Here is a 273513-nt window from a genome sequence, read left to right as displayed (position 1 = left end):
TATTGGGTGCCTCAGGGCTTGGGCCGGTAGTAGGTTCTCTCCATACCCCATTTCTAATTTTCAGTACAACCTTGAGACGAAGGTATGGTCCCGTTTTACGGATGTGGATATTCAGGGTCACAATGGGGAAGTGACTTGTCCAGGGACAAGTGGGGATCTGTCCGATTCCAGGGGATATTTCTTCTCGCCCCACTGGGCGGCCAAGCCCATTCACTCTGGAATCACCTAGTCATGGTGCCCTGCTTTAGAGTTTAGAGGTTAAGAGTACAGGCTGGGGGTCAGACTGGATGGGGTGGGTTCTAATGCCACCACTGGCTGTGTGAACTCAAGTCATTTCTCGCCTGTGGGCCTCTAATTCTCTACCTGTAAGATGAGGACGAGAGTAGAAGCCCCTGCATAGAGTTTTGTGGGCATAGTGATGGACACCTACCTGATAAGCACTCAGTCATGATCAGATTCCATGCAGCTGCTACTCTTGGCTGATAAGATGTTCCTGCAGTGAGTGCACCTTGAGAAGCAGGTTCATGGAAATGTCACTGGGGGTCAGTAAAGCTGAAACCTGAAGGAAAGCCTCTGATCACCGTAGGGCTCTGTTGGACATGGCTCACCTCCTTCCCCGCTGCTTCCCTCGGTCTCCACCCTGACGCCCTCTCCTGGGGAGATGAGAAGGCTGGGAATCTAGCTGGTTCCCAGGTGCACGGGATAGTGGTTGCATTTTCCTTTTGCTCTGGAGTTTCACTCTGCCCCACACAGTTTCAAGGGGCCAACAGCTGACTCAGATTTGCTTGCAGTTGATGTGTTGGCTTGAATTCGGGGGCTTCCATTTAAAGTCATGTTTCCAAGAGCTGAAAGCCAACCATTAAAGTGTCTGAAACACAGAAGAGAGGATTTGGTCTGCCTTGGGTTGGCTCTGCTGTGCCCTGAGGGTAACGGCAGCCACCAGGGACGGAAGAGGAGAGACTGGTAGGGAGCCTGCTGCACCCCAAAGTAAATTCTCATTCCTTCCTTATGCTGATGTGACTTTTGCTGATGTTGTTTAAAAAAAAAAAGAAGCCTACTGTAAAAATAAATAAATGAAGTAAAATGTGAAGGTATCTGCCCACATAGCTCCTCCCATGCACATACATAGACTTTCCCACTCTCCTGCATTCTGCCCCGTTCCCATATACCAGAGGTAACCAGTGGTAATAGTTTGGTTGCTCTAGAATTCTAGACTTATTTGAATAAATATTTACATGTATATAGATGCATAAATACAAAGATATATCTTCCTTTTAATGGGATCATACAGTATTTGTTGTTCTGTGTTTTGCTTCTTCATTCAACAAGTAGAATTTCGATCCTGAAAAAGCAGGTCATTAACGTTTCATGTAATTTGGGGGCCTAGTAGGCCCTTCATATAAACTCTATGCTTTGGCCTGTTTTTGTTCTATACATGAATGAAATCAGACCGTGACATGGAAATGAAAAGGGCTGAGAATAGCCCAAACGTTGGGAAACCTGACAATAGACATGACAGTTCCCATCAGTGAATATGAATGAACTACAGTTACATACAACAATATGGATGCATCTCAGAAACAAAATGGTGAGCAAAGGAAGGCACATATACAAACATATGTTTACTGATGCAAGGAGGTGTTGAATATAAAAGTCAGGAAGGTGGTACTTTGGAGGAAGAAAGCTTTGTGATTGTGAAGGGACATAATAAAATGCTTCTGGGGAAAGCTGGACTATTTCTAGAGCTGTGTGATTGTTACACAGATATTCACTTAAAAATATTTAACTTAGTTGTGCTTCTGTGTTTATGCACTTTTTCTGTACATGAGTTACATTTTACCAAGACAATCCCTCCTTTTAAAAAAGTTAATGGGGGACTTCCCTGGTGGCACAGTGGTTAAGAATCCGCCTGCCAATGCAGGGGACACAGGTTCAATCCCTGGTCCGGGAAGACCCAACATGCCACGGAGCAACTAAGCCTGTGTGCCACAACTACTGAGACTGCACTCTAGAGCTTGCGAGCCACAACTGCTGAGCCCACGTGTCACAACTGCTGAGGCCCACGTGCTTGGAGCCTGTGCTCCGCAACAAGAGTAGCCACCGCAATGAGGAGCCTGCGCACTGTAATGAAGAGTAGCCCCCGCTTGCCGCAACTAGCCCCACACACAGAAACAGACCCAATGCAGCCAAAAATAAATAATAAATTTATTTTTTAAAAAGTATACAAATAACAAATGCTGGAGAGGGTGTGGAGAAAAGGGAACCCTCCTACACTGTTGGTGGGAATATAAGTTGGTGCAGTCACTGTGGAGAACAGTAAGGAGGTTCCTCAGAAAACTAAAACTAGAGTTACTGTATGATCCAGCAATCCCACTCCTGAGCATATATCTGGCCAGAACTGTAATTCAAAAAGATACATGCACCCCAATGTTCATAGCAGCTCTAGTCACAACAGCCAAGACGTGGGAACAACATAAATGCCCATTGACAGATGAATGGATAAAGAAGACGTGGTGCATATATACAATGGAATACTACTCAGCCATAAAAAAGTGAAATGCCATGTCCAGCAATACGGATGCAACTAGAGATTATCATACTAAGTGAAGTAAGTCAGAAAGAAAAATACTGTATGATATCACTTGTATGTGGAATCTAAAATATGACACAAATGAACTTATCTACGAAACAGAAACAGACTCACAGACGTAGAAAACACACTTGTAGTTACCAAGGTGGGGGTGGGGAGGGATGGACTGGGAGTTTGGGGTTAGTGGATGTAAACTATTACATATAGAATGGATAAATAACAAGGTCCTACTGTATAGCACAGGGAACTATATTCAATATCCTGGGATAAACCATAATGGAAAAGAATATAAAAAAGAATGTATATATGTATATAACTGAATTACTTTGCTGTACATCAGAAATTAACACATTATAAATCAACTATACTTGAATAAAAATAAATTTAAGAAATCACCACTACTCAGTACAAAAATGGGTTTCTGCTTTTTTTTTGTGATCAGATCTGACTACATCTTTTATGAGAGTAACACTAGCTGCTGTTACAGACAGATCCCCAAGTCTCAATGGCTTACTGTAACCAAAATTCCTCTTATCACAATGCTCTCCCTGAAGCAGTGATAAAGTAACCCAGGCTCCTTCCATTGTGTGACTCTGCCATCTTCCAGGGATCATCCTCCTGTGCATTCAGCCAGCAGATGGGGAAAGAGCTCATAGGACTGGGTGGGTGAGATGTTTTTTACCGAGGTCTGGGAATGGCAAAGTTTACTTTTTGCCAAGTGTACCCCTGGCTGTATGCCCTAGAGAAGGAAATGGAGTTTGGTAAGCACCTAAGAGTTTTTGCCAAAATCTAATTGCTCATAATTCTGATTTCCATTAAGAAAGACTAATCAAGCATCTATTCTATACTTCAATTTATGTTGGTTTATGCTTTAAAAACAAATACACATCCACAGCCAGGTAAGTGCACAAAATTTAGAATCGTTCTCAAAAAGGCAAGAATATGCAAATTGGATAGTCATATTTACATGTGTATATAAAATGTATAGATATAACTGAATTTAGCAATTATTAAAACACTATGTTTCACATTATTCACAAATTTGCTAAAAACCTCTCACCTGCTCAAAAGTAAAAAACCCTACCCAAAAGGGTGTCAAAATACTTGGAAGTACCCCTACATTGCTTCACATCTGATATTACTAGAATTAAAATAAAAATTTCTAAGTGCTTCTCGATTAATTTTAGATCTTAAAAAAAAAAAGGCAAGATAAAGTCCTCTCGAAGAAAACAACAAAAATTCTCCAGAGAAGCTAAAATAGGGTAATAAGGGGTATATGCATTCTGTAAGTACGTATTTTAGATAAAAATGACATGGGAATTGGCTCCTGGAAAAATGCACTTGTAGATAAATTTTTCCTGTTTCCTTTTAAAATGACTTGTATAATACTAGGACAACTTTTTAAAGCTACCATGTATCAACAACCACATGACAGGCTCTGTGCTGTGCCTTCTGTGTATTCCTATTTCAAGCCCACAACTAACCTTTGACATAAGTACTAAAAAGGCCTGATTCTTTTAGAATGGATAGAGATCAGAATCAAAACAGTCTAAAGCAAAAACATATTTATATATAACTTGTTTCTAACTCCCACTGACCTCAAGTTCAGTTACCAAGGATAAAGAAAACAGAAATAAACCTATGACAACATTTAGAAAATTGACCCGTTTTAATTTTTTAAAAACAAAACCACAACACAACATCAATTTTTTTTTTTTGCCATCTACAATTCAGGTATATCCAAATATTCTAAGACCGGAGTCCCCTGCCCAGAAGCAGGGAATTAAAACGAGACGCTGAAGTCACACAAAGGTGAATGCTGAAGATCAAAGTTCCAGCTATAGGTCACAAGTCTTCCATTCAAACACACTCTAATTCTTTTCCTTTCACAGTTTGTTCAAGTGTTTTACTGGAAGTTCTTTAAAATAATTTCATCCTAGACACCAGGTTTCTTCAATGATACAAAACCCCATGACATTTGTGTTTCCATCCGATTGACAGGAATAAAAAGTAATTTTTATCTTTGTCTCTTTTTGGTAGCATAAAGAAGTAAAACTATCAGCCAGATTCCTTTAGTAATAAATGAGGAAAGGAGAGATGAGAAAAGACCTGGTCTGTGCTGGGTGCTGGTTTCTACTTGTCTTTCTGAGTGTGACTTTAGAAGCATTAAATCACACTCTTGCCACTACAATGATTAGTACTAGTAATCTTTTTTTAGATGATAAAAAGGAAAATATCCAATGGACATAAAAATGGTCAAAGTTGTTTGTTTTTTTACTGCAGGTCAACTTTTTCCCCCCAGAAAAGATACAAAATGAACATTTAATTGGGATGGTAACTCCGCTGGACATTCCAATTTACCCAGTTGCTTGTTCCCCACACAGATAAGGGGAAGAGGCATTAAACTTTATTAGTAATGTTATAGTAGTAACCAGATATGTTAATGGCAGCTTATTTCAGGTCCATCAATCCTTTGAGCACATGTAGGAAAGCATGGCTGTTGTTCTCCAACTGCCCACATCTGAATACATTCCGCTATCATGGAAACTACAAAGGAAGGAAAAATATATTTATTCCAAGATTCATTTACTGGGATTTTTAAGCGCCCTCTCTTCTGTAGAGCCCCAGAGTGGTGATAATGTGCTAGGGGCTGCTGTGTTTCCCGGCATGAGCTCCCATCCTCTGAGGGTCCTGAGAAGGATAGTGGATTGGTCCTGGAGCCCTCATGAAAGGAGGGGGTGGTCCCATTGGGTGGAACATGTGTGGCCCAAAACCTACAGATAGGAGAGAAAAGTCTGTTAGGCTTGCAGTTCTCTTGACAACCTTTCAAACCCCGAATTTTCTAAGGTCAATACCACCTACACATAAATCAAATTGACATGGGGCTTCAGAAAATGTCAGTTCACAAGACTTGCTTAGGAATGTCTACCTGCATGACTTCCTTGGTTTTAGAAATCTTCCCCCTCAAGATGGCTTAAAAAAAAAAAAAATTCCACGTCTCAGGTATTGCTAGTATGTCATCTGAGCCTCTGCTATCTATCAAACATGCCAAGCCTGTCAGACAGGATTTGATCAGAATTGGGGAGGTGAGGGAGAAATCAGGCTGATGGCAAGACCCTGTCATCATTAACCTCAATGCTTTATACTCGAGTGAAGGGTGTTCAGAAACCAGAACTTTCTCCAGAGAGTATGGGAACTCTGCCCAGGAGAACCTGCTGCTTGTGATTTACTCACACTGCTCATACTGGCATTGACAGTGCTATAAAGAGCAGTGCTATACAAAGTGCAAGTCCCTGAACTGTTTATTACTTGTCATGAACAAGATAAAGAGCTTGAGTCAAAATGTAACTTCATTACATGACCAAGCACACTGTTTAGTTCATCTGACAATTCTTTGGTAACACGACTTTCTTGACGAATTTACATTTTGGTGCAAACTCGTTACCTTGTTGCAGGCAGGTAGTAAAGGCTTTGCAAGCTAAAACACACCCACAGCCTACAGGACTTCGCCAGGGTTTCCCGATTTCCTCAGAAGGAAGCTGGTTACCTGGGGGTGGGGGCGGGGCAATACCAGGCGGGGGTGGCAGGGCGATGTTCACCACGGCTGGAGGACCGCTGGGGGGTAGGTTGAAGTAGTTGGCTGAGGCCTCTTCTTCTGCGGCAGGAGGAGGAGGAAGAGCTAAAGAAGAGAAACAGCTGGTTAGAGCAGAGGACAACCGTGCAACAGCACTTCCACTGTCTTGAAATCCTGGGAGGTCCTGCTGGGAGAACACAGCTGCTGGGAGCCAGAGACCTGGGTCTCTTCTAACGTCCGTGGGACACGAGGGCAGTGTGAGCAACTGAAGTTAGCAAGCTACCAGGTAGGCAGAAAGTCTGCACTCACCTCCTGGTAGCCCTGGAACGGGCTCTAGCTTGATTCCAGAGTCTGTGGTTCCGTCCTTCTCCTTTTCTTTTCCTCTGGCTGCTTGGGACCTGGGAGACACAGACCCTTACGCCATCAGCACATGGTCCCACCTTCTCTCACACCTCTGCTTCTCATGTTTCCTAGACAAACGGATTTCCTTCACTCCTTGCCTCCTTTTCGGCACACATTCTTTTCCCATAAATGCCATAGTGCACAGTGGATAAGAGCAAAGGTTTTGAAGCCAGAAAGACTTGGGTTCAAAATTCACTAGAACTGCTGTAGGGGATGGAGGAGGCAACACCATATGTTGAGCCCAGTGCTCAGAAAGCCCTCCGTGAGGACTGCTGCTGCTGCTGCTGCTGCTGTGAAAGGTCTCCCTGGCTCCAAGCCAGAAACACGTTCCACCTTTGAATGGTCAGGACATTTTACTTGTGTCTCTCTTATGCAATCACCACTTTCAAACTTATGTTAGCTATTCTTCTTCACTAGATAGTTGGCCTACAGAGGACAGAATCTAGGTCTAATTCCTGTGTAAACTCTCAGGCCACATTTCATGCCCTGGCATTAGCCTTGGCCTGTAATAGCTGGTCAAAAAACACATGAACCTTCAAAGGATCAGATCACTACACCAAAACCCTGAATAAATTTCCAAAGTAGCATCTTCCTAATATCCACAGGAATGGAGTGCCAGACAGAATGAAAAATTCTTTTTAAAGGTCCTATTGATTTAAGCCTATTCACCGAAAGCTTACTAGTCCCCAGATAATGAAAAGGTTCTTGAAAATCTCAATAATGCTATTTTAATACAGTCTAATGCTCACCTTCCCCATTTCACGTTGAGCCTGCGGCCATTGACGATCAACTTGTTAAAGGACTTCTCAGCAGCCACTTCTGCAGCCTGCCTTGTGGCAAACTGGATGAAAGCACACTGCTGTCTCTGCACAACAGTGATTGTCCGGATCTCTCCAAACTGGTAGAAGTGATTTCTGAAGGGATACAGGTAGAGAAAAATGAGTTAATAACACAGACATTCCCAGGATGTTGAACATGGATTATTAACTCTTTTTTTTTTTTTTTTTTTGCGGTACGCGGGCCTCTCACTGTTGTGGCCTCTCCCGTTACGAAGCACAGGCTCTGGATGCACAGACTCAGCGGCCATGGCTCACGGGCCCAGCAGCTCCACGGCATGTGGGATCTTCCCAGACCGGGTCACGAACCCATGTCCCCTACATCGGCAAGCGGACTCTCAACCACTGCGCCACCGGGGAAAGCCCTGGATTACTAACTCTTTAACTGATTCACCACAAGGCAGGTGGCCCCATGATGATCTGCCTAATTACCTGCAGGTGGTTCCCCCATACCTTAAACCCTATTATGGGTGCTGTGTATTGAGGAAGGGAAAGAAAAATAATGAGTAAATAAAGGCTATCAAACATCTCAGGGTTCTTCCCATGGAGGAAAAGGGGCTCCAGAAGGCTCCCTAAAGACCTTAAACCCTAGATAAGGGGTTGGCAAACTACAGCCCCCATGGCTGATGAGCCAAGAACGTTTTTTAAAAAAATTTTTTTAAGGTTGTAAAAAAGAAGAAGAGAAAGAGCAGGTGGGAAAAAGTCTGCCACCCCCTGGGGACACTCTCGCTCACTTAGGGTTTAATGCAGACAAGCTACCAAGGGCAGGTTGTACACCTATAAGAGTTTCTTCTCCCCTCTATCTCTTTGCAAGAGACAATTTCCATCAGTATCTGCCCAGATGTTTCATCTAGCCATGCAACATACAAGCCAAGAATAACACAAATTTACCAAATACCAATCCCTTTAAAAAGCCAACAAGTTAAACCATAAGGTTTTATAATTGCAAAGCTCTCCCTCCCCTACAAAATTAATCATACTTGGATATGTGCCATCTTTAGAAATTCTAATGGCTATTAGGCCAAACAGAAGCTCATGTAATTAATACCCTACACAAGCATGGAATAAGCACTGTTGAGGAACATTACGTGGCATCACAAAGGACAACGTTATAAAAATTCCAGTCAGCATGACACTAACTCTAGAGCAACTAAAGAAAAATGTACCTTATACAGAATTATCATGTTTTTGCCAAAAAAAAAAAAAAAAAAAAATTCTAGGGCAGGTGAAGGCAAAAACAACTCATAAAATTATATTCACAAACCTTAGATCTGTCTCAGTAATGGTATCGCCCAGACCACCAACATACAGTGTGGTGATAGTCTTGTCCTCTGGTGGGTCCAGACGAGGCATTGTTGATGCCCGCTTTAAAAGTTTATCTGCCACAGGGTCATTGATTCCATAATATCGGTCTTTAATGTTCTGATCAGCAAGGGGGTCATCTGGATCTGTTGGCTTCTCATGTCTATGGTTCAGGAAAGAACAATGCATAAAGGTGAAACAAGGGAAAAAATTTTACAGATACCACCCAACAGGAGCTACAAAAGTCCCCTTTTGATCTAGGAACCATGGCCATACCAAAACATAACTATTAAAATAGAGCTAATATCAAGGGATTTACCGTATCACACAAGGACTCGCTAGCCTCCGAAAAGCCACTTAAACGGCCACAGCGTGGCAGAGTTTCCTTATAAAGAAATGTTTTTGACACAATCCACTCCAAAACAAAAGGTAACCAAACATGATTACCCTCCTCTAGGTCAAGGGTTCTTAATGTGTCTGAGGTCTTGCATTCCACTCAGTCTTATTAAATCTATGGACCCAACCCCAGAAAAAAACATAGCTAGCTTTTTGTTGGGTGTAGGCTTCACCAACCCCAAAGTAAGAACTCCTAATCCAGATGCCTGGCAGCCTTGAATCAAACACACTTACACATTCTTTACAAGTCTGGTCTTAATTTGATTTCAACTATACACTGAGATTCAAGCCAATCATACCCTGATGGCAAAGACTTACACCTTAGGCAGAAACTTTTGAGGTCAACATTGATATTTTATGGCAGAGCAATTTAGTTTCCCAAGGCTTGGTTGTAAGTAAAAGTTCCATTATAAGTAAAAACAATTTGATCAAGCTCTAGTCCTAAGATATAAGACATATGACACTAGTTCTATAAACTTCTACATTTTAAAGCAGAAATAGTTTAAGCTAGCACCTCCCCCTTCTTAGATGACTAATCATCTGAAAGCAAAAACTGAAAAAGCAGTTCAGCTCTTGCCTGTATGGACACTCCTCTCCTCTCTTACATTCTCCTTTCACCCAGAAGGAGCAAATGTGGGGCCGATTTCTTTTGTAGTAGGGCGTGGTCCGGGCCAGTTTGAGCAGCATGTCACTGGTGGATGTGGCCTTCCCCAACATGCCAACTGGCCGTGTTCCATCAGAGTTAGAGATCTATAAAGGAATGACACATTCAAAAGATAAATTACACAGGTTGTATCAATCCCCCAGGATTCTTTCATTAAATATAAAACTACATCAAGCAAGTGGCAACATACTTCTCGTTCCATATTCTGTGTATAGTATTCTTTGTTGACATCGGACTTTGGCATGTCATCCTTAAAAGACAATCCTGCGTCACGAACCTGGATGGGCAAGCCTAGAACAAAGGAAAGGAGGAAAAAACTCAAAATACATTTTAAACCATATCCAAACTGAATATGTAGACAGAATACATCATTTTCTCCACTTTCTTATTTGGTACCAGAGGCTTTATTTATTTATTTATTTATTTTGCAGTACGCGGGCCTCTCACTATTGTGGCCTCTCCCGTTGCGGAGCACAGGCTCCGGACGCACAGACTCAGCGGCCATGGCTCACGGGCCCAGCCGCTCCGCGGCACGTGGGATCTTCCCGGACCAGGGCACGAACCCGTGTCCCCTGCATCGGCAGGCGGACTCTCAACCACTGTGCCACCAGGGAAGCCCCAGAGGCTTTATTTTAATTCAAAATCTTTAGCACCATCAGGCCAATACTACTACAGAGCATTCTAAGAAATTATCCAAATTCCTGAGTTTTCATGAAATTTCATGAAATTAATGTTTTAGAAAATCTTTTAGATGAACAAAGTTTTACTACAGTTAGATTTGACCTGCAATTAATAATGCACCTAGCTTTTAATATGCCATAATTTATTTAAAATAAATATAAAAAAATGAATTATTTTTAGGCTTGTCCTACACATCCTCTGGATAATCAGTCATGTAAGGGTCATTATATTCCAGAATCAGAACACCCCCTTAACAAACATACAAATAATATTAAACAATATGTGACCAGGACTCTGATTAGCAGAGTCAATTTTCTGAACTTAACATAGATAAACCTGTATTTTCCTTTTCCCTTTTATTTTACTGTATAGTAGAAACTTTTGTTGAAAGAATATTTTTCGCATAAATAAAAAGTCATCTACAGTTAAAAAAAATCACTCCCAAAAGCAGTTACTCTGAAACAGTAGCAATATAGTGTATCAGTCCTAACAATATATTTGATACAAAAATCTAGAGCACAATTAGCCAGAACTTTGTCAGAGATTGTGGGAAAAAAAGCTCTGGATTCAGAAAGAAGCCAAAGGCAAAGAAATTACCTATCAGAGCAACAATGCCTTTAACTTACCTTGGCTACAAAGGTATACAGAAGGGAGGTTTCGGCCAGTGCTGATCAATTACCAACTTTTCTTTAAGTCCCTACTGTTGTTCAGAACGCTAGAATAAATTAGTATGGTTCTTTTCTTCTTGGGAAAAGCAGAGCACAGCAGACACTCCAAAGTGGGTGAGAACCAGAGAAGGGGTGAGAAGTGGGAGACAAGAAAACTGGTTTGTCGTGTAGAGTAGTTGCACACTTTCAGACCTATGGGACAGGGCAAACATACCATACTCTAGGTCCAAGAGGCAGGTCTGACAGACATTCTTCAATTTACTGCAGGTCTGGCAAACTTCAGTCTTCTTGAAACGCATGCGGACCCCGGGGCACCAACGAAACACTGTGAACGGCCTGGCACAGATCTGGAACACAAAATAAAGCCACAGCGTATTAATGGTCCTGATCTGGACAATCAATCCAGGAGATTTAATAAAAGAATCCCTCAGTCTAGGGTGTAGAAGAGATCTTAGCAATCATCTAGTCTAAACACCATATGATGTTTCAATCCTTTACAACACCCTTCCTCAGTAGTTAAAAAATTCACATAGTACAGAAATAAAATACTCAAAAATCAAAGTCCTCCCCACCCTAGAGGTCACCACCATTAATGATATAACCCTTAATCTTTTACGGGGTGAGTAGGGAGTGTCATATACTCCTCTGAGAATCTTACGATGGCTATGACCTTCCTCCTCAGCTAAAATGCTCATGTGCATAATCAAACAATACTTGGTATATACAATCTCAGGGGGTTCAAAGCCCAACCACAGACACCAAGTTAAGAATCCTTACATTAAAGGGCTCATTTTCTTACCCCTACACTAAATAGTTAACAGCCAATGAGTATGTAAATGATACATGAATGTCTGTGTAGCACTCACTTTTATAAAGGACTTCATACCTCAACAAGTGGAAGAGAAACGGAAAATAAAATTAAATCATTACTCTTTAAATATACTTACTTTGCATTCCTTCCCGTACTTTTCTTTGGTCTGAAATAGAAAAAATAGAAAAGAATGAGTTATGGAAAGAAGAAAACCTAATGCCTGCTCCTTCTCTAGACAGGACCTAAGAAATTTATCTGGAAATCCCTGGCATCTTGAAAAGAGGAGGAAAAAAATCCACCCTTTTGGGGAGGGACGGGGGGTAAGGGAGGGCTGGGGATATAATCTAGTCACCTACAAGTTATAACCTCTTAAGAATCTTACAGATCTAACACCAGGTAAGTATGTACCTTTCCACAACCGCAACTCTTAGATTCATTTCTGGCTCCGCAGTTCTCTCCCAAGAACAATTTCCTAATGGTTTCCACAGTCCCTAAATGGAGGATGCAGCCATGGCCAGCCCATTTTACAAAGTTTAGTCAGAGTTAACTACTACAGACTCATCCTGTGCTGGTCCCCTGCATATAGTCAACCAATACCTCCAAGACTGATCACAACACAGCCCTAATCTAAGTATTAAATGTTAACTGCTGCTAATTTTACCCTTATTTGTAAGGATAGAGGATACCTTATACTAAACAGATTACAAGGTGCAGAGGCCAAAAGGCACTTGATTAGGAGTCAGGAAACCTAGATTTTTAGTCCTGGGTCTGCTCCTAATTTGCTGAGGTACCCGGAGTCAGAATATCTGAACTTAGATCCCAGCTCCACACCTTACTTGCTATATTGAAAAGACATAAACTCCCTTTGCCTCTGGTTAACAGACCTATCTCCTAGGTAAATGCTCAATGAGTATTAGCTATTATTATGACTCTTATATCACAGGACCGTTGCTGAGTTCCAAAGTGAGAGAACAAGCATGACAGTCCTTTGCAAATTCGTCGTACTCTTAGGGTTAGTAAAGGGGCATTATTACTTCTCAGCTAAGACAAACACATCACCGACAGTGTGCAAGTACCACAACACTGACAGAACACAGACAGTAAGTCCCGTTTCACACACGATCACTCACCATTCGGATATATGGGTTTTCTCCAAGACACGTCTGGCACAGAATAGGGAAGTCCTGGTGAAAATGGGAAATCTGGTCGAACGCCAGGCTCCGAAGACCCTGCCATCGCGGCCACAGTGATGGGGCGGGGGGAGGGGACGAGGAGCGAGGTTGGGGAACAGGGCAGGAACCCGAGGTCCAGCACTGGCCGGGTCGCGGACGGGGTGCTGTCTGCACTTCCGGCAGACGGCGGGAGAAAAGACCCGCTCGAAAAGAGTGGAGGGAGTAGGGATGGAAAGGGGGCTGCCGCCGGACCCTGGCTAAGCCCTCTCCCTCCAAGCCCGCAGGAGGGCCGCCCTTCAGCTTTCAGCCGTGGCAGAGTTAGGCCGCGGTGCTGGCTTCTCCCCGGAATTCCCTCGGCTGCGCCGCAGCCATGTCCCTGCCCGCCCGCTGGAAGCCTGGCTTCGCTGCCTCTTTCCGTCCTCCATCGGCAGGCATACTCACCGCATCCTCCCAGTTCTGCCTGTTGTAGGTGTTAGAACCCAGAGAGGTCGCCATCTTGAGAGCGTCTGGAGGTAGCCGCAGCTTCCGAGTTGGGAGAGAAGACCGCCACAATCCCGTCAGGCCCCGAAGCTGCCTGCCGGCCGTCGACGTCTTATTTACGCGTCTTGTGCGCCCTTGAGCGGGGGACGGGCCTTGTGCGTCATGACGTCGCCCGCTCAGAATTTCTTCGTTTGATAGTTGGCTTCCTGGTGCTTCTTCAGAGTGGTGACAGCAAGGGATGAAGAGTCACAAGTACAATCGGTTTATTTTAATATTTGAGTGAAAGAATAAAGGAACAAGTAATGAATGAGGGGTTGGGATTAAAACAGCGTTGGTCCCCACTGAGCGCTTATTATGCCAAACAGTGGGGTAACGTCTTGCCGTTACCGTGTCTTAATTCCCACAATAAGCCCTCTCTCTGTAGGGTTGCCAGATTTAGCAAGGAAAACCCAGAACGTCTACTTGAATTTGAATTTCAGATAAACAGCGAACCCTATTTTAGTTCCAAATATGTTCCAAACATGCTTACACTAAATAATGACTCGTTTTTCTGAAAGTGAAATTTATCAGGATGTGTTGTAACTTTATCTGGCAACCATTACCCTCTAGGCAAGTATTATTGTACCTCTTTTATAGAAGGAAACTGAGGTTTAGAGAGATTAAGTAACTTGCTTCTGGTCGTGTAGCTAGAAAATGGTGAAGCCACAAATCCAAAGACAATAGTGCTGTGTTTCCAACTTCTGAAATGAAAAGGGTCCTGTGGATCAACACATGTATTGCTACATCGTTTTTGGAACAACTCATAACCACACTGCCGATATTTTATGAATTTCAAGCGTCCTGGTATCACTTTCATAATTTTTGACATATCCTGTCATCAAATACTTTTATTTATGCCACCTTATGTCTTAAAAATTAGGTTTAAAGCATAATTTGTGTAGAGTAAAATTTTACCCTTTTTACTTGAACATTTATGAATTTTTGCATATAGTCATACAAATATAGAATAGTTCTATCATCTATCATCCCCAAAAGTTCCCTTGTGCTGAGTGAATCCACTTCTCCCCATGCTTGATCCACGGCAACCACTGATCTGTGTTCTGCCCCTATAGTTTTGCCATTTCCAGAATATCATAAATGAATCCTGTATTGCCTTTTGGGTCTGATTTCTTTCTCTTCGCATATTGTATTTGAAATTCATCCATACTGTTACATGTATCAGTAATTTGTTCCTTTTTATTGCTGAGAATTTCATTGTATGGATGCACCTGGGGTTAAACACACACCGCCCCCCCAACACACACACTTGCCAGTTGATGAACATTTGCGTTGTTCCAGATTTGAATGAATATAAATAAAGGCATAAGCTCATGCAGCTCAATATCAAAAAGACAAACAACCCAATCCAAAAATGGGCAGAAGACCTAAATAGACGTTTCTCCAAAGAAGACATACAGATGGCCAAGAAGCACACGAAAGGATGCTCAACATCACTAATCATTAGAGAAATGCAAATCAAAACTACAATGAGGTATCATCTCACACCAGTCAGAATGGACATCAAAAAATCTGCAAACAATAAATGCTGGAGAGGGCGTGGAGAAAAGGGAACTCTCTTGCACTGCTGGTGGGAATGTAAATTGGTACAGCCAACTATGGAGAGCAGTATGGCGGTTCCTCAAAAAACTAAAAATAGGGCTTCCCTGGTGGCGCAGTGGTTGAGAGTCCGCCTGCCGATGCAGGGGACACGGGTTCGTGCCCCGGTCTGGGAAGATCCCACATGCCGCGGAGCGGCTGGGCCCGTGAGCCATGGCCGCTGAGTCTGCGCGTCCGGAGCCTGTGCTCCGCAGCCGGAGAGGCCACAACAGTGAGAGGCCCGAGTACTGCAAAAAAAAGAAAAAAAGAAAAAACAACTAAAAATAGAACTACCATAGGACCCAGCAATCCTACTACTGGGCATATACCTTGAGAAAACCATAATTCAAAAAGAATCATGTACCACAATGTTCATTGCAGCTCTATTTGCAATAGCCAGGACATGGAAGCAACCTAAGTGTCCATCGACAGATGAATGGATAAAGAAGATATGGCACATATATACAATGGAATATTACTCATCCATAAAAAGAAACGAAATTGAGTTATTTGTAGTGAGGTGGATAGACCTAGAGTCTGTCATACAGAGTGAAGTAAGTCAGAAAGAGAAAAAGAAATACCGTATGCTAACACATATACATGGAATCTAAAAAAAAAAAAAAAGGTTCTGAAGAACCTAAGGACAGGACAGGAATAAAGACACAGATGTAGAGAATGGACTTGAGGACACAGGGAGGGGGAAGGGTAAGCTGGGACGAAGTGAGAGAGTGGCACGGACATATACACACTACCAAATGTAAAATAGCTAGTGGGAAGCAGCCGCATAGCACAGGGAGATCATCAGCTCGGTGCTTTCTGACCACTTAGATGGGTGGGATAGGGAGGGTGGGAGGGAGACACAGAGGGAGGAGATATGGGGATATATGTATATGTATAGCTGATTCACTTTGTTATAAAGCAGAAACTAACACCATTGTAAAGTAAGTATACTCCAATAAAGATGTTAAAAAAAATAAAAACAAAACCCAAAAATAAATAAATAAATAAAGGCATTATAAACATTCACATACAGGTGTTGTACAGACATAGGTTTTCATTTTGCATGTGTAAATACCTAGGAGTTGGATTACTTGATCATGTTTTTTTCCTGTATAATAAAGTGCTTGCGATTATCTGAGCTTCATGCATCTGTGATTTGTTGTCCTTCATTGTATTTTGAAAATTCTTAACTGTCATCTCTTTAAATATTCTGCCCAGTTTCTTCTCCATCTGGGACTCCAATTACACGTTAGACTATTTGATATCATCACCATAGACCTTGAATATGCTGTTGTTTTCTTTTTGAGAGTTTCAGTTTGGATAATTTCTATTGATCCATTTCCACGTTTCCTGATTATTTCCTCAGGTATGACAAGGTGTTCTGATAAGCCCAGAGAAAATATTCTTCATCTCTGATCCTGTGGTTTTCATTTCAATCTGTCCCTTTCTTATAGTTTCTACCTCTCTGCTGAAATCTGTCATGCATATTATCCCTATTTTCAACTAGATCTTCGACATGTTAATCAGAGTTTAAGTCTCTGACCAATAATTCCAACATCTGGGTCATACCTGTATAGGGTCTCATTGATTGTCTATCACAAATGGGTTGACTTTTCTTGCTTCTTTGTATATCTCAAAATTTTTATTGAATGCCAGTCATTACTTATGTAACAGTAGAGACTGAAGTCAATATTATTAATGCTTGGAAATAGGCAAGCCTCTTCTGTCAGGCCATTCGTGTGGGGTTTGGTCATCCTGGCCAGAAATTGAGCTAGGTTTGGGTTTTGTTGTTGCGATGGTTGCCTTCAGTGTTTGAAACCACAGGTTTCATATCCACTAATTTTGTGCTTTGGAGCTGAAGAATTTTTCTCAAGTGTTCATCCTTAGCTTTCAGCTGTCCTGCATACCTGCACCATATGGTTAAGTCTCTATGCCTTTGCCCATGCCCCCAGCAGCTGCTTGCTACGTTGGGAGTCAGGGAGGACTCAGGGATTCTTTGTTCTAATTACGCCTCAGTCTTTTTTTTTTTAATTTTTAAAAAATTAATTATTTTTGGCTGCGTTGGGTCTTCATTGCTGCACATGGGCTTTCTCTAGTTGTGGCGAGCAGGGGCTACTCTTTGTTGTGGTGCACGGGCTTCTCATTGCGGTGGCTCCTCTTTGTTGCGGAGCACGGGCTCTAGGCACAAGGGCTTCAGTTGTGGCATGCAGGCTCAGTAGTTGTGGCTCACAGGCTCAGTAGTTGTGGCTCGCAGGCTCAGTAGTTGTGGTGCACGGGCTTAGTTGCTTTGTATCACACGGGATCTTCCTGAACCAGGGCTCGAACCCGTGTCCCCTGCATTGGCAGGCGGACTCTCAACCACCGCGCCACCAGGGAAGTACAGCAGGCAGATTCTTAACCACTGCGTCACCAGGGAAGTCCCAAAGCCTCAGTCTTTAGTAGGTCCTTCATGCCCAGGCCTTGGGAATGGGTCTTTTCTCAGCATTCTTGCCCCTTCTCTCTGTGGCAGCCAAACCCTGACTTGTATCTGTGGTTGGTTGGTCTTGAAGGGGGAGAGTTTCTTGCCCTTCCTGCATTGGCAAGAGGCCTTTAATGGTATTGGTATAAAATCCTGGGGGGGCTCAGGACTGAATCCTGTCCCTCCCAAGTGTAGAGGTTTTTTCTTACCTTGTCCCAGCACCAACGGGTCTTCACCTGTGTTCTAGGGAGACAGGGTTTTCTGCTCCTCCCCCAGTGGCTTAGGCCTTTTTGCTCCTAATGAGGGAAGGGCCTAGCCAGGGGGAGGCAAGGTTTCATGCCTTTCCTACTCCTCCTTCCTTTGCATGCCTCCAAACCAAGGGAGGCTCTGTAGAGCTCCAGCACCCCACTCCCCCCAGGTTTTTCTCATGAACACCCGGTAGTTTTGTAAAGAGCTTGTCAGTGCATGCAAGGTCCCCTAGTATCTCAGGCTCCCAGGGGTTTTATACTGTCATGTTAGCCCCAGTTTGGCCTTTAGCAATTCTTTTAGTTGATTTCCTCTTACCTGCTTATATGTTGGTCAACACTTCTTCCTCCCATGCTCTGCTACAGGTGAGCCAGTCTACATCCCACCTCTCCTTGGAGGGGTCTGTCCTTCCTTGAAATTCAGGCTAGTTGACTGCCCTGCCACATCAGCTATCTGATATAGAGCCAATAAAATTTATGATTTTGTCATCTCTCCACTTTGAGTCAGGGTGACACTCTTTCCACACATCTACATCATAGGCACAAGTGGAACTCCTAAGTCTCCTCATGTTACTTAAATATATTTTAAGAGGAACATTTTTTATCACTTCTGTAAATGGAAAATTAGTATCACTTGTGTAGATGTAGCCTTAAGAACAAGTACAATGAAAATGAAACAATATTTTTTAGTAAGTAAGCCTCTGTTGTCTGCCAAAGGCTCTGAGACAGAAGCCTATGTTTAAAAGAAAAAAAAAGTGCTACATAAGAGAACTGATACTTTATCCTTATTTGACAGAAGGATGGGGAGAGGGGAGCAGGGCATGAGAATGATACAACTTTCTCACTATTTGATTCCATATCATTTAATGTTACTTTCACTTAACACTTAAAGTCATTGTCTTGTGTAGGCGGTTTGTATTGTGAAATATATTCCACTATTGATGTCCCTGACCACCAGAAAATGGGGATAAATAAAGCTAACTACAGTTGACCCTTGAACAACGCAGGTTTGAACTGCGTGGGTCCACTTACACACACTTTTCTCCCCCACTAAATACATACAATACTACATGATCTGCACGTGGCTGGATGCATGGATGCAGAACCCTGGATACAGAGGGCCAACTGTAAAATTATACACAGGTTTTTGACTGCCCCAGTGTCAGTGTCCCTAACCCCTGCATTGTTCAAGGATCAACTATATTGCAATTGAGCAAGTGACTTGGCTCTGAGTTTCTGAGTTTATTCCAGGCTACCCTTTGACTGGAATACAGGAGAAAGAGATGACAAAGGGGCCTGGATTTGGCTCTGCAAGGGTGTGCATTACAGCAAAGGAACTATACACATACAAAACCCAATACTAGGCAGAGGTAAATGCCCTGGAGAGGTTAAGTACTACAGATTAAGACCACATCTAGATGGGAGTAGGATACCTAGGGAGTATCCTAGGTTGAGCTAACACTGGAACAAGAGAGCTCAAGGGAAGTTAAGATATTTGGCTTATGACAAAAAGAGGCATATGTATATATATTTTTAAAAAAGATAAAAGACCAACAGCTACGTGAACAAGGAAAAGGACGATGGTATTAATTTATTTAACAAATATTGGTTGTCTGCTACTTGCCAGGCATTGCTCTACACTCTGCAGATACATCAATTTTTAAAAAAAGACAAAAATCCCTGTACTATGGAGCTTATGTTCTCGTATGATGAAACAAAAAATAAAGTATATAGTGCTGGATGGTAATCAGTGCTATGAGGAAAAAAAGCAGCAAAGAAGGGGGATCAGTGCTATGAGGAAAAAAAGCAGCAAAGAAGGGGGATACGTGTTTAGGGAAGGGCAGTTTACATTATCACATAGGGAGGTCAGGGAAAGCCTAAGAAGGAAGCATTTAAGCACAGACCTGACTGGCAAGGTTTGAGTTGTACAGATATCTGGGAGAAGAGTTTTCCAGGCAGAGGGAACAGCCAGTGCAAAGAACCTGAGAGGGCGCAACCTGGGGTGACTCAGGAATAGCAGAGACTTGTGTGGCTAGGGTGTAGAGAGCAAGGGAAGTAGTTGATGAATCTACAGTAAGAGGAGGGAAAAAGTTGAGTACAGATGAAAGTGGACGAGTGGCTACCTGAGAGGGCTGGGCCACTCTGTACACTTAAAAGGATATCTTTGGGAGCAATGACCCAGGATAAAAGCTGGTAGAGTCCTAACAACGTAACATTTACACATTGGTTCTGATAATACGTTCATAAGGAGCTCAAGCAACATCTATCTATATAATATGACAGTGAACTACCTTGAGGTTTTACCTTAGTTCATTTAGACAAATGGAAGAAGGGAGCACGCCCCACTGACTCGCATGCTAACCCTAACTCCACCCCTGGCATGCTACTCCAATCAGTCTTCATGAAACCAAACAAAAGACACTTTTCAAGCTTTTTCTGCTTTATTTCACCACACAAAGTTAAGCAATCAGGCAAAACAGTAACCTGTCATTCATAAAGACCAAGGAGTGCCTCTCATTCCCAAAAGGGACCAAAAAGGATGTTTCTTTACAAATATGCATTACATTTAGCTCATTAAACAGTCTGAACAAAAGAAAACTCTGGTGGGCTAATCAAATCACAAATTCAAATTAACTTAGCTTTAAGTTTCCAAAACTGTAGTTTCTAGTGCTAATGACATCTAATTTGCCTGCAGTGGTGCACACTGACTATACTTTTAAAATCCTGCACCTAATCGAATATAAAAAAGGAACAAATAAAATTCCAAATTCACCAGCTGCAGGTATTGAACCATTTCTACTAACACACAGATACTGAACCATTTCTACTAACACACGAAGTACCAGCTTGCACTGAAAACTATCTTGAGGAACCATTAAATCAATGGCTCTGTTATTCTGCAAGTTAATTTGGCTTCTGAGGAAAAAATTCTATGATCAATAGTGTTTTTGTGTTTCTGTGTCACATGGGGGTGATGAGACCCATTACTTCAACATTATTATTTCTGGGAACAAACACCAGCTATATGCCTTCAACACGTAACTTGTGTGTAGTCGATGCAAACGTGTAAACATAGGAAGCTATCCTCTACCTTGAGGCTTATCTCCTCCACTGGCAAATAAGGAGCACTCACATCACAGGAGGCTGTAGTGAGTAGTGAAACAAAAATTAATTTGACACTTCGTGGGGTCACAAAAAGTTAAGCTATTTCTATAGTCTGCAGATTTGTCATTATACAACACCCTGCCCCAACTCCTAACAGGCTAAGCCTTATTACTGTCATAATATTGGAGACATGAGTGTTTTTGTTCTCATACTGCAGCATATATATTGCTCTGTGGAATACTGTTTCATAATATTGGCTTGATCTTAAGAGTACTATTTAGTGTCTTTCAGAGGCTTCCTAAATATTTTTATCTTCCAAGGGGAACTGAAAAGTAACTATGTCCTGTCTGTACTCTAGATTACTATATATACCTTTAATTTTTTTAAAAAAACTAAAGGCTTGAACTTAAAAACAAAACCAGAATAAACAGGAAATTTCTCTTTCCCCAAAGGTCTGTTGGCTGCTTGCTAACAATACATTTACAGAAAATATGGTGCAGGTGGTGGTCTACTTTGTCAAGTCTCAGTTGAGAAGACATCACAGAAATTAAGGTTAGCAACCCAACTCCAGGATACCAAGTGAAAACAGCATGTGTGCTGTTAGGCAAGTATTCTTTATGATTTATGGTCAAAATGCTCTTATTTGACAAACCGTATGATAAAAGTCTTAAATGCAGGAAGGGAGAAGTTTCTTTTTCTCAATATCCAGTTTTGGATTCAAGAGATTACAAATGTTAACTTCCCCTTCAAATCAATGGAAAGAACATTAGTTCAGATCATGATAAACATCTAACATTTAAAATGTTTCCTAAATTCCAGAAGTGAACTTGTCTACCAAGTTTTCTTTGGGTTCTTTCCAGGTCCCCAGTACTCAGAACAACTTACTGAGTTAAAGAGGCTGAGCCGAAGAGAAGCGTAGGGAGTAAGACATAAAGACAGGCTCGCTGCGGCAGCATCAGTCCCTGGATACTGTGGCAACAGTTAAAATGAACAGAATTTGCCACCCCCTTGACATGACACGTAATTGCTTGCTTCTCAAATTCTTCCTAGAAGAAAAAGTTCTGTATTCTACTGGGAAAAAATTTTTAGAACAATTAATAAATAAGTATCTTATATTCACTTAAAAGAGGGCAAATTAAGGTGCCTTAACTATTTCACAGGTTTTTCCAATCATCACAAAACTAAAGACAACATGACGATTCTATTATCCTGTCAAATGGATGGGAGCCAAGATGGCAAGTGAAGGGATACGTTTAGAGTGCTAGATTATATCTAGTGGAATGCAAAAAGCAGCTGGTATACTGAGACCAATGCTGGGTCATCAATAGCGGGCCTACCTTTCAGTTATTTTAAGTTTCACCTGTGAGACTCTGATCCTTTATGAGATCAGATCGGGAGATAGTATGGTCAGTTTCTCAAGTGGTCAATCGAATGCCACTCCAAGGAACAGCCACCCCCTTTCTTGGGATGGAACTATGCTGTTGTTAGTCAACGTGCAGGGTTCAGTGAGGGAGACACAGACTTACGGGTATTAACAGAAGAGAGGGCCAGAGGAACAGCAGTCACCCAGTGTTCCTAATGCCTTGCCTATGCCCCCAACCTCCTAGGAACAGGATTCAGTAGTGCATGGGTACATCATTATAAACAAGGCCTAACGAAGCAGCGGCTTCCACATTTTAACGCGCGTTTGTGATGATACTGTCCTTTGGGATCTGCCCGCCACTGGAACACTTTAAGGAAGAAGCGGGCCCAAGCTGAGTTCCACATGCTGGGTGAGCCAGATGACCTCTGTACCCTGGTCAGCTTCTTCGATGGGGCGGATGGGGGTGGCCAGGTTTTTAAAATCGTGCTTCATCTTAAAGCACACGGTCACTTCGCCCTCCTCACGCTGTGGGGTCACTTTGATGAAAATACCCACTTTGTTGGCCTTTCTGAAGGCTATAATGCTATGGAAGGAAATAAGCACAGTATTAGGCAGGTCACAAGTCAGCCAAGCCTGTTAGACTCACAGTCATTTTATGACGCACAGGAAATCTCTGTTGACAAGATATGACCACCATCCCGTTTGTCAACAATGAAGAGTTTCTTCAGCAAAATGCTGACCTCCTTATTTTTTAAATATTACAACAGTAAAATATAGTCATAAAAATTTTAAATGGGGAAAAGTAAGTCTTTCCTCTTATTTTCCTCTTCAGTACAGAGAACAACTGTAAACGGTCTGGCTCTTAACCTACCAAATATTTTTGTGTGCACTTACACTTTTCTGCTTTTTTAACCAACACAAAAGGGACACTATTCTGTAACATGCTCTTTTTCACTGTTTATCACAAACACCTGTCCATATTGGTATATCTAGGTCTTCTCCATTCTACTTAATGGGTGCATAGCGACCATAATTAGTATACACTGATTTCCTCTGTTACAAACATCCCTTCACATTAACCTTTATATACATATGGTATTATTTCTATAGGATATAGATGGATGCTAACTCGGAGCTTTAAAGGAGTTTCTGGAATACCATCAATCAGTGTGTTTTGTAAATAGAGTCTGTAAATTAGGAATTTTTAGAATAGAAAAAAATCTCTTTAGTTGAAGTTTCCATTTCAGTTTTCTGATATGCACTTGAAGTTTGTGTTTAAATAACTTAGCTTCAAAAAGTCAAAAGGCAATGAAATAAACAGAACTTGATCTACTATCCAGATGATACTCAATTACTTTAAGAAAAGTTACTCAAATCAAATATTTACATATTATCCAGTATTAGCACTACTAATTTCCAGATATCTGGAAGTCCTATAAAGTACAATAATATGGAATATAATTAATTCAATCTTTCATTAATCTGTCATGTAATCTGACTGGAATTTATCTCAGATGATCTTTCCAGAAGTTCACCTTGGCTTAACAAATTTCTGTACTTAAATTAATATAATTTATATAAAGCAAGGATTACAGAGAATGCATTTTGTATTATATTAACACAATCACTTTGAAGTAACTAATCAAACCTTTGATTTACATCAGATTCATTTTAAAAATTCAGTTCAAAAACAGTAAAAAAGAAAAAGTCTTCCTAGCCTTAATTTCCCAGGCAACCATTGATGCCTGGGAAGTTTTTTTAAAAAACTTCAGATTCCTGGTGCCTACCTAGACCTGTTAAAGAGAAGCTGTGGGGTCTGGTACTCTATACAGAATTAAAAAAAAAAGATTAAGGGCCTCCCTGGTGGCGCAGTGGTTGAGAGTCCGCCTGCCGATGTAGGGGACACGGGTTCGTGCCCCGGTCCGGGAAGATCCCACATGCCGCGGAGCGGCTGGGCCCATGAGCCATGGCCGCTGAGCCTGCGCATCTGGAGCCTGTGCTCCACAACGGGAGAGGCCACAACAGTGAGAGGCCCGTGTACAGCAAAAAAATAAAAATAAAAAAAAAATAAAAATAAAAAAGATTAAAACACCCACGCTGGTGCTTTCTGAAGTTCACCCAAGTTTGGTAATCACCGTACTAACCTCCTCTTTGCTCTCACTTTGTCTTTCTAATTTGTCCCATGTTACTTCTTCTTTCCGGGATCTTGCAGAAGGAGCTTTTGATCATTCTGTTAAAAAACCTTAAATATTCCCTATACCAGTGTATTAAATGCTATTGCTTTTCAGCTCTGTAGCCTGCTTTGTGACACAGGACTCTGCTAACCACATTTCTGCTTGGTAGGCTGGTTCCTTACCAGGCTCCCTTTAGGGGCTCTAATGGAGACCAGAAGCCTGCAGGAAGAAGGGGCCTGGTTCTCCCGGTGAGCTTCCTGTCTGCATGCAGCTCCTGTGGGCAGCACTCTAGCAATGCCTCTTCACTCAGGAAGTGGCAGTATCCAGGTTTTCCAACTGCATAACCAGCTTCAGCATGCCACCCCTCCTCTGGCACCCTGTGATGCCAGCACCAGTCAGGCAGTGTCCCTGCTCCCATTTCCCAGAGGTCTGAGTTTCAGCTCCATGGGGCTCCTCCTTCAAGCTTCTAAATTTGAATCATTTAAACCATTTCCCTTTGTTCCCTCAGCCCTAGGAGTGGTAACTGCTTCATAAAATTACCATCTCTGGGATACTGCAGATTTCTTCTTAACCTCTGAAGTTACCCAGTTAACAAATCTTTATATTAAATTCTCTCTGTTCAAATAACTGATGTGATTTCTGTTTTTAGACTGGAACCTGACTGATGTATTCTTCATCTGGGAAAGGTTTGGTTTTTTACTTCTCAGTTATTAGGTATGAGAGAGTAAAATCTGTTACTCTAAGATGGAAAGGTTGGGGGGCAGGTAGACAAATCCAATGGTAAATCTTTGGGGATAGAATACTATATCCTGTCCACAACCATGAACAATCATGCACTTGAAAATTTTTTAACACAGGAAACATAGGTTAAAAAAATTGTGCTTACAGAATGATCCCAATGATGGAAATGTTAATGGTGCTAATCTCTGGTGGTGAAATTTTATTTTCTTCTTCATGGTTTTATATATAAAAATAAATATATATTCACCAAATTTCTATAGTAATTTTTTTTATAAATAGGAAGAAAAAATTACTTTAAAAATTCAGATAAGAAAATTGAGATCTGTGAGTGGGCCTCGTGTACCAACCAACTGTGGCGCGCGCGCGTGCGCGCGCGCGCGCGCGCGTGTGTGTGTGTGTGTGTGTGTGTGTGTGTCACAAAAGGATCACTCACTCAGGATCATCCTGAAAGTCCTGGGGTTCTGCCAACTCATCATACTCTGCTGCTGCATCCTTGCCGGCTAAAACAAGCTCTTTGGGAGGCACCACCACCTGGAGAGCAACACAAAGAGGGCTGCCTCAGAAGGAATCAGTGCGTTGTAGAACATTCATTCAGTGGAATACAGAAAAGTATTGCCCTGACCTAGACATGCAGAAGTAAGCAGCAAGTTTGAAGAAACATACATTATTTCACTTATAAAAAGTTTAACAAACATATTGTTTGGACATTTCTGATAAAGGTATAAGAACAAAGAAATTTAAGGGAATGGTAAAGTCAGGTGAGTGCTTACTTCATTGGCGCTGCTAAGGGGAATTTAAGTGGGCAGGATGCGAGGGCTTCAACTGTGTCTTTAATGTTTTATTTCTTAAGGGGCTGGGGGAATATGGGTGTTTGCTATGTTATTCTTTATGCTTTGTGGTGTATCTGAAACAGTTCTTCTTTTTTTTTTTTTTTTTTTGCGGTACGCGGGCCTCTCACTGTTGTGGCCTCTCCCGTTGCGGAGCACAGGCTCCGGACGCGCAGGCTCAGCGGCCATGGCTCACGGGCCCAGCCGCTCCACGGCATGTGGGATCTTCCCGGACCGGGGCGCGAACCCGCGTCCCCTGCATCGGCAGGCGGACTCTCAACCACTGCGCTACCAGGGAAGCCCTCATTTTTTTTAAAAAAGAAAAAACATAATGTGAAACAGCAGTTCCAACATATTTTCTGAAATGCAGATATTGGGTATGTTTATGGCCATGAAAAACAGTTAAGCATTCTTTACACTTAGCCTTATGTTGTAACTAGGCTTCAACTTCGCTATGTTAGAAGTTAACAGATAACAATGTAAACAACATTACTAATTATGGATATAAATGTGGCCGGGGAGCTGTAAAGGGAGAGAAAAACGGCAAATCCATAAGCTGGGTATACTCATCAGGCACTTATTTCTGTCTCTATCCTCACTGGCACAGCTTATTAGTGTTATTTTAAAAAGGAGCAAGGACAGATGAGTGTCATCTCTCTTTGGAAGTGATGCTAGTAAATGAAATCATTAAAAAGCAGAAGTAAAAAAAAAAGATAAATTCTCTACTAGTAAGTATAACTTGAATAACAGCTAATTAAAGATAACAGGCATCCTTTCTACCAACTTTTGTTATGAGTATCATGCTGAATTATGAGTCAGTAATAGATGGTCTATAGAGAAAAGTTCTTTTTCTAAAATTTCAAGTACTAGATGAGTCATGAAGTAGCAAAAAGCAGAAAGGCCTCATTTCATTCATTCAACCAACACTGAGAGTCAAAATTACCTATTTTAATATTTAGTACTTGGACTTCCCTGGTGGTGCAGTGGTTAAGAATCTGCCTGCCAATGCAGGGGATACGGGTTCGATCCCTGGTCCGGGAAGATCCCACATGCTGCAGAGTAACAAAGCCCGTGCGCCACAGCTACTGAGCCAATGAGCCACAACTACTGAAGCCACGCACCTAGAACCCGTGCTCCGCAACAAGAGAAGCCACCACAATGAGAAGCCCGTGCACTGCAACGGAGAGTAGCCCCCGCTCGCTGCAACCAGAGAAAGCCTGCATGCAGCAAGGAAGACCCAACACAGCCAATAAATAAATAAACAGACTATTAAAAAATATATATTTAGTGCTATGTATACTCTGTGTAAGCAGAGGGCATCTAGCGGAGGCACATCAGCTTTTAAAAGGAAATGTTATTTCCTTTGTGTCTTGAAAAATGAGTATGCATCAGGCAGAAAGAGAGGTGTGGCCATGTATGTCAGAGGAGTGGGGATGGGAAGGAGGAATTCTAGATAAAATGAATAGCATATGTAGTCCTCTAGAAGCATGAAAGTTTATGACCCATTGGATATGCTTGGATCGCAACCATTAATATGCACAATTTCGAGAATGCTAGATTTGGGGGTTTCAGGGAAGATCATCCTGGAAGAAAAGAGAGAGGTGAGGACATCAGGGGGCTCTTAAGCTATGCCAAGGAATGTGGACTTCATCCCAACATCAGAGGGACACCAAACAAGCTGCATGCCATGATCAAAGTTAGATATTAGAAAGATCACCCTAATGGCAAGATGGAAGATGGGCTGGCATGGAAGTGGGGGTGAAGAAAAAACAGGGAGTTAGGAAGTTACTGTCACAGCCCACGTAAGAAATGATGAGACCTTCTAAAAGGGCAGTGGCAGTGTGCTTGCGGATAAAGTAAAAAAACTCAAGAGGTGAAATCAGAAGAACTTGATGACTGTTTGGATGTGAAAATGAGACAGTGTGGAGTCCTTTAAGCCAGGGCAAATGAAGCCACTCCAGGAGAAGTCAGGGTTACTCAGGATGAGGCAAAGCGTTCCTACCTTAGCAGTGCTGTTGATATCATCAGGGTCCCCCTCCTCGTACTCCAACAGAGTCACGTGGGTGAGGTTTTCCACTGGATTCGTAAGAGTCAGGAGGACCTGGCTCTCCTGGGGAAAAGGAAAGGCATCTTTCAGATATGTTCCACTGCTGCCACCTAGGTCCACTTTCCTAGATGCCTAGATCACAAAATCATCACCCCCTCTGCCCTCCACGCCTCCAGCATTACTCTTGAACAGTAACAGCCACCTGTGCCTCTACATCACTGCATTCTCAAAGGGCTCACTAACTCCTATTCTGTTACTTATATGCTAGTCTACATACTCTCTGGAGCTGCTATTTCACTGAGGAAATAGAATAGATCCCACAGAAAGGGACAGTTACTAGATGCAGAAATTCTGAGAAATACACATTATCTAAGTGATTGTTTAAAGTTTACAACTCTTGCCCTACCCAGGTCGCCACTTAAGGCTAAAAAGAAGGAAGCCCTCATAAATAAAATACGGCAGCCACAGGCTAGCCAGATATATTAGCATAGAAAAAATGGCACATCAAGACTGTAAAAGACCTTAAGATTTCTTGAACCATAATTTGCCCTTGTTTGGTATGCTCTTTACATTAGCAAAAAAAAAAAATTAAAATGAACAGGGACTATAAAATTGTCTTTATGAGCAGCATGAAAGAACTAAGACGCTGCTGCAGAACACTGTGCAATTCACTGTGGTGTCTGTGTGGGAGATAAGGGCCTCAAAGAAAAGAGGGGCTGTGGTAAAGAAGAAATCTAGTTGATTCCTGATATCTCACACATACACACACACGAGATGGTGGAGAATCTCCTGGCTGGAGGACAGCTGAAGATGCCTGTGGGGTCTAACATCTCCTTTCTTTCCCTACCATGATTCTACCTCAATGTAATGTGCACACTGCTCCTTCTGCATATATTTCAAAGATGCTGTTATCAAGAATCCCAGCTTAATGACACTTAAAATCTCAATCCCTTTATTATTTCAAACTTTCTTCTTTATCCCTTGCTCATTGCATCCCATGTCAAATACACACAGCCACCACATACACATATGCACACACATCTTTGATCAATTAATCCTTTCTCTTCCCGTAAATAAGCATGGTACTAACCTTCATGTAGCGAAGGTTGGGAATTGACATGATTCTCACTTCTGGGATATAATTGCTATGCGTGAATAAAAAAATGTATTAATGGTCATTGGAGTCTCTTAAAATTGTTACTTTTTTTTTAAAGCCAGTGCAGCAAAGAAACGATTTCTTCACGTTAATTAGAACATGTCAGAGAAAATTTTAAAGAATCATACCACTACGATAAGAACTTAAGACATGAAACCAAACTGGTAATGAATTCTTTCTGACATCTTACGTATACCTCTAGTTTAGAGCCTATATATGTGTGTGCATCATGGCAGATATCTCTACCTTAAATGTGTATTAGATATATTTTTTGAGATTTTTAGTAATTCATTTCGTAAATCTATAGGCAACTGGTTACAAGATCCAAGACTGATTTAATAATACATTATAGGGGTATAAAAACACTACCACATACTTACCACTTTTATATAGCACTTACTATGTGTAACATTTGAAGTATGTTACAAATATGAACTCATGTAATCTGCACTGCAACTGCGTAAAATAGATATTACTATTATCCCCATTATAAAGAGGAAGAAACTAGGCTTGGGAGAAGTAGCTTGCTGGTAAGCGGCCAGCATTCAAATCTAGGCAGTCTGGCTGCAGGGCCCTTGCTCTTAACCACTATGTTACGCTACCTCTCTAAATAAGACAATAGAATTTTGTACTTATATGTGCTTGTTCTGGACTCAAAACCTCAAAACCCAGGTTCAAATTCCAGCTTAGTGTTTATATACTGAGATACTTCTTTGTAAAGAGCAGGGCAAGATATTTACCTCTTTGTGTCTCGGTTATAAACTGAGAACATTGAAAGTACCTTTATCTTGAGGTTATTGTGAAGAATAAATTAAATAATAGTGCAAAAAGTGCTTGGAACAAAGCATGCATAAATGTTATCGTGCATATATTAACATAAGACAAAATCTATTGCAGAAACACTACAAGTGGGCAGGGGCAGGAGTGCATCTTAGCATTAAGGTATTTTAACTTCAGACTAGGTACTTTTCATGACGGTCATCAGGACTACCTGAGTAACTTGATACAAGTTCAAGAGCCCCACTATCAAGGATTTGGATTTAGCTGGTCTGATGTGTGACCAGAACATATGTATTAAGATTCCCCAGTGACTCTGCCATGATGCCAGAAGAAAAGCACTTTTTTTCAAAGCAATCTTAAGAAACTGATGCAAAGCACATCCTGCCATTCAAGATTTCTGTAATAAGTGTAATTCTTAATTAAGAAAGGAGCTCGTACCACACTTCTCATGCCATTTTTGTAGTCCTAACCAGTCATGCATTAAATAATAGTTGGGAAAACAGAACATACTGTACGGTGATTTACAGTTACAAAGCATTTGTGAACATATAGCTCATTTGATCCTTCTCAACAACCACAAGAGAGAGGTAGGACTGGTGTTATGCCCATTTCAGAGATGAGGGAAATCAGTTTAGACAAATTCTGTAAGTGCCAGAACCCGTATCTGGCCCTCCTAAGTCATGAGACCAGCACTTCTCTGCCATTTTGACTGACAATGATTTCTTTTTAATTGTTGCATAATATTCTACATAAGTGTATCTCAATTTAATCAATTTTTTTTTGTTAATGGTTAATCAGTTTGACATTAAAATTGTTTCCAGCTTTTTGCCTTTAAAATGTTATAACACACATCTTTATGTATTGGTCTTTATATATTGCTTTGTTTCTAGAGAATAGATTCCTGAGACAGCACTACCAGCTTAAAAGGTCTATGTCATTTTGTCTTGATATTCCAGGTCTCTCTCCAAAAAAACTCTAGGAATTCAGTCTACCAACAATGTATGCAAGTATGTTTACCTACACGCTCACGAGCACTCAATACTATTTATTATTTAACATTTTTCCTATCAAGTCTCAGCATCTTTCCATATATTTACTGGCCATTTGGAATTTCTCTTCTGTGAGCTACATGTTCAAATCCTTTGCCCTACCTCATCCCCCCACCCCCAACAAGCCCATTCCAGGGATATTCAACTTTTATTAATCATGGAATAGCAAATATTCTTTCTTGCTCTACTGTCTCAGGACTTTGTTGTCAATTTTGCTTTTACAACTCGTATCTTTCTGCTAAGGTCAAAGCTGGCTACTTTCCTTAGGGGCTTCTGGGCTTTCTGCCTTACTGGGAAGGGCTCTCTCACCCTAAAGTCAAGACAATAGTTTCCTAATTTTTCTTGTTTGATAGATGATTTTCACACACAAAATTCCCTTCTACTGACAAGTCTCTGTGAGTTAACGCTAATTTAATCACTTTTATCCCACTCAACAAAGCATTATCAGAATACAGTTAAATAGCATGAACATTGTTACAGGGATATTCTTCCATCTGCTATATTTTATTTTATTAATTTTTTTAAGAGATCATTCCCAAACGGAGGTACTTTATCATTTGTGATGAATGACTAGTGACTCTCCAACCAGCAACATACCACATTGCCACAGACCATACTATCACGTGCCCTGATATAACACCCTGGATTCTGTGTCTGTAAATCTGCTTTCAACTTCCTGGTATGTATTTCAAAACCAAAACAGGAACAAAACAGCAAGATTATTCTGAAGTAGTTTCTCTTTCCTTTTTTAAGCCAAGAGTAAGCACATGTCACAGTGAAAAAACAAAAAAAACAGTAACCCAAAACACCAATCCCAAATACTCACACAGCAACCAGCTGGATTTTGAATTTGATAGATGTTGGATTAAATTCTGGCTTGCTCAGATTATGTTCACATTTCTAAAAAGAAAAAAATATGTATCAGAGGAAAACAGGAACACACTCTGCTGATCCAGAGACCTGCCAAATCCAGAAGCATAGCATTTACTACAGTTTGGTTTTATTTTGCTGCAAGATCACAGATGTTTTGAAATAGAGTGTATACTACCCATAACCAAAATATACAAAAGATGTTTTGGACTTCTGGAAATAAGCAACCACACTATCAAATATTAATAACCTTGTAGTGCTTCAAAACTACTGAAAGTTTTCTTATTAAGCATGAACGATGTGGATTTTTTCTGAGTTTTCCTCTTCCTTGTTTTGTTTTGTTTGTTTTTTTGCCCGTGCCTTGAGGCATGCGGGATCTTAGTTCCCTGACCAGGGATTGAACCCGTGCCCCTTGCAGTGGAAATGTGGAGTCTTAACGACCTGACCGCCAGGGAAGTCCCTTCCTTGTTTTCTTTTATATTATTATTAGTCCTTTTAAATTTCCTTTCTACTAGCCTAAAACATACGCATTCTTGGTTTAAGTGAATTTAAACATCACATCAACTTTACGAGGTAGGTGTAGGTACTATAATTATTATTGTCCCTATGTCACAGATGATAAAAATGGGACACAGGAAAGGTATATAATCTGTGTAAACTTCACAGAGCCAGTAAGAGTTGGAGCTGGGATTTAAATCCAAGTGGTGTGATTCCAGATCTCATGCTTTAAAATACAGTAACAATTACTTGGTTACTTTCTTCAATGGGTTCCACATGCATCCAGTTAAAACATTTTTTAATGGTATAAAAAAGAAACAGTGTAAAGATACCAGTTACCCGTCCCACTGTTCCTCTCCCCAGAGCCAACAAGCTTCTCATGTGTTTTCTCACAGATAGCTGATGCACATAGAAGTATACACATACATCACCTTTCTTTTTCACAATAACACAAAAGAGAACATTTTATATTCTTCTGCCTTTTTCACTGAATCGATCTTGGAATGACATACCAGCACACACAGATGTACCTCTGTGTCCTACTGTAATGATTTCCATAACTTATGTAACCAGACCCAAATTGATAAATGTTTCCATGATTTTGCTACTACAAATAATGCAGCAATGAGTAATCTTGTATGCAAATCACTTCCCACACGTATAAATGTATCTGTAGGATAATTTCCTAAAAGTGAATGCATGCGTTTATTATTTTGATGGATATTGCCAAACTGCTAACTTTTGCCAATCTGATGATTATGAAATGGTTTCTCACTGTAGTTTTAATGTACATTTCCCTGATTACTGTACATGTTCGCGTATCTTTCCTATTTATTGGGTATTGGGATTTCCTCTGCCGTAAATTGCAAGTTAGTACCACTTGTTATTTTTATACTGGGTATCTTTTCCTTACTGATTTGCTATGCTTCTTTACATATTTTGGATACTAATTCTTTGTCAATTATATACCTTACAAATTACTTTTCTCAGTCTACGGGCTACCTTTTCATTTCGATATGGGTTTTCTTTGGAATGGGGGTATAAATTTTATTTTTTTTTTAAAGGTTTTTTGATTTTTTTTTTTTTTTTTAATGCGGTACGCGGGCCTCTCACTGTTGTGGCCTCTCCCGTCGCGGAGCACAGGCTCCAGACGTGCAGGCTCAGCGGCCACAGCTCACGGGCCCAGCCGCTCTGCGGCATGTGGGATCTTCCCGGACCGGGGCACGAACCCGCGCCCCCTGCATCGGCAGGCGGACTCCCAACCACCGCACCACAAGGGAAGCCCTAAATTTTACTTTTAATGTGTCAAATATATAACTTTTCCTTTATGGTTTGTCTTATTTTCGGACTACTCCCTTAAGTAGAAGCCATAAAGAATATTCTCCCATATTTCCTTCTAGACATACTGGTCATCATATTTACTCTTTAAAGTTTCCAATGCTCCTGAAATTGACTTTTGTGTATGGTATGAGTTAGAGACCCAATTTTATGTTTTTTTCATAGAATCATTTGACCTGGCAAAATTTCAATAGTATTCTTTCCCCAGGGACCTGCAAGGCCATATTTAGTAAAATCAAGTTTCCTCACATGCATGAGTCTGTTTCTGCTTTCTCTATTCTGTTCCAACAGTCTATTAATCTAACATACCCAAATAATTTTATGTTTATATATATATTTATTTTCCCTCTTTTCTTATACAAAAAGTTATGTACCTGCTGCGCACCCTGCTTTTTGCATTTAAAAATACATCCCACATTAGTACGTTCTGTTTTATGTTTTTGGTACTCATTGTGTGGATGTACCCTAACCTCTATATTTTTGGTTTGTAGAGGTGTACCTTCAGGGTAGACTCCTAGAAGTGAGATCAATGGGTCAATACGAAACTGATTTTTTGCCTGCTGAATCTGTCCACTTCTGAGAGACAGGTGTTGAAGACTCCAACTACGATGGTGGACTCATCTATTTCTCCTGCAGTTCTATCAGGTTTTGCCTCACACAGCTTGACACTCTATTGTTCAGCACATACACATTAAGAATTGTTACATCTTCTTGGAGAACTGACCCCTTTACCGTTATGTAATACCCTTCTTTATCCCTCATAACTGTCCTTACTTTGAAGTCTGTTCTGTCTGAAATTAATATGGCTACTCTTGCTTCCTTTCAATTAGTATTGACATGGTATATTTTTCTCCATTTACTTTTTTTAAAATTTTTTAATTTTACTTTTTTATACAGCAGGTTCTTATTAGTCATCAATTTTATACACATCAGTGTATACATGTCAATCCCAATCACCCAATTTATCACACCACCATTCCCCCCACCCCTGCGGCTTTCCCCCTTGGTGTCCATACGTTTGTTCTCTACATCTGTGTCTCAACTTCCGCCCTGCAAACCAGTTCATCTGTACCATTTTTCTAGGTTCCACATACATGCGTTAATATATGACATTTGTTTTTCTCTTTCTGACATACTTCACTCTGCATGACAGTCTCTAGATCCATCCACGTCTCCACAAACGACCCAATTTCCTTCCTTTTTGTGGCTGAGTAATATTCCACTGTATATATATACCACAACTTCTTTATCCATTCTCCTGTTGATGGGCATTTAGGTTGCTTCCATGACCTGGCTATTGTAAATAGTGCTGCAATGAACATTGGGCTGCATGTGTCTTTTTGAATTATGGTTTTCTCTGGGTATATGCCCGGTAGTGGGATTGCTGGATCATACGGTAATTCTATTTTTAGTTTTTTAAGGAACTTCCTTACTGTTCTCCATAGTGGCTTGTATCAATTTACATTCCCACCAACAGTGCAAGAGGGTTCCCCTTTCTCCACAGCCTCTCCAGCATTTGTTGTTTGTAGATTTTCTGATGATGCCCATTCTAACTGGTGTGAGGTGATACCTCATTGTAGCTTTGATTTGCATTTCTCTAATGTTTAGTGATGTTGACCAGCTTTTCATGTGCCTCTTGGCCATCTGTATGTCTTCTTTGGAGAAATGTCTATTTAGGTCTTCTGCCCATTTTTGGATTTCTCTATTTACTTTTAATCTATATGTGTCTTTATATTTAAAGTGGGCTTTTCCTTTCTTTTTTTTTTTTTAATAAATTTATTTATTTATTTTTGGCTACCTTGGGTATTCGTTGCTGCGCGCAGGCTTTTCTCTAGTTGTGGCGAGCGGGCTTCTCATTGCGGTGGCTTCTCTTGTGGCGGAGCACGGGCCCTAGGCCTGCGGGCTTCAGTAGTTGTGGCTCGTGGGCTCTAGAGCGCAGGCTCAATAGTTGTGGCGCACGGGCTTAGGTGCTCCGCGGCATGTGGGATATTCCCGGACCAGGGCTCGAACCCGTGTCCCCTGCAGTAGCAGGTGGATTCTCAACCACTGTGCCACCAGGGAAGCCCGTTCCTTTCTAAAAAGGTTTTTCAATATAGAAATTTTTTAACACATGCAAAAATACAGAGTAGTATTATAAATCTCTTGGTACCAGCCACCCAACTTCAACAATTAGCAATGTTAGCGACAATGGCCAATCTTGTTTCACCTAGACTCTTACCCACTCCCTATGCCTGACTATTTTGCAACAAATATCGGACATCATGTCATTTCATCCTTAAACATTTTGGTATGCAGCTCTAAAAGATAAAGATACTTTAAAAAAATAACAATACCATTATTATCCCTAAAAAAATGAATAATTCTTTTAATAGCATTAAAAAATCCAGTCAGTATTTAAATTTCCCCAAAGGTTTCACACATTTTTCTTTCCTCCCTCGCTCCTCCCCTGGTCCCTTTCTTTCTATTGTTCTATGCTGTGTTTGAATCAGGAATTAAAGTCTATACACTGCGTTTGGTTGATAGGCCTCTTCTAATCTAATGCTGTGTTATTTGATAACAGGAGCTACTAGTCACATGTGATTATTTAAATTTATTTATTTATGTTTGGCTGTGTTGGGTCTTCGTTTCTGTGCGAGGGCTTTCTCTAGTTGCGGCGAGCAGGGGCCACTTTTCATTGCGGTGCGCGGGCCTCTCACTGCTGTGGCCTCTCCCGTTGCAGAGCACAGGCTCTGGACGCACAGGCTCAGCGGCCATGGCTCACGGGCCCAGCCGCTCCGCGGCATGTGGGATCCTCCCAGACCAGGGCTCGAACCCGTGTCCCCTGCATCGGCAGGCGGACTCTCAACCACTGTGCCACCAGGGAAGTCCACAAGTGATTATTTAAATGAATTTCATCTTAGAAAGATTCAGTCCCTCAGCTGCACTACCATATTTCAAGTTCTCAGTAGCCACAGGTGACTAGTGGCTAACATGCTAGACTATGCAGATAAAGAACATTTCCATCACCACAGAAAAGTTCTGTTGGATCGTACTGATCGCAAAGGTTTCCTTTCCATTTTTTTTCCATACTTTGTTTTCTTTTACAATGTTTCTTTTATTTATTGAAGAAACCCTGCTGTTAGTTTCATAGATTCCCAGAGGCTTTTCTTGATTTTTCTTCTTTCTTGCTTTCTTTTAAATTGATTTTTTTTTATTAGTCCTTTTGTTCCCCTCTCTACTGGCCTAAAAGCTTTATATTCTTTCACTATTCTTTTAGGGATTAGCAGTATGAACTTAACCTTCAAATACCCCAGCTTCCACATCTGTAACAAGGGTAACAACAGTACCTACCTCACTGAGTTAGGGGGATTAAGTTTATCTTGAAAGTTTTAAAATAGTGCCTGGACACTGGAACGTTATCTACAAGCATTTTCTACATTTACTACATTCCAGAGGTTTTGATACTGACCAGATGCCAATCGTGTTTATTTTTGCTTTTCTCTTACACAAATGACAACTCTACAGAAAGGAATACTTACTCGGCAGCGCAGGGACCGTTTGATCAGAAGATGCTTGTGACGAGGATAGAGCTGTGAAGCACAGATTGGCTGGAAGTCAGGCTGTAAGAGGCGCTGCTGAAGGGTGGTCACTAGCATGAAAGGTAGAAACCAAGCTTGGTTTACAGTGACTTGCTCAAAATCAGACGTATATGAGATAATTACACAAAATAACACTGCCTTTGTGAACAGTGCTCTTCAAAAAACTACAATATAGAAATTTGACAGATGTTTTAAAGTTCTTCAAATGTTACACCTATCTTATTTTCTACATGACTCATTTTAGTACTAACAACTATGCTATTAAAAATTTCAAATCAAAAAAATAAACCTCAAATCACAAGGCATATAAGTAACAAAAACAGAATTAGATGTAAAATAGAAACAAAGCAGAATCATGTATAAAATTACCCTCTGTTAAATTTACTGGTCTCGTATAATAGTCTTCAGGTAGAGGTTCCACTTCATCTACAGCCTGAGCTGGCTCAACCTTTATCTCTTTCTGGTCCTCTCCTTCTTTAAGGCTAAAAGATAAAAGCCATCATTTCTCAAGGGTCCACCTGAATATCTTCAAAGTCCATGATATCAATAATTGAAGTATTCCTCTACTGTAGAATATTCTTTCTGTTTAGGTTTTTCCTAAGTATGAGTATCTTCTTCCCCATTGGCAACTGTTATTAACTTTAAAACCACATTCCTTCAATGTTCATTTTGATATCAGCTTTTTCCCTCAAAGCCACTTAACGTCCAAACTTACGAAAGTCCAGCAAGGGTACTGATGGTTGTACCAGCTCGTGGTCGCTGAAGCCTGGTTCCAAGACCATATTTGTCCTAAACAGAGTTCAGAAATTCCTATTAGAAATTCTACTTTTAAATATCCTGTGTATCAAAATAAAGAATTTGGGGAGGGACAGCATGAGAAGCTCAGGGAAATAAGCCAAAAAAAAAAAGCTAATTTTAAAGCTTCTTTTAAAGAGAGTAATTGTAGCCCCACATCATCTTACTCTTAAAATAGTAACAAAAGCACCAAACATGGAGATTGAAACTACATTAATGCAGTGAAAATGAGCAAAATGTGATAATCTAAGAATATCTAAGCTATGGCTTAGGCCAGAACTCTGTGGAGTATCTAAGACACACGATGAACGTCTTCTTGGAACACCAGTGATCATCTGCTAACTTCTTCAGGGTTAGCAAGAATCATAAAAGAGAACTTACCACTACATGAATAGTATGTTGCTGTAGGCCCCAAAATAGCAGCAGGTTGCAACAGAGACAAAAAAATGCAGCATAAGACAGAAGCAAACTCATACAGCAGGCAGGTTATATGGGAAAGTTGGCAGAATAACACATTTAATTCAAATTCCTCTCCTAAATACACTAGTGCATATGCTGATTGTACCACTGAATTGTTCAAAAAATTCACCGAGACTTCATAAAAGTCTCTGGCAAATATGGATGCTTTGCAAGTTTTAATGTTTTATTAAATTCTAAACTACATATTTTTATATGAACCTTACCAATTCTTAGGGTTTTAATGCCTTAACTAATTCTCATGCAGAGGTAGTACAAGAAGTTAATTAACCTTTACAGGTCTCATTCCTTTAGTGTAAAATGGGGATATACCACCTACTACACAGGATTGTTGTGAGGATTAAACAAAATAATATGTATAAAGTGCTTAGCACAGAGCTTGACACATCACTGCTATTCAATAAACATTATTTATTAAATGCCAACCTGCTTGGCTCCAAGCAAACACACAGAAAATAAACTGTTCTGTGAGAGCAAATAAAACTTGGGGGACAATAGCAAAAGCTCCAAATCCTAATTTCTTGCTTCTAATTGGTAGTTTACAAATGAGTAGAGAATGACTTTTGTAAATAATTCCTATCAAAAATTACACCTGCATATATCACTACTTACTTAACCACAAAAAATGCTCTATGTAGAAGTCAGGGTTTTTTATACTGGAGAAATATTGGAAGGGGCCAAAAAATTATGGTAACTAAAGCTGGGAAACCACTACTACCAGGATGCTAAAGGGGGGTGGGCTACATAGGTAATATGGATAAAACCTACCACTCGCCCATATTCTCCTGTCTTTCTGTAATATCCAAAAGCTGTAAATGTGGGTGCCTACAAAACTAAACAGTAGCCGCTTTAGGAATAATCAGAAGAGAAAGGGGTGTGATGGAGAAAGAAACACAAATGTACTTAAAACTCAAAGAACTCAAACAGAACTAATGATATGGCAAAAGCATAACCGCTGGACTTAGACACCTATCAGCTGAGGAACCTTCTTCTGCTAGCCATCGTTCAGGAATCTAGGGACAATGGCCACTTTCTGAAATGTTCCCTGTTCTTATGCCACACCGGTCTCGATCCATGAATTGCAAACTCCTTTTTGTACCAATTTCTCACCGAAAAAGCCAAAGGCATATAGTTTCTACGCCGTGCCAGTTTCTTGCGATCTCGCTCAACCTTCTCCTTCTGAGCAAGCTGCTGGTAATATTCAATCAGTTTGTTCATCTGTAAGAAATCAAAGACTCAGTATTCGTTTCACGAAAAAGCTAACAAGAAACTTACAAAATTAATCAACTCCACTGACTAGACATATAATGAATAGACAAGACAAATAATTATTAAGGTGGGCAAGTTTGCCCTCTTCTTCAAAGAGAATTTGTCTTCATTACATGATCTATTTTCAGAATTGAAATGGAACCTTCAAGTTCAACAACAGGAAGAAATGAGCAATGAAAAGGCTTGAAAATTTCATGTTCTCTTTTCACTGCTCTTTAACTTCATTGCTTACTTCCCCTCACAACTGCTCCTATTTTCTCTGCATGACCAGAGGACCACCTATTTCCAAGGATGTGACATTTCATACTTTATTTTCTCCCACTCTCCATCACGTATTTTCATTTAAAAATATATTTTAATCATAAAAGCAATATATAACTGTGAAAAGTTCAAACAATATAGAAACATAAAGAATAAAAAGTGAAACTTCTCTTTTATCTCTCACGCCCAAGTCCACCCTTCCCCTCCCCACAGGTATCCATCATTAGAGTTTAGATATCTTTCTTACACACTTACAGACACGGGTATGATATTATATCCTGCATACATTAAAAAATGCATGTATAGACATATCGCTTTTATATGTGTAAAATAAATACAGCTCTTTTTATTTTTCATATAAGGGGAAACAACTTACTATTTTAAAACTTTTTCACTGTAAGTGCCATGAACTTTCCATTCAGTACAAATAGATTTTTACCTCATTCTTTTTAAAGGCTGCATCTTATTAAACGGTACAAATGTCCTAAAGGTATTTAACCATTTGCTCTGAGAGCACTTAAATGGTCTCCTGGTACCCACTCTTGTCCTCTCAATTCAGCAGTAATTATTTTTTAGAAACGCTAACCTGATTCTGTCAGCTCTTTTGCTTTAAAGGCTTCTTAGACTCCTTAACTTGGTCCACATGGTTCTGCAGTCTGACCCCAAATCCTTTTCTCCATTCACCTACTGCTATGCTCTACTCTGGCACACTTGCCTCTTGTCTATAACTTGCTTTGCTCCTTCCACTTACAAGCTCTCTGCCTATGCTGCTCCTCCGCCCTGAATTCTTTCCCTTCTCTGCCTGTCATCCTCAGATCCTAGCGCAATCCTCAGATGTGGACCTACCTAATTGAAATTCCCCCTAAAAATGCCCACATGCACAATTTCTCCTCCTTCATATTACCTTGAGTTTCTCCTTTAGCTGGGGATTATTTAATTGATTTTTGTTTTCCCGTTAGACTTAAGCTCTTTGAGGGTAAGGACCATGTATTCCTATTGTTTAGCACAACCCCTGACACACAGTATGCAGCACATGCTTGGTAAGTGTTTGATAAATGAATATACATATTTTTGTGCATAAGTACAAGTATTTCTGTAGGTCAGAGTCCAGGAAGTAGATACTGCTGAGAGACCAATAAATCTGTACTAATTTACACTAACAACAGTATATGTGAAAAGGTCAAATTCCATACACTCCCATCCAAGATATTTTCAGTATTTCTAATTTTTGCTGATGTCATAAGTGAATAATTATAAATTATTATTTAATTTGCAGTCTGTACAACTTCATTTCGATAGCATTTTATCACCTTTCTAATATTCTACTTCCAGGGGCAACAAAATCAGTTCTAATGTATATACTGCAGAGATCAACTCACTGTGAACTATTAAAGGATGTCTAAATCATGATTCTATAAGCAACCACTACTGAGTCCAAGGGCATCTTCCAAATTAGTGGTGTTTCCAAGAGTTAAAATGTTTATATGTGGATGAGATTTCTGAGAACAAATGGATCCTTAACACAGTTGGTGCGTACGTGGAAAACAGAAACGTATCATTTCCCTTTTCCAATTCACAACCTGAGTACATAACTAAAACTACACCTAGGTTTCTCTATTAACTTAAGTCAGACTGGAAAAAACTGCCACTGTGATTTAATGTCTTACAGCGAGAAGCACTTTCTAAGTGTAAAAAACACCAAAATACACATCATGGATTTATAAGCATATGCCATATACACTGATAAAATGGTCTTTTTCTTCATCTTTTCTCATTTCATCCTCTCTCTGATGACCCTTTACTTACCCGTTGCGTGTGAGGATTTTCAGGTTCCTGCCAACCACCACTAGCTGCAAAATAAAGGAATATTAAACAAGACTTACGTAATTTGATAATTTTATTTCCACAAAAACAGGTCATCTGCAGGCCACAAAATAAAGCTTGAAGACATAAAATCACACAATTTCCAAGAAAGAGTCCTAGAAATTATACAGACTGAAGGGCTCAGAATGAAAATTTTTCTTTAAATATAATGATGGTGATAATAATAACCACCACTAGGACCACAACTACAACTAACACATGTATAACTTCTGTGCCAGGTATTTGAAATGTATCACACTTCATTTTATTCTCATAATAACCCTCTGAGGATTTCCCTGGTAGCTCAGTGCTTAAGAATCCACCTGCCAATGCAAGGGACACGGGTTCAAGCCCTGATCCGGGAAGATCCCACATGCCGCGGAGCAACTAAGCCCATGTGCCACAACTACTGAGCCTGTGCTCGAGAGCCCGCAAGCCACAACTACTGAGCCTGCGTGCTGCAACTACTGAAGCCACGCGCCTAGAGTCCGTGCTCCGCAACAAGAGAAGCCACCGCAATGAGAAGCCCGCGCACCGCAACGAAGAGTAGCCCCTGCTCGCCGCCGCGACTACAGAAAGCCCCGTGCACACAGCAATAAAGACCCAACGCAGCCAAAAATAAATAAATAAATTCATTAAAAAAAAAACCCTCTGTGGTAGGGACTCTCATTATTAGTCTTATTTTACAAATGAGGAAATTGAGGCTCAGAGAATTAAATAACTTGCTCAAAGTCATAGAGACAGTAAGCGGTAAAGCCAGGATTCAAACTCAGGCAGTCTGACTCCAGAGAACTTGCCCATATCTGCAACACTGGGCAATTTCTGTGTTCTACGACCTCAGTTTAGAGAAGAGTTTCTTACATAAGAGACAAAAGCACAAATCATAAGGGAAAAGATTATTCCAGAAAGCTGAAAGTAAAACCATAATGAATACTTCAACAAATGGTGCTGTAACAATTTACAAAAAATTAGCCTTGACCCTTACCTCACAACATTTACAAAATTTACCCTGAAATGGTAATAAACTTATGTGTAAGAGCTGAAACTATAATATTTCTAGAAGAAAACAGAAGTGAAAATCTTAGCGACCTTGGGTTAGGCTAAAGTTTCTTTACTAGAACACAAAAGGCACAACTAGAAAATAAAAAATTGATAAACTGAACCTCATCAAAATTAGAAACCTGTAGGGCTTCCGTGGTGGCGCAGTGGTTAAGAATCCACCTGCCAATACAGGGGACATGGGTTTGAGCCCTGGTCTGGGAAGATCCCACATGCCAAGGAGCAACTAAGCCCATGCGCCACAACTACTGAGCCCACACGCCTAGAGTCCGTGCTCTGCAATGAGAAGCCACCACAATGAGAAGCCCAGGCACCACAACAAAGAGTAGCCCCCGCTCACCGCAGCTCGCCCAAGTGCAGCAACAAAGACCCAATGCAGCCAAAAATAAAATAAAAATAACAATAAATTAGAAACGTGTTCTTCAAAAGACACAGTTGAGGGCTTCCCTGGTGGCGCAGTGGTTGAGAGTCCACCTGCCGATGCAGGGAACACGGGTTCGTGCCCTGGTCCGGGAAGATCCCACATGCCGCGGAGCGGCTGGGCCCGTGAGCCATGGCCGCTGAGCCTGCGCGTCCGGAGCCTGTGCTCCACAACGGGAGAGGCCACAACAGTGAGAGGCCCGCGTACCGCAAAAACAAAAAAACAAAAAAAAACAAACAAAAAAAAGACATAGTTGAGAAAATAAAAAGGCAAGCCGCAGACTGGGAGAAAATATTTGCAAAATATATATTCAACAAAGGACCTGTATCTACAATACAGAACTCTCACAACTCAATAAAAAGATTAAAACTCAGTTTAAAAATAGGCAAAGAGGGCTTCCCTGGTGGCGCAGTGGTTGAGAGTCCGCCTGCCGGTGCAGGGGACGTGGGTTCGTGCCCCGGGCCGGGAGGATCCCACATGCCGCGGAGCGGCTGGGCCCGTGAGCCATGGCCGCTGAGCCTGCACGTCCGGAGCCCGTGCTCCGCGACGGGAGAGGCCACAACAGTGAGAGGCCCAAGTACCACAAAAAAAAAAAAAAAAAAAAGGCAAAGATTTGTATAAACACTTCACCAAAGAAAATACATAGATGGCAAACAAGCACATTAAGGAAATGCAAATTAAAACCACAATGAGGTATCACTACCCACTAACTAGAATGGCCAAGATGAAAAAAGAAAAACAATACTAATAGTTGATGAGGAACTGGAACTCTCCTACACTGCTGGTGAGGACCCAAAATAGTACAGCCACTGTGGAAAATAGTTTGGCAGTTTTCAGTCAAGGAAAACATACACTTAACCCTATGACTCAGCAATTCCATTCCTAGGTATATACTCAAGAAAAACGAAAATACACTAAGATTTCTAGGCAAATGTTCATAGCCAGTTTTATTCATATGAGTCCTAAACTGCAAAAAATTCAATGTCCATTAACTGGAGAATGAATAAACAAATTACGGTATATCCATACAATAGAAGACAACTCAAAAATAAAAAGCAAAAACACGAGCGAACCTCATAAGCATTATGCTAAGTGAAAGAAGACAGACACAACAGACTAAACTACTCCAATTATATAAACTTCTAGAAGAGGCACAATTACAGTGAAAGAAAGAAATCAGTGGTAGTCAGGGGCCAGGAGGTGGGGGGGAAAGAAGTGACTACAAAGGGGCATGAGACAACTTTTTGGGGTAACGGAAATGTTCTATGATTGTGGAGGTGGCTACATGGCTATACACATTTGTCAAAAATCAAAGCATTTTACACTTAAAATTGGTGAGCTTCATTATATGTAAATTATATCTCAATAAAGCTAACCAAAAAAAGGGGGGGGGGACTGTAACGAGATACCATTTCACAACCATCAGTTTGGAAAAACTTGAAAGAAGTCCAACAATGCTAAGAGCTGCCGGAGATCTGGAGCAATGGGTAGTCTACTCATATATTATTAGTGGGAGCAAAAATTGGTAAACCATTTTGGAGAGCTAAACATGTACACATCTTAAAACCACCAATTTTACTTTGTTATATAGAGAAACCCTTGCTCTTGTGACAGGAAACACACACAAGAATGTTTCTAACAGCACTGTTGTCAGAACCAAAAAATTGAAAACAAATGTGAAGAAGAGATCTGTGGTAAGTCATGCATGAATCACCCACCATTTTATCACCCACCATCACAACTACATACCACAGACAAACATGATAGAGATAAATTGTAGCAGGATGCACAAAGCATGGTTCTATTTGTTTCAAGTTGAGAAGCATTCTTTGCTAGTGGCTACATACATACATGAAGACGTGCAAAAGCATACATGGTTTTTTTCAGGTGACAATCTGAATTCAGGACTGTGATGACTATCTCTGTCTAGAAGGCAGAAGAAGGCAGATGCAGTGGGGGAAAGGCTATACAATGGGCTTACACTGTTTGGGTTATGTTTAATTTCTTAAGCTGGGTGATAAGTTCATAAAAGTGTATTATTTGTATAATTAAAAATAACTTTTTTTCCAAATAAAAAGGACTCCTGTTGAAGGTGACACTATAGCCCCTTGCAAGAAAAGGCAGCGATAATATCCTTAAGTACAGTATTTATATTTTAAAAGTTGCCTTAAGGCAATTATGAAAAATAATTATGTGAAAGAAATGTTTTAGTAATATTTTAGAAAATCTGAATGTTTTACCTAATAGCATTTTTAGAACTGGTGATTTATTCTAAATGTAAATTTGAGAGACATTAAAAAGTTTCTGCACATTACTGACACAATGGCTTACTTACAAATAAACAAACAGTTCTAACTAAAGTGGTTTCAGGGCTTCTCAGACACCAGTGACATCATGGAAGAAATGAAATTACCTGTACTCCTTAAGAACTCCTAGTATTCAATAATTATCACTGTCAAGATACCCTAGAGGAGCTAGATTTCTAGAAACAAGCACAGCCTTTAAATTCTGAAAAATAAATTCTCCAATTCTAATAGCTTACAGTCCAGAAAGTATTAAAAAAGCACTTACAGAGTAACAAACTGAGAAATCTATCTGGATTTCTAGGCTTCCTTTCTTTAACTTGATAAAAAGAAACAAAATACAAACATGGAAAAAATACACTTTAACTCACGAACTAAGTGCCACTTTGAGGTTGTTTTTTACATGTAACATAAATTCATAAACAAATTCAAACAATTTACTTGCTACACTGACATTAAAACACACACACAAATATTTACTGACAATCTAAGAAGACGCTACAGAAACTTTCCAATATAAATCACAGTTCAGGAAATGCCTACCCACCAATGAGCATTTTTAAGGGACTTGTTTAGTTAGTTTTTTGTTTTTGAAGAGTATTTTATCAACATAATGTATGAAGTTAGAAAAACAACCAAGAGCTCAAGCATTCTAAACCAAAGGGTGAACTCAACAGAACCAAGGATTAAGTTTTAAGAATAGAGTTGAATCTAAAGGAACTTCACCCATATTTACTTCCAAGCTACGTAAGAATCTGTAGAAAACTTTTAGCTGAAGTCCATCTTCATTTTAGTTATGTCAAATAACATAATGAGTTTTTAGTTGGCTTCCTCATGTAAATAGTAAGTTGAGTTTTTTTTTTTTTGCGGTACACGGGCCTCTCACTGTTGTGGCCTCTCCCGTTGCGGAGCACAAGCTCCGAACGTGCAGGCTCAACGGCCATGGCTCACGGGCCCAGCCGCTCCGCGGCACGTGGGATCTTCCCAAACCGGGGCACGAACCCGTGTCCCGTGCATCAGCAGGTGGACTCTCAACCACTGCGCCACCAGGGAAGCCCCAGTAAGTTGATATTTTTAATGGAAATGTAAAAATGGGAATTTTTAACAAATCTAAAAAGTTTTCACAAAATTAAACAAACGAAATTTCAGAAAGAAAAAAGACAATGGGGAGTTAGCAGTGCTGCTGTTTATATAAAAAATAAACAGCAACTCAAGATTTTGAACTGATTATAATAAAGAGTGTTTCTACTCTCTGATATTAACCATGGAGTACAGGATACGGAAAAAAAAGGAAGTTTCCTAATGAAGGTAAATGCAACCTCTGCTTTGAAATGCTCAAATGATGGAAAGGTAATTTAATACCTTAGGTTTTCTTTAGGTCCAAACATACATAACTTTCCTGTTTCACTTATGATACATATAGATGTATCTTTGAGCATGTGTTTGAATGCTCCAGGATAGATACTTGGACATGTAATTTCTGGGTAAAAGAATAAAAGCAATTTGAAATTTTAATAAATGTTGTCAAACTGCTCTCTAAAATGGCAGCAGACAAAAGAACTATTTTCCCATATTCTTGTCATACTACCAGATTTTTAAAATTTTGCCAAATCAATGGACGAAGTTTTAATTTGCATTTTCATGATTACTAGCAAAACTGAACTTATCTTTTTGCATATTTATTGACTTAAAAAAAATCACCTCACCAAGTTGTGTGCAAGGAAAAAAATCCAATGATTTGTGCACACTTTGGTTATTGACCATCTTTACTTCCATTTCTGAGAGCTGCAGTTCATATCCTCTGACAATTTCTTTCTTTCTATTGGGTAGCTTTCTGATTTCTAAGGGTTCCTTATTTTTGGTTATTTATCTTTACTGTTATATATGATCCAAGCTTCGTGACTTTTATCTTTTAGGTTTGTTCATGGTGTGTTCCACCATCAGGAGCATTTATTTTTTATGAAGAACATTAATCTTTTGATTCTAAAAAAGTATCAGATTTATAAATGCTATTTTACCAACTTTAAGAAAATGAAATAGTTTACCAAGTCTCAGATGAAACATCACGGTCCATGTGAGAATGTAGGAACATAGAAAATTTAATGACAAAATACTCTGAATTTATCGCCTACCTCCCAACAGGTAACAGAAATAATGATTTGTGTGCAATTACAGCACTGCCGATTTCACAAAATCTCATGTTGAAGTCTGCCTCACTCACCCACAGATTTGTCTGCCATGCCCACATCTCTAGATGTCCAGCGACAAAATCCACAGGCCAGGTAATAGGCTTTCTTCACCGTGGTCTTGGCTGGGTCATCTGGAAGCTGTGTGGAAATGCTTGTTGCCCGAGTGGAGAGGGTGTGCATACAGCCGGGACAGTCAAAGCAGTTCGCGCATCTAGGACACGACAAACAATCATTGATTCATTCAACAAATATTTACCGAGCACCTACTATGTGCCAGACATTGTTCTACATGTTAGGAATTCAAGAGAGAACTATAAGGGAAGCGTGGCTCTCAAGCAAAAAGAAATTAAAAAGTACTCTGAAGAGGCTCCTACAAACTTCATTTTAAAATTTCAAAAGTATTACAATAATTATTTTTAAAAATACAATCATCATCAAAGTTCCTGAAGAGTTACAGCATGACCCAATCCTACTCCAGAGAGGGAATCACGGTTAACAGTCTGGAGTTAACTTTTAGACTCTTTTACAGACCACAAAGATTTCTGTGGGACAGAGAAATGTCACAGCTTATGACTTTAGAGAGAACAGACCAATTGCACAATGGAAAACTGAGAGGCAACAATACAATAAGCTGTGAAACTGGGTTTGGAAAATAACTGCTTGTTTGCTGTGCCAGAGAGCTGAAACAGATACCAAACAATGTTACCAAGATGAAATGTTTCAGAAGGGGCATTTTCAGGGTTTTCTGCTCTCTTTAGGCGTTACTCTTCCTAGTGAAACACTCAACATTCCCCTACAGTCCCCCCCATGCCTTGTTATTCTTAACTTTTCCACCATCTGAAATTATCAAGATTTCACCTCCAGTCCTGGACTTGTTCTGATGTTCCATTCCATAACTCCAATTTTCTGTGATATTTTGCTACTAGGTAATATCCTCAGATAAGGATAATAATAGTACCCACCTCATAGGGATATTCTGAGGATTAAATGACAAAATTTAATGTATGGAAAGCATACAAAACTGGTTTATAAGGAGCTATTTCTCCAGGACAGGAAAGACAAAACAGTGGTTCATATCCATGGAGGTACAGAGGTGTGACTGGTTACAAAGGACTTCCACACCATGCTAAAAACCAAAATGGCACCAGTAGCAGTGAGTATCAGATCTTGCTTTTTAATACCAGATCTTGGTTTTTAATACCAATCTTGGTTTTTAATACTACCCAGATCTTGGTTTGCAATACCAATCTCGAATAAAAGGTACCAGGGCTCCTTGGAGAAATGGCTAATTCTAGGACTGGAGCAGAAAATATAGAGGATGAGCCTGGAGTAAGTAAGAAAGTTCTCAAACAACTGAATAACACTTCCCTCCTCCTCACTGCCATATAATGACGGGGGTATGCCAAAGGGAGAAGGAAGTCTACTAAAAGAGGTCCCAATGGCCAAAGCCGGAACAATCTGAATTAAAAAAAAAAAAAAAAAGTAGTACTGGATTATAACCTAAAGTATAAAATAAATATTCACAAGCCCATACTGCTTGAAGTAAATGACTAAATAAATAAAAAGAGGAGAAGAGAAAAATCTTCCATACAAAAGAATTCCAAGTAATACATGGAGATAGCCTTCGTGGAAGGGGATCATAACTCCCCACTATTTAAGTGTGGGCTGTAATAGTGCATTTCTTTCCAAAGAGTACAATATGGAAAAGGAGAAGAAAACAAATAGAGTAACTTTACATCAGAGAAACCTGACAAACACTAGCTCAAGCCAGGTAATCAAAGTTAACATCAATAGTGATGTTATGTTGGTGGTATATACCTTTGATATGATGTGATGAGAGATGCACTTTACCTGTGTGGTTCTCCTCCCCACAACACATTCCCCCAGCTGATGAGAAAAACATAAGACAACTTCCAATTGAGGGACATTCTATAAAATATCTTACCAGTACTCCTCAAAACTAAGTAAAGTCTAAGAAAATATCACAGCAAGAGGAGCCTAAAGAGACATGACTATTAAATATAATGTGGGTATCCTGAATAGGATCCTACAACAGAAAAAGGAGATTAGGGGAAAATTGAGGAAATCTAAATAAAATATAGAGTTCATTTAATAATAATGTTACCAATAATGTTCATTAGTTGAGACAAATATACCATACTAACATACGACATTTATAATATGGGAGACTGGGTAAGGAGTAAACAGAATTTTCTGTATCATCTTCACAGTAATTCTTAAGTCTAAAACTGTTCTAAAATACAATTTATTTTTTTAAAATGAAAGTTTCACCTTTGACATAAGTGATGCTAAAAAAAGAAAAACAGCTTGTTAAAAATGAGAGTTAGTTCCATGTGCTTTTTTACCAGCTATTAAAGGAATAGCTGGGGAAAATAGAAAAAAATTGATCCCAGTCTTACCTATTCTTTTTTAGTTTGGCTTCAGCCGATGGCATATTTTCTAAACAACTGGGACAATAATGCGAGTCCACCTAGAAAGAAACGAGAAATCAAAAAATCGGAGGAAAAGACATTTAGCTTGGCTTGTATATATGCCTATGCCAATTAGTGAAATTTAAATTACATTATTCTGCAGCAGAGGTGAGAGACCATTGATCTGGCAAAGAACCTGGACTGTTTTCAGCATCAGGTTTATTCTTCAATCACCTGTTGTTTTCTTAACCTCTGGATTTCCTGAAATCCTTCTATTTTTCCTTTCTGATCTTTCCTATTCCCTTTCATCAGGGTTTTATGTATTAGACGTGTTAAAACATGTTTATGTAAAAGATCTCTATGATAATCTAAATAGATTAATAAATAAACCCAATTTATGAGGCTGTGATCAAATATCCTTCTATCTAGTCTAGCTTTGTGTGACTGCAATAACTTGGCCACACAAATTGTTAAGAGATTTTAAAAGTTTTCCCATTACTGAGGTATTACATGTTCACTGAAGAAAAGCATACATTAACATTTACAAAGTCAGCTGTAGCCAACCAATTAGAGACTTTTAAATGGCAAATTAAACTACTAAGTTAACAACATAGTCTTATTGTATTTAATGCAAAAACATAGTACAAAATTAAATTCATTGTACTTTTTTAAGGACTAAATATTTTCTTTAATGTAGTAGATCCTATTTGATAATTCTAGAACTCTAGTCACCTGCAGATGGACAGATTCACTTGAACATAAATACTATGACAGAAACTGTTTTCTTTTTTCATCATCTGCTTATAAACAGAACCACCTTTGAAAAGATAAAGTTACTGCTCAAATAAGTCTCCAGGAACACAAAATATAATACTGTTAACTTATATTTGCACTTACTCATCATAAAAAGCAAAATATAATTTATTCCTCCCTGTTCCCTTTCCAAATTATGCTCATCCCTTCATGTGCAGCTCCAATCCCAGGCTTGTCATTTGAAATTTCTGGACTGCTTCAGCCCTCACTAGCATCATCCTTCCCCAAACCCTAATGGCCTCCATTTCACAGGTGCACACCAGTCCGTAAACGATTCAGTCACAGACTGAATGTCCTAGCTGAAGAGATCCTTACAGATTATGGAGACTCAGCTCCCTAATGATCACCAAATGAGAATCTAATCCAATAAATTCTAGAGGTGGAGCTGGGACAGCATCCTAAAGAGAAAGGACCTGCCAAAGAATAAGCATACAAAGTGCTAATGGAGATGGAGAAAAAAAAATCATGTATATAATACAGCATTGATTTTTCTCTTGTGTTATTTAACTGCTTTCTCTGACTATTCTTAATAGCATGAAAAATATTCCCAATAAAATAATAATTATTCATAATGTGTAAAATGGCTTATCGTATAGGACATATTCTCATATGCATTTTTAACCGTCCAGGGATCCTCACTCAAGTCCTCTGAATCAGGCTGCTTGGTTTCAAATTTTGCTGCCCCCTCCCACCCACAGATTTTTGGCTGTGTGACCCAGCGCAAACATTATGTGCCTCTTTCTTTAACTGTAAAGTGGTTTTTAAAAAAGGGTATCTATTCTAGTTTGTAGGATGATTAAAGATTATGTAAAGCACATGGCATATAGAAAGTACTGAATAAGCATTAACTATGTATTATTACTAATTAGCTTTTCCTTCACGAGACTGCAAGTTACTCAACAGCAAGATTTACGTCTTAACGCGTCTTTTAATCCGCAGAGCCTACTGAATGAACAACATGTTCCAAGTGCTGCAGAAGTTCTGGGGTTTTGTTATTTGGTGATTTTTTTTTTCCGGGGGTCTTTTACATTTTGAGCAATCCCACCTCCAACGCCCACTTGCGCCAGTGAAGGTCAGAAATGTACCCTCAGGAGAAGCGCCATGAATATAACACTTTGAGCTTCTTCAACGACAGACCCGATTGTAAGCGCTTTTCACTCAGCTCACCCCATCCCAACCTCGTATCTGCTGCAGGCCTTGGGCTGGGTCAGGAAACATAACAAGGCAGTTGGAAGAGGGCCCAGTTTCTGCCCAAGCAGGGGCAGAACTTCCAGGATGGGAGGGGCTTGGATGAGAATGCCCGCGGACCTCTCCACTCCCTCAATCAATGCTGGAAAGACGATATCTCGCCCCTCAAGTGGCCTGAACTAAGCATCCCCATACCTTTTCTCCCCCTGACCCACCCGATAACCAACACCCACCCCCCGCAGGAGATAGCCAGGGTCCCCAAAGTCAAGTTTGTCCCAGAGGGCGCTCTAGACCAGAAGGGCCGCTCAGCCCCACCCAAGGCCGCTCCTCCTTTCCAAGTGACAAATTACGTACGTATAAGCAAATTAAATCACAGGCAAATCTGAGTGACGGAAGGCAGAGCCAATCAGCATGCTAGGAAAATTACCACCCGCTGGTCGCGCTGACTAGGTGGAACCGCCTCCCCCCTCCCCCAACACACACACTCTTCATGGGACGACTACATTACCTCGTGAGACACACATTCCAGCGACCGCAGCTCGCTACAATAGCGGCAGAAGTAAAGCTGCGAGAGCGGGGCCCGAACCTTCTTTTCTCCCTGGACTACGTAGAGAACCCGCTCCGATTGCAGCAACGACGCCATCTTTAGGGGGAGGAGCCAACGACGCTCTCGTCGCGTCACGTGACTGGAGAGCGAGCGTTTCCCTGGCTTCCCTCCCTACGTCTTTCAACGTAGACTTTGACGTAAGGTTTCCGAGCTAGAGAGGCTTTGCGCCGGACGAAAGTCAAAGTGCGCATGCTCGTTCGGGGTTCCAGGTTTTCACCCCGCCTCCACCTTACCTCTGCAGCATGTTTGAGAGCGTCAGCCGTCTGGGCTGAGCTTAGACCTTTTTTTGATAAGTACGGAGTCGCAGAACAAATCCATACAGACACAGTGCGCGCCTTTCCTTTGTTTCTAACAGAAAGGAAGGCTGCTCTTCTGTTTTATTTAACACTGCCTCTACCGCCCTCACCTTCCAGACAAACATCCGGAAGTTAGGGAGGATCTCTGAGACAGAGTTTCATGGGAACTGGAAAACTAAGAGTCCACACCAGCACTTTCTTCTGACAGTCTTGTTACTGACCTATAGGAAACTTTCACGGACGTTATCTCGTTTGAAGTTTCTTAGATTGAGCTCCTCCACGCAGAAGCCATATCTCATTCATTTTAAGGTTTCGCATATTTAGCGTTAGGACTAAGTTTATACTGTGGGTGTTCATTAAATATTGCTTAGTGAAGGAGTGGAATCAATGAATGAACAATGTTGCTAGGTGTCGTTTACATTTTTCTAGTGCATAAACTAAAGCTTAGACATGTAAAATAACCACTTAGAACTGGGCTGGCAGAGACTGGAGCCCATGTTACCTGCCATCAGTTCAGTGCTTTTTCCTTTGTACTAGTGTTGTATTATTACCTATCTGATATTAGAGTTGGTGATTGAGAAGAAATAGAACCGAATAGTAATATTAGTTGACGTTTATTGAGCATTTACTGAATGCAGAACACTGTGTCAAAACTATACATACATTGTCTCATTTAATTTTCACCAGAACTTCAAAAGGCAGGTACTATCATTATCTCTATTTTACAGTGCAGGAAACTGAGATCGGGGTGCCCTTCTCTTCTCCCAAGAAAGCCTGGCCATCTCACCTGGGGCAGACTGAGATTCCTCTGCTCTGTGACTGGTAGTCAGCAGTAGCAGAATCCCCAATGTGTAGGTAGGGACCAGCTTGGGCCCTGGGCAGCAGCAAGGCACAGGCACTGGCACTGCAGACAGGCACTGGGAACAGAGGGAGAAAGTGAGTCATAGGAGGATACCTGGCTTGGTTTCTGAGGCTCCCAGGGCCAGCCTGCTTCAGTGGTGCTGGCAGGTTTTACCAAAACAGACAACAGCCACGGGTTGGAGTCTGCTGACGCCTGCTCTAGCCTCCTGGGTGGACAGGATACCTTAGAATTATCATACACTAGAAAGATCCTAGTTCAATACTTGTATTTTTCAAATGGAGAAAATGAGGTCCTGAGTGTCAACATGCCCCAGGAACATGCCGCAGGTTTTCTCACTCCTGGTACAGTATTCTGTTTTCTAATTCCATAAATGCAGTTCCCTGCACACTACAGCAGTTCATTCATATTCACAGCAGAGTAAGAAACCAGTTGCTCTTCTAACAACACTTAAAAAGAGAAGAAAGCAAATACAAGGGAAACTGGAACATTAATTGATGGCCTACTCATTTTTGCCCTGGAACTTTGCTGGAATTGCATCATTCCCATTATGGGCACATGAGTTTCACACCTCTAGAATGCTGTCTGCTTGGCTTCAACAGTAATTTCCCAAGCATACCTCAAATCTAACCAAGGCTTGTTCCCACCCCCACCCCCTTCTCTGCTTAGTAGACTAACCGGAAGCTAATGCTAATTCTGTGGCACCATGGAACACTTCCTCTGTGCTCTGCTGAGGACGCAGGAAGGTGAGATGGGCATCCTTTTCCGGCTGGAGGATGCACAGGGTGACTTCAGGTTAACCACTGCAGCTATTACCCAGTTGCTGCTAGTGCTTAAGGCAGACCTCAGGCCCCTGAGGTGCTGGCTTGTAAGAGATAGCTGGTGGCCATGCACTCTCTGCCCACTCACTACTGAGAACTCGCAACTGACACAAGAGACCATAGCTCTCTGTGAAATAAGGGTAAAGTCATGGAGCTATAGAGCTAAACGTGATCTTAGAGACTAACTAGTTCCCTCCCCTTATTTTCAAGATGGAGAACTGAAGCCCAGAGTAGGGAAGAGACTTGCCCAGGTTCCCAAAGGAAGATAGAGGTGAACCTAGGGTTTGAATGCAGGTCTTTGTTCCAAGTTTATTGCCTTCACTACACTTTGCTGGACCTCCGTCTCTCCACAATTCACCATCCAACCCTAAAGCTTGCTTCTGGGAGACCACCAGTGTATTGTTTGTTGAATTGAATAAAAGATAATTGAAAATTGAATTGCAGCCTAACTCAGTATACTATTTTCAACTATCTGGAATTTGCTGCAGATGGAATCCAGTAACTAAAGTTTTTTTTCTTTTTGGTCTTTAAGTAACTCCTTCTTTCAGAAGGTAAAGGAAGAAATAGGGGAAGGAGACTGGTCACAATTTTAAATAGGGTGGTCAGGGTTGGCCTCATAAGAAGGTAAGATAGGAACAAAGATTTGAGGGAGGTGAGGAGAGGGCTGGGTGGCCATCTGGGGGAAGAGCCTTCCAAGCAGAGTCTGAGCAAAGTCTCTAAGGCCTAACTGAGGCACAGCAAGGAGGTAGTGGGGCTGGTAAGGAGTGAGCAAGGGAGAGAGGTATAGGGGATGAAGTCCCAGAGGTAATGGGGGTGCAGCTCATGTAGGATCTTGAAGGCGTTTTAAGGATGTTGTATTTTGCTCTGAAGGAAGTGGGGAGCCATTATAGGATTTCACACAGCACAGTGATACAATCTAACCTACATTTAACAAGGGTCACTCTGGATACTGTTTTGGGAATGGACTGTAGAGGGACAAGGATAGAAGCAGGGGGTGAATTTGGAGATTACTGCAGTGACCAGGCAACAGGCAACAGTGCCATGGACTAGGGATTCTGACTATATTTTGAAGTAGAACTCACAGGATTTCCCAATGCCCAACCGTGGGAAGACATGTCCATAGACTTTCATATGAAGGGTAGTTTGGAGTCTCAGCAGAGATGCCCTTGTTAGGCTGGGGGAAAATCCATTTCACGGTCCAGCCAAATTCAGAGGCTGGGAGTTTATTTCCTCAGAAATTATCAAGACTCTCTCTTCTCCTGGAGTTCAAAATAAAAACATCACAGAAAGGATCAGACACTTTTATATTTAGAGGAAGCAAACTTGTTTAGTCTCTAGTTTACTTTGTTCCAAGTCACAAAGCACGGTGATTGCCACACAGGGAAGCATATTTCACAAGAAGCCCAGAGAAAGAGCCAGCCCATTGCTAAACACATGAATCACATCTTCGGAGCTCCAGCTCAGGCAAATAGGAAACTGGTGTGGGCGCACCCAACACATTTGCAATGGTGCCAAGGGCTCTTCCAAACGAGCTTTACCTTTCGCCATGCAGGTAAAATGAGTTAAAAGTTAAAGTGGGGGAAGAGATATGGCAACATAAGTATATATATAACTGATTCACTTTGTTATAAAGCAGAAACTAACACACCATTGTAAAGCAATTATACCCCAATAAAGATGTTAAAAAATAAAAATAAAATAAAAAAGTTAAAGTGGGTAGAGCACAGAATATAAGTTGCTACGTATTTGTTATTCGGCCACAGTTTAGTCCAGTCCCTTCATTTGCAAGTGAGAAAACGGTTGCAGAGAGAGGAAGTGTTTGTCTGAAGTTACATGGATCTCCAGCTTACTTAACGAGCACTAACTAAGTTGATTTCTTTTCTTATGTTTGGGTGATTGGGATCTCCAGGCTTGCCCACACTCTCATCTGTGACTCTTGAGTGCCTCTTACAGTGCATTTCTGGGAAGCTCTTTTAGACTTTGAGCTGTCACTTTACATGAGAGAATCTTTCTGCCCTCCCAGGGAAGTTCAATGGGATGCTTTGTTACTCTTGACCACCTGTAGAAGCCAGCCTGCAACTTGTCCTTCAGTGGTATTTATACCCTTGTGTATTCCCCTTCCACATTGTACTGGGGTTGGTCTGTGTGACCAACAGCATACAATAGAAGTGGTGCTGACCCTTCTGAGATTAGATTATGAAAGTCTGTGGTTTCTATGCTGGGTGCCCTATTGCTGTGTTGGGTGCTCTCTTAGATCACTTGTTTGGGAAAAGCAAGCTGCCGTTTTGTGAGCAGCCCTATGGAGACGCTTATGCAGTAGGGAACAGCCAGTGAGGACCAAGGCCTGCCAACAACTAGTGAATGAGCTTGGAAGTAGATTCTCCTGTTCCAGTCAAGTATTGAGATGACTACAGACCCAGCTGACAGACAGCCTGACTGCAATCTCTTGAGAGACCCTGAGTTAGAACCACCTACCTAAGCAGCTCATGGACTCCTGACCCTCAGAAACTGTGAAATAATAAATGTTTGTTTTAAGCTGCTACTTTTTTTTTGAGACAGGGTTCAGTATCAGTTTTATTTTGATTCTTTCACTTTGAAAAAATGTAAATGCTAAGAAGTTTTGTTCACATGAATAGGTAAAAGGAAATGAAAAATTTTTCTCACAGCATTGTCACACAATTCTTTGTATTTCCTCTGAGTTATGTCCCAAAAATTCCACCATGAGCCTCAAAAATTAATTTTCATGATTTATTAGCTGACAATCCCATTAGTTACTTCAGCAATTTTGTTGAAAGCAAAGAATTATAAACCTCCTGTGTTGCAAAAGGTCTTGTTAAGCAGAGATTAGCGTCATTCATTTTTCCACATCAACACCCTTATTTTGGCTGGTCCTGTTGTTTGGTACCCAGAGGCTTCTGTCCCTTGGGGCAATGCACCAAGGTCAGATTAGCCACATGTGGGGTAGCGGGGAAAGAGGAATGTTTTTTTCTGTAAAATGAGAGAAGGGCTGTTGAGAAAGAGGAGGTTGGAAAGGAGACTCAGTGTTTTCAGGGAGATCATTTTAGGAAGTCAAGAGTCTAGAAATTGGTTTCTTTACAAATGAATGTGCCCATGGACTCCTGGCAATTCTTTGTGTGTCCCCAATGATATTCCTAACCTAGTGTGATTAATTTACCTCATCTCAGTTTCCACATCTGCCGTTTGGGACTGGCATTATCTAAATCACAGGATTAATTTGAGGATGGGGTTAAATTACATACCACATGTAAAGCACCGAGCACAATGTCAGACACAGAGTAGGTATTCAGCAAATAATGGATTCCTTCCCCACCTTTCCAACTTGACATGCCCATTTCTTTTTTACATGCCCAGTTTTATGCAAGTACAATTAATAATATATTTTTTATTTAACAGACTAAACAGCATGTTTTGAAAGGTTATGTTGGGGGAATTCCCTGGTGGTCCAGTGGTTAGGACTCCACACTCATTGCTGAGGGCCCGGGGTTCAAACGCTGGTCGGGGAGCTAAACTCCCACAAGCTGCACAGCATGGCCAAACAAATAAATTAATAAATAAATAAGGTTAGGTTGGGACCTAATCAAACTTAAAAGCTTTTGCACAGCAAAGGAAACCATTAACAAAACAAAAAGACCAGCTACAGAATGGGAGAAAATATTTGCAAATGATATGACCAACAAGGGCTTAATTTCCAAAATATACAAATAATTCATAGAAGTCAATATCAAAAAAACAAACAACTCAATCAAAAATTGGGCAGAAGACCTAAACAGACATTTCCCCAAAGAAGACATATAGATGGCCAATGGACACATGAAAAGATGCTCAACATTGCTAATTATTAGAGAAATGCAAATCAGAACCACAATGAGGTATCACCTCATACTGGTCAGAATGGCCATCATCAAAAGGTCTACAAATAATAAATGTTGGAGAGGGTGTGAAGAAAAGGGAACACTCCTACACTGTTGTTGGGAATGTAAATTGGTGCAGCCGTTATGGAGGTTCCTTTAAAAACTAAAAATAGAACTACTATATGATCCAGCAATCCCACTCCTAGGCATAAATCTGGAAAAGAGGAAATCTTTAATTTGAAAAGGTACATGTATCCCAGTGTTCACTGCAGAACTATTTACAATAGACAAGATGTGGAAACAACACAAATGTCCATCAACAGATGATTGGTTTAAGATGATGTGGTATGTATACATATTTTATAAAATATACAATGGAATATTAGCCATAAAAAATGCAATACTGCCATTTGCAGCGACATGGATGGACCTAGAGGATATCATACTAAGTGAAGTAAGTTAGACAGAGAAGGACAAATATCAGCTGATATCACTTACGTGTGGCATCTAAAAAAATACAAATGAATCTGTATACAAAACAGACATAGAAAACACACTTATGATTAGAAATGAAAAAGGAGAAGTAACAACTGACACTGCGAAATACAAAGGATCATGGGAGATTACTACAAGCAACTATATGCCAATAAAATGGACAACCTGAAAGAAATGGACACATTCTTAGAAATGCACAACTTTCTGAGACTGAACCAGGAAGAAATAGAAAATATGAACAGACCAATCATAAGCACTGAAATTGAAACTGTGATTAAAAATCTTCCAACAAACAAAAGCCCAGGACCAGATGGCTTCACAGGTGAATTCTATCAAACATTTAGAGAAGAGCTAACACCTATCTTTCTCAAACTCTTCCAAAGTATAGCAGAGGGAGGAACACGCCCAAACTCATTCTATGAGGCCACCATCACCCTGATACCAAAACCAGACAAAGATGTCACAGAGAAAGAAAACTACAGGCCAATATCACTGATGAACATAGATGCAAAAATCCTCAACAAAATACTAGCAAACAGAATCCAACAGCACATTAAAAGGATCATACACTATGATTAAGTGGCGTTTATCCCAGGAATGCAAGGATTCTTCAATATACACAAATCAATCTATGTGATACACCATATTAACAAGTTGAAGGAGAAAAACCATATGATCATCTCAATAGATGCAGAGAAAGCTTCCGATAAAATTCAACACCCATTTATGATAAAAACCCTGCAGAATGTAGGCATAGAGGGAACTATCCTCAACATAATAAAGGCCATATATGACAAACCCACAGCCAACATCATCCTCAATTGGTGAAAAACTGAAACCATTTCCACTAAGATCAGGAACAAGACAAGGTTGCCCACTCTCACCACTATTATTCAACATAGTTTTGGAAGTTTTAGCCACAGCAATCAGAGAAGAAAAAGAAATAAAAGGAATCCAAATTGGAAAAGAAGAAGTAAAGCTGTCACTCTTTGCAGATGACATGATACTATACATAGAGAATCCTAAAGATGCTACCAGAAAACTACTAGAGCTAATCAATGAATATGGTAAAGTAGCAGGATACAAAATTAATGCACAGAAATCTCTTGTATTCCTATACACTAATGATGAAAAATCTGAAAGAGAAATTAAGAAAACACTCCCATTTACCATTGCAACAAAAAGAATAAAATATCTAGGAATAAACCTACCTAAGGAGACAAAAGATCTGTATGCAGAGAACTATAAGACACTGATGAAATAAATTAAAGGTGATACAAACAGATGGAGAGACATACCATGTTCTTGGATTGGAAGAATCAACATTGTGAAAATGACTCTACTACCCAAAGCAATCTACAGATTCAATGCAATCCCTATCAAACTACCAATGGCAGTTTTCACAGAAATAGAACAAAAAATTTCACAATTTGTATGGAAACACAAAAGACCCCAAATAGCCAAAGCAATCTTGAGAAAGAAAAATGGATCTGGAGGATTCAGGCTCCCTGACTTCAGACTATACTACAAACATACAGTAATCATGACAGTATGGTACTGGCACAAAAACAGAAATATACATCAATGGAACAGGATAGAAAGCCCAGAGATAAATCCACGCACATATGGTCAACTTATTTTTGATAAAGGAGGCAAGAATATACAGTGGAGAAAAGACAGCCTCTTCAGTAAGTGGTGCTGGGAAAACTGGACAGCTACATGTAAAAGAATGAAATTAGAACACTCCCTCTTACCATACATAAAAATAAACTCAAAATGGATTAAAGACCTAAATGTAAGGACAGACACCATCAAACTCTTAGAGGAAAATATAGGCAGAACACTCTACGACATAAATCACAGCAAGATCCTTTTTGACCCACCTCCAAGAGAAATGGAAATAAAAACAAAAATAAACAAATGGGACTTAATGAAACTTAAAAGCTTCTGTACAACAAAGGAAACCATAACCAAGACGAAAGGAGAATCCTCAGAATGGGAGAAAGTATTTGCAAATGAAGCAACTGACAAAGGATTAATCTCCAAAACATACAAGCAACTCATGCAGCTCAATATCAAAAAAACAACCCAATCCAAAAATGGGCAGAAGACCTAAATAGACATTTCTCCAAAGAAGATATACAGATTGCGAACAAACACATGAAAGGATGCTCAACATCACTAATCATTAGAGAAATACAAATGCAAATGTAGTTTCTCAAAACTACAATGAGATATCATCTCACACTGGTCAGAATGAACATCATCAAAAAATCTACAAACAATAAATGCTGGAGAGGGTGTGGAGAAAAGGGAACCCTCTTGTTGGTGGGAATGTAAATTGATACAGCCACTATGGAGAACAGTGTGGAGGTTCCTTAAAAAACTAAAAATAGAACTACCATACGACCCAGCAATTCCACTACTGGGCATATACCCTGAGAAAACCATAATTCAAAAAGAGTCATGTACCAAAGTGTTCATTGCAGCTCTATTTACAATAGCCAGCACATGGAAGCAACCTAAGTGTCCATCAACAGGTGAATGGATAAAGAAGATGTGGCACATATATACAATGGAATATTACTCAGCCATAAAAAGGAATGAAACTGAGTTATTTGTAGTGAGGTAGATGGACCTAGAGACTGTCATACAGAGTGAAGTAAGTAAGAGAAAAACAAATACCATATGCTAACACATATATATGGAATCTAAATAAAAAATGATCAGAAGAACCTAGGCGCAAGACTGGAATAAAGATGCAGACCTACTAGAGAATGGACTTGAGGATATGGGGAGGGGGAAGGGTAAGCTGGGACAAAGTGAGACAGTGGCATGGACATATATACACTACCAAACGTAAAATAGATAGCTAGTGGGAAGCAGCCGCATAGAACAGGGAGATCAGCTCTGTGCTTTGTGACCACCTAGAGGGGTGGGATATGGAGGTTGGGAGGGAGGGAGATGCAAGAGGGAAGAGATATGGGGACATATGTATATGTATAACTGATTCACTTTGTTATAAAGCAGAAACTAACACACCACTGTAAAGCAATTATACACCAATAAAGATGTTAAAAAAAAAAAAAAGAAAACGCACTTATGATTACCAAAGGGGAAAGGGAGTGAGGGAGGGATAAATTAGGAGTATGGGATTAGCAGATACGAACTACTATATATAAAATATATAAGCAACAAGGATTAACTGTATAACATAGGGAACAATATTCAATATCTTGTAATAACCTATAATGGAAAATAATCTGAAAAAATATAACTGAATCCCTTTGCTGTAAACCTGAAACTAACACAATATTATAAATCAACTATACTTCAGTTTTAAAAAAAAGCTTATTAACTTGGCCAAGATTACATGAAATCCATTCTATATATTATATATAAAATATATCTATATATATATATACACACACACACACACACATACATACATATCTTTCACATTTTCTTCATCCATTCACCCATGGAAACAACTTTTTCCATGTCTTAGCTATTGTAATGTTGCAATGAACACAGAGGTGCAGGTATCTTTTCAAGTTAGTGTTTTCTTTTTCTTCTGATAAGCTGCTAAATTTTGAGATACTTTGTTACACAGCAGTAAGATAACTAATATAACCAGCTTCCCTTCCCACCACAAGAGTTAGCCTTTGTTGCACTGTACATTTGTCCTTTCATCTCTGCCCCCTCTACCATCCTTGTCATCACCTTGTGTACTTCACATCACCCAACTATCTGTGGCCAAACCCAGAAGTCATCAAACCTGATGAACCGCTTGTGGTACCAACAGTAACAGATCATGGACTAAACTTGGAATTTGAGGAAAATTTAATAAAGGGACTATTTGCAAAAAGTGTGAGTGGGGTGGAGGGTAATCACAAGGAATACTGCAGTACCCCAGGGCTAGTGGAGGTGGGCTTCTGTTTGTAGCCTGAGGCCTGACAGGGTAAGGGGAGGGAGCACTTGCTGGGATCTGGAGACAGAGAGAACTGTGTGAAGAAGGCCCCTGACAGGAGTTGGACCTTTGGGTACGGGACAGAGCCAGGCATTGACATCCCAGGGGTAGAGGGTAGAATGCAAAACACCTCAGTTTCTGCTGGTGTTTCCCTCTTAGCTAAACCCAGCAGAAAGTCAGACATCAAGGAAACCTATGTTAGTTTGGGTTCCCTTAGAAGCAGACTATGCAATAACAGTTTAAGTAAAAGTCTTTTATTTGAGAGGTTCAGGGTAAACTAGTAGAGGAGTGAGGAAGTGACACAGGGGAAAGAAGGTAGGCAATAAGATTGTGTTATTAAACCAGTTATCAGAGTGGGTGACTGGAGCTGAGTCCCACAGAGAAACTCAGGAAAACAATGTAAACACATGCCTCAAAATTGTTCCAACAATTTTTCTGTTAAAAAAATAATTCTATCAAATGGTGAGGGAGTTGGGGTATTTATACCTCTACAGTCTTTGGTCGAGAGCTCTCCTGGGGATGGGTGTTAATTCCTGGGTATGTATGGAATGCCAGGCTGGCAGACTGGCCTTGTATGGTTCCTGGAAAAGCCCTCAGACACAAAGGTGCAGATAGTAGCAGTTGGAAGTCTGTGGAGAACAGAAGTGAGTGAGGTCCAAAGGATTTGAGTAAGGCATTGACAGCGTCTCCTACAGGGCCCATTGATGTGGGCTAGATGTGGTACAGATGCACCTCCCCGTATACAATGCAGAATGGAGAAGTGTGTGGAAAGTGAATCTGGAGGGACAAATAAAACTTACATGCATATCTAAAGTAGCTAAGTAATATTTACCAATACCCTGTAAAATTTAGAAGCACCGTTTGGATTTCAAAACAATTTTCCGTTTTGATTCTCACAATTACTGTCCTCTACCCTCTATCACTGTCATGCATCTAATGGTCTGATTGTGTACTAACTACAACAGGAATTACTCCAGTTCATGGATTAGAAAACAGAGGCATAGAGAGGACTTAACACAGTAAGTCAGTTAGGTGCAGGACATTTAGTCAGTTCTGCCACTTAATGGCTGGGTTATCTTAGACAAGTTAACTTATCCTCTTTGGGAGGTTAAGTTAATAACATTAGGGGTAATAACATTTTCACCATAGAATTGTTACAAGGAATAAGTGGTATGATGTACAGAAAATCCTAGCTACAAGGTACACACTGTTAAAGAAATGTCTTTTAATTCAGTAATCTTTTTTGGGAAAAAAAAGGCAAAGGCTTTTATTACATATATTTTTCTTGAGCTCACAGTTTACATCAAAAATTAGTCCAACTGTACTGAGATATCTTCCAACTGTACTGAGATATCTTCCAGAAAGGCATTCTCCTTTCTCTCAGCTACATGACTGTGTGATAATTGAACACTTTTGAATTAAGCCATGAGAATTGATTCAAATCATTATAAACACATTAACGAGACCATGTGACCATCACTCTGCTTGAAAGCTATAAAACAGAAACTTTCATTTCCTTTTCTTTCTTCCTGTCTGCTCAGAAACTTGTTTAATCTCAAATTCCACATGTTTGGAGAGTTCCATCATTTTACCTTCTTGACTAATCATTAGTTCAATTAGTTCTTTCAGCTACAGTATAAAAAAAAAAGTTGTAATTTAAAAACTTCCTGCATCTAGTTTTCAGGCTAAAAGCCTATTTCTTTAGAGAATTAGCAAGTAAATGGGGCTTCCCCAAAGAGTAAAAAGGCATTTTGCCCAAGGATGTGTAGAGCAAAAAGACCTCAGGAATTTTTTCAGGGGAGAAGGGGAAGGGAGGGAGCACAGCGATCTCAGGAGTCCTGGTGCCCAGTTCGGGACTTCCTGGAAAGAACTGAGCTGTTCAGGGGCCTGTAAAGAGGGAGCTTATGTCTGAGCCAGGACATAACCATATGTGGAACAAGATGGATCACCTCACATTCACATGCTTTTAACTCAAAACGGTAGTCATTTTATGATCTGTGAGTCTTAGCTTTAAAGGGATTTTGGAAGTGTAAGTGACTTCAGAGAATTCTTAATTTAACTCCTTTTTTTTCACTTTCGGGGTCAAAAGGCCTAGAGAGGGGTAGGGACTCATTGAAAATCACATAGCAAACTAGTGATAGAGCCAGCAGAAGAAGCCATGGTATAGTATGATTTAGTGCCAGTTTCGTGCCCATTACCTTGTGCCCATGCTGCACTCACTTCCCTCTGTCTCCCAGGCCCTCCACCATTCCAGTGGAATCCTCTGCTTGTGTGCCTCCAGTGTAGGGAGCTCATGAACACCCCAAGAAAGCTTATTCTGTTCCATTTTCAGACAGCTCTAAAAAAATTGTTTCTTGGAGTGAACTAAGAGTTGCCTCTCCTTGGCTGACACTCTTTGGTTCTAGGTTGGCCCCTAAGATGGCTTGCTCTGTCCCAGTGTATCTTGGAGCTTTGCTCAGAGTCCACATGGCCTCCATGAACCCCCCATCTCTAGATCCTGGTTTCTTGCAATTCTGTATTTTTGTGGTCTGCTTTAGGAGCTGAGAGGAATCTTATATTCTACACATACTCAATTACCTAGTTAAGGTTTCCTCCGGACTGCGGGAGCACAAATGTGATGACTAATTTTATGCATCACCCTAACTGGGAAATGGTACCTTGATACTTGTTCAAACACCTCTTGGTATTGCTATGAAGGTTTTTTTTTTTCATCTCAAATCAGCAAACATTTATTAAGCATCTACTTTGTGGCAAGAACGATGCCAGGCACAGGAGAGGCAGAGACAAATGAAATCAGGTTCTCAAGGCACTTACAGCCTCCAGGGAGGAAGACTGATTGATTGATTGATTGATTGATTGATTTAGGTTGTGCTGGGTCTTAGCTGCAGCACGCAAGATCTTCGTTGCGGCATGTGGGATCTTTTAGTTCTGGCATGCATGCGGGGTCTAGTTCCCCAACCAGGGATCGAACCCGGGCTCCCTGCATTGGGAGTGCAGAGTCTTACCCACTGGACCACCAGGGATGTCCTGCTACGAAGGTATTTTTTTAGATGAGATTGACATTTTAATAAGTAGACTTTGAGTAAAGCAGATTACTCTCCATAATGTGGGTGGGCCCCATCCAATCAGTTGAAGGCCTTAAGAAAAAGACTGTCCAGTAGGTCTGTGTCTTTATTCCCGTCCTACCCCTAGGCTCTTCATGACATTTTGTTTTCTTAGATTCCATATATATGTGTTAGCATACGGTGTTTGTTTTTCTCCTGACTTACTTCACTCTGTATGACAGACTCCAGGTCCATCCACCTCACTACAAATAACTCAATTTCGTTTCTTTTTATGGCTGAGTAATATTCCATTGTATATATGTGCCACATCTTCTTTAGCCATTCATCTGTTGATGGACACTTAGGTTGCACAGACCTACTAGAGCATGGACTTGAGGATATGGGAGGGGGAAGGGTAAGCTGTGACGAAGTGAGAGTGGCATGGACATATATACACTACCAAACATAGGGTGGATAGCTAGTGGGAAGCAGCCGCATGGCACAGGGAGATCAGCTAGGTGGTTTGTGACCACCTAGAGGGGTGAGATAGGGAGGGTGGGAGGGAGGGAGACGCAAGAGCGAAGAGATATGGGAACATATGTATATGTGTAACTGATTCACTTTGTTGTAAAGCAGAAACGAATGCACCATTGTAAAGCAGTTGTACTCCAATAAAGATGTTAAAAAAAAAAAAGAATACACAGTACAAAAGTTTAAAAAAAACCAGACTGTCCACCTCTGAGGAAGAGGGAATTCTGCCAGCAGATGGCCTTCGGACTTGAGCTGAAGCATCAGCACTTCCCTGGGCCTCCAGCCTGCTTTCTTACCCTACAGATTTTGAAGTTGTCAGCCTCCACAATCATGTGAGCCAATTCCTTAAAATAAATCAATCTCGTTACCCCCATATCTCTTTTTAATACACACACACACACACACACACACACACACACACACACACACACATTTGGTTCTGTTTCTTTGGAGAACCCTGACTAATACCATGTTTTCAAGCATTGAACTTTGCCTTTAGGCATAACATCAGACCTGGAAAGAGAAGCCTTGGTTGATCTCTTAGCATCCATCATTCATTCATTCAACGGAGGGAACATTATTCTGTACCAAGTGCTGGTAATAGAAAAGAAAATATTGCAATAAGAGTTATGAACTTAGGGTCTTGATAAAATCAGACCCTGGCCCAAATCATAGCGCAGAGTGACAGAGAATTTAGGCTCTGTAGTCAGACAGTCCTGGGTTCATGTCTGTCTTCAATTGCCAGTGACCTTGGGAAGTCACTCACCCTCCCTGAGCCTCAGTTTAGTTTACCCATCTGTAAGAGGGGATTAGATTAGACGATCTTTAGTTTTCCCTTTAATTTTGTACAAGCAGTGTCCTAACTTATCAAAACTTCAGGAAGTGAAGAACTATAAATAGTATCAGTCAACCAATAGGATGACAAAGGATGCTGAAATAAGATTGATAAGTTAGATGCAAAATGGGTTGATGCTCTATAAGGCAAGAAAAACATCTACTTTAGGGCTCAGGAGAAAAACCTATAGATGAATATAAAATTCATATTTACTATGTATACAAATAAGCAGTGTTATCAGTCATCAGCTCTTTCACGTTCATTAGTTGATCCTATTTCATGCTCACTAAAACTCCTGGAGGTAGGCACTGGCCTTCACAGTTTGTAGAAGAGAAAACTGAGACTCATAGACATTAAATACTTTGCCCAAGTCACACAGTTAGTAAGTGTCAGAACTGGGATCTGTTTGTAATGCTGTGTTCTCTCCAAATAGTTTGTCCAAGTATAATTTTGAAAATGTTAAAAATATTCATACATATAGTGAGTGTGTATCAAAGTTTTATTTAGATGTTTAAGGAAGGAAATAGTAGGATGACAAAGAATGCTGACAAAATATTGATGTTAGATGCAAAATTGGTTAATACCATATAAGGCAATAAAAACACAACTTTTGGGGTTATCTTTTCTATCAAATAGAAATAATTTGCATCTCTACTAGACAAACCAACCAACCAAATGACCAAACAACCAATCAACCAAACAAACGAACTGTACCGTATCAAATTTTCTACAAGTTAGCATCTAACTTTACAGAGTTGTAAAATGTCTGGACCCTAATTAACAGTAAGGGACTTCCCTTGGGGTCCAGTGTTTAAGACATCGCCTTCCAATGCAGGGGGTGCGGTTTCGATCCCTGGTGAGGGAGCTAAGATCCCAAATGCCTTGCGACCAAAAAAACCAAAACATGAAACAGAAACAATACTGTAACAAATTCAACAAAGACTTTAAAAATGGTCCACATCAAAAAAGTCTTCAAAAAAACAAACAAAAATGTAAATTAGTAAATCAAACGTACATATTTCTAGAGAGTCAGATGATCTTTAGGCAGGCTTGTTAGGCCATGCTCTTGTATGATGTTGACAAGACGTCCGGTTAACCTTTTGGTTTATTTCTGAGTTCTGGGTAAGTTTTTTTATCAGTCCACCTCTATGACTACAAACTTCAAAAATTATCTATAATCACAAAAATGGCTGATTTCATTATATGTTGGGGATATTTGACCTGACTCATGTGCATAGAAGCTTCATTGTTGTATGGTCAGCAAATCTAGGGCGTGGGTACTGAACAACTACTACAGCCAGAGGATTGACTTCTGTTTGGAGAGTTCACAAAGAACTAGGATTGAATGTTCATTACCCACTATCATTCCACACATACTTTTAACTTGATGGAGATATAATTCACATATCATACAATTCATTCATTTAAAGTATACAATCCATCAGCTTTTAGTATGTTCACAGAGTTGTGCAATTATCATAACAATCAATTCAGAAGATTTTCATTATTCCAGAAAGAAGTCCCACATTCTTTATATGCTGCTCTGCACCCCCTCACTACCCCCAGGCCTAGGAAACCATTAATCTTTCCATCTCTATTGACTTACCTGTTTTTGATATTTTATGTAAATAGAATCATATAATATGTGGCCCTTGTGGCTGGCGTCTTCCATTTAGCATAATATTTTCAAGGTTCATGTTGAAGTCTGCACCAGTACTTCATGTTTTTTTATTGCTGAGTAATATTCCATTGTATGGTCATGAAGATTTATTCTATGTGTTCTTCTTAGAGTTTTACAGTTTTAACTCTTTCATTTATGCCTTTGGTCCATAGGAATCCAGTTTTATTCTTTAGCACTTGGATATCCAGTTGTCCCAGCACTTTTGTTGAAGAGACTCTTCTTCTCCCACCTAATTGTTTTGGCACCCTTGTAATCAATTGACTGTAAATGTCAGGGTTTATTTCTGGACTCTCACTTTTATTCCATTGATCTATATGCTTATCATTATTCCAGTACTACACTGTTTTAATTACTGTAGTCTTGTATGTTTTGAAATTGGAAAGTGGGAATCCTCCAACTTTATTCTTTTCTTAACTTTGTTTTGGCTACTTGGGGTCCCTTGCATTTTCATATGAATTTAATTTATAAGTTTGTCCATTTCTACAAAAAATACACTTGGGGTTTTGATAAAATCGCATCAGATCTGTGTCTGGTTGAGATAATCATGTTATTTTTGTCCTTTACTCTCTTGATGTGGCATATTACATTGATTTTTGGATGTTAAGCAACATTGCATTCCTGGAATAAGTCCCGCTTGGTCATGGTGTTTTTGTGTGTGTGTGGCCTTGTTGCTAGGTGCATATATGTTTAAAATTTCCTGACGGACTGACCCATTATAAAATGTGGCTCTTTTGATATAATTGGATTTACACCAACCATTTCATTTTTTAAATATCACATATGTATTTTTGTTCTTTTATTACTCCTTTACTGTTTTCTTTTGTATCAAGTAATATTTTCTAGTGTTAATATTGCAATCATTTAATGATTGATGTTTAAAAATTGCTCTTCTTTGCTCATCTATTCCAGTATGAGAAAACCAAAGCTAAGAAATTAACCTCTATCAGGCTTTACTTGCAGTCCCTAAAAATAAGTGAATTCATCTTTTCTCAAGGTCCTCAACATTTGCTAACATTCCTGACCTGCCAGCAAGTGAACTTCTTACTATCTTACTAGCATGATGCTGGGCTCTGTAAGCCATAAAATAGGTTTATCAGACCAGGCTCCTGGGAGCACTTCATAGTCTTGCTTCCACAAGGAGGTACAACTCTTGTTCCTTAATGGTTACACAATCATATCTTCTCAAATATAAAACTCTTTGGATGGCTTTGTTTGTATAATAGATTTATCCAATTGCAGCCTGATAAAGATTAAGGGCAGTTTCTTTGAATCTTGGCGGTTATTCTTTGCAAATAATTACATTACTAGGGGCTCAGAGAAAGTATTCACTTTTGAACTCCGAGGGATCAGTGGGAACAAAATATCATTTAAAAATATTTCCTTTTAGTTTGTATAAGCCTATCTTGCTAAACTGAGGGTTAGAGATAGATCAGGAAGAAAGCAAAGAAGCAAAAGAGAAAAACAGGACATCCTCGTAGGCATATCAAATACAAAACATTAAAAATAGTCCAACAACAATATTCTACAATGCATAAGCACAATCTACAATTATGTTCCCCTCATCAACTTATTAGGCTTTTGTGATGTATTCCTGACTCACAAATCTTGGACCAGAAGTGTACTTCCATGAAGTTTTCACTTCTGGACTAACAAGAGTCCTAGAAATCCTGATATAGATACAGATATCTACCTGTGGTTGCAATGTCAGCTTATGTGGAGAAGCCTAGCCCTATAAGTCTATTCCAGTTAAGAGTGCCTGGTGCAATCTTTCCCACCAAGTCATTTGGACTGTCCTATGTTGAAGACTTTAGCATGCAGCAGAAGACTTGAGGTAAGCATGCAAGGAAAGCAAAAGTCACTTGATCTTGATTAGACTGAAGGCTCTGTTAATTTCTTAGAGAAAACAATTATATCAGAATAGAGGAGAGTAAAATTCTATTGGGTTGTGGACTTTGTCAGTGTTTCCTCAAAGGTAAGAATATACTGTGGACATGGGGATACTGACAAATCTACTTTAAAAGATGAACATAGGGAAGATAGAAATCATTTTTTTGATGGGACAGCTTGTCCTAGTTTGTGGGCTTAATATTTAATGCATATCCTACAACAGGATTAAGCCAATTAAGAAATATGGAGCGGGCTTCCCTGGTGGTGCAGTGGTTGAGAGTCCGCCTGCCGATGCAGGGGACACGGGTTCGCGCCCCGGTCCGGGAAGATCCCACGTGCCGCGGAGCGGCTGGGCCCGTGAGCCATGGCCGCTGAGCCTGCGCGTCTGGAGCCTGTGCTCCGCAACGGGAGAGGCCACAACAGTGAGAGGCCCGCGTACCGCAAAAAAAAAAAAAAAAAAAAAAAAGAAATATGGAGCATACCGAGACTTCCCTTGTGGTCCAGTGGTTAAGACTACACGCTCCCAATGCAGGGGGCCTGAGTATGATCCCTGGCCAAGGGACTAGGTCCTACGTACTGCAACAAAGATCCCATGTGCTGCGACTAAGACCTGGTGCAGCCAAATAAATAAATACTAAAAAAAAAAAAAAAAAGAAAGAAAGAAATAGGGCTTCCCTGTGGTGCAGTGGTTGAGAATCTGCCTGCCAATGCAGTGGACACGGGTTCGAGCCCTGGTTTGGGAAGATCCCACATGCCACGGAGCAACTAGGCCCGTGAGCCACAATTACTGAGCCTGCGCGTCTGGAGCCTGTGCTCCGCAAACAGAGAGGCCGCGATAGTGAAAGGCCCGCGCACTGCGATGAAGACTGGCCCCCACTTGCCGCAACTAGAGAAAGCCCTCGCACAGAAATGAAGACCCAACACAGCCACAAATAAATAAATAAAATTAAAAAAAAAAAAGAAATATAGAGCATATTAAACACAGCTAATTAACTTTACTATCCCTCCTGATTGTGAATGACACATCGTGGGTTATATGGTAAGAGGCCAAGCCTTTGGTATTTTAGTCATCTAGGAAGCAACAAAGATGGTTTGACATGTAAAAACACATTAATAATTACATTTTTATAAACTATGGAACAGATCTTGGGAAGGTAATATTGAAAAGAATTTTCAAAAAACCATCAGTAGTTTAAGATGGAAGCCTAGATGCCTGGGAACAATGAATGGTTGTAGCTTGGCTACCTATTAACCAGCGTGACAATACACTGGTGCTAAATAAACATAACTGTAGGTATAATTATAAGGAACTTCAACTATCTAAGAAATGAGGAATTTCTGCTACTGTTTTTTTGTTTTGAAATAATCAAGGCCATGACAAAGTCAGCAGAAAGTACAGACAGTTCTTCCGGTCAGATATATAATGTCTGATATTTGGGCAGATTACACAGAAGTGAAAAATAACTTTTACTATCTCTTGTTGATAACAAACTAAATAGTCCAAGACTAGTTTGTCGTTTTAACATAAAGGAAAAAAGTCAAGTTCTACTCTTGTATTAATATAACAATTTGCAGCAAAGACCTTTTTAACAAGTCCTATGAGTAAACCCATTAAAGCAGAGCCAGTTTTGTCAAAAGTTAACATATTTCACTCTTTCTTTTGAGACTTACAATTTGTAGGTATTATAAACCATAGAAAACAAGGTTTTCTTTCCCTCAAACTTCTACAACTTACCTATTCAAATTTTGTCTCTTACTAATCTTCACATTCTGGCACAGTCAGCCATTTATTTTACTTCAATACAAAATTGCTCTTTTTACGTTGATAAACACAATCACACTCATAATCTTACATACACATTCATATTTCTTTGCTACTTCAATTCTTAATATAGTCTCAATGGCCCATATAAATTAAAACTTAAAAAAATAAATTTATTTTATTTTTGGCTGCATTGGGTCTTTGTTGCTGCACGCGGGCTTTCTCTAGTTGTGGCGAGCGGGGGCTACTCTTCATTGAGGTGCGCGGGCTTCTCATTGCGGTGGCTTCTCTTGTTGCGGAGCATGGGCTCTAGGCACGCAGCCTTCAGTAGTTGTGGCTCGCGGGCTCAGTAGTTGTGGCGCACGGGCTTAGTTGCTCTGCAGCACATGGGATCTTCCTGGACCAGGGCTTGAACCCATGTCCTCTGTGTTGACAGATGGATTCTTAACCACTGCACCACCAGGGAAGCCCAAATCTTTTTAAGCTTATACATTTATTTGAAGAGAATTGACATTGTCACAACTAGATTTTTCTTCTAGAAAAGTGATAGGTTCATACATTTGTTCGTATCTTATTTTGTGTATTTCAAAAAGATTTTTCTAGTTCCCATCATATTGAATAAAATGGGATCCTAACATAACAGAGAGCCCAGAAATAAACCCACACACCTACAGGCAATTAATCTTCAACAAAGGAAGCATTAATATACAATGGAGAAAAGATGGTCTCTTTAGCAAGTGGTCTTAGGAAAGTGGGACAGCTGCATGTAAAGCAATGAAGTTAGAGCACACCCTCACACCATACACAAAAATAAACTCAAAATGGTTTAAAGAGGGCTTCCCTGATGGCGCAGTGGTTGAGAATCTGCCTGCCAATGCAGCGGACACGGGTTCGAGCCCTGGTCCACGAAGATCCCACATGCCACGGAGCAACTAAACCTGGGTGCCACAACTACTGAGCCTGCGCTCTAGAGCCCGCGAGCCACAACTACTGAAGCCCCTGCGCCTAGAGCCCGTGCTCCGCAACAGGTGAAGCCACTGCAATGAGAAGCCCGCGCACTGCAACGAAGAGTAGCCCCCACTTGCCACAACTAAAGAAAGCCGGCCCACAGCAACAAGGACCCAACATAGCCAAAAATAGATAAATAAATAAATAAATTTAAGGAAGGAAAAAAAAAAAGAAAGAGAATTCGCCTTCCTTGGTGACCAGAACATGTAGGAGACTTTCAATGAACAGTTTTGAATAAAGAAATATATGAATACTCAATAATTGTATCAGACAGGAGGAATAGGTCTCATTTTACTACTTTACAAGCGAGGCAACTGAGGCATTAATGATCATTTAGCTACTGAGTGACAGACTCAGAATTTTGGTTTCCTGATTTCTAACGCAACATACCACATTATTTCTCACAACTAAATAAATGCTCATGTGCAAGTGAAAAATATACAAAAGAAAATATACTGAAGAAGAATATTCTTGCACAGATGTGATTCACAGAGAGGGTATCAGAAATGGATTGCATCCTAGTGGCGGCACCTTTAGGCAGTGCTTTGATAGAAGCCAATGTCATCAGACTACAGCTTCTTTTATTCAAACTCCCCCCACTATGCGGGGGGAGGAGGGTGGAATCTCCCAGTAAGTATTACTTATTTCTTTGAGTTCCTGTTGTTTTTCCCTTTGGTACACTTGTAATGGAGGATTAAGAAAGAGAAATGTGAGTTGTCCCCTGATTTTTGTTGTAACAAAAGCTTGTTGCTGAAATTAGCTATTCTCCCCCTCCTACTATCCCAACACAGCATCCATTATTCTTCCCTTCCAAAGCTGTCTTGGTAAAATCAGCCCAGCTGAGACACCAGACCTAATGTGGGATATCTCCCATAGGATATTCAAATTTCTTCTTCTGGCTTGCCTTTTGGGTGCCAGGGCAAATCATTACGAAAGAGAGACTGAGACACTGTCAAATGGGAAAGGCAGACCAAGCTTGGCTGCAACTGGCTCTGTTCGGGGTCTCTTCATTCTCTAAGAAGGAAGCCAGTGTTCATACAGGGCACATGGAGTTACCAGCTGTCCATGCAAAGGAACCTCTGCCCCCTTCCACTAACCAGGGAATATTTTGTATTAAGTTGAGATTATCCTCCTTTAACTTTTTATTTTTCCCTGTCAATAGTTTTGTATTAAACTACTCAGAATTGTGTGGTACTTGTTTTTAGGATCCCATACTTCTCTTTTCATTAAAATATGCTGTTGAGTGACAATTCCTAGAATTTTCGTCAAATAACTTCTCATGTCAGTCCCCTTCATCCTCATTGCTTGCCCTCTAAAAAACTGGCATCTGGTAGTGATGATTTAGAAATCATTTCTGCTCACCTCATTCCTGATTCAGAGAAAAGAGTAGGGGTTAAGTCCGGCGCTTACGCCATAGGAAATTTGGTCCTGAGCAAGTATGGTTCCTACTGTACATATCTACTGGGCAAAGGAAGAAACTGAAACACAGCGGGGCTCCAAGACTCCTCAAGTTTGCACTGATGGTCAAGGCCTGAGCTCCTGTGTTTTAAAATAGTAAAACTGAAGAACGCTGGGCTACTGAATTAAATATTGTAGGTGCCGAGATGGGACTGGGAGTCCCCTTCACTGGGTAGATCACAGAGGTGTGTAGGAGATTGCAGAGTTGGCACTGTCCTTGTGGAAGCTGGGTGGGGAAATGGTAGGGCCTGGGAGGCCTCTCAGACACTGAGCTCTATTGGGCCCTAGATTGGGCCATTTCACTGTTACCACAAAATAAACAGGAGGCACAGAGGCACATTATAGCAGGCAACCAAGCAACGTCATTCATGCTGGCCCTCCAACCCTGTCCTCACAACACGACTGGGAGACAGGTGTTCCTGTCCTCATTTTACAGAGATTGCAACAGTCAGCGAGGTGAAGCCTCTTGTTAAGGATCCTACGCTCAGTACATTGCAAAAGAGGAGCTTTGAGTTCTGCTCCTCCATTCAAACCTCCTTCCAAAGCCAACTCCAACCAAAGGGCTAGACTTTCCCATGTGTAAGACTACAGCTGGAAAGGATCACAGAGGACACATTTTAGGTCAATTCTCTCTGTTTACAATACAAGAGAGTGGAGACCCTCGACAGAAGTGATTGCTAAGGTCACAAGGCGAGTGCGTGACAAGTGGCACTCTCGGAACCCCAAGACTCGGTTTCTTCTTTACTGTGCAGCCCGCTGGGGAGGCAGGGGGAGGAGTTGAGCCGGGCTGCAGCTGCCGAGGCCCCCGCGTTCCGGGGGCGGTCCCTGGCGGCCGCGCATTCCAGAGCCTCCAGAGCCACCCGAGCAGAGCGTGCCCCGTGCCCAGCCGCGCGTCCCGGCCATTGCTGCGCGCTCCCGCCTGCCGGGGGCTTGGAGCTACGGGGCACATTCGGGGCCGAGATCCCGGGGCTAGGGGTCGCATCCCACTGCTAGGACCCGTACCGTCCGAGGAGACCTGGAGAAGCGTTCCGGCTGCCTCTACCCCAGGAACTTTTCGCAGACCTGGCACGATCCAGCAGCGGCGGGGGCCGTGGGTTTTCAAAGGAGCTGTGCGGATCCAGGGTGAGTGGGGTTATTAAGTGTAGTGCCTGGGACTCTGGCTCTCGTGCTGCCTCTACCCCAGTGCCCTCCCAACTGCCCTCTTTTCTTCCACATTTCTCCCCCTTCATCACTTTTGCTTTTCTCTTTTCTCCTTCCGTCCGCCCCTAAGTTCCAAAGACCTTCGGCGCTCGATCTTGGGCTTCCCCGGAGGCCGGAGCTTGGATGGGTGGGCTCCCAACCCCACCGGAAACGGGCCTCTCTCGCGTTTCCCTGCTCCTGCCCGGGGTTGGGGAGCGCGACCCCTCCTCCAGCAGGCTCTGCTACCTCTGCTCTCCAGGCGCGGCGTCAGGGCTCAGCTCCCCAGCCTGAGCACCGCTGTGGGCGCTGTGCCGGCAGTTTGGGTCTTTGCACCACCCAGAGCAGCAGGCTATCTGTCTTACTTTTCTCAAAGTCCTGCGTGGAGGGCACCAGGGGTTTGGAGTCAGGGGTGGTGGGTTCCAGCCCTGGTCTGTCACGAGCAGTTTCTCTGTGAAATGGAGAAAATACCCTTTGCATACAGATCAAATGAAAAGGGAACGTGCAAAGTAACTCAGAGAGAAGCCTTCCTCCCAAGCTCCCTCCTCCTGCCGCTTAGGACTTGGTTGTTCCAATTGCCAGTTCTCTTGCACCCCTGAACCCCCTTGAGTGTAGGGACTGTCTACACTCCTTGAGTGTAGGGACTGTCTCGCATCCTCAGCGCTTGGCACAGGGCCTGGTGAACCGGCGCCCGATACTGCCTGCTGAGTGAGAGAGAGATGTAAACCGTTAAAAACCATACAACTGTCAAGGTTGTTTTTTGGATTCAGTGGCCAGGCTGGGCTCTTATGCATGCAGCTCCACTTGTTTCTTCTTGACTCGTTTTAGTCTTGTTGGCACCTGGGAGCTCGAGTCTCACATTTGTCTATAGATTCCCTCAAAGCTCTAGGCTGTAGTGTTGAGAGCTGCTCACTTATTCAAGGATGAAAGATTCCCTGATCATCTGCTATGATCTGTGGTCCCAGTGTGGTGGGTAAATAGTCCATAGTCCAGAAGGATTGTGAATGCTTGAATAGGGTGGGGCTGGGGGTTGGGTGAACCTTTCCCTGGGAGTCAGGAGACACTGAGTTACCTTGAGGGGTTTCCCTATCTGGACCTTGCTTCCCCCATCTATAAAATGAGGAAGTGGAGGTGGAAAAGTTGGGTGTCTGTGGTTAAGGGGGATGTGCTTTGGGGGTTATTCAGGGCACTCAGCAATCCTCTGAGCACAGATGAGACAGCCCAGCTGAGCCTCAGGACGTCATGTACTTCTGTCATAACAACAACCAAAAACAGCCATGAAGAAGCGTTTCTCTGCTCCAACCGAGACCTCCTGTTTCCAGCTGTCTCGGGGTTATGAATCTTGCCACGGGGGTTATAACTCATGCCCCATCAGATCTTCCAAACACTGACCTCTCAGAGCGTCAGAGCTGTGGGCTCCGCCGTCCCATAAAATGTCTGGGGATTCCCTTTCTCTGGCCCAGCCTGAGAATCACTGAGCCGTGGTGAGGTGTTTGAGACATAAATCAGAGACTCTGGGGACCAAGTGTGGTTGGGTCACATATTGGGCCCAGGGGTGCCAGACCAAGGGGGTAAAGAGGTAGTTACAGCCTCAGATGCTTTCCCAGCCATATTCTGATCCTTTTTTTTAAAGAAAAGTGCTTCTCAGAAAAAAATGACTCACAAGCAATTTTTGTTAGCAGTAGCTAGAGAGTGGGTAACTGACCATTCTGGTGAATGTAGTGGTGCACCTGGTCCTCCTTGTGGCGTTTCTAAAAGAGGCCCCCGCAAAGATCCACCTTGTCGACTATCAGGTAAAATAAAAGAACATATTCTAGAGGAAATAATACCTACAGGACTTAAAAAAAAAAAAATGCCGCCAGAAAGTGTAGAGTCTGCTCTTCCAGGGGAAAGCTCAGTGAAACACGGTATATTTGTAATAGATGTTCTGTTCCCCTACACAGAGGTGCCTGCTATACTGCCTATCACACTCTAACGAAATATTAGAATGCTTTAGTGAGACATGTACAAAGTTTCAAATAAATACATGAAGTGCAAAAAAAAAAAAGAAAAAGAAAAATGCTTCTGTTTCTTCTCCATGGATTAAAGCATAAAAACACAGGAAATATTTCCAAGGAAAGAGGATCTTTATCTTGATTGTCTTACACTACCACTATTGGCAGTGGTATCAAAGACACACGTGTACTCGCACTCACAGTTTATAAGAGTAAATGTTGGTATTACCACACATTGCTGACCCCCTCCCTGATTGGCCAGGTAAGCTGAATAATGTAATAATAATCATACTTGACATTTATTGAGTGCTTGCTATTAGCCAGGCATTATTTTAAGCATTTTACATAATGCTATGATATTTACCATAATCCTATGAGGTAGGGACCATCACTGCACCCATTTTATAGATGAGGAAAGTGAGATCCAGAGAGAGTAACTCACGCATGATCACACAGGAAGTAAGTGGCAGAGCTGCAATTTGAACCCAGGCAGTTTGGCTCCAGGGCCCGTGCTCTGAACCTCATTGCAGTTGGGGGGATCTGAATTCAGATCTTGCCTCTGCCATTTACCCACAGGGTGACCTGGGGGGGTTAAGTGAGAATTTGACAGCCACTGGACTAGTGAATCACTGTGGACCCTAGTACCCTTCCAACTCACTAGGGAAACAGACAGTGAACCTCAAGTGAGAGTGGTGTACATCTGGGAGTAAAGGCTAAGAGTTAGGGCAACTCTTAGCCTTAACTAAGGAAGGGCAACAGGTCAGAATTATAATTGCCTGGCACATTAAACAACAGCAGAACAGATTCAGGGACTAAATTGTGTGACTTTAAACTACTTAGTTGTGTGTAGATACAGCTTCCTTATTTTGTTGATTTGGACCCTGGTTGGCTGATTGGGCATGTGAATTGCTCGTAACCCACTACATAGGACCAGGGGAAAAGAAATGGAGGAGGGAGAAGGAAAGACAGAGAAGACAACTGGGTTCCCCAAATCAGTTTCAATTAATGACGACGCATATCTGTCACACACATCACTCCTCCTAATTCCCTGCCCCAGGCTGACACTGATACCCAGGACTTTTCAACAAACCTCCACGGGGCAGGAGAATCCTTCTTAACACGGTGCTCTGGACAGCCTCTACGGACTGATTGTGAAGCGTCTGTCTAGCCCTCTCAGACTTCCCACTTCGTTCCTCTGGGATATGTATGGTCAAGGAAGTAACGAGGGGCAAAACAGGAGACCTTTCTTTTTGAGTGCCCCGGGTGGCATCTTAGGAAACACCCTGGGGCTTTTTAAAGATTAATCTTCTTTTTCCCTCACTCTTCTCTATGTTTTCTTTAATGGTTTTCACCCCAACACACCATCTTGACCTGGGGCGGAGCTCTCCGGGGAGCAGAGTCAGTCTTTGAGAGCTGGCCCCTTAGGGGGGTCACCTTGTCCATCCTCTCCTATTGACCTACAGGAAACTGAAGCTCACTTTGAAAGAGGGACTTACTGAGGATCACACCCTGCATTCGTTTTCTAATGCTGTAACAAATTACCGCAAATTTAATGGCTTCAAATATATTGTATTACAGTTCTAGCAATCATACATCTGGCATGGATCTACCTAGAATAAGTCGAGGCCTCCTCAGCCTGCGTTTCTTTCTGGAGTCTTTAGGGGAGACTTGGTTCCCTGCTTATCTGAGTTGCTGGCAGAACTCAGTTCCTGTGGTTGTAGGACTAAGGTCACTGTTTTCTTGCTGGCTGCAAGCTGAGGGCCGGCCATTCCCTGCTTCTCAGGCCACTGCATTCCTTGGCGCATAGCCCCCTTCCTCCATCTTCAGAGTAAGTAACAGCCAGTCAGGTCCTTTCTCTGACTCTGCTGCCTTCCGCTTCACTTTTAAGGACGCATGTGATTAGACTGGGTTCACCTGGGTAATCCAGGATACTCTCCCCATCTCAAAGTCCTTAACTTTAATCACAGCTGCAGAGTCCCTTTGCCTCTTCCCCTGACTCCTCCCTCTGAGCCATGCTTCCTTGTTCATATTTAAGGTTTGAGGACCGGGATATGCACATCTTTGAGGGGTCATTATTCTACCTACCATACACAGCAAGGTCCACTTCAGCAGAGGGACTTGTTCTGGATCACACATCTCGGCAGGGGGTTCGCACCACTGTGGTGCCCTTGCAGCTCTATCACTGACACCCCTCCACCCCCCAGCCCCCCGAGAGCCGATCTCATGGAGGTCTCCTTTGTCAGCCCAGCAGCAGCAGGCACTTAGTCACTGGCAAATAACAATGATGGATGGTAGAGGCTTAAACAGGATGCTGTGGATTTGGCCCGGGTTTCTCCTCTGCTGGCTCCCTGTTGGTTTCTAAGACTCTGTTATTGGCCGGGTCAGATGGTACGTGCAGTCTTGAACAGCTCTGGCTGCTTTCTGATCTCTTTGAAATATCCTGGTGTTTTTCCATTTTTCCAGCCACAGAGAGCAGATAGAAACTCAGTCAGGGAACAAGTCTTTAGACTGTTAAGAATTTTGGAGGAGATAGAAGCCAACTGGGGTTAAATGAGAACAGAGTGCTCCTCAGGGACCTCGGGTCATTGGAGAAAGTCCTCTGATTTGCTTTATTTCACATTTTTCATAGTTGTGTGTCCTTCCACTGGCCCCTTTCTTTGGAACAAAGGTCCCTGGTGAAATGGACTCCTTGCTGAGTTGGTAAATAATTGAGGCTAACTATTACATAACACTGTTTCCAAGAGTAAATGTGAAGCTGGGATGGCCTTCTCACATTGGACTTGTCGTGAGAAATCCCCTTCCCTTTTATCAGGCTCTCTGTCCTCTTTGGAGAACAGAGAGAGAAAAGGCCATACTCCGGGCAGTAACCCCCCAACCCCTACACATCCACCTCAATGCCCAGCCCCTGAACACAGGGAATCAAAACCTGAATTTGACTCACCAGCCCAAGCAAGTCAGTAGGTGGGAAGCCTAGAGGACATTATTCTGAAAGGCCAGTGCTCCTCTGCCTTGCACGTACAAGGTGGACTGGGAAATAAAGAGGCCCCATAATCCTTCCTCAGTGTACAGAGATCAAGTCAGAAGGTGTTACTCTATTCAAGAGATAAGGTTCTGGGGGCTTCCCTGGTGGCGCAGTGGTTGAGAGTCCCCCTGCCGATGCAGGGGGCGTGGGTTCGTGCCCCGGTCCGGGAGGATCCCACATGCCGAGGAGCGGCTGGGCCCGTGAGCCATGGCCGCTGAGCCTGCGCGTCCGGAGCCTGTGCTCTGCAACGGGAGAGGCCACAACAGTGAGAGGCCTGCGTACCGCAAAAAAAAAAAAAAAAAAAGAGATAAGGTTCTGACTTCAAGGTCATTGAACTTCTACAGGGATGAGGATCCTTTCTGGACCTCCCCCACTAACTAAGTTCTAGGAGTTAAGCTCAAATCTAAAGTTCCCCGTCTGTCCATATTCATTTCTTTGTCAATCTCACATTCATTGGGCACTACTGTGTCCCAGAGCAGAGCCTGTGATGGGTACTAAGTGAACAGCAGAGAACAAGAGATGATGCATCTACTCTCCTAGGACTTGCACTATACATTGAGTGGGCAAAGATGGCCAATAAAAACAAACAAGCAAACAAACAGGCTAGTTTCAGGCTGTGAAAAGTCTATGAAGAAAATAAAACAAGGTATGAGATAGAGGATGGCTGGTGGATAAGATGGTAATTTAATAGGGTGGGTCTGGAAAGGCTTTTCCAAAAAGGTGGCATTTAAGTTGAGATCATGGCCACTGAGACACTGGATATTGAAGAGATCCGGCGGCAAGAGCATTTTAAGAAGAGGGAACAGCAAGCGCAAAGGTCTTGAAATGGAACAGCGCTTGGGACACAGGTCACTAGGTACCCCAGGCTACTAGGTGGCCAGTGGGGTCCCTTCTTGGTACATGAGTTGCCCTCTCTGTCTGGCCTAAATGCTCCATTCTTTTCTGACAATCTCACCCGCTCTTTCAGAGGGTAGAGCCTTACGAAGAGGTGCTATAAACTGGGCCTTGCTGGTAAACCCCCTAGTCTACTCCCCTGTGAACCATTACCTCATTGTTCACATTCTGCAAGCTGCTTCAAGAGATGCCTCCAGCCCAAGTGACTCAGAGCTGGTTCTAGCTGCCTCCTCCCTGGCCTCCATGTCTAGTGGAAAGGAATCATCAGCACTGTCTGCTCAGAGCTCTGGCAGTGCCGGATTAAGGCCACACCTGCAGGAAGCCACCTGCCTCTATCTGCCTTTTCTCCCACTCTGGCATAATTAAGTTTGCCTGCCATCAGGAAGTCATTTCTTTTATTGCATTCTTCCTTGGAGAACTCCTTGGTGGTAAAACTGGTTGGATAACCACTGGCAGTCTCTCAAAAGTTAACTGTTAGCTGCAGTTCAGATGTGGAGAGTGTGCATTTCTGGTGGAAGGTCAAAGCTGGGACAGACATCAACGGCTGTTTGTTTATGAAACTATCACTACAGTTTCCTAGATCAGTCGCAGAGCAGTCATGGTGCCCAAACTAATGGTGGAGGCTCTGAACTTTGTGTGAGTTTGGGAGCTGTGTTCACTAGCTCAGTTTAACATTTATGAAGCCCTTACTGTGTACCAGGCATTGTCCAAGTGCTTTATGTGTATTATCTCATTCAACTTCCATGGCATCCCTATGAAGAAGTTACTATTAATAGTTATTATTATTCCCATTTTACAAATGAAACTGGAGCTTTAAAAGGTTAAGTTTCTTGCCCAAGCCACCAGGACTATATGTGCTCCCAACACACCAAGTATCTCATCAGCTCTGGGCTTTGTTGATGATGTTTATTCTACTGATCTTGCCTTTCCCCATATTTCTTTCTTTTGAACTCCTACTTATCTTCAAAGTCCATATCAAAAGCCCCATTTTTTGCCTTCAATTTTACTTAGACAAGAATGAAGGCATGAGGATTAATATTTTTTTGAGCATCTGTTATTTTCCAGGACTCCATACATATTATCTCACTTTATCCTCGCAATAGGATATTGCAGTGCAGTGCTTTTAGTGTCCCTATTTTAAAGATGAGAAGACAGGTTTAGCGTTTTTAAATAACTTGTCCAAAGTCATACTTCTAAGGGTGGAAAGCAGGATTCAAATCAAGTACTCTACTTCTTTCCTCCTTGGAGATAGCATGTAGTTTGTACCTTTAGTCCACTTTTCTGCCTTGTATTGTAATTCATGTCTTTTCCTCCAGAAGAGCCTGAGCCTCCTAAGGGAAAACACTGTATTTCTCTCTGCCTCCTAAGGGAAAACACTGTTTTTCTCTCTATCTCCACACCCACTCCCCGGTGTTAATCACAGTGCCATAAATGTTTACTGAATTAGAATGAATTGCTACTCTACTTGGACTGGAGAAATAGGTCAGCTTAACCAGTGCTGCTGCTGGTTGATTAAAAAAAATTGCTGGGCTTCCTTGGTGGCGCAGTGGTTGAGAATCTGCCTGCCAATGCAGGGGACACGGGTTCGAGCCCTGGTCTGGGAAGATTCCACATACCGCGGAGCAACTAGGTCCGTGAGCCACAACTACTGAGCCTGTGCGTCTGGAGCTTGTGCTCTGCAACGAGAGGCCGCAACAGTGAGAGGCCCGCGCACCGCGATGAAAAGTGGCCCCCGCTCGCCGCAACTAGAGATAGCCCTCGCACAGAAACGAACACGCAACACAGCCAAAAAATAAATAAAATAAAATAATAAATAGCGTTCCCTTAAAAAAAATTGTTAATATGGATTAAGCATCTATCTTCTTTGTTGATAAAGCGAAGACACAGTCCAAGTTAGGGATGCTAACAAACTCTAGCCAAAGGGGTGGATATTTGCAGAGAGTCCCTATGGTCAGGAATTATTAATCATAGGACGAACATTTGTAGAGTGCTTACTGTTTGTCAGAACACTGCTAAGTACTATATGTGATTATCTCATGGAGTTCTCCTAACCCTACAAGGCAGATACTATTACTTTCCCATTTTTGTTTTTGTTTTCAGCTGAGTAAATGGAAGCATTAGGAAGTTAAAGTAACTTATACAAGGTAGGTGAGCTAGAAAGTGGTACAGCCACATTTAAATCCAAGCCGACTGGCCTCTAAGACTGGGCTTCTAACACTACTCTGCAGTCTGAGTGTTTAGGAGCTAATTCCCTGCTGTTTCCAAGTATTCTCTCTACTCTAAGAGCTTCCATCACCTTACCAGATTACAGGAGCTTGGGGCTTTGCTGACTTAAGAAATGTTTATTCAGTACCTATACCACTGAGTAGAGAGGGAAGGCATTCTGTGAGGAGAATGGAGCTGTGTTGGGTAAAATCAGTGCTGGGGCAGAGCTGGAACCCAGGCAAAGTCCATTCCTCTCCTAGTCTTTCGTCCTCTATGCATGTTGGCTTTTTTTTTTTTTTCCATTTTGGTGGAATCTCCCACTACAAGTAGGATTCCATTGTCTCTCCCTGTCTTCTCTGATGTTCTTACCCAAGGTGAGGAATAAATAAGTTACAAGGCTTAGTCATTACGTTCCTCACTGGGTTGATCTGTATTTGGACCTTAAGTCAAAGGGATGAAATACAAACGCTGGAACTATATCCATGAGTGCTTCTGACAGGACACTGCTTTGCTTTGCTTTTGGTGTGTGTGTGTTTGTGTGTGTGTGGTCCTGGAAAACTATCTCCCTGCCTCACCTTTGGGGAAATTGTTTAGGGCTCTGGGCCTAAAGGTCCCCTTAGGTTTTTATGTAGTAAAAAAGGTACAGTCGAGAAGCCTGTACCAGCCACTATGGAAAGCAGTATGGAGGTTCCTCAGAAAACTAAAAATAGAATTACCATATGATCCAGCAATCCCACTCCTGGGCATATATCCGCATAAAACTTTAATCCCAAAAGATACACGCACCCCTCTGTTCATAGCAGCACTATTCACAATAGCGAAGACAGGGAAACAACCTAAATGTCCACTGACGGATGAATGAATAAAGAAAATGTGGTACATATATACAATGGAATACTACTCAGCCATAAAAAAGAATGAAATAATGCCATTTGCAGCAACATGGATGCAACTAGAGATTATCATACTAGGTGAAGTAAGTCAGAAAGAGAAAGACAAATACTATATGATATCACTTATATGTGGAATCTAAAATATGACACAAATGAAACAGACCATGGACATAGAAATCAGACTTGTGGTTGCCAAGGGGGAGGGGATTGGGGGAGGGAGGTTAGGGTTAGCAGATATAAGCTATTATACATGAAATGAATAAACAACAAGGCCCTACTGTATAGCACAGAGAACTATATTCAGTATCCTATGATAAACCATAATGGAAAAGAATATTTTAAGAAAGAATATATATATGTATAACAATCACTTTGCTCTATAGCAGAAATTAACACAACATTGTTAACATTGTTAATGTTAATGTAATCAACTATACTTCAATACAAAAAAAAAAGAAGCCTGGCTGGGTCTCATTCATTATATTAGTTTATTCTCTATCACTGCTCTCTCCAACCCGATGCCCCACCGTCTTCTCCCAGCTCCCATCTGAAACAGGATAGTGATGGAATTGAAAAGAGCACTGAGAATCAGGAGGCCTGAGTTCTCCCCTGGGTCCTGCCATTAACTTGCTATGTGACCCTGGGCAAGTCATGTGCTTCATCTGTAAAATGGAAGGTAGATTATGTGGTTTAAACTAGATAGTGTCTAAATTCTGTGTAGATTTCTAGAATACCATTACTTTGTAGAAGTTTCACCTCCACGGAACAAACCCAGTAGGATACAGTATTGCTGTATTAGTTTTCTATTGCTACCCTAACAAATTACCACAATTTTGTGGCTTAAAACATACATTCAGAATCTCACAGTTTCCTTGGGTCAGGATTGCAAGCACAATTTAGCTAGGTCCTTACAGAGCTTCAGTCAAGGTGTCAGCCAGACCTCATTGTCATCTGGGGGATCCATTAGGGCAGAATCTGCCTGCAAGCTCTTTCAGGTTGTGGGTAGATTTGTTTCTTGCAACTCAAGGCCAGCAGAAGAGTATCTTTGACCTAGGGAAAGCTTCAGCCCTCTTTTAAAGGACTTCTACCTGATTAAGTCAGACCCACCCAGGGTAATCTTTTCCATTACTTTAAAGTAAGCAATTCTAGAACCTTAATTACATCCGCAAAATCCCTTCACCCTTGTTACTGACCTAACCTAATCACAGGGTAACACCAGGGAACGGAGATTATGGGAGCCACCTTAGACTTCTGCTTACTGTCATTGCTTTACAGAAATAGCCTATTTACAGTTGTAACTGGAGCATACTAGAGCCAGCTCTCTATTTTCTGAGTCAGGTCAAATGACTTAATGTATGAAATAAGTTCTAAAACTTACTTGTTCCTACACTAAAACTACTCTGCTTTGAACTTGCTTTTTGAATGCAATACGTTATGCTTCCCTTTATTCTAATGTAATTACTCTCCAAGTTATTCTCTTCCAATACCATTAATGAATATATAGTTATTCATAGAGGAAATAATCTAAATGTTAACTTTTAATTTTAAATTAGTTTTTCTACTTGAAATTATATATTGTAGAAAACTACTAATTTAAGAAGTTTTCTGTGTCCTTAGGTGATTTCTAAAATCTTTTTGTTCCGTCAGTATTTGAGAGAGATGTGTTGAACTCTCCCACTATAATTGTAGATTTGTCCATTTCTCCTTATAATTCTGAGATTAGGTATATTAAAATTAAAAATCATTTTATCTTTTGACATCTCTAGTTATACTTTTTGCCTAAAAGTCTACTTTTTCCGATGATAAGATAGCTCTACTAGCTTCCAAAATTTGTGATAGATGGTATTTCTTTTGTTTCCATTTACTTTCAAAATTTCTGAATCCCCATGTATCTCTTGTAAAAAAAAAAATTATATTTTTATATGCTCTGATAGTTTCTGTTAGTTTGGGTTTAAATTTACTATCTTTTTATGTGCTTTCTATTTGTCCCACCTGTTCTGTTTTTCCCCCCTTTTTCTTGTTTTCTCTGAAAATCATGTACCCTTTTGCTACTTTTAAATGGCTACCCTAGAGATTACAATATACATCCTTAATTTAACAAAGTCCAATGTTATTTGGTTATCTTGCCCTTTCCCAGACAATGCCAGAAAATCAGAACACTTTAATTCTGTTTCTTCTGCTATTTATTTACTGTTATTGAATATTTAAATCCTGTATTTTTATCCGAAATTTTATTTCATCTTAATACTTTTCAGTTATTTTTGTTCACTTTAAAGAAATCATTCTGCTTTCTAGATTACATTGTTTCTGTTGAGAAGTTAGCTCTCAGTCTAACTGGTTTTCATTTGAAGATAATCTTTTTTTCTCTTTGTCTCTGGCTTTCAGCAGATTTACTATAATGCACCTAACTATGGATTTCATTTTATTTATCTCGCTAGGACTTCATGGGGCTTCTTTACTTTGTGAATTGATGTCTTTCATCAGCTTAGTTCTTTCTTTCTCTAATGTTGTTTCTGCCCCATTCTCTCTTCTCTCTTTCTAGGACTCCAGTTACGTGTATGTTGTATTGTGTCACTGTTTCCTCTATACCCCTTACCCAGTTTTCTGTATTTTTCACCCTTTTATTTGTCTGCATCATTATATTTTCTCTCTGATCCTCCACTTCACTAATTCTTTTTTCAGCTATGCTTCATTTGCTGTTAAGTCCATTCATTGAGGTTTTTTTCTTTCAATTAACTATATTCTTCAGTTCCAGAATTTCTATTTGGTTCTTTTCAAAAATCTGTTGTGTTCTTTCTTATAGTTTCCAGTTCTCTGTGAAAATTTTCAATCTTGTTTTATTTTGTCCTCAAACATAGTAATCAAGGTTACTTAAAGTGTGTGTCTGTCTGACAACTCCAATATCTGGAGCCCCTGTAAATCTTTTTTTTTTGGCTGCGTTGGGTCTTCGTTGCTGAGCATGGGCTTTCTCTAGTTGTGGTGAGTGGGGGCTACTCTTCGTTGCAGTTCACGGGCTTCTCATTGTGGTGGCTTCTCTTGTTGCAGGGCACAGGCTCTAGGCATGTGGGCTTCAGTAGTTGTGGCACGAGGGCTCAGTAGTTGTGGCACACAGGCTTAGTTGCTCTGCGGCATGTGGGATCTTCCCGGACCAGGGCTCGAACCCGTGTCCCCTGCATTGCCAGGTGGGTTCTTAACCAATGCGCCACCAGGGAAGCCCTGTGAATCTTTTTCTATTGTCTGTTGTTTCTGATGGTTCCATTCTAGGCATCTTGCCTTTTTTCACTGCTGCTTATTTTTGGTCATGATTGGACATTTGAATAAAAAATTTGAAATTTGAATGAAAGTTTGAATTGTGATGTTATCTCCTCTAGAGAGGATGTAAGTTTGCTTCTGCCAAAGACCTGAAGGTACTAGTGATCTGGAACAAAATTCAATTTCAGGGACTGTGAAGATTCAAAGCTGGGTTGCAGTCTCCGGGATTGGTATACTTCTTGTTCACTCTTAGCACTAAGAGTGCTCTTTGAAGTCCAAACTCAAAATGCAGGGGTTTTGCTTTCTCTGTCTTGGGAGTCTTGTACTTTTGAGTCTGTCAGAAACACTGCTTAGCCTCTATCCTCCACTAACGGAAATGCTGCTTCACATGCCAGGCTCACCTCCCTGAATTTCTGTCTTCTTCCAGATCTTAGCCTGGTAATTCTTCATTATTTTGCTACTTCTCAGTGTCTTTGAGCAGATTTTTGGGGGGCCTAATTTTTCCAGTCCTCAGTAAGAAGTTTGGTCGAAATTATCTAGTTTGTCGTTAACAGAAGTGGAAGTCCTGATCTTTGTAGATTGCATCTCTCTTTTTTTAAACTGAGGTGTAATTAGCATATGACATTATATTAATTTCAGGTGTACATGATTCAAAATTTGTATATGCTGTGAAATAATTATCACAATAATTCTAGTTACCATCTAGTCACCAAAGTTACAAATTTTTTTTCTTGTGATGAGAAGTTTTTTAAGATTTATCCTCTTACCACTTTTCAAATATGCAATACAATACTCTTGACTATAGTTACTGTGCGGTATATTACATCCCCACAACTTATTTATTTTGTAACTGGAAGTTTGTACCTCTTGACCCTCTGCTCCCATTTTACCCACTCTCTGACGCTTCTTCCCTCTGGCAACCACCAATCTCTTCTCTGTATCTATTGGTTTGGTTTAGTTTAGTTTTGTTTGTTCATTTGTTTGTTCATATTTCACATATAAATGAAATGAAATGGTATTTGTCTTTCTCTGACTGGCTTATTTCACTTAGCATAATACCCTCAAGGTCCATCCACATTGTCACAAACGGCAAGATTTCATTCTTTTTATGGCTGAGTAAGTATTCCATTGTGTATATACACCTCACCTTCTTTATCCATTCATCCGTTGATGGACAGTTAGTTTGTTTCCATATCTTGGCTATTAAAAATAATGCTGCAATGAACATAGGGCTGCATTTATCTTTTCAAATTGGTGTTTTTGTTTTCTTTGGCTAAATACCCAGAAGTGGAATTGCTGGATCATATGGTAGTTCTATTTTTAATTTTTTGAGGAAGCTCCGTACTGTTTTCCATAGTGGTCGCACCAATTTACATTCCCACCAACAGTGTACAAAGGTGCCCTTTTCTCTGCATCCTTGCCCACACTTATTTCTTGTCTTTTTTGTAATAGCCATTCTAACAGGTTGAGGTGATCTCTCATTGCGGTTTTGATTTGCATTTCCCTGATGAGTTGTGATGTTGAGCATATTTTCATGTGTCTGTTAGCCACCTGTTTGTCTTCTTTGGAAAAATGTCTATTCAGATCCTCTGCCCATGTTTTAAATCAGATTTTTGTTGTTGTCGTTGCATTGTATGAGTTCTTTATATATTTTGAATATTAACCCCTTACTGGATATATGCTTTGCAAATATTTTCTCCCATTCAACAGGTTGCCTTTTTATTTTGTTGATAGTTTCCTTTGCTGTGCAGAAGCTTTTTAGTTTAATGTAGTTTTTTTTATTGTTTATTTTTGCTTCTGATGCCCTTGCCTTTGGAGTCAGATCTGAAGGATCCTTCCCAAGACAAATGTACAGGAGTTTACTGTCTGTGTTTTCTTCTAGGAGTTTTATGGTTTCAGGTGTTTAATCCAGTTTAATTTTTATGCATGTTGTAAGATAGTAATCTGATTTCATTCTTTTGCATGTGGCTGCCTAGTTTTCTCAATGCCATTTGTTAAAGAGACTGTCCTTTCCCCATTGTGTATTCTTGCCCCCTCTGTAGTAAATTAATTGACCGTATATGTGTGGTCTTATTTCTGGGCTCTCTATTCTGTTCTGGGCTCTCTGATCTGTTTGTTTTTATGCCAATACCATGTTTTTGTGATTACTGTGGCTTTTTAATATAGTTTGAAATCAGGGAGCATGATGCTTCCAGCTTTGTTCTCTCTCCAGATTGCTTTGCAACTCAGGATCTTTTGTTGGTTCCATACACATTTTAGGATTGTTTGCTCTATTTCTGTGCATACCTTTTCTTAATTCTCTAAATCTAGAATGCCCTTTGACCAAAAACAGTAATAGTCTGACCTGGGCTTAAAAGAGAGCTATGGATCTGGCATCTCCCTGTTCATACTCCTGGGTCTATGTGGGTGCTTTGGAGGTAGCTGTACGTAGTGGTGAATACAGGGTCAGGAGACCTGAGTTTGAATCCCGTTTACTAATTTTATGATCACAAGCCAGTTAACCTCTGTCAGATTTAGTTTCCACATCTGTAAAATAATATATCCTGCACAGGATTACTGTGAAGTTTAAATAAATTAATGTATGGGACAAGGCCTAGCACAGTCCTTAGCAGTTGGTATTTGTTAAACACATGCTGGCTTGTGTAATTCTGTGTTTAAGGGGAGGGATACTTAACTTCTTTGTGCTCCTTGGAATTAAGAGTCACGTCTTTTGAGTAAATAATAGTAACTTCTAAGAGAGTATCTTGTATATAGCAAATACTTAACAAGTGAATGAATGAATGAACACCCTAGACAGAGTTACTAGTCCTGAGAGTGCTCAACCAAAAACTATTAGTGCTCTGTCAGAGAGGTGAAAGTTATTTGTTGGGGAGTGAGTCTCATAATTGAAAGGTAGATACATAGCACAGATTAGTCACTTTGAATTTGGTTATTCTAAAACTCCTGACTTGTAGGAAATTTTAATTTATGAAATGTATATTTTTTTGTTGGCACTAGAAAATTTGCCATATGATAGAACTGACTGGAAGGATTCTTTTTTTTTTTTGTAAAAGAACTTTCAGTTACTTAAGAAAAATGGTCCCAAAAGTAAAATTTGATGTTTCTGAAGCAGGCAGCAGGGAACCTCTGCTTTCCTTCCTAGACTGGACCAAACAGACTACTTGATAGATGGGATGAATTTCCCACTTTTGGAGAAGGTACAGTGTTTTCCTCCTTTGGAGGAACTACCATTTTTTCTTTTTTTGCCCTTACACTTAGTCTTATTAATGGATACAAAATAGTCATTTTGGTATTCTTAACTTTTCCATTGCTTAAACTCATGGTCTAAAGTGGACCCATGATGTCTCCAGGTCACAGGGCAGGTGGTGTAGGGCCTAGATGGTGTCAGTGGCTGATGGAGCCAGTGGCTCCTTTGTTTGTCAGCTCAGGGTGACTTTAACATAGTTTCTTAGACAAACACATCGAACATATGTTAAAGTTTATTATTTATTAACGAGGTAAATAGATAAAGTATACCAGTTTGAAGTAACAAGAATTAAGGCCTGACTGCTGGTTTACCTTCCGTGGTCATAAAAACATTATATTTTTATCAATGATAAGGTTACATTTGTGACATGAATGGCTTGTACCATATTCCAACTTGATGTATTCATTAGAAATCACAAGTAATATATCTGCAAAGCAAACAATAAGCTTATTGATCTATAGTTATTCATTAGATGTACCAAGAAACGGTTTTATGCCCTCACAAGGAGCCAGTCACCCAGATGCCAGATGAGGTCAAACAGAAGTCAGCGAGTCCTGCTTTTTCTCAAGCCAATTTTTCTAGCATGCCATTAATGGTGCTGAACGTATGGTTTGTGTAGTTCTCATTTGGGGGAAAATATTTTTTCTTTCACAGTGGGGAAAGGTGGAAGTTACTGGAACCTCTGTTACATGGGAGGGAACAGCTCATCAGAGAACACGCTGGAGGACTGAGACGGTTGAAACAGGGAGAGGGAGCTCCCTGTGCCCTCTGACTCCTGGCCACATGTATGGCCAGCCTTAGAGCCCTGAAGGGCCCTTGGAGAACATCACAGCTTGTGACTTTCAATCTGTGTTCTGAGGAGCCCAAGGGGTCAAGGAGCAGCTGAACAGCTGTGCTGTACCACGTGAGCAGGCTGTGCTAAGTGGGGACACCAGAAAAATAACTGGGAAAAGTTATGTTCTCAGATCTTTTCAGTTAGAAGAAAAAAATGACTTTAATTTCATTATAACATGTACATTTTGGTGTTATGGTTTAGTATTGCTTTGAGTTTGAATTATATATGTGAAGGGGGTGGGCACCCTAATCTCTAGGGCTTAGGGCCTCTAAGGGTTCAGCTCTGCTTACTGGATAGGACCCCAAACCCCTCTCGCTGAGCACTCCCCAGCAGTCTAGAGGAGCTCCAATTTTATCTGTTTTTGTGACTGGGTTTTAAACAATTTCATGTGTGAAAAAGTAATAGTGGTACAGTCTGGAATACAGGTTACAGACAAAGTTTCATTTATTCATCGATTTGTTCTGTTTTGTTTTAATTAGGGCCAGTGATCTGATCAGATTTATGTCTTTGAGTGATCATTCTGGAAGCGGGTGGGCTTGAAGGTGGGGGAAGACCTTTGGGCTTCAATGTTGCCACCTGTGAAACAAGGCTAGTTCTAGCTTCAGTGGTTTTTGGTTGTGGATGAGCCCTGAAGCCTGAGTTCCCGTAAATGACAGGTTTTCCTTATGAAAATCAGCCAGGGAGATTATGTGTTCCTGGCATTTGGAGTTACAGAGACTGTTTGATGTTAATGGGTTTACCGGAAAGGGCTTTTGTGTGGTTTTTTTGGCCCAAGGCAAGCTAGCTATTGATGTAATCAGGAGACCACAACGAATGATTTCCCCCACCCCTGTCCCTCTTTAACAGTGTGCGTCTCCTGTGACTCACGCTTCTGCGCCTTAGACCTTGGAGAAAGTGACCACGTTTCTGAGGCTGAGGCAGGGCCAGCCTGTGCCTCTTCCTCCGGGGCAGGCCCCCTGCCTTATAATCCTGTGGCCCTGAGAGCCTCGCTAGAGGCTTCTCCTCCATCCTAGAATGTGCCCGCACCTGACTTAGACTGGCTACAGAGCACGGAGGAATCAGTTCCCAAATCATGGAGCTAGGAAGAGTGGTAGAGGCCTTAGGGATCAGGGATTCCCAAAGCTGGCTGCACATTCAAATCACCTGGGACATGGGAGTGGGGGAGGCCCCTCTGGAGTCTAATTCAGTAAGTCTGTGATGGGACCTCGAAGCAACGTTTTTTAAACTGTCCATAGGTGGTTCTCACTTAGCACGGTATATGGCATTTGGTGACCACTAATCTAGTCTCATACTTTAATTTTATTTGGCTTGAAAATTGTATGTGTGTGTATTTAGTCTTTTTTAATAAAGAAAAAACAAAAACAAAAAAGCCCATTTTTCCATCAACCGGTTGATTTGAAAAAAATTAAAAGTAAGACATGCTCATGTTTATAAAACTCAACAGTATAAAAAAAATGAAGAATGAAAAGCAGGAACTTTTCCCACTCCTAGTCCAACTCCCAAAGGTAATCACTATTAACATTTTCTTCGGATTCTGCTTATAAATGATTTTACTTTAATATATCCTCACCTATCTATCTACTTAATTCTACAAAATCTGAACCAAAGGAGTTATCCTATACACATTATCCTGCACTTTATCTTTTTCCCCACTTAGGACTATTTTGGAGCTCACTACAGATCATCATTCTTTTTGATAATAACTATTAAATAAGTTAATATTTGTAACACACTTGGAACCATGCATGGTGTGTAGCAAGCACTGTATATTTGTTAAATAAATGAATGAAAATTGCTGCCTGGTGTTCCATTATATGGATATACTCTACTATTTATGGGTACTCCTGTTGTGTTAGTTGCTATAGCAGACAGAGCAGAAACAAACACCCTAGTATGTATGCATATCTTGGAGACTGTACCTTGGGTATAGTAATCAGTAAAATTACTTAATGAGGCCACAGTGGGCATGGAGCCAAAGGCATTAAAAAGGAAAAGCTATTGATTTAGGTAAAAGCAGGAAATAGGACTGGAATTGGGAATTTTGCCTGGGACCTTGAATCACAGAATTATAAATCTTTGATCTAGAAGGAACTGTAGGAGATTGTTTATTCCGGCCTTGTGACTTCTGGGCAGGGAACACGTTGCACCTGTGGTTCCCGGGTTGTGCGCTGAGCCCTGGGGAGCCGCAGTGAACTCATTGGAAAAGTGTGTGTCTGGGAGCTGTGGGATCTTTAAAATTTTTGACAGGAATATTGATATTTGACAACTCTCAGACGTTGTGCAAACTACTAGTTCAAGATAATTTACAGTCTAACATTAATCATCCTACATTCCTTTTGGTGATGCTATATTTTGTGATGCTGAGTTTTTAACAGTTGCCATGATACTGCAAGCACAGCACACAAATGAATGTGGAATAGGAAGTGAGCACGGCATCGTCCCATCTGACTCCAAAGTTTGAAAAGTTGTGCAATGCCTCACAGTCGCACACATGCCGTAAGTAACTGGCTAAGAGTGAAATACAAACTTTTTCTTTCAACTTCTGTGTATTATATTTTCAAACAGCTACTCATTTGTTAGGACATAAATGTTTATTAAATTGAACCTAACTACGTAATAAATGGAACTGCGAGGTATATCTTTTGGCCTAGAGTGCTGTGAGAAAATTACTGAAGGTGCTGTGAATCGAAAAAGTTTGGGAACAGCTGATTTACATCTTGATCCATCAGAACTCTTTTAACTGCAAGTGAGAGAAACCAAACTGACACTGGCTTTAGCAAAACTAGAGGATTATTCGCTTATATATCTGGGCCGTCCGAGGTTGCAGATAATGTCAGACTGGCTGGGTTCAGGTACTCAAATGAGGTTGTCAGGACTCCACTTCTCTTTCCATCTCTAGGACATGCTGTCACATGTGGGCAAGACAGCCCCACGCCCATCCTTTCCAGACTCATATCCTTTCAGTTTAGCAATCCCAGCAGAAAGAATCATCTTTCCCAATACTTTGTGAATAAAATCCCTGGGAGGACTTTGGTTGACCTAGCCTGGATCACTTGCCTATTCCTGAATTGAGGCCATGGAGAGTTGTAATGGCCAAGCCTAGGTCACATGTGCTTCCCTGTGCTCAGGTGTGTGCCCTAACTAAACCACACAGAAAGGGTAGGTTCTTCAGAAAAGAGGAGGACCTGTTACCAGGAGAAAGGGAGAAGGGGTGCGGGACCAAAAACAATAAATTTCCCATTTTACAGATGAGGGAACAGACTGGTGGTATGATAGTTTAATAGTTAAACATGAAGACTCTGGAGTCCCACCCACCTGGCTTTGCTTCCTTGGGGAAATTAACTACAGCTACATCTTTTAAGGCTTTAGAGTCTTCATCTCCAAAATGGAAATAACTGAAGATAAAGGCCAAGAAATAAAAAAGCATGACAATAATAGTCCCTACCGCAAAGGGTTGGTGGTTGAAGTGAGGACTAAGTGAGTTAATACACGTAAAGTGCTTAGGATAGGGCCTGGCACATAGGAAGCCCACAGTAAATGAGGCTGTTACTATTATTGATCAGGCAACATTAACGAGTACACAGCAGCTGGTAAGTGACCTACCTTCTGACTCCTGGGGTACAGAATGGTGAATTCCTCTTTCCTGCCTGTTGCAGAGTGAAGCAGCATGGATGCCATCAGCCAGGTCCCCATGGAAGTCGTGCTCCCCAAGCACATCCTGGACATCTGGGTCATTGTCCTCATCATCCTGGCCACCATTGTCATCATGACCTCCTTGTTGCTGTGCCCGGCCACTGCGGTCATCATCTATCGCATGCGGACTCATCCTGTCCTCAATGGGGCCGTCTGAGAACCTCCCAAGAGGGGCAGGTGACGGATGAGGACAGCGTCCCTGCCCCCAGCTTCTTTCCCTTTCTCAGAAGAGCCGCAGGAGGGACTTTGGAGCATGGACACTGGAGCTCGATATGTGAGGAGACCTGAGTTCTGGTTTTGATTCTGCCACTGGCCAGTGGTGTGAGTTTGGTCAAGGGACCTAATTCTATGAGTTCCAGGCTCCTTATTTTCCAAATGGGGATCATGATTCCTGCCCGTCCTACCTCATGGGGCTGTGAGAACCAATGACCTAGTGGAGGTTAAAGCTGTTGGTGAGTAGATACACAGGTGTTACTGCTGAATGCTGAGAAGCTTTGAAGAACCAAAGACCCTAGCTGCTGATGAGGGTCTTCAAGGTGGTGAGGGAGACACTGGGGCAGAGCAGTCTTCCCCAGTGCCCCTAAGATGAAGGCAAGCAAAGGCACCCCGTCATCATTCCAAGGGACCAACAGCATGTGGCTCAACGTTCTTTCCTTTGAGGTGCCACTCCCTTGAGTTGTCTAATTTGGGAGGGAATTGAGCATGGCAGGGGGAGGGAGATGGGTGGATCTTCCCAGGACACCGGAATCTGCAGTTTGGAGGGGCTCTGACATTTCTTGGCAACGCCAAGGGAGCTGGGGTGATGGGCTCCATTCTGCATTAGCGTCCTATAGCTTTGACGCTCAAGCAGTGTTGGCAGATGCAGGGTGGCTGAGTTCCCTGGCCAGCTTTCAGGATACCCAGCGCCCGCCCCATCCCCTGTGTGCCCCTCCGCCCCAGCCCCTGCTGTAATTAGGTCCACCGCATAATGTGTACGCCCTTCATCCCCTCCCACCAGCACTGCAACCATTCCAAGGTACGAAATGTTCCCAGCGCCTTTGGAACTAACTCAAACAATGATGTTTATTTTAAATGCTACAATTTATATTTATATGTATAGAGAGATTTCTGGACCACTCAAGCTCTTTGACCGAAATAAGAAGCATCTGGGGATTTGTTAAATTATGTAAGAAGATAGCACAGATTCTCGGGATATTATTGTGTGAAAATGATGCTTTTAGGTTGATCTGATTTCATTGATGTACCTAACTAATTTCCAATAAAGTGCTAGAATGAGCATGTCTGAAGTCTTTCTTTAAAGAGCACCTATTAAACTCAGTAAGAGGATTCCACTGAATTTATGGTCTTAGGGACAGATTGAATATAGGAATAGAAAGGGAAAGAGGACAATCAAATCAACTTCAGTAAGTGGGTGAATTTGTGCAGTTTACACAGACATAGAATGCAGGAGGGAGAACAGATTTTGGAAGTGAGATGACTTGAGTATCGGGTTTAACATGTTGAGTTTGAGGTGCTTGTGATATTCAGGTGGGTACTTTCAGGATGCAGTTGGAAACCTGGGAAAGATTTTATAGCTGGGATTATGTTTGGGGGGATTATCTGCATAATTAGACTGGGAGGAGTGAGGTACTAATGCAGAACTGGTAGAATGCTAAAGAGGAGTGGAAGGGGAAGAGCGGGGGAATGACAAAGCAAGGAGACGGAAAAGGTCATGTGATGTGAACTGATTATGAGAGGGATGCAGTCGTACTCTGTGAGCAAAGGAAGGATGGGGGGTTAGGAATTGGAGACAGCGGGAACAGACAACTCTTTCCAGGAATAGAATGTAGTATAGAGGTAAGAGAGGAAGGTTTCGGAGAAAATGGTCAAAGGGGGAAAGATATATGTGACAAGATTCTGATTGGTTTGCTCAGCATCTATTCCAATTTTTTTGTTGTTGTTTTCTAATATGCCTTCCTGGGTGGCAGAGGCTAGAAAGTGAAAAACTATACTGAATGTGAAAAACTCCCATTTTCCTAACTAAACTTTAGCCAGAGATTCACGTGTGATTTAGATTTTGCTAATTGGATGCGTGCATTGGAAGCTGAGTTTGGAATCTATTTGGGTTGGGAGAGATACTGCCAGGTGTGAGGCATTCATGGTGCTGATGTGCATCCAATAAGAATCAGTAGACTGGGAACTGCTGGGTGTGCGGCCAAGGCCGTGTGTGCTGCCCAGTCTTTCTGAGTTGGATTCCTGGTCTGTAAGGCAGAGGGTATCAGAATTCAATGAGAAAATCCTTCCAAGGTTCTAGGTGACTGAACGTGAAGACTTTCAGGCAGTGCACCAGATGGTGATACAGCTCTTCTTTCACATGGAACTGTCAGCTCACAGAAGTTTCCAGAGTCAATCCCATCACATTCCTAGCAGCTCAAGAGTTTATTTTACAGTTCTGCTTTCAGACACTCTGGAGGTAACAGAGGGACCATCCAGTCCAACCTCCCCTGTAATGAAGGGATCCCCTTATTAACCCTGGGGTTGCCAGTTGTTGCCTATTTGGTATTTCCCTGTGTGGCCCTAGACCACCTGCCTCAGGTTCACCCAGGAGCATTTGCTTATACGCGCAGCTTCCAGGGCTCTGCTTCACACTTACTGAGAGTCCCTGGCAGAGGGTTCTTGCGTGTCTGCTTTGTAAAAACAAGCTCTATGGGTGATCAGTGAACAGGTCAAAATTGGAGAACCAAGTGCCAGGGAAAAGGAGTCCTCTTCTTGCTGAAATGACCCCTTGATAGCTGTTCTGTTAGAATTCTTCCTTCAGTGAGAGAGAGGTGGGGACCCAGGGGCACCAGCTCGGCCCTCTTGGGGCCACCCTGAAGAGATCAACTTCCTTTTCCTGTGACAATGTCTGAACAATTTGAAGATAGCTATCATGACTTACCTCATCTTCTCTAAGTGAAAGAGTCACACTTTGCATCAGGCATTGGCTGTCATCCTCCCTCCCTCCCTTTCCGGGAGACAGTATAGCCAGAGATTAAGAGCAAGGGCCTGAAGAATCTTGGCTTCGTGATTCACTAGCTTTATGATTGTGGGCAAGTAACATAGACTCTTTGAGCCTCAATGTCCTCACCTGTAAGACAGATGTAAAATTATCTTACATCACAGAATTGTTACGAGTATTAAATAAGGCCACAAATGCAAGGTGAAAAGGTAAAATACAGCAAATAATCAATGTGATCTATATGAATGAGTCTCAGTTTCTCGAGCCTGTCTGATGGTCGTGACAGTTACTTCTGAGTGTGGGGAGGATTAAATGAGATAATGTAAGTAAAGGATTTGGCCAGTGTCTGACTCATAGGAGTCTCTCAATAATGGTAACTATAAGGTAGCCAATAATGTAAAAACACTAAAGGCCTAAGATCCTAATGGGTGGGATTTTAAAAATCACTAAAGCAGTGAGTTTAGCAGAAAACTTCCCCACTGGCACCCTGTAGAATTGGCACTACATTCACAAACGTCCTTAGAACTAATATAAAAATTGTACTTCTCCAGAAATTATTTCATAACTAACTCACAATAAAATACAAAGTTTTCCAGTTTTAATTCTTCACAGAAATTGCCTTCTAAACTTTTAAGAGTGCAAAAAAACATTTACGATCTTTAAGATAAAACTTTAATCAGGTCTCTACATAATTCTTGCTAAAGAGAAAGAATGGAAAAGTATTGTGAGATGAAATGATAAGAATAAAATTGCCTTTGAAACCCTTAATTCCAACAGTTGAAGTAGCAACTTTTAAATTGTCCAAATCACACAAATAATTTAATTGAGGTGTATTGAAAGCTCTTCAATTCCCATAAAGATTTACATGCTAGAAAAAAAGTTTCTGTGTTAGCAGGTCTCTAACATTTTTTATGAAAATCATAAAAATTATTTTATGTATTTAAATTTGGACAGCTACCATTATACAGTGAATTGTTTACGTGCACAAACTTCTGAGTCAAGCAGACTGAATTCCCATCTGGCTCCGCCAGTGTGTTCTTGAAAGTAGCTGTCTCGGAGTCTTACTGCCCTCATTAGTTAAAGGGAAGGTTTGTTGATCGCTGCAGGGCCGCTGGAAGAATTAAGTCAGGCTCGGTACCTAAAATATTTACAGAGAGCCGGGCCTGTGTAAATACTCAATGCTTATGTTACCTAAAAACAAAGCAGGATTGTTAGCTCTGTCGTAGAGAATATAGATACAAGTGGGGCATTTCTGCTGGATTGGTCTCCCTAGATTGGTTTCACCCAAATACCTCAGGGAACACTCATTCCCAGGGCATGAGCAGGAGAGTGGAAAGGGTGAGCAGGCTGGGGCGGAAGTGGGGTGGGAGACGGTAAGAGACAGCTTTTCTGTGCTCCTGGACCCAGTTCCAAAGTGCATGTGAGTTGTGGAGGTGCGGGCGTTCCCTGCACCAACAAGCAATGCTCAGACACCAGTAGGTGTCCAAGAGTTCAACTCAATTCTGGAACCTGGGAATAGCACTACATCCTACAGGTAAAGAACTCAGTCCCATAAGACCACCTTCTATTTTAGATGCCAATGGCAAGCCGAGGTTGTTACCTGTCCTTCTGGCCCACTGGCTATAAATCAGGGGGTTTCCATGACCTCCTCCTTGGGTTTGATTAATTTGCTAGAACGGCTCATAGACCTCAGGAAATTTACTCCCTACATTACCCATTTATTACAACGGCTATTAAAGGATTTGAATCAACAGCCAAATGAGGAGACATATAGGGCAAGGTCCCAAACAAAGGGGCTTCTGTCCTCATGGAGTTTGGGGCTGGGTAAGGTAGAACATGAAAAATGTTCTGGTTCCCTAACCTGGAAGCTCTCCAAACCTCCTCCTTTTGGGTTTTTATGGAGGTTTCATTAATAGGCGTGATTGATTAACTCATTGACCATTGGTGATTCATACAACCTCTAGCCTCTCTCCCGTACCCAGAAATCAGGAGGTGGGACTGAAAGTTCCACCCCTCTATTCCTGGCAGCCAGCCCCCATTCTTAAGTGCTTTCCAAAAATCACCTCACGAACATAACCCGGAAGTGATGAAAAGGGGCTTGTTATGAATAATAACAAGACTTATTTCACCTTTATGCTCTGAAGGGTTTTCAGGAACTGAGAACGAGACCAAGTATTATAACAAAAGAATATTGCTCTTATTGCTAAGGAAATTCCAAAGGTTTGGGGAGCTGAAAGCGACAACTGTGGATGAAGACCAAGTAAAATGAGGAACATATTTTGGTCATCTGAATGACCAAGTATATATATTTCTTATAAATTACAATATCACACAGCTAAACAGTCTGAGGAGAAATTAGGGTAAGGTAAGCTAGCTAAGGCTGAGTTGGAGGGTTGTGATTGGTGAATGTCAGGGTTCCTTGTGGGTGTTTCCAGTAAACGACTGAGGTTTTGATCTGTGATGTAGGCTGGGCTGTGGGCTCACCCTCCATTTTGTGGTCCAATAAATGAACTCACTTTATCACAACAGTATAAGAAATATATATTAATGAATCTTTAAATTGTTATTAGTGGCTTTAGAATTTCCACTACTGGGGTTTTTTATACTTCATTACTTTTAATCAAGATTTGTACCTCAGAAAACATACTTAAAGTTTTGTTGTTATTGTTGTTGCTGTTGTTAGAAAAAATCCAGTATGACTGCTGCTGTGTCACTTGTTCACGGCAATTATCTGGGACATGTATAACAAAGAATGCATAACTAAAAATGAAGATATTTTGTGCTCTAGGAATCGAACCGCAGTTGGCCAAAGAATGATTTATGGAATCCCTGAACATCAGGGCAGTAGATTGCTCTTATTTTCAATTTTTCCATACTTAGTACTAAATTATTTTGAACTTATGGGAAGTTAGGCTAATAAACCACAACTTTTCATTTTGTTGCAAGAAGCCTGACACTTTCAAAAGGGACTAATACTCTTTCTTGGTGTAATGGATTGAACGGTGACCCCCCAAAGCTTTGTCCACTTCCTAATTCTCTGAACCTATGAATGTGAACTCATTTGGGAAAAAGGTCTTTGTTGATGTCATTAAGTTAAGGATTTTGAGATAAAGAGACCACCCTGGATTATTTGAGTGGGTTCTAAATCCAAAGACAAGCATCCTTATGAAAGTCACATAGAGGAGAGACACACAGAGAGAAGAGGAAGAGGCAATCTGACCATGGGGGAAGAGACGGGAGTGATGTGGCCACAAGCCAAGGAATGCTCAGAACCAGCAAAGGACAGAAGAGCCAAGCAATGCATTGTCCCCCAGAGCCTCTGGAGGGAGTGTGGCCCTGCTGACACCTTAATTTCAGACCTCTGGCATCCAAAACTGTGAGAGAATAATTTTCTCTTGTTCTAAGCCACTAAGTTTGTGGAAATTTGTTAAGGCAGCCCTAGGAAACTAATACACTTGGTAAACTGATGTGGGACAACAAAGTTTTTCAACAACTGTATGAATGGACTAAAAATTCTAAAAAGTAAACAATACTGGATAAGGAGAGATAACATTATACACACTAGAAAGGGAAAGGAGAAGGAGAAGGAAGGGGTTTGGGGAAGAGAGAAAAAGAAGGGAGGTAATCATAATGTGAGCTAAGATTTGTCAGGCTTCCAGCAAAAGTATAAACTGTTGGGGTCCAGGGCAGGCTGCTCCCAAATATTCCACAGTGGCACATTATTTTGAATTACAGTTATTTAAGAAGCGGCTAACACAAGAGGGACATGTCAACCCTCCTGTCTCCCGGAAGGCAGGAAATAAATCTCCCATGTGAAAGGTGCCCTCCCCACGTCTGGAGGTAAAAGGACACACTTATCGCCAGAGATAGGGAATTCAGCCTGAGAATCCTGTATAAACAAACCTGGTTACTTCTTTAATTCACTACCCAAACCCCAAATCTGTTTAGATTCTTCACTCATTAAGCACCCAAAGCCTAAGTTTGTCCTGTTGATTCCTCACAAATTTATTGTTTGTCTAAAAAGTATAAAAGCTGCTTCTTTTGTAGGAATATGCTATAATTTGTTTAGTCGTTTTATTGTTTATGGACATTTAGGTTGGTTCCCATTTGGGGCTATTATGAACCGGGCTGCTAACACTCTTCTTTGAATCTTTTTGTGAACATGCTTTAATTTCTCTTGGATAAGTGCCTGAGTGGAATTGTTTCGTCATAGGGTAAGATGCAAATTTAATTATATAACGAACTGCTGGACAGACCTTCAAAGGGGCTGTACATTTTATACTCCCACCAGCAATGCATGAGTGTTCCAGTTGGGTTACATCCTTGTCAACATTTGGTATAGTCTTTTTTATTTTACTCATTAATTTTGACATTTCTGTGAAATGATATATCATTGGTGGTTTTAATTTGCATTTCTCCATTGACTGAAGATATTGAGCACTTTTCCAGGAGTTTATTAGCAAACTACTGTTCTTTTCTGAAGTAACTGTTCAAGTCTTTTGCTTATTTTTTAAAATTGGGCTTTTTGGGAGACCCTCAGATGGCAGAGGCGAAAGACGTGGCAATCACCTTCCTCCCCACAAATACATCAAAAATACATCTACATGTGGAACAACTCCTACAGAACACCTACTGAACGCTGGCAGAAGACCTCAGACTTCCCAAAAGGTAAGAAACTCCCCACGTACCTGGCCATGTGGCTGACAGGGTATTGGTGCTCCAGCTGGGTGTCAGGCCTGAGGTGGGAAAGCCGAGTTCAGGATATTGGTCCACCAGACACCTCCCAGCTGCACATAATATCAAATGGTGAAAGCTCTCCCAGATATCTCCATCTCAATGCTAAGACCCAGCTCGACTCAACGACCAGGAAGATACAATGCTGGACACCCTATGCCAAACAACTAGCAAGACAGGAACACAACACCACCCATTAGCAGAGAGGCTGCCTAAAATCATAATAAGGTCACAGACACCCCAAAACACACCACCGGATGTGGTCCTGCCCACCAGAAAGACAAGATCCAGCCTCATCCACCAGAACACAGGCACTAGTCCCCTCCACCAGGAAGCCTAGACAACCCACTGAACCAATCTTAGCCACTGGGGGCAGACACCAAAAACAACAGGAACTACGAACCTGCAGCCTGCAAAAAGGAGACCCCAAACACAGTAAGTTAAGCAAAATGAGAAGACAGAAAATCACACAGATGAAGGAGCAAGGTAAAAACTCACCAGACCTGACAAATGAAGAGAAAATAGGCAGTCTACCTGAAAAAGAATTCAGAATAATGATAGTAAAGATGATCCAAAATATTGGAAATAGAATAGAGAAAATACAAGAAACATTTAACAAGGACCTAGAAGAACTAAAGAGCAAATAAACAGTGATAAACAACACAATAAATGAAATTAAAAATTCTCTAGAAGGGATCAATAGCAGAATAACTGAGGCAGAAGAACGGATAAGTGACCTGGAAGATAAAATAGTGGAAATAACTACTGCAGAGCAGAATAAAGAAAAAAGAATGAAAAGATTTGAGGAAAGTCTCAGAGACCTCTGGGACAACATTAAATGCACCAACATTCGAATCATAGGGGTCCCAGAAGAAGAAGAGAAAAAGAAAAGGACTGAGAAAATATTTGAAGAGATTATAGTTGAAAACTTCCCTAATATGGGAAAGGAAATAGTCAATCATATCCAGGAAGTGCAGAGAGTCCCATACAGGATAAATCCAAGGAGAAACACACCAAGACACATATTAACCAAACTATCAAAAATTAAATACAAAGAAAAAATATTAAAAGCAGCAAGGGAAAACCAACAAATAACATACAAGGGAATTCCCAGAAGGTTAACAGCTGATCTTTCAGCAGAAACTTTGCAAGCCAGAAGGGAGTGGCAGGACATATTTAAAGTGATGAAAGGGAAAAACCTACAACCAAGATTACTCGACCCAGCAAGGATCTCATTCAGATTCGATGGAGAAATGAAAACCTTTACAGACAAGCAAAAGCTAAGATAATTCAGCACCACCATACCAGCTTTACAACAAATGCTAAAGGAACTTCTCTAGGCAGGAAACACAAGAGAAGGAAAAGACCTACAATAACAAACCCAAAACAATTAAGAAAATGGTAATAGGAACAAACATATCTATAACTACCTTAAACGTAAATGGATTAAATGCTGCAACCAAAAGGCGTAGACTGGCTGAATGGATACAAAAACAAGGTCCATACGTATGCTCTCTACAAGAGATCCACCTCAGACCTAGGGACACATACAGACTGAAAGTGAGAGGATGGAATAAGATATTCCATGCAAATGGAAATCAAAAGAAAGCTGGAGTAGCTATTCTCATATCAGACAAAATGGACTTTAAAATAAACACTATTAGAAGAGACAAAGAAGGACATTACATAATGACCAAGGGAGCAATCCAAGAAAAAGATATAACAATTGTAAATATTTATGCATCCAACATAGGAGCACCTCAATACATAAGGCAAAAGCTAATAGCCATAAAAGGGGAAATGGGCAGTAACACAATCATAGTAGGGGACTTTAACACCCCACTTTTGCCAATGGACTGATCATCCAAAATGAAAATAAATAAGGAAACACGAGCTTTAAATGATACATTAAAGAAGTTGGACTTAATTGATATTTATAGGACATTCTATCCAAAAACAACAGAATACACTTTCTTCTCAAGTGCTCATGGAACATTCTACAGGATAGATCATATCTTGGGTCACAAATCAAGCCTTGGTTAATTTAAGAAAACTGAAATTGTATCAAGTGTCTTTTCCAACCACAACGTTATGAGACTAGATATCAATTACAGGAAAAAATCTGTAAAAAATAAAAACATATGGGGGCTAAACAATACACTACTAAATAACCAAGAGATCACTGAAGAAATCAAAGAGGAAATCAAAAAATACCTAGAAACAAATGACAATGAAAACACAGTGACCCAAAACCTATGGGATGCAGCAAAAGCAGTTCTAAGAGGGAAGTTTATAGCAATACAATCCTACCTCAAGAAACAAGAAACATCTCAAATAAACAACCTAACCTTACACCTAAAGCAATTAGAGAAAGAAGAACAAAAAAAACCCCAAGTTAACAGAAGGAAAGAAATCATAAAGATCAGATCAGAAATAAATGAAAAAGAAATGAAGGAAACAAAAGCAAAGATCAATAAAACTAAAAGCTGGTTCTCTGAGAAGATAAACAAATTGATAAACCATTAGATAGACTCATCAAGAAAAAAGGGAGAAGACTCAAATCAACAGAATTAGAAATGAAAAAGGAGAAGTAACAACTGACACTGCAGAGATACAAAGGATCATGAGAGATTACTACAAGCAACTCTATGCCAATAAAACGGACAACCTGAAAGAAATGGACAAATTCTTAAAAAAGCACAACCTTCTGAGACTGAACCAGGAAGAAATAGAAAATATAAACAGACCAATCACAAGCACCAAAATTGAAGCTGTGATTTAAAATCTTCCAACAAACAAAAGCCCAGGACCATATGGTTTCACAGGCAAATTCTATCAAACATTTAGAGAAGAGCTAACACCTATCCTTCTCAAACTCTTTCAAAATATAGCAGAGGGAGGAATACTCCCTAACTCATTCTACAAGGCCACCATCACCTTGATACCAAAACCAGACAATGATGTCACAAAGAAGGAAAACTACAGGCCAATATCACTGATAAACATAGATGCAAAAATCCTCAACAAAACACTAGCAAACAGAATCTGACAACACATTAAAGGGATCATACACTATGATCAAGTGGGGTTTATCCCAGGAAAGCAAGGATTCTTCATTATACACAAGTCAATCAATGTGATAAACAATATTAACAAACTGAAGAATAAAAACCATATGATCATCTCAATAGATGCAGAAAAAGCTTTTGATAAAATTCAACACCAATTTATGATAAAAATCCAGAAAGTAGACATAGAGGGAACTTACCTCAACCTAATAAAGACGACATATGACAAACCCACAGCCAACATCGTTCTCAATGGTGAAAAACTGAAACCATTTCCTCTAAGATCAGGAACAAGACAAGATTGTCCACTCTCACCACTATTATTCAACATAGTTTTGGAAGTTTTAGCCACAGCAATCAGAGAAGAAAAAGAAATAAAAGGAATCCAAATTGGAAAAGAAGAAGTAAAGCTGTCACTCTTTGCAGATGACATGATACTATACATAGAGAATCCTAAAGATGCTACCAGAAAACTACTAGAGCTAATCAATGAATATGGTAAAGTAGCAGGATACAAAATTAATGCACAGAAATCTCTTGCATTCCTATACATTAATGATGAAAAATCTGAAAGAGAAATTAAGGAAACACTTCTATTTACCATTGCAACAAAAAGAATAAAATATCTAGGTATAAACCTAACTAAGGAGACAAAAGACCTGTATGCAGAAAATTATAAGACACTGATGAAAGAAATTAAAGATGATACAAATAGATGGAGAGGTATACCATGTTCTTGGATTGGAAGAATCAAGATTGTGAAAATGACTCTACTACCCAAAGCAATCTACAGATTCAATGCAATCCCTATCAAACTACCACTGGTATTTTTCACAGAACTACAACAAAAAATTTCACAATTTGTATGGAAACACAAAAGACCCCAAATAGCCAAAGCAATCTTTAGAGAGAAAAATGGAGCTGGAGGATTCAGGCTCCCTGACTTCAGACTATACTACAAACATACAGTAATCAAGACAGTATGGTACTGGCACAAAAACAGAAAGATAGATCAATGGAACAGGATAGAAAGCCCAGAGATAAACCCACACACGTATGGTCACCTTATCTTTGGTAAAGGAGGGAGGAATGTACAGTGGAGAAAGGACAGCCTCTTCAATAAGTGGTGCTGGGAAAACTGGACAGCTACATGTAAAAGCATGAGATTAGATCACTCCCTAACACCATACACAAAAATAAGCTCAAAATGGATTAAAGACCTAAATGTAAGGCCAGAAACTATCAAACTCTTAGAGGAAAACATAGGCAGAACACTCTATGACATAAATCACAGCAAGATCCTTTTTGACCCACCTCCTAGAGAAATGGAAATAAAAACAAAAATAAACAAATGGGACCTAATGAAACTTCAAAGCTTTTGCACAGCAAAGGAAACCATAAACAAGACCAAAAGACAGCCCTCAGAATGGGAGAAAATAGTTGCAAATGAAGCAACTGACAAAGGATTAATTTCCAAAATTTACAAGCAGCTCATGCAGCTCAATAACAAAAAAACAAACAACCCAATCCAAAAATGGTCCGAAGACCTAAATAGACATTTCTCCAAAGAAGATATACAGACTGCCAACAAACACATGAAAGAATGCTCAACATCATTAATCATTAGAGAAATGCAAATCAAAACTACCATGAGATATCATCTCACACCAGTCAGAATGGCCATCATCAAAAAATCTAGAAACAATAAATGCTGGAGAGGGTGTGGAGAAAAGGGAACACTCTTGCACTGCTGGTGGGAATGTGAATTGGTACAGCCACTATGGAGAACAGTATAGAGGTTCCTTAAAAAACTACAAATAGAGCTACCATATGACCCAGCAGTCCCACTACTGGGCATATACCCTGAGGAAACCATAATTCAAAAGAGTCATGTACCAAAATGTTCATTGCAGCTCTATTTACAATAGCCTGGAGATGGAAACAACCTAAGTGCCCATCATCGGATGAAGGGATAAAGAAGATGTGGCACATATATACAATGGAATATTACTCAGCCATAAAAAGAAACGAAATTGAGCTATTTGTAATGAGGTGGATAGACCTAGAGTCTGTCATACAGAGTGAAGTAAGTCAGAAAGAAAAAGACAAATACCGTATGCTAACACATATATATGGAATTTCAGAAAAAAAAATGTCATGAAGAACCTAGCGGTAAGACAGGAATAAAGACACAGACCTACGAGAGAACTGACTTGAGGATATGGGGAGGGGGAAGGGTGAGCTGTGACAAAGCGAGAGAGAGTCATGGACATATATACAGTACCAAACGTAAGGTAGATAGCTAGCGGGAAGCAGGGAGATCAGCTTGGTGCTTTGTGACCGCCTGGAGGGGTGGGATAGGAGGGTGGGGGGGAGGGAGACGCAAGAGGGAAGAGATATGGGAACATATGTATATGTATAACTGATTCACTTTGTTATAAAGCAGAAACTAACACACCATTGTAAAGCAATTATACCCCAATAAAGATGTTTAAAAAATTAATTAATTAAAAACAAAAAAAAAGAAGGTAAGAAACATACAACAAAATTATTCCCGATAAAGCAGTGGAAGGCACTAAGAGTAGATTAAGAAAACAAAGGAAACTAATAAAAATGATTGATTTAGAAAACAATGGTAAAATGGAGAGAATCAAGAAAGGCAAAAGAGAATTTTAAATATACATAACTACCAGGGCTTCCCTGGTGGCGCAGTGGTTGAGAATCTGCCTGCCAATGCAGGGGACACGGGTTGGAGCCCTGGTCTGGGAAGATCCCACATGCCGCAGAGCAACTAGGCCCGTGAGCCACAATTACTGAGCCTGCGCGTCTCGAGCCTGTGCTCCACAACAAGAGAGGCTGCGATAGTGAGAGGCCCGCGCACCGCGATGACTGCAATGAAGAGTGGCCCCCGCTTGCTGCAACTAGAGAAAGCCCTCGCACAGAAACAAAGACCCAACAGAGCCATAAATAAATAAATAAATAAAATTGAAAAAAAATATATAACAACCAATCCAGTATAGATTAAAATATAGTAAGAGAGTACCATCAAATAATTTATATTGATAATTCAACAGCTTAGATGAAATGACTGTTCCCGATAAAATATAACTTACTAAAATATATCAAGAATAAAAAACCTAAATAGTCCTATAACAATAAATGAAACTGCAAAAATAGTTATTATCTTCTCTTATAGGAAGCACAAGTACAGCAGCCATATAGGCAATTCTCCAACAATTTCAAAAAGAGTTAATTCCAATCCTTTACAAAATCTCTGAATATGAAAAAGGAGGGAACTACATCTTAATTTATTCTGTGAAGCTAGTTTAACTTGATAACAAAACCAGATGAAGACAGGATAAGAAAGGCACACTAGAGTGTCTTTTTACCCATGAGTGTATATATATGAATTAAAACAAATTATTGGCACAATAAATAAAGCAGTCATTAGATGATTTTTCATTTTGACAGACAGACAAACATAAATGCAACTGGAGTCCTACAGGCAGAAGAAAGTAGAGAACAAGGTAGAAGTAATATTTGACTAAGAATTTTCCAAAAACAATGAAAAATATCAAGCCAAAGGTCCATGTCTGGAAAACCTCAGGTAGAATAAATAATGAGCAATATAGACAACAAAAACCTCAAATAACCAACCAAATAAACAACTCCACCCACAAATCTAAACTCGTCATTTTTGAACTGCTGACAATCAATGATAAAGAGAAAATCTTGAGACATCGAGAAAATAAAGACATTAAATCAGAGGAATAAAGATAAGAAGTATATGTCATAACTGGAAGACAATGGTATGACATCTTTAAAGTTCTGAATCTCAAAACTGTCAGCCCAGAATTCTAGTCACGATAAAAATATTTTCAAAGTCAAGGTGTCAGGAGCACAGCTGAGCTAGAGACAGCTGAGCTGCCAGGTGTTGGAGTAGCCAATTTAGACAACAAGGCAAAATGAAAATAACAGAAAAGTTTTTAATCACTTACTGTCACAGTACAAGCAAGAGGCTAAACAGGAGAAAGCACTGACTCCTCCATTCCATTTTCCCTCAAGGAATGGTGCCTCAGTTAAGGGTTAAGTGGATTAGCACAGATGTGGGCCTTGTGTCACTGCTGAGGGAGCCCTGATCAGAAAGCTCCCGCAATTTCATGGACCTGGAAGCCAGGGGCAGGGAGAGTAGGCTAGACTTGGAAAAGTACTGAGTGCTGAGTCAGTGCGGAGAACAAGGCTTCAAGATTCCCTTCCCTCTTCCCAACAAAGGGGTTTCGGCAGAAGTGTCTGACAAAGGCTTCTGCCAAGAGCCCCAGTGAAGAGGCCTCCAGAGGCACTTGAACTAGGAATGCAGATATACATAAGAGCATAGGTGGACAGGGGATGGGGGGGGTGGGGGTGGGGACGAGGGTGGGGGTGGGGGGTGGGGGTGGGGGTGGGGACGAGGGTGGGGGTGGGGGGTGGGGGTGGGGACGAGGGTGGGGGTGGGGGGTGGGGACGAGGGTGGGGGTGGGGGGGTGGGGACGAGGGTGGGGGGGGGTGGGCCTGTGTCACTGACTGCAATTCCTTTCAGAGACTGCAATGCACAGGCTGTGCTCCAAGTCTGGTGTGGGGAGGGCAGCCAGATAAAGCTATAAAAAATTAATAAACAGAAACCTCCATTAAATAGAGTTGGGAGACCAGAAAGGGGAGCTCTCACACCCAGCGCCATTGCAGAGCCCAAGAGGAAGAAGTCTCCTCTCCTTTCCTGGCAAGGACTCAGCCAAAGAAAACCACTGACTCTTTGTTAACTGCAGCCCTCCCAACTTCCTTTTCCCCTTTTCTTCTTTTGCTGTGTGGGGACTTGCATGTGGCTTGCCATGGTTGCAGATCCCAAATTGCAATTCTCTGCTGATCCTGAATACACCCATCTTTGCTGGAGAAATATCTGGCAGTCTATGTTTCAGGTCCAGAAAGACTTTGTAATTGCCTATGGCCAGATCTGAAAAAAAATCACACATAGGTTTTTAGTCAGAAACAGGACTACTTGAAAGGTAAAACAAAGACTCCATGACACAAATAAAAGTTGAGAGAATTCACTACCAGCAGAATGTGCTACAAAAATGTTAAGGACATTGTTTAGGGAGGAGGAATATTATAGTAGACAGAAGCTGCAACACCAAGAGTGAACTGTAATGTAAACTATGGATTTGGAGTGATTATGATGTTCAGTGTCCGTTCATCAGTTGCAACAAGTGTACCCCTCTGATGGGAAATGTTGATAATGGGGGAGGCTGTGCATGTGTGCGGACAGGGGAGTCTATGAGAAATTTCTCTGCCTTCCTTTTCATTCTGCTTCATATATGAAACTACCTTAAAAAAGTAAAGTCTCACAAAACAAAGAAACAGAAAACCAAACCACCACTCTTGCCATCATTTATGTTTTCATTAGTCTTGAGTCAGGGAGGCCTTAGACACCCCTGTACACCGGCTCTCCTGTGTCACGCTTACTGAGCACCAGGTGCTGTGTTAGGCAGTTTACTGACATTCTCATTAGATTCCTATGATAACTTATGAGCTGAGTATTATTTTACAGAAAACAGAAGTTTAGTTCTAGCTAACACAAGTTGAGCACTTCTTGTGTGCCAGGTATCGTGCTGTCTACTTTTCACAAATTGTCCTATTTATCCTCACCACCAACCTATGAGGTCACAGGTTCTATTATTTTCCTAATTCACAGTTGAAAAATCTTAAAGACAGAGTGCTTAAGTAATGTGCCCAAGCACATACAAGTAGGAAGCATTGGTGTCAGGATTCCAAAGACCCATGCTCTAAGCGCTAGCTACATGGTTGCCTGGAAAATGTGGGAATGACAGTAGAATACAAAGAGAAACTAAAGCAACACAGAAACATGAGAAAAGCAGAAAACTGGGAACTTTTCCACCTGGAAAAAATAGTAAGATTAAATGTGGGAAAACAGTGCTAGCTATCTTCAAATATTTCCAAATTCTGAAGGGGAGAGTTCTCTGTGGTGCCAGGAACCAGAGCTGACTTGGCTCACTGGGGGTATATTTTCATTTAAAGAAGAACTTTAAAGTACAAAGTTCCCTAACATCTTAGTGGGCAGCTTCAGTAGGAGGTGTTCTAATGTGCTGGGGTTAACCACAGTGAGTGATACAGTAAAGGGGATTCCTGCAAGTCAGGCATGGAAAGGATATGAGGAGTCAGAACTAAGTAAGTTCTTGTTCCCTTATAACTCTCAGTTTTGATTTCAATACTAACACTACAAACCTTGGTTGGCTAAAAAAGTTGTGAACTTCGGGCTTCCATGGTGGCGCAGTGGTTGAGAGTCCGCCTGCCGATGCAGGGGACACGGGTTCGTGCCCGGTCTGGGAGGATCCCACATGCCGCGGAGCGGCTGGGCCCGTGAGCCATGGCCGCTGAGCCTGCGCGTCAGGAGCCTGTGCTCCGCAACGTGAGAGGCCCGCTTACCGCAAACAAACAAACAAACAAACAAAAACCTTTGAACTTCTGGAGTGACAACCTGGAACCAATGGCAAAGTGCTCCATTTGAAAAAAGAGCCACGCTGCCATCTGGTGATCATAATAATTGTTATTTTTATTCTTTTGTTTTTGAGTGTTTGGAAGAAAATCCATTAATACCCATCAGTAATTAAGATATAAAAGTTTCCTTAATTGTTGACATTTTTCCTTCAGTGCATTGTCTCTGTGACATTCTCTGCTAAAAAGGTCTATTTTGTTTTTACTTTTTATTTCCATAAGTAATAAAATTTTGCATCTATATCCCTATACAGTTGTCTGATCATTTCTTTGCAATAATTTCCTAAGAAAGGAGATGCTGTGTCAAAGAGTATTGTTTAATTTTTAAACTTTTGACATGCATTTTCCAATTGTTCTTCTCAGAAATATTGTGCCAACATGCCATCATTTTATAAGGGAACGTTCTTCCCTGCACCCTCACCAGTTCTACATAAGATCTTCAAGCTGTTTCTTTGCCTATTTGAGTTTATTTAATTATATATAGATGGAATTTCCTCTACTGTAAGTCTGTAGTTTCTGAATACTACTTATGTTTAATATTCAGATACACATTTTGTAAATTTTCTTGGTTTTCTTTTCTGCTGGTCTTTTCACCTGTTCTTCTTTACTTACTGATTTGAAAGAGCTCTTTATAAAATAAAAGAGTAATACTGTATTTTAAAACATCGAATATCCTTACAGGCCAGGCATACTGCTGCTAAAGCACATATTTGAAAATAGCTCAAATTCTCTAGGGGGGTTTTGTTTTCTTCTCTACCCCATCACCATGCAATCAATTAAAAAAATTAACTGTCTAATATGCACTAGGCATATCACAGTGCTGGTGATATGTCCATGCCTTATCACTCAACCATGCCCTCTTATATAATACAGGAAATATTCATAGTACCTTTACTAAATTGTGAAACTTTGTAGTGGTTCCAGGAGTCTAAGGGACAAAATTTTTATTGGAATATCAGGACTTCAATTCAGACTCTCAAACAAAAAATATATGTCTATTTTGTGCCAGTTACTGACCACAAAGAAGAGATTCACATAGGTAAATAAAACACTGCCCATCTCATTATGGGCTTACAGTCTAGTGTGTTGAAGGAGGGGAATCAGGCACAGAAAGCAATAATAATAACTACTGCTTATGGTGCAACTAAGAATCAAGTACTATGCTTGTTACTTTTGATGCATTATCTCTAATCCTTACCACAATTCTGAGATGTGATTTTTGTCCGCATTTAAATAATAAAAGGCTGGAGTAAGATTGGTCAACTTGGACAGTTCAGGTGAAATAGGGTGGTTTTTCCTGGAAGTAGGGAGTTCAACCTGGAGGAGGTTTAATGAGGAAAACAGAAAGATATTTAAGCTACGATTTAAATTCTGGCTCCAATAAAGAGCCTGTGTGTGACTATCTCTCTAGGGCAAAATGCTGGGGGGAAGTGGGGGAAAGCACAGAATGGGAGCTTCAGAAATTTTCACTTCAGAAGCCATTAAAGTTGATTTACATCCTTTGTGAGAGGTAATCTCTTTGAGAAATTTTTCCATTTTTTTCTGCCCTGACTTGAGTAAATGAGTCATTAAAAATAATTGGAATTATGGTTAAATAGGGAACAGTAAGCTAAGTTTGCCTCCTCTCATGTTCAAAACACCACTGTTATGACAAAAAATTTTTTTAAATTAATAAATCCTTAGAGAGAAAATATGCCACAGGGATTACAAAATTCATATGAAGATACTGTGAACTAGTTTGACAATAAATTTGACACCTTAGGTGAAATGTATTAATTCCTAGAAAACGTGACTTGCTAAAACCAATTCATGAAAAAATGAAAATCCGAACAAGTCTATCCATTAAAGCAACTAAATGAAACATTAAAAATCATCCCAGGGAATTCCCTGGCGGCCCAGTGGTTAGGACTCTGTGCTCTCACTGCAGAGCATGGGTTTTTCATCCCTGGTTGAGAAACTAAGATCCTGCAAGCTGTGGGAGCATGACCATCAATCAATCAATCGATCAATCAATTTCTCATTGAAAAAAAATAAAAATAGGGCTTCCCTGGTGCGCAGTGGTTGAGAGTCCGCCTGCCGATGCAGGGGACACGGGTTTGTGCCCCGGTCCCGGAAGATGCCACATGCCACGGAGCGGCTAGGCCCGTGAGCCATGGCCGTTGAGCCTGCACGTCCGGAGCCTGTGCTCCGCAACGGGAGAGGTCACAACAGTGAGAGGCCCGTGTACCGCAAAAACAATAAATAAATAAATAAATAAACAAACAAACAAATATAAAAATAAAAATCATCCCATAAAGAAAGCTACAGGTCCAGATGACTTTCATGAGGAATTCTTCTAAGCATTTAAAATGGAAGAAACAAAAATCTCCCACAAACTCTTCTAGAGAATAGAAAAATATGGATACTCTTCACCACATTTTGTAAGGGCAATGTAACTTTGATGCCCAAACTTGATAAGACATTACAAGAAATGAAAATTATAGGGTACTATGTTAACAAAATAAATCAACTTATCTACTGATCTCTCTGTGTTACAACCATATTAAGTTTATTTTCGGAATGCCATGTTTATTAATATTTGAAAATAAATTGTTGAAAACCACCACAATGTTAGAGACAAAGGAGAAAAAACATGACAATCTCAATTTGAGAAGGACTTGGATGTAAGTATTTATTTGGAAGATGATCCTAGGAAACACAAATGAGGAAACTGGGAAAGTGAGACAAGGGTGGGAAAAAAGCTAAGGAAAATACATTAATGAGCAGGTTAGTATTGTGGAAAGTTGGAACTCTCTGAACACGTGTGAGAAAAATGACTCAGAATCACACTAACAGAGGACAGGGATGCTGCGACATTTATCCACTGATTGCCATTCCCTGCACTTCTGGCTGCTCCTTCTAGCAGCTGAGAAAGCTCCCCTGGTGCTTGAGAAAGCTCTCAGGCAGAGAAGAGAGATCAAGGCTCCTGATGTGGAAAGCTGCCAGGGCAAATATCTCTTGTGGTTACTGCTGAACCCACGTGGGCCAAGGGAATATGGGACAGGGCACCGACAGCATATGCTACAGAATCCAAGAGGATAATGTAAGAGACAAGAAGTCATGCACAAAAATCTGATAAAAATTTTAAGAGCTAATTTTTCTTTGTGGAAAAGCAATACAAATATCAATCTAAATGATCAGAAAACACTGATATGGAAGGCGACAGAGGGTGGCAGATGCAGCTCCTACTTTCTATGTCAGGGGAGCTATGGAAATGTATTAGCTTTAGAAATTATGTTTACTGTTTAATAAAATAATAGGTAAGATTAATAGAAAGTATATTATATAAACATTACGACAAAACATGTCAAATGTTTTTTACCTGAGATTTTTAAAAACTAACTCTCTCCTGTCAGATAGTTATGATAATTGCTATTATCATCCCATTTTCCTGTTAAGAAAATGAAGCTTAGAGAGGTTCAGAAACATGGTTAGGGTCACACCTAGCAAGTAGTGGAACTAGGAAATGTTCTCAAGCTGTCTGACTCCAGAGCCAATGTTTTTACCTACAGTGCTGTATTATGGTTTGATGTTAAACAGTTAAGCATAACTAAACAATAGATAAGTGAAATAGGAAACAAATATTGAGATGATGGAGCTAAACCAAAATAAACATTGATTCTATTGAGTGTAAACAGACTACACCAAGTAGATGTAAAGATTGTTAGACAATAAGATACTGAACTACATGTTCCTTATGTGAGACATACTTAAATACAAAGCAAACTAAAAATTTAGGTTAAAAGGTTTGGGGGGAAAAGCCCCATATAAGGTCTAACAAAAGGAGAGCTTGGGTGGCTTGCTAAAATTAGTCAAAGTAGACTTTATAGCATTAAGTATAACTAGACTTATGAAGAGACACTTTACAATTGTAAAAATTTCAATTCACTAGGAACATATAATAATTATTTCAGCCTAAATATCAGCAGTCATTGAATAATGGCATGTTTCTCTGTTGAGTGACAATATACTCAATTTCACTAAATCAAAATTGTAAAGGAGATAAAATATACCCCCGATCAGGAAAAGATGTCTTTATGTCTTGAAGTAAAGGCAATGCATTCTATCAGGTGAACTCTGTTCTGCAGCTTAAGTTCGGTGGCTCTGTGATTCTGAGTTCCCATGGTGTTTGAGTCTCTGATTGTAATCTTCACCAAGTCAGTTGTTGAGGCAGCTAATTCATTCTCCCTGTCCTGTCTGGAAATTCCTGTAGCGGGAATGGACTCATATGGGTCCCAGTGTGGGAGAATTCATCACCCTAACAGCTGGAGACAATGCACTTGCGAGGTGTCAGGATGACCAGCTTGGGAAAAGAAGAGGACTTAGCAGCCTATGTGTTTTCTCCAGAGCACTGGCTTATCCTGATTTAAGACACAAAATTAAAACAGGCTTTGAGGGACTTCACTGGTGGCACAGTGGTTAAGATTCTGTGCTCCCAATGCAGGGGGCCCAGGTTCGATCCCTAGTCAGGGAACTAGATCCCACATGCATGCCACAACTAAGAGTTTGCATGCCACAACTAAGGAGCCCATGTGCCGCAACTAAGGAGCTGGCAAGCCACAACTAAGGAGCCCACCTGCCACAACTAAGACCCAGTGCAACCAAATAAATAAATATATATATATATTTTTTTTTTAAAAAAGCAGGCTTTGAGAAGTCTTGGAATGTGGAAGACTTGGAATGGGAAGATTGGAATGTGTCCCTATGGCTTGACTCAGGTAACCTCATAGTGAGGGACATAACTATGGATGAGTTGGATGATGTTAAATGTTGAAGACAGGGCATAATGACTGTGTTTTGTTAACCAAATGTGATTTTTAAAAAAAAGCTTGACAAAGATACTGCTGATAAACTAATGGAAACTTTACACAGCTCTCTACAACCCATCTGGTCTACAGGGAAGGCGAAGCTGCTCAGGGGGTTGAACAAGTGAACTGCAATAGGCCTGGGGCGGAAAAGGCGGGGCGGGGGGCGGGGGGGGGGGCACAGAATTCAAGTCTGAGGCCTGTGAGTCACTCTAGGGCCGGTAAGACCGTCCCATAATATTGTGTAGGTTGCTCACTGCACAAGGGCACCTGGTTCAGAGGTGAGGGTGAGAGCATACAATCCAGGCTGCATTACTTTCACCAAGCTGTATAGGCATCCTGGTGCTGGCTTGCCATAGCCTGGAGGAAAGGGCACCCGTCTACTAGCCAAACTGTGTGTCTGAGGGGCTGTGTCTGCCCAGAGGGCCCCTTTGTCTAAAAGGGCACTATGTATGGGTTAACTGCATTTAGTAGGTGCTGTGCTTGTAGATGCTAGGGAAACAGACCCTTATGAGGCTGTTAAGGAAACTGGGACAAGAGATAATGTGTCTTTTCAGCTGTCTTGACAAAATATAGCCTTAAGCAATAAATCTGTGTTACTGCATTACATGGTTCAAATGGCTCAAGCCTGCAAAGACCTTAGAGCTGACCAGGTGAGTCTAGGCATTTCAGTCCCTCCCTTTAAGAATGATACAGCAGAACAAAGACAGTATTGCAAATAATACACTCCAACATGGAACCCAAGCTGTTAGGGGCCTCCCCATGGGAGGACTCCCAAATATGGCATGGATTCAAAGGAAAGAGAGATCTGACACAGCCCCAGAGGTTCACCAAGCCTTCATGGAGGAAGAGACCTTTGGCTGAGTGTGTAAGGGGGACTGTGGAAAGTAACACCAAACAAGGAGGTTGGGGATGTACAGTGGGCCTTGCATGCCAGAGTGAGGGAGGGAGGGAGTGATTCGCACGTACCTTTTTTCAGTAGGTGGCAGGGAGCCATTAAAGGTTTTTGAGCTGAGGCATGATGAGATCAGTGATGTACTTTATTAATCTGAATTAGGGCTCAACCTCTCAAGAAAAAGAGATGGATGTGAGAGGTGAAGTAGAATGTACAGGACTTGGTAACTCTTTTAACAGAAGGAGTGGAATGTGGCTGGGCCTATTTGTTTTCCTTCCAATTTTTTTCCACCTAATCTCCCACTCTTTGGCTCCCTGTAGGCTGTAGCCCTTCAACTTAATAAAGATATCAATCTGTAGTCATGGAAAAGCAACATCTCCATCTGAAGGTTGCCAATAGCTGCTCTTTTTACCTCCTGGTGTGTTGCCCTGAGATCTTTTTGTTTATTGGGAAAACCTCCTGAGACCACCAGGGGAGAGTTCTAGCAGTGCTCAGGCCATCCCAGCTGGGACACAATGGATTTAGCTCCCTTTGAGGCAGAGGACAGGAAGAGTCTAGAAGTAAGACTTAGCAGATACTCTAGAAAATGGGGCCAGGGTGTTTTGGTTCCTGCAAAGCAGGTGGTGCTCTGGGGCTCACCTGAAAAATGAATTGCATTTGGAAGGGTTCGAGACCAAATGAGCCACCATTCAGAGGCCTTGCCACAAGGTTCTTAGTGCTTCCAAAGTGAGATTTCTTAGATACCAGCTCCTCCATTCGAATACCCACTGTTGTAATGCCTTCTAAATCATACTGACCATCCAATCTATTCTTGAACACTTACAATTCCAATACAGGCAGTCTGATCTGTTGCGGGACATTTTTAACTAATAGAAAGTCCTCCCTTTATTTGAGTCCTAATCCATCTCCCTGTGACTGTCACGTATCGATTTTTGTCTTCGTCAGAGGTGGTACAAGCTGTGTGCATGTGTACAATTTGTTAGTTGCTATCAAAATGGCCAGCAGTCTCACTTCTAGGAATATATTCTGAAGATATATGAACAAAGGTATATAAAATAAAGGTCTATTGTGGCAGTTCTCTTTCTAACACTGGAACTATTCAAGTAAAACTTGAATCACCATCATATGGATACTAGAGAGGGGATTAAACAGGAGATTGGACTTGACTTCAAGTCAAACTCTTGACTTATTCATCTACGGTAAGAGAGGGAGCAGGCCTTTCTGGTCTCACTCATTTTCTCTATTGGTTTTTTCCCCCTTGGCACAGGTCATGAGTATCTATGGAGAAGGGCATCAAGGTCAGGTCAGAATCAGGTGACTTCACATGATCCCTGAGATATTTAAGGTCATCTCTTCTTGTTATGCTTAGGTGGGAGCAAGGAGGAATCCAGTAGTCCTCCCAGACATACTGTGTTTACGGAAGCACACACTCTTTTGCAATCATGAAACCTATGCTGCCTGACTAAGGGGCAGCAGCAGGGGCCAGAGAGGCAGCACTAACAATAGGAGCCACAGCAGGTGCTATGGACATGGCATCCACCAAGTCTCCACACTCAGGACAGATCAACTGAGCACTGGCAGGAGCAGCCTTCATGGATCCAGGAGGAAGCAGAGCCAGCATGGCCAGGGCAGTTGCTTCTGACATGTCCCCACCTATGAGGTGAGGTCTTAACATGTTTGTGGCAATGGCTGTAAGCATCTTTTTGTCCTCAGAGGGCAATTCAGCATGTCAGCAGGAGGTACGAGTCTCTCCCCAGAGGGCAGCATGCATGTGGTGCTGGCAGGAACAGATACCACCAGCAAGCCTCTAATGGAACAGCTAAAGTTCCAGTGGTGGGACCCCTCATCTCAAGCTTGCAGACTGAAAGCTGCATGATTAACAGGATGGAAGCCAGAAGGTCTCCCAAACCATGCTGAAGCCTAGAGGGAAAGAAAGGAAAATGACAGAACTCCCAACAGAAGGCATTCCCGTCACCATACGACTGGAAGAGGACAAATCAACCTTAATATCATCCTCCTGCTGGCCCTTTGCCTGGCATGGAACCACTAGGGGTGGAAAAGAAAGAAAAAAGGCTGGAGCAGCCCAGGATGCAGAGGACACAGATCCTCCTCCCATGAAAAACAAAACAAAAACAAAAAGCCATCAGCCTCAGCCTTACCGAAAAGGAGTCTGGGTGGGTGGTCAGATTACTCTTCCTTTCCTACTTTCTACTGACTTCAATACAATTGTGAAAGGCCCTGTCCTCAGGTCTGGGTGGTGAATCAGGGGAAGTGAGAAACAGTAGTCCCCTTCTCAAGGAGCTCACAGTATAGTACAGTGTATTGCCATCTTTTCTCTTATTCTCTTTGCTTGCCCATGAGAATCACTAATGCTGAATCACAAATAGTACAAGGCAGATTGATGAGTGCCACAGGAAAGGAAATCATGTAAAGCTGAAATGATTGGAATGGTCTTCTCTCTGGACTATGGGCTCCAAAAGGATAGGGACATAGCACATAGGTCAACTCAATCGTGCAGTGGGAAGGAAAACAGTCTTGCTGCTGCCTACTCTGTGCCAGGCATTGTACTTGGCACTTAACCTACATACCTAATTCTCACAACAATTTTATAATGAATGTATCATCATCTCAGTTTTACAGATTAAGAAAATGGAGGCCCAGAGGACTTGAGTAACTTACCCACAGACACACAGGTAATAAGTGATAAAGCTAGGATTGCAACCTATGTCTTTCTGACTACTTAAACTATGTTCTTGGCAGCAGTCCACAAAAGCTAATTTAATAGGCAAAAACTGACTTACATTTTAAAAAGCCTTATTTTGACCTACAGTAACGTTGCAAAAATAGTAGAGAGTTTCCATATATTCCTCACCTGGCCTCCCCTAATGTTAATATCTTAATACCATAGTACAATGATCAGAACCAGGAAATTAACATTGGTAACAATATTACTAACTAAACTAAAGCTTTCATTTGCATTTCATCAGTTTTTCCACCAATGCCCTTTTCTACTCTAGGATTCCATCCAGGATCCCACATTCATGACTTCTTTTCCACAGTAGTTTCATGCTAATGAGGCTACAAATAATGTACATACCCTGCATTTTGCTGAAATCTTTCTTAATTTTATGACACAGAATGTAAATGACACTTTGTAAATGGTCTGTAGGCACTTGAGAAAAAGTTGTATTTGTACTCTGCTGTTGTGTTGTGTTGTGGGATGTCCTATAACCATCGATTAGGTGAAGTTGGTTGAGAGCCATCTTTAAGTCTACTATGTCCTCACTGATTTTTCTTTCTACTTGTTCTATCAATTACTGAGATATTGTTATTGACATTTCTGAGTATATTGTAGATATGTCAGTTTCTTCTTGCAGACCTATCAGTTTTTTGCTTCATGTATTTTGAAACTCTGTTAATTGGCACACAAACAATTAGGATTGTCTTATCTTCTTGATAAATTGGCCCTTTATCATTTCTACATGGTCCTCTATCCCTGGTAATATTCTATATTTTGAAATCTAATTTGATTGATATTAATATGCTATTAATAGAGCCACTTCCGATTTCTTGGATTAGTGTTAGCATGCTATATTCTTTACTATCTTTTTACTTTTCGCAATGTTTATTTATATTTTTATTGGCTTTCTTATAGACAACATAATGTTGTGTCTTTTTTTTAATCCAATTTGATTTAGTTGGGTCTTTTGGAACATTTATGCTTAATGTTACTATTGATATGTTTGTGTGTAACACTTTTCTATTTGTTTTCTACTTGCCCATCTGTTGTTTGCATTCTCTTTCCTCTACTTATACTTTATTTTTTTATTTTTATTTTTTTTGTTACACGGGCCTCTCACTGTTGCGGCCTCTCCCGTTGCAGAGCACAGGCTCCGGACGTGCAGGCTCAGCGTCCATGGCTCACGGGCCTAGCCGCTCCGCGGCATGTGGGATCTTCCCGGACCGGGGCACGAACCCGTGTCCCCTGCATCGGCAGGCGGACTCTCAACCACTGTGCCACCAGGGAAGCCCCTTATACTTTATTTTTAATTAATTATGTTTTATAATTTTGTTTTACATAATGATGGATTCTTAGATAAATATTTATAGTATACATCTTTAACCACAGACCACCTTCAAGTAATATTAAACTTCATGGCACTTTAAGAACCATAAAATAGGAATTCCCTGGCGGTCCAGAGGTTAAGACTCCACGCTTCCAATGCAGTGGGTGCAGGTTTGATTCCTGGTCAGAGAACTAAGATCCCACATGCCCTGCAGCGAGGCCAAAAAAAAAAAAAAACGAGAACCATACAATAATACACTTCCATTTATCCTTTCCTTGCCTAAGTACTATTCTTGTCACACATTTTACTTCTGTGTATGTCATAAAGCCCACAAATATGTCATTATTTTTGCTTTAAGCAGTCAATCATCTTCTGAAGAGATTTAAATATTAAAGGGAAAAAAGTCTTATATTTGTCTCTGTATTTATTTTCCATAAATTTCATTCCTTGTACAAATCTGGATTTCCACGTGCTCTAGTCTCCTTGGGATTACAGGCCTTCCTTTAACATTTGTAGTGAAGCTCTGTTGGTAATTAATTCTTTAGGTAATTAATTTTTTAGGGATGAATAAGTATTTTACCTTTGCTTTTGAAATTTATTTCTGGTGGGTAAAGTGTAGATTGACAGTTAAAAAAAATTTTTTAATACTTTAAAGAAGTTACCCTTACTCTCTTCTGACTTGCATTTTTTCCACTAACAAGTCTGCTGTAATTCTTATTCTTATTACAGAATAAGAATAATGTATCGTTTTTTTCTTTCTGGTTTTTAGATTTTTCCTTTATCACTAGATTTCAGTAATTTGATTATTGTGTGACTTTGTGCAGTTTTCTTCGTGATTCTTATGCTTTGGGTTCACTGAGCTTCTTAGATCTATGAGTGTTCACTATTTATCAAATTTGGGAAATTTTCAGCCAGTATTCTTTCAAAAAAATTTTAGCTATCTCAATGCAATGCACAACAGTTAATCTACAAGCAAAGTCAAGATGGATGGATAATGCTCATGATTACAATGCATTTACTTTGCACACAAGTCATGTCACTCAGACTGATGCAACAACAGGTGATTCATTACTGTGAACTGCAAATCATAATTGCCAACATCAGTTATCAGGGGAAAAAACAGTGACAGTGACTAAAGAAGGCAGATAATCTATGCTGTATTCATTTGATATTAAAAAGAGTGTTGCTTTCAGGGACTTCCCTGGTGGCACAGTGGTTAAGAATCTGCCTGCCAATGCAGGGGACACGGGTTTGAGCCCTGGTCCAGGAAGATCCCACATGCTGCGTGCCTGTGTGCCACAACTATTGAAGCCTGCGTGCCTAGAGCCCGTGCTCCGCAATGAAGAGCCACCGCAATGAGAAGCCCGCACACCGCACACTGCACACCGCAAAGAAGAGTAGCCCCCACTCACCGCAACTAGGGAAAGCCCCCGCGTAGCAACGAAGACCCAACGCAGCCATAAATAAATAAAAGCTAATAAGAAGCAAGTAATAAACAAAATTAAAAAAAAAAAAAAAAAAGAGTGTTGCTTTCAGACCTAGTTTTTGGGCTGCTGCACTGGTTTTACAGTTTTCCTCCAACCTTCTGTGCCCATTATAGAAAAATGGAGATTTCTGCATCATGAAAAGGGGTTTCCTGGGACACATGAATTTCATTACTAAAACCAGGCTCATCCCAGACAAACTGGGATGATTTATTACCCTAGGGTCAACCTGCTTGAAGCCTGACTGGAGAGCACCAAAGCTGCCAAAGCACGTTTTCACCCACCTCCCCAACAGAGAGCTGATTCAGCTAAGGAGAGCACTTGGATATGGACGGCATGAGTCTGAGCCTCACAGGCAAAGGAGGAGCTCAGTAAAAGAACCCAGTAGGGGAAAGAGAGAGAGAAGCACCTGTATTAAAAATTGGAATCATTAAAAAAAAAAAAAAAAAAAAAAAAAAATTGGAATCAATGTAGGGGTTTCCACTGTGATTCTGAAAATCAACTACATGATGGCCCTTTCAGTGGAATTTATTACTGCAATGATGGAAAACTGACGATACAAATTCTATTCCCCAGTAGACATGTAGCCTTCACATACTTCTTGCAAAAAAAAAAAAAAAAAAGGTAAAAATAAATAATTTTAAAAGAAATGAAAAGAATCCATATTTTTCAACAAATGAGAGACAGGATTCGAATGGACAGATCAGAAAGTATCCAGAAGTTTGAGCCGTATTTCCACCGATCCCAGACATACATACTGTTATGGGTAACCAGACTATGCAATGTGAAAAAAGAGAGGGCAAAGACTATAACAAAAATAGTCTGCCAAAATTTACTGTTTCAGATAGCCAAAACCTGGTAGAGACTCAATGTACTGAAATGTCTGTAGTTTTACTTTAGCTAAAAATAAGCATATTACAAATTGATGGCTAGTGGGAAGCTGCTGCATAGCACAGGGAGATCAGCTGGGTGCTTTGCGATGACATAGAGGGGTGGGATAGGGAGGGTGGGTGGGAGGCTCAAGAGGGAGGGGATATGGGGATATATGTATACGTATAGCTGATTCACTTTGTTGTACAGCAGAAACTAACAGAACACTGTAAAGCAATTATACTCCAATAAAGATGTATAAAAAATATGCATATTACAGAGACTGATGAAGAGTAAAAAGATGGAGTTATTGATTTTCAGACCCAGGTCAACTGTGATGAAGACATTTCTAGTAGACCATGGAAGTTCAGAAGACATAGAGAATGGAGAGACAGAAAAAATAACTTGGCACACAAGTATGAGTAATTACTAGCTCTCTGCTACTACGATTAGCAAAGTGAAGCATACTGTGAATTCCTGGAAGTGGTCTCAGTAAGCTCCACAGAGAAATTTATTTTGACTATCTTTTGAAAGTTATGAGACTGTGAATCTAGGCATCAAAATGGTAACATTGCTCATGGCAAACAGATGATTAGATCATAAATTACATGTTATGTGTATTCAACTGAATATGAGGTTAAAGGTAAAACTGGCTCTTTCACACTGACCCGGCTGTGGATGAGAGGAAGTGAGAGGAAGGAAGGAAGCGAGGGAGGGGGAAAATGTTTAAAAAATTGTTCAACATGGTTCATATGAGATAGACTATGAAAACAAAGCTTTTGAATAATCTAAAATACAAAGGCCATATAGAAAAATGTAGAGAAAAAACTGGGAGTGAAGAAACTTTCCAAGTAACTTTCCAAACTTTCCAAGAAACTTCCAATTCTGAAGTAGCAAAAAAGGTTGGACAATTTTGGAGATGTGTTGGATAAAAGGAGAGGCTTGGGGAGGGGGTAATAAGTGCTCTAATTCAACTGGAGCTCTCTAAGCCCATCCAGCCTTGGGGCCAGGCAAGTCCACTCCATGGAAGATGTTCATGTCCTCCAAAACTGAAGAAAAAGAACTAGGGCAAAGCCAGAGAGAGGTTTGCCCCAAACTACCCAGAAATCAAACTTCGGAAAGATGCAACAGAAACTATGCTTTGGGTAAAAGGATCAGTCCCAGAACAACTATTACAACTTTTAAAGCGTTTTGAGTCTTTCATTATATTGCAGAACTTTTTCTCTCCCTATCGAAATAAGTGTGATAGGGAAACCACATGGCTATTTACCTCATCACTATTCTAAAATATGTGTTTTGCTTAATATGAATTATTTGGCCAAACTGGACAAATTAAACATACGAAGTCTTCCTCAATGGATGATAAGTGCCAATGCTAAGCCATGTTCTCCTGGATGACTGCTGAGGATGACTTCACCTATTTTCTGTCACTCTGCATAACCAAGTCAGCACTGTGAAGTGTAAGGGTCCATAGCAGGTGTATTAGATTGAGGAGGATGTGGGATTAGGACAACGCAGCAGCATTTTGAGCACAGATTTACTTAGATCATGGAAAGAAGGAAGTCCCAACTGGCAGCTGCTGTTGAACACAAATATTACCAACATTGTATTTCAACTCAAAATTGCCCTTGCCTGAGACAGACGCCACAGCAGAGAAGGGACTGCAAGACTGCAAGTTGTGTGTTCAGAATCCCCATCTCAGTTCTGTTACTAGGACTAAATTGGTCCCTGAATGTCTTTAGACCTCAGTTTCCTCACAGGGAAAATGAGGGATTGGGTTCAACATGTAATTCAACACAACATTAATCAAGTGCTTCCTATGTTTCAGGAATTTTACTGGAAGAATAAATTGTTAGGATTCTTACCATTTGGGGCTCCTGTGACAATTTTATGATTCTGTAACAAGAAAACGGACTGTTGTTTACACCTTTATTTAGTGTCTGGGTGGAGAAACCACAAATCGAGTTCCGCATCCATGCTAACATTCTTTGGTTTCCATGCTAGGGATGCCAAATGTAGAGGAAGTGGTCCAGGATGGGAAAAGGCGATGTCATGTGAAACAACTGGACCAAATCATGAGAGAGGAAGCAGGCCCCTCTTGAGATAAGGGGTTTTTTGCCCTTCCTCATCTACCCCTTACCCTCTCAGCATTCTCAGGTGATCCTTCCTGGTGGGTCTGCTCAAGCAAAGGAGAAGGCAGGGACCCAGCAAGGAGGTCAGAGTCTGTGGAGAACTGTGGCTCAGCAGAACATCTATTAAATGATGTTTGGTTTGCAGCTGATCCACCATTCTCCTTAAAGAGGGATCCTCACCTTATGTCTGATTAACTGATATGCATGGAAAGTATAACTAGAAAAAAATGATTGACTCTATTTTTTCTACAATTTTTTTTCAGAGTATTATACATTCTTATTATGGATAATAGGGAGGATCAGAAATATATGGAGAGTGAAATAAATATCACCCATGGATATAAAAAGAAAACTCTGATTCATTCCATCTTATGTATTTTTTCAAATTATATATTAACTTTATAAAATATGGACATTTATACATTTTAAACTTAATATTTTCTTAAGTATTCTTTCATGAAATTCAATGCTTTTAGAGATTCATAATTCATATTATCATTTAATATCTCTGATCATTTTTAAAGTAAGAAATTTCAACTTTATTTAATCAGATATTTCCCCAAATCTCCCCTAATTAACATCTGGGGAAAGTGTTCTCCAGGAGAATGTTTGAGAAAGTTTAAATTATCTCTAAGTTATCCCCTTATTCAAATATGGGTTATATCTATATTTTGGCTTCTTTTCAATTAACTTATTTTGATAGTTTGTTTTTCTTTTGCTGCTGTGTACACAGTGGTGTCCCACACTTCACTGCTGGACATCTCATCTGCTCCATTATGGGAACCAGGTTACTCAGGGCCCCTATATAAATCCTAACTGAAGCCAAACTAAGGGAGGCTGAAGGACTAGGGTCCATGTGGTAATCTACTCTGTTGGGCAAATAGCATTTTTTCCACAATAGCAAGACTGAGAATAACATGCCATTCAGTACCAAGATAAAACCAAGATTCCCAACTGAAGAAGTGCTACCAAAAAATGACCCTTCATATTCCTGCTTTCCAAGCCTTCAGTCTCTGTCACCTACATATCATTTAACTCTTTTAGATAACCGTTTTACTCTTCCAAGTCACCATCTTACTCCACCCAGTCCCAACAATGGACAAACTCAAATGACAGTCATCACATTTCCCCAGCCCACTTACTTTTAGATCTTCTTTGCACTGCAATGAAGAAAACAACCACGGAAATGCAGACCACAGCTAAAATAATACTCAAAGTTATCCATATATTATTTCTGTCATGAAGGAAGATATAGACATCAATTACGACAAGTGGCAATGTGTGTCAGTACATACTTAATTTCTCAAAAGAGCCAGCTATCTAGTTCATGCTGACCTTAAAGCATCTTACATTTTCTGTCTTTTTTTTTTTTTTATAACATTTAAATTCTTCTCTACTGTAGCCCCTGTCTACACTAGACGGGATGGGTCAGTCCTAATCTGATCACTCCACACACACATGCCTACACCATTTTTTTTGCCTCCACCATTTTCAAATCGACAAGTAAAATAATACAAATAACTTCCCTGGTGTCTTACAGACAAAACAACCATTTCAATGATTTTAATATAATTCAACTATTTACTGTGCCATTGCATAAATATTATGAATAAAAGAAGTGCTTATGTAAGGATAAAGGAAAGCTTCAACTTCACTGTGCTTCCTGTTAATTTATGGGGAGGGGGAAGGGTAAGCTGTGACAAAGTGAGAGAGTGGCATGGACATATATACACTACCAAACATAAAACAGATAGCTAGTGGGAAGCAGCCGCATGGCACAGGGAGATCAGCTCAGTGCTCTGTGACCACCTAGAGGGGTGGGATAGGGAGGGTGTGAGGGAGGGAGACGCAAGAGGGAAGAGATATGGGAACATATGTATATGTATGACTGATTCACTTTGTTATAAAGCAGAAACTAACACACCATTGTAAAGCAATTAAACTCCAATAAAGATGTTAAAAAAAATGAGACTCTGGTAAGAAACCCAAGCTCAAGAAAGAATATTGTGAATTTTGAATTTCATATCACACCTCACTTAGCAAAGATATGCTAGCAACTCTAGTCCAAGTAGGAGACTTTGAATAGAATAGTTCAATTTGGTATTGGAAGGTTGCCTAAAAAAGTACAGTTCAGGGACTCAAAATCATTTTCCTTGCTATTAGAAATTCAACAATACACAAGAAACACAGCTTTTAAAACACTACTCAAGGCAATGAGATGTAATAATATAGAAACTAACCTGACAACAGAAATAGTTATTTCCTTCTTCTCGTTGAGCCTGGGGTTGAGGACCAAAGAGGTCATGGCTACCAGGACTGAAGACTCAGTGGAGAACAGGCTATTTCCACCTGCTCTGTTGTTTTCAGAGTGCGGCTTTAAATTCTGTCCTTAGGGATCTCCCCAGCTTGCCTCAGGCTCTGGGTACCAGCCTGCAGCCTGACACACCAGATGGACCACTCTGGCATCACTGTTCTTGATGAGAGGGTGTGGGGAACTTCCTAATCCTGTGAACTGTGAAGGGGACAAGGAGCTCAATTAAGAGAGCAACAACCAAAAATTGTTTTGATCCTAGGTTTTAGTACATTTAACCAAACAGAATGATTGCTCATCTCTTGTGTAACTTAGGTAGTAAGAATATTCTGTGAACAATTTCCTCAGAATGAATGATTATCCTACGAGATCAAAGGTAGCAGAAAAAGGGAAGAACAAGAAATCTTGAAGGAATGAGATATTAACAAATAGTCAAGAAAAGAAGGTAATAATGAGAAGTCGAGTGTTAGGATTTATGGTAATCTCAGAGGCTTGTTAAAGGACACAGTTCTGATTAAGTCATTACACTACCACAAATGTTCAACCGTCAAAACAGATTCACAGCAATCACATGCTGTACCTAGCACCAAACTTTACTATGATTAGTGACAGACACAAAAAGCAAGAACAGAGACAGCGACATCCACCTCTGAAATGGTCTAAAACCATCTGACGTACTTCTCAAAAAAGTCATTTTTCCACCCTGGGATGTATTTTGGTTTTACATTAAGAGATGAGTGCTAACAATATGTGTAACACATGTGATTTAAAAGTTAGAGCCTGAGGAAGCCACTTTAGATTCTTAGCTTTTACATTCCATCAATCACACAGGTAGGGAACCTACATGACTGACTTTCGCTCTCTAGTTGTGCCGTATAAACCATAAATTCCAGTTTTATGTACAATAAGCAATGTAGAAAGATCAAGTATCCAGAGAGGCTGTTAACTCCTCCTTTCCCAGTTATGAGTGGGTGAATCAATGCTGTAGCCTTCCTTTTTGGGGATGTGCATGAGTTGCAGTCCTGGGAGTGGCAGGAGATTGAATCTGCATATGGAGGACGATTCTCTACTCCCTAGACACCCTACTGTACATTGTGGACCCTGCGCCCTCTCAGGACTCCTGATGGAAGACATTGACAGATTTCTGAGCATCCATGAGATGGGCCTTGAGCTCCAATGAAAGTGTCTCTGGCCCTCTACTCTCTTACCTTTCTCCTGGGCTCAGAATTATTCAAGTTAGCACTTCTTTTTGTACATCTTCCAGGTCTCCATCTCTGACTCACACTGAGGTCTATAATGCTAAACATATAATACTAAGAAAAAAGCAAGGCTACAGGCAACAGGAGAGAGTGTGAAAAAAGGAATGAATACGCTGGAGACACTAAACTGGTCCTTGGGATGCTCTTGCAAATGTAGTAGGGCTGCCCACTAGACAGTGCCCAGTGGTTTGGGAGACTACAAGGTAATAGACATTTCTGGATCTCAACACAATTTTTAAAGCACACAACACACAGAAGCACCATTCATGGTTGATATATTTGGTGAAATCAGGGAACAATGCTGTATTCTGTGTCTGGAGTGATATTTTGGAAACTAATAAAAGCAACTGAGGGAAAACAAATTGACCACTATACTTAGCTACTATTAGAATCCAGATGCTAGTAGCAAATTTGAGCTTTAGACTGTAAACATGGAAATATTTGGAGGCGGCTGTTAGACTTTGATATGATTTTTTGGACTAGAGGTTCAGGGCATTGTTTATTGTCAATGTCAAGATGATTTCTGCTGATATACCAAGGGTAGATCAGCAGCAGCAGCATTTATTGTGCACTTACTATGTACTATGAAATGTACTAATTTCTTTGCATGCATTCTTATTTAAATTACATAATATCTCAGTGAAGTAGGTAGTAGGGTTGACCCTTGAACACACAGGTTTGAACTCTGTGGGTCCACCTACATGCAGATTTTTTCCAATGATTTTTGTATTTTCATTTTACAGATCTTCATACTAAGTGTGGGGAAAAGTATATTCGATTAGAGATCATAATATGTGAAATCAAGAGAACCAGGGTTTGAGTTCTGATTCTGTTCACACTGGTTCAGCTTTCTGCCCTTGGGTGAGTCATTTATCAATTCCTTTGAGAGACAGCAGTACCCAATTTTCAAGGGCAGTGTTGGGGAGTGAGGGGTTGGTGCCTCAACCCTCACGTTATTCAAGGGTCAGCTGTATTTTTCTCACATTTGTTTAAATAATGGAAAAATGTTAAAGGTCAAGTAACTTGCATAAAAGTGTATTTCTAAAAAATAGTAGAGCATGAACTTCTTCCCAATTTCTTTTTTATTCTTTGTTACAAAATAAGGAATGAATATTATCTTCTCAGAGGTGACTTCCTGTGAGTTTATTTGTGCTCCATCAGTCAGGTATAAAATCTCACCTTGAAATGATAAATAACATAATCTTAGAGGATTTCATCCCTGGAATTATACATTTTAGGCCAGTGTCCAGTTGTTCAACCCTACTAAAATCCTCTGTGCTGACAGGAAAGAGATGATGTGTTACTTCCTCCTACATTCTCTCAGGCCTTCTGCAGTGTTGTTGGGATAACATTTATTGATTGCAATCGTCAGTTAATAAAATTTAAGAAATGTACCAGTAAGTCACTTTGATATAAATATTTGATACTGAATTTATGAAAATATTTGTGGAGAGATTAAATTATAGACATCTGAGAATAGTAAACTTGGGACAGAGAGATGAATATAACATTTCACTGGTCTGATACAATGAGTTTATGGGGTTCTTACCATGATTCAAGGGGATGTGCTACAAGAAAATTGCATAGAATGGAGATATACTGCACAAAATCACCAGGAGGAGGTGGAATTCCATTTTTTCTTGCCAGTTCTCCTTGTATGTGAGCAGAGTGGTCATGTGAGAAATGACAGGTCTTATCCTAGAACTCAGCCACACAGACTCCTATCCCAGAGACTTACCTGCCACATACACTTAAAGTACCATTACTGTGATAGGATAAATGCTCAAAGCTGCATCTGTACTGCTCTTCATCAGAAGGGTGTATCTTGCAGCCTCAGAGCAACACTCCCCATGGTGTTCCCTGATGATCAGACATTTAAAAAAACTGTCTTAGCTAAGGGGTGATCTTGAGTCCACTCACTCCATGTATTGGGCATCCAGTTGCGGGGAGGGTCTGAGGTGACAGGGGAGCACAGCCTTGTGCCCCATCAGGGCAATGATTGGCTCATTGGCTCCAACACTGAGAACTTCCCTTGGAAAAAAGAGCTTTGCAAAAAAACACAAACAAACAAAAACTGTCTAAGTGAATCCTAACTGAGCCAAAGAAAGGAGGAGTCAGAACTCTCAGAACTTTTTGGACTCATTATAATTGGCAAGGATATCACTTGCTATTTCCAGAAAACTGCCCCATGTTAACCATTTTTCAAGCTCCTTTTGTATTAGCTAGAGCTTAGAAAACCTTTGCGGATTTTGAATCCACACCTACATAACTCCAAACATTCAATCAGACTGGAGTGAACCCTAGTTATAACTACAAGAAACACTAAAGTTTCAGAACCATATTTCTAGATGATAATCAAAATTTGACAATAATTTAAAAACAGAAATTACTCTGTATTATGATTCATTTAGCTCTTATCTATGAATAAGATATTTTATTGATGGAGTCATGATACTTAGCTTAAGAAAAACCCACATATTCTGGAATTCTACTTTCAGAATCCCAAAGAACTTATCTTACTCTGGAGACACTTGCAGCTTAAGGATTTATCTGGACTTTCTCTACAGACTTTGCAATTTGAATCAGATGCCAAACTAATTCTCTTATAATCCCCTCTCTGACAGTATGGGCATCAATGTCTCAAGAGCCACCCTCTCAGGCCAACAATAGCAGGTCTGATTCATGGAGCTTTCTAGTCAACAAAGAGGGCAGATACCATGAACATAAATAAGTAATTATACAGGTGAATTAACCTGCCATAATTAGTGGGTGATTCAGTCCCTTCACAGTTGCTGCTGGTTTATTATAGAATCTATCTCTGTCCTCCCAATATCAACAGATGCTCACAGACTCTTAGATCACTGTCTCTGAGTTCTCAGATCACCCTTTCTCCCAAGTGCTGCCTCCTTAGCTATATGGAATCCCAGGTCAAGTTCTCTGCTCTGACAAAATATATGTTAAATCACAATAACCTGAAGAGCCTCAGCTACCAAAATCTCCATGTTCTCATGCTCAGATGCAAGAGACATTATTTATTCAAATTATTTGGCAAATTATTATTTATTGGACGTACAGCTATAGACTAAAGTTTGTGTCCCCTCAAAATTCTTATATTGAAAACTAGCCCCTAATATGATGGTATTTAGAGGTGGGGCTGTTGGGAGGTGACTAGTCATAAGGGTGGTGTCCTCATGAATGGAATTAGTGCCCTTATAAAAGATACCCCAGAGAGCTCCTTCACATTTTCTGCCTTGTGAGGACACAGTGAGAAGACCACCACCTGTGAAACTCTTAAGAAGAGGGCTCTCACCAGAAATTGAATCTGCCAGTGTGTTGATCCTGGACTTCCCAACCTCTAGAACAGTGAGGATAAATTTGTTTTTAAGTCAGTCAGTCTATGGTATTTTTGTTATAGCAGCCCAAACGGACTAAGACCTCTACTATGTGGCAATCATGTTCCAAGCCTTAGGGACAGAGCGTGCATTGCCACGAACAGTAAGGAGGCCAGTGTGGCTGGAGCACTGGGAGCAAATGTGGTTAATCATGTCTATATTCCTGTTTCTTTCCCTTCAAATAATACAAGTCACTGTTAATATTCCTTCAAGTACAGCTGAAGTGTGACTCCAGCACACTCTCTGTCCTCTTGCCTGGACTCCTGTACAATTTAAGTGTTTTCACTAGAAGTCTGTGGACTCACTATAACAGATTTTCCCTTTCGAAACTGAGACTTGATGCCAACTCAAAGACTTTTAAAATTAAGTTCCCTCTGTCTGTACCACTCTTCTCCATGCAGGGCTCACTCCTTCACAATCTTCAGTATCTGAAAGTCATTATAGCAAATATTTTTATAATGAAAGTCCAGATAACAAGAGATCCCTATATTTGTGGTGTGCGCCCCCAGTGGTAGCCCCAGGATAGCGAACATACTGCCAGTTTGAAACTTTTATCTTAGTCCCTTTTATTTGCCAGACATTTTTTCTGTCTTTTACAGATTCTTCTGCTAATGCTATGAGAAAGGTGAGTACTATCATCCTCATTTACAGTTGACAAAACTGAGACAGAGGGAGGCTAACAGATTTGCTTAGTGTCTTCTTGGCAAAGAGTGGAAGAACAAGAATTCTGACCCTAGCTCTCAGCATACAGATTTAACTAAATCAATAACTGTATAGGAAAAACAACCAAACCAAACTAACCAACCAAGCCAAACCAACAAACAAAAGCACCTAGAATTCTAATATTTCATCACCATTAAATGAAAATAACTGATTCTGGGGTTATTGAGTAGAGACAATGTGGCTTCCATCATGAGTTGGGTGGAGCCAACCATGTCACTCACTATCACTCACTTACCCTGCCTCCTCCTGGATGCCACTTCAGAATATTGTGTCATTTTCATCCTAAGTAGTAGAACTTCCATCTAACACACACACACACACACACACACACACACACACACACACACACACACACACACACGGTAAACACTTATTTTGCATAGATAGAAGAAAGAGGTTGAACAAACTCAATATATTTCTCTTCTGCTGAGCCTGGATTTTCTTGGATATAGATAAATAATGCTTAAATAATATTCCAAAAATGTTCAGAGTTTTGGAGATGGAATGGAGCAACTCTGTTGCTGTTTGCTTTTTGTCTCTAAGCTGAGAGACACCAGCAAAGGGTGTAAGTGTAAACAATATGGGGAGGGACTGTTTGGTTCCTCTCAGCCCATCAGATGCTTTTCCATACTTTAAAGGCACATTTTAGCCAACATTTCACCTTCTACCCAGTACTAAAATCAGGCCTTCAAATGGATATCGAGGTCCAACCAATGATTCAAATGTAATGTGAAAAATGTATTTAAATACAAATAATAAACATTCATTGTAGAAAAAAGGGAAATAAAAACAAGAATAAAGAAAGCAAAATAATAAATAAAGGGAATTTAGAAACAAAGTGAGAGAGATGAAGTATTGCAGCCAGAGGAACATGATACAAGCAAATGCCCAGAAGTGGATACGTGTAGATGTTTTGAGGTCAGGGCACAAAACAACTGGGGAGTGTTGTAGGACACGTGCATCACAAAGGTAATTAGATGTGTCAGTTCACAGAGAACACTGAGTGTCAATAACAAAAGTTTTCAATTTACCATGAAGTCCTTAGGGAAATAATTTTTGAAGAAGAATTATTTGCACAAACTTGTCAGTGACTTCATTTTTTACGTTTAATGAAACCATATGTTCACATTTCCACTTTGGTTATCTAATTAATTCACCAAGTCAGTAATGCAATAATGCAATAATGTAACAGAAAATCCATTACAAGTAGACTGTAAGGAATTGAGAAATTATAAAAACAAACGAAAACAAAAAAAAATGTGTCCAAGAGCAGCTGTCCCTCCCTGTTTCCTCAAGTTTCAGTATTGCTTAAATAGTGCCTTTTTTTGAAGCAAGTGAGGTAATAAAGTAATAATAATACTTTACAGAGTTTGTAATGAAAGGACAAGACACTTCATTAGCTGGAACCTGGTCTAAATTTTTGTCTTATAGAGTGAAACCTCATTAAAATGTTTTATAATTGACTGTGCTTCAGTGGAGAAAGTACTTGGATTTCTATAGGAAATGATTTCATTTTAGTAGCTTGAAACATCATCCACTGGAAATCAAAATTAAAGTTTCCTAATTTACAAACTACTTTATAAATTATTCATAGAGGTTATCTACCTAAATACACATTGCTCATTTGGTACTAACTCCCCTGCCCACAACCAGATTCTCTGAGAAGATAAAGAACAAAAGCTAGACAAGGGAATACTCTTGGGAAGACCCCCCCAGAGCCAAACTGAACCACCAGGCAGCTGCAAAGTTGTTGCTGGGTGTGACATGCTGGGAATGATCCATGCAGGCAGCCTGAGGGTTAGACAAATGAGAGATAGATAGGGAGATGGAGATGGCAGGACGGCATGGATAAGAGAAAATAATTGTTTCAACATTGAAAAATTGGTGTCTCCAAGAAGTTTTGTGATACAAATAACAGAAGAGGGATGCTGATTTTAATAAAGCTGTGGTGGTATCCATACTTACACTATTTTAAATATTTTCAAAATAGATGATTAAAGTCATGACTAGGTGAGATATGGCTTACCAGCAACAATAGGGATTTGTATCTGTGTCTATATAAAGTGTTCCAAAACACAATTTTACTTTCTGAATATCTTTTCTACGCCAAATACCACAGGCTTTTCAAATAATTATGAAAAATTTGCACTGTTGTCATTCCCCTCTCAGTGTGAATGGTAGGAAATTCAGTTTTGTTTTGTTTGAGTGAATTTTTATCAAACTATAAGCAACACTAAGAGACCGCACGATCACGTAGTCAGCCAAGGAAGCTCCAGTTAGCCTGGGTTATGATATACATCAGTGTAACTTTCTGGTTGTCCAAGGCCGAAATCAGTTGCAGTTGCAGGGTGGTCAGTGAAAGAAGATCCATTCCATTGTCTAGGATCTTAAGGGAGAAATATAAGAGATTGGAGGAAGGTGTAATTAAAACTATAAATATGGGTCCACTCTGTCACATTATAGGCTAGATCCTCTCCATAGTGATAGGACTGTCTGAAGGAAAGGAGGGAATGCTGAGAAAGAACTTCAAATGGATTGTCCTTGAGGCTCAGTGAATAGGAAACCATGGTCAACTGAGTATCTACATCCCTTCCTTCCCAGTGACCTGAGTCCAAACAAAAATTCAACAGACTTTCTTGGGACCCTCACCTCCCAGTAGTGACCACCATCAGTAACCACTCTTCACCCAATGTACATATCAGAGTTTCAAAGTGTTTCCTGTTCTCTGAAGGATGATGCTTTTTGAAACTGGAGAAAACCAGTTTCCTATAACTAAGTATAACAAAGTAGGGATCCAAAGTCACCACATTTTGAAAAGGAAGGTCATTTAATGTACTTTTACTTCCATCCATGAAAAGGTAACAGCTACACAGAAAGTTCTCTCATCATAAATGAGCAAACTGAATAAAATTTATGAGACAGCTACTTTCAGACAATGGACAACAGGTAATAGAGGACTGGGATCTTTGAGGAAGGGAAACATAAGCTGAGCCCTAAAATCACCCCAGCTTTCTATCTCCTCGCCATCCATTATTTTTATGCAAATGAAAACACCATAATCTTACACTCAGGGATCACCACAAAGGTTGACACCTTATTATATGTCTTGGTGGATCTTCTTCTACACATGTACGTATACCTGTAAGTGTTGGTTTTTAACCAAAGTGAGAACATAGTGTCTCTGCTGTTTTGTAAATTGTATCCTGGTCGATAATATCGCCTCTGTGTTTCAGTAATTTAAAAAATTTCTCTCGTGATCTTGAAATGTCTTTACACTTATGTCCCTTCCTATTCCAGGATCATACTTTAATCATACTCTTAATCTAGCATAGTCCCTTTCTTCTGTTTCTGACTTACTGAACAGATTGGGCCAATTTTCTTATACTGATACCTGGCGATTTCCAGGCACCCGCACAAAAAGTGGGAATCAATAGATACCCTGCCATTCTTACTGAATTGAGTCCAAAACTCTTTAAGGGAATAAAACAAAACCTGTCACCCAATAATGTAAAAATCACACATCCAGCATCCAATTAAATTAAGTAGACATGGGAAGGAGTAGGAAAATGTGACTGGTAACCAGGAGAGACAAACAAAGAAGAAAAAGCAATGACGGAATGAGTAGAAAAGGACTTTACACATATGTTCAAGCATTTAAAAAATAAACATAATGAGATAAATGGACAGTATAAAGAAGAATGAAATGGAACTTCTAGAAGTGAAAATCACAATATCGGAAATTATGTCACTGAATGGAACTAAAAGCAGATCTAACTCTAAGGAGGAAAAAAAATCAGTGAAATTGTAGGTGTAATAACAGACATTTGGCAAAATAAAAGATTTTAAAACAAATTTACAGAATGATCAGTCTCAGGACCTGTGGGATATATCAAGCAGTCTAACATACATGTAACTGGAGTCTCAGGAGAGGACAAAAAAGAAAAAATAATTGTTGAAAATATTTAAAACAAGTTGAAAACCATAATAAAATTCTATACAAGAGATAAAAAGAAATTCTAAAGCATCCAAAGGAAAAAGAGAAATTACATAGAGAAGTAAGATAAGAATCACTGCAAACTTACGGTCACAAACAATGAAGGTCAATAGAGAGACAGTTTTAAAGGGTTAAAATGGAAAAATTTCTACCTAAAATTCTATACCTAGCAAAAAATGTTGCAAAACACTTAGATTCACTTTCAAATTAGTTCTTTCAAGCTCAAACATTTTTAGGATCCAACTGAAAATGTGTACGACCATGCTGAAGTAAGGGAGGCACTCCAAGATCAGCAAGTGGGTCTGACCTGAGGTCCTTTCAAATTACTGCCCCTGCATTGAGTCTTGGAGCATGTAAGATTTTGTGTGAACCCTATAAGATTGGAGTCTCTGTTTCCTACAGTCCTCTGGCTCTCCCATACACAAGCCCCACTGGTTTTCAAAGCCAGATATTCTGGGGGCCTTCCTTCCCATGCAAGACCCCTGGACCAAGGAACATGATGTAGGGCTCAGACCCTTTGCTCCTTGAGAAGAACCTCAGCAATTGTGATTCTCCCCCTGTTTGTGGGTCCCCCAACTTGAGAGTGTGGGTTTCGACTACACCGTATCTTTGCCCCTCCTACCTATCACTTCACTGTGATTCCTTCTTTATATCTTTAGCTGCAGAAAATCTTTTCTGATAGTCTTCAGGTCATTTTCATCGACAGTTGTTCTGTAAGTAGTTGTAATTTTGGTATGCGCATAGGGGGTGAGCTCAGGGTCTTCCTACTCCCCCATATTGGCCACCTCAGCTATTATTTCTTTAAATAAACTATGTGCTCCCTTCTCCTCTCTTTTCCTTCTGGGATACCTATTACCCTAACGTTGCTATTCCTAAAAAAGGTGGATAGCTCTTGTAGACTTTCCTCACTTTACAAAATATTCTCTTTTCTCTTCCACTTATATCATTTCTATATTTCTATCTTCAAGCTCTCTAATTCTCTCTTCCATATGGTCTGCTCTATTTCCAATGCTTTCTAATGCACTCTTTGTCTCATTTATTGAGTTCTTCAGCTCCAGGATTTCTATTTGGTTCTTTTTAGAATTTCAATCTCTTTGGTAAAGTATTTCTTATGCTCATTAACTTTATTCCTGAGCTTACTGAACTGCCTTTCTGAGTTTTCTTGTAGCTTGTTGAGTTTCTTTATGACACCTATTTTGAATCCTCTGTTCGATCATAATATTTCATGACCTTAAGTTTGGTTTCTGTAGAAGTGTCATTACCTTTTTGTGGTATAGTGTTATTATTACTGTTGTTACTGTACTGCTTGATGAGTTGTTCCTCTGCCAGTGCGTTGAAGTAGCCAACTTGCTACTTGATTTTAATGATTCAGTTGTTTAGAAATTAGAGGACTTTCTTTTCATTTCCAGTAAGTGGCGCTATAGCACACCTTTTTGGTTTCTCTTACCTGAGCTGCCTCTGATTCTATTTGGGAGTCCGCACTTTCACCCTCCACTGCCTCAGACAGAGTTGTCGCCCCATGCCAGCCTTATCACTGATTGTGCCTCTGGGGTTGTTCGGTTTGCTGGTGCCACCACTGTAAGTGAGGGAACGTAGGGTCAGAGTCATGGGTGTCTCTGCAGCTGCAGGAACAGTGTCCTAGGTCCTGCTGCTGCTGCTGCTGCCTGCTTACCTATGGCCTAGGGCACTGTTGCAATCAGGAGGCTGGAGTCATCTTACATTTAAGTCTTTAAGTCATTTTGAGTATATTTTTGTATATGGTGTGAAGCAGTGTTCTAACTTCATTGATTTACATGCAGCTGTCCAGCTTTCCAAGCACCACTTGTAAATTCTTGCCTCCTTTGTCAAAGATTAATTGACCGTAGGTGTATGGGTTTATTTCTAGGCTCTCTATTCTATTCCATTGATCTATGTGTATGTTTCTGTGCCAGTATCATACTGTTTTGATTACCGTAGCTTTGTACTATTGTCTGAAGTCTGGGAGGCTTATGCCTCCAACTTTGTTCTTGTTTTTTCATTGTTGTTGTTCTTTTGTTTTATTTTCAGGATTGCTTTGGCAATTCTGGGTCTTTTATGATTTCATATAAATTTTAGGATTACTTGCTTTAGTTCTGTGGAAAATGTCATGGGTAATTTGATAGGGATTGCATTAAATTTGTAGATTGCTTTCCGTAGTATGGCCCTTTTATCAATATTAATTCTTCCAATCCAAGAGTATGGGATGTCTTTCTGTTTCCTTGAATCATCTTCAGTTTCCTTTATCAATGTTTTATAGTTCTCAGTGTATAAGTCTTTAATGTCCTTGGTTAGGTTTATTCCTAGGCATTTTATTTTATATTTTTGATGTGGTTTTAAATGGGATTGTTTTTAACTTTCTCTTTCTGATATTTCATTGTTAGTGTAAAGAAATGCCAAAAGATTTCTGTATAATAATCTTGTACCCTGCTACATTTCTGAATTCATTTATCAGTTCTAACCATTTTTGTGTGGAGTCTTTAGGGTTTTCTATATAGAGTATCTTGTCATTTGCACATAGTGATAATTTTACCTCTTCCCTTCCCATTTGATATCTTTTATTTATTTTTCTTGTCTGATTGCTATCACTAGGACATCCAATACTATGTCGAATAGAATTGGTGAGAGTTGGCATCCTTGGCTTGTTCCAGATTTTAGCAGGAAGGCTTTCAGCTTTTCACCATTGAATGTTATGTTGGCTGTGGTTTTGTCATAAATGGTTTTTATTATTTTGAGATATGTTCCCTCTATATCCACTTTTTTTTTTTTTTGCGGTACGCAGGCCTCTCACCGCTGTGGCCTCTCCCGTCACGGAGCACAGGCTCTGGACGCGCAGGCTCAGCGGCCATGGCTCACAGGCGCAGCCGCTCCGCGGCATGTGGGATCTTCCCGGACCGGGGCACGAACCCGCGTCCTCTGCATTGGCAGGTGGACTCTCAACCACTGCGCCACCAGGGAAGCCCTATATCCACTTTTGCAAGAGTTTTTATCATGAATGAATGCTGAATTTCATCAAATGATTTTTCTGCATCTACTGAGATGATCATGTGGTTTTTGTCTTTTCTTTTGTTGATGTGGTGTATCACATTGATTGATTTGCATATGCTGAACCATCCTTGTGACTCTGGGATGAATCCAACTTGATCACAATATATGATCCTTTTTATGTGTTGTGGGATTCAGTCTGCTACTATTTTGTTGAGGAATTTTGCACCTATATTTATCAAAGATTATTGGCCTGTAATTTTCTTTTTTGGTAGGGTCTTTATCTGGTTTTGGTATCATGGTGATGGTGGCTTCATAGAATGACTTTGGGAGTGTTCCCTCCTCTTCAGTCTTTTGGAAGAGTCTTTTCGGTATAAGTTATTCTTTGTGTGTTTGGTAGAATTCCCCAGTGAAGTCATCCTATCCTGGACTTTTTTTTCAGGGAGTTTTTAAAATTACAGATTCTATTTCAATTCTAGTAATCAGTCTGTTCAAATTATCTGTTTCTTTTTGATTCAGTTTTGGCAGGCTGTATGTTTCTAGACACTTGTCCATTTCTTCTAGGTCATCCATTTTGGCATATAACTGTTCTTAACATTTTCTTATGATTTTTTGTATTTCTGCGGTATCAGTTGCTATTTCTCCTCTTTTATGTCTTTTTTTAATAAGTAAAAATTCTTTTTTAAAAATTTATTTATTTTTGGCTATGTTGAGTCTTCATTGTTGTGCACGGGCTTTCTCTAGTTGTGGTGAGTGGGGACTACTCTTCATTGTGGTGCTCTGGTTTCTCATTGCAGTGGCTTCTCTTGTTGCATAGCACAGACTCTAGACATGTGGGCTTCAGTGGTTGTGGCATGCAGGCTCAGTAGTTGCGGCACACAGGCTTAGTTGCTCCGTGGCATGTGGAATCTTCCCAGACCAGGGATCGAACCTGTGTCCCCTGCATTGGCAGGCAGATTCTTAATCACTGTGACCCAGGGAAGTCCCTATTTAGGATTATTTTTGTTTTTTGAGGAAGACCTGCATCACTACAAACTTCCCTCTTAGGACTATTTTTGCTGCATGCATAGATTTTGTATGGTTGTGTTTTGTTTTCATTGTTGTTTGTCTCGAGGTATTTGTTTTTTTATTTCCTCTTTGATTTCATCATTAACCCATTGGTTTTTTTAGTAGCATGTTTCTTAGTCTCCATGTAATTGCCTTTTTCTTTGTTTCTCCTCCTGTGGTTGATTTCTAGTTTCATGCCATTGTGGTCAGAAAAGATGCTTCAAATAATTCTTACTCTTTAAATCTGTTGAGGCTTGTTTTGCATCCTAGTATGTGAGCTACCCTAGAGAATGTTCTATCTCACTTTTGCGATCTAAAATCTGAAGATATTTACATTTAGAAGTAAAAGTATTTGTACTAAGTAAAATAATTCCATGTAGAATAAAGAAATAAAATTCAAGGAAAAAATAGCCACATGGATTATTGGGAACTCTACATAAGTCTTAAAATTTTCAAAGAAGAATGAATTCTCCTATAATAATACAAATACAAATTATTGGATGAAAGTCACTGCAGAAGACAGTGGAGGTTAGGATGTTAGATGTATTCACCTCTATCTTCCTTACTGACTCATTATTAATTAAATTCTAATTGACATTAGATCCTGGAACTTAACCTGAGCCGTTTTCCTCAGTTGTGTAGATGGGTCTGAGTACAGGAAGCAACAAGCCACCTGCCAGGCTTGTTAGGAACACTGATGATTCATCAGTGGGAGAGGACCACACTGCACAATATTGCACTTACCTGAGCCAGGGCAGCACCAGAGGAAGGCAAGGAATGCAGGCGAGCCAGAACCCAGCACAATGGGGGAATTCCCTCAGCTCCCAGAGGCCTCGTGCTGTGGTCAGCACCATCAGAACCAGCCAATGTATGGAGAGAAGTTTGCAAGACATAAGGGCCTTGAGGAAGAGAGAAAATTGTAAGAAATATGATATTTTTGATTATGTTGCCAAACCCTGTGTTTATACACATTGACAAATTAGAATTCTGTGGTCACAGAGGTGAGTATATATAAGACACAAATTTGAGCAAATTTCCACTGGAGTAAATTAACTTCTAACTGTGCCTAAATTTTAACTATTGTTTGAAAGATTCTTATATCAAACAGGTATAAAAGCCCTTCATCTGCCAGACATCAAGTTTTTTCCTAATGTTTATGCATTGCTGAAGGTCCTATGTATTCTTCCTGTGATGAAGGTTGAGAATGAACGCTATGAAAATGGGTGAAAGTGTCTCAAAGCATACCTGAGGAACACTTTGACAGACCAAAGGTCAAGTAACTTGGCTTTGCTTAACATAAATTTTGATATAAAACACGATTTGGATTTAATGGTGGATACATATATCAAACTCTATACAAGTTAAGTCAGAGCTTCCTACAGATAATTCAGAAACCATTTAAAATACCTAAGAGACTTTTAAAATAGGCTTTCTCTTATATTTGATATTTGAAAAAATCTGTAAGAAATTTGAAAATACCTTTCAGAAAAGTTGTAAGGTGTACGTAGGCCACTTAATCACTGAATATCTTGACCTGTAGGCCTCGCACTGAGTACATTAGTCATTGATAATCTTCCTGTTTAAATGGCCCGTTTGAAGTCCTATGCTTTGGAGACCTAACTGTTCTTCCAGAAGATAGCATTGAAAGTACCACGTTACACTCTGTGTGATCTCTGCTAATGGCACTTTGAAATTGTATTAGTTAAGTCATTTTAGATATAACATTTGTCACTGCGGATCCAATTGTCAGGTACTGAGTTATCAGTTCTTTGAAGAAATAAATTTTGAGGAGGTATGGGAGGAAGGAATACATTTTACAAAACATTACAATGAAGCTCACGACTGACCTTTGAATAGTAGGAGTTTTAACTATGCTGTTAAAAATCTGTAAGGGACAGTTAAGAACATTATCAGACCGTAAGAGAAACGTGTGAGTTTGCCAAACAAGGATTTCAGTGTAGATTTTGTCTTTATCAAATGAAGTTGAAGGAACAAGTTATAGTTAAAGTTTGAATGGAAGAGCCTTCCCTTGTTGTTCCACATCTGATTGTTGCTGTTTACATTCCTTTATTGAGCCTACATCTTCATAAGCTTTTTGACAGGTATATGTTGAACACTTCTGTTTCATGGTCAAGACAGGATCAGAGGCCATGGATACTGACAACTGATTTCTCTGTTTTCTTCTGTCTTTTTCCATGACTGTATCTACTGCCTCACCTTGGTTTACAAGCAAAACCTAGAAAACCTACAAAAATAAGTGTTTTGTGGTTTATCTAGGAATAATACAGAAAATATTGCTGTTATTTTTGGTGAAGAAAATCAATTTTGTATAGTTTACTTCAACCTAAATAAAATGTGAATTTTGTTTAAAAAAATAAAAGTTACCAATGTGGGGAGGTAGGAGATTAAGAGGTACAAACTGTGTACAAAATAAATAAGCTACAAGGATATATTGTACAGCACAGGGAATATATCCAATATTTTATAATAACTTTAAATGAAATATAATCTATAAAAACTTTGAATCACTATGTTGTACACCTGAAACTAATATAATACTGTAAATCAACTATACCTCAGTTTAAAAAAAAGTAAAAAAAGATACAGATTAAAATTAGCCAGGAAAAAGATACACAGGGAAGAGTCTAGAAGAGCCATCAGATGCGAGCTTCCATTTGTCCTCTCCCAGTGGATTGACACAGACAACATTTAAGTCTTCTATCAACAATGAGAGACAACATGCACAAAGTACTGCCAACCCATGAAGTTCACTTGAGCCTTGGTGTCCAGAGTTTTTATTCAGGGTCAGTCATGTAGACAAGGTGTGCATACATGGCTGACCTTCATTACTTAGTCTCTAGCCTCTCAGAGGCCAAACTGATACTAAGTGTCCCAAAGCCCCATGTAAAAAAGATGCTTTTATCAGACAGGATATTCCAAAAACTTAGAGGTTACCTCCTGGGAGCCTGGCAAGTGGTCAAACCTTTCTTTGAAATGTGCAGGTTTTAGACAACCCAGGCCTACTGAGTTTATCTTTTACTGCAGAGAAGCACACTCTTTCTTGAAATCCAGAGACTTTTGGTGCCTGACAACAACAGGAGTGGCAGTAGCAATGACAACAGGCACCATGCACCACTACAGGTGCTAGAGACATGAGAGCAACTGAGTCTGCAGACTCAGGACAGTTAATCTCAGCCCTGGCCAGAGCAGCCTTCATAGACCCAGGAGGAAGTGGAGCCAGCATGTCCACGGCAGGCACTGTGAAATATACTCAAGAATGTTTAAAATGGCTGCAGCAAGGGCCACAAGCCTGGCCTTCTAGTATGTCAGCAGGAACTGCTGATCTCTCCCCAGAGGGCAGCATGAGTGTGGTGATTACAGAAGCCTGTTGCAGAAACAGCTTAAGATTCAGTAGTGGGACACCTCATCCCAAACTTGCAGGGTTAAGGCAACACAAGTGAATGGAACAGAAGCCAGAGAGTTTCCCAACCCAAGAATGAAACCCAAATGGAAAGAAAGGGAAAGGATAAGTTCCAATTAAAGCCATTCCAACACCATAAGGTGGGGCAGTACAGAAAAACCCTCATATTATCCATATGCTGGTTAGCCTACCAGGGAACCACTAAGAGTTAAAAAGAAAAAAAGGAGGGAAAGGCCAGGGCATCCCAGGGAAGAGAGGATGCAGCTTCTCCCCCATCATAAATACTGGACTCAACCTACCACATAGGAGTCTAAGTGGGTGGCCAGAAAGTCCTTCCTTCTGTGAAAGGGCCTATACTAAGGCCTCTGTGAAGAATAAGTGAAACAGTAACCCTCTTCTCAAGGAGCTTGCAGTGTAGTAGAGTGGACTGCAAACTTTCTTTTTTTTTTTTTTCTTCAGCTGCTCATGAGGATCACAAATACCAAATCATGGGTCATGCAGGGTATATATTGATAAGCACAAGAAAGAAATTGAGTGAAATTGAAGTGATCTGACTGCATCCCTCTCTGGACTATGATCTCCATAGCACATGATCTCTGGGCCATGATCTCCTATAGGGCACTGGGTCAATTCAATTGTGTAGTGAATTGACTGTCTCTTATGGGAAGAAAAACTTAGACTTGCTGCTACCTGTTCTGTGCCAGGTGCTACACCTGGTGCTTTACAAGCATAACTCATGCTTGTAACAATTTTATGCTTAAGGCATTGTCATCTCAGTTTGAAGAAAGTCATATGAAGAAAATGGAGGCTCAGAGGACTGAAGTGACCTGCATAAGTCACACAAGCTAATATGTAGTAGAGCTAGAATATCAAGCTGTGTCTTTCTGACTATATAACCTGTGCTCTTTGCCATATACTGGGAATTATTTCTTTTAATTACTAATGTAATAAGTGAAAATGGGTATTCTTTTTAAAGAGCAAGCATATAAAAGTTATGTAAAAGTTGCAGGACTTCCCTGGTGGTCCAGTGGTTAAAAATCCATCTTGCAACGCAGGGGGATGCCAGTTCGATCCTCAGTCAGGGAACTAAGATCCCACATGTCTTGTGGCAACTAAGCCCGCACACTGCAACTACTGAGCCCACGCACCACAACTAGAGAGCTTGCATGCCACAACTACAGAGCCCTGGTGCTCTGGAGCCCGTGCACCACAACTAGAGAGAAGCCCGCACGCCACAACTAGGGAGAAGCCCATGCACCACAATGAAGCACCTGTGCGCCACAATGAAAGATCCAGTGTGCCACAACTAAGACCCGACGCAGCCAAAAAAATAATAAATAAATACATAAATATTAAAAAATAAAAGTTGCAAATATAAAAGTGTCCTGATATCTTTCAACCAGCTTCCCCTCATGTTAACATCTTACATAACCACAGTACAAGCATGAGAATCAGGAAATTAACATTAGTACAATGTTATTGACTACTGTAAAAACTGTATTTGAATTTCATAAGTTTTTCCACTGAAACTATTTTTGAAAAGGTCCAGTCCAGGATCTCACACTGCACTAGTTATTTCTCCTTAGTCTCCTCTAATCTGCAGCAGTTCCTCTGTCTTTCCTTGTCTTTCATGACCTTGACACGTTCTAAGGGTATTGATCTCCTATTTTAATGTTCCTCAATTTGGGTTTGTCTGATATTTCTTCATGATTAGTCTGAGGTTATGCATTTTAGACAAGAACACTGCAGAAGTGATTTTGTGTCCTCCTGAGGGCATCCCATCACAGGATTTAGGTTGTTGATATGTCTTATTACTGGTGACTTTGACTTTGATCACTTGGTTAAGAGGGTTTCCATCAGGTCTCTCCACTCTCAAGGTAATATATTTTCCTTTGCAGTTAATAAATATTTTGGAAGCGATGGTATGAAGCTCTACAAGTATATTTCTTCCCAAATTTTCACCTCCTAATTTTAGCATCCATCAGTGGATTTTATCTGCAGTTATTCCTGTGGTACTGACCTAATGGTGATTTTCTGTTTTCCTCATTCCTTTCACACTCATTAGTTGGAATTCTATAGCAAGGAAGAGCTATCTCTTCTCCCTCATTTATTTATTCAATTATTTATATCAGTATGGACTCATGTATGAGACTCTGGAATTTGGTTGTATCCAGATTGCCAAAGATCTCAAATACTATGTTAAGAGTTTGCACTTGATTCATTGGGCAATGGAGATCCACTGTGGCTTTTTTTTTTTAAGCAGATAATTAATATAGACAATATTAATGGCTTTTGAATCAGAATCCATCAGTGAATTAGTTGAGGATCAAAGTAAGAATCCCTTCCTTCCCTCGTTGTCCCTGTAGGTCCTTTGTTGCTTATAGCTCTGGCTCTTCTATCTAGGGCTTCAAGTAAGAGCCCCAGTACAATTGGCTTTTTAAAAAAATAAATTTCAAAGCCTACCCTATTACACAAACAGTAGTCCCATGTTCTGAGTAAGAAGATACAGCAGTTTTGGCTCATTGTTAAAGAACCTCAAATCCCACACTACTCCATAGTGGCCCCAGGTTCTGAAAATAAGAGACCCAGAAGGACTGGCTCATTGCTGACAAAGTTCAAAGTCTACCTTATTGCACAGACAGTGGTCTGGGGTTCTGCAAGAACCTCAATGCCTACTGTACTGTGCATAATACAGAGGTGGACATCATCGGGTTGCAAGCTGTGAAGGAGAGCAGCACGTAATCCATCACACAGACAGAAGAGCATGGGGAAGGGCTGGAGGTCACTGGTGCCATCATATCTAAGACAAGGAGACAGTAACCTGTTAAGCCCATCAGAAGAAGAGCCAGAACATGAAACCAAGCTGTTTTCAGTTTAGTGTCCCTTAGTTTTAAATTCATTTTTAGAATGAATTACTATCTTCTTTTTGAACTTATGTATTCCACAGCATAGAAGTGACCTCACAGTGGATTCTGTGACATCAACCAAGCTTCAGCCTGAGACGACCCTAGTCTCCAGTCAAATGGAGCCTCACTCATACCCATGCTCCATGGAGCTGATAGAAACACTCTACCTCACATTAACCCCTGTCTATCTTTGGTTCCTCAAGGTTATGGTTGAAAGTCACCTTCTGTGGGCTGGAAAGCACCACCACCTCCTTCTCTTGCTTGTCTTCCCTTTGAAGGTCCCTGAACATAGATACTATGTCTGGCCTGTAGATCAAGCAAGAACAAGACTCATGTTTCCTCAGTATACTCATGGGAGGGAGGAGGGGAACAGCAGTATTTGTCAGGCTACCATCTTGACTTGACTTCGCAATTCCACTTCTGGGTATATGAGAAACTCTAACACATGTGTACCAGGAGACAACTGTAAAATGCAACAAAATATAAGGGCAAAACATTGGAAATAGCCCCAAATGTCCATCAACTGGGGAACTGATAAATTATGGACTACATATACTGTTGGATACTATACAACAGTGGCAGACACACAGGCATGAATGAATCTCACCTATGGTAGGGTAAAAACAGTAAGTCACAGAACACATGTGCTTTAGTTCAATGTATAAAACAGTTAATAATAATACCTAGCAATAAATTATTTGAGTATATATTTGGCAAAATTAGAAAAAAGGAAGTATCTATAGGGTATAAAGGAGGGAGATGTTATACTAGATGTATAAAGGAGGGAGATGTTATAGCTGTGTATACACAACAGCTTCAATAGTGTTGGCGACTGTTCTACTTCATAAACAAGGTGGTGGGTACACAGGTATTTATTTTCTAATATTTTCACATTTCTGAAATCTGGATGGTCTTAAGATATAGCTGTCATTATCATGAATACACCTTAGTCAGTTTTTTAATACATTTTACTTTGTATGTATTCACAAGGGTGATAAATGTTAAAACCAAAGTCTGAAAAAAAATTTAATACGTATAAAAAATTCAAAATGACAAAAAAATCATTGTGTCAGTTTAATTGGTATAATTTTTTCTTTTTTAGTGGTACATAAAATACAATATGTATTATACTTGATGACATCTTATATTCAGAGGGATACTAAATTTTTAACCATATTAACTGTATATTGTATATACAGTTTTGCAAGTATGGTATATTTTATCATAAAAATCTATTGTCTGTTATCATTTTTCCATTTTTCACAGGGGTAAGAAAAAACACAAATACCTATGGGAAAAGGTATTTCATGTAAACAGTAACTAAAGGAGAGTAGGGTTGGCTATACTACTATTAGACAAAATAGACTTTTAAGTCAAAAACTGTTACATGAGGGAATTCCCTGGCAGTCCAGTGGTTAGGACTCCGTGCTCCCTGCTGAGGCCACGGGTTCAATCCTTGGTTGGGGAACTAAGATCCTGTAAGCTGTGTGGCGCAGCCAAAAAAAACTGTTACAAGAGACAAAAAAGGACACTACATATTGATAAAAGGATCAATTCACCAAGAAGATATAATAACTATAAACATATATGCACCAAATCACATACCTCCAAACTGTATGTAGCAAATATTATTAGAATTAGAGAGAGAAGTAGGCCGATCTACAATAATAGTAGACTTCAATAATCCACTTTCAATAATGTATAAGACAACCAGACAGAACATCAGTATGGAAGCAGAATACTTGAACAATACTATAGACAAATGGACACAACAGACACCTATACTCCTCTCAGCAACAGAATGTACATTTTTTTTCAAGTGCACATGGAACATTCTTCAGGATAGACCCCATATGTTAGACTACAAAGCAATTGTTAATAAGTTTTAAAAGATTGGAATTATGCAATGTATCCTTCAAATCACAATGGAATGAAACTAAACATTAATATCAGAAGAAAAACTGAAAAATTCACAAATATGTAGAAACTAAACAACATACTTTTAAACAACCAATGGGTCAAAGAAGAAATTGCAAGGGAAATTAGGAAATATATTGAGACAAATGAAAACAAAACACAATGCGCTGAAACTTATGAGAAACAGTAAAAGCATTGCTAAAAGGATAATTTATAACTGTAAATACTTACATTTAACAAGAAGAAAGATTTTAATTCAACAACCTAACTTTTCCTCTTAAAGAACTAGAAAAAGAAGAACAACCTAAACCCGAAGCTAGCAGAAAGAAGGAAGTAATATAGATTGGGTAAAGCTGCCTAAAAAGTACAGTACAGGAACTCAGTATCATTTCCCTTTCAATTAGGAACTCAACAGTATGCACTCAGTCTTAAAACACTTCTCCAGGCAATGAGATATAATTATAGACAAACTAACCTGAATCAGAAATATTTGTTTCCTTTTTCTGGTTGAGCCTGGAGTTGAGGTTGGAACAGGGCACAATCTTTTTGAGTTCAGTTACCAGAACTGAAGACTCAATGGAGAGCAGGCCTTTTCCATTTGCTCTGTTATTTTCAGAGTGTGGTTTTAAACTATGTCTCTGGAGATCTATCCAGCTTGCTTCAGGTTCTGGGTACCATCCTGCATCTTTACATATCATACGGACCACTCTGGCATCACTGTTCTTGATGAGAACATGTGAGGAACTTCCTATTCTTGTGATATGAGAAGGGAACAAGCAGCTCAATTAAGAAATCAAAAAGTGGTTTGATTCTAGTTTCAGTATTTTGAATATGATGGACCAAATCAAAGGATGGTCCATCTCCTGTATAACTTAGGTAAAAGCAATGAAAAATTTCCATCAAAATACATAATTATCCTAAGGAATCATATATAGCAGAAAAAGGCAAGAACAAGTAATTTTTAAGAACTGAGATAATTGAAAATATGGAAGAAAAGAAGATAATAATGAGAAGCTGAGTCTAACAATTTATAGTAATTTCAGAAGCACCCTAAAAGCTGGTTGAATGGCACAGTTCTAATCAAAAGTTATTATACCACAACAGAAGTCAAATTGTCAAAGCAGATTCAGAGAAATTAGGCACCTTACTTAACAGCAAATTTTACTAATGATGAATTAAGGATACAAGCAAAAAAGCAAGCATAACATCTATCTCTGGAAGGGTCCAAACTATCATATGCACCTCCAAAAAATAGATTTTTGTACTGGGATGTATTCTGGCTTCAGAGCTAGAGATGAGTGTTCACTGTGTGTGCTGGACATGTGCTGTAAAAGTCAGCTCTAGGGAGCTATTTAAGTTTAGAGCTTCTTAGTTTTTATATTCCATCAGTCATGCAGAGAGAGGATCTACAAGACTAATTTCTGTTCTCTAAGAGGTGCTCCATAATCAATAAATTCCAGATTTGTTTACAACAAGCAATGTAAAAATTCTGGTAAAAATATTCTCACATGAGACCTTCTTTGGCTATCCTCCTACTTGTAAGTTTACATGGAGGAGAGAGTTACAGAGCTGTTGAAGGATTCAACACAATTCAGCCCATATCACAGGAGCAAACCAACTGGGCCTTCAAGAGACATGCAGTAAGGCACCAAGGGGAGGTAAAAAGAGTGTGTGAAAAGGTATGTTTTTAGAAGTATCATCTCATTGTACCTTCTCAGAGGTAAGGTAAGGTTTGGGCATAAGTATTTGTAGGAGAAGAACATTACCTTGTCAGAAAACCTCAATTGCTTGTCCTAGTCCAAAAAATATTTGAATAACAGGATCTTCTGTAAAAAGAGTGGATATTAGGTTGAGAAAGGGAAACCAGAATAATCCAGAATAAAGAGAAGGCTGAAGGCTCTTCAGCAATGCCTTTCTAGAAGTTCCAACGTTGGGCCTAAGAGTTAGTTAGTGAAAGAGGACAAACAAGAATATTTCTCATTCAAGGGATAGTATATCCCAATTCTGAGGCTCCTGAGAGGTTGAATATACAAGGTTATAAATTTTTAAAAATCTGTATTATCCAGAATTTTAAATGAACAATTATAACTGCTCATAGTATATAAATGTGCCACTTTGGACATTTATATTCATTTTCTTATTTGATATTTACAACAGGGTATGGAGTTGGCATTATGGTCCCCATTGTATAGTGCAAGAAATAAGATCCAGAAGGCTCATAACTGCAGAGACTACCACGAACCCATGTTTTCTGTTCCCAAGTGCAAATGCTATTCCCTCTTAGTCTAATCGTCTAACATTTTCTAAACATTCTTGACAAGGAAAGGATAACGAAGCACTGCTTTGAGAAGGCTAGTTTTGAAAGTTTCTTCATTTTTGGAGAAATATGATTTAAGGGACAGATTTGGAGGTGTTAGTACCAAGCAGCCTATGACAGGCCTTGTGGTGCTCAGGTTGCACAGCTCACTCTGGCTGCCTCTTCACCTTCATCTTGAGCCCACATGTAACAGCCAGGACCTAGTTTTTCTTAGCCTTTGGATCCACCTCCTACATAAATGCTACTGTACATTTCTCTTCCAGCCGTAGATCTTGGGCACAGGGTTGGGAATCTGTCTGGGGTCCTAAGGAAACACACAGAGCTACAGTACAAATTCTTTCACTGGGGGATTTAGACTTAGATCACTCTAGCCCTGCCAACCATCCATCTTCTGCTCTGGCCAGCCAGATACTTCACCTTCCTCCAAAACCTTATCTTGCCATTTTTTACTTTTGTTGATATATCTTTCATTATTCACTTAGTTATTGTATTTCCCTCTATTCACCTGCCCCATTAATGTTAATTTCTCCTGTTGTAAAAAAGAGAACCATTTGCTTCCCAAGATTCCCTTTCATGTGGATTTCCTTCTCTGCAGCTCTTGTACCACTTCTTTCCGAAGTGCTGTATTTCTTATTTCTCGTCTCTTTCACAAATACAGACTCATCCTAACTTCTGTATCTCTTCCCCATTGCTAGTCAACACTTTCAAATCTTTTCCCACTTTAGTCTCCTCACCTGAAGTTCCTCTCTTCCTTCAACAGGGCACACCCTGAGGGGCTAAGTTAAGGGGTCTGCTTCAAAGATATACATTTTAAATAGAAGATACAGAAATACTGAAAGTAATGGAAAGAAAAAATATATATCATTCATATACTAATCAAAAGAAAGCTGTTATATAGCTCTTCTTACACTGGACAAAATAGAGTTCATTAAAAGGGAGAGAGATCACCAGGCAATAAAAAGGGAAAACTCACTACAATATAACATTCAGTAAATATAAGCAATGAAGAAATATAGGCATGTTTATTGTTATGTGAAATGTACACATTTCTAAAATAAGGGTATATATAAGGTAAAATATTCTCTATCATCAGACAAAAAAAAAAGTCCTTTTAACTTCAAGATAAGAAATTATACTGTCTTGAGCTCCCTTGTGCCTTCAGTTCCAAAATTCCATGGTTCTGTAATTCTGAGTTTCCATGGTTTTGTGAACCTCTGATTCCAATCCAAAGCAGTTCATTTGGAGAAAATAGGGCTATTTTCACTATTCTTACTGAGAATTCCTGAGGCGGGTATCTTGGTTACACTGGTGTGGGACATGGGAAAGCAAAGAAGGTGACTTAAAAGTAGCAAAAAGTACACCTAAAAGGTGTGGAAGTAACCAAATTTAGGAATAACAGAAAGAAGAACCAACACATTAAACCACCAGATTGATTAATGTGGACACTGCCATACTCTAATTTAAAACTGAATGAAAACAGCCCTTGGGAAGTTTTTGGAGAAGATTCGGAGGTTCACTTCCTGCTTGACTTCTGTACCACCACTGCAGTGACTTTATCTTGAATGAGGATGTCATTAATGAAGAATATCATTACATATGGATGAGATGATCTGAATTATTTTGTATGTTAACCCCTTACCAGACATATCATTTGCAGATATCTTCTCCCATTCAGTAGGTTGTATTTTTGCTATGTTGATGGTTTCCTTACCTCTGCAAAGGCGTTTAAGTTTAATTAGGTCCCATTTGTTTATTTTTACTTTTGTTTTCCTTGCCTGAGGAGATAAATCCAAAAAAAATATTGCTAAGACTTATGTCAAAGAGTGTACTGCAGTCCAATGTTCCTAGTATCATTATTTACAGTAGCCAAGATATGGAAGCAACCTAGCTGTCCATCAAAAGATGAATGGTTAAAGAAGATGTGGTATATATAATACAATGGAATATTACTCAGCCATAAAAAAGAATGAAATTATGCCATTTCCAACAACATGGATGGATGTGGAGGGTATTATGCTTAGTAAAATAAGTCAGAGAAAGACAAATATTGTATGTTTTCACATATATGTGGAATCTAAAAATTAAAACAAAGGAATGATAGGGCCTTTGAGACAATATGGTATAGTACAATGGTCCTTAACACTGGCCTCACTTAATAATCACCTTTTAAAAATAAAATTACCAGTGCCACATTCCAAAGGAATTCTCAAAATTTTGTAGAAAATTTATATTTAAAATATAATATTATGTGGCAATTCTGGAAATCAGATTCCACCCTCTCCCCAGGATTTGTTGTTGTTGCTGCTGCCATTGTTGTTGTTGTTGTTAGTATACTGACTTAAAAAATTGAAGTATACTTGATTTACAATATTATATTATTTTTGAGTGTACAGCATAGTGATTCATTATTTTCACAGATTGTACTCCATCATAAGTTATTACAAAATAATGGCTGTAACTCCCTTTGCTATGGAATATATCCTTGTTGCTTATCTATTTTACACATAGTAGTTTGTATCTATTAATCCCAAACCCCTAATTTGTCCTTCCCCTATTCCCTCTCCCCTTTTGTAACCACAAGTTTGTTTCCCTTATCTGCAAGTCTATTTCTGTTTGCATATACATTCATTTGTATAATTTTTAGATTCCACATAATAACAATAAGTCTTTAATAAGTGAACAATAAGTCTTTCTCTGACTTATTTCACTAAGCACAATATTCTCTAGGTCCATCCACATTGCTGCAAATGGCATAATTTTGTTCCTTTTACGTGTGAATAATATTCCATTGTGTGTGTGTGTGTGTGTGTGTCTTTGTGTGTGTGTGTGTGTGCACATTTGCACACGTGCACCACATCTTATTTATCCATTCATCTGTTGATGAATACTTAGGTTGCTTCCATGTCTTGGCTGTTGTAAATAGTGCTGCTATGAACACTGAGGGTGCAGTACACGTGTTGACATAAGTCTTAGCAATATTCGTTTGGATTTATCTCCTCAGGCAAGGAAAACAAAAGTAAAAATAGACAAATGGGACCTAATTAAACTTAAAAGCCTTTGCACAGCGAAGGGAAACTATCAACAAAATGAAAAGACAATACTGGAGTGCATGCATCTTCAAATTAGTATTTTGTTTTTTCCAGATATATGCCCAGGAATAGAACTGCTGGATCATTTGGTAGTTCTAATTTTAGTTTTTTGAGGAATCTCCATTCTGTTTTCCATAGTGGCTGCACCAATTTACATTCCCACCAACAGTGTACAAGGGCTCCCTTTTCTTACATCCTCTCCAACATTAGTTATTTGTAGACTTTTTCATTACAGCCATTCTGACAGGTATGAGGTGATATCTCATTGTGGTTTTGATTTGCATTTCCCTCGTGATTAGTGATGTTGACTTTCTGAACAAATTTTAGACGAATGAAATCAAAAACACAATACACCAAAACTTGAGTTCAGGTAAAGCAGTACTTAGATGGAAATTTATAGCTATAAAAACCTACATAAAGACAAAGATAGGCTAATGACCCAAGCAAGATGTCTGCCTCCAACAAGAGTTCAAGTAGATGAACACTCTCTGATATTTCTGCCACCAGCTTTTAGGACCCCAGAGAGAGAGCAACAGCCATCCTCTGCCTCTGCAGGACACACCCCAAGACCAGCAGTGGACAAATCTGGAAGACACCATCTTAACCAAGTGATTAAAAGTTTACGTCAACAATAATGGGACAAATCAACATCACGTGCCTCCTGGTATGAGAAGAACAAAGCACCACTTCTCAGAAGGCAGAAAGCAGAAGCAAGAAGAACTACAATCCTGCAGCCTGTGGAACAAAAACCACATTCACAGAAAGACAGACAAGAAGAAAAGGCAGAGGGCTATGTATCAGATGAAGGAACAAGATAAAACCCCAGAAAAACAACTAAATGAAGTGGTGATAGGCAACCTTCCAGAAAAAGAATTCAGAATAATGACAGTGAAGATGATCCAGGACCTTGGAAACAGAATGGAGGCAAAGATCGAGAAGATGCAAGAAAAGTTTAACAAAGACCGAGAAGAATTAAAGAACAAACAAACAGAGATGAACAATACAATAATTGAAATGAAAACTGCACTAGAAGGAATCAATAGCAGAATAAGGCAGAACACATAAGTGACCAGGAAGACAGAAGGGTGGAATTCACTGCTGTGGAACAGAATAAAGAAAAAAGAATGAAAACAAATGAAGACAGCCTAAGAGACCTCTGGGACAACATTAAATGCAACAACATTCGCATTACAGGGGTCCCAGAAGGAGAAGAGAGAGAGAAAGGACCTGAGAAAATATTTGAAGAGATTATAGTCAAAAACTTCCCTAACATGGGAAATGAAATAGCCACCCAAGTCCACGAAGTGCAGAGAGTCCCATACAGGATAAACCCAAGGAGAAACACGCCGAGACACATAATAAGAACATTGGCAAAAATTAAAGACAAAGAAAAATTATTGAAAGCAGCAAGGGAAAAACGACAAATAACATACAAGGGAACTCCCATAAGGTTAACAGCTGATTTCTCAGCAGAAACTGTACAAGCCAGAAGGGAGTGGCATGATATACTTAAAGTGATGACAGGGAAGAACCTACAACCAAGATTACTCTACCCAGCAAGGATCTCATTCAGATTCGATGGAGAAATCAAAAGCTTTACAGACAAGCAAAAGCTAAGAGAATTCAGCACTACCAAACCAGCTCTACAACAAAGGCTAAAGGAACTTCTCTAAGTGGGAAACACAAGAGAAGAAAAGGACCTACAAAAACAAACCCAAAACAATTAGAAAATGGTCATAGGAACATACATAACGATAATTACCTTAAACATGAATGGATTAAATGCTCCAACCAAAAGATGCAGACTTGCTGAATGGATACAAAAATAAGACCCATATATATGTCATCTACAAGAGACCCACTTCAGACTTAGGGACACATACAGACTGAAAGTGAGGGGATGGAAAAAGATATTCCATGCAAATGGAAAACAAAAGGAAGCTGGAGTAGCAATACTCATATCAGATAAAATAGACTTTAAAATAAAGAATGCTACAAGAGACAAGGAAGGACACTACATAATGATAAAGGGATCAATCCAAGAAGAAGATATAACAATTATAAATATATATGCACCCAACGTAAGAGCACCACAATACATAAGGCAACTGCTAACAGCTATAAAAGAGGAAATCGACAGTAACACAATAATACTGGGGGACTTTAACACCTCACTTACACCAACGGACAGATCATCCGAAATGAAAATAAATAAGGAAACAGAAGCTTTAAATGACACATAGACCAGATAGATTTAATTGATATTCATACGACATTCCATTCAAAACCAGCAGATTACACTTTCTTCTCAAGTGTGCATGGAACATTCTCCAGGACAGATCACATCTTGGGTCACAAATCAAGTCTCAGTAAATTTAAGAAAATTGAAATCATATCAAGCATCTCTTCTGACCACAACACTATGAGATTAGAAATGAATTACAGGGAAAAAAATATAAAAAACACAAATACATGGAGGCTAAACAATATGTTACTAAATAACCAAGAGATCACGGAAATAATCAAAGACGAAATCAAAAAATCCTAGAGACAAATGACAATGAACACACGAGATCCAAAATCTATGGGATGCAGTAAAAGCAGTTCTAAGAGGAAAGTTTATAGCTATATAAGCCTACCTCAAGAAACAAGAAAAATCTCAACCTTACACCTAAATGAACTAGAGAAAGAAGAACAAACAAAACCCAAAGTTAGCAGAAGGAACGATATCATAAAGACCAGAGCAGAAATAATGAAATAGAACCAAAGAAAACAATAGCAAAGGTCAATAAAACTAAAAGCTCGTTCTTTGAGAAGATAAACAAAATTGATAAACCCTTAGCCAGACTCATCAAGAAAAAGAGGGAGAGGACTCAAATCAATAAAATTTGAAATGAAAAAGGAGAAGTTACAACAGACACCACAGAAATACAAAGTATCCTAAGAAACTACTACAAGCAACTCTATGCCAATAAAATGGACAACCTGAAGAAATGGACAAATTGATAGAAATGCACAACGTGCCAAGACTGAACCAGGAAGAAATAGAGAATATGAACAGACCAATCACAAGCACTGAAATTGAAACTGTGATTAAATATCTTCCAACAAACAAAAGCCCAGGACCACATGGCTTCACAGGTGAATTCTATCAAAAATTTAGAGAAGAGCTAACATCTAACCTTCTCAAACTCTTCCAAAATATAGCAGAGGGAGGAACACGCACAAACTCATTCTATGAGGCCACCATCACCCTGATACCAAAACCAGACAAAGATGTCACAAAGAAAGAAAACTAGAGGCCAATATCACTGATGAACATAGATGCAAAAATCCTCAACAAAATACTAGCAAACAGAATCCAACAGCATATTAAAAGGATCATACACCATGATCAAGTGAGGTTTATCCCAGGAATCCAAGGATTCTTCATATATGCAAGTCAATCAATGTGATACACCATATTAACAAACTGAAGGAGAAAAACCATATGATCATCTCAATCGATGCAGAGAGAGCTTTTGACAAAATTCAACACTCATATATGATAAAAACCCTGCAGAAAGTAGGCAAAGAGGGAACTTTCCTCAACATAATAAAGGCCATATATGACAAACCCACAGCCAACATCATCCTCAATGGTGAAAAACTGAAACCATTTCCACTAAGATCAGGAACAAGACAAGGTTGCCCACTCTCACCACTATTATTCAACATAGTTTTGGAAGTTTTAGCCACAGCAATCAGAGAAGAAAAAGAAATAAAAGGAATCCAAATTGGAAAAGAAGAAGTAAAGCTGTCACTGTTTGCAGATGACATGATACTATACATAGAGAATCCTAAAGATGCTACCAGAAAACTACTAGAGCTAATCAATGAATTTGGTAAAGTAGTAGGATACAAAATTAATGCACAGAAATCTCTGGCATTCCTATACACTAATGATGAAAAATCTGAAAATGAAGTTAAGAAAACAATCCCATTTACCATTGCAACAAAGAGAATAAAATATCTAGGAATAAACCTACCTAAGGTGACAAAAGACCTGTATGCAGAAAATTATAAGACACTGATGAAAGAAATTAAAGATGACACAAATAGATGGAGAGACATACCACGTTCTTGGATTGGAAGAATCAAGATTGTGAAAATGACTCTACTACCCAAAGCAATCTACAGATTTAATGCAATCCCTATCAAACTATCACTGGCATTTTTCACAAAACTAGAACAAAAAATTTCACAATTTGTATGGAAACACAAAAGACCCCGAATAGCCAAAGCAATCTTGAGAATGGAAAACAGAGCTGGAGGAATCAGGCTTCCTGACTTCAGACTATATTACAAAGCTACAGTAATCAAGACAGTATGGTACTGGCACAAAAACAGAAATATACATCAATGGAACAGGATAGAAAGCCCAGAGATAAACCCACGCACATATGGTCACCTTATCTTTGATAAAGGAGGCAAGAATATACAGTGGAGAAAAGACAGCCTCTTCAATAAGTGGTGTTGTGAAAACTGGACAGCTACATATAAAAGAATGAAATTAGAACACTTCCTAACATCATACACAAAAATAAACTCAAAATGGATTAAAGACCTAAATGTAAGGGCAGACACTATCAAACTCTTAGAGGAAAACATGGGCAGAACACTATAGGACATAAATCACAGCAAGATCCTTTTTGACCCACCTCCTAGAGAAATGGAAATAAAAACAAAAATAAACAAATGGGACCTAATGAAACTTAAAAGCTTTTGCAGAGCAAAAGAAACCATAAACAAGACCAAAAGACAACCCTCAGAATGGGAGAAAATATTTGCAAATGAAGCAACCGACAAAGGATTAATCTCCAAAATTTACAAGCAGGAATGTAAATTGATACAGCCACTATGGAGAACAGTATGGAGGTTCCTTAAAAGACTAAAAGTAGAACTACCATACGATGCAGCAATCCCACTACTGGGCATATACCCTGAGAAAACCATAATTCAAAAAGAGTCATGTACCAAAATGTTCATTGTAGTTCTATTTACAATAGCCAGGACATGGGAGCAACCTAAGTGTCCATCAACAGATGAATGGATAAAGAAGATGTGGCACATATATACAATGGAATAATACTCAGCCATAAAGAGAAACGAAATTGAGTTATTTGTAGTGAGGTGGATGGACCTAGAGTCTGTCATACAGAGTGAAGTAAGTCAGAAAGAGAAAAACAAATACCGTATGCTAACAAATATATATGGAATCTAAGAAAAAAGAAAAAAAAAAAAAAGGTCATGAAGAACCTAAGAGCAAGACGGGAATAAAGACATAGACCTACTAGAGAATGGACTTGAGGATATGGGGAGGGGGAAGGGTAAGCTGTGACAAAGTGAGAGAGTGGCATGGACATATATACACTACCAAAGATAACATAGAAAGTTAGTGGGAAGCAGCCGCATAGCACAGAGAGATCAGCTTGGTGCTTTGTGACCACCTAGAGGGGTGCGATAGGGAGGCTGGGAGGGAGGGACACAAAAGAGGGAAGAGATATGGGGACATATGTATAACTGATTAACTTTGTTATAAAGCAGAAACTAACACACCATTGTAAAGCAATTATACTCTAATAAAGATGTTAGAAAAAAAAAAGAGGGCTTCCCTGGTGGCACAGTGGTTGAGAGTCTGCCTGCCGATGTAGGGGACACGGGTTCGTTCCCCGGTCCGGGAAGATCCCACATGCTGTGGAGTGGCTAGGCCCAGGAGCCATGGCCACTGAGCTTGCATGTCCGGAGCTTGTGCTCCACAATGGGAGAGGCCACAACAGTGAGAGGCCCGCGTACGGCAAAAAAAAAAAAAAAAAAAAGAGAGAGAAAAACAAATATCGTATACTAACGCATATATGTGGAACCTAGAAAAATGGTATAGATGAACTGGTTTGCAGGCCAGAAACTGAGATAAAGAAGTAGAGAACAAACATATGGACACCAAGGGGGGAAAGCGGCGGGGGGTGGTGGTGGTGGTGTGATGAATTGGGAGATTAGGATTGACGTGTACACTGATGTGTATGAAATGGGTGACTAATAAGAACCTGCTGTATAAAAAAATTTTTTTATTATTTTTAAAAAGATAGATGTTAAATCAATAATGTAACCTTCTCCCTTAAAAAGCAGAGGAAAAAGAACAGATTAAATGTAAAACAAGAAAATCATAGGATATAATAAAGATTACAGAAGAAATAGAGAACAGAAAAACATTAAACAAAGTCAATGAAACCAAAAGTTCATTCTTAAAAAGATCAATAAAACTGAGAAACTTTTAATTAGGCTGATTAAAAAAAGGACTCAAATTACTAAAATTAGGAATGAAGGTGGGACTATTACCACTGACTGAACAGAAATAAACATGGCTTTAAGAGAATACTATGAATAACCTATGCCAACAAATTAGATAACCTAGATGAAACAGAAAAAATTCTCAGAAACACTCAAACTATTGAAACTGACTGAAGAATAAATAGAAAATTTGAATAGAATTATAACAAGTAAAAGATTGAATTACTAATTTTTAAAAATCCACATAGAATAGTCTAGGCCCAGATGCTTCACTGGTGAATTCTACCAAATGTTGAAAGCATGAACACCAATCCTTCTCAAATTCTTCTAAAAGTAAAATAGGAGGGAACATTTCCTAATCCACTGTAATTATAAGGCCAGTAGTACCCTGATACCAAAACCAGATAAAGACACCACAATGAAAGGAAATATATCAATATCTCTTACGAATATTGCAAAAACCTTAAGAAAATAGTAACACACTGAATCCTGCAACATATAAAATAGGTTTACACACTATGATCAAGTGGGATTTAACCCAGGAATGCAAGGTTATCTCAACATATGAAAATCAATGTAATACATGATATTTATAGAATAAATGATAAGAATCAAATGATCATATCAATTGATGTAGAAAAAGCATTTTAAAAATTCATCTCCTTTTCATGATAAAAATGCTCAACACACTAGAAATAGAAGAGATCTTCCTCAACCTGCTAAAGGTCATCTAGGAAAATGCGACAGCAAGCACAATACTTAATGGTGAAAGAATGAAAGTTTTTCCCCTAAGATCTGGAACAAGATATGGATGTCTGCTCTCACCACTTCTATTCAACCCTATAGTTATGGTTCTTGTCAGGGCAAAATACTAGCAAATGAAGATACAGTAACTTTCCAACCATAAATATTTCACTATATGTCTCTAAAAAATATAGAGGGGTTTTTAAAAATTCAACTACAATACCACTATCCAGAAAGTTAACAATCATTACGTAATATAATCATTTTAGTACCTATTTAGATTTCTTCCTTTGCCTCTTGATTTTTTTCAGTAGGTTCATGCTAATCAGAGTATAAACTAAGGTTATGTCTCTCAATGTTATGGCTTACAATGTGATTTGTCTTTGTAAATGTTCCATGCACACGTAAGAGAAATGTTTGGTGAAGTGTCCTATAACTGTCAACTAGGTCAAAATAGCTGAGTGTTTTTAGTTCTACAATATTCTCAAAGAACTTCTTTTTACGTGTTCTACCAATTACTGAGAGATTGCTATTAAAATATTTTTAATTGTGGATTTGTCTATTTCTCCTTGCAGGTCTATCAGCTTTCCATCATGCATTTGGAAGCTCTGTTATTTGGTACATAAAAATTTAGTATTATTTCATTTCCTTAATAAATTGGCCCCGTTATCATTATGAAATGACCCTTTTTATCCTTGGTTATATTCCATGCTCTGAAATCTGATTTGCCTGCTATAGTTACTCCTTCTTTGGATTAGTGTTCACATGGTATATTTTTTCATTCTGTTATTTTTAATCAATCTGGTCTTTATGAATTTCTTATAGACAACATATAGTTGGGCATTGTTTTTTTATCCAATTTGAAAATCTCTGGCTTTTAATTGGGTCATTTGGATCATTTATATTTAATACTATTAATGATATGTTTGTGTTTAAATCTATCAACTTACTATTCATTCTTTTTGGTCAATTTATTTTTTTTCTCTTATTCAGTCTTTTTTGGAATAATCAAGCATTTCTTTTATGATTCTGTTTTGCTCTTGTATTCTTAACCAGACATTTATAGCATACATCTTTAACTTATTTTAAACTATATTCAGGAACTATTGTACCACTTTAGGTACAGTTTACGAAGCACACAAGAATATACTTCCGTTTATCTTCTCCTTGCCTTTGTATCACTCTTATGCAGAAACATTAAGTTATACATATTACTTACACATATGCTAGAAAACCCTCACTACATTGTTATTATTTTTGCCTTAAAAGGTCAATTATCTTCTGAAGAGATTTTTAAATAAAGGGGAAAAGTCTTGTATTTATCTATATGCTTTTTTTTCTCCTATAGATCCAGATTGCATCTCCTCTATTTTCCTTGCAACTGCAGGGCTTTCTTTAAGCTCTCTTGTAGTGCATGTCTGTTGGTGATAAATTTTCTTTCAGCTTTTGTAGGTCTGAAGACATCTTAATTTCACCTTTGTTTTTAAAATGTATTTCTGATGCACCAAGAATTCTAGATGGACAGTTATTCTTTTTTCTTTTCTTTCAGTACTGTAAAGAAGTTACTCCACTGTCTTCTGACTTGCATTACTTCCACTGATGAATTTCCTGTCATTCTTATCCTTGCTCATCAGTACATAATACATCTTTATTCTCTTTCACAGTCATTCTGCCTGTATATCCAATGTTCTTTTCTCTCTGTTGAATATATCTAAGTTAGGCCTTGTTGCCAGTCATGCAAGATTAATAAAACCACCCAACACTAAGAAGACATTCAAAGAAAGCATCACTGTTATCTCCAAACTCATCCAGTTGTATGTATTACATATGCACAGCTTTTTTTCAGTCATGAAGTGGTCTTAGGAAAAAAAACACTATTTTTCATTTCATTTCTCTTTTGCAAAGAAGTAATATCTCACTGATACTTACCCTAGATCAGTATCAAGGGAAGAGTTCAACAAAGACAGGATGTAGGGAAGAGAAATAAAATGTATTGATGGCAACTTTTATGCCACCTATAAGGTAAATAATAGACGACCTTACTTAATGAAACTGTCATTTTGGTGAGCAGTCATACTATCAACACTATTTTACAAACAAAGAAAGCAGGACCCTGAGAGATGGAATGATCTATTCAGGGCGCACATTCAGTGACTTGCAGAGCTAGGATTTGAACCCAGTTGTGCTGATGGAAACTCTTAAGCCTATAGCACTAAGTGGATGCTGTTCACTCTTCCCCAAAAGTTACTGTGAGCTGCAAGGACAGGTAACGTGTCCACTAGTCACTCCTACCAGATCCCCTAATTCACAGAGAGCCTCTGTCCTGCTCACCCTCTGCCTCATTCATCTCCCTAATTCTCTTATCTTCCTATAGCATCTGCCTGGACTGTAAGAAAATCTCCTATCACCTGCATGAGTGCCGTCAAGAACCCAGACTCCCCCAAGGAGTCTGAAGAGTCAAGTTTCACCTAAATGTTCAATACAGAGACAAGGACTAACTAGGACTTTATACAAGTTTAGCAACAATCACATGTAGAGTGCCAAGCTGGACCAGCTGGAGACAGGACAGTGTTACTCATTTAACCTCTCCTGGCCTCAGTTTCCTCCTGTCTTCTGAGAAATGCAGAAGAAAATAATGTACCCTAATCTGCCATGGGCTCAAATCTGTCTCTGCTCCTTAACATTTGTGACCCTAGGCAAGTCCCTCCTCTCAGAGTCTCACGCCTTCGAAAAGTGTTCTGAGCCACAGGTGAAAGGATATCAATTAAGAGTATGTTTGAAATCCTGTGCAAAGTGCTAAATGGAGGTAAGTCTGACTGCATTGATTTGGACTGTTGATCCAGACTGCCATGATATTTTACACAACACAGTTTGGTGGTAAAGAATGTGACTGGAGCTGGAGTTCCCAGCTTGGATGCTGGCTCTGCTATTTGCTATCAGTGTAACCTTAGCAAATAACATAAATTCTATGTTCCCTAGTTTCCTTATAGTTAACATGGGGACAGTAATAGTATTTAAACAATAGGATTATAATGAGGATTAAATGAGTAAATACACATGAAAGGCATAAAAGTGTGCCTAGCAAAAGTAATCAGTTCACATATATATAAAATAGGTTGAAAAGTTGTTGGTAGAAAATGGAAAAACCAGGAGAGATATAGGGGCCATGATGGGATCTGCTAGGTTAGATAGTAGGGGATGGGGATTGGGTTCATCTTCCTCATTTTCCCCTCCCCCACATTCCAGAACACTTTGTGACTGTTCCATAGCTCTGTGATGCAGGTCTGGAACTCCAGACTGGAGTGGGTAGTCTCTGTGCTCAGCTTCCTGAGGTGGTAGTGCGTTTTAGATGATGGAGAACTTTGGCTGGTTGTTTCTGCATTTTAGTGAGTCCTGGGACCTTGGTTCCATCTTTTACTTTTGTACAAAGTTGGGGTCACCTTTTTGTCTTGTTACTGCACCCAGTGGTGTGCATAATTACCAATGTTTGAATAAAAGCAGAGACATTAATCAGGTAAGGGAACTCGGCTCAGCCCACAAAAGAGACTAACTTGACTCTTATTTTTCCTTTTCCTACTCCCACTATTCTAAATCAATTATTGGAATGGAGAGATAACAGGAATGGGAATTCTCAGGAGAGATTAGCACATCATTTGACTAGGAAAACTGGTTGGGTGGACAAGGGGTATAGTGGAGACTAGAGTTTCTATCCAAAGTTCACAGACCATCTACCTAGATGTGGTAAAGAGTTCCAGGTTAAAATCCAAACGCTGTGATTCATGGGTCATGGATTGGATCATAAAGAGAGTTCAGGGCACATGAAGAGAAGAGGCCTTCAATGCTTGTTCAGCAGCTGCTTTCCCATTATAGTGTTACCTGGCCAAGCCTCTCTCTTGTGTTTGGGCTGACCCAGAGAGCAATGTTGAGCCTCTGATACAGATTCTATTCATGGAGCAGAATCCTATAGAATGGAGCAAACATGTTCCAGAAAATGTGAGTTTCTGTGCCCCTTTACAGTAGAGGACTACTAACTGAAATACCAATTGAGGACCAAAGGCAGTAAGCCCATTCTTTGAGAAAGATTCTTCTCAAAGAATTCTTTGTCATTCTTCTTTGACAAAGGAGAATCAGTAGAAAACATATCTACTTTACAAATAAATAACATGGAAACAATACAGGACTCAACTTTATCAATATAGAATGTCACTTTACTCATTAATGAATGTCTGCTGCTTGCTTAGAATAAGAAATGAGTCTCACTTCTCATTTTTTTTCTTGTCTTATCTTTCAGCATCAACTCAGTGGCAGGAAGAGAAAGTGGGAACTTTAAGAGCTAAGGTTTTGCTGTTCAACCCAGGCCTCTCCCATTGATATCCTTTTTGCTCCTTTCATTGTGGAGCAAATGGTCTCAGGTCCACAACTGTTGGGATGTCACTTCCTAAAGCCAATCCTCAAAAAACATAGCCCTCTGAGGAGAGCTCATTGGAAGTAAATCAGAATTGGGGACACTTCTAATCCCTTCTCTCTCCTCCACAAGAATTTAAACTGGTGGAGCTGGGCAGTGGGTCGTGTCCATGGGGTGGGGTGGTGATGTGAGATAGTAGAAGCAATATAGGTTGTTTTGGAGGCAACATTTTGGGGCCTGACTTTGTACAAGTTGTTATCTTCCCTAATATTCAGACTCATCCTTTGAGAGAGCATCTGGCTTGCCAAGAGCACAGCAATGTTGTGATAATCAGTTGGGAACAATGTGCATGGAAGCACTTTGTAAATGACAGCATTGGACCTATATCAGCCTTATGATTTTCTCACTGACCTTTTGACCTTAAGTCTTAATTCCTGGGGCTCTTAGGGTAAATTTTGAAATAGTCTTTTCTCAGTTGAACATTCTACAAAGCCTCCTATAAGATCCCTTACTCCTTCTTTCAACCAATAGGCTATTTTCCTAACTTGAGAGCTTCCCTTAAAGGCACCAGTTTTCTCTTTGGAAATGATTAATCTCTTATTTTTCCACATATCCCTCTTCCTGGCTTGCTTCTTGGAATTCCAGGACCCCATAGCAGTCTGGGGATGGCACAAAAAGGGGACACATAGAGAATGGAAAGTGAAAGGAAGCCTTGGGTTAAGTGATGTAGGAATGAGAGAACAGGAATGAGGCGACACGTGACCTTTGCCAGGCCTGCTAGGCCAGCTTGTCCCCATTCTGCTCCTGGATGCTATTTTTACCTCTGGTCTCTTACAGGTGCCTGCTCAAGCTCTCTTTTGATGTGGCTTTCTAGAGCAGTCAGGGCAAGATCCTGCTCTGAGGAGTGTAACAGAGCAACCACAGAAGCAAATATTCTGTTATGCGAGAAGCTGGGGGAAATGTTGTTTTGACTCTACCACCTTTGGGATTCACTAAGTCATCACACACTCTGGCCTCCAACTTCCCACTGGACTGAACCACCTTCTCAGTTTCCTTGTTTTCACCATCAACACTGGGTGGCCTTCTTCCATCAGAGCTCCATTAAATGCTGAATGCAAAAATATCCATGGACTTTCTTTCACACCATCTCTTCCCTTTTCCTTTGTACCCCTAGAGAACACTCAGATCCTGGACCCTATTTCACAACTAGGCCCCCTTTGCCTCTGTACCTCCTTACCTGACCCCACACTTCTGAAGATACCTTTCCCTCTTCAGTCATCTATATTTAAAAGGCTGACTAAATAGCTGAAGCTGCAAAGTCCCTTGGAGGAAACATTCAAGCAGATCAAGGAGAAGAAAAAATCAGTTTTCTGCATGCTTACCTGGGTGAAGAGGGCCAGATGGCCATGAGGTCATCCCCCTAAAATTTTGCTCATAGGCTCAGGCTGGGGAGGGGAGCAAACAGGACAAGAATCTATCACCAACTTAATAGAGAAAAGGTCCTAAGTATCCTAGGAAACCCTTAGCTGGAGAAGAGCAAAAAGGGAATGCAGACTGGAGACCCCAAGGAGGAGAGTCTGCTCAGGACAGCCAATTGCAGAGACTCCTGGGAACAAATCATCCTACGACCTATCATAGGGTCCACCAAACAGTACTTGGAAAACAGGAATAAGTGTGTGCTCCAGTGGTTTCATCCACTGGATAGAACATAGATTCATGGCACAAAACCAAGACACTGTCAACTTCTGTGCAGAGCTCAGATCCACTAGAAGTCAGAACTGCCTCTATGGGCAAAGGGGATATTGAAACTCAGAAGAACAAGTCAGTCACTGGCTAGATCCTAAAGAAAAAATGGGATTATGTACAGAATCAAGGAAAGGAAGTCTGCCTGAGGAACTCAAGGCCCAGGCTGAGTTCAAAGATATATTTTCCTGTGATTACAAAGATCCCTACATCCCTGTGGAAATGAAAGGGCTGAGGAACACTTGATACCTACAAGTAGACTCTTAAGTTGCTAAATGCTCTAAACAATAGGCAGGTCACAGTCAGAATAATAAAACTCATGAAAATTGTGAGCTTCCAGAATGAGCTACTGTGTTTGAAGCTGATCAGGGAGCCTGGACCAAGGATGCCAGGTCTGACAGACCATCCTCATACCTGCCCCAGGATCTGTCTCTGGGGGTGGGTGTTTCTTCTGGTCAATCATAAACTCCTCCGCTATTCCCTCCCTGTTGCCAGCAAAACTTCTCTCAAATGTTTCCATACAATTAGAGAAAATTAACTGGCTTTCTCATTACTGAAGAGGATGTGCTCAGTTTCTCATGATCTCAAATATATTTGTTTCTTCTAAAAGGAGAATAATGTTCTTTGTCTCTGCTGCACTTGTGAGAAGTTTAGAGTATACGAAGATCTAGAGCTTGGAGAAAAAAAGAGGCCAGTTTTATCTCTTATTGAGAGCTGGCTTTGACTTCTTAAAGCTGATGAGGGTTAGGAAGGGCCAGTGATGGTGGCATGGCACCTACTGCCATCTCAAGTTGCTCCATTTTTCTCTCTGAAGATATCCTGCTTAATACTTATTATAATATGCCCTTATAAAACCAAAAAAATATATTCAGAAGCTTTGAAAAATGATAAAACCCATAAATACCATGCCCAGGAGCTGGACTTAGCCCTTCCCCTGTTCCATCATTATTTTGAACTGTATACTGCCATGGTTGGAATGGTTGGGGTTACACAGGCATCAAAGGGCCAGAATTTTCCACTGAACCTCCAGGAATAGTAAGCAACAAACTTCTCATGTTCCCAAAATGGAACTGGAGTTTGAGAGTCCTAAGTTTAGAAAGGTAAGGAAGAATTCTCCGTGACCCCGAATATTTTGGTGTAGAATAGCTTCCACCTGCCCTCCAGACCCCCTTACATTCCTGATGTAGGCTGGGAGAATAAGAATTGCTCTCCACTTCTCATATCTTCCTTAAAATGTACAATGGACCACTAACTCTCCTTTCCTCTCTCCATGCAAAAGGCTCTGGAGCAGCAGGAAACACAGAATGCCTGGCTGTTTTATAGTAAGTGGGAGACAGGAGGAAAGTAGAGGAGGGTTAAGGTCTTAGCAAACCTGATGATTGAAGGAGAACATAGTTTTATCAGGCTTGGGAAAGAAATCTCCTCACATCTCCAGGTAGCACTCAGCTCACTCTCCAGCCAGTGGAAGTGAGCTGAATTCAAACTGAGAGACACAAAAATTGATGCATGTCCTGAATCACGATCACCCATCCTGCAGAAGATAGCCCCACTCTGAAAGTGTTTGGAAATGAGACCGTTTTCCAGAAAACAGTGTTTTTTGAATGCTAGAGAAACTAGGCCCATCTAGTGTACACAGAACTGGATGAGCTTGAAGGTGTCAGTTGTTTGAGAGTTATGCTAAGATGGATCATCAGACAGGTATGGCAAGACCAAGGAACAAATTAAGGATTGCCTGAGTCTATGGGATTCATTGGTCTCAAAAAAACCTTTAAACTCTATGAATTCTCCCTGCTGAGTAGATATCTTATAGAAGGAAGCCCCATTCTACAATGCTTGACTTGATGATGTCATTGCAGGGCAAAGGGATCATACAGCCTTCAGTGATGGGAAGATTCATGGGGCAGTCATACAGCATCTACAGAAGAATAAGGACAAGAGTGGGGAAAGGCTAGGGAATGAGTGGGAAGGGAGGAAAAATAACCCAGCTAGTGGGAAAGAATTGGAACGTTTTCATCATCACTAATCATGACACCCTACCCCACCAAACAACACATGTGTGTGCACACAGACACACACAGACACACAGACACACACACACACACCCTGACCTGTTTATGAGTGTCTTAGACACCACAGAGTGTGCCTCAGAGCATGGAGTTAATGTACCACAGAAGGTTAGGATGGAATTTAGATTTTTCACAAGGAAATAAGCATTTTTCTCTCTCTAGGTTAAGTGTAGAACATCAAATTTCTAAATGCTTCATTTTATTAGGTTCTAAATTTACATCTTAATATAATCCTTAATGTGATCATCACATTAAAATTATAAATGTAAAAATTACACAACAGAGTTTCACTTGGAAAAGTAGTGTCTAGCAGCACGCACAAAGACTACGTATTGCCACATCAATAGGCACATAAATAAGACCGGTAATAGTTGTGCATAATGCCCACTTCAAAATAGTGAAACAAAAAGGTAACAGTGGGTTCCGTGGTGGCGCAGTGGTTAAGAATCCGCCTGCCAATGCAGGGGACACAGGTTTGAGCCCTGGTCCAGGAAGATCCCACATGCTGCGGAGCAACTAAGCCTGTGCGCCACAACTACTGAGCCTGCGCTCTAGAGTCCACAAGCCACAGCTACTGAGCCCACGTGTCACAACTACTGAAGCCCGCACTCCACAACAAAAGAAGCCACCACAATGAGAAGCCCCCCACACCGCAACGAAGAGTAGCCCCTGCTCCCTGCAACTAGAGAAAGCCCAACTGCAGCAATGCAGACCCAGCGCAGAAAATACCTAGGGATAAAAGACATACCAAAGGAGGCAGAAGACCTGTACTCCAAAAACTATAAGACACTGATGAAATAAATTGAAGATGACACAAACAGATGGAAGGATATACCATGTTCTTGAATTGGAAGAATCAATATTGTTAAAATGACTATACTACCCAAAGCAGTCTACAGATTCAGTGCAATCCCTATCAAATTACCAATGGCATTTTTCACAGTAGAACAAAAAAATTTTTGATTTGTATGGAGACACAAAAGACCCCAAATAGCCAAAGCAATCTTGAGAAAGAAAAATGGAGCTGGAGGAATCAGGCTCCCTGACTTCAGACTCTACTACAAAGCTATAGTTATTAAAATAGTATGGTACTGGCACAAAAATAGAAATATAGACCAACGGAACAGGATAGAAACCCCCAAAATAAGCCCACACACCTACTGCCAATTAATCTATGACAAAGGAGGCAGAATAGACAATGGAGAAATGACAGTCTCTTCAATAAATGGTGCTGGGAAAACTGGACAGCTACTTGTAAAAGAATGAAATTAGAACATTCTCTAACACTGTACACAGAAATGGACTCAAAATGGATTAAAGACCTAAATTTAAGACGGGATACTATAAAACTCTTAGAGGAAAACATAGGCAGAACACTCTCTGACATAAATCAGAGGAGTATCTTTTTCAATCCATCTCCTAGAGTAATTGGAATAAAAACAAGAATAAACAAATGGGACCTAATTAAACTCAAAAGCTTTTGGACAGCAAAGGAAACCATAAACAAAACAAAGAGACAACCCACATAATGGGAGAAAATACTTGCAAATGATGGGACCAACAAGGGATTAATCTCCAAAATTTACAAAGTGCTCATTCGGCTCAATATCAAAAAAAACAAACAACCCAATCAAAAAATGGGCAGAAGACCTAAATACACATTTCTCCAAAGAAGAAATACAGATGGCCATGAAGCACATGAAACAATGCTCAATGTTGCTAATTATTAGAGAAATGCAAATCAAAACTACAATGAGATATCACCTCACACCGTTCAGAATGGCCATCATCAAAAAGTCTACAAATAATAAATGCTGGAGAAGGTGTGGAGAAAAGGGAACCCTCTTGCACTGTTGGTGGGAATGCAAATTGATACAGTCACTCTGGAGAACAGTATGGAGCTTCCTTAAATAACTAAAAATAGAGCTACCATATGATCCAGCAATCCCACTCCTGGGCATATATCCGGAGAAAACCATGGTTCAAAAGGATACATGCACCCCAATGTTCATTGCAGCACTGTTTACAATAGCCAAGACATGCAAGTAACCTAATGTCCATCGATAGATGAATGGATAAAGAAGATGTGGTACATATATACAATGGAATATTACTCAGTCATTAAAAAGAATGAAATAATGCCATTTTCAGCAACATGGATGGACATGGAGATTATCATACTAGGTGAAGTATGTCAGACAGAGAAAGGCAAATAACATATGATATCACTTATATGTGGAATATAAAAAAAGATACAAATGAACTTATTTACAAAACAAAAAGAAACTCACAGGCTTAGAAAAGAAACCTATGGTTACCAAAGGTGAGAGATGGTGGGGAGGAATAAATTGGGAGTTTGGGATTAACATATATACACAACTATATTTACAATAGATAACCAACAAGAACCTACTGTATAGCACAGGGAACTCTGCTCAATATTCTGTAATAACCTAAAGGGGAAAAGAATTTGAAAAAGGATAGATAGATGTATATGTATAAAAGAATCACTTTGCTGTACACCTGAAATTAACACAACATTGTAAATCAACTATAGTCCAATATAAAATAAAAATTTTAAAACAAACATTTGTACAGGAAAAAAATAGCCTATTTGTGTCTTTATATTTAAAGCATGCTTCTTGTAGGCAGTACATAGTTGGGCTGTCCTGTTTTAGCCAATACGACAACCTCTTCCTTTAATTGGTGTGTTTGGACTTATATGTAATGTGATAATTTACATTGTTAGATTAAGTCTATCATCTCCATTTTATTTTCTATTTGTCCTATCTGTTCTTTTTCTTTTTTCTGCCTTCTGTTGGATCAACTGAATGTTTGTTTTGATTCCTTTTTAACCTGTTTTGGATTATTAGCTATAACTGTGTTGTTGTTTTAGTGGTTTATTTAGCATTTGTACTATATACCTTTAGCTTACCCCAATCTACCTACAAGAAATATACAACTTCATATATAGTATAAGAGCATTACAATATGTTCATGGTCATGTTTTGCCATTATATGACCACGTGGCTCCTCCAAAGATTGGCTTGACCTACCTCTGGCAGGTATAATTGTGGATGATGTGACACTCTTCAGACAGCTACACCTGGGAGCTCTCCAAGGATCTCCTTAGATAAGGAATCCCAAAGCAATATGAGGCATTAGATTAGATTTCCTCTTGATCATCTCAACAAAATCTGGAGCCAGTGTCTGTTGGTACCACCTGCAACAAAGAGAGAGTATCATCAATCAGTACACACCTCCTAAGGGACTATATTTCTAGATGCTTCAATCTTAGAGGGCCAGAGCTTAGGGAGTTCACTGAATGTGTAGTATCAATGGCTTCCCCAATGTTCTTCAGATACCAATTCTCTGAGCTCTTTTAAAAATCCTACTTGATTTCCATGTTTATCAACAAGCTATCTCATTTCCAGGACCTAGGAGAGGTCCGCTCTGAACACCAAAACTTAAGAATTAAGATTAAATCTTTAAATCAATTAAAATAGTGATTTTTAAAGGAGTTTTTTTTTTAATAATAAATCTTGACTAAATAGAAGGAGCATTTTAAGAAGAATTTTTCTGTTGATGCAACTGTTACTGGAGCTATTAATAGTATTTTATGGACTGACAACATTGGAATAAATCATCTAGAGCTGATGATTCTTATAGAACAATTTTTTAGAAAAGATTTAACTTTTTATACACATCATGTAAGTCTGAATTTAATTTTCAATGTAAATATACACAATGGCATTTTATTGTTTTCTCAAACATTTCCTGTAACTTGCAGAGGTCATATAAAAAAACAAAAAATGGCTTCAAGATTTATATACAATTCAAACATTTGTTTATATATTATAAAATATTCAGTTACAAGGGAAAAATGATTTTAAAATTGTCTGCCTTGTTAATGGCTAGTTATCCGAAGCTTCATGTGAGAATAATGTTTTTTGTTGACTAACAATCTTTAATTCCTGTATCTAAGTTTGTGGAGATTTGCTTTGCAATGCTGTAGAAGTTTTCAAAACCGGAGATTCTAAATCCTTTAAAGAATTTTAATAAGAAGTGAGTATGGTTTATTGCAAAAAAAAAAAACATTACACACGTAAACAAGAACCACTTAAAAATAAATAAATAAATAAACAGAAGGAGCACCTTTGCGCAGGCGTCACAAATCATGAACTAGTTCAAAACACAGTCTACAATGGAGAGTGAGGCAAGAGGGGCAGCATAACACAGTGGTCAAGAGCGTAGATTCTGGCATCAGAATAGTTGGGTTTGAATTATGATTTCTGATGAATGGAAACTAAGTTACTCTTTGTTTCTGTTTTGCTTTATTTTTGGTATCTTGATTTTCTTTTAGGTATAAAGGAAAGGAATTAAAGACAATTTTTGTTTGTTTTCTTTTGACCATGGAAAGTGTGTGCTGACTTTCAAAGCAGCTTTCTGGTTTTAAAATGTTGATATCAGCCTTTCTATAAAGATGCTCTCTTATTCGGTCTGGTGAAAAGATTCTGAGAGGAGGGTGTGATGACAATAGCATGCATTGGTAAAGAGATAGGCCATGATGGATGTGCTGCCTATTACCAACAAGATGATGAAGCTCCTCGTGGTGAGAAAGAAGTGCAGTCCATTAGGAGACTGGAAATGACCCCAGAAAACCATCTCAAGGATTACCTGAGATCCCCCACAGCTCCAGATTTGCAAAACTAGCTCCTGGACAGTAACAATGATTTCCTAGAGAATTTTGTAAATTTTCAGTCTCCTCACCAAGTCAGAAATACAGTATTTCTCTATCGCAGAAATGTATCAAAACCTCTGTAGTCCAGTTAGAGCACAAGCCATTAAAATGTAGAATTCTTAACATCCTCTTTTTTCTACCCACAAAATTCTCTTTCTAAGTCACATTTGCAGATGAACCCTTGACATATTTTCTCACGTTGATCATTTTTTTAAAGTTTTTTTTAATGGCCAATTTTAAAGTCTTTTATTGAATTCGTTACAATATTGCTTCTGTTTTATGTTTTTTGGCCATGAGGCATGTGGGATCTTAAGCTTTTGCACAGCAAAGGATACCATAAACAAGACAAAAAGACAACCCTCAGAATGGGAGAAAATATTTGCAAATGAAGCAACTGACAAAGGATTAATCTCCAAAATATACAAGCAGGTCATGCAGCTCAGTATCAAAAAAACAAACAACCCAATCCAAAAATGGGTGGAAGACCTAAATAGACACTTCTCCAAAGTAGATATACAGATTACCAACAAACACATGAAAAGATGCTCAACATCACTAATCATTAGAGAAATGAACATCAAAACCATAATGAGGTATCACCTCACACTGGTCAGAATGGCCATCATCAAGAAATCTAGAAACAATAAATGTTGGAGAGGGTGTGGAGACAAGGGAACCCTCCTGCACTGTTGGTGGGAATGTAAATTGATACAGCCACTATGGAAAACAGTATGGAGGTTCCTTAAAAAACTAAAAATGGAACTACCATATGATCCCACTACTGGGCATATACCCAGAGAAAACCATAATTCAAAAAGAGACATGTACCACAATGTTCACTGCAGCACTATTTACAATAGCCAGGACATGGAAGCAACCTAAATGTACATCAACAAATGAATGGAGGAAGAAAATGTGATACATATATACAATGGAATATTACTCAGCCATAAAACGGAAAGAAACTGAGTTACTTGTAATGAGGTGGATGGACATAGAGTCTGTCATACAGAGTGAAGTAAGTCAGAAAGAGAAAAACAAATACCATATGCTAACACACACATATGGAATCAAGAAAAACAAAACAAAACTGGTACCGATGAACCTAGTGGCAGGGCAGGAATAAAGATGCAGACGTAGAGAATGGACTTGAGGACACAGGGGAGGAAGGGGAAGCTGGGACGAAGCGAGAGAGTAGCATTGACATATATACACTACCAAATGTAAAATGGATGACTAGTGGGAAGCTGTTGCATAGTACAGGGAGATCAACTTGTTGCTTTGTGACAACCTAGAGGGGTGGGATAGGGAGGGTGGGAGGGAAGCACAAGAGGGAGGGGATATAGGGATATATGTATACATATAGCTGATCCACTTTGTTGTACAGCAGAAACTAACACAACACTGTAAAGCAATTATATTCCAATAAATAAATAAATAAATATATATATATAAAAGAAGGGGAAGTTGAGCTTTCACAGATCTTCCGACTATATCTCCTTGAATACTTATCCTGTTGGCATTTTTAGCTTATTAATGTAACTATTTTTAATTTGGTTGAATTTTTATAGCCATTGAAATGGAAAAATATTAAAGCTAAGGAATAACATAAGAACAGACTTTGTTCATCTATTGTTTTTACTGTTTTAATAATATTAGTGTTGAAAATTTGAAGTTTGTTTAAGCATACTATAAGCAAAATAATTTAGTAATTCTGCTAACGTGGTTGGGGAACATTATTTTCAGTGTAAGATGAAATACTAGTAAAATATTAAGGATTTTATGAAAAGTATGAATGGAACAGTACAGACTCACAATTTAAAACAGTATGTTCTGATCCCTTTCCAAGTCCACTGAAGGTGGTCTAAACTTAATGACTGGGGTAGTATAACTAGGCATTTTCTTAACACTGTATTTAGAAGAATAGATGTTATTATAATGAACTCTATCAGCTTTTAATGTCATGTTTTGTGGGGTTTTTGTCTTTGAAAAATCTTCGCATAATGAAAGTCACAATTACTTTGTTTTCTTCTAGAACTTTATAGTTTTCACGTTTACATTTATGCGCATGTTGATTTTTCATGTTGATTTTTAGATATAGTATGAGTATGAGCTAGGAATCAAGAGTTTTTTGTATTGCTTTGTTTTCGCATATGGATTTCCAAATGTTCCAGCATTGTTTGTTGAAGACTATCTTCTGTCCATTAAGTTACCTTGACAACTTTGCTAAAAGTCTGTTATTCATATGTGTGGTTTGACTTCTATATTGTTTCATTGACCTGTCTATTCTTATGCCAATACTATATACTTGATTACTCTAGCTTTATAATAAGCCTTGAAATCAGGTAATATGGGTCTTCTTCTTTCTTTCCAAAGATGTCTTGTTTATTCTAGGTCTTTTGCATTTCCGTGTGTACATTTTTGAATCAGATTGTCGAATTCTACACAAATGTCTGCTGAGTTTTTTGTGGGTGATTGCAATAAATATATAGATCAATTTGAGGAAAATTGATATCTTAACAGTCAATATTGAATCTTTCTATCTGTAAATACAGTATATCTCCTCACTTTTTTAGATATTTTGTGAAACCCATTTATCAGGTCTAGTAGATTTTTTTGTAGTCTTTGAAATCTTCTGTGTAGAAGACCATGTTATCTGCAAATAAAGACAATTTTATTTTCCTTTCCTGACTGTATGCTCCACCACCCCCCCACTCCACTCCACCCCCCACCTTATTTTGTTTTCCCTACTGCACTGGCTAAGATCACCAGTACAATATTCACTAGGAAGAGCAGAACAGACATCTTTAACATTTCCCAATCTTGGGGCACACATTTAGTCTTTCACCATCAAATATGCTAACTTTAGAAGTTCTATAGATGTCCTTCAACAATTTGAGGAAGCTGCCCTTTATTCCTAGTTGCTGAGTTTTTATTCTAAATTGATGTGGAATTTTTGTCAAATAATTTTCCCCCATCTATAGAAATGACCATATAGTTATTCTTTTTAGGCTATTGGTATGTTGAATTATACCAAAATTTTTTTGTACATTGGACCAAACTTGCATTCTTGAATTAAACTCTATTTAGCCATGATGTACTTTTTTTTTCAAAATATTTCTAGACTTGATTTGCAAATAGTCTGTTAAGGATGGTTGTGGCTATGTTCAGGAGAAATACTGGTCACTAATTTTTTTTTTCTTGTAATGTCTGTCTGGCTTTAGCATCAGGATAATGGTAGACTCATAAAATATGTCAGGGATCCTTCCTCTTCTCTTTTCTGGAATAGATATTGTAGAATTGGCTTTTTTCTTTTTAATTTAGTTGTATTCAAATCTTTTCAATAACTTTTAAGTATCTTTAGAATCTGAATATGCCTACTGCTTCTTTTTCTTGCCTCATTGCACTGGCTAGCTCCTCTAGTAAAAAGCTGGAAAAAAAAAAAAAAGCTGGTGAAATGTTAAACCAGGAGGTGCTAAATCTGAAATGAGATTTTTATAGAAACCCATTATCAGATCAATGAGGCTGCATAGGAGCTGTAACAGTGGAAGGATCAAATGGGAAGTCTATGAGGTGGGAACTGTGAATCTTTGTTAAACCTATATAAGGTCCATACCTGTCACTATATAAAACCCCCTCTTCACTAAATTTCTCTATATTCCCAATATGATCCCTTGTCCTTCTCATGTCTCCGTAAGAGCCAGTTAGGACATCTTCTATGAGGAACCCTCAGAGTAGCTCAACCCATGAGGTGTACTCTTAGGCCTTCTATCCCAGATCTGAATGGCCAGTTATATCTGATGACAGTGCTATCAACTCAGTGTTAATAATGAGACCAGAAATTTGCCCACACAGGTTCCCACATCCCTCTCCATCAGGTATGCCCTCTCCCCTGCAGAGATTCTCACCCAGTTTCATAATAGATAGTTCAGCCATGCAGGAAGGGGATAAGGTGGGCATGAAATGTGAAGGAATCAAGTAGGAGCTAAGGGAAGAACAATGTGAACATGGGCAAACCATGTTTTACCATATAGACACCCTCATCCTTGCCAGGTATGCTCTCCTGCAGAGCAGCTCCAGCAGGAGTCCTCATTTTAAGTCGCTCATGCAGGAATATGTGGGACCACAGGAAATTTTAGAGGTATTAAGTTCTCAAATCTATGGCAGGCATGAATTCTTACCCCAAGAGTTTTCCTTTGTTAGGTGTCCTCAGTTCCGGGGAGAACAGTTGCAGCTGCAGGACAGGGGTCATAAAGGAACTAAAGTGACATTAGACAGGGTCTTTATGTGCAAACACAACGGCTTATATAAATGTATGTAAAAAATAATAAAAGTATAATAAAATCTCACTTTAACATACCAGGAATCAAGACTACCATGGTCAAAGACAGTTAAATCAATCAGTCATAGGAATGGGGTACATAAGCAGAGTATCCGGACTGCAAAGCAAGTTCAGATGTATCATATTACTCTTAGCGTCCTGTTATAGGACAATAGAAAGATGAAAAGAACTAACATTAACTGAAAGTGTGCTCTACACTGTACATTTATTTACCAATAAGAAAAAATATTCAGATGGGTAAAGTAGGCTTGCCTGAAGTCACACAATCTTTTGAGTAGTTGAGCCAGGATTAAAACCCACACCATCTGGTTCAGTACCAAAGTCTTTCCACTATACCAAATTCCCAGTAAGAGAGAGTAAAGAGGAGATTTGGTCAAGAAGCATCAATTTCAAGGTCCAGGGTCCTTCCAGAGATACAGATCAACTTATATGCTTGAGATGGGAAAATGTACAATTATCACCTTTACTGAATCTGATCAACCTATCTTTCCATCTTTGTATAAGAATTTTACATGTATATTTAGGGATCATGTTAAGCAACCCCCCACCCTTTTTTTTTTTTTTTTTTTGACTGCTCTGCACAGCTTGCAGGATCTTAGTTCCCTGACCAGGGATTGAACCTGGGCCACAGCAGTGAAAGCACCAAGTCCTCCACCAAGGAACTCCCAAGCCCCTCCTTATTAATACAGTTTCTAGGAATTGATTTTCTTAACTCAAGTTTTCTTCATGTCCTTTATAGGGAATTACTGTACATGGCCAAAATAATGGCAAGCTAATATTAGCAATTTCACAATGTGTTTATTGTTATGGTATAATAAGGAATATGTAATTTGACAATATTCTATATACATAATTTGTTCTACTGACCATTCAGTTCATGACTTTAAAAGCTTTACATGCCATGGTGAAATGTCCTTCATTTATGTAATTATTTCCCATCATCTTTGCTGAGTTAGGTATCACCACACTACAGACATGAATTCTCTTGTAAAATTTTCTCTATAAAGATGTTGTCCACAAATTTATCAAATTAATCACGTTTCTGTTGTTTATTAAGGCTTGAGCTAATACTGAAAGCTTGTCTGTGTTTTTAGTTTATTATGATTTTACCACTGCTGTGAATTCTCTGATGTACAGTGAGTTGTGATTTCTGGATGAAGGCTTTCCCACATACAGCACACTGATAAGGTCTTTCCCCTGTATGAATTCTCTGATGTAAAACAAGGTCTGATTTCTGAGAAAATGCCTTTCCACATTCAGCACATATATAAGGTTTCTCTCCTGTATGAATCCGCTGATGCCCTGGGAGGTGAGACTTTTGAGAGAAGGCTTTTCCACATTCAGTACAAACATAAGGTTTTTCTCCTGTGTGAATCCTCTGATGTCCAATGAGATGTGATTTCTGACAGAAGGCTTTTCCACATTCACTGCATTTATAGGGCTTTTCTCCAGTATGCGTTCTCTGATGTATAATGAGCTGTGACTTCCGGGAGAAGGTCTTCCCACATGCAGTACATTCGTAAGGTTTCTCCCCAGTATGAATTAACTGGTGTGTAATGAGTTCTGTCTTCCTGCTGAAGGCTTCCTCACATTGAGCACATTTGTAGGGTTTCTCTCCAGTGTGAATCCTTTTATGTATGATGAGGTGGGACTTCTCACAGAAGGCTTTTCCACATTCAGTACACTCATAGGGCTTCTCTCCAGTATGAGCTCTATGATGTATAATCAGCTGTGACTTCTGGGAGAAGGCCTTACCACACTCTCTACATTCATAAGGTTTTTCTCCAGTGTGAATTCTCTGATGTATAATGAGGGGTGATTTCTGGGAGAAGGCTTTTCCACAGTCACTACATTCATATGGTTTTTCCCCAGTATGAACTCTTTGATGGATAATGAGGGATGATTTTTGAGAGAAGGCTTTTCCACATTCAGAACATTCATAAGGTTTCTCCCCAGTATGAATTCTTTGATGTACAATAAGGTGAAACTTCTCACTGAAAGCTTTCCCACATGCACCACAATTGTATGGTTTCTTCCCAGTATGAATTCGTTGATGTACAATGAGCTGTGACTTCTTAGCAAAGGCTTTTCCACATGTAATACATACACAGGTTTTCTCCTTAGTTTCAACATTCTGATACTGAATAAGGGATTGTTTCTTGCTGAAAATGTTTCCACACTCATTATCATCACAGGCAATTACTCGATTGTGAATTTTCTCAAGATCAGGATTGGACACACCATGGATGGATGATTTTCCACATGCAAAACTCTCATCAGGGTTTTTTCCTGAATTGCTCTTATTACAACTAGGTAGGTCAATACTAGATTTCAAGTCATTTTTAAATGTATCACAGTTATGAGGTCTTTGTCTTGAAGTATCTGACCCTATGCATTCTTGAAATATTTTGCCCAATGCATTATATTTGTGGTCTGACTCCACAGTCATTGTTTTGTTGTTGATGACTGTTACTTGCCTGAAAAGTCTGTTTTTCTGACATCTCTGTAGGTGGCCATCACCTTGACAGACTTTTAATATGGAGTAAAATGAACCATCCTTTGTGACTCCTTTCAGTATCTTATTATGGAAGGAAACAGACCCCAAAATACATGATTGGGTGTTGTCAAGGTTACTTTTCCTGTCTAAAGGAAAGAAAGATAAAATAAAACAGTCATAAAGAATAATTAATAGAATGCAGAGGAGTATAAAAAATGACTGATCCAATGAAGGTGATGAACTCAAAACAGGGATGAGACAGGCCATTTCATAAGACAGACAGCAAATAGTATGATGAGGGAAATGGTTAGACAAGGATGTTAAAGCGAAATATTTATGGAAAAACTATACCTAAAGGAGATAGAAAACTATCTGAGTTATTATCACTCTAATCTTGGATTACTCTTCTAGAGTCTTCCCATTTCTCCTGCTTTCTGAAGGGAAATGCTTTTCACCTTTCAAATGCGTTTATTTTATAATTTGCTATATATACTTGACTAGTATTATCCTGCCACCACTAGCCAAAGAAACAAGGTCTCTTCTGTATTCAAAATACTTTAACTCTCCTCAGTCTACTTTCTTAAATAACGACTAATACAAACAATAGAAAAACCCAAAATCCTGCTGTGGATTCAGTATCAGACTCACACCAAGAATCCAAGCTTGAATTCCACAGTTCCCCATAAATTCTTTCTCTACATTATCAAATAAAACTAGCAAAGTTCTCCCAGAAAAGCCATATTTCCCTAACTTCAAGGTTTTGTTCATATACTCTTCATGCCCACCCCCCATCAACAGTTTGTCTTCACCTTCCTCTCTCAGCATCATCAATACTCAATATATCTTTCAAAGCAGCTACAGCTGCATGCTCTGAAAAATGCTTTTTCAAATTCTGTTTCGTTTCTTTAGACTCTAATTTTCTCTGAACTTTTAAAAACAGTAGCAGTATTTGACATTTAATTCTGTAATGCAACCTGTGTTCTTAGAAGGAATTTGCCTTCTATTGCCTATTAAGCCTTTTCATAAAATGCATTAAATATATATTAAATATATTAAACAAATATATATTTAATACATAATATATACACATACAATCAATAAGAAATAGCTATCCCCTATAAAGGTTCACAGTTATTTAATTGATTAATTATTTGTTGAATGCCTACTAAATTCTCAGCATAGGAACAAAGAATAAGAGAATTCACTAAGGAGAGAAACATAAGCCTCAGGCATCAATCAATTAAAAAAAAAACCTGATATTTCACTTCCCTTGTCGCCCATCTGCCTGATCTTCATATGGATAGATCCAATTTGGTATGTCTCTCTTTATGATCCATGGATCTTCTCCTTGTTCCAACTTGGAGATGACATCTGGTTTGGAAACTGGATGCCCTATTAAATGGAAATCAGAGGAAATGGGATAGACTGCACAGAAGGCAAAAGAGAAGGTGCAGTTTAAGGAGGTCTACAGTGAAGTAGTACATTTGGCCCTCAGCAAATTACCTCCATTGGGGAAGGTACGAAGATCATAAAAGTCATTATATATGTCAGGAACCACCTAACCGCAGAGACTGATAAGGAAAGGCACTTGATTGGACAAGTCTGAGTTATACAGGGAAGTCATCCTTACCCATTGAGACCAGGTGGCTGTAGTTCTCCAGCATCACATCCCTGTACAGGGTCTTCTGAGCAGGGTCCAGCTGCTGCCACTCCTCCTGGGTGAAATCCACAGCCACATCCTTGAATGATACTAACCCCTGTAACAGTATATTCTTGTTAATCTAAAGTGATCATTCTTATCATCTCTAATATAGTATGCAAAACTATACCTACATCTAGTTTTGTATCAGAGTATTTGGGAGAACCAATGTAAAATCCTGCCTTTGGCAAGAAGACCCAGACAGTACAGGAAAACAGAAAAGGTAAATCATAAAATGCCTGCCTAATACAAATGGTAATTTAAGGGCAGCATTAAAGCAGCTGAGAGGAATTTTGGAAAACAATTCAAGTATGTAATAATAAAGAAACAATTACTTAAATTTGATGGAATAATATACAGCTCTTTCAACATGTGGAAATACTTACATGAAAGAATAAATGAAGAAAAACAGCATAAGTTAATATGTACACACTGAATATAACTATGAAAATGTATCTCTGTGCACTAATAAATTAGAAAAGAAATAGCATTACATAAAGATATGAGTTTAATATAAAAAAAAACACACAGCTGAGAGGAAGATGTATTATTCAATGAATAGTACTGAAACAACTGGACAGTTAACAGGAAAAGAATAATGTTGAAGCCATATGTTAAAGGATGAATTGTATACCCTGAAAATTCATAAGTTGAAGTCCTAACCCCTAGTACCTCAGAATGTGACCTTATTTGGAAATAGGGTTACTGCAGATGTAATTAGTTATATGAGGTTATTAGGGTGGACCCTAACCCAATATGACTGAGGTCCACATCAAAAGAAGAAATCTGAACAGAGAGAGACACACACACAGAGGGAAGACAGTATGAAGAGACATGAGGAGAAGATAGTTATCTACAAGCCAAAGAGAGAGACTTGGAACAGATCCTTCTCTCACAGCCCTCAGAAGGAACCAGTCTTGCTGATACCTTAAGTTTTGACTTCTAGTCTGCAGAACTGTGACACAAAAAATTTCTGTTGTTTAACCCACACAGTGTGTGGTATTCTGTTAGGGCAGCCCTAGCTGCCATAATAAAATACATCAATTATAACTAATACAATGATATCTTATGTCTTGGAAAAGAGAAAAATATATATTCTGGATGGAGTAAAAATTTAAACTCTAAAAATACCCAAAATTATATAACAACAAAACAAAACCTGGCTGGGAAGATTTTTATTAATAATTTTTTTAAATTAATGTATTTATTTTTGGCTGCATTGGGTCTTTGTTGCTGCACGCAGGCTTTCTCTAGTTACTGGGAGCAGGGGCTATTCTTCCTCGCGGTGCACAGGCTTCTCATCGCGGTGGCTTCTCTTGTTGTGGAGCATGCGCTCTAGGGGTCACAGACTTCAGCAGTTGTGGCACGTGGGCTCAGCAGTTGTGGCTCGCAGGCTCTAGGGCGCAGGCTCAGTAGTTGTGGCGCACGGGCTTAGGTGCTCCGCTGCATGTGGGATCTTCTTGGACCAGGGCTCGAACCCATGTCCCCTGCATTGGCAGGCATGTTCTTAACCACTGCACCACGAGGGAAGCCCTTTATTAATAATTATAGAGAAGGATTTTTAAAGTATAACACATAAAAAAGAGAAAAGCCGCATTTAGAGAATCAGAGAATGTCAGAGTTCTTGAAGATTCTAATCCAATCCCCTCATTTCATAGGAAAGAAATCTTAGCTTCTTCTAAATCTAACAGTTCTCCTATATATATGCAATAGCTAGGAATATAATGAAATACATCAATTATAACAGCAATATTGAAAAACACACTTAAGAAATATGCAGGAAACATTCACGAGAAAACTATAACAAATTATTGACATGACACTGAAATAAAGGACTTGGGTAACTGCAGAGCCAGAGGTGTTTCTGGAGGGTAAACTATTTTAATTATGCCACCATTATGTATGTTCATAATAGTTGTCACCTAATAGTGGAATCTGAGTGATTTTTATTATTTTAAACTACTTTTGAGGGTTTTGCCCTAATTATTCCATTATTATCAAATATTGCTTTCAGAATGAAAAAAAAATTAAATATCAACATTCCCCTGCTTAAAAGACTCCTTTGGGTCCATCCTTGCATATATAATTAGTCTCATCTCAATCATCTCAATGTTAAGGTTTCTCTCACCCCACATCAAGTCTCATATTCACACCATCAAGCTGCCAAGCATTCAGTTTGTTCCCATAACAACCCCTTTAGTTTTCCCACTTTACATATGAGAGAATTGAGGATTACACTGGTTAAGTCATTTCTTGCCAGAGGTTACACTGAATATATGACTGATTAACTGTCAGATTTAAAAGCGGGTGTCCTGACTCAGTAGCTGGGTTCTTGACCACTGTACTTATTCCACAATGCCTTCCTTGATACTGTAAACAAGACCTTTTATATTTTATTACCTTAATGCCGCCTTCAGACAAACTTGCCATGAGACACCCTCCGCTTTAGTTTTCTTCAAATTCTCAGCCTTTTCTACTTTTTCAAATGCTGTTTCCTATCCTCATCCTACTTCCTTCATGATCCAGAATTTAATAATCTTTTAAGACTCTTATCCTTGACTTATTTATAAAGCTGGCTGCTCCCCCTTATCGACTATAAAAGTCCCTTGCTCCCATGTCTATTATAGAGCTTTTATGTGTTAATGTTAGTTTCCACATCTGTTCACCCCATTTTTCTCTGCATTCTTCCCAAGAAAGAACCATGTGTAACTCTTGAGATATTTCACAGCCAGCCAGCACCTGTGACATATATTGACTACTCAAGAAATGTTTGCTAAAAAGGAATGAATGAAAATTATAGAGAATAAAATAAATTTCATGCTTAGTTAAGAACAGTTTTGTGCACTGTCAATAATATTCTTGTGATCTAAAGAACAGTAACATGAGGAAGATAAATGTAGAATGTAGAGGGAAACCATTCTGATAAGAAAATTAATAAACGTAATGCTGACATTCTAACTTTGCTTTATCAATGATACTAGAATGCTTTAATATACTAAATATGTATAAATTTTGTTAATTTTGAGTAAAATAGTGCATAATCAGTGGAAAATTGTACTTTCCAATCAGCTACAAGCAATTTTTACTGCTTGAGTGACTGGAAGAATGGAAGAGATGGAGGAAATGGAAGCGGAGTAGGTGTTAAGAGGGAGAAAAGAAAGATAGATACGTGTGAAAATGATGACTTCACTTCTGGACTGTATGGAAAAAATATAAATCTTTCTTCCTGAGCTAATAAGCAAGTTAATTAGCCATGATAGTTGGATTTATTGGGCCAATAAAAAATCCATTTTCATCTTTAAAGCAGCTCTAACAGAAATATAAAGCCAACCAGGTAAGTAATTTTAAATTTTCTAGTAGCAACATTCAAAAAATTATTTTCAATAATATATATTTATCTCAGTATATTCAAAATATCATTTCAACATGTAATCAATCTTTAAAAGTTATTAATGAATTTCTGCAATTATATCTTCAAAACCCACAATGTACTTTACACTCAAAGCACACTTCAATTCAGACTAGCCAATTTCAAGTGCTCAATAACCACATGAGGCTGATGGCTCTATATTGGACAGCACAGCTCCAAAGCTACTGAGACCCAAAAAGGAAAAAAAACCTGTCTTTTCACAATAGAACTCATTTGTTAAGCTTCACTGTAAAATATACATAAGAACTCCTAATGCAAAAGCTGATTCCAAGATTTGACAATAATAATGATGATATAATAATAATAGCTCATACTTAAATTTAAAACAAACCATCCCCAGTTACTGTTCTAAGTGTGGTTTTTACTCAATTTCCACAACAACCCTATGAGGATTACAATCTCCATTTTACAGATGAAGAAACAATTCTAGTCCACAGGGTATATTATGGATCTGCTAAAATAATAAAGGAGAATTCTATATACCAGCATAGGAAGATATTCAAAATGCATACAAAAATTTTTATACTGGACAGTAAAGTTAAAAATCAAGTTGCAAAACAGAATGTTTACTATAACATTATTTTTCCCCAAAAAAGGAACAAGAAAGTAAGAGACACCCCTGGCACTGGTACTATTACACATGTACGCTCCATCACAAGGTTAGAAACAAATGGTTAATACTGATAATCTCAGGAGGAGGGGAGTTTAAGTTAAAAGGTCCCTCAGTGTTTAAATTTTTATCTTTTTATATAGTTAAAGATTTTTATACCGTATATATAGTGAATATTGGCAGGGAGAAAAAATAACAGACTGTTAAAAACAGAAACACAGAGAAGGAACTAGCCCCAAGTTAGACAGTAACCCTACAAACTCTGAAACCATAGTAAAGGGTTCAGTGACCCTTGCTCTCCAAAGCTCTGCCAGACAATTATATTTCAAGAACTACTTTTTGAAAGAAATATGTATTTTGGAAGACCATTCAAAACGTATCCATCCTATATTATCTAGACTTTATCGATACAGAAAGCTGGCTAATAGGAAGCCTCTATAATCAATCTGGTCCTCTAAAGAAGAGATCAACAAACTTTTTCAGTAAAGTATATATTTTCAGCATTGCAGGCCATATGGTGCCATTGTACTACAAAAAAAGCCATAGACAATATGTAAACAAATGGCATGGCTGTGTTGCCAATAAAACTTTATTTACAAAAACAGTTGGAGAACTGAATTTAAGCAATAGTTTGATGACTCCAGCTCTAAAGGATAAAGTTAAGGAGTTTGGCTATGACATTATGATAACTTCCCTCTAAAAGAAATCATTCTGTGATACAGCTACAAGAAATTTATAATTACATTTACCACAGGAGTGTTGGTGAGAACACTGCACACTCCACCACCTAGAGAAAGACCCAAAAATGAAATCTTAGTCTTATATGGCAAGAAATAATTTCTTCCCATGGGAAATGTATCTGTCTACATATTACCTAGAAACTCTTTCTAGGTCTGGATCTTTATTTTGGCTGTCTTTCCCTGATCCTAATTTTAGCTATCTTCATTTTTCCATTTGATTGTATGAAGAACCAAAATAAGAAATTTAAGAAATTAAAAATTAAAGCAACTCACCTGGGACTTCATCATTTTCTGTTCTCTTCTAAAAAGGTAGATGCGTGAAAAGGCAAAATTGGTGATCAGAAGGATGTTTTCACAGATCAGATGCAGACTGCAGGTTCCACATTCACCAGTCTAGAAGCAACTACCACAGAAGTCAGGTAGATGTTAGGCCAACCTGTGGGAGAAGACTGTTCGGTCTTTATACAAAGATCAGCACGTATCATGTGAAGGAAGTCCTCTTGTGACTACATACTATGATCATACAGAACTTGGACAAGGTTTTTTAATTTAATTGTATAGATGTGAACATATGTTTCCTGTTGATTTATTAACAATTTATTTTCTCCACTATGAACCAGCAATTCCACTCTAATGTTTTCATAAGGCAATACACACACACACACACACACACACACACACACACACACAAAGATGAAGCTCCCCGGCAATAAGAATGGGTAATGAGCAAATGAAAAACTGAGGAATGTATTCCCTTATTCCCCAGAAAGGAATCAGCAGCTGAATTCTAATAATCTCCCAAGAGCTCTCATATTTTTCTTCAACTCAGCAGACTTTCCTGCCAATCAATATTCATGGACCAAAATGTTAATTTTAAGATGTTTTCCGTTTAAATTTTTATTGCTGCTTTCAACAGTATGGTTGTCTGCATATAAAAATGGTGGTATGTTGGAACCACTGATACAACGGAATATACCCTAACGTAAGAAGGTACATACCTGGGAAATCCTTCTCAGTCCCAGAAGGAGTCAGGTAGGTAAGACTTAACTGGTTCAGAGGAAGTGGGTGCTCCCATGATAGAGAGACTGCTTTATATGCGGTATTCCAGGCTTTGTCAAAATAGATCTGGAAGGAAACAACCATGAGAAATAGTCATACTTATCTCTGGGCACCCAACGTGTTCAATAAATGTTTCTTGAATAAAATATAAAATGATTTCAATAAACTTAGAAAGAGGTAGGACGAAAATCACACTTTTCATAATAATCCTATCTTTTTTGATTTGTTTGGTCTTGTTTCAAAATGATCATTTTTATGCGGGGCACCAGACTAAGGGCATAATGGTTGAGAAGAGATTTGACCTTTAAGGTTGCGTATGACCTGTGGAAATTTTAATGTATGTAAAAAACAGTAGGGCTGATCATCAAGATTCCCTGATCCCGTTACTGCTCCCTCCAAATCTCTGAATCCTCGGACCTAGCAATCACATACCCCACAGATCTGCCCCATGCCCACCACATCACTGACTGCCACATGGATGCCCTCATCATTTAGTCCACAGTCTCCCTCACCAATCACTGAATCCTCAGAGTCCCCTAAATCCCTGACCCAGTCATCACCAGTCAGTCCCCCTACACACCATTTCTGATCCCACAGACAACTCCGTCACTGACACACCGTTATCCAATTACTAACCTCACAGCTCACCCCATCCCTGACTCCCAAATAAGCCCAACCCTAATCCTACATACCTTCCCCACCAGTGACTTCATCAGTCTCCAATCACTGATACTCACGGACCCCTCCCGTCCCATTACCAATCCAAAAGACTCACTCCTCACCACACATGTCCGCCTTCTGACCTGCAGTTCCGTTATCAGATCTAGAAACGCCCGTCACGGCTTAACCCGGGACAGCTGTCACATCCATAGCGGCGAACTCTCCCGCTTCCTGTCTGGGTGAGCAAAGCACTGGGCTCCCGGGCCTGCGCTGTTCGGTACCGGGCAGCTTTGCCCACTCCGCACCCTGGGCGGCTTTGTTCAGGAGGCAATATGGCCGCTCCCATGCGCTGTGTCTCAGTGGGAGCCGCCATCTTGAGAGGCCGGCCGGTTCCGTACAAGCAGAGGAATTCGGTTTATTCGGAGGCTGGGCTGTACCACCGCGGCAGCGAGGGTAGGGGGAAAAGATGACATAAAGGAGAATTATACAAACCAGTAACATGCAAAATTTTGCAGAGAGATTTTATAGGAGGACTGGGTAAGCAGTTTGAGTGAATGTCCTCTATTAGAAAGCTTCATTTGGTGGAAGAGGAAGAATTTGGAACAGTAAAATATTCTCATTGGAGACTTTACCTAAAAGTGTTTGTAAATGGCACAGCCCTCTACCGGGCGATTCTACTTGCTGAGAGGGGTGAAAACGTGGAATGGAGATTCCACTGTGGGAAAAAGGGGCCAGAATGATGGAAGAGTTCACTGAGGAGCAGAGAAAGAGGACACACAGAAATAATGAACTTTACGCTAAAAACGACTGTATGGAATTCTCTAGGGGAAACTACTACAACTGCAGTAACAAGTTGCAGAGGCCGACTGAAGAAAATAAAGTGAGAGGGAAGAGGAGATGAGAATCAGAGACTAGGAGAAAACAAGAATAATGGGGGAAGGAGAAGCTTGTGGAGACAGACAGATGGGAAACTTAAGCGTGAAAAATGGAAGCACAGGAACAGAAGTGGGAAACCGGACACAACACAGGAGACTGAGACCGAGAAGGAGGAGACTAAAACAACAGAAGGAAAGAAAAGAGAGGAAGAGAGTGAGGAGGTTAGACTTCAGGGAAAAAAATAACTTGATTAAAAAAAAAAGAACCAACGAAACACATCATAACTTTTACCTTACATCAAGCTTTTTTACTTAAAAAAAAAGGCATACTAACAAAGTGCTGGTTCCTGTACATAAATAGATACAATTTTGAATCATCATAGATTTCACAACAGCCATGATTTCTGGCTTGTGTGTAATTAAGTGAGCAGCAATTTTACATTAGCAGTTTTGTTTCCCATGTCAAATAAAAACATGTCTGGATTTAGATATGAAGACATTTTATTCAGAAAGATTACTGCAATAGGGAGAATGCACCAATCTCAGAAAGCTGCAACACCTCACAGAAATCAAACAGAATCAAACAAATCAAACAGAAAAAGGCTTTTCTTTAGTAGGGAGGTGTAAGAAGGGTTAGCAGGAACTTTAAGAGATGGAGGTGTGCAAGTGGCAAAACCAGGGTACTTTAACAGGAAATGTTTCTAGGGTCTTCGGATTCTGAGAGTAAGCTGCTGAGGGAGGATGTTGCGCATATCCTTACCCTTTAATGTATGTTTAAACTTGGGGGCAAGCCAAAATTTAGGAGTATGAGGGGAGGAAAAAGGCCTAAAATTTCGTCAAGACAAAGAAGAGGGTAAGAAATGGGCAACCAACAGCACTCCAATTTAAACTTCCACAGTTACATCAATCTTTATTGAACGTCTTGTGCGTAAGACACTGTAGTCACTCACTGTGTTATGCACTAAGGGTATAGTAATGATTAATTCAGAATCCTAAAGCAGTGATACCAGTGGAAGTTGATATGGGAAGGGATCAGATTGTGCAGAGCCATGTAGAAATTGTGAAAATGTTAGCCCTTTTCCTAAGCATGATGGGAAGCTGTCCTTATTTTAATATTTAATTTAAAAAGAAGGTAGAGAGGAGTCCTCTCCTATAATAAAAGAAATAAAAATTAAAGCCACAGTAATTTACTATTTCTCATCTATTACCTTGTTAAAAAAAAAAGTATTCTTAGTTTGGAAATACACAGTGTTAGTAGAGTCATGGGAACCTGGAATTCTCATATATTACTCATGGGACAGAAAAATGGTATAGCCCCTATATAGAAGATTCAGCAATAGTTAACAAAACTATATGTATTCATTATCTATTGCTGTGTAACGAATTACCTGAAATTTAGCAGTCTGAAACTGTATACATTGTTGTAGTTAACTGTTTCATAGTTTCTGTGATTGGAGAATGTGGGAATAGCTTAGCTGGGTGGTTCAGGTCTAGTCTGTCATGAGGTTGCAGTCAAGCTGTCAGCCAGGGCTGCAATTATTTCAAGGCTGAACTGGAGGAGGATATGCTTCTAAACTCGATCAAGTAGCTGATGACAAGCCTCAGAATTTCAATTTCCAAGCTCAGTTATTCACCATGGGGGAATTTCCTTCGGCTACTCTATTATCCTCATGACATGGTAGGGGTCTTCCCTCTCAAGCCTCCCTCTTAGTATGGAAGCGGGCTTCTACCCACACCAGTGAGTCAAGGGAAAGATAGAGAGCACACACAAGATAGAAGCCATAGTCTTCTTATAACCTAAATTAAAAATGACATCTCATTACTTCTTTTGTATTCTATTTCCTGAAAGTGAATCACTAAGGGTGCCCACAATCAAAGGAATGGGAATTGAGCTCTACCTCTTAAGGGGAGGATTATCAAAGCATCTAAACCCACAACACTACATGTAAGCTTTTGCCTTTTAACTCAGAAACTCCATTCCAGGAATATATCCCAAATACACATTGGCAAAAAAAAAAAAAAAAAAAAAAAAAAAAAATTACTCATTGCACTACTATTTTTAATACCAAAAGACATCAGTCAACCCGAACATCTACTAACAGGTCTAGCTGTATAAATTACAGTATACACACAAAACAGTACTATTCAGCTGTAAGAGAGAGACAGAGAGAAGTGTCTCTATGTACTAATATGGAGGTAACTTCAGGATATAATGTTATATGAGGGGAAAAAAAGTAGAAAAAAATGAAAATAGTTTGTTATTACCATTTATTTTCTAAAAATGTGAATATGTATACAGTTAATTCTACTTATTCATGGTAGCTATGTTCAGTTAAGTTGCTGCAAACACAGAATTAGTGAATACTGAACCATTTCTCCAAAGGGGAATAAATCAACATAAAATAGATTATAATCTTAAATTACAACTTTGTATAATTAAGATTATAACCTTAAAAACAACTTATGTTGGTGGATTCTATTTTCTTTATTTTACCAAAAAAAAAAAAACCCCAAGGTTCAGAACAGTTAAGTAATTTGCCTGAGGTCCAGTAACAAAGGCCAGAGTTAGATTCAAACCCTATCCAACTGACTCCAGAGCTGGAGTTTCTTGCACTACACTGAATTGCCCCTACCATCCCCGTCATCTGTTCATCTCTGTATGAGAGCTGAAACAGGAAGGCAGAGCATCCCCTTGTTTAAACTCAGCCGGGAATGTGTGCATGTGGTAACTCAAATTTTTTGCTACTCTGTGCATGTCTGCCAATGACTGAAAAAACACTGTGAGTATCGATTTTGATATTATAAATACATTTTAGCAAGTAGGTGAATTTGCAGATACAGAATCTGTGAATAATGAAAATCAACTGTATATGTTTACCTTAAAAATAAAAAGCAAATGATGGAAGAATAAGCCATCAAATAAAATATAATCTACAAAAGGTATTATTAGTTATCTATTGAATTGTAGCAACCTACCCCAAAACTTAGTGGCTTAAAACAACACACATCTATTGTTTCACAGTTTATGTTGGCCAGGAATCTGGACATGGATTATCTGAGTCCTCTGCTTCGGGGTCTTCTACAAATCTATAATCAAGGTATTGGCCCAGGCTGGGGTCTCTTTCATCTGAAGACTCAAATGGGGAGAGATTCATTTCCAAGCTCAACTACATGATTGTTGGCACAATTTAATGCCTCAAGGATTGTTGGACTAAGGGCATTCATGTCTTTGCTGGTTGTTGAGAGGAAGCCACCCACAGTACTTTGCCATCCAACTTACAACTTGCTTATCTATGGAGTCAAGAGAAGAGTCTGTAAGCAAGATGGAAGTCACAAACTTTTATAATCTTATTATCAATATATAAGTGACATCCCCTCTATGTTGCCATATGCCATTGGTTAGAAGCTACTTACTTATGCAGAGGGTATTACAAAAGGCCATGAATATCAGGAGGTGGGAATAACTGGCTACCTTAGACACTTCCTACCCCAGGGAGGAAGGAAATAAGATAGAAGGGACAGAAATCATACCTAATTTTCTTTGAATATACCATGTTCTGTTGATTTGACTTTGTAACCACAAAAAATTTTACATAATTATAAAACAAAATTAAATTTTATAAACCAATTCCAAACTTCTGTTTCTGATCAAAGTGAAGTAATAGGGAACGGATGGGAACTTTCACCTGAACCAATGGAAGAACCAGAGAAGTGTATGAAGCAATGGCTTTAAAGGTATTAGACATCAGGCTGTGAAGGACAGTGACCCTTGAGAGATGGGAAACAAATTGAGCTGACCCCTCTGATTGCCCAGTTTACTGCGTTGAGAACACTTCTAGGTATGACACAGGACAAGAGAGTCCAGGCAGGGGCCAACAGACTTCCAGAGTGGAGGAGAAAGAACTAATAGTACAGAAAGACCAAGGCAGCTATAGTCACAGAGCAGAAGCCAAAGAGGAGAAAGCTGCACAGAAAGAGAGCTCCAGAGACTTGCAGAGGGTCCACTTCTAGTATTTAGGAGAGTACTGGTCAGTGCATATATGTAAGGAAAATCAGAGTCTGGGAAAAGAGACACCAGAAAGGAAGGAGGAAACAGTAACTGAAGCTCACAGAAAGTCAAGATTAATGCCTGTCCCCACCAGCCAGACTGGAAAACTTTACAATTCCCTGGGAAGAATACACAGAAGGGTCTTGCCTCAATAGTGGGAAATTATTAGCTCTATATTTATATCTTGCTCTGGTGCCACCTAACAATTGTTTCCAAGTAACCTAACTGAACTACAGAAAAAAGCTTCAAAAATATGTATTGGAACACAGAAGTATCTATCATCCAACAAGGTAAAATTCACAATGTCTACCACTAAATCAAGAATTATCAGGCATGTATAGAAACTGGAAAATGATACTCATAATGAAGAGAAAAATCAGTCAAAGAAGAAAAAACAGAGCAGAATTGAAAAAGATGTTGGAAATTGTAGCAATAGATATTAACAAGTCACTATAGATCTTGCAGTCATTAAAAGGATAATGTGAGAATATTATGAACAACTTCAGCCTCATAAATTTGGCAAGGTAGAAGAAATGGACCATTTCTTCAAACACCAAAACTCAACTAAGATGAAATAGATCATCTGCATGGTCCTATAACTATATAAAAAGTTGATTTTTAAAGACCTCACAAAAAAGGAAAAATGGTTTCACTGGAGAATTCTACCAAAATTTAAAGAATTAACACTGATTTTACATAATCTCTTCCAGAAAACAGAAGAGGAGGGAATACTCCCCAAATCATTTTATCAGGAAATTATTACCAAAACCATACCAAGACTGTACAGTGAAAGAAAACTACAGATCAATATCTCCCATGAACGTAGACATAAAAATCCTCAAAAAATATTAACAAACAAAATTCAACAATCTATAAAAAAAATTATACACTATGACTAAGTGAAATGTATTCCAAGTATTCAAAGCTGGCTCAAAATAGAAAATTAACCAACAAGATACAAAGAAAAAGTAAATGATTATACCAATTGACACAGAACAGGCATTTGACAAAAATCCAATACTCATGAATGATAAAAAAAAATTCTCAGCAAAATAGTAACGGAGAGGAATTTCCCTAACTTAATGAAGAGCATATACCAAACAAACAAAAATCAAAAAAATACAACCCACAGAAAATATAATACTTAATGATGAAAGATTGAATGATTCCCCTCTTAGATCAGGAACAAGACAATGATGTTTGCTCTCACCATTCTCCTTCAACATAATACTGGAAATTCTACCCACCAAAATAACACAAGAAAGAAAAATTAGAAGCATACAGATCAGAAAGGAAAGAAATAAAACTGTCCCTATATGCAAATGACATGAATGATTGTCTATGTAGGAAATCCAAAGGAATTTACCAATATTGTGCCTAAAACTAAGTGAGTTCAGCAAAGTAAGAGGATACAAGATCAACACAAAAATCAATCACATTTCTCTATACTAATAAAAACATGCAAACACAAATAAAAACAGTACCATTTTTAATCACTCCAAAGAAATTGAAACACTTAGGCTTACACTTATCAAAACATGTAGGATTTTAGGAAGAAAATCACAAAATGTCATTAAAAGAAATCAAATAGAGATATACCATGGTCCCTGATATGAAGACTATAAACAATAAAGATGTTAATGATGCCCAAATTGATCTATAGGCTTAAAGCAATTTCTCTTAAAAATGATAGCAAGTTTTGTTTTGATTTTTGTAGACTTAGATAAAATTATTTTAAAATTTATATGGTGTTCCTTAAAAAAACTAAAAATAGAGTTCCCATATGATCCAGCAATCCCATTCCTGGGCATATATCCAGAAAAGATGAAAACTCTAATTTGAAAAGATACATGCACCCCAATGTTCATAGCAGCACTATTTACAGTAGCCAACACATGGAAACAACCTAACTGTCCATCAACAGATGAATGGATAAAGAAGATGTTGCACATATATAAAATGGAATATTACTCAGCCATAAAAAAGAATGAAATAATGCCATTTGCAGCAACAAGGATGGATCTAGAGATTATCATACTAAGTGAAGTAAGTCAGAAAGAGAAACACAAATATCATAAGATATGACTTATATGTGGAATCTAAAAAAAGATACAAATGAACTTATTTACAAAACAGAAATAGACTCACAGACATAGAAGACAAACTTACGGTCATCAAGGGGAAAGGTAGGGAGGAATATATTAGGAGTTTAGGATTAACAGATAGACACTACTATATATAAAACAGATAAACAACAAAGACGTATCGTATGGCACAGGGAACTAGATTCAATATCTTGTAATACCCTATAATGGAAAAGAATCTGAAAAAGAATACATATATATATATATATATATATATATATATATATATATATATATACGAATCATCTTGCTATACAACTGAAACCAACACAACACTGTATATCAACTATACTTCAATAAAAAGTTGCTTGTTGGGCTTCCCTGGTGGCGCAGTGGTTGAGAGTCCGCCTGTCGATGCAGGGGACACGGGTTCATGCCCCGGTCCGGGAGGATCCCCCATGTCGCAGAGCGGCTAGGCCCGTGAGCCATGGCCGCTGAGCCTGCGCATCTGGAGCCTGTGCTCCGCAACGGGAGAGGCCACAACAGTGAGAGGCCCGCATACCGCATTAAAAAAAAAAAAGTTGCTTGTTTTGAAAAAAAACTTACATGGAAAGAAACAGGCCCTAGAATAGCTAAAACAATCTTGACAATGAAGAAACAAGTGGAAGGAATTACTCCCACAACTTCTATTAAACATTGTACTGGAGTTTCTAGTCAGTGCAATAAGGCAAAAAAGAAATTAAAACCGTCTGGTTGGGAAAGGAAAGGGTAAAACCACATTCACTTGTAGATAACATGATCTTCTATGAAGAAAACCCAATGTATTCTACCAAAAAATGGTACTAGAACTAATTAGTAAGCTCAGGAAGGTTGAAGTATACCAGATCAATATACAATAATTAGTTGTACTTCCATATACAATCAATAAATAACCAGAAATTAAAATTTAAAACATCTACAGTAGAATTTTTAAGTATGAAAGGTTTGGGGGCAAATCTGACAAAAGATGTGAAACACCTGTACACTGAAAACTATAAAACAATGCTAACAGAAATGAAAGACTTAAAGGAGCTACATCACATTCATGTGTCAGCTCATTATTTTTATAATGTCTAATGCTGCAAATTGACTTATAAGTTCAGTGCAATCTATTCAAAACAGCAGCAAGCTTTAGAGGAGAAACTGACAAGGAAAGAAAGAAAACTGTCACTGTATGAGAAGGACAGTTTTATATTCACACGGAAAGGAAAAGGACCAAGAATCGCCAAAACAATTTAGCAAAAAAAAAAAAAAATTAACTTTGAGGCTTAACACTACCTGATCTCAAGGCTTATTATACACACACTGCAATAATCAAGAGTGTGGTATTGGTGTAAAGATAGAAAAATGTATAAATGAAACAGAATAGATAGTTCAGAAATAGATCCAAGTGATACAATAACAAAGGCAATTCTGTGGGGGAAAGAATCACCTTTTCAACAAATAGTGCTGGAATAATTGGATATCCATAATTTAAATTGAAACCTTAATCCATTCTTCATACTACATACAAAAAAATTAACTCAAAATGGCTCATAGCCCTAAATATAAAATCTAAAACTCTTAGAATAAAATGCAGGAGAAATCCTTTGTGACCTAGGATGAGGCAAAGATTTCTTAGTTGATACCAAAAGCACAAATCATAAAATAATAAATGATAAATTGGACCTCTGGTATTCAAAAGACACAATTTAAGAGAATAAAAAGAGAAGCCACAGACTAGGAGAAATTGTTTCCAAGTCATATATCTAATAAGGAACCATCAGCCAGAATATATGAAGACCTCTAACAACGAAATTATTTAAAACTGACCAAAAGATTTAAACAGACACTTCACTAAAGATATACTGATGGCAAATAAGAATAGGAAAAGATGCCCAACATCATTAGTCATCAGGGAAATACTATGGTATCATAATGAGATGCCATTAATCACTTACTAAAATGACTATAATTTTAAAAACTAATATTACCAAATACTGGCAAGGATGTAGAGAAATGAACTTTTACACACAGCTAGTGGGAATGTAAAATGGTGCAATCCCTTTGGAAAACAGGCAATTCCTCAGGTTAAGTATTCACTGACTATATGATCCAGCCATGCCACTCCTAATGTTTATCCAAGAGAATTAAGTATTAGGCATGTGCACAATACAACAAACAACATCCAATACATGTGCATGCAAACATTTGTACAGGAATGTTCATAGCAGCTTTATTTGTAAAAGCCAAAAACTAAAATTAACTCAAATGTCCATCATAGGCATCCATACGATAGAATACTAATCAGCGACAGAAAGGAATGAACTCTTGGTACACATAGAAAATCGGATTAAATTCAAAATAAGTACGCTGAGTGAAAGAAATCAGTAAAAACAAGAGTGCATACATTATGATTCTTCTTATATCAAATTCTAGAAAATGAAAATGGATATATAGTGGCAGAAAACAGGTCAGTCGTTGCCTGGGGATGAGGCAGAGAGCCAGTTGGGGAAGAGGAATTAATTTCCAAGCGATAAGAAAAAACTTAGGGGGATGATGGACATTTTCATTCTCTTGACTGTGGTGACAGTTTCACTGGTGTATACATAAACCAATGTTATCAAATATGTGCGATTTTTTGTCTATTAAACCTCAATAAACCTGCTTTTAAAAAACCCTACAGCATGCCTTAAAATGCCCTACATTATCTTCCTCAATTTTTTTGACATCATTATAAACCACTTCCTCTCATTCATTCCACTTCAGACATTCTTGTTCTTCTTCAACTCACTTTCACTTTAGGGCTTTTGAGAATGCTCCTCTTACTAGTATACAGATTTATCACTACTCTCACCAATTACCATAGCAAATAAGAAATATTTAGATTATCTCCCCAAAATGGAAATACCTTTTTCTTCTGGTCTTCCCTTCTCTTCTCATCTTTCTTACTCCCAACTTACCCACACCTTAAAAGCTTTCTGATGTATAAAATTTTGGGTAGGGCTTCCCTGGTGGCACAGTGGTTGAGAGTCCGACTGCCAATGCAGGGGACACAGGTTCGTGCCCCGGTCTGGGAAGATCCCACATGCCGCGGAGCGGCTGGGCCCGTGAGCCATGGCCGCTGAGCCTGCGTGTCCGGAGCCTGTGCTCCACAACGGGAGAGGCCACAACAGTGAGAGGCCCATGTACCGCAAAAAAAAAAAAAAATTTTGGGTAATTCCACTCAGGTTATTAAATGAGTAAAACTGTTCATTCACTCTATCATTTAGTTGTTCAGCAAATATTCAGTGAACATCTACTATGTGTCACGCACTCTTTTATAGCTTCAGCTATATCATTTTAATACAGCTAAATATTCCTGTTCCATTCATACTTAAATGCTACCAAAATGGATAGACAATAAACAATAAACAAGATAAATTACAATATGACAAAAGTTACCATTTAAAAAGTGAACTAAAACAAGGAAAATTAGGAATGCTTAGGGGAGTGTTGTTGTATCACACATGGAGTCTGCTACTCTTAGAGAATTCTGATCTAACCAGTCATCTAAGAACTCACACTCATAATACAGTGTAATTCTACAGTGATAGAACACTGTATAATGATAATTAAGAGTGTACGCTCCCTAGCTCTACCAGAAGAAAAAGAATAATAAAGATTAGAGCAGAGATAAACAAAATAGACAATAAAAACCAACAGAGAAAATTAATGAAACCAAGAGTTTGTTCTTCAAAAAGATCAACAAAATTGGCAAACCTTTAACTAGACTTACTAAGAAAAAAGAGAAGAAATTCAAATAACTAAAATCAGAAATGAAAGAGGGGACATTACAACTGATTTTACAGAGCTAAAAAAGATTGTAAGAGAGTACCATGAACAACTGTACACCAACAAATTGAATAATCTAGATGAAATAAATTCCTAGAAACTCAAAACTTACCAGTACTAAATCATGAAGAAATAGAAAATCAATAGATTTAAAACCAGTAAGGAGATTGCATAAGTAATCAAAAACCTCGCAATACATAACCCTGACTACAACTGTTGGGGGCACTTTCCTCCACAGTAGAGGTCAAGGAGACAAGAAGGTCATATTTCACCCCATTAAAGATGAAGAGTCTGAAACACAAAGAAAAGCAAGATCTAGACAAGCAAGACAGTCTAGAAGATCAACACAGCATAGACTGATCTTTAGGAAGCTGAAAAAACAATATGAAGAAGTCATTGTACCCAAATCAGAGAAAAAGGAAAAGAAAAAGGGGGAAAAGGAAAGCAGGATAAAGAGAAGGAAGAAGGAAAGAAGCAGAAACATCTAGAGAAGATAAATATGAACAAAAGTACTTCAGAACATATGATAAGATTTATCAGCCTTGTCTCCCAAGGCAATAGAAATAAAAGAATAAACAAATGCAACCTAATCAAACTTATAAGCTTTTGCACAGCAAAGGAAACCATAAACAAAATGGAAAGAGACAACCTACAGATGGGGAGAAAATACTTGCAAATGATGTGACTGACAAGGACTTAATTCCAAAATATATAAACAGCTCATACAACTCAATAACAAAAAACCAACCCAGTCAAAAAATGGGCAGAAGAGCTAAATAGATGTTTCTCCAAAGAAGACATACAGATGGCCAACAGACACATGAAAAGATGCTCAACATTCTAATTATTAGAGAAATGCAAATCAAAATTACAATGAGGTACCACCTCACACCAATCAGAATGGCCGTGATTAAAAAGTCTACAAGTAATAAATGCTGGAGAGGATGTGGAGAAAAGGGAACCCTCTTACACCATTGCTGATGTAAATTGGTGCAGCCACTATGGAAAACAGCATGGAGGTTCCTCAAAAAACTAAAAATAGAGTTGTCATATGATCCAACAATCCCATTCCTGGGCATATACCTAGACAAAACTATAATTCGAAAAGATACATGCACCCCTATGTTCATAGCAGCATTATTTACAATAGCCAAGACAGGCAACCTAAATGTCCACTGACAGATGAATGGATAAAGAAGATGTGGTGTATACACACACACACACACACACACACACACACACACACACACACAAAATGGAATACTACTCAGCCATAAAAAAGAACGAAATAATGCCATTTGCAGCAACATGGATGCAACTAGAGATTATCATACTATGTAAAGTAAGTCAGAAAGAGAAAGGCAGATACCATATGACATCACTTATATGTGGAATCTAAAATATGACACAAATGAAATTATCTATGAAACAGAAACAGACTTACAGACATAGAACACAGACTTGTGGTTGCCAAGCGGAGGTGAAGGGGTGGGGAGGGATGGGGTGAGAGTTTGGGATTAGCAGATGCAAACTACTATATATAGAATGGATAAACAACAAGGTTCTACTGTATTGCACAGGGAACTATATTCAATATCCTGTAATAAAACATAATGGAAAAGAAAAAAAAATTATCAGCCTTACAGACAAGAACTCACTTCAAGTTCAACCACTCCATCCTGTTCACTTTCTTTCTTTCTTTTTTTTTTTGGTAACTTGTTAGCTTGTTTATGTCTCTCTGGGCATCATTCCCCACATGTGGGGCCCAGCTCTCTGGAACCTTCACTGGCCATCTTTTCCTCGTTTCTCCCCTGGGCACCAGAACCGCATAGGTAGATACATCCATGCGTCTCCCGCATCTATAGACGCCTCCTGCCTCTTGTGCTATTTGGCCAAACTCTGAGGCTCCCCCGGCACCTTCATCTCCGGGTCTGTCCTGGTGGGGCCTTCCTCCCTAGGGTAGTAGTGCAGGGGATTGGGCCACAGTTCCTCGCCGATGATCTCAGCAATCCTGTTAGACCCTGGGCAGTTGTGGTCAGACAACCAGTTGGGGAAGTTAAGGCTGGTGGTGTCCTGCCTGCAGTTGGGGGCTCCTCATTCATAATCCCAGAACCACTGGACGGGAGTGGAACGATATGCCCTATATCCAGCAATGCTAAGGTGATACTCCTTAATGATCATGTCATTCCAGCAGCAGGTGTTGTTCCAAAAGAAAAACATCAACCTGCAGTGGTGCCTGGGATGGCCCAGTTCCTGCACCTCCAAATTGATCATGCAGCTGAGCGTGTCTTCATCTTGGTCACTGATCATGGCCGATATCTGGGAGTGGTTCATAATGGCTCTGGCCCATAAGCCAGGAATGCCCTGGATGATGGCCCTTCTGCGATCCAACTGAGGATTCCGGCTCTGACTGATCTTGCACTTGCTCTGCTGGCTTGGGCATTCAGAGTGCTCAGCTCTAACTGCAGGGCTCCCAGTGCCTCCAGCAGGGGCCGGGCAGTCGTGGGTCCCAGTTCTGGCTCTTCCTGCCCCTGCTCCTGGGGCTTCTCCTCCTGCTCCCCCGCCTGCATCTCCTCTTGCTCCTCCTCCACCACCACCTCCACCACTTGCAAGATGTCCTCCACCAGCAGCCCTAACTCTTCCCGGATCCCCGCCACCTCTCCCTCCTCCAGGGCCACACCTTGCTGCACGACCTCCACCCTGAAGATGGTGGCCTCCTTGCCTGACCCACCAGCTAGTGTCCATGCTGTACCCACCTCCCCCACCGCACCTGGGGACCCGCAGGCCCCTGCTTCCTGAGCACCCCCTCCCACAACTAGGATGACCCAGGGTCCCTGGGCAGCGCTGCCTTCCCCAGACCCCGCCTCACTCACCATGTGGCCCTGGTCCTGAGCTGGGGCAGCTGCGAAGGAGCGGGAGGTGGAAACACAGCACGTGGCCTGCAGAGCAAGCAGGCCCAGCGACCAGAGTCACCCTGCGCCACGGACCTCGGGGTGGGGGGTGAGGGCATCCTGTTCACGTTCTACCATGAACAGTTCACTCTACGATTCAAGTCATCTAAACAGGCCAAACAATCTTGTAGGTATAACTTCTGCGTATTCCAGAAGATTAGAAAATGAAAAAGAGGGAGAAAAGAGAGAAGAAAAAAGAGAAAACAAGCACACCCTAAATCAATCAGAGAGCAACAGTGACCAAGAGAGAAAAGAAGATCTACAGGAGTTTCATTTTGGACACAAGATAGAGACGAAAATGAAAAAGAACAACAATCAGATACAGATGGGAGATCCAATAAGAAAGAAACTTAGGTGGATTCCATTACTAGATGTGAAACAAGTTCTATGTCATCTAGTGATTGGTATTAATTCCTTGCTGGGTTGCTCTGGATCATACAGTTACTTTAAAAAAAGAAAGACTTACAGTAGCAGGCTAGAAAAGGATAACTTACCTGACTTTAAAAAGCTTTATGAACAAATTCGAACTGAAAATGAAAAGCTGAAAGCCTAGCTACATGATACATATATGAAACTGACAGATCTTAAACTGCAATTAGAAAAGGCCACCAGAGACAAGAAAGATTTGCAGATAGGTCACTATTGGGAGTTGGGAAAAAAGGGGACAGAGAGCTCTAAAAAGAATATCTCAAGTGAAAGAAGAGCTCAAAATGTTAACAGATCTAAAAGCAGACAACCAGAGGCTAAAGGATGAAAATGGGGACTTGAGCAGAGTCATAAGCAAACTTTCCAAATTAAATAAAAAGCAGCAAGTAATGGAATTGTACATATTTGCAATCCCATGGACCATAACTGAAAGTCACTGGAAACTGGGAAGGATCCTTGGAGGCTATCATTTTTGGATATGCTGCCAATTGCCTACTTATCTAGGATTTCTGTTTCATTTTGTTTTTCTTTTTTTTTCCTTGTATCGAGGTCATTGTTTCATGTTAATGCAGCTGCTGAGAAGTGGGGTTTTTCATTTAGTTATTTTAAATAACTGAGAAAACTTGTGTACAACTCCAGCATATAAAGAAAGTGTTCAAGGCCAGATATGCCTCAGATATTTAACCAGCAAGCCTTAGTTGTACATAAATACTTTGGTGTCAACAAAAACTTTCGGCTCTCACAGAAGACAGTTATTCAGCATTTTTTGATCTGCCAGTTTTCAGTTTTTCAATATTTTAGTTTTTTTTGCTTTACATCTAAGTTTGGGTTTGTATTTTTTCTTTATAACTCTTCATGTGGCAGACATTTCTATGTTTTCATACCTTTATCATTTACAGAAAAGAACATGTGCTCTTCTGAGATTGTTGTTAGGTGCAGGCTAATGCTGTGTTGTCCCCCAGCTGGAACTGAGTTGCTTGGAGGAACATTTTTTTCTCATTGTTTGTGCAATATGCATTTATTTCTTATATGAATGCTTTAAAGTCAATTGAGATTAGATTTTTCTAAGTCCTACTTTCTGCCTTCACTGGTAGGATGTTGTTTCTGTTGTTTATTATTGTAGAATAAGAGATTAGACCCTGTAATCTTCACATTCATTTTGCAGGTACTGAGTGATACTGTATATATAAGTGTGTGTTGCTTGATATTTAGAAAACCCCGTGGCACACTTGACTATTTTCTTATTTCAAAAATCTGTTAACACAAGTAGGCTATTCCATAATAGTTAAAAGCAAAATTTGCTAACAATGTGATATAAAGACTTTAAAAAGTACCCTATCTTTATAAAACTTTTCCACTGTAAAGTGCTTTTATTTTCAGTTTTCATTTGATAGTTTTCAACCACAATTTAAGTTGCATAGATAAATGCTTCACATTTCAAATACCTATATTTATCTGAGTGTTGTCTAAAATTGTTGTGCTAGCCAAAGTAATGCTATGAAGTCATTTCCAGATTTAACCCATGAGTTAATGTTAAATGCATTGTTATTGCCATGGGAAGAGGCACTGACTTTGATACTACCAGCATATCAAGACTATACATGTACCAGTGACCTTTAAAAAAAAAAACCAAGTACATAATGAATATGGCTTTTATTTGGACAAATAGCTTTATATTTTAATTAAACCATGCAAAAACTATTACATCTTTCTAGCATGTAACTGTCTCCTTATCCACTGAACATTTCAGACTTTTGAATAAATTGTACATTGGAAAGCTTATGGTCACTAATTGTATTACTGATTGTAGTGTATATTACACAAAATGTGAATTTGTCCCCCCTCATTTTAGAAGGTCACTGTGTTCTACTGCCTATCTGAGATTATTTTGGGGTTGGGAAAGAGTGTTTTCCCAGAAGGATTGTAAGTCTTCTCTCTCGATGGGTTTTATGAAGACGTGAGGTTATGTTCTTACCACCAAGCTCAGGATTCTAGATATTTAAAGGTACAAGGATAGTTACGGGAATTTTATTTTGATTTGAATTGTATGAATAGAACATCTGAATATAGAGAATTTCCATGATCTTATGAGGGCATAAAATACACAGATAATTGAACAGTTTGAGGGACTGCACAACATTTACGTATGAAAACAGGAATAAAATTAAGAAAACAATTTCATTTATAGTAGCAAGAAAAAGAATAAAATACACGGGACTAAAGTTAATCAAGGAGACAAAAGACTTGTACATGGAAAACTACAAAACACTGCTGAAAGAAATTAGAGAAACACACAAACGGAAAGAAATCTCATATTCATGGACTGGAAGATTTAATACTGTTAAGATGTAAATATCCAAAGTGGTCTACAGATTCAATGTAATTTCCATCAAAACTCCAATAATGCTTTTTGCCAAAATAGAAAAATCCATCCTAAAATTTATATGTAACCTCAGGAAACACTGTATAACCAAAACAATCTTCAAAGGAAAAACAATGTTGTAAGTCTAACACATCCTGATTTCAAAACTTATTACAAAGCTACTGTAATCAAAAGAGTGTGGTATTGGCATAAGAAAAGACATATAAACCAACGTAATAGAACAGAGAGGACAGAAATAAACCCTTGCATATATGGTCAAATGATCTCAACAAAGATGCCAAGACCATTAAAAGGGGAAAGAACAGTCTTTTTCAATAAATAGCATTGGGAAAACTGGATAGCCACATGCAAAAGGATGAATTTGTACCTTATCTAACACCATATATAAAATTACCTCAAACTGGATCAAGGTCCTAAACAAGAGCCACCTGTCAAAGCTGCCTTTCAGAAATGAAGGAGAGATACTTTCCCAGACAGCAAAAACTGAGGAGGTTCATCACCACTATACCAGCTTTACAAGAAATGCCAAAAGGAATTCTTTAAGCTGAAATACTAGCTAGTAACATGAAAATATAAAACACAATTGTAAAGGTAAGTACATAGTCAAATTCGGAATATTCTAATACTATCATACAATGGTGTATTAACCACTTAACTCCAGTAGAAAGGTTAAAAAAGATAAAAGTATTAAAAATAACTGTAGCCAAAATAATTTGTTAATGGATATACAAGTAAAAAAACATAAACTGTTACATTAAAAACATAAAATGAGGGGGAGTAAAGGGTAGTTTTGTATGCAACCAGGTTATCATCAGCTTACAATAGAATAAGATATTTTATGTGAGCCTCATGATAATCACAGCAAAAACCTATTGTAGATACACAAAAGATAAAGAGAGGGGAATCAAAGAACACCTCTAAGGAAAATCATCAATTAACAAAGGAAGACAGCAAGAGAGGAAAAAAAGAAAAATAGAAATACAAGACAGTCAGGAAACAATAAGATGGCATCAATAAATCTTTGCTGATCAACAATTACTTTAAATTGATTAAATTATCCAGTCAAAAGGCATACAGTGGCTGAATAGATTAAAAAAACAACAACAAAACAAGACCCAATAATATGCTGCCTACAAGAGACTCACTTCAGCTTTAGGAACATGTATAGGTTCAAAGTTACAGAATGGGAAAAGATATTCCAAGCAAATGGAAACCAAAAGAGATCAAGCATAGCTATACTTATATTAGACAAAATATACTATAAGTTAAAAACTGAAACAGAGACAAAAAAGTTCATTATATAATGATAAAAGGGTCAATTAATCAAGATAATACAATATTATAAATATATATACACCCAACATTGGACTACCTAAATATTAGGCAAATACTAACAGGTCTGAAGAGAGAAATAAAACTACAGTAATAGTAGAGGACTTCAATACCCCACTTTCAACAATGGATAGATCATCCAGGCAGAAAATCAACAAAGGAACTTGAACTACATTTTAAATCAAATGGACACATACACAACATTTCATTCAACAGCAAAGGAATACACATTCTTCCCAATGGCACACAGGACATCCTCCAGGATAAATCATAAGATAGATCACAAAACAAGTCATAGCATATTTATGAAGAGTGAAACCATATCAAGTGTCTTTTCTGACCACAGTGGTATGAAACAAGAAATCAATAACAGAAGCAAAACTGAAAAGCTCACAAATATGTGCCCACTCTTGACACTTCTACTGAACATAGTACTAGAAGTACTAGCCAGAGCAATTAGTCAAAAAAAAAGAAAACAGCCATCCAAATTGAAAAGTAAAAAGTGTCTCTGTTCGCAGATGACATGACCTTATATACAGGCATACCTCAGACATATTGAGGGTAAAGTTCCAGGCCACTGCAATAAAGTGAAGAGCGCAATAAAGTGAGTTGCACAAATGTTTTGGTTTCCTAGTACATATAAAAGCTATGCTCAAAATAGAGTCATGTACCAAAATGTTAATTGCAGCTCTATTTACAATAGCCCGGAGATGGAAACAACCTAAGTGCCCATCATCGGATGAATGGATAAAGAAGATGTGGCACGTATATACAATGGAATATTACTCAGCCATAAAAAGAAACGAAATTGAGCTATTTGTAATGAGGTGGATGGACAGAGAGTCTGTCATACAGAGTGAAATAAGTCAGAAAAAGAAAGACAAATACCGTATGCTAACACATATATATATGGAATTTAAGGAAATAAAATGTCATGAAGAACCTAGGGGTAAGACAGGAATAAAGACTCAGACCTACTAGAGAATGGACTTGAGGATATGGGGAGGGGGAAGGGTAAGCTGTGACAAAGCGAGAGAGTGGCATGGACATATATACACCACCAAACGTAAAATAGATAGCTAGTGGGAAGCAGCCGCATAGCACAGGGAGATCAGCTTGGTGCTTTGTGACCACCTAGAGGGGTGGGATAGGGAGGGCGGGAGGGAGCGAGACACAAGAGGGAAGAGATATGGGAACATATGTATATGTATAACTGATTCACTTTATTATAAAGCAGAAACTAGCACACCATTGTAAAGCAATTATACTCCAATAAAGATGTAAAAAATATATATATACTGTAGTCTATTAAGTATGTAATAGCATTATATCTAAAAGCATGTAATACTTTAATTTATAAATAACTTATTGCTAAATAATGCTAACCACCATCTGAGCTTTCAGCGAGTCTTACTTTTTGTTGATGGAGAGTCTTGCCTCAATGTTGATGGCTGCTGACTGATCAGTGGCGGCTGCTGGAGGTCGGGGTGACTGTGGCAATTTCTTAAAATAAGACAACAGTGAAGTTTACCACATTAATTGACTCTTCCTTCACGTATGATTTCTCTGTAGCATGCAATGTTTGATAGCATTTTACCCACAGAACTTCTTTCAAAGTTGCAGTTAATCCTCTCAAACCCTGCCGCTGCTTTATCAACTAAGTTTAAGTAATACTCTAAATCCTTTGTTGTCATTTCAACAATCTTCACAACATCTTCACCAGAAGTAGATTCCATCTCAAGAAACCACTTTTTTTGCTCATTCATAAGAAGCAACTCCTCATCCGTTACAGTTTTATCATGAGATTGTAGCACCTCAGTCACATCTTCAGGCTCCACTTCTAATTCTGCAAGAATTACCAAAATGTGACACAGAGACAAAAAGTGAGCAAATACTGTTGAAAAAATGGCACCAATAGATTTGCTCAACACAGGCTTGCCACAAACCTTTGGCTTGTAAAAAACACATCTGCAAAACATAATAAAGTGAAGCATGATAAAGCAAAGTATGCTTGTACAGAAAACTAGAGACTTTACCAAAAAACTTGTTAAAATAATAAATTCAGAAAAGCTGAAGGATACAAAATCAATATGCAAAAATCAGTTATTCATCTATATACAAACAATGAACTATTGGAAAGAGAAAGTAAGAAAACAATCCCAGGGAATTCCCTGGCAGTCCAGTGGTTAGAACTTAGTGCTTTCACTGCTGAGGGCCTGGGTTCGATCCCTGGTCAGGGAACTAAGATCCTGCAAACCACACAGCATGGCCAAAAAAAGAAATCCCATTTACAACAGCATCAAAAACAATAAAATACTTAGCTATAAACTCAAACTGTAAACTGAAAACTCTACGATACCAATTTAAAAAACTGAAGAGGACACAAATAAATGAAAAGATATCTGTGTTCATAGCTTGGAAGATTTAATATTGTTAAAATGTCTATAGTAGCAAAACAATCTGTAGTTTCAATGCACCCACTATTAAAATTCCATTGGCATTTTTCACAGACATAGAAAAAACAATCCTAGAATTCATCAGGAACCACAAAGACACTGAATAGCCAAAGCAATACTGAAAAAGAAGAACAAAGCTGGAGGCAACACATTTCCTGATGTCAAATTATATTACAAATCTATAGTAATCAACAGAATGGTACTGCCATAAAAAGACACATAAACTAGCAGAACAGAATAGAAAGCACAGACATAAACCCATACACATACAGTCAGCTAATCTTCATCAAGAACACACAATGGAGAAGGGATAATCTCTTCATTAAATGGTGCTGGGAAAACTGGGTATCCACATTCAGAAGAATGAAACTGGACCCCTACCTTACACTACTCACAAAAGTTATCTCAAAATGGATTAAAGACTAAATTTACCTGAAACCATATAACTCCTAGAAGAAAACAGGGGAAAAGCTCCTTGACATTGGTCTTGGCAATGATTTTTTTTGGATATGACACCGAGAGCAGAGGAAATAAAAACAAAATAAACAAGTGGAACTACATCAAACTAAAAAGCTTCTGACTACAAGTAACTCAATTTCGTTTCTTTTTATGGCTGAGTAATATTCCATTGTATATGTCATACAGAGTGAAGTAAGTCAGAAAGAGAAAAACTAATACCGTATGCTAATGCATATATATGGAACCTAAAATAAAAATGGTACTAATGAACCTAATGGCAGGGCAGGAATAAAGACGCAGACATAGAGAATGGACTTGAGGACATGGGTGGCAGGGGAGGGGAAGCTGGCGTTAAGTGAGAGTAGCACTGACATATATACACTACCAAATGTAAAATAGATAGCTAGTGGGAAGCAACAGCATAGCACAGGGATCAGTTCGGTGCTCTGTGATGACCTAGAGGGGTAGGATAGGGAGGGTGGGAGGGAGGCTCAAGAGGGAGGGGATATGGGCATATATGTATGCATGTGGTTGATTCACTTTGTTGTACAACAGAAACTAACACAGCATTGTGAAGCAGTTATACTCCAATAAAGATGTATAAAAAATTTTAAAAATAATTATAAATCTAAATTAATTAATTAAAAGGCTTCTGAAAAGGAAATAATCAACAAAATGAAAAGACAACCTATGGAAGGGGGGAAAATACTTGCAAATCATTGATCTGGTAAGAAGTTAATATCCAAAATATATAAGGAACTCATACAACTCAATAGCAAAGAAACAATCTGATTATAAAATGGGCAGAGAAATTGAATAGGCATTTTTCCAAAGAAGACATCCAAATGGTCAACAGGTATATGAAAAGGTGCTCAACATCACTAATCATCAGAAAAGAGCAAATCAAAACCATTCTAACCTCATACCTGTTAGAATGGCTATTATCAAAAAGACAGATAACATGTTGGCAACGATGCAGAGAAAGGGGAACCCTATACACTACTGGTATGAATGTAAATCAGCACAGCTATTATGGAAAACATATGGAGGTTTCTAAAAAAGTCCTGCTTGTGGGCATATATATCAAAAGGAAGTGAAATCACTACTTGAAGAGATACCTACACCCCCATGTTCACTGCAGCATTAATCACAATAGTCATTTTTATAACTACATGACAGGACTTCCCTGGTGGCACAGTGGTGAATCTGCCTGCCAATGCAGGGGACACGGGTTCAAGCCCTGGGCCAGGAAGATCCCACATGCCGCGGAGCAACTAAGCCCATGCGCCACAACTATTGAGCCTGCGCTCTAGAGCCCACAAGCCACGAGTACTGAGCCCGTGTGCCTAGAGCCTGTGCTACACGAGAAGCCACCGCAACAAGAAAAGCCACTGCAACAAGGAAGCCCCTGCACCACAACAAAGAGTAGCCCCTGCTCACCGCAACTAGAGAAAGCCCGTGCACAGCCACCAAGACCCAATGCAGCCAAAAATAAATAAATAAATTTATTTTTAAAAACTACATATGACTATATATATATATATATATATATATATATAGTCATATATAAAATTCAGCTATAAAAAATGAAGGAATTCCTGTACAGCACGGTGGCTATAGTTAACAATACTGCATCATATGTTTGCAAGTTGCTAACAGAGTAAATCTTGAAAGTTCTTAGCACAGGAAAAAAACCTGTAGCTATATGAAGTGATGGATGTTAGCTAAATTTACAGTGGCAATCATTTCACAATATATGCATATCATTATGCTGTATACCTTAAACTTATACAATGTTTGTTATATGTCAGTTATATCTCAACTAAACTGGGGAAAAAAAGGAAATCCTGCCGTTTGTGACAACATGGATGGACCCTGAGGGCATTATGGTAAGTAAAGTCAGATAGAGAAATATAAATACTCAATGACCCCACATATATAAAATATGGAAATGCTAAACTCATAGAAATTGAGAGTAGTTTGGTGGCTGCCAGGGGCTGAGGGCCAGGGAAGATGAGATGCTGGTCAAATGGTACACACTTCCAGTTATATAATAAATAAATTCTGGGGATATAATGTATAGTATGGTGACTACAGCTAACAATACTGTATCATATACTTGAAAGTTGCTGAGGGTAAATCTTAAATGATCTCACCACAAAAATAAAATGATAACTATGTGAGGTGATGAAGGTGTTGACTAACCATATTGTGGTAAATGTCACATTATAAATATATATTGCATGTATCAAATTATCACTTTGTACACCTTAAACTTACATAATGCTATGTCAACTATATCTCAATAACTCTAGGGAGAAAAACAAATTTAGGATTATAAGGTTTTTACTTAACATCTTTGGTATGTAATTTTTTATCATACACCTGAAATCTTTGGTTCCTAAAGACATTCATAACTACAGTAGTTCTCCCTTGACCACAGGGGATGTTTCAAGACCTGCAGTGGATGCCTGAAATTGAGCTATGTTTTTTCCTATACATACATCCTATGATAAAGTTTAATTTACAAATTAGGCACAATAAGAGACAATAAATAAAAATTAAACAATTATAACAATATACTGTAATAAAAGTTATCTGAATGTGGCCTCTCTCTCAAAATATCTTCTTGTACAAATTTAATGCCTTTTCCATCTTAACTTAAGCACTTATCATGCACTGTGGCCATAACTTTTGAAGTCTGAGGTGTGACAGCAAAACCAGCATGAATTATTTTTCCATCTTCATAATTTCACAGATTTGTTCTTACCATAGGTCTTAGCAATCTCAGCATACAATTTTTTTCTTTCCTTACTAAGTCAAAAACTTTTACCTTTTCACTTTAAGAAAACATTTCACAGCCTCTCTTTGGCATATCTTAATTGCCAGCATCACTACTATTGTGCTTCATTGCCATTACTAAGTAAAATAAGCGTTACTTGAACACAAGCACTGTGATACCATGACAGTTGATCTGATAAACGAAATTACTACTAAGTGACTTCACAGACAGGATACACTGGACAAAGGGATGATTTATGTCCCAGGGAGTGGGACAGTAAAAGACTTCTTCACACTACTCAGTATGATGTGCAATTTACGAAGTATTTACAGAATTTTCCATTTAATATTTTTAGATGGAGGTTGACAACAGGTAACTGAAAACACAGAAAGCGAAACCGCAGATAGATAAGGGGGGACTACTGTATTTATTTGATCCATTCCTTCATTTTTTTTCTTCTCTCTGTATATGTATCCAATATTATTATCAATACCAGTATTATGAGTAACAGAACACTTACTGAAAAAAACCTTCTTTGCCATTCCTTTATCCTTATGATATATCCCACCAGGAAAAACAGACAAACAGTTTAAAGTTACTTGAAATTAGTTCTCGGTATGGTTAACCACCAATGCTATACATGTTTAGTTTCATTTTGCTAAATTTTTAGGTGTCACTTCATTTTGACTTTGTTTTGTTACTATTTATACTATTTACATGGTTTCAAAGTCAATTATACAAAACCAAGTTACATTCATGAGAGGTCTAAGGGATATCACTATCCTTTCCACCATGTTCAGTCACCTTAGAACAAAACATTTTAATTAATATTTGGGTCTTTCCTTTCAGCATCTGTACTTATATATAAGAAAATATGTCCACTTGTTCCCACCACTACCTGTCTTTCTTAGAAGACAGTGTACTGTAATTCTCTGTGCCTTGTTTTATTTAAGAACATGAATGGAGAGTATAAAAAGACATATCTCATTCCTTTTTAGAGTTGCACAGTCCCCAGTGTGCAGATACACTATATTTAAACATTTTCTATCAATAATCATTCAGGCTGTTTACCATCTTTTTTCTGCTGTGAATAGTACTATGATGAATAAACATAAGTATGCACCTCTTTTTTTTTAAGATTTTTTTTGATGTGGACTATTTTTAAAGTCTTTATTGAATTTGTTACAATATTGCTTCTGTTTTATGTTTTGGGTTTTTTGGCCCTGAGACATGTGAGATCTTAGCTCCCCAACCAAGGATCGAAGCTGCACCCCTGCATTGGAAGGCGAAGTCTTAACCACTGGGCTGCCAAGGAAATCCCAAGCATGCATCTCTTAATATTTCTCCAACATATCTTTAGAAGATTCCTAAAAATGTTTAGAAATTGCATCTGTAATTTTGCTAGATACATCCAAGTTTATTCCAAACTAATCACTTCTTTTAACACAGAAGAAATTTTAATATTAATATAAGCCATTTTATCAATCTTTTCTTCATGCACAGTGTTAAACATTTTTCCCTATCCTAAGGCTATGAAAAGTCTCCTATATAACTACCTGGAAACTTTGTCATTTTGCATTTCCTATTTATATTTAGATTAATTGACCCAGAACAATTTATTAAAAAGATAATTTTTCCCCTTCTGATTACAATACCACTTTTGTCATAAAGTTACTCATATATAATTTTTTCATTTTCAGGCTCTCATTTCATTCATCTATTTTTGTCACTCTTGTGTCAATACTGTATTGCCTACATTACTACAGCTTTGTGGGAAACCTTAGTCTGATCAATTCTCTAACATTTGTTCTTAATGAGTGACTTGCCTATTCTTGTCCCTTAGTATTTCCATATATATATTAGAATGAACTAGATACAGATATAGATATATCACAATTTGTATATGTTTGCAAAATAAAATAAATGAAAAGTAATTGAGGTCTCTTTAACATAGCATGAATTATATCACCAGACACAAAGGCAGTGAAATGGACAAAGGAGAGGACAGGAAATCTGAGATCAGAAGCAGTGTGTCTTAAATGCAAATCAAATTTAAATGTGTGCACACTGGAATTAGTAGCCTATTTCAAGAGAAGAGAGAGGGATAAACAGGACAAATATTAGCTAAGAATGTGCTGTCTGCAGATTTAGAGAACAAATGTATGGAAACCAAGGGCGGAAAACCGTGGTGGGGTGGGGATGGTGGTGTGCTGCATTGGGCGATTGGGATTGACATGTATACACTGATGTGTATAAAATTGATGTCTAATAAGAACCTGCAGTATAAAAAAACAAAAAAAAAACAACTAATATTAAACTTTCTTTGGGTTATTTGTATGTAAATATGTTAATATAAATGTTTCAGACATTACATGAAATTTCTAAAAATCTTATATGTTCTGGTATAATGTTATAAGTCATAATTCTAGTTATTACTTTAAAATGTATATCAGAAGTAACTAAAAAAAAAAACATGTGCTGTCTGCCAGGATTTCACATACAGATGAGCAAACAGACACTGAGGGTTAAAAAGGTCTTCATAGATGTCACACAATCTATTAATAAGGGAACAAGGGTTAAAACTCATGGCCATCTGACTTTAGAACCAATGTCTTTCCACCACACCAAGCTCCTAGAAGGGTGGGGTAAAAGGGAGAAATGAGCAAGCAGTGTCAATTCCAAGGTCCTGGGTCCATCCACAGACACAAATCAACTTATATTATCAAAATTAAAAAACACAAAAAGACCACATTTATTGAACCTTTTCAACCCATCTTTCCATCATTGTATAAGAAGAATTTTACATATACTTTTAGGGTCTGATGGTCAAGTCCCCTCCCCTTAGTGCAGTTTCTAGGTCTTGGCACTTTTTGACTCATGCTTTCTTCATGTCCTCTTTGGGGAATTACTGCATGGCCGCAATTACGAGAGGCTAACATTAACAATATTACCACATGCCTAACTTATTATGTAGTATAATCAGGAACATGTAACTTCAAAATAGACTATATGTAATTTGTTCTGTTATGCTAATCATTCAGTTCCAAATCTTAAAAGTTTAACATGCCAAAGTGAAAATTTATATAAACAAAACTTTTTTCTCTTGTGTTATCTTTGATAAAAAAATTAATTACATTAGAAATAGGATTCCATTTGTAAAATAGTACCAACAAAGATGCCTAGAAACACATTAAATCTGTGAGTTTTGTTGTACTTATTAAGGCTTGAACAGATACTGAAGGCTTTTCTATGCTTAGTCCATTCTTATGATTTCACCACTATATGAATTCTCTGATGTACAGTGAGTTGTGATTTCTGGATGAAGGCTTTTCCACATACAGCACATTGATAAGGTTTCTCCCCAGTATGAATTCTCTGATGTACAACAAGGTCTGACTTCTGGGAAAAGGCTTTTCCACATTCAACACATATAAAAGGTTTCTCTCCTGTATGAATCCGCTGATGTCCTGGGAGGTGAGACTTTTGAGAGAAAGCTTTCCCACATTCAGTACAAACATAAGGTTTTTCTCCTGTGTGAATCCTCTGATGTCCAATGAGATGTGACTGCTGACAGAAGGCTTTTCCACATTCACTGCATTTATAGGGCTTTTCTCCAGTATGCGTTCTCTGATGTATAATGAGCTGTGACTTCCGGGAGAAGGTCTTCCCACATGCAGTACATTCATAAGGTTTCTCCCCGGTATGAATTATCTGATGTATAATGAGTTCTGACTTTCTGCTGAAGGCTTCCTCACACTGAGCACATTTGTAGGGTTTCTCCCCTGTGTGAATCCTTTTATGTATGATGAGGTGGGACTTCTCACAGAAGGCTTTTCCACATTCAGTACACTCATAGGGCTTCTCTCCAGTATGAGCTCTATGATGTATAATCAGTTGTGACTTCTGGGAGAAGGCCTTCCTACACTGATTACATTTATATGGCTTTTCACCAGTATGTATTCTCTGATGTATAATGAGGGGTGATTTCTGGGAGAAGGCTTTCCCACAGTCACTACATTCATATGGTTTTTCACCAGAATGAACTCTCTGATGGATAATGAGGGATGATTTTTGAGAGAAGGCTTTTCCACATTCAGAACATTCATAAGGTTTCTCCCCGGTATGTGTCCTCTGATGTACGATGAGATGTGATTTCTCACTGAAGGCTTTCCCACAAGCACTACAACCATAAGGTTTCTCTCCAGTATGAATTCTTTGATGTATAATGAGCTGTGACTTCTTGAGAAAAGATTTTCCACATTCAATACATACACAGATCTTCTTCCCAGTTTCAACATTCACATATTGAATAAGAGATTGTTTATCGCTGATGATTTTTCCATACTGACTACCTGCACAGTGTTTCACTCTATTATGAATTTTTTCATGCTTAGAATAGGAAGAACTAGGTGTTCTCCCACATCCAAAATTCTCATCTGTGTTTTTTCTTGCATAACCCCTATTACAACTGAATAGGTTTACAGTAGGTTCCAAGCTCTTTTCAAATGAATCACACTTATACAGTCTTTGTCTTGAAGTATCTAGGTCTGTGCAGTTATGAAATATTTTTCCAAATGCATTATATGTATAGTGTGACTCTTCAATAACTGTTTTGTTGTTGATGATTGTGACTTGCCTGAGAAGTCTGTCTTGATTTTCCTGATCTCTCTCCAGCTGGTCGCCTTGCCAGACCTTTAAAATGGAGTACAATGAATGATCCCTTGTGACACTTTCCAGTATGTCCTTATGAAAGTAAACATCTCCAAGTGTATCCAATTGATGTGTGTCAAGTCTAGTCTCCCTGTCTGAAAGAATAAAATTGTAGAGATAAAATCAAACAGATACAAAGATTGAGTAGAGGACAGAAGAGGTGAAACAAATGGATGATCCAGGATGGTCCATGAAGACAGAGAACTGGGCGGGCAACAGCCCATTTAAAACACAACAAAACATGTAAATTTATTGAGTGAGTAACTAAAGATAATACTTCTGATAATGGTGGCATGAGGTAGTCATGGACTTCCCCTCCTCAGAAAACAAGTATAAAACTGAATAAAATAATTTTAAAAACAACCAATTCAGGGCACTGGAAAACTACCAAACGCAGGCCACAAGGTGAAAAGTGTTTACTTGTCAAAAACTTCTACTTCATTAGGTAAGATAAGAATGGGGAGTTTGTGGCATTCTTTCCTAAGGTTTTCCTGTCTTGCACCCCTAGTTTATGGGGCATTGAGAGATAAGACAAATCCACAGGATACAGTTTTATGCTGATAGTAGAGCAGCTAGGAATTTAACAAGGAGAATTTGTACGTAAAAGAATCATAGAAAGGTTGAGATAATGAACTTGCCATACATTCCTACCTGACTGCTAAAATATTTGTGAAAAGAGACCCTAGTGAGCCCAGCAGTGATTGAAAGGCTGGGGAAACTTGCAGATTTCCTATGCTTTTAAAGTGTTCTGAGACATGCACAATCCAGGTGGCAAAGAGTAAAAGTCATACTGGCTTTAGGTGTCTAATAAACCTGTCCAAATCATTAGTTCACATCTATAGCCAGGCTTAATCAAACAAACAAAACTAAGCAGAGATATTAGTGATGACACTCCACAGGACAGAAAGATGTCACAGTTTAAGCCCAAGCAAGTGCCTCTAAAACAAAAACTCTCAGAAGGAACAAAAGGATCCAAAGACGCTATAACGTACTGTCTACAATGTAGAGTTTTCAACCAAAAATTACTACACATATAAGGAAAAAAATGTGACCTACACTAAGGAACAAAATCAGTCAATAGAAACTGACTCCAAATGGGTGCAAATGTTGAATTTAGCAAAGACTTTAAAGAAGCTATTATAAACATATTCAAAAAACTAAGGGAAAATATTCTAAGGAACAAGTGAATAAACTGACAATTTCAAAAGAGGAAAGAAGAATATAAAAGAACCAGTTTGACTATAAGAGGCAGGAAGAAGAATTTTTGAGAGTAATGGAACTTTTCTGTATCATGATTGTGGTGGCAATTAACTTACTCTATGCCTTTTTCAAAATGTAAAGAAAGAGTAACATTTATTTTATGTAAATTAAAAAATAAAAGAACCAAATGAAAATTCTAAAGTTGAAATGAAGGTTTCACCAGATGGGCTCATTAGTGGATTTGAGATAGCAGAAGGCAAAATCAGAATCAGTAAACTTGAAGAAATATCACTAGAAATTATTCAGCCCAAAGAACAAAAAGAAAAATTATTTAAAAAATAGAATCTCAAGATCTGTGGAGCAGTTAGGCATTCCAGTATACGTGTAATTGGAGTTTAGAAAGGGGTGGGGGGGAGAGCCAAAAGAAATCTGGAGAAATGTCTTTAAAATTACCAAATTCGGTGGAAAACATTAGTTTGCACATAGAAGAAGCTCAACAGACCACAGGAAGGATAGCAATACAACCAGCCAAATCAGAATTAAACTGCTGAAAAATAAAGGCAAAAAGAAAAATGTTCAAAGCAGCAGGAAAAAAATGACACATCATGTATCAAAGAATAACAGTACTGTTGGCTGAATTTTCAACACACACACACACACACACACACAAAAACTGAGGTCAGGAAATACTGGAATGACACACAGTCAAAATACTAAAAGAAAGCAACCTGTCAACCAAGAATTCTACATTCAGTGAAACTTTAATAATGGGAAAATGAAAACATTTCCAGATAAACAAAAAAAGTTACCAACAGAACTGATCTATAAGAAATACTAAAGAAAGTTTTTCCTGCTGAACAAATAATACCAGATGATAACTCAAATCTACAAGACAACAGAAAAATTTTAAACTATTTGGGTAAATATAAAGGATTTAAATATGTATAATTTTAAAAATATTTCCTTCTAATTTCTTCAAAAGACTTTTTAAAGCAAAAACAGTAACACTATACTGTCAAAGTTACGACAAATACAAACGTAACATACATGACTAAAAGAACAAAACAGCACAAGGTGGTTCAGGAGGGCAGAAAATGGAGCTATGCTAGTGCAAGTTTCTATAATTTGTGAGAGAAAAAAAAGCAGTATCAACATAAGGTGGGTTATAAGAAAATAAATATATTGTAATCCCTATAGCAACATCACACACACACACACACACACACACAACTACCAACTAAAAAATAAACAGGGGAATGAAAATGGTCTATTAAGGACTTCCCTGGTGGCACAGTGGTTAAGAATCCACCTGCCAATGGAGGGGACACGGGTTTGAGCCCTGGTCTGGGAAGATCCCACATGCCGCGGAGCGACTAAGTCCATGCACCACAACTACTGAGCCTGTGCTCTAGAGCCCGCGAGCCACAAGTACTGAGCCTACGTGCTGCAACTACTGAAGCCCGTGCGCCTAGAGCCCATGCTCCTCGACAAGAGAAGCCACCACAGTGAGAAATCCACCCACCGCAACAAAGAGTAGCCCTCACTCACAACAACTAGAGAAAGCCTGTGCGGAGCAACAAAGACCCAGCGCAGCCAAAAATAAATTTTAAAAAATAATAATTAACAAATAAATAAAATTCAAGTCATATTTTAAAAATATATTTAAAAAAAAAAAGCAAAGAAAATCAGTAAATATCAATGAACTTGACTTAACTGACATCTACAGATACCCCATCCAACAACAGAACACACATTCATTTCAAGAACACATTAATCAAACATCAGAATAGACTATATACTGGGCTTCAAAACAAGCTGCAATAATTTTATAAGGATGGAAATCATACAGAGTATATTTTCCAACCATAATGGAACTAAATTAGAAATAAATAACAAAAAGAAATATCAGAAATCTCCCCAAATATTTGGGAATTAAATAACATATCTGTAAATAAACTATGTGTCAAAAAGTCCAAAGAGAAATTAGACAATAACTTGAATTGAATGAAGATGAAAACACAAAATATCAAAAATTGTGGGACACAGCTTCATGCTTAGAGGACAAATTATATGCAGGTAATCCTCATTTTGCAAGATTTCAACAAGCACGAAATTTAGTTACCACAGTTTAGTTAAATAACACCAGTCTGCCAACAACATAGTTCACACTTTAATGACCACAGTATGTCTAACAGCATACAGTACAAACTTCACTGCTAGCTCTTCAGTCCATAAATCACTAAATAAATAACAGATACACATCATGATCAGTACCCAATCATTTCACTTCTTTCAAAGTCTGTTGGTGACTATTAACTTCACATCTGTTGTCCAATATATATACAGACAGCAAAGTGTGTAGTTTGTTTCTTCCTTGGGTCCCATTGATAAACCCACGTGACATTATCCAAATTACCCTAATCATCCAAAAATGCGTAACTGAAAGAGGGAACTGACCAACAAAGATGTAAATGCAGCAAAGAAACAACACATAACAACACTGGATGTGATTAGAAAATAGCTGACCATGTTGGCATTGCCACTATTTATGAGACTTTAGATATGCAGCCAGAGGAACTTAGTGAAGGCAAACTTATCAACATAAATTTCTGGGTTGTGATGGAAAGGATAAAAATATTTCAAAGAAAGTGATGCCTAAATTTTCACATTACCTTTGACATATTTCACAACACTGAAAGCACAAAGGAGAAAATGTTGGAAGCTGACCCAACCTTAGAAAGTAATATGACAATTCACTAAGGCACAGAGAACATGTTAACTCCTTATCATAAGTTATACAATTATAAGAAGGCAAGCACTGTTCAAACCACTCTACATAGAGTTTTTTAAAAGAAATAAAAGACATTTTCAATGCTTCCAATGTTTTAAATTGCAGGGTAGTAAATAAGTATTAGTTTTACTACATTTTCATCTCTATAAACAGTTATAACCAACAGCAAGATAGCATTTTTTTTCAATTTTTTTTTTTTTTGATGTGGACCATTTTTTTTTTAAGTCTTTACTGAATTTGTTATAATACTGCTTCTGTTTTATGTTTTGGTTTTTTGGCCACAAGGCATGTGGGATCTTAGCTCCCCAACCAGGGATCGAACCTGTACCCCCTGCATTGGAAGGCAAAGTCTTAACCACTAGACCACCAGGGAAGTCCCCAAGATAACTTTTAATGTTTTGACGAAAAATGTTTAAAGGTCAAAATCAATTACAATTTTTCCCGTCGATTATAAAAATTACTTGGCAAAGTTCTGGCTTCCATGGTAATTTTTATGGCCCCTCACTACCATACAAAGTAAGGACTATCTATATTTAAATGTTCATACTAGAAAACAATAAAGGTTTCAAATTAATGATCTAAGCTTCTACCTTAAGAAGCTAGAAAAAGAGCAAATTAAACCTAAAATAAATAGAAGACAGGAAACAATAAAGAGCAGAGTGGAAATCAATAGAAGATAGACAAACAAGAAAAATAAATGAAATCAAAACCTGATTATTTGAAAAAAATTAATGAAATTGTTATGTTTTAGCTAGTGATGAGGAAAGAAGAAAACAAAGTATCAGTGTCAGGAATGAAAGACAGAACATCTCTAGAGATCCTATAGACATAAAAGAACAAAAAGGGAATATTATGAAAAACATTTATACCAATAAATATGACAATTTAGATGAACTGGAAAAATTCCTTGGGAAAAAAAACAACCTACCAAAACTGACTCAAGAAAAAGTAAATAATCTACATAGATCCACATCAAGGAAAGAAACTTAATAAATAAAAATCTTCCCACAAAGAAATGTCCATATCTAGACTGGTAAATTCTATCACTGTAATATACCATAACCATGAATGTATCAGTTTTTCTCAGTCTGTGAGTCCTTCTAGCAAATCAGCAGAACTGAAGGTGGTCTTGCAGACCCCCAATACAACTACTAAGCCAAATCCAGCAGCATATAAAAAGAATTATACACCATCACCAAGTGGAACTTATCCAGAAATATAAGGTTGGTTTGTTGTCCAAAAATCTATTAATTAAAATTCATTAACACATCACATAAATAGATCATTTCAACAGATGCAGAAAGAACATTTGTCAAAATGCAACACATTTTCATGATAAAAACACTCACCAAACTAGGAATAGAAAGGAACTTCCACAACCTGCAAAGGGCATGACAACCTACAGCTAACATAACTTAACGGTAAAAGACTGGATTTTTCCCATAAGATCAGGAACAAGACAAGGATGTCCACTCTCCATTCTATTCAACATTGTACTAGAGGTTCTAGCCAGGGTAGTTAACCAAGAAAAGAAATAAAAAGTATCCAATGTGTAAAGGGATATTTAAAACGATCTCTATTTACAGATGACAAATTCATTTATATGGAAAATCCTAAAGAATTAGCTAAAAACTATTAGAACCAGTAAACTTTGTGAGTTTGCAGGATCCCAGACCAATATTCAAAAATCAATTGCATTTCTATGCACTTGCAATGGACAATCCAAAAATAAAGTTAATGAAACAATTTCATTTACAATAGTATCAAATAGAATAAAATACTAAGAAGTATGTTTAACAAAGATGTACACAACTTATACTCTGAAAACTATAAAACATTGCTGAAAGAAGTTAAAGAGGATCTAAATAGATGGAAAAACATTTCATGTTCCAGGAATCAGAAGACTTAATACTGTTAACATGGCAATACTCCTCAAATCGATCTACAAATCCAACCAATCCCTTTCAGAATCTGAAGACGTTTATTTGTGGAAACTGATACTCTGATTCTAAAATTCATATGGACCGAGAAGAGCCAAAACAATGCTGAAAAAGAAAAACAATGTTGGAAGAATACTTCCCAATTTCAAAACTTACCACAAACAACAGTAATCAAGAGAGTGTGATATTGGCTTTAGAACAGATATATAGATCAACAGAATAGTATAGACAGTCCAGAAATAAACCCTTTCATTTATGGCCAACTGATTTTTGGCAAGGGTACCAAGACCATTCAATGGGAAAAGGAGAGTCTTTTCAATAAATGGTGCTGGGACAACTGGATTACCACAGGCAAAAGAATGAAGTTGGACCCTTACCCCACACCATATGCAAAAATTAACTCAAAATATCAGATCAAAGACCTAAATGTGAGAGCTAAAAGTACAAAACTCTCAGGAAAAAAACATAGGGGTAAATCTTCATGACACTGGATTTGGTAATGGATTCTTGGATATGACACCAAAGCACAAACGACAAAAAAAAATAGATAAACTATACTTCATCAAAATTAAAAACTCTTGGGACTTCCGTGGTTGCACAGTGGTTAAGAATCTGCCTGCCAGTGCAGGGGACATGGGTTCGATCTCTGGTCCAGGAAGATCTCACATGCCGCAGGGAAACTAAGCCCATGCACCACAACTACTGAGCCCACATGCTGCAACTACTGAAGCCTGGGCACCTAGAGCCTGTGCTCCGCAAGGAGAGAAGCCACCACAATGAGAAGCCTGCGCATCACAACCAAGAGTAGCCCCCGCTCGCCACAACTACAGAAAGCCCGTGCTCAGCAATGAAGACCCAATGCAGCCAAAAATTTTTAAAAATTTTAAAAAAAGAGTTAAAAACTCTTCAATGTGTGCTTCAATGACACAATCAAGAAAGTAAAAAGAAAACATGGGAGGAAGTATGTGCAAATCATTTATCTGATAAGAGATTTATATCAAATAAGAATTCTATACAAAGAATTATATCTATATAACAAACTTTACATGGAAGTTCTATATAGGAACTTTATATAAAGAGCTCTTATAATTCAATAATAAAAGACAAATAACTCAATTCAAAAATGGATGGGGGGCAAGATAGGGATAGGGGATTAAGAGATACAAACTACTATGTATAAAATAAATAAACAAGGATATATTGTACAGCACAGGAAAATATAGCCATTATTTTGTAATAACTTTAAATGGAGTATAATCTATTAAAATGTTGAATCACTATGTTGTACACTTGAAACTAAGATAATATTGTAAGTTAACTATACTTCAAAAAAAAAGGACAAGTGATCTGAATAGACATTTCTCCAAAGAACATAAATAAATGGCCAATAAGCACATGAAAAAATGCTCAACCTAATTAGTCTTCAGGGACCGTTTTGGTTCAACATACAGTTGCTATATTACCCAGCAATTCTACTCCTAGGTACACACCAAAGGAAAAAAAAAGATATGTCTATACAAAAACTTGTACATGAATTTTAATAGTAGCATTATTCATGTAGCTAAAAGGTGGAAACAAGCCAAATATCCAACAACTGATGAATGGATTAACAAAATGTAGTATATCAATACAATGTAATATTATTCAGCCAAAAAAGGAATGAAGTACTGATACATGCTAAAATGTGGATGAACCTTGAAAACATTATGAAAGAAGTCAGTCACAAAGGACCACATATTATATGAATACATTTATATGAAATATCAAGAATGAGGCAAATCAATACAGACAGAAAGCAGATTAGTGATTGCTTAGGGCTGGGGAGATGGGAAGAAGGGGTGTGATAGCTAAAGGGTATAGGGTTTCTTTTGGAGGTGATAAAACTGTCTTAAAATAGACTGTGGTGACAGTTGCACAAATCCTAAAAACCACTGCTGACTTTAAATGGGTGAACTGTATGGCATATGAATTATATCTCAAAGCTGCTTAAAAAAAATAATAACAGAAAATTTCAGGGTACATAGCTGTAGTCACAATATGTAACCAACTTTATATTCCACTATTCCCCAATAAATATCTTTTATTTAAAGTCAAGTAAGCCTAGAAAATTTCTATCAGATAAGCCATGTTGATTTCTAACTCCAAGGATTTGTACATGTCCTTTCCTAGAGCTTGCCCTCACCTTCCTCCTTCTGCCTAAGCCACACTTCAGATATGCTTCAAAGTAGCTGGTTCATGCTTTGAAGAATGCCTTCTTAAATTATGCCACATCTCTTTAGTCTATAATTTTCACTGAACCCCTGAAGCAGTAACTATATTGGACATGCAATTTTATATAGCTGTAAATCTTGATGTCTTGTCTTTCTATGTATAACCTATGTTCCTGAAAAGCATTTGCCTTCTATTGTCTTTGACTCTTTTAGAAAGGTACTAAAGATATGATTGTTGAGTGGATCAATAAGAAATTTCTCTTCTGTACATGGCTCACTACTACTGAATTAACTAGTTGTCGAATACCTACTACACGCACAGCACAGGAGCAAGAAGGAATAGGAGTCATCAATCTGGGTGGAAATGTAAGTCTTAGTTGCCAACCAATTAAAAACAAAAACAAACTGATATTTCACTTCCTTTGTCTTCCATCTGCCAGATTTTCACCTGGATAGATCCAATTTGATATGTCTCTCTTCATAATCCATGGCTCTTCTCCTTGTTCCAACTTAGATATGACACCTGGTTTGGAAACTGGATACCCTATGATAAAAAAAAATTGAGGAATTGAGTTGACTACACTGAAGAAAGAAGAAAAGATACAGTTTTAGGAGCCCTACAATGAAGTTGTCCAGCTGGCCCTCAGAACAGTAATGACCTTCCACTGGAGAGAAGAAAGAGAGCAAAAAGTCACAAGTAGGTCAAGAACCCACCCAACTCAATCAAATTCCAGTGAGAGGCACTGGATTGGCTAACTCTGAGTTATGTTGGGAAGCCATCCTTACCCACTGAGACCAGGTGGCTGTAGTTCTCCAGCATTACATCCCTGTACAGGGTCCTCTGAGCAGGGTCCAGTTGCTGCCACTCCTCCTGGGTGAAATCTATAGCCACATCCTCGAATGACACTGGACCCTGTAATAGCATGCTCCTGTTCAATCTGAATTGATCATTCTCATCATTTTTACCATAGCATACAAAACTACATTCCCAGTTCTACATTATGCCTATTGAGAAAAATGATGTAAAGATCTATCTTCAGCAAAAAGAGTCAAACACAGCAAGAGAACAGGAAAGTAAAAGAGACCTAATCACAAATGGAAATTTAATCAAGGCAGCATCCACTTCAAGTAAGTGGATTATTCAACAAATGGTACATGAAAATGCAAATCATGCATATGATATTCTCTAACTTTCCACTGTGTCTTCTCGAAATTTATATATAACAAATATATATATATGAACTATAGTTTAATAGTGGTTTCAAAATATATAATCTGCATATTACATAGTAACTCTTTTCAAGTCTTTATCTTTCGTTCCCTCTACATTTTCCCTAATCCTAATTTTTGACTTTCCACTCTTTTCTATTTCATTGTATGGAAATCAAGTACAAAGTAAGCAAGCAACTCACCTGAGACTTGGTCATCTTCTGCTTCTCTTCCAAAAGGGAAAAGGTCTGAGGAATCAGGACTAGGAGATAGAATGGAGCCTCCTGGAGCCAGAACTGACATTCACCAGTCTAGAAACACTACCACCAAAAGTCACGTGGATAACAGGCCACCCTGTAGAAGAAGGTCATTTGGTCCTACGGAAGAGTCCTTACCGAACCACCATGTGAAGGAAGCCCTCTTGTGATTATAATATGATCACATAGAACTTGGACAAGGTGTATTTTTAATTGGATGAATGCTGATATGTTTTCTGTTGACTTACTAACACCTTATTGTTCCCCTTTGGACCAACAATTATATTTGTTATTCTATATGCAGAACTACCATAAGACAATAATCATGGATATATATGTAAAGATTTAACTGAAGATGGAGCAGATCCCTAGCAATAAGAATGGGAATGACAAAGTAGAAAACTGCTTCTGTTTAGGGAATATGCATTCCCATATTTCCTAAACAGAAGCAGCCAGTAAAATCCTAAGAGCTCTTTCATGTTTTCCCCTAACTTGGCAAATTCTCTTGCCAAGTCAGTATTCATGGATTAAAACTGTCGATTTTGTTAATTTTAAGATGTTTTCTGTTTAAATTTTTATTGCTAATTTTTAATAGTGCAGTTTTTATATTAAAAAATATATAGTTATAGGTTGGAACTACTGTTAAACATGAACATACCACAGTGCAGCAAGATAGTTACCTGGTAATCTTCTCAGTCCCAGGATGGGTCATGCAGACATGGGCTGAACTCATTTAGAGGAAGTGAGTCCTCTCATGATAGGAAGACTGTTTCATATAGGGTATCCCAGGCTTTGTCAAAATAAATCTGGAAGAAAACAATCAAACAGTCATGCTCATCTCTGAACGCCCAGCTCTGCAACAAGTAAACAGCAGGCATTTAATAAATGTTTGTTGAACAGAATGTAGAAGGACTGCAATAAACTGAGGAAGAGGCAGGGCTGAAATCAAATCTTACATGAGAAAGAGAAAAAGCAGCCCTTCCTATCTGAGAACTGGCCTGGCACTCATAACTCTCCTATTTAACACGAACAATTACAAGAAACACTTACATCAGACAGGCCACTCCCTGACCAGGACAGATCTAGACAAAAACAACATCTCTCTTAAATCATACCTGAACACAGACAAAACATCAACATTCTCCAATTCACAAAATACCAAACATCCCCCTCTCCCAACTAACATGAAGGATTGCTACTTTTTTACCTATCACACCTTTAGCTTCAACCTAGTCATTCTTCTCTCTAGATAAGATTAAAATTTCCACTCACTGAATTACCCCACTTCCTGACAACATCCAATTCAGAGCTAGGCCCGTTCCCTACACCCTCCTCAAAATCACCTAACACAAGGCCAAATCCTATAACAAGTGTTTTCTAACACCCTCTTATCGAGACACCCTTAACGCTCCCCACTGTGTACGTGTTCCTAACTAGATGCAAGAGCAATAAACCCAACTTATTCAACTACAGGGTGTTCCTGGTAGTTTTTGGCTCGACGGAATTGACAGTAATAATCCTGTCCCTTTAGATTTGTTTGGTCTTACATTCAAAGGATGTTTTCTTCTGTGATGATATGAATGATGGAAAGAGATGATGGCTTGAAAAAAACATCTGAGGAGGGGCTTCACCTTGAGAGTAGCCTCTGACCTACACAGACTGTAAAGTGAGGCATTTCCCAGTAAACTGGGACTAACCTGTATCAGCTCTGGGCCCCATTAATAACCTCTAAAAATCACTGAATCACCAGGTGCAGAAATCAGAAATCTCAAAGAGCACCTCCACCCCCACTCCCATCACAGCACTGGCCATATAGGTCCACAAATCACGGGCCACACGGATACCCCATCAGCGCACAGGTCCGCCGTTCCTGACCCACAAATAACACAGCTCTCCCTATGACTGATCCACATACATACCCAACACTCATACTAGAGACTCCCCACCACTGACCCCATAGACCTTCAATTACTGACCCTCATGGACCGCCGTCCCAATAACAATTTCAGTCTTCCTCAGGTCTCAACCCATAAATCCCCCTTCTGACCCCCAGCTCGATTATCAGGTCCCAAAACGCCTGCCTCAGCTTATCCCAGTACGGATGTCACATTCATAGCGGCGAACTCTCCCGCTTCCTGTCTGGGTGAGCAAAGCACGAGGCTCCCGGGCCTTCGCTGTTCCGTACCGGGCATTTTGGCCGCTCCACACCCTGAGTGGCTTTGTTCAGGAGGCAATATGGCCGCCCCCAAGCGCTGTGTCTCAGTGGGAGCCGCCATCTTGAAAGGCCGGCCAGTTCCGTACAAGCAGAGGAATTCAGTTTATTCGGAACCTGAGGCTGGGCTGTACCACCGCGGCAGCGAGGGGAGGGGGAAAAGATGACAAAAAGGAGAATTATACAAATGCGTAAGGTAGAAGCTACTGCAGACTTTACAGGATTGGGGAAGAACTGCAGTAGGGCAGTACTTTACTGGAAGACTGTAACTGGTGTAAGAGGAATTTGGAATGGTGCAATCCTTTCGTAGGAGAGTCTACTGAAAAGGTCTGCTAAATGGTCCAGGAGATTCCAGTGTGGGAGAGGGGCAAAAGTGATGGAAAACTTGGGCAGCAGAGAGGGGCATGAACAGTTACTTATGCTAATTATTATAGGAAATCCTCCTAGGGGAAATTACAATTATGGTAATAAATCGCAGGGGACGATTGACGAAAAAAAGGAAAACTGATGGATAAACAACAAGGTCCTACTGTATAGCACGGGGAACTATAGTCAATATCCTTTAATAAACCATAATGGAAAAGAATAGGAAAAAGAGTATGTGTGTATATATATATATGCATAACTGAATCACTTTGCTGCTTTCCTGTAAGGTACAAACTAACACAATATTACTTCAATAAAATTATTTTTTTAAAAAAAGAAAATTGAGACAGGGAAGAGGAGACTGAAACACAAAATAAAGGAGAAACTGAGGAAAAGAGAAAGGAAGCCTAAGGGACAAAAAGACCTAAGGCATAAGAACAGAGAGTGGAGACTAGAGGACAAAAGGGGGGGAGAATGAGAGACTGAGAGTGAGAGACTGAGGACAGAGGCAAAGGAGAATGAAGGAGAAGGGGGGATTGACAGATAGAAAAAAGGAGAAATGAAAGAAGACTGAGGTGGAATGACCCACCATAAAGTTTTGTCTGGAACTGCCCCAGGAAATCCCTCCCAGGGACTTCAAAAGTCCTGCTTTGGGAGGATGGCTGGGGAAAGTTGGAGAATAAGTACAAAACCCATAAGGTGGTCCCAAAAGTAAAGGTGTAAGCAACACTGTTATCCTCTCAAGTGGATAAGGCAAAGATTTTATGCCTTTCCTGGTCTTTACTATTGCTTTTTTTTTCCCTTGGCTGTTGATGCTGGCAGTCATGATTTGCAGTTTACAAAAATGGTTTATCCACTGTTGCATCACTCTGGAGTGATACAATTTTAAGTGTACAATTTAAGTGCACTGCAATCATAAGCTTTAATAATTAGTCTGTGGCCTTGTCTGTGGATTAACTGTTGTGCTTTGTACTGATATAGTACTAGTTTAATTTCTAACAGTGTGACTATATGACCATGTTTTCTAAGAGTTCAGATAATGAAAACGAGAACATTTTTAATACCAATGACAGCATGACCCAGACATCACCAACAAAGACTCTTATTTTAATAACAGATGTAAAGACATATCCACATCTAGATTAGGGAAGTAAATAACTAAAACAGTGCAAACTGCAAAAGATGAAAAAAGGAATTTGGGATTGGGCATGGTGGAGGAGGGGAATAAAAGCACATATGGAGAATTAAATTTAAAAGTCAAGGATGAGACAGACAAATACTTCTAAGTAAATAAAAGGGTTTTTTTGTTTGTTTTTGGTCCCTCGAAAAGACACCAATGCTGAGTTGAAAATAGTGGCCGTTGAATTCGACTGGACAGATCACTCCTAAAGGGAATCTAGGCAGCAGAAAAGAAACCTGTCAACTGGCCCAAAGTGCCCCCGACACTAGGTGTACTTCTCACCTGGTTGAGGTTGCCTACTGGGTGTTTAAAAACCAAAATATAGAGGATAAAAAGGCCTGGAGGCAAGCCCACCTACTGGTTGTTGCCCTTCAGTGTCAACCAGACGGCATGGGAATTTGAACTAACTACCCACGGAGATTCTCGACCTGGTGAGTGATCCCCAGCCTCCACCAAGTTATAGCAAGTCAAGAAAACTAGTACCCAATCAGTGCGCCATATGTAAACAAGAGGGACACTAGAAGACACAATGCCCTCAGCGCCCCCCAAGGTGGATGGAAATGGCAGAACCCGGCCACAACCCTCGAAGGCAGATGGTCCAAATAGATGAAGAATAATGGGGCCAGGGGCTCCTAAGCCAGCACTCCAATTGACCCCCGAGAAGCCCCGCCTGAGACTGGACACTGGGGAAAAGTCTGTTGAATTCTTAGTCAACACTGGTGCCACTTTCTCAGTTCTGAACACCAGATCAGGCACTCAGTCATAAGAGTTGTAAAATTATGGGAGTATCAGAGAAGGCCCAAGAACGGGCATTCATAGAGCCATTAAAATGCAAATTGGACAAACACGTCACCCATTCCTTCCTACACATTCCCAAATGTCCTATATCCCTGATAGGAAGGGATATCTTACATAAATTAGGAGTTACTATCCACCTAATGGGAGACAAACTGGAGATTGGCATTCCCCTAGACGGGGGGCACAAGATGGTAATGTTAATGGCTGAGGACAAACTTCCCTGGACAGATCTGAACAATTAGATCAAACAGCTAAAGGATGGTCTCCTTGCCTACGGGCAGTAGTAGCTACTGCAACCCCGCTAAAGGAGGTTGAGAAGTTAATGTTCAGACAGCAAATCACCCTACGAACTCCACACCAGTTTCAAGCATTTAGTAAGCTCTAAGGGAACAGGTCAATTCAAGTCCAGGTTACACTTTTGGATACCTTAGTGGTTACTATGAAAACCTGTCATACACTGGGAGTTCCCTGGTGGTCCAGTGGTTAGGAGTCAGCACTTTCACTGGGGCGCAGCGCAGCCTAGAAACAAGACAAAACAAAAAACCTGTCAAACCTGTCGTACATTAAATCCTGCCATCTTACTACCTACAGAAACAGGGCCCTTAGAACATGAGTGTATAGAAACAATAGACACAGTCTATCCCAGTCACACCGACCTAGGAATCAAGCGTCTCCCAAACGCTGAAGAGTAGTTTTATGAGGGAGGGAAAAAGCCTGGTGGGATATGCAATAACCTCCCAGACCCAAGTCATAGAATGAAGAGGCCTACCCCCAGGGACTTCAGCCCCAAAGGTGAAACTGATGGCCCTCACCCAAGCCTTAGAGCTCAGGACAGGGAAGGCCTTAAATATTTACACAGATTCCTGGTATGCATATGCCACCCTACACAGACACAGGGCTATTTGAAGGGAAAGAGCTATGCTTACTGCAGAGAATAAACAGGTGGTACATGGCTTAAGCATACTGAAACTCTCAGAAGCAGTACAGATTCCAAAAAAGGTGGCAATGATTCATTGCTGGGGTCACCAAAAGGAGGATGCAGAGGATAATGGGAAACGACACGGTGGATGCAACTGCCAGAAAGGTGGCCCTAGAACCAGTAACTTGGCAACTACCCTTCGTACTTTGAAGGTCAGATCCATCCAATTATTCCCCAATCTACACAAAAGAAATATTAGACAAAACCCCAAAACGGGGCTTCAATAGGGATTTGGGGAGTCATGGGTGGCTAGTTAATGCCCCAAACTGTAGATTGCCAAGCCATCAGGGAGGACCATTAAGGATTCCACTATGGGAGGGAAGTCCTAGATAATTAGCTGGTTGAGATCATGGTGACCCCAAGCACGAAAAACGTAAACGTTGGGTAGTTGAGACCTGCCCCAATGGTACAATAAATAACCCCAACACCAGAGCCCCCAGAGGCCCCCAGATAAGACCCATTCAAACCAGAGGGACAGACCCTGGAGAACACTGGCAGATAGATTTCACTGTCACACTGAGAATATCGGACAATTTCAGATATAAGCATTCCCCACTAGAACTGAAAGGGCAGCTGAAGTGACTAAGGCATTACTAAAAGAAATAATCCCCAGGTTTGGGCTCCCAGGATCCCTACAAAATGATAATGATCCAGCGTTTGTGTCTCAAGTGACAAAGGGGATAGTGAGTGCCCTGGGCATAAAATGGACGTTACACTCAGCCTGTCAAGAAAACTGGATGAAGATTCTTCTGACTGCTCTGCTCTACGTGTGGTTAGTCCCCGGTGGGGATAAGTTAAACTTAAATGCACCTGAACTCATGAATGGTAGATCCATTCCCCAAGCCCAAGAAGGGACACCCTAACCCCCTTGGAATGAAACAACTCAAGCTCTCCACGTAGGAAAAACCATGAAAGCTCTCACAGAATATGGTAACCATGAGCGGCCTGCACACACTGACCTGGTCCTATATCCCTTCCAGCCAGGAGAGTGGGTGTACCTAAAAACATGGAAAACAGGCAGCCCAAGACATCAACTCACTCCTAAGTGGAACGGACCGCACTTAGTGATGCTAACCACCCATTCTGCCCTGAAGTTGCAGGGGATCACTCCGTGGGTACATCACACTCCAATGAAGAGGGCTCCTGAGCCCCAACCTCTGGAGAAATAACCCAAGACAACAGACACCATCCCCCACCCCCACCCCACCCCCACTCCACACTACTCTTGTGAACCTCTCTCCAACCTAAAACTCCTTTTTCAAAAAAAGGCAAAAGATAAGTAATTGTATATGCCAAGTAATAGGAATTTTAGGATAACTGGATTGCCCTAGATTATCTGTTGGCTGACGAGGGAGGGGGTCTGTGCAAGTCAATACAACATGTTGCTTTTACATCAGTGTAAGTGGCCTGATTAAAGAAAGTGTAGACAGGCTACTAGAAAAACCAACTTGGTTAACAGAAGCCAGCCAGCCTAATCTGGCCAAAAAAATTTTGGAACAGGGTAAAACAAGCCCTCCCCAGCATCCTTGGTTTCTACGTTTCCTGGGCCCCTTAAGAACCATTGTCCTCTTGCTGATACATATTTGGGCCATGTAGTTTAAATTGTCTGGCGTCCTTTGTCTCCAAAAGATTAGAATCTATAAAACTTCAAATGGTGGTCGCTCAGGGATACGAAGTCAGGGCTGAGGCCAGTCAACAATCAAACATATCTCAAGGCGGCAGGGGAGAAGTTGTGCTCCTCCACCTGGGGTTATGACAACACCCAAACTCGGCAGGAAGCACTTGCAGAAGACAGACCCTCGCCCCTCAGCACCCGTCAAGAATGAGGGGCAGGTCAAAAGAAAGAGGGGGGATTTGCCACAAAGCTCCCAGAGCAGAAGCGCCGTACGCTGTGCTAGACACCCCATCTTGGCCTGAAGTGAGCGGAAGCCTGCGCAGGACATTCAATTCAAGATGGCGGTGGCAGCAGCAGGTCGTGTGCAGACGCTGTACCCGGCACTTCAGTCTGAGGTGCGTGAGCAACACGCCTAACCCTCACCCAGGAGCTCTCCACCCCGCCCGCCACTGACAAGAACCCTATAAAGTAGCCCCGCTAATGGTCCTTACAGGAGAACATGTGCTCTAGAGCGCCAGTTTGCACCTCTCCATTCTTTGACCACAGAATAAAGCTTTCTTTTGCTTCTGAAGTAGACCCTTCTTGGGGCCCGACTCCAAAGGGTCGGGAACACACCTTCTTAATATTGAACTCCCCTGAGAAGTAAATCTGTCTCCAAGCTTTTTCAAATTTTTCTCTTTAAATATCACCCAGACGAGTTAGCTATTGGTCATCATATTTGTGTAATCAATATAAATTTGTGTTCTTCGGAATTATCCCACTCAGTACTAACTTCAACCATTGTTAGCTTCAATTTGCAGGCATTTTAATAAAATCTGTAAGATATATTTCCCATTTTGTCGTAACTTCATACTCACAGGCCCACAAAGAAAAGCCTTGGGTTCAAACTCAAATTCCAGAGTTAAGCCCTCAAACTTCTAGTGAAAGCCGATCCTGCCGGGAGAGTTCTTGAAACGGGGTAGGTACGGACGCCTCCTGGCACACTGCGCCTGTGCGTCATCCCCCAGTGGACCTTTCGCCGGGAAGGGGGTTGGGGACCGGGGCGGGAAACGCAGTGCTGGAATCAGGTGGAACGCGCCGGGGCCACACCTCACGCGCGCCTGGCCTCTCGCTGCGCGTGTGCGGCACCTCAGGGCGGGCGTTCTGGGAGATGTAGTTTGCAGTCGGAGGGAACACGCTCCAGCGAGCCCCGCGCGAGGCGGCTTCTTCTGCGCATGTGTGCGCTCCAAGTCCTCACGGTGGTGACCCCGCGCGGGGGTGAGGCCCGAGAGGTTAAGCCCTTCACCTGGCTGGCCTCGGTCGGGGCTGGAGGTGCGCCGTGCAGAGGAAGATGGCGCGGGTATGAGGCGGGTGGGGAGTAATAGAGCTCAGCCGGACTTCGGGGTAGAGGCGTGGACCGGCGTGTGTCAAAAGCTACAGTGACCCTTCCCAGCCCGAGTCCGTGAGCCCCGGGTGGGCGGGCTCCCGGGACTGCGTTCTTGCGGGTCGGGGATCGGGCGATGCAGGGGCTCTGCAGGTGTGGCGACCCGGAGCGCATCCACCAGTGGCCGGAGCGCACAAGTGTTTAATGCCCTCTGGGGTGTGGAAAGAGAACCAGGCTTTACTGAAGGTCTGAATTGTTGCCGGTGGAATGCTGCCTGCTTTTCCAAAGGTGTCTAGCTTTAACCCCACAGCAACCCTGTAAGTCAGTTTTTCAAACTATGGGTTGAAACCCAGTACGGTCGTGAGTATGGGTGATGAAATCTGTTCAGTTAGTAAAGACTAGTATTTTTATTTGCCAGTGCTTTTTAAAAGTTGGGTTATAATTTACGTAGAATAATTTGCACGTAACTTACAGAGAATAAAAATGTAAAAATTGTTGTATACACCCATTTAACCACCACACCATCAAAATACAAAACATTTTAATCCCCCAGAAAGTTCTGAACCTTCCCAGTCAATCATTCCCCCCGTATGCTGAGAAACAACCAGTTTTCCACTTTCTACAGGTTAATTTTGCCTTTATAGAACATCATATAAATGGAATTCTATAGTATGTACTCTTGTATGTGAACATTTAAAAAAATAAAATACTGTAAAATATCACATATGTATCCCATGTAATAAGCATTGTTTTATGAAACTTACTATAGCTACATATGTATTTTTTTCAATGACTATTTTTTTGAGCATCTATGAGCCAAACACTTTTCTGGTGCTGGCTATTGACTATTCAGACAAAAATCCCTGCCTTTACGAAATTTTAGTTTTAGTTAAGTAGAGACAGTCAATAAACAATAAGCATAATAAATCAGTAAATTATGTAGTATACTAGAAGGTGATGTGTTATACAAAAAGAAAAAGTAGATCAGGGTAAGGGAAATGGGAGAAGGGTTAATTTTAAATTAGGTAGACAGGGAGCCCTCCTTGGTATCTGACGAAAGTCTTGATGAAATAGTGGAAGTGGGTGCTGGCCAGAGGGAACGACTAGCATGGACGTGAGTGCGCACACACACACACAAACACGCACACACACCCCTACATTAACATTAGGTTGTTTTGTAAAATATATTTGTTAGCTTAATTTAAAAAGGGGTGGGTGGATAAAGTCACTGGTACAACACAGGTATTATTTCCAATTTTACTGAGGCTCAGGAAGGTGAAGTGACTTGCTCAAGGTCAAATAGACAGCAGGTAAATTCAAGCCCAGATATTTGTTTCCAACTCTCCTACTTTTTACAACATGTCTCCCAGACTAAAACACAGCATTTGACTGAACTCTGCTCCTCCTCAGCTTAAACCACAGGGACCTGCACCTCAGTTCCCCTGGGGCAGATTCCAGACAGACTGTTGAATGAATCTCACCATGTGGACACTATATTTCCAAGTCTATAGATGTCTTTGCCTAGATCCTTGGTCCCACTGAGAACCCAATACTGGTGCATCCTACTTTCAAACTGTAGCCTATCTGTAGTCCTACAGCCCTGGTTGGAGTCCACAGAACGCATGACTAGAGGGTCAGAGAAGGGTGTACATCAACTACCACTTAAATTTTGATAAATTTCTGACAACATCATTTTTGATGATTGCAAATTTACTTGGGGGGTATATATCTATTTGACTAACCAGTTCTTTAATTTGCTCCAAATTTAAGTTTGTTAAAAAGTGCTACAACAGATATCCTTGTAGCTAAATCTTAGTGCAAATCTGTGGTTTTCTCTCAATGAATTCTGGAGGACCCCGGGGGAAATTCTCCCACAGTGTCTTCTTCAACCCAACTGTTGAGGCAGCTGTGTATGGGTTGTTATGGTCACCTGTGTCAGGGTTTATTACACCAGTGATTCTGGAATCTTGAAGTCATACCTGGTCTTACATGGCTCATTCTCTTAAACCTATCTCTGTCTTCATAGATCTCTGCCTTCACCCAAGGGTTACAGAAAATGACCAAGTCCCAGGTGAGTTAGTTTGTTTTGCTATACAGGACCAGTAGTACAGGATTGTAAAAATGACCACATGAGCTGAAATAGTTCAAAGCAATCTTAATAATCAATGAGATTTTCCCCATTGGTTACAATTATTCTGTGACCTTAAACTTTTTTGTCAGAACATTGAATCCTCTCTTGGTTATACAAGTATAGGGAAATGAAAAATAATAAAAACAAATATTTAGTGCACTGTAATTTGAAACATTGAGAAAGTGTTTTATTCTTCGTTAAAAAGCTTATCAAGAGCGGTTTGAACAGTGCCTTCTCACTGTATAACTTTTGACACTGAGTAAGCATTTTTTCTATGGCTTGACATATTGGCAAATTGGATCAGCTTCCAACATTTGATCCTTTGCATTTAGGACAGTCAGTTCTGGACATGTAGTGGGTACTCAGTAAATATTTGTTTAATGACTTATTATTACATGAATGGCCTAATGGGTAATTATTTCACAAGTATGAAGTATTTCAAATATGAGTTTTGTGTCGTGCACAAAATAGAACATAAATCTAGACAAACAGGCATCAAAGCACAGTGCTGGGGAAACAGAATGAGACCAGTTTAGTGTAATATCCCCAAAAACGAAGTGGGACTAAATTTTGGGAACCATTGTCAACTAATGAACATGGTTAGAAACAAGTTGCCATGCATTTTTTTCATTTTATGCATCATAGATCATTTTAGTTGGAATAGAAATGTGTTGTTACAGAGACCAGTAACATTCAAGGACGTGGCTGTGGATTTCACCCAGGAGGAGTGGCAGTATCTGGACCCTCCCCAGAGGGATCTGTACCGGGATGTGATGCTGGAGAACTATATCAACCTCATCTCAGTGGATGAGGACCGTTTCCCAGTGTTGATTGGTATGCACCTGGTTGACTGCTTTTCCCTTCTCAGTTGCTCCAAATTGCCAGCCCTCTGAAATACTTTTACTAGTGTGGCTCTGAGTCTCAGTTGATGACAACTGACAATCTTTGGGGAGATACGGCTACACGTTTGTTTAAAAAACCTCTTTTTAAGGTACAAGTGAGCACCTTTATCAGGCAGTCCCTGATGAAGCTGAGAGTTCTAAGGACCTGAAGCCCAAGTAGCTAGGTCCAAATCCCTTATCATTTCTCATTGACAGGATATAAAACCACCAAGCCTGCTCTGATCTACAAATTGGAACAAGGAGAAGAACCATGGATGGTGGAGAGAGAAATCTCAAGTTGGAGATACCCAGGTGAGTCAGGTGAAGAGTTGTGTGGATGGAAGTGAATGAAATGAAGTTCACAGTTGGTTAATGAGGGCTGGCATCTTTGAGAAATATGCTTCAGATTCTCTTCTTAAAGGCCTCGGACCTTTGGAAATAACTTGGGACAGTTAACATAAGTTTCATATCTACCTGAACACCATTTCTGTGTACCACCTTCACATATTAATGTGGGTTTTTTTGCATGGCTGTTAGAGAGTTACAGTTTCTCCTTCAGGTGTATTCTGCCTGTGATCCCTATCAACTTCATTTAGGACCTTGAGAAGATATTTTTTTAAAATTGTGACAAAATATAGACAACATAAAATTTACCATTTTAACCATTTTAAAGTGTAGAGTTTAGTGGTATTAAGTATATTCACATTGTTGTGAGACCATTACCACCATCCATCTCTAGAACTCTTTCATCATCACAAACTGAAACCATTAAACAATAACTCTGTTCCACCTTCCCCTAGCCACTGGTACCCACTATTCTACTTTCTATAGCTACGAATTTGACTATTCTAGATACCTCATATAAGTGGAATCTTAGAATATTTGTCCTCTTGTGTCTGATTTATTTCACTTAGCATAATATCTCAAAGTTCATCTATATTGTAGCATGTGTCAGAGTGTCATTCCTTTTTATGGCTGAATAATATTCCATTGTTGTATATACCACATTTTATTTATCCATTCATCTACCAGTGAACATTTGAGTTGTTACATTTTAGTTGTTGTGAATATTCCTTCTATGAACATTGGTGTACAGATATCTGTTTGAGTCTCTGCTTTCAATTCTTTCAGGTACATACTCAGAAGGGAAATTGCTGGATCATGTGGTAATTCTCTATTTACATTTTTAAGGAATTCCCATGATATTTTCCACAGCTACTGCACAATTTTACATTACCACCACAATGCACAAGTGTTCCAATTTCTCCACATCCTCACCAACACTTGTTATTTTCTAGTTTTTTTAAATAAATAGTCATTCTAATTGGTATGAAGTGTATCTCATTATGGTTTTGATTTGCATTTCCCTAGTGATTAGTGATGTTGAGCATCTTTTCATGTGCTTATTGGCCATTTGTATATCTTCTTTGAAGAAGTGTCTATTCAAGTTCTTTGCCTATTTTATTTTATTTTAATGTATTTATTTTATTTTATTTTTGGCTGCACTGGGTCTTTGTTGCTGCGCAAGTTTTCTTTAGTTGTGGTGAGCAGGGGCTACTCTTCCTTGTGGTGCATGGGCTTCTCATTGTGGTGGCTTCTCTTGTTGCGGAGCACAGGCTCTAGGCGCATGGGCTTTAGTAGTCATGGCTTGCGGGCTCTAGAGCGCAGGCTCAGTAGTTGTGGTACACGGGCTTAGTTGCTCCGTGGCATGTGGGATCTTCCCGGACCAGGGCTCGAACCCATGTCCCTGGCACTGGCAGGTGGATTCTTAGCCACTGTGCCACCAGGGAAGCCCCCCTCTTTGCCTATTTATAACTGGGTTGTTTCTTTATATATTCTGGATATTAATCCTTTACAAAATATATGATTTGCAAGTATTTTCTCACATTCTGTGGGAATGTAAAATTGTGCAGTAGCTGTGGAAAATATCATGGGAATTCCTTAAAAATGTAAATAGAGAATAGAGAATTACCACATGATCCAGCAATTTCCCTTAATAGTGTCCTTTGACATACAAAAGGTTTTAATTTTGATGAAATCCAGGGGCTTCCCTGGTGGCGCAGTGGTTGAGAGTCTGCCTGCCAGTTTACCTATTTTTTCTTTTGTTGCCTATGCTTTTGGTGTTATATCCAAGAAATCATTGCCAAATCCAACTCCATGAGGCTTTTTTCTGTATTTTCATCTAAGTGTTTTATCTTTTTTTTTTTTTTTTTTGGCCACTCTGTGGTCAAGTGGGAAATTAGTTCCCCAATCAGGGATCGAACCTGCACCCCCTGCAGTGGAAGTGCGGAGTCTTAACTACTGGACCACCAGGGAAGTCCCAAATAAGTGTTTTATCATTTTAGCTCTTTAAGTCTTTGCTCCATTTTCAGTTAATTTTTGTATATGACATAAGATAAGGATACAACTTCATTCTTTTGCATGTAGGTATCCAGTTTTCCTAGCACCATTTATTGAAAAGACTGTCCTTTCCCCATTGAATGATCTTGCTACTCTTGTAGAAAATCATTTAACCATATACATGAGGGTTTACTTCTGGGCTCTCTATTCTATTCCTTTGGTCTGTCTATCTGTCTTTATGTCATGACAACACTGTCTTGATCACTGTGGCTTTGTAGTATGTTTTAAAATCAGGAAGTGTTAGTTATCCAACTTTGTTCTTTTTTTGGAGTGTTTCACTACTCGGAGTCCCTTGAGATTCCATGTGAATTTTAAGATGGATTTTTCTATCTCTGCTAAAAAGTCACTGGAGTTGGACCTAGAGTTTTTGATCTTCATTTCTCTAGCATTCTAGCCTACCCACCATCACCCTTGCGTTGTCATAGTGTCTTTTTTTTTTTTAACATTATATTAATTTCCCAGGGCTGCAATTTAAAAATTACCACAGGGCTTCCCTGGTGGCGCAGTGGTTGAGAGTCCGCCTGCCAATGCAGGGGACGCGGGTTCATGCCTCGGTCTGGGAAGATCCCACATGCTGCAGAGTGGCTGGGCTCATGAGCCATGGCCGCTGAGCCTGTGCATCCGGAGCCTGTGCTCTGCAACGGGAGAGGCCACAACAGTGAGAGGCCCACGTACAGCAAAAAAAAAAAAAAAAAAAAAAGAAAAAAGAAAATTACCACAAACTAGGCTTAAAACAACAGAAATTAATTGTCTTACAGGTATGGAGGTCAGAAGTTCAAACTCAAGGAACTTCTGGCCTCATGGAGTTTGGGGCCCAACATGGTGGTACATGAAAGCACTCTGGTTCCCCAACCTGTGAATTTTCTGAACCCCCTCCTTTAGGGTTTTTATGGAGGCTCCATTACATAGGCACGATTGATTAAATCATTGGCCACTGGTGAGTACTTCAGCCTCCAGCCCTTCTCCCCTCTCTGGAAGTTGAGGCATGGAACTGAAAGTTCCAGTCCTCTAATCACATTGTTGGCTCCACTGGCAACCAGCCCCGATCCTAAGATGCTTCCCATAAGTCACTTATTAACATAACAAAAGACACCTTTATGACTCTCATCACTTAGGAAATTACAAGGGTTTTTGGAGCTCTGTGCCAGAAACAGGGACAAAGATGAAATATATATTTCTTATTATAAATCACAGTATCACTGGGATAAAAGATATGTGTTGAAGCCTCTGGGGTTCCAGTGGTAGATATAGAATAGAAATTTACTCACTTTCTTTAAAGAGTGATGACTTACATGTTGGGAACTGGGCCAGGAAGCTCGGTAGGATTGTCAAATTCTGAGCCAAGGGGTGCCTTTATTGCTCTGGATATAGGTAGCATAAGTGTAACAGTAGTCAGGTACTGTCAGAAGTTTATAAAATATCAATAGATGAAAATTAAGATTGATAGGAATTTAGACACAGGGTGAGAAATCTACTGCTTAAGATTACATTAATAGAATCCAGATGCTTGGAAAACATGATATAAAGCAGAAAGTGGCAAGAACATAGTTGTCTGAGGATCAGTAATAATAAATATAATAATATCTAACTAGTGAAACATTACATGCTAGGCAGTATTCTGAGTACTTAAAGCGATTGACTTGTTTAATCCTCACAAAACCCTGTAAGATAGGTGCTATTATTATCCTTTTTTATAGAAGGGGAAATTGAGGCCCAAAGAGATTAACTTGACTTGTGCCACACATCTAATTAGTGATGAAACTAAGATTGTAATCTGGATTCAGAGCCCACATGCTTAATGACAATTCATTTTCCATCTGTGGTACGTAGAAAGCAAGTTAGGGAGAACATTTAAAAGTCAGGATTGATTCAGTATCTATGAACTATTATAGAATAATATGATACACTCAGTAATCAGAATTTAGCAGTGACTCTAATCCTGAAGCAAGCTTGGCTTATCCTATGGCATATTTTCCTCTTACTGGACATAGGAATTCCTGCGCCCTCACACCTATACAAGAATGAATTACCATTATACTGGCTACAAAAGTGTTCCTGTTTACAAGTAGAATTGATGGTTTTATAAAATCAGTTTCATGCTGCTGGATGAATAGACAAGAGCTCAAAGACACTGGAAGCAAAGAGACAAGTGGAGATTAAACTACAGCAATCCAACAATGAGTTGATGAGACACTAGCTCAAATCTCTCTGTTCCTCATCCAGTCCTTCCTTTATTTCCTCTAATCACCATTTTACCCTAGTCACGTTTATTTCTCCTAGATGGGCTCTTCCCATTGACCCTGTAGCAGCTGTTCTTCTTCGTTCCTTTTTACTACTTCTTGGCATTATTTCCATTTTTCTCCCCAGTTTACAAAGTCTTGTTTGCATATAGTCAAATATATTTATGTTCATTGTCATATTATCTAGTTCTTTTACTACTACTACAGGCTTTTTAAAAGTTGTGGCTTTCCTGCTAAGCTCAGGGGTATAGATTCCATTTAGCCTTGGTATTTCTTTTAGATATGGATACTGGGTCTGCAAGTAAAGATTCAATCTCACAATAGGGCAAAAAGCTATGAGTCATAATACATTAGCAGAAATATTCACCAACATATAGTTTATTTTGCTTCCTTCTAGAAAAAGTCTGGCAAGTTGATGACCACATGGAGAGGCACCGAGAGAACCAAGGAACACTTTTCAGGCATGTTGCATTCATTGACCAGAAAACTGTGACGGAGGAAAAGCGTAACAATTGTAATGCACTTGAAAATAGATGTCATCTTAGCACAGCCTTTGTTTCTTCAAAACAAAGACTCCAAAGACATGACCCGTATGGTAGAAGTTTTAACTATTTAGACTTATTTAGTGGTAACAGAAGATATGCAAGAAAAAATGAATGCAGTGAATGTGGGAAAGCCTTCTTCCAGAAGTCAGACCTCATTATACATAAGAGAACTCATACAGGAGAAAAGCCCTTTGTATGTACTGAGTGTGGTAAAGGCTTCAGCAAGAAATCAAATCTCGTTATACATCTGAGAATCCATACTCTAGAGAAACCTTATGAGTGTACTGAATGTAGAAAAGCTTTCTCCCATAAATCACACCTCATTGAACATCAGAGAATTCACACTGGGGAGAAACCCTATGAATGTAATGAGTGTGGGAAAGCCTTTTTCCAAAAATCACACCTCAGTATTCACCAGAGGACTCATACTGGAGAGAAACCCTATGTGTGTGATGAATGTGGGAGAGCCTTCAGCATGAAGTCACACCTCTTTGTACATCGGAGAATACACACAGGAGAGAAACCTTATGTGTGTACCAGGTGTGAGAGAGCTTTCAGTGAAGTGTCCTGCCTTATTAGACATAAGAAAATCCATACTGGGGAGAAACCTTATGAATGTAATGTGTGTAAAAAAGCCTTTTCTGAGAAGTCTGACCTCATTATACACCACAGAACTCACACAGAAGAAAAACCCTATGAATGCAATCAATGTGGGAAAGCCTTCAGACATAGCTCAGCCCTCTGTCGCCATAAGAGGACTCATAAAGAAAAAGTTTCTTAAAAGAGAAACTAATGTGGGAATATCTTCAACTGAAAATTACAGTGACAGAAAGCCTTCATTAGAAATCAAACCTTATTATGTATCAAGAAGTCTTAAGAAGAAGCCTATTAATTCAACAAATTTAGAAAAGTATGTAGCTATGTTTCTGTAGAAATCATATTTCAGATGTGATGCCAAAGTATTTCTAGAAGATATTACAGAAAGTACACCTCCTTGTTAAAGGATACATGCTTACTGTGGACTACAAAGACTTTTGAAATATTAATAAGTTGGCTAGTCAAAACAAAATTAGAAAATCATATATGGACAGTCTGCAAAATATGAAAGCATTATATTCCAAACTGTTCTACATTACATTATGCACCACATAACGTAAATCATATAGGTATTGGAATTGCTTACGTGAAGCTAACAATTACGAATATAAAATAAGCATTATATATGTAGAATGCCATTACCAATTATTTTCCACATTAAATAATACTATTTTTTCTTTTTTTTAATTTTTAAATTTTTTTAATTTTTTGGCTGTGCTGCACAGCTTGCAGGATCTTCATTCCCCAACCAGAGATTGAACCCAGGCCATGGCAGTGAAAGTGCAGAGTCCTAACCACTGGACCACCAGGGAATTCCCTATTTTTTCTTCTTTTAACAAAGTATGAATTGTAACAAAACATAGGGCATCCTAAATAAGAATTCTAAAGTATAAAATAAACTTTTTTCCTGTTGTTTGTTGGCATATATAAGACTCCTGCTACCTCTTGATCAGTGATAAGAGTATGTAAATGTATTGTTATTTACATAAAGTATATATGAGATAGATATCATATGAGAGTGAGCAAAAGAAAGTAGCCATGGCCTCTTACAACACTCACTACAATTTAAATAGTTGTTTTTGGTGACTAAATTACCCCCCCCCTTTTTTTTTTTTTTTTTGCAGTATGCAGGCCTCTCACTGTTGTGGCCTCTCCCGTTGCGGAGCACAGGCTCCGGACATGCAGGCCCAACTGCTCCGCGGCATGTGGGATCTGCCCACCCCAGCTCCATGTTACAGGAGCTCAATTTTAGTCAGCTCCAACTGAGAAGACTTGGGCTCCCGTTCCCAGCCTAGCTGTTTCTTATACAGTAGCTCTACCCAAGACAAGGTAGGCCAAGAATACTGGGGACCTGATCCACCCCCCTCCAGGCTTTATGTTTGTAGGGCAAATGTTCCACGCCAGGGGGTGATGGGGGACCGAAAGCTGAAAGGACAGCAGGCTATTTTCCAAACTCCCATTTACAGAGCAGAGGTTCCATAGGGGGAGGAGTAAATCAAAAAGACCTCGGGCTTCCATTTCTCCTCCCAAATCCCACTTGCAGGGAGGAGTTTCCATGCCAAGAGGAGAAACCGAGAAGCTTCCGCAGCTCCAATGCAATAGTGTAGACATCTGTCCAGGGAGAGAGGCAAGAGGAAGGACTGGAAGCTCCAGAGCTCCACAGAGGGACCTGACTTTATTTAGTACACAGTGTGAAGGAATGCTTGACTTCAGACATTGTTGAAAACAGAGATCTTAGTGGCAAGCAATTAGAATTCTATTCCATAAAATAAGTAGCAACAAATGAAATAGCAGGCCACCCGAAAGTTTAACAGAGGGAACCAGAGAAATAGCTTAAAAAGTGCCCTGGAAGATCACAGTTATCCCTGTCTGGAAGGCTGAGCACACATCTAGGTTTCACACTCAGAACCAACCGGAGCAGGCACTTGAAAGGTATAGTCACTAACAGAACATAGGCCAGACTTGAAAGAATTCTCTAAGTCACACACAGATCCATTAGCAGAGAGTGGAAGCTTTACTGGCTCAAGGAACTTAGGGACACCTCTGACCAATCACTGGCTGAACATTACAATAATTTGGGCCCAGGGGTGACTTCTTGGAAGCCAGGCTTGGGGTGGGAGATGGGGGAACTGAGCAGTAACATCAGAGATTATACACGGTGGAGGAAAATAGACGTCACAAGATTAGTTCAGGCAAGGTACTTTAAAAAACTAACAAAATAAAACAGAGCAAATTCACAAGCCCTGAAGGGGATGTGTCAGAACCCAAAGTTCCTACAATATAGTATCTCAAAAACTATGAGAGATGCAAAGAAACAGAATAGTATATCCCTTGTACAGGAAAAACAGTGGCAATAGAAACTACCTTTGAGGAGGCCCAAATGTTAAACTTTTAAGGCAAAACTCCCAAAAAAGCTATTATAAATATGTTCAAAAGCTAAAGGAAACTATGTTCATGAAAGTAGCTCATGAATAGAGAATGTTAATAGATAAAATTATTTGAAAGAACCAAACGAATTCTGGAGTTGAGAAGTACAATACCTGAAATAAAGATTCACTGTAGGGGATCAACAGTAGATTTAAGTTGGCAGAAGAATGAGTGAATTTGAAAATAGATCATTAGAGATGATACGATCTGAGAACAGAGAGAAAAAAAGAATGAAGTAAAATGAACTGAGCAGACTTCTGGTTTCTTATCTGACAGAAAAATCTTAGAATTTGTCACTATCATCTTCACAACCAGAAAAAAAAATCTGATAAAGTTGGAAATCAACAATTCTTCTCACTTCCTGTAGAGAATTTAGGTTACAGGACAAACTCCTTCCCTGAAAACTAGAGAAAATGGAAGATACTGAGAGGTTACTAGGAACAAGCTCACCAGAGGAGCCAGTATAGGTAGGAACACTTAGATTGTAATTGATGGATGGCTGGAGACTCAGCGTGAAGTAGACTGAGAGTTAAAAACTCTGAGGGTTCAGTCTTAGGGGGACCTCCACACTTTCATGAGTCATCTCCAGGAACCCCCCCCCCCCCCCCGCAAGTTCTTCAGGTAACAATCAGAAAAAAGTTCCTTCCTGCCTCTGACAGAGGGAGCAAAAATGTAACCATTTTGAAATAAACCCAGAGGATTCTGTTCTTTTTAAGATAGGACTTGCATCCAAAGAAACTGTTTTCACTAGAGCCTAAGGGAAGAACTATTTTTAAGAAGGGGATTGCATCAAAACAAACTATTTTAACTTGAGGGAAGGAAAATATTCCACTATGCCCCTCTCTAGTCTTTGACATGGAGGAAAAGAAATATCCAACATGGGCCCCCTTTAACCTTCATGTCTCACCTGGGGGGCAGGAGAAGCTAAGAACACTTGTAAAAGTCACAGCCTCACTAAAAGACTGGCGCCTAATCATAGGATTATAGAATGCTCTCCTCCCTCCACATCTTACCATCACATCAGTCAACCTGTATAATAACAGTGGGTTGCAGCTAAAATAACTGCAAAGCTCAGATGCTATTTGAGCAGAAGTGTTTAGAGAAAACTAAAGATAACACAGGAGACAAAAATAAGGACACTGGAGGAAATTTTACCTCTCACATCTACAGCTACAGCAAACAAAAAACTCGGCCAAACTGCTAGCCAGGTAAACATAAAATTGGTGTTGGAGAATTAGTGTAGAAAAAACCTGCACATTTGGCGTCAGGAGTCGTGTCAGAAAAAAGATACCAGACCCTTCAAAAGTTTAAGGAGAAATGCTCTCTCAAATAAAATTTGAGGTGCCAGTAGACCTGTCTTGCAAGAAAGGTTAAAATATCTTCCCAGAAAGAAGGAAAATGATATAGGTCAGAAACTCAAGATCTCGGGACTTCCCTGGTAGCACAGTGGTTAAGAATCCACCTGCCAATGCAGGGGACACAGGTCCGATCCCTGGTCCGGGAAGATCCCACATGCCGCAGAGCAACTAATTCCGTGCGCCACAACTACTGAGCCTGCACTCTAGAGCCCATGAGCCACAACTTCTGAAGGCCGCGTACCTAGAGCCCTTGCTCTGCAACAAGAGAAGCCACGGCAATGAGAAACACGGGCACCGCAACAAAGAGTAGCCCCAGCTCCCCACAACTAGAGAAAGCCGGCACACAGCAATGATGACCCAACGCAGCCAAAAATAAATATATAAAAGAAAAGAAAAGAAAAGAAACTCAAGATCTCCATAAGGGAAGGAAGAGTGTTGGAGAAGGAATAAATTAAGGCAAAATACAATTTTTTATTTTCCTTAGTCTTAATTGATCTAAATAATAAGTTTGTTCAAAATAATGGCAGTATATTGGTTGATTACAGCCTATGGGTAAGTGAAAGGAATAACAGCAATGTCATAGGGATGGGAGGGAGGAATTATCTTTTAATCTGTGTCTTTATATTTAAGTGAGTTTCTTGTGGGCAACATGCATTGCTTGCTGGTGGGAATGTAAAATGATGCAGCCACTTTGGAAAACACTCTGCAAGTTCCTCAAATGACCAAACATAGAGTCACCATAGCACCCAACAACTCCACTCCTATGTATATACCCAAGAGGAAAGAAAACATATGTTCCTATAAAACCTTGTATACAAATGCTCAAAGCACTACTCTTCACAATAACTAAAAGGTATAAACCACCTAAATGTCCACCAGCTGATGAATGAATAGCAAAATGTGGTATATCTATGTAATGGAATATTATTCGGCCATAAAACAGAATGAAATACACAACACAACATAGATGAAGCTTGAAAACATGCTAAGTAAATGAAGCCAGTCACAAAAGACTACGTATCACATGATTCAATTTATATGAACTGTCCAGTATAGACAATTCTGCAGAGACAAAGAGTAGACTAGTGGTTGCTTAGGGTTGGAGGAGGAGATGAGGAGATGAGGGGATTATGGCTAAAGGATATCAAATGTCTTTCTGAGGTGATGAAAATGTTCTGATGTTGACTGTGGAGATTGCTGCACATGTCTGTAAATATACCGAAACCATTGAATTTTATACTCTAAATGGGTGAATTGTGTGGTGTGTGAACTATATCTCCATAAATCTGTTTTTAAAGATTGAAGTGTTGGGCCTATAACATATAGAGGTATAATATATTTTACAGTGCAAAGGAAGGGAGAAAGAAAGAAGTTCTAGGGGAGTAAGGATGTGACAACAGGTGGTAACTTGAAACCACAGGAAGAACTGAAGTGTACCAGAAATGATAAATGTTTGGGGTTTTTTTTAAGTTTATTTGTGTGCATCCTTTCTTCTCTTGGTTTCTTCAAAAAACATAAAATTAGGGACTTCCCTGGTGGTCCAGTGGTTAAGACTCGGCACTTCCACTATGCCGGGGGCATGGGTCGATTCCTGGTCGGAGAACTAAGATCCCACGTGCCCCGTGGTGCAGCCAAAAGGACATAAAATTATATAAAGCAACAATTATAACACTGTACTGTTGGGTTTTAACATACATAGACAAAATATATATTAAATAGTAGCACAAAAGTGGGCAGAGTGGAGCACATTTTCTATATATGACTGGAATTAAGTTAGTATTAATCTGAAGGAAATTATGATAGAGAGAGATTGTCTAAATCCTAGAGCAACAAATAACAAATAGTTTAAAAATCAATAGATACTCAGCCCTCAAAAATGGAGAGCCTAACTTCTCAGTCCTTACATGTATGCTATGCCTAGCGATTTCCAAAGTGAATAGTATAGAAAGAAATGCTGAAATAGTAACTTTACAGTGGAGAAACATGGACCAACACTACCTTAGACAGATGACCAATGTCAATATCAACACTGATAAGTCATGTTGATAGCATGAACCCTTGATATAATATGATGAAATGGTGCTTTACCTCTGTGGTCTTCCTCCCTTTGCAGTCTAAGCATGAGAAAAACATCAAGAAAATCTCAACAGGGGGACATTCCACAAAATCCCTGACCAGTACTTCTCAAAACTGTTGAGGTGGGGCTTCCCTGGTGGCGCAGTGGTTGAGAGTCCGCCTGCCGATGCAGGGGACACGGGTTCGTGCCCCGGTCCGGGAAGATCCCACATGCCGAGGAGCGGCTGGGCCCGTGAGCCATGGCCGCTGAGCCTGCGCGTCTGGAGCCTGTGCTCTGCAACGGGAGAGGCCACGACAGTGAGAGGCCCACATACCGCAAAAAAAAAAAAAAAAACTGTTGAGGTTATGAAAACAAGGAAAGTCAGAGAAACTGCTTCAGCCAAGAGGAGCCTAAGGAGACATGATGGCTAAATATAATGTAGTATCCTAGGTGGAATCCTGGAACAGAAAAAGGACATCAGATAAAAACTAAAGAAATCTGAATAAAGTGTGGACTTTAGTTAATAATGATGTATCACCATTGGTTCACTTATTGTAACAAATATACCCTAGTAATGTAATATGTTAATAGTAGAGAAACTACTTAAAATAATGGGATCAATGGTATATAAAGTCTTGACTTTAGATCTACATGCTAGAGAATCCACAAATGGAATCACTCTCTAGAAGTTGCAAAGACAGCCTTGTAGAGTGGAACAAAAGAGGCAGGGTAGGAGGGTGCTGGGCCCCTTCCTTTTTCCTTTAACAGAAATTACTTGAGAAGCATCCTGACACCTCCCCATACACAGGACATGATGGAAAAAGAGAGTTGGCAGGATTGGGGAGACCTAAGTGTATGAAGATTAAAGCATGATACACCTGTAGAAGATGGTATGAAGAACGGCATGAAGTCATTGGGGGGTCGATGTGTCTAGGTGAACACATGAGCAGGAAAGGTTTTCTGTGATATATTTCTGTTAGGTTAGAAGATGGAATGCACATGTGAAGGGGGAGGCAGGGGAAGCATGTGGGGGCGGGAGTGCATGAGTCTGGGATTAGAGTGATTTTAGAAATAATTTGAAGCCTGGGTCTTACCCTCTGTTCACCTGATAGAACAGAAAAATCCCTTGGGGTAGGACAAACCTTGATGAAAGACCCAGACCTCCATCTCTTTCTCCCCCGAGTGACCAGTTTTCCTTCTGGCCCTGGTCTGCTGCAGGGCAGAAATCTGCTGAGTCTTCTCCCCTCCCAGGGAGTTATACCATCATGCAGCCTTGGCTCTTGGAAAGAGTCACCATCTTGTATTCTACTATGTGTCCCATATATTCTAATATGGATAAGGCCATATTGACCACTCCATTCATACTTGCATCTCTCCCCACAAAGGCATCTGACTCTAGTGGCTAATAGACTATTTCTCTTTCTAAAAAATAAACTTACCCAGGGTACTTTATTCATGTCCTTTCTTCTCACTGGAATTTGCCTGCCTTATGGAACACAAAGATGGTTTTTGTGGTCTTCTCCTTATAAAGTAGGTCACATAGACCTACAGGTGGGCTGTATTCACTTTCTCTAAGAAGATGTCACTTGGCTTGGGAATACCAACCAACCATGTCTGAAATTCCAGGTACAAGAGAGCCCAGAGAACTGGGTGAGGCTGCCTATAACTGCCTTGACAACTAAACCACCGATGGATTAGAATTTTTTAAATCACAGCACCGTCGAAACAGAATCACAGAATTTTGGATCTGGTTGACAAAAATCTCACATAATCCAACACCTTAACAACAATGAAAAATCCTTATTTACTGATTGGAAGAAGTTTTTGCCCGTGGAAATTGTTTGTTTGTCTGAACTTGAATACACAGGACAGGAACAGAAATATCTTTTTGGTTGCTTGATGAAAAAAATAAAATAATCTTGAAACTCTGACAAACAGAAGCTATGCGGAAAAAGGAAAATTATTTGATCATAAGAGTCAAAAGCATTTACTCTATCAGGGTTTGAAGGTGCTGAAAGTGGAAAATTGAAGGTGAATGAGGTGGGGTGAGGAGATCAAGACAGCTACTTCCTTCATCTCTTCCCTTGAAATTTCTTCATAATTAAGACTTTCATTCATCTACCTTTGGATTTAACATATAAGGTATGAACTTTATTTTAACATGGAGGTGTGAATACCGCTACTTCTGAAATCAAGTTATAATCCCAGTCTAGTGGCAGCTTGCCTGGTGTGTCTCATGACCTTCCGTAGACAATGGATACTTAAATATGACACCAAAAGCACAAGCAACAAAGTGAAAAAGTAAATAAATCGGATATTATCAAAATTTTAAAATTTTGTGCTTCAAAGGATACCATCATGTAAATGAATAGATACGGAAGAAAAGAATGGGAGAAAAAATTTTGCAAATTATATATATGATAAGGGACTTGTATCTAGAGTATATAAAGAACTCCCACTGAAAAGAAAAATAACCCAATTTAAAAACAAATATAGAATCTGAATAGACATTTTTCCAAAGAAGATATACAAATGACCAATAAGCACATGAAAAGATGCTGAACATCACTAGCCATCGGGGGGAAATGCAAATCAAAACCACAGTGAGGTACAATCTCATATCCACGAAGATGGCTATAGTTGGAAAGATGGACAACAGTAACTGTTGGAAAGGATGTATAGATATTAGAACCCTCATACACTACATTGCTGATAAAAAGGTAAAATAGTGCAGCTGCTTTGGAAAAGTCTGAAAGTTCCTCAAAAGATTAATTCACTTCTAGATATATATCCAAGAAAAATGGAAACATATATCCACACAAAAACTTGTACACAAAATATTTATAGCAGCATTATTCATAATACCCAAGACGTGAAAGAACTTAACTGTCCATAAACTTATGAATAGATAAATAAAATATGGCATATCCCTCCAATGGAATATTATTTGGCTATGAAAAGAAGTAAAGCACTAATGCATACCACACTATGGATGAACCTTGAAAAATTATGCTAAGTGAAACAAACGAGTCACAAGGACCGCCTGTTGCAATATTCCACTTACGTGAAATGTCTAAATTAGGCAAATCCAGAGTCCAAGTATATTGGTGGTTGCCTAGGGCTGGGGGCGCTGGGGAGGTATGGAGAGTGACTGATAATGGATCCAGAGTTTCTTTTGGGGGTGATGAAAATATTCTAAAATTGATCATGGTGATGGTCACACCACAATACACTAAAATATACTAAATATGCATACTAAAACCATTGAAATGTACACTTTAAATAGGTGAATTTTATGTATGTGAATTAAATCTCAATAAAGCTGTTATATAAAAAGGAAACCAAGATCTGAGTGCTGGGTGTGCTTGTTGGTATTGTAGTGTCACAGCTTCTAGGCCCTCCCAGCTGAGAGAGCGAGATACATACGTGTTTATACTAACCCATGGATATACACATACCTATAAATATCTGTATATGTACCCATCTCTACCTTCATTAAGCTAAACATGATTTCATACTGATGTCTCCAACTCTAATCCAATATCACGTAGATCTTTCTAGCCTTCCCCACTAGCTTAACTGTAACCTCTCACTCCTGGGTCGCACCATCTGCCATCCATTTATTTAATTGTTCAGTTCCAGTATGCATGTGTAGTAGTTCCAGGATTATTAACCTGAACCCCTGTGGAAAACAACTTTAGCAACCAGAGTACAGTACTTATGTGTAGTTTACTTGCCTTTGGTCTTACTTCTCCACTCATATCCCGAGTTTATTATTTTCCCATCACCCCCTACGGTGAAGTTATTTCATACAGAGATTCTTTTATCAAAGTTTAAATTCCATCATGAGATCCCCCCACTGCCTAAATTTTTTTTTAATTATTTATTTATTTATTCATTCATTCATTCATGGCTGTGTTGGGTCTTCATTGCCGCACGCAGGCTTTCTCTAGTTGCGGTGAGCGGGGTCTAGTCTTCGTTGCAGTGCGCGGGCTTCTCCTTGCTGTGGCTTCTCTTGTCGCAGAGCATGGGCTCTAGGTGCGCGGCCTTCAGTAGTTGTGGCGCACGGGCTTCGTTGCTCCGCGGCATGTGAGATCTTCCCAGACCGGGGCTCGAACCCGTGTCCCCTTCCTTGGCAGGTGGATTCTTAACCACTGTGCCACCAGGGAAGTCCCTGCCTAAATTATTTTTAAAAATTGATTACATAAGGTTCAATTCTTATGCTGCTAAGTTCTATGGGTTTGGCAATTTCATAGTGTCATGTACATCCATTATTATAGTATCATACAGAATAGTTTCACACCCTAAAAATCATCTGTACGTCACCTATTCAACTCTCTCCTCCTCTTTCAACATCCCTGAAAACCACTGATGTTTTTACTGTCCATATAGTTTTTCCTTTTCCATTATGTCATATAAATGGGATCATATAGCATATTGCCTTTTCAGATTGGCTTCTTTCATCTAGCAATATACATTTAAGAGTCATCCATGTTTTTGTGTGGCTTGATAGCTCATTTCTTTTTGTCGCTGGATAATACTCCATTATATGGATGTGCCAGTTATTTTTTTTTAACTTTAAAAAAAAAATTTATTTTTCTGTGCCGGGTCTTAGTTGTGGCACACGGGATCTTCATTGCCATGTGTGGGATCTTTAGTTGCAACATGTGGGATCTTTAGTTGCAGTATGCGAGCCCTTAGTTGCAGCATGCAGGATCTAGTTCCCTGACCAGGGATGGAACCCAGGCCCCCTTCATTGGGAGCGCAAAGTCTTAACTGCTTGACCACCAAGGAAATCCCCAGGTGTTTTTTGTTTGTTTGTTTTTTGCTTATTTTTGGGTACGTTGGGTCTTCCTTGCTGCGCGCGGGCTTTCTCTAGTTGCAGGGGTGTGCTACTCTTTGTTGCCGTGTGTGGGCTTCTCATTGCGGTGGATTCTCTTGTTGCGGAGCACGGGCTCTAGGTGCATGGGCTTCAGTAGTTGTGGCTCACAGGCTCTAGAGCACAGGCTCAGTAGTTGTGGCGCACGGGCTTAGTTGCTCCTTGGCATGTGGGATCTTCCCGGACCAGGGATCGAACCTATGTCCCCTGCATTGGCAGGCGGATTCTCAACCACTGCGCCACCAGGGAAGTCCCCCAGTTATTTTTAATAGACTTGATTCTTTTGAGTAATTTCAGGTTCACAGCAAAATTGAGAAGAAAGTACAGTTCCGCTACACAGGCACAGCCTCCACCACTATTAATATCCTACCAGAGTGGTACATTTGTTATAATTGATGAACCTACACGAACATATCATAATCACTCAAAGTCCATAGTTTCTATTATGGTTTACTCCTGATGCTATATATTCTGTGGGTTTTTACAAATGTATAATGACATGTATCCACCATTATGGTATCATATAGAATAGTTTCACTGCCCTAAAAAATCCTCAGTACTCTGCCAATACATCCCTCCCTCCCCCTAACCCCTGGCAACCACTGATCTTTTTTAAATGTCTCCATAGTTTTACCTTTTCCAGAATGTCATATAGTTGGAATCACACAGTATATAGCCTTTTCAGATTGGCTTCCTTCACTTAGTAATATACACTTAAGTTCCCTCCATGTCTTTTCATGACTTGATAGGTCATTTCTTTTTAGTGCTGCATAATATTCCATTGTCTGGATGTGCCATTTCTCTTCAGTTCCTTTTTTTTTAAATCATATATAGGTATTGAATTTTGTTGAATACATTTTCTGCCTCTATAGATATGATCTCATGGTTTTTCTGATTTCGTCTGTTAATAGGATGAATTACATTGATTTATGAATGTTGGACCAGGCTTGCATTCGGGAATGAACTCTATAAGATTTCCCTGGGGCTTCTCTGGTGGTGCAATGGTTGAGGGTCCGCCTGCCGATGCAGGGGACGCGGGTTCGTGCCCCGGTCTGGGAGGATCCCACGTGCCACGGAGCGGCTGGGCCCGTGAGCCATGGCCGCTGGGCCTGCGCGTCCGGAGCCTGTGCTCCGCAACGGGAGAGGCCACGGCAGTGAGAGGCCCGTGTACCACAAAAAAAAAAAAAAAAGATTTCCCTGGCTTGCAGATATTATCTTGATTTCTCAGTGTTCTGGACAGAAGCAAAGGGCAGGAGGACACTATGTCATAAGCTCTGGAGAGTAGGCTAACTCTGCTGCTTGTACAAGTCTGTGACTTGGAACTCTGAGATCACACTTCCTGTTTAATGGAGAATGAGGTTCTGTTTGCAGTGAAGACACCAAGCACCTACACTTAAGCTTGCCTCATATATTCATGGCTCTATAAATGGCTGTTCTCCTTGAAGCCACTGAATGTAACTGTCAGTTATGACATTCACTGGCCCTCTGGTACTACTGGAATCAGCTTTTGTCATTCAAGTTTTAAAAGCTCTCTGGACAGCTGGGAAGGTAGTATTGCTCACTGGTTAAGAGCACAAGTCTGAGTCCCTGCATCCAATTCTTTTAGGTATACACCTAAAAGTGGAATTGCTGGATCATATGGTAATTCTGTGTTTAATTTTTTGAGGAACCACCATACTGTTTTCCACAGTGACTGATGACCCACAGTTTTAAGTTCAGATTTTTCTAATATAGCAGAAAGAAAAAGAAAACAACCAGAAGTAAAACTGACCTTCCCTCATGGAGCCAGATATACACACTTCAGTTAAAGACTAAAAGTAGTATCATCCCTCTCACTGGTAGGAGAGTATTACTTTTATATAATTTAAATTTTGTTTTAAATAGTGACTAACAAAAAACGTAAAATGTATAATCTTCATATGCTCTGGCTATCCATTAGGTGGCCCTTGGGTGCTGAATCTTTGAAAAACCCTGGGTAAAATGCTGAACAAATGTGTATTCAACTTATTTGCAACCTCCTCCAGGAACTTCCTCAGCCGCCTGACTCCCAGGAGGTTCTTTCTGTCCCCTGAGCTCCAGAGGTCCTCCTGGTCTCCAACACTTACCACATTTGTCCTCTTCATGCTCCAGTGTTCCCCCACTCTAGACTAGAGCCCTAGAGGACACACTTGCTCACTGGTCAGTGTCTCCAGCAAGGCCTGGACGGTTCTGGGATTTTGTCTAGGCTGCATGTCTGACTGGGGCTGGGAACAGAGGGTCAGATTCAGGACTTCAGATCAGCCTGGCCAAGAACCGTGGATGCACAGCTCCCATCGGCCCACTTATGAGAGGCTCCCAGAACTCCAGCCCAAGATCCTTTATTCCCCTTGGCTTGCTGTTCCCACCCTCTCATGCCCGGGCTCTCTGCATGCAGCAGGCCCAAGGAGCAGATATTTATCTGTTATCATTTGACGGTTGATGCTGCCTCTCAATGGGATCCGCATATCTGGGGTTGACTTCAGCACTGGTTTGCTGTGTATGAGCATGCACTGCATTGGAGCATGAAATATTTTTAGAATCCATGACTCAGACTACTCCCTGATTCAGACTGGCCTGTCACAACAGGTAACTAAGGGGTTTCTTGTTTTACAGATAGTTTCCCCCACAATTAAAATTTTCTAATAGCAATAAGGTCATTGTTAACAACTCAGACATACAACAGTAGAGAAGGTGAAAAGCAACTGAATTTCACTACCCAACATAAGCACTATTAACATTTTTTTTTAATTTATTTTATTTATTTATTTTTGGCTGCTTTGTGTCTCCGTTGCTGCGCGCGGGCTTTCTCTAGTTGCGGCGAGCGGGGACCACTCTTCATTGCGGTGCACAGGCTTCTCATTGCGATGGCTTCTCTCGTTGCGGAGTACGGGCTCTAGAGCGCAGGCTCGGTAGTTGTGGCGCACGGGCTTAGTTGCTCCGCGGCATGTGGGATCTTCCCGGACCAGGGCTTGAACCCGTGTCCCCTGCACTGGCAGGCGGATTCTTAACCACTGCGCCACCAGGGAAGCCCAAGCACTATTAACATTTAATGTACTATCCTTTCACATGTGTGTAGACACTTACAAAACTGTGCAAAGTTTGTGTGTTTATAATTAGGGTTTTACTTAGAAGGACACCCTACACATCTATTTCCTTATACTCAAATGGCTCGATAATTTCCCCCGTGTGCATGTATACGTAGCCAAACTCCTGTTTGAAGGCCTGGTTTGTTTTCAGTTTTTCAGTGATATAAACAATGCTGAGATCAACCTCTGGCTCCCAGATTATTTATATTGACTGATTTTAACATGTAATTTGAATTTTTTCCACAAGGGGGAAGCAGGCTACTGTGAGAAGACAAACTAAGATTCAAAAAACAAAAACAACTAAAAAGTTCTTACTCTTTTGCTTTCAGGAAAGAAAAAAAAAAAAGGAAGAAAGAAAGTTCTTTGGCACACAGAAGCTCACCCCAAGGGTGAGGCTGGTGGTAGTATTTTCCTCATTTTATGGATATGGAAACTGGGTGGTGTGTATGGATTCTTACCAACCAGTGAGTGCCAAGGTGGGATTCAAAGCTGTCTTCTGGTTCCATATAGCTGGCTCTCTTTCCTTCACAGCACTTCCAAATTGACAGTGGCATTCTCCTTACATTCAGTTCAGGTCTAGGCACTGTGCTGGGGACACTCTGAGGCATGCAGAAATGAATCAAAGGGACTTCCCTGGTGGTGCAGTGGTTAAGAATTTGCCTGCCAATGCAGAGGACATGGGTTCGAGCCCTGGTCTAGGAAGATTCCCACATGCCATGGAGCAACTAAGCCTGTGCACCACAACTACTGAGTCCATGTGCCACAGCTACTGAAGCCTGCGCTCCCAGAGCCTGTGCTCCGCAACAAAGAGAAGCCACCACAATGAGAAGCCCGCGCACCGCAACGAAGAGTAGCCCCCGCTCGCCACAACTAGAGAAAGCTCGTGCACAGCAACGAAGACCCAACGCAGCCAAAAATAAATAAATTTATTTTTTAAAAATGAGGGACTTCCCTGTTGGCGCAGTGGTTAAGAATCTGCCTGCCATTGCAGGGGACACAGTTTTGAGCCCTGGTCCAGGAAGATCCCACATGCCGCAGAGCAACTCAGCCCGTGTGCCACAACTACTGAGCCCACGTGCCACAATTACTGAAGCCCACATGCCTAGAGCCTGTGCTCCACAACAAGAGAAGCCACCGCAATGAGAAGCCCACGCACCACAATGAAGAGTAGCCCCGACTCGCAGCAACTAGAGAAAAGCCCGCGTGCATCAACGAATGCGGCCAAAAATAAATTTATTTTTAAAAAAAAAGAATTAGAGGATCCCTGATCCTCAGGGGGTCATTATCAGGTGTGAGGACAGACTTAGACATAAGAAACTGAATGACTAGATGCCCACTAGAATAAAGAGAGCGCTGGAAGTCAAGAAACTGAATGACTAGATGCCCACTAGAATAAAGAGAGCGCTGGAAGTCATCTAGTCAAGACTAGATGCCCACTAGAATAAAGAGAGCGCAAGAAGTCAAGAGCGCTGAGACCAAGCACAGCTTTATAAAAGAAGCATGACGCCAATAAGAGTTAAGGTTTATTTAGCATTTACTCTAGGAGGCACTCTGCTAAATCCTTTATATGCATAATCTAACTAAAAGTTCCCCACAGATCTGGAAGGTGTTAATGACCTTTTTATAGAGAAGAAAATGGATGATTAGAGAGGTTAAGAAACTGGCTACTTGTGTCAGAACCCTGGAACCCACATCCTTAATGTGTATTTGGCAGGTCCTAGAAGGAATGGTAGACCTTCAATAGGCAGAGCTAGGAGAGAGACTTCTAGGAGAGGAAACAGAGAAACAAAGTCTTGGAGGCAAGAAATACGGGCACATTTGGGAATGCAAGGGGATCGGTGTGCCTGGATATTCCCACTTCAGGTTACTCCAGGTGAAAGAGGAGGGATCTGAAGAGATAAAAACTAGAGGGAGAAAACTGAGCCAGATTGGAGAAACCTGTGAAGAGCAAGCCAAGGAGATCCTACTGTGTTTCATAGCAGGGGGAACCAACCAAAGAGAATGACATCACCTGTGCTTTGTGAAGATAAATTTGATGCATTGCATAAGGGAACAAGGAGACTATTAGGGGATTGTTAAAATAATATCCTGGCCAAAGGTAACCAGAGAAGAAATGAGAACTGAAAGACATTACTGAGATAAAATCCACAAGATATGACATCTCATTAGACAATGGGGAGAGAGGAGAGGACCATCATTACGGTTTACACGTTGGGGCAACTGGGAGAATGTAAGCGTGTACACCAGGAGGGGGCCATGGGGAGAGAAGGTGTCTTTTCCTATATAGGATTGAGGAACCTGAGGGACTTCTGGGTAGAGATGTTCAGTGGGGAGTTAGGAGCAGGAAGCTGGTGATTTAGATGTGGTACCCGAGAATCAGTGGAAATGACTGGGAGCAGGCCAGGGAGAATCTATACTTAGGATTCAGCAGGGGATGTTTGTACCCTGATAACCTGTAATTCCACTGTCAGATTTCTGTTGTAGAGAAAAAAAATCCCAAGTGCACAAGAAAGTGTATGAAGGATGTTCACAGCAGCATTGTTTGTAGCAGTGAAAGGTGGGGTGAGGGGAGGAGTGAATAAATAAACCATGAAACAGCCACATTGTGCAGTGGTTAAAAATTAAGTAGATAAAAAAATGCTAACATGGACAGATTTCCAAAACATAGAGTGGGAGAGAAAAGCAAGTTATAGCACAATAATAATAACGTGTAGTGCTACTTACTAAAAAAGAAGAAAAGAAGCTAAACAAAAAATGTTGTCACATATATTTTAAATATTGTGTGCGGGTGTGTGTGCACACAGAGAAAATTCTGGAAGGATAAACATACTGTTAATTATGCTGGAGGAAAAGAGTTGTGAGAAAAATGAAGAGCAAGAGGTGACCTAAATGGGAAGGAAATCCAAAAAAGAGGGGGTATATGTATACGTATAGCTGATTCACTGTGCTGTACAGCAGAAACTAACACAACATTGTAAAGCAACTATACTCCAATAAACATTAATTTTAAAAAATGAAGAGCAAGAGGGGTGAAATGGGATTTTAGCCTTAGTTTTAATTTTATAAGAAGAATGCAATCATAATGACTTATGTGAATAAAAGTACTAAAAAATATATAGATTCAATGGGAATAAGAGAGAATGGAAGAGCTGGGGACATATTCCAAGGCTATGGGGGGTAGGGAAATAGTATTGGGAACACTAGGAGAAGTTTCTGGAAGTGCAAAGTGGAGGAGGGAACCACAACACGCACCGACTCTGCAGAGGCAACCAGCAGGATGAGCGCTGTGAGCTCAGCTCGTTTTCAACACCTTTCAATTATAGCCACAAGCTCCTGTGTCCTGGAAAGGTCACCGTGTCCCACCACTAGCCTTGGAATGAGCCAGTGTTTGTTGTTCTCTCCTGAGTTGTAAATGTCCTATGACCTTTCATCCAATTCTTGTGTTTGCACACGCCCTCCCTTTCCCAGAAATTCCAGCATTCTTGGTGTTCTCATTCCAGTCCTTCAAGCTACTGGTGAAGTCCACTTCCTCCTGTTCCAATCCCAGCCAGTTCCTGCCTCATCTCTTGTCCCCCATTCAAAAATATTCCCACTCCAGGTTACTTACAAGAACATTGTGGGAGGCCTTTTATGGAATTTTTCAACAGACACCTGGCAATAGATGTTGCTAACACTGATTGAGTACAGAGAGGTGCCAGGCGTGGTACTAAACTTTATAGAAAGTATCTCATTTGATTCCTCCAGCAACCTCGTAGGTCAATACAATTATAACCCTCATTTCACAGCCGAGACTTGGTGTGTAGTGGTAAGCATGTAGTGGGTGAGTGTTAGGACAAAATCCATAAGCGATTGAATGGGGGTCAGAGAGATGGGGGAGGTATAAGGGACTGGGTGAGGGAACAACTTCTCAGGTGCTGGACTGGGGGTCGGGGGGGTTCATTTTGCCAAGTGCCTTTAGAGCCATGATTTCATTTGGTGTCACCACATTGATCTAATGATGGGGATCATTAGGGAAGATAATGAGTGAATCAAACTTTAATTCCCTTAAAGTGGCAACCATTGGGTCAAGGGCTTTTCCGGCCTATTAACCCACCGTGCTGACTTGAGCAAGTCTGCAAGGGGGTGGAGTGCAGACACAGTGGGGACTGTCTGTGGCTGCTTTTGGCGCAGTTCTTTAAGGATCATCAAGTTCCTAGCAGCTGCTCCTCCCCGTCTGGAAACTCTTGGCCAGGCAGCCCCTGCTCTCCAAGCCTGCCCATTCCAGGAGATAAAGCTAAGTGGCGGAGGAGCCAGTTTCCTGGGGTTAATAAACAGGCTGTTTATAGCCAGAAGCGGTCACGGGGCAGGGACAGACAGGCTGGGAGGTCACGCTCCTTCTCAATGTTGAGGTTTCTCATAAACATTCTCCCAGTGAGCCTTCTGGGACGCAAGGACAACTCTGGGCCCGTTGTCCTTGCAGGGGGCAGAGTGCCAAGACACCCACACCTCACTGCCTCCTCCTTTCTCCCCATTCCCCTCCTCTTTCCTTTCTCCTGTCATTCCTTTCCTATCTTCTATAATGAAAAGAAGATACATTTTCACAATAGACACACCCCATAACTTTGGGCAGGTAAACCATCCCTCTGAGTCCCAGTTTCCTCCCTTACAACATGGGGGTAATGACAGGGCCCTCCCTGCAGGAGGTATGGGAAGGTCTCTAGCACTGTGTTTGGCACACACAGTGAGTATTTAAAACACATTTGTCTGGACTTGAGGACACGGGGAGGGGGAAGGGTAAGCTGGGATGAAGTGAGAGAGAGGCATGGACATATATACACTACCAAATGTAAAATAGATAGCTAGTGGGAAGCAGCCGCAGAGCACAGGGAGATCAGCTCAGTGCTTTGTGACCGCCTGGAGGGGTGGGATAGGGAGGGTGGGAGGGAGACGCAAGAGGGAGGGGATATGGGAACATATGTATAGTATAGCTGATTCACTTTGTTATACAGCAGCAACTAACACACCATTGTAAAGCAATTATACTCCAATAAAGATGTTAAAAAAAAACCAGCACACATTTGTCTTTCCCTTTTTCCCTCTCCACCCCATCCCTTCTCCCTAACTCTGGTCCCTGCCCTTTTTACTTTCTAATTTCCTGCCCCAGTCCTGCCCCAACTACCCCCCCCTACCCCCCCACCCCGCCCCGGGGCACTTTCAGCCCCTCTGACTGTGCTTCTGCTGCCTGGGCGGATGGGAGAGGCAGTCAGGCTTGCCCTGAGGAGGGCGGCCCACTGTAGGGCCAGCCAGCCAGCCTTGGCACTTACCACAAGGCCACACCCTAGCCTCTCTGCTTTTAGTAAATAGCCCACAGGATTTGGGGGTGGAGGGAGGATGTGGAAAGGGAGCGTCGAAGATGCTTTACTCTTTGGCTTGTTGTTGCCGTCAATATGACTATTCCAGTGGCTTAATGGTCAGAGATCATTGCGTAAGTTACCGTGGGGTAACTTTTGGGCGTTACCGAAGGGGACTCTGGGCAAGTCCCCTTCACTCTCTGGACTCAGCACAGCGTGCAATAAAAGTGGAGAGTATCAGGCCCTGGAGCCAGATTATCTGAGCTGGAACCTTGTCTCCACCACTTACTAGCTTGGGTTACTAACCTCTCCATGCCCCAGTTTCCTCAATTTTAAAATGGAATTTATGTGTATTTTATAGGGTTGTTATGAGGATTAAATAAATTAGTCTGTTTAGATCACTTAGAACAGAGCCTAGCCCATAGAAGGCACGCAGTTAATCTTAGCTATTCTGCGTAAATGGGGAGGTAGAACAGGGTGGGTACAACATTATGTCAAACATATTTCAATTATTAAAAAAAAAAGCTTTAGTATGTAAAAAAAAAAAAAAAAAGCAAAGAACGGGTGGTGTGCACGTGGGAAGAGCAGGACATCCTCTCAGAGTGTTACAAAGTCCTGAAACCTCACACTCCTCCCCTTTGTTGACCTCTGGATGAGAACAGATCAGACTCTTGTACACAAGATTCTGCTTAAATAAAGGCAAAGTACAAGGATTAAGGGACACTCCCAAATCTATGTCTCCCCTTTCTATTTCTCATTCATTCATTCACTCATTCATTCTTTTTCTTTCTTTCTTTCTTTTTTTTTTTTCCGGTACACGGGCCTCTCACTGTTGTGGCCTCTCCCGCTGCGGAGCACAGGCTCCGGACGCGCAGGCCCAGCGGCCATGGCTCACGGGCCCAGCCGCTCCGCGGCATGTGGGATCTTCCCGGACTGGGGCACGAACCCGCGTCCCCTGCCTCGGCAGGCGGACTCTCAACCACTGTGCCACCAGGGAAGCCCCCACTCATTCATTCTTAAATAACTGTTAATTAAAAACCCTCTGTGTGTGCCTGGTACTTTTCTAGGGCTGGAGTTGCAGCAGAGAATAAGACATAGTCTCTGACATCGTGCTGCTTACATTCTAGGTACACAAAGTACTTGACTGTCCCAGAGAGACCCTAGGAAACTAGTCAAAGACTTTCAAAACCAGATAGAGCCCTTAGAGGTCATCTGGTCCAACTTCTCACGGGGCAGAAAGGGCAGAGACGACCAGAGACACTCTAAGGACTGGTCTGAGATCACAGAGCAGTGCTGAGTTGTAGAATTGCAGATGGAGATTGGAGGGGACAATGGGATGGTCAGAGACTGAGGGTCAGAGCCCCAGCCTCCATGCCCTCGAGGAGGCTTGTTTCAGGCATCCCCTGCATGGCTAGGATACGTGGGGTCACCACTGGCATCTTTAATAATAATAACCAGGGGGACATATTGCACACCCTGCACCAAATGTGTTCACAGGCATTCTCTCAGTCCACATAAAATCTCCATTTTACAAATGAGGAAAGATGCCTTACCCAAGGTGAAATAACTAGAAAGGGGCAGATCTGGGGCTTGCACACAGGTTTCTCTGATGCCAAAGTCAGCAAGACTCTTTTATGCTTCCCAGTGCCTGGGGCTTAAACCCACAGCCCAAAACACAAGAACCTTTCATTTGTCTGACTGAGCTGGCCAAGCAGATAACACCAATGAGCCTGGACTCCCAGTCATCTTTCCAACCCTGTCCACCCTGACCCACAAGCCACAGAGAGAGACCAGACCCTGTGTGGGAGAGATATGTCCTTTCTTTTGGAGGTCCCGCCTTAATGCCATCTGTCCCCACTAATTGTTTTTTCAACTTTGAAAGATTATAATATATTCTCTGGAAAACATTCAGCAGCAGGAAAGCACTCCCTGGGCTCTCCTACTCTCTCACAGGTCCAAAACTCGTGGATGGTTCCAGAGATCCTTGTGTTCTGGAAAGTTCCCTGGTCAGTCCTTAGGGAACACGGGTGGCTACAGAGGAAGACCCTGCTCAAGCATGGTTCTTGATGCCTGGGCAATTTTGAGGGGAAGATCACTTCAAACTCAGTCACGAGGTTCCCACATTTCTTGGGCATTTGGGAGAGGAAGAGCCCTTCTCCAGGAACTTTTTGCTGCATGCTAGGCTTGACATCTTTGAACACGACAGGTATGGTCCTGCTGTCTAGAGTTGGGGGAGAAGCCAGTAGCTGGTTTTGGAAGAGGCAGAGAAGTAAGGCTTAGAGCCTGGGGTGAACCTTCAGGACCTGACTTGCCCAGACTTCATCCAGAGCCTTGACTTGGGAGGACCATGAATAGATGGAAAGTGAGAGGAGAAGCAAGGCAAGGGGTAACCTGAGAAAGAACTTCGACCTCTCAAAAACATAAAGTCTAAAGCTGATATGAATTCGTCAACTTAACGTTGTATAAGAGGCACCAGGAGCAGGGTAGGCAGCAGTGGGAATGTCTGTCAGTGGAGTCTAAGGACCATACACTTGGAGTCAAAGGAACTAGATCATCTCCAAGGACCCTTCTGGGCTGATAATCTAATGAGGTTGAGAGATCAAAGCCTGAGAAGTAGGAGAAGGCCGGATTCTGACCCAGATGCCCTAAAATGTTTTGGAGTTCAGTGTGAGGGCCAGGTTATTTCCCATGGACCACAGAGCCTTAAGGAAAAGGAATTTGATGTCCAGACCTCAGTTAGGCTTTCAACTCCAGGGTCAGGCATCATCCTTCTCCCTAGCCCATTTCTCACCCTCACCTGCACTTCACTTCCTGAAGAGACAAAACTTTCTGAGCTGCAACCCTCCCCTATGGAGGGTGGGGAGGGGGAGGCTTCTCCCTAAATAAAGGCAAAGTACAAGGAACACCCCCAAACCTATGTCTCCTCTTTCTTTTTTTTCATTCATTCATTCATTCATTCACTCTTAAACAACTATTAATTAAATATGCTCTATGTGTGCTTGGTTCTTTTCTAGGGCTGAAGTTACAGCAGAGAATAAGACATAGTCTCTGACATCATGCTGTTTACATTCTAGGTGGAAGGAGAATGGGACAGACCATGAGTAGGTAGATAAATAAATGAATGAGAGCACTTAAAATTGTGGAAAGTAATAAAAGAATAGCAAAACAAAATGATGGAGCGGGGAGTTTTCTTCTATCTATTGTCCTCAAAATAAAGTCCAAGGCTGCGAAAGCCCATCTCCATCTGCCCTTATTTACCTCTCCAGCCTTACCTCTTGTCACTTTTCACCTTGAACTCTCTGCTTCAGCCATGAAAAACCTGCGTGTCAAAGTTGGAAGGGGCCCACTTGACCCTTGATCTATTGGTTCTTTTAGCCCCAAACACGATCTCTTTTTTGCTACTTCTTTCATGTCTCTCACCCAGCTAACTCTTGCTCCTTCTCAGTCACTAGTTACTTCCACCTGGAAGCCAGCCCTGCTCCCACGAATCCAGGTGAGGTGCCTCTCTTTGTGCTGCACTTTCTCCTTCAAGAGCATCTGTCACCCTGTGTAGCCAGTTTGCTGTTGTCCCTGCGCCAGACCGTGAGCTCCTGGAGGGCAGGAATCACATCCTGTTCTCCCTGAATCATAGAATCCTCAACAGTTGGCACAGTGCATAGTACGTAGTAGATGCTTAAGAAACACCTGTTGGGCTTCCCTGGTGGCACAGTGGTTGAGAGTCCACCTGCCGATGCAGGGGATGCGGTATCATGCCCCAGTCCGGGAGGATCCCACATGCCGCGGAGCGGCTGGGCCCGTGAGCCATGGCCGCTGAGCCTGCGCGTCCGGAGCCTGTGCTCCGCAACGGGAGAGGCCACAACAGCGAGAGGCCCGCGTACCGCAAAAAAAAAAAAAAAAAAAAAAAAAGGAAGAAACACTTGTTGAATTAATTAACACTCAGTTTAGTAAGTTTTAAGAGCTCGTCAATATGAGGAAAAGACATGGACAAGGCATGGCTTTGGAGACAAAGAATTAATTGGAAGAAAAAAATTATAATTTCTCAGTCCTTTATGGAGCTCATATTCTAGCATCTTGCAGCTCTAATACTCCACCAGAGCCTCCTAAAAGGCTTAAGAGCAGTCAGGGCAGAAATTATTGACCCCACTTAACAGCTGGGGAAGGTGAAGCCCCAGAAAGGTGAATCTACTTTAGCAGAAGTCACCCAGCCAGGTGGCAGTAGAGTGCATCTGAACAAGTTTAGGGCCCCAGAGACATCAGGCCCAACCTCTTCATCATACAGGGAACATGGATGGGGGTGGTAACAGGCAGACTCTGAACTAAGTGTCCTGGCTCATCTAAAGCTCAAAATGACTGCTTGAGGGTGACAGTGATGGTAGCCACAAAGGAGGAGACAACATGATTTACCCACAGTCCACCCTCACCCTGTAACCCAACCCGACCAGGCAGATTCTCCAGGCCACCACTCCATTTGTCCTCAGGGACTCCTTCCTGGGGTCAGTTCATGAGACACTGCGCAGTCAGAGACTGACTAGGATGGACAAAACCTTAGAATTCTAACTTGTTTCAGAGTTGGGGACGTCAGGGCTCAGAGAGATGGGACTAGCCTATGGCACCTATGGAGATAGGATCAGGACTCCAGACTCTCAGTCCAAAACTTTCTCAAGTACACCCCTGACATGAACCTCTGAGTTGGGGAAGGGGTGACGATGATGTGGACCAGACCTGGCCATTTGTTATCTGCGGTCATGTTGGGAGAAGTGAGGGAGGAGGGGTGATGGGCTACCCACTCCATCTGCTTGTCCTACTCTAGAGTTTATTAGTTCCCACTAGTCCTCATTGGTTTTGTGCATTGTCAGTTAACCAGAGGAAGTAGAATACGGGTTGTCCACTGTTTAGTGACTGTTTATGAAGGTCATTATTGCTACTCCAGCACAGTAGTCTCCCAGCCAAACAACAACATAGAGAGGATGGAGGGCAGGAAAAATGAGGCCAGCAGAGACATAGGTAGGGCTCCCTACTACTAAGAAATGGGGAAAAGGGTACACATTTTAGGTTCCAAGAGAAGGGAAGGGACATTTTGTCTGAAAGCTTGGAATGGTATCCAGCATAGGTGTGACACTTGCAGATGCCTGTCTTTGCTGTGGGTCCCTGGACAAATCACTCAGCCTCTTGGAACCTCAGCCTCTCAAATCAGAGGGTTGAATGAGATCGTTTCTAGGGACTCTTCCCGTTTTTTATAATCCTCCCTCCAATGAAGTGGGCATTAGAGGAAGTGAGAGTCATTAACTCCATTTCAGGTAAATTCAATAAACCTAGTATTTGCCAGGCCAGGTCCTGCTGAAGTTTAATTGCAAGATCTGAGGAAAAGAGTTAACATGCAAGCCTGAAATTGCTATGCTTAGAAAGATCTGCTTGCACAACTGGCCCTGGGTTGATGTTCAGCGACTTTGATTTCAGGAGGATTTCCACCATTCCCAGAACTGATAAGCGTGGCTCACTAGGCCTAAACTATTTGGACAAACAATGCGGCTTGTGCTGAATTCCTGCTCTCCTTCTGGGAGTCTGGCATCTTGGTACGTGCTAGGCAGAGGATGCCTACATGGCCAGCCCCCAATAAAAACTGAGCACTGAGTCTAAGGGGCCTCCCTGGTGGACGCTTTACATGTGTTGTCACACTTTGTTGCTAGAGGAATTCAGTACAGCCTGTGTGACTCAGCTGGGAGAGGCCTCTTAGAAGCTTGTGCCTGATTTCACCCAGTCTTTGTCTCGTGTACCTTTTCCCTTGGTTGATTTGTTCTGTAACCTATTACTGTACTAAGTCATAGTGTGAGCATGATTATATGTTGAGTTCTGTGAGTGCTGATGGCAAATCATTGAACCGGGAGGTGGTCTTGGGGACCTCAGACAGGGGATAAGCCTAGATTTCACAGAGACAACTATAATCCTATAGCAATGTTGTATGAATATACAGCTCAAACCCAGCACGATCCAATAGAAACATAATGTCAGTTGTGTATGTAATTTAAATTTTTCTATTGGTCACATTTTGCAAAGTAAAAAGAGAGAGGTGGAATTAACTTCAAGAATATAGTTTCTTTAATCCAATATATAAAAATATTAACGTTTCAACATGTAATGATATAAAAATTTATCGAGATGTTTTTACATTCTTTTTTTCTTACTAAGT

The 273513-nt window shown here is 39.8% G+C and overlaps 6 protein-coding genes and 2 pseudogenes across 9 annotated transcripts; 3 read left to right on the top strand and 5 right to left on the bottom strand.

Moving 5' to 3' along the window:
• Positions 1–4240: 4240 nt before the first annotated feature.
• Positions 4241–13679, bottom strand: RBM22 (RNA binding motif protein 22). 2 transcript variants are annotated; one of them, XM_060008516.1, is made up of 11 exons: positions 13538–13679; positions 13055–13108; positions 12061–12090; positions 11328–11460; positions 9955–10055; positions 9678–9850; positions 8667–8867; positions 7316–7480; positions 6474–6562; positions 6138–6269; positions 5084–5364 (listed from the first exon to the last, which is right to left on the bottom strand). In XM_060008516.1, exons 1-11 carry the CDS (start codon positions 13589–13591, stop codon positions 5234–5236), a joined length of 1263 nt encoding a protein of 420 aa, XP_059864499.1. In that variant the 5' UTR covers positions 13592–13679; the 3' UTR covers positions 5084–5233. The 2 variants fall into 2 exon arrangements, with proteins under 2 accessions (XP_059864497.1, XP_059864499.1); XM_060008514.1 differs by lacking the exon at positions 6474–6562 and having other exon boundaries at positions 4241–5364.
• A 6657-nt stretch (positions 13680–20336) lies between these two features.
• Positions 20337–53187, bottom strand: DCTN4 (dynactin subunit 4). The gene is made up of 13 exons (XM_060008513.1): positions 53019–53187; positions 50498–50568; positions 48110–48288; positions 42049–42092; positions 39823–39930; positions 38156–38229; positions 37810–37922; positions 37381–37490; positions 31983–32056; positions 29262–29316; positions 28127–28234; positions 25731–25828; positions 20337–22965 (listed from the first exon to the last, which is right to left on the bottom strand). The coding sequence occupies exons 1-13, from the start codon at positions 53151–53153 to the stop codon at positions 22752–22754; spliced, it is 1383 nt and encodes a 460-aa protein (XP_059864496.1). The 5' UTR covers positions 53154–53187; the 3' UTR covers positions 20337–22751.
• A 23312-nt stretch (positions 53188–76499) lies between these two features.
• SMIM3 (small integral membrane protein 3) lies at positions 76500–98123 on the top strand. Its single transcript, XM_060006845.1, has 2 exons — positions 76500–76758; positions 96811–98123. Exon 2 carries the CDS (start codon positions 96822–96824, stop codon positions 97002–97004), a length of 183 nt encoding a protein of 60 aa, XP_059862828.1. The 5' UTR covers positions 76500–76758; positions 96811–96821; the 3' UTR covers positions 97005–98123.
• Positions 98124–112173: 14050 nt separating this feature from the next.
• LOC132423139 (zinc finger protein 300) lies at positions 112174–233063 on the bottom strand. Of its 3 annotated transcripts, XM_060008510.2 has the most exons (16): positions 233051–233063; positions 231546–231671; positions 229848–229943; positions 212266–212697; positions 193023–193331; positions 192180–192306; positions 191455–191617; positions 186333–186459; positions 185968–186094; positions 182045–184844; positions 176179–176345; positions 156388–156523; positions 154198–154257; positions 144932–145086; positions 130702–130973; positions 112174–112610 (listed from the first exon to the last, which is right to left on the bottom strand). In XM_060008510.2, exons 7-10 carry the CDS (start codon positions 191467–191469, stop codon positions 183296–183298), a joined length of 1818 nt encoding a protein of 605 aa, XP_059864493.1. In that variant the 5' UTR covers positions 191470–191617; positions 192180–192306; positions 193023–193331; positions 212266–212697; positions 229848–229943; positions 231546–231671; positions 233051–233063; the 3' UTR covers positions 112174–112610; positions 130702–130973; positions 144932–145086; positions 154198–154257; positions 156388–156523; positions 176179–176345; positions 182045–183295. The 3 variants fall into 3 exon arrangements, with proteins under 3 accessions (XP_059864493.1, XP_059864491.1, XP_059864492.1); XM_060008508.1 differs by lacking the exons at positions 185968–186094; positions 186333–186459; positions 191455–191617; ... (4 more) ...; positions 231546–231671; positions 233051–233063 and having other exon boundaries at positions 156460–156523; positions 182045–185966; XM_060008509.1 differs by lacking the exons at positions 130702–130973; positions 185968–186094; positions 186333–186459; ... (5 more) ...; positions 231546–231671; positions 233051–233063 and having other exon boundaries at positions 182045–185966.
• On the bottom strand, positions 205644–206635 carry LOC132422389 (testis-specific Y-encoded protein 1 pseudogene; annotated as a pseudogene).
• Positions 206655–208312, top strand: LOC132422388 (protein phosphatase 1 regulatory subunit 12A pseudogene; annotated as a pseudogene).
• ZNF300 (zinc finger protein 300) lies at positions 219093–231654 on the bottom strand. Its single transcript, XM_060008503.2, is given in 6 exon segments — positions 219093–219898; positions 219900–221353; positions 229848–229943; positions 230186–230312; positions 230812–230962; positions 231546–231654. Coding segments are annotated over 5 exon segments (1764 nt in total). The 5' UTR covers positions 230827–230962; positions 231546–231654; the 3' UTR covers positions 219093–219826.
• Positions 233064–239484: 6421 nt separating the features above from the next.
• Positions 239485–243652, top strand: LOC132423140 (zinc finger protein 300-like). The gene is made up of 5 exons (XM_069540579.1): positions 239485–239666; positions 241405–241449; positions 242190–242343; positions 242607–242702; positions 243522–243652. The coding sequence occupies exons 1-5, from the start codon at positions 239646–239648 to the stop codon at positions 243578–243580; spliced, it is 375 nt and encodes a 124-aa protein (XP_069396680.1). The 5' UTR covers positions 239485–239645; the 3' UTR covers positions 243581–243652.
• The last annotated feature ends 29861 nt before the right edge of the window (positions 243653–273513 follow it).

The sequence above is a fragment of the Delphinus delphis genome, chromosome 3 (assembly GCF_949987515.2).
Source record: "Delphinus delphis chromosome 3, mDelDel1.2, whole genome shotgun sequence".
Taxonomy (NCBI): domain Eukaryota; kingdom Metazoa; phylum Chordata; class Mammalia; order Artiodactyla; family Delphinidae; genus Delphinus; species Delphinus delphis.
Note: the sequence above shows the minus strand (reverse complement) of the source record. Positions and strands in the feature narration are given on the sequence as shown.

Excerpts from the sequence above, each read along its gene's own strand:
- RBM22 (XM_060008514.1), bottom strand. The coding sequence starts at position 13,591 with ATGGCGACCTCTCTGGGTTCTAACACCTACAACAGGCAGAACTGGGAG. Across the intron at positions 11,461-12,060 it reads AGTACGGGAAGGAATGCAAA|ATCTGTGCCAGGCCGTTCAC; the intron begins GTAAGTATATTT and ends TTTGTGTTCCAG. Across the intron at positions 8,868-9,677 it reads GGAGAGGAGTGTCCATACAG|ACATGAGAAGCCAACAGATC; the intron begins GCAAGAGCTGAA and ends CCTGAACCATAG.
- DCTN4 (XM_060008513.1), bottom strand. The coding sequence starts at position 53,153 with ATGGCGTCGTTGCTGCAATCGGAGCGGGTTCTCTACGTAGTCCAGGGA. Across the intron at positions 37,491-37,809 it reads ACCAGTAAATTTAACAGAGG|TGACCACCCTTCAGCAGCGC; the intron begins GTAATTTTATAC and ends CTTTCATGCTAG. Across the intron at positions 28,235-29,261 it reads CCAACCTTCGCTACATGAAG|GAGAGCCAGGTCCTCCTGAC; the intron begins GTTAGTACCATG and ends CCTTTTCCCCAG.
- SMIM3 (XM_060006845.1), top strand. The coding sequence starts at position 96,822 with ATGGATGCCATCAGCCAGGTCCCCATGGAAGTCGTGCTCCCCAAGCAC.
- LOC132423139 (XM_060008510.2), bottom strand. Across the intron at positions 186,095-186,332 it reads CAGCCACCTGGTCTCAATGG|GGCATCCAGTTTCCAAACCA; the intron begins GTAAGGATGACT and ends TCCATTTAATAG. Across the intron at positions 184,845-185,967 it reads GCAGATGGGCGACAAGGGAA|GAAAAGTAACCTTGACAACA; the intron begins GTGAAATATCAG and ends TCCTTTAGACAG.
- LOC132423140 (XM_069540579.1), top strand. The coding sequence starts at position 239,646 with ATGCTGCCTGCTTTTCCAAAG. Across the intron at positions 242,344-242,606 it reads CCGTTTCCCAGTGTTGATTG|GATATAAAACCACCAAGCCT; the intron begins GTATGCACCTGG and ends TCTCATTGACAG. Across the intron at positions 242,703-243,521 it reads CTCAAGTTGGAGATACCCAG|GTACATACTCAGAAGGGAAA; the intron begins GTGAGTCAGGTG and ends CAATTCTTTCAG.